This window comes from Podarcis melisellensis, assembly GCF_964234715.1.
Source record: "Podarcis melisellensis genome assembly, chromosome: 13".
In the NCBI taxonomy this organism is placed as follows: domain Eukaryota; kingdom Metazoa; phylum Chordata; class Lepidosauria; order Squamata; family Lacertidae; genus Podarcis; species Podarcis melisellensis.
This window is the reverse complement of record NC_138545.1, coordinates 6,613,470-6,880,969: the sequence shown is the minus strand read 5'-3', so window position 1 is coordinate 6,880,969 and position 267,500 is coordinate 6,613,470. Positions and strand designations below refer to the sequence as shown.

Genomic DNA, 267,500 nt, shown 5'->3' with positions numbered 1-267,500 from the left:
AGGATAGACTGGTTCTCGCGATCTAGAGAGAGAGAGAAAGAGAGAGAGAGAGAAGAGTTAAAAGGAAAGAGAGGAGGGGAAAATGGAAAGGGAGAAAACGCAGAAGAAATAGGAAGTGGAAAATAGCAAAGCAGGATTTTTGCCCCCCAGTTTCTTGCCAACACACAAACACAGACACACACAGAAAGAGAGAGAGAGAGAGTTTCTGCACCCTCCCCCTTTTCCTTAAAAGGTAAAGGTAAAGGGACCCCTGACAGTTAGGTCCAGTCGTGAACGACTCTGGGGTTGCTGCGCTCATCTCGCTTTACTGGCCAAGGGAGCCGGCGTTTGTCCGCAGACAGTTTTTCTGGGTCATGTGGCCAGCATGACTAAGCTGCTTCTAGCAAAACCAGAGCAGCGCATGGAAACACTGTTTACCTTCCCGCCGGAGCGGTACCTATTTATCTACTTGCACTTTGACGTGCTTTCAAACTGCTAGGTTGGCAGGAACAGGGACCAAGCAACGGGAGCTCACCCCGTCACGGGGATTTGAATTGCCGACCTTCCGATTGGCAAGCCCAAGAGACTCAGTGGTTTAGACCACAGCGCCACCCGCATCCCTTCCCCCTTTTCCTTACCTGTCAGCATATATTGATAGGCGTTGTCAGAGATGGAGAAGATGTGGGGAGGGGCTTCGCTTCGCTTCTTCCCCCTGTAGGCAGCCACCACTTCCGCGTTGTAGACCGGCAACCACTTGTAGGGGTTGACAGTCACGCAGAAGAGCCCGGAATACGTCTATAGAGGAGAAAGGGAGGAGGAGGGAGGAGGAAGGGCGTTCTGTAAGAAAATATGTCTTGTGGGGAATTAAAAGGGCAAGAAACTTGAAGGGTGGTGTGGGTTGCGAAATGAAGCCGAGAACCTCAGAAGGCCTGGAATTATTATATTTAACCAGCCCTGCAGGTTTCCAGGAAACCCGACGACTGTCCACTGTTAGAAGCCAAAAGCTGGGGTAAGTGGAATTCTGGTTTGATCCTGCAGGGCTCTCTTGACACGCTTAACTATCAGTGCCCAACAAGTCCACTCCAGCGAGGTGGGAATATTGCAGATTCTGGATAATGTTCAGGTACCAGGTAAGGGGGAATGTCTGCCATGCCTCTCAGCCCAGCGGCTGCCCTGGTGGACGGGAGGAAGAGTCGTTCAGCGTCACCCGGAAGCTTGCAAGTTTCCTACAAGGAAGGGCCGTAGCTCTGGGAGAGGACACCTGCTTTGCATGCAGAAGGTTCAAGATCCCTGCCTGACACCCTGGAGATCCACTGCTGCCGATACTGAGCTAAAGGTAAGGGGACCCCGACCATTAGGTCCAGTCGTGGCCGACTCTGGGGTTGCGGCGCTCATCTCGCTTTACTGGCCGAGGGAGCCGGCGTACAGCTTCCGGGTCATGTGGCCAGCATGACTGAGCCGCTCCTGGCGAACCAGAGCAGTGCACGGAAACACCGTTTACCTTCCCGCCGGAGCGGTACCTATTTATCTACTTGCACTGGTGTGCTTCCAAACTGCTAGGTTGGCAGGAGCTGGGACCGAGCAACGGGAGCTCACCCCGTCACGGGGATTCAAACCGCCGACCTTCTGATCGGCAAGTCCTAGGCTCTGTGGTTTAACCCACAGCGCCACCCGCGTCCCTTAATACTGAGCTACTTAATACTGAGCTACACGGACCCAAAATGGCCTGACTTGAGATATGGCAGATTGCTGGGTGCCAGGAAGGATCATGCCCACTTACATAGATCATCCAGGCGGCGTAGCGCTCCTTGAGGTTGTAGAGGACGGCAGGTTCGTGCAGGAAGGTCAGCATGGCCATGTCCTCGATCTTGTCGAACTTGGGCGGGTTCTGCTGCATGATCTGGTCTTCCTTCACCGTCACCGTCTGCGGAAAGAAGGCAGCGAAGCCTTAAGCCAGCGGGACAGGCAGTGCCCAAAGGACGGCGAGCCTCTTCCTCCCCCAAACGGTCCCCCAAATTGAACCCACTCAGTTGCATCCAATGCTCTCTCCTCAGAGCAGATGCAATGAAGTTAACGGGCACCACTCAGGTTCACGGATTCCAGTGGGTCTACTCTGAGTAGGACTAGCATTGGGCACCACCTCTTTTTTTACTTAGGTAGCAGGGAAAGGATGGAAGGAAGCCATAGATGGAAAATGGGAGGGACACGACAGGGTTGCCCGCTCGACAGAACAGGGGCAGCCGCACTAGAAGACCCCAGTCAGGGCATGGCAGCTGGCACTTCGCCTCACTAGGGAGGTGGGTGGCCAGAACAGCATTTATAAAAAGACAGAGGAGAGATCATGGGGGCACGGTGTCAGGCAGAAGGGAAGATGGTTGTAGGAGGCATTTTTTTAATGCCAAAGTTTTAGAAGTTTTGGAGCACAACATGCAGAAGAGCTACTACACTGGCTCCCAGTACGTTTCCGAGCACAATTCAAAGTGTTGGTGTTGACCTTTAGAGCCCTAAACGGCCTCGGCCCAGTATACCTGAAGGAGCGTTTCCACCCCCATTGTTCTGCCCGGACACTGAGGTCCAGCGCTGAGGGCCTTCTGCTGGTTCCCTCACTGCAAGAAGCAAAGCTACAGGGAACCAGGCAGAGGGCCTTCTCGGTGGTGGCGCCCGCCCTGTGGAACGCCCTCCCACCAGATGTCAAAGAGATAAACAACTACCTGACATTCAGAAGACATTTGAAGGCAGCCCTGTTCAGGGAAGTTTTTAATGTGTGACATTTTAATGTATTTTTAATATTTGTTAGAAGCTGCCCAGAGTGGCTGGGGAAACCCAGCCAGATGGGCGGGGTACAAATAATAAATTATTATTATACGATGGGATTGGGATGGGCATGAGAGCAAGAGAAACAGCCCAGCACCTTGCCGTTCTCTGTGTCCGCGGTGACTTTGCCACCATCCCTGGACATGATCTTGGCCTTGACGAACTCCAGCTTCTCATCCGGCACGAACACATCCTTCTTCATGTCGAAAGGCCGGTTCTGCGCCTCGATCCTCTGCTTCTCCGACATGCGCAGGTAAGGGGCTGCGGGGCCAAAGTCGGCCATCTCGGCATCCGAAGACATGGCTGGAGCTGGAACGGGAACATTTCCAAGGGTAATAACCATGCAGCAAGTAGGGGCGCCCTCGCAGCTGTGACAGGAGCCCAGGGCTCGTGGGATTCGAACCCGGGACTTCAAGGCCCGACGGTTGGGGATGGTGCAATTTGCCAACCAGCCACCAGGGGGGACCATTGCCCCATGAGGAGGAGGTATGCAATATATGCAGTTCACAAAATGCCCATGGGGGGAGCTCCACGTTGCCCAACACGCCTCTCCAAAAGGGAAGCTGTGGTGCTGCTGCCCCCAAGTGGACATTGGGAGGACTGCGCCGTGCTTAATGCCGCTGCCTCCTGGGCAAGTACGGTATTCTGCCCTCTTGTGGGATTTCAAAAATAAAACACCCCTTAGAAACAGGTCTGGTTCTTCACCCCTAGAAGACGCTGCAATCTGGATGCCAGCTAAAAGCAAGCTGTGAATAAAACACCTGCCCGCAAAAGCAACTGCTCCTGGACAGAAGCGCCCCATATTTACCTTTTTTATTTTCCTAGGGTTCCACAGGAGATCGGCTACCTGGGGCCGGATGACTGTAGGTGAAAAACACAAAATATAGGCATGTTTATCCTCCCTGGCCTGCCCACCACAAACATATACGATATCTATAATTCTCTTATGCTTGCAGTTTCCTGAGAATTTCCGTGATTTGCAGTTCCTGAGCCAATATGTGAACAAAATCCTTTACATTCTCACCTTGCCAAATCTTGTGACCTCAGATTTTGTGACTGACCTCGGTCTGCCATCAGCCAGCCTATCTGACGGCCTTCTCGCTTATACCCTGTCAAGCAAGTGACTTTGCCTTTCAGCTTCCTTCTCCTTCATCTTGGTACTACTCAACAGGGAGGAATGCAAGAGCAGACCTAAAACTCAGCGTCTCTACCTAGCATTGGCTGCGGTTGCGATGGCTGTTGGCTGTGGCGCCACCTACTGCTGGCCTCCTGCCTTGCGCCCCTGCCTCCCACCAGTCCCACCATTCCCAGTGGGCCCCAGCAACAGGGAGGTGGCTCCAGGGATAGAACTTCCTGTGATTGCGAATGGTGGGCCTGGAGGAGCAAAAGCCCAGGCAAACATTTACATGTTGCCCTTGCAAATAAATCTTTGTGAAACGTTTGCCTTCGTCCGAGGAGCTCGGGGCAGCATACACAGTTCTCCACGGACATTTTATCATCGCGCAAAAACCCCGCGAGGTGTGTCAATCTAGGAAGTTGGGGCAGGGAGAGGGAGACTGGCCCAAGGTCACCTTGCAGGGTTTGCAGCTGAGAGGAAACTTAAACCAAGCTGAGCAATCTCACGCCCAGTTCTGCAATAATACATCTAATTAGCCCCATGCCTGCATACGGACATAAGAAACTTGTTGTTGGACTACAACTCCCATCATCCCTGGTCACCGGAGATGCTGGGCTTTGGAGTTCGACAAACTACCGACAAAAGACTACACTCCTGGGTTACAGCCTGCCCCGTAATGAGTCACAGCAGAAGCAGTACCACCTTGCAAGTGTCACGTGCAATTTTGGGCTAAAGTTAGATAGATCCCTGGTCTGAAAAGAGTCAAGAACCTCAAGTAGAGGTTTTCCCAGCCGTCATCCGAGTTAAAATATTGTTTTGATGGGAGATGCCAGGGAACCCTGAATCTTCCGCCAGCGATTCATGTGCTCGGTTATTGAGCTGTGATGCTCTAACCATCACTGTGCCGTGAGGCTGCCTAGATAAGAGCATAAGATGAGCCCAGCTGGATTTGAACACAGGTCCATCTGTTCGAGCATCCTGTTTTCATAAGAGCCAACCAGATGCATATCAGAAGCCTGTAAGCAGGGCTTAAGCTCAACAGCGCTCGCTCCTCACCTGCGATTCCAAGCACCCAGTAGCACATAACCATTATGGCAGGCAGATTTACCGTCCGTGAATTTGTCTAAACCCCTTAAAGCCATTCAAGGCTGCGGCCATCACTATGCCTTGTGGCAGCGAGTTCCACAGCTCAACTACGTGCAATCTGAAAACTGCTAAGCTCCCTGTGCGATTTGTCTCGCGCCAAGGTTGTGATTTTGCACAAGCACTTCTAAGGGGGGCGGGGGCTGAACAGCTATGGGTTCTTGAGGCAGAAGCACCCATACAATCAGCTCACCAGTTTTCCTTCCAGAGGGAAAACAAGCTAGACTTATGGCTACTACAAAAACGGAACGATGACTCGTTATTATAAAATTTTTCCAGAATTCTCTCCTTGGGCCACACTGTTTATCAGAAGGAAACCCGGGAGGAAAGTCCTTCGTTTCTCAACATACAGCCCATGGAAATTCTCACCCGATTCTCAAAGCCGCATGTAGGCAAGAGAAATCCCGAAAGATTTCAACGCCTAAATTTCGAACTTAAGTTTTAATATTCAGCTGGTAGGGGAAATACTTGAGGTGGGGGGGAAGGAAAGAGTGGAGTGTTTTCTTCAAAATTCAAACAAGAAATGCCTTTACACCACCCATTCTCAGATCTCAGATGAAATTCTCAGATCTCAGGATTTGCAGAATTAACACACACTTCTTGAATTTACTGGAAATGCACAGCCAGGCACACTCACCACTACAAACTCGCCTTCTTACACACTCACAAAAAGACAGGCAGGGCTCTGTGCGGATGGGACACAATCCTAGCCCCTTCGTGCAACACATTTTGGAGAGCCGCGTCCAGTCCTTACAAGCCCTACTTAGGACGTGTGCTTATTTGCATATACTGTTTGTTAACGCGCGTGCAAATCTCTCTCTGAACACACGACCCACCAACGGGCGTGAAGAAAGCCCCAATTTTGCACAGAGACCCCAGCCCAAACACGCCCGCCCGCAAATATTTGCAAACACTGCAGCCAGTTCCCAATTCCAGCCACTGTCTTGTGAGCTGCTAGCATCAGGATTAAGAGCTGGGAGAGACCAGGGTTCAAATCCACAAAGCTCACGACTGGGTGACCCTGGGCCGGTCAGCCTAGCCTACCTCGCCAGGTTGTTGTGGAAATTAAAATGAGGAGGGAGGGGGAGAACTACCGGTAGGTATGCCAGCTTGAGCTCCTTGGGAGAAAAAGGTGAGAGATAAAGGCAGCATTCTACCATTTCCCTGCATTGCAAATGTGCAAAAAATTAAAAAAAAATCACAAACCACCAGGTACATTGAAAGTGCACCTGGCAGCTTGGATTTCATTCCCTGCCTCCCAGGATAGATTAGCTGGTAGATCATAAGACTCTTAATCACAGGTTCGTGGGTTCGAGCAGGGGTTTGGACTAGATGTCCTTCAGAGTTCCTTCCATGGGTGCAAACTCCCTGTCTAGATTTTCCCATGCCCAGATGGCCAGAGCCCAATCACAGGCAAACGCAATACCTTCTTAGCCGCCCCCAAACCCTCCAATGTGGAACAGCTGGCGTTGGGCCTTACCTGAGACCAGTGCAGGATGGGTGGGGTTGTAAGCTGGGTGGTTGGCCAGCACCCTGGTTATAAACCCCTGCTCCCCCCGCTCCCTCTCACCGGCCAGCCTCATATGGGCACACGGACCCATTCCTCTCTCTCTCCCCCCCCAACCACTTCCCTCCCCACCACCCCAATCCTATCGTGCTTCCCCTGGAACAATTGGAACAAGTCGTCATTGTTGTGGTATGAAGAATAAGAACAGGTTCAGGGAGGGGGGGTGTGGACATCAAAATATCTTGGAACAACAGGGTTGAGATTCCAGTGGGGGGAGAGGAGGGGGTCTCAGGGGAGATGAGAGAAAGAAGCTGCACATACTTTTGGCAACCTAGGAATATTCCACTGCCCTCCCCAACGCTCTGTTTCCGCATGTAATCTCTTGCACACCCTCACCCATAGTTTATTGAACCCCCCCAAAAAACCCACCAACCCTTAGCCATAGTTTACTGTTACCCCACCTGGCAGAAACGTAACAGGAAGAATCCAGAGAAAGGAAAATGTTGCGTCGAGGCATCGCGTTATTAAGTGCCGTTGATTTCGCTGCAACCCAAGCTCCGAGATGCAACTCAGAGGGTTTGGGGATGGTTTTGAACATGGGTAGGCAAACTAAGGCCCGGGGGCCGGATCTGGCCCAATCACGTTTTAAATCCGGCCCGCAGACGTGTTTTTACATGAGTAGAATGTGTGTTTTTATTTAAAGTGCATCTCTGGGTTATTTGTGGGGCATAGAAATTTGTTCACTTCCCCCCCCCCCAAATATATTCTGGCCCCCCACTAGGTCTGAGGCAGTGGCGTAGCGTGGGGGGTGCAGGGGGGGCCGGCCGCACCGGGCACAACATCTGGGGGATAGGGTTAGGGGGCGCAAATCCACGGGTTAGGGGGCGCAAATCCACGGGTTAGGTAAAGGTAAGGTAAAGGTACCCCTGCCCGTACAGGCCAGTCTTGCCAGACTCTAGGGTTGTGCACTCATCTCACTCTATAAGCTGGGAGCCAGCGCTGTCCGCAGACACTTCCGGGTCACGTGGCCAGTGTGACAAGCTGCATCTGGCGAGCCAGCGCAGCACACGGAACACCGTTTACCTTCCCGCTGGTAAGTGGTCCCTATTTATCTACTTGCACCCAGGGGTACTTTCGAACTGCTAGGTTGGCAGGCGCTGGGACCGAGCAGCGGGAGCGCACCCCGCCGCAGGGATTCAAACCAGCGACCTTTCGATCAGCAAGTCCTAGGTGCTGAGGCTTTTACCCACAGCGCCACCCGCGTCCCTAATCCACAGGTTAGGGGGCGCAAATTACTTGCCTTGCCCCGGGTGCTGACAACCCACGCTACGCCACTGGTCTGAGGGACAGTGGACCGGCCCCCTGCTGAAAAAGTTTGCTGACCCCTGGTTTTGAAGGTGTAACTGATTTATGTCCAGAGCCCCGAGTGGCTTAGGGTGGCTCAGCAACCCCACTTGAAAACTCGTCACTGTCCTCCATTCTTCCCTTGATCTGGTAAACAGAATTAGGCAACGTGAAGCCGATTACGGGAGCCTCACCTTGGGTGAAGCTTTCCTTTGCCTTCTCCTGAGGTCTTTTGCTTCCCCCCAGGCAACCAAGACACGCCTTTCGTAAGCACAAACCATTTTCAGACCGAGGGCCTCGGGAAACAACTTTAGATATTCCCACATTGTGCTTTCACTGCCTGAATTATCACAGGAGGAGGCGCCCATTTCGATACGAAGTTTGCCCATTTCTTTCTTTTTTTAAATAATATTTATTAAAGTTTCAAAAAATTACAGAAATAAAGAAAAACAGAAAATACAAAATACAGAAAAAGAATAAAAACAATTAAAAAGAAATCCATCTTTCCATGTCTTGTCTTTCATTTACTTGTTTCCTTGACCTCCTCACACCTCCCTTTTTTGTATTCTAGTTCAATTACGGTAATTATTTCAGCAAATCCTTTCCATTCTTGTTTTTTATCTTACTAATTTATCTTAATATATTGTAACTTTACATTCTGACCTGTTAACAATCCATTCTTCCTTAACCCTATATAGCATTACTGCAAAAACCACGTTACGTCATTCCAACATCCTTTTAGCATTCCTTAATTTTACAGTGTTTCTGTAAATAGTCTTTGAATTTCTTCCAATCTTCTTCTACCGACTCTTCTCCCTGGTCTCGGATTCTGCCGATCATTTCCGCCAGTTCCATATAGTCCAAAGTTTGCCCATTTCTCCCCTGGCCACTTTCCCTGTGCAGACTCGTTCCCTGGGAAATATCGTAAGAGGGTTTCTATTGAGAGAGGGATATATATTTTCCCATTTTAAAAATTATTATTTGAAAGCTGTTGCAGAGGGACATGATTTGGATGAAAGAAGGGCCACTCCTGAAAGATTAAGCAGTGCTTGAAACTTCCACCAACTCAGGAGTCGGAGAAACACAGGCGTGATAGAGGTACTTCATTTCTCCCCCAGAGAGGCTAAAAGCAGCTTCCAGGTAGTGGGATTTGGGGTGGGGGAAAGAGGCAGAGAAGGCTGAACGCTGCCCTAGCTCAGTGATAAGAGCATTCACTCTGCATGCAGAAGGTCCCGAATTCAAATCCTGACATCTCCAGGTAAGAATGGCAGAGATCTCTGCTTGGAACCCTGGACAGCTGCTGCCAGCCAGTGTAAGCAATGCTGAGCTAGCCACAAAATTGAACTATACCACCCAGATGCCTGTGGAAAACTCACAAGCAGGATTCAGGCATAAGAGCCCTCTCCCCTCCTGTAGTTTCCAGCAGGAAAAGCGTTATTTCCTCCAACTGTGAAGGCAGCAGCAGATCTGACAGCCCATCTCACATGTAGCAGCTGTCTTGCTCTCACTTTCACGGGGAATGGCACCGCTAGTCCCATTTTACAGCTGGAGAACTGAGGCCGGAAGAAACAACTTGTGCAATGCCGCGCATTCGGTCTGCAGCAGAGGGTTGTTTACCTGAATGGACAAGCTTGCCTTTTCCTCTTCTTTCACTCAGGTGGAGAAAGTTTATGTATACGAGACTCAAAAAGTCCAGCTGACAGCCAAACCACGTTCTGGTTGTCTTTCGATTCATAGTTCGATTGCCCCGAGGCAAAAACATGAACCCGTTTAAACGTATGTAAATTAAGAGGGTGATCTCTCATATGGTACAAAATCCCCCAGAGAAGGACATAGGCAAAACCCCAGCTAAGTAATATGTGGAGAGCTGCACTTGGCAGCCATTTTTTAATACTAAAAAGGAGGCTTTTCATTTGAGGGGAGAGAGCTAATAGGCAGCAAAATCCAGATGTCTTTCCCCCCAGCAAGTAAGTTTTAACCAAGTCTTTTCTTTCTTTCTTTTTAGAGAAATCCACTGACTCTCTGGAAGGGCTTGAAAATCATTGCAAAAACTATCTAGAGCTGCACTGTAATGACATAAAAACAGTAATAACAGAACTGGCATTCTCCATCCTCCCACTCACCCACCCAACCCGTTTTTTTTGCAAAATGCAACAAGATTTCGATTTCAAAAATTGGATCCAGAATTTGCAGGGTTGTGAGGAAAGCATGGGATCTATGCTAAGCCCAGGGAGCTGGGCTTAGCTGCAGAGCCAGTTTCAAACCACCGGGGCTCCGTTCTGGAAAGGCAAAGCGAGTGTCCCTCTGAGCACGCACAGAGTGGCTTTCCTTTGCCATTTTGCAACCACATGAGGCCGCATGCATAAGAGCCATAGCTGTCAACTTGTCGCCTTTTCTTGCGAGGAATCCTATTCGGAATAAGGGAATTTCCCTTTAAAAAAGGAAAATAACGTTGACAGCTATGATAAGAGCTTCCGAGCTTGGGTTTTCTGTCCCCCCTTTCTTGGTTTTTAAACGTGAGAAGTTTGAAAAGAAAAAAAAAACTGCTTTTCATACAACCTGCCCCCCCAAAAGGCCTAGGCCTTTTAGCCCATCTCTGAGCCCGAATCTGGCTTTTTCCATAGCCTAGCCGAGGGGACGGCTGGGACCCTGGACTCCTTTGTCCCCAGGCCTGGAGGCAGGACTCTTGGGTTCTATTCCCGTCTCCCCGATGCGAGGCTATAATAAGGAGCCTTTGTGGCGAGGTTGCTATATAAGGGCCGCCAGAGGAGCCGGCCGCGAAGGTCAGGCTGCCTCAATGCCATTCCTGCCTTTTGTTCTGGGCCAAGGGGGGCCATCGGCGGACGTCACCCGCCGGATCGAGTGACGGCCTGGCGGGGCCGCTGGCAAGCCGAGAGGGGAGGCGATGGCCTGACATTTGGGGAGGGAATGCTGTGAGGTGGGGGGGGGGGGCAGGCCGTGTCCTGGAAGGCAGAAAGGAGGCCAAAAGCCAGAAAATGCCCACAGACAACGCCGAAGGGTGGCCTGCATGGAGTTAATGGCCGGAAGGTGGCAGCTCCTGGCACGGTGCCGCCCTGTTTGCTGGCGTTGTGCCCTGCCCCGGATTATGAATTGGCTCCGGTCTCCCCCTCGCACCTGCTCCCTTCTTTGTCTCTCGCCCGGGACCCCCCACCCTCTGCTCCCATGTGTCCATTGTCTGTCCAAATGCGCGGCACAAATATAGCCTTTCCAAGGTGCTCTCTTTTTCCACACAGCCCCGGCCACCTCAGCTTCCCTTGGAGAAGCAGGAGGGATAAACGCTGGATAGCCTCTGAAGAATTGGCCCTGAATCTTCCGTTTCTGGAAATTGTGTTTTTGGGTCAGGGTGTGCCTTTCCTCCTCTAACCACTACACCTGGCTACCCTGTCGCCCTGGCTCCTAACCGGGAAGAGGGCTCCATCTCCGTGCGCCCTGAACACCAGCGACGCATGAGCATCGCTCAGCTGACTGTAAATATGCAATTAGGAGTCGTTCGGGGCCTAGCAATGCAGTTGCCACAACAGGCAGGAATACAGCGGTACCTTGGGTTAAGTACTTAATTCGTTCCGGAGGTCCGTTCTTAACCTGAAACTGTTCTTAACCTGAAGCACCACTTTAGCTAATGGGGCCTCCTGCCGCTGCCCTGCTGTTCTCATCCTGAAGCAAAGTTCTTAACCTGAAGCACTATTTCGAGGTTAGCGGAGTCTGTAACCTGAAGTGTATGTAACCTGAAGCAAATGTAACCTGAGTTACCACTGTATGTCATTGTCAAGTGACCCACAGAGGGCAGGGGAGCTTGAGAAGCACAGTCCTGAACCGCAAAATTTATCTCAGGAATTCACATTGCCATCCCAAGCTGAGCTAAAAAAACAGGAATCTCCGCAAGCTTGCTCTAACCACAAGGCCTGCTGCCCAACGCCTCGCCTCCTGAACCTGCTCTTCGGGCTTTGCTGTTTCCGTCAGAAAGGAGAGAGGAAAGGACCCAGGAGTCCTGGCTCCTGACCCCCGTCCTTTACCCTGAGGCACCCCAACCTTCTTCCGACAGACCCCTGAAGTCCTAGCCTTCAGTGCTCCTCGCACACCCTGCTCAGACCACTAGGCCTCACGCGGTCCCCATTTTGAAATGTGAGCGCAGGACTCGGCGGTCTGTAACACACGCTCACACTTCCGACAAGCCAATTTTCCCGGCTTCCCCCCAAATGAGCCATTTCTCTCCCCTGCCTGATGGGCACTGATGACTTTTTGGAGCCAGAATTCCAGCTGCGAGGATAATAGGAAAGGTTGTTCCAGGAGCCCAGCTGGGAATGTAATTGGCACGAAAGCCATGCAAAAAAACCCCCACACCAAACAGAAGCAGCTTAAGGGAGTCCCCAGCTAACGGGAGGGATGGGGAAGAGGGGGGCAGCCCTGGCAAGATGCCCCCCATTGCCTTCGAAAACAATAGGCAGGTGAAACAAAGGCCAAACGTGGGCTGGAGAGACGACAATGGGATTCCTGGCGCACCCTGGCACTATGTGCCTGGCTATTGTTCCTGCAGTCCTGGCAAGATGCCCCCCTCCGCCTTCAAAAACAATAGGCAGGTGAAACAAAGGCCAAATGTGGGCTGGAGAGACGACAATGGGATTCCTGGCGCGCCCTGGCACTATGCGCCTGGCTATTGTTCCCGAGCCAGGATAGAGCAGAGGCCTCGACAGGACAAGAAAAGATTGAGAGGTCAGCGGGAGGGAGCGTTGCACCACCGCACAACTTCGCCACCTGCGCGGCATGGGGGCCAAGACAAGGCTAGCACTCGGGGCATGTGTGGATGTCAACAAAGCCAGCACAGACCACTGCTAAAATGCACCTGGGTTACATTTGCGGGCAAGAAGCAACTTAGGTACCCGCCAATGAATCTGCCCGCAAAGCAAAACAGGAAGGGGCTTGTAAGGTTTATGCACATCGTAGGAACATAGGAGGTGCTGGCTGGATCGAGCCAGTGTCCCCTCTAGTACAGCTTCCTGTTTTCACAGTGGTCAGGCAGTTGCTTTAGTGGAAAACCTGCAAGCAGGATTCGAACGCAAGAGCGGCAACTGGTGTCGCTTTCTGCTCAAAAAAGTCCCCAAGCGATTTGCAACCAAAGTGTTTTTTTTAACCGTGAAATAAAAATCATGTAAAAGTTATTGCATGCAGATTTAGTAGAGCACATCCCTATAGCTACCCAACTTAAAAAAAAAAGTCTTTGCCTGGTGGCAAAACGATGGCAAGGTTGGCACCAGGCGGGTCTCCTCGGGGAGAGAATCCCTTAAGAAAGCTGCCACTAGGGAGAAAGCTAGTTTGGTGGAGAGTTTGAAGACTGGCAGCTCAGAGGGGCAGAGGCTCTGGTTGCTACCCTCCAGACCTCTCCCAGAGGGGCATGGAGAGGAGGGCCTCACGCAATAATCTCAGGGTCCGGACAGGGTTGTGAGCCACTTAGGCCCATCTCCCCGCCATGCAGCAGCACCATCTCTGAAATATGCTCAGAGTTGCAGAGTGATTTCATGCTCTTTATTCAGCTCATAGTGGTGAGGAGGAATGAATGAAAGTCCCATCAAAGTATCTGCTTTATATACATTATTTACACAATGGGCTGCACATGATTGGCTAATTCTGGAATTCTACTGTAAGCCTATCAGGTTGTGGATTCACTTCTATCTGGAGCATGATTGGGTGATTCCTGCCAACCAATCATACTGCTGCATTGTTCTAAGACCAATCAGACTGCTGCATTCTGAATCCTATTGTTCTAGGACCAATCAGACTGCTGCCTTTTGGACCCTATTGTTCTAGGACCAATCAGACTGCTGCAGTTTGGATCCTATTCAATTCAGTACATAACAATCTCCCTACCACCCAGACCACAGATCAACCCATGAAACCCAGATTCAGGTAGGTAGCTGTGTTGGTCTGATGCAGTCGATATAAATTAAGAAATTAAAAAATTGTCCAATAGCACCTTAGAGACCAACTAAGTTTGTTCTGGATATAAGCTTTCGTGTGCATGCACACTTCTTCAGATACACACATGCACATGAAAGCTTATACCCATGAAATCCAGTTGGCACCAGCTGAAAGATCTACCCAGCTGTACCTCCTGAGATGGGTAATGGCTCTGGGGGATCACAGCTTCTTTGCCTGCAAAAGGGACCAGCAGAAAGGACCAGGGTTCTTTGGGGGAGAAGCCAGATGACTGTCTAAACTGGTATAAGGCGTAGGCGACCGTCATTCGCCTCTTTTAGCCCCGGCGTGCTTGTTTCGAAAATATCAGGCAGATAAAGCACGCTGGGGTTGTGAACAGCAGTAATGTCATCTTCTGGTTGACCAAAGGGATGTTATTTGCTGGGAGGGGGCCAAGTTATGGGGGAGCTCAGGGGGGAGGAAAGAATGGGGGGAAATAAAACGGCCAGAGGGAAGGAGGAATATTGGGGGTGGCGGACGAGAGATAATGAAATAAATGGAGATGGCTGTGATACCCTCTGCATTTTTGCCCTTGCTGAGAAATACTTAAATACTTGCAGCTTCCACACAGCTATCAGCGGTTTATTAAGGTTCTCAATCATTGACGTTGCGTCGTCGTTGCATATTATAGGAGCAGGGAGCTGAAACAGCGACAAGGCTAACGCTCTGTGAATGCTCTGGGTCCCCCTCTCTCAAACTTTCCTTCCACTTTGGAAACCCCTCTCCCTCTTTTAATGCACGGTCACAATTATTGTTTTTCATGTAGGAGGCTAAACCCATAAAAGCGGGAAACAGCCAAACGGAAGGTGGGGACGTTTATTTATTTTTAAATCAAGCCTGCTGCTGTTTTATTGGATTTGGCCTCTAAGGTTACTCCCACCCCCAATTTTAGGTTATGCTTAATGCTCTTAACATTTTGCAAGGCGCTTGGAGACGACATATGCAGCGAGCAACTAAACAACTGACTTATTATTGATAATGATAAATCCACCGAAGAACGAGCCAAAACTTGGGGAGGGGGGTTCTAGGGCGAGGACTGGACTCTGCAAACACACCGTACATTTAAAGGACATGTTATTGTTGTTGTTTAGTCGTTTAATCATGTCTGACTCTTCATGACCCCATGGACCAGAGCACGCCAGGCACTCCTGTCTTCCACTGCCTCCCGCAGTTTGGTCAAACTCATGCTGGTAGCTTCGAGAACACTGTCCCACCATCTCGTCCCCTGTCGTCCCCTTCTCCTTGGGTCCTCCATCTTTCCCAACATCAGGGTCTTTTCCAGGGAGTCTTCTCTTCCAATGAGGTGGCCAAAGTCTTGGAGCCTCAGCTTCAGGATCTGTCCTTCCAGTGAGCACTCAAGGCTGATTTCCTTCAGAATGGAGAGGTTTGATCTTCTTGCAGTCCATGGGACTCTCAAGAGTCTCCTCCAGCACCAGAATTCAAAAGCATCAATTCTTCGGCGATCAGCCTTCTTTAAAGGACATACGTAGCTTTAAATCATGGGAAGTGCATTTTGGGATTTGTAGTTCTGCGAGGGGGAAAACTACAGTTCCCATTATTGTATTTTTGGGGTGTGTGGTTTAAATGTAGAGTGCGCAAGCAGCCTCTGGAAAGGCGCAAGAGGGGGACATTATGAACAGCCGGGAAGAGAGACAGGGTAGTGGGGTTCTTGGCAGCAAATTTAGCATTCGAACAATAGCAATGCAGATTCCTGGAAGCAGGAGGTATGGGGAAGGAATGCCTGTCATACCATTGTCTCTCTCTCTGACTTTTTACGAGCTGCCATGACATCACTCGCTCGTTGCTTCAGAGGAGACTCTGCCAGAGATGGGGGTCTCCACACCGCCAGCCCTTGCCAGGCACATTCTCAGCTGGGCCTTCGGGTGGTACCTGCCCATTGTCCTCGCGGCTGCAGGCCTGGCACCAAGGACCAGTTGCGCTGCCAGCTTGGCCCTAGATTTAAACATCGTGCTAAACATACAATAGACCAGGGTCCCGCTATGCTGTAATTATCCCAGAGTTTCTGAGCGCAAAAAATGGTTGTTCGCTTGCCCCACTCAAGGGTTTCTTAATGGCGGCTGTAGAAGTGTCAAGAGAGGTCTGTGGGTGGTACGTTTTTCCAGACCAGGGGTCTGCAACCCGCGGCTCTGGAGCCGCATGTGGCTCTTTTACACCTTTGCCGCGGCTCTGGGGCGGATACTAGCGAGGGGAGGAGGCGCATAGTGCGCCCCGACACTCCCCACTGTGGCGGGCGCTGTACTGGCTGTTACGTCGCATGGCGGCGGTGCGTGCGTTAGTCACGCACCGTCCCGACGTCACCTTCCCACCCGCCCGCTACATTGTAAGGGGCATGTACGCTGGTCACTGTTTTGAAGGGGAGTGAAGAACACACACGCACACACAAAAGGTAACTTCTTAATTTAATGTTTATTTCTATGAGGAGGAGTAATTCTGAGGGGTCAAACAAAGAAATAATTTAAAAAGTGACAAAAAAATTATTTTTATAATGACAAGTTTTGCGGCTCCCAGTTGTTTTTTCCTTCAGAAACGGGTCCAAGTGGCTCTTTTTGTCTTAAAGGTTGCAGATCCCTGTTACAGACCAAGGTAAAACGAAGAACAGAATAGTTGTGTTTGTTCTTGTCGGGCCTACTGCACAGGGTGGTTGTGAAGTCAAATGGGGTGCAGAAGGCATGCATCACAGATGCCACCTTGTTTGAAGGGCGGAATAAAAATGTCTCACCAGTAATAAATGGTGAGTGAAGACTTGCAAATATATAAAATTTGGGGGTTGGAGGAACTCAGAATAGAGCTCAATTGCCTGTGCTAATGAAACAGAACAGTAGTTGGCAATGGATTAAACCAGGGGTAGGCAACCATAGCGGTCAACTTTTCCCTTTTCTTGCAAGGAATCCTATTCAGAATAATGGAATTTCCCTTTAAAAAAAGGAAACGTTGACAGCTATGTAGGCAACCTAAGGCCCGGGGGCCGGATGCAGCCCAATAGCCTTCTAAATCCGACCCGCACATGGTCTGGGAATCAGCATATTTTTACATGAGTAGAATGTGTCCTTTTAGTTAAAATGCATCTCTGGGTTATTTATGGGGCCTGCCTGGTGTTTTTACATGAGTAGAATGTGTGCTTTTATTTAAAATGCATCTCTGGCTTATTTGTGGGGCATAGGAATTTGTTCATTTCCCCCCCAAAAATATAGTCCAGCCCAGGAATGAAAAAGGTTGCTGACACCTGGCTTAAACCCTGCATGGAGTTCTTTGCATTACAGTTGCAGTTGAGTGAAATGCGCTCCGGTCCACGAAAGCTCGTGCCGCAATCAGTGTCACTCCTTAAAAAGTCATATCTATGACCTTTGCTGTCGACGAATGACCAGCCACGTCTTCACCTGACATATGCAACAAACTGTGTGACTGTACTGGTCGCAGTTCTGTTATCAACAGAGAGGGGCAGATGGGGCTCGTCCGCCTGAGAAGGCAGCCCATCTAGGAGAAGGGAAGCTCTGGTGCTAAACCTCTGCTGCCTTCTTTGATTTACTTCAAGAAAAGGCTCAGGAGTAAACCCTACACAAATCCACAGTGGAGTCCCTAAGATGGTTGCATGGTCCCTGGTATACCTCGTTCCAGCAACACCTGCAGCCAAGCTGGTGCCAAACCAGCTTTTTTGTTCTGCTTTTCTTTGGACCACATCAGCCAGGCCAAGGTGTGGCAGGGGTCTTGTCTTGGCAGCCCCGGACCTCCATGCACACTGCCCAGGCTAATGCTGCAGTTTGACTTCACCCCCAGAGGCGTACTCCATTGCCCCTCACGATACACGGATTCCAACAATCGAGAGAGAACTCAGATCTGTGGCAGTGGCGCTTTTACAAGTACCTTGTGACACCCGTTCTGCACATGGAAGGAATCAGTTCTTTGTTGTACTTTGGAACTCCCTGTCCATTGATGGTCTGAGCTACTTGATTTATCACTCCGAACAGCTCTGCCAGGCGATTCGCTGAGGGCACCACAGAGGCCAAGAGATAAGCTCTCTCTCCACTGCCATGGTGGGATCTGCTATGTACTTTGGCTGGTCATATTCATACTGAAATTTGCACCACAAGCATCCAGCTTGCTCCTGGAGCTTTTTAATAAACCAAGGAACCTCCTGGACTCCCAGTAGCCAGCAGGGTATGTAGGAGCATTCATGGTCCTTCAACAGGAGCACCAGTTGCACTAACAGGACCCCCAGCATTCAGAAATCCCTCGGATTTCATCCGTATTCAGGGACAGACTGACCTAAGGGGGTGTCCAATCCACACGGCGAGCCAAACCTCACCACAGTAGTGTCAGCGCCTGCTAAAACCTAAGCAAGTCAAACCAGGCATGGAAAAGCAACCAACATTTTAACATGTAAGTTTATTTTATAGCGTATGTGTTTAGAACTGCTGGGTTTTTTTATATATATGGAATATCCGTTGTTTTCTAACATCTGATTTTAATCAGCAATTTTGATATTAGATTCCCGCCCCCCCAAAAAAAACCCGCTTAGAGCTACTCAGTTGGTGCCATTCACACACCTGAGAGAGAGGTGCTACCAGGTTTGGGGAAATATGCCACTCCTCGCCCAAAAAACCATGGGGGGGTCCTAAAAAGTGGGGTGGGGAACAAAAAGTAGAGGAGGAATCATATGGAGCAAACTGGGAAGGGACCAGGCTGGCTGGAACCCAGACCAGGAGCACTGCAGAGTGTCGCAGTGAGATCCCACCTGCAAAGGATCACGTTATTACCGTCCATTTCATATATGTTGTATCCTACTGGTTGGATGGTTTTTACCGTAGCTCTTGAAAAAAGAAACATTCGAAAACTTATTTTGAAGACACGCCCCCCCCTAAAAGTAACAACTGAACAAATCCAGCCCAGCATGCCAAGAGCGACACGGATTTCCATTTTAAACAGTATTAAAATACAGCATTAAAAAAATAAATCCTTAGGCTAGAGTTTTGGTGGCCCTCCAGAGGGCTTCACGACCCTCATGGAATTGTAGACTTAGAAGGGACCCCCGGGATCCCCAAAGCGCATCTAGCTCAACCCCGGCAAAACTCTTTTATGAATTGGAGTTGTAAATCGGAGAAGGTCCCGCTGATTGGGCTACGTGTTTCCCGCGGGGCGGGTTTCAAGCTCCAATTGGTTGCTGCGCTCAGAATCCCCGCCTCCTGCTCCTCCCCCGCCCCTCTTCAATAGAATCCTGCTCGCACCTCTTTTCTCTGTTTCGCTTCGCAACCGTGCCTCTGATTGGCCAGAGTTGCCTAAGAGCCCCAAACCTTGTCGCCTCATTGGCCAAACCTTCCCCGCAGGAGGCGGCCTTTCGGGCGCTATTGGTCATTTCTATAGCAACGGGGCGTTCCTCTTTGTAAAGAGGCGGAAGTCGACGAGGCGCCTTCGCACACGGACATTCGCGGCTCCGCCTTGAACCTAGTCCTCCGGGCGATTGGCTGGAAGGGTCTCCCGCGGGGCGGAAGCCTTCCGGCCATTGGCCCGAACTCTCGCGTAGGAGGCGGAAGCTACGTTTTGATTGGTCCGCGCCCTCAAAGAAGGCGGGGTGTTCCACCCCAGATGATTGGAGGCTGCTTCCTTTCCACGTGGGAGCAGGAGCGATGGCCATGGCGGAGAGTCAGCCTGGACCGCCTGCCTCTCTGGATCTGGGGGTAAGAAGGGGAAAGGGGGAGGGAGGGGCGGGCATCGAGGCAAGGGTGCCCCTGAGCATGTGCAGAGGGCCTTGCTTTGATCTCTCAGTTCTTGCAGGCACGTTCCTGAATTTACACCAGCTCAGTTGCTTCATGATGCCAGCATATATTTTTTTCCTTTTTGTCCAGCCCCATAAGTTTATTGAACCCTGTTGTTTATTGTATGCACATTTCTTTGTTTATTGATGAAGTTTGTAGACCGGATATCTCGGGGTGGCTCACAGCATAAAAACGCAAAATGAAAACGCAAAATACGCAGTAAGAAAACAAACCATTTACAGACACACCCCGACCAACAAAAAAAAAACACATTTAAAATGTTATTTCCTGTTTTTACAACGCTCTTCTTGTCGGTCTTTATGCCGTAGCTCTTGATTTTACGGTGGTTTTATTTTTCGGTGTTGTACCTTAGTAGTTCCTCTTAGAGATTTTAAATATTAAAAGAGTGGTTTACAGATGCTTTTGATTAAAGAATGCCATGCAGGGTTTAAGCCATCACCAACTGCTGATCCCAATAAATGGGCTTCTGGCTGGCTTCTAGGATGGAGGAGTGAGGCGGGGGAGAGATTGATGGGGGAGAGAAGCCCGACCTTCTGCGCTCCAGAGATTTTGGATGAAGACCTCCATCGTTCCTGGTGGCTGACTGTTCCTGGTTGGGTTTGTCTTCCATATCTGGAGGGCTTTAATAATAATAATAATAATAATAATAATAATAATAATAATAATAAAATTTATTTATATCCTGCCCTCCCCAGCCGAAGCCGGGCTCAGAGTGGCTAGCAACAGTAAAATGATAAAACATTCTAAAATAATTTCATTATAAAATTAATTCCAATCAGATTAATGGCAACCATTGGGCTAGAGTTCTGTGAGGATTGCCAAAGGAGGGAGTCAGGCTGTGCCCTGGCCAAAGGCGTGGTGGAACAGCTCTGTCTTGCAGGCCCTGCGGAAAGATGTCAAGACCCGCAGGGCCCTAGTCTCTTGTGACAGAGCGTTCCACCAGATCGGAGCCACAGCCAAAAAAGCCCTGGCTCTAGTTGAGGTTTGTTTAAAAAACCCTGGCTCTTTCTGGTTTGTTAAAAGCTGTGGCAGAGCGTTCTGGGGTTGTTCACCATTTTTATGGCCAGTTTGCTTCCCCCCCTTGCTTTGGGAGGGGAGAGGTGCATATTTTGAAAATTTCCCCTCCTTTCTGTTTTCCTCCTTGCTCCAGGAGAGAGTGGAAGCGGATCTGCCGGCAGCCCTCGGCCTCTTGAAATCCCTCCAAGACCAGGTGAGGGACACCTTCTTCCTTTTCCCTTTCCTGGCAGACATCCCATCTCCGATCCCTCTTTAAGCTTCACCGTCTTTCTTATTTTGCCTCTTGCTGCGGTACAGGTGGTTGCGGTGACGCATCATGTACAGACTCTGGCGCAGAAGGTTCGGGCAGGGGCCTACCCCACTGAGAAGGTGAGTTCTTGGAGGAATGTGGGGTGGGGAGCCTAATTCGCGCCTGGCCCTGGCTTCTCAGTGACTGCTCCATTTCTTGGTCTGGTAATGTGAAACAAAAAAAAAAAGGCAGGCGCCTCTGAGCACGTGAAGAGTGCCCTTCCCGTTACTGTGCTCCAGCTTTGGGGCAGGCCTCAACCCCCAGAGCTTTCAGCTAAGGCAGCCTTTCCCCAAGTTTTATAATTCTGAAGTCTGAATGATTTTATGAGGTACTGCTTTGATATATAAAAGTTTTGTTTATACGGACAAAACTTTTCTACTTAATTTTGTTTCAAAAACAATCATATACCACTTGATTATATTTTTTTGCAAACACCTCAAGACCTTTTACAGAAAGAATAAAAATAAAATTTTCAGTTTAAATAAATGTTAAAGATGATAAAACATTCAAGAAGTAATCAGAATCAATTTTAAATGGAAAGGCAGATTAAAATACACATCAACATTCTGCATGTCTGGATAGCCTTGCTCAAAAATTTTTTTTAGTAAGTGCTGAAAACAGTACAGTGGTACCTCAGGTTAAGTACTTAATTCGTTCTGGAGGTCCGTTCTTAACCTGAAACTGTTCTTAACCTGAAGCACCACTTTAGCTAATGGGGCCTCCTGCTGCCACTGCGCTGCCACAGCACAATTTCTGTTCTTATCCTGAAGCAAAGTTCTTAACCTGAAACACTATTTCTTAGTTAGTGGAGTCTGTAACCTGAAGCGTATGTAACCCGAGGTACCACTGTACAGCAAAGGCCCCTGCCTGGAATCAATGGGCAGGGAGTTCCAAAGGTTGGTTTCTTACATGTACGAACTGAGTATTATGGGACTCGCAACTCCCACCTGTCCCAGCCATCATGGCGTCTGCTGAGGGATGATGGGAGTTGTAGTCCAAACATCTGGGAGGGGCACCTGCATGGGAGAAGGCTCTCTTAAAGAAAATACCATTGAAATCCCAAGGTACTGGCCACTGATTGACTTAAAGTCTTTCTTTCCAGTTAAAAATGTCCCATTATTTCTTTTGCTGGTGTATTGGGGGGAGGGGGCTCTGCTCCCCATTTATATATTTAACCAAGTCAAACCAGATTGAATAACGTGTGTCTTTCCTTGATATCTCTGTGTGAATGAACTTTATGCCTTAGCTTTTCTGTCATGGCCAGAATCTGTGCCACACCAGATTTCCCATGCGCTTCCAAAACCATCCCTTATTCTTTCTCACTCCCAGGGCCTCAGTTTCTTGGAAGTGAAAGACCAGCTGCTCCTCCTCTACCTCCAAGACCTCTCTCACCTGATCCTGGAAAAAACTTCGGGGAACTCCCTGGCTGACAACCCTGCCTTGCTGCGCTTAGTGGAAACCAGAACGGTAGGCGGGGGGAGGAGGCCTGGAATAGGGGAAACGTTTGCAGTGATGAATCCTTACTGAATTGGTTACTTGCTTTATTTTGCCCAGGGCGACCCAAAGCATCTTAAAACCAACCAGCCAGACAGATAATAAAAAAAGCTCACATAGATAACATAGGAAAAAAGAAAGACATTAGAAACATCCCATCTATTTCTAAAGGCCACAGATCGTTAAAGGCTTCCGGGAAGAGGAATGTAATGAAGGTGCCTGGGGAGAGTATTCCACAAACGGGGAGCCACGACAGAAAAGGCCCTTTCTCGTGTTGCCACCCACGAAACTTCTCATGATTGAGGCACATGACGAAGGGCCTCAGATGCTGATCGCAGGGTCTGGGTTGGTTCCTATGAGGAGAGGTGGTCCTTGTGGCATTGCGGTGCTGAGCCAACGAAGGCCTTATCGGTCAAAACCAGCACTTTGAATTGGGCCCGGAAACTAATTGGTAGCCAGTGCTGTCAGGCCAGGATTGGCTTTATATCCTCAAACCGTCTTGTCCCGGTGAACAACCTGGTCGCGGAATTCTGCACTACTTAAGTTTCCAGACAGAGAGCCTTTTCGGTGGTGGCGCCCACCCTGTGGAACACCCTCCCATCAGATGTCAAGGAAATAAACAACTATCCAACTTGTTGAAGATATCTGAAGGCAGCCCTGTTTAGGGAAATTTTTAACGTTTGAAGTTTTATTCTGTTTTTAATGTTCTGTTGAAAGCCGCCCAGAGTGGCTAGGGAAATAATAAATTATTATTATTGTTATTATTACTATTATTTCTGAGAGGGACGCAGGTGGCGCTGTGGTCTAAACCACAGAGTTTAGGGCTTGCCAATCAGAAGGTTGGCGGTTCAAATCCCCGCGACAGGGTGAGCTCCCGTTGCTCGGTCCCTGCTCCTGCCAACCTAGCAATTCGAAAGCACGCCAGTACAAGTAGATAAATAGGTACTGCTCTGGCGGGAAGGTAAACGGCGTTTCTGTGTGCTGCTCTGGTTCGCCAGAAGCGGCTGAGTCCTGCTGGCCACATGACCCAGAAGCTGTACACCGGCTCCCTCGGCCAATAAAGCGAGATGAGCGCCGCAACCCCAGAGTCGTCCGTGACTGGACCTAATGGTTCAGGGGTCCCTTTACCTTTACCTATTATTTCCGAACCATCTTCAGGGGCACCCCTATGTATAACACATTGCGGTAATCTAGCCTGGAGGTTACCAGAGCATAGACGGCAGAAGTTAGTCTATCCTTGCCCAGAGGAAGGGCACAGCTGGGCCACCAGCCGATGCTGATAGAAGGCACTTTGACCACCTGAGCCTCAAGGGACAGCAGTGGACCCAGAAGTACCCACAAGCTGTGTACCCACTCCTTCAGAGGGAGCGTAACCCCATTAAGAGCAGGCAAGCTCCCATCCTTCCAGTCTAATGTCCCTCCTGCTAACAGTACCTTGATCTTACTTGCATGCGGGATACCTGTTGGTCTTTCCACCTGCGTGGCCGAGTTGTAGGGTCTGCAGCGCAGTGTTAAGACACTTGTTCTGCGTGTAACATCTCTGCTTCGGTCACCAGCACCTCCAGATTAAGGGTGACTGTTTGCATATTTGACCCTCGCTGTTCCCACTGCCGAGCTAGACGAGTTGTGGGTCTGTCTTTGATCAGGCTGTAGGCTGACCCCTCCCTGTCCTTGACATCTTGGCAGGTCTTGGAGAAGATGCGTCCCATTGACCAGAAGTTGAAGTACCAGGTGGACAAACTTGTGAAGGCAGCCGTCACAGGGGCACTGGGTGAGACATGCGGACGTTTGCAGCTTCAGAGTGGGGAGGAGAGAGGCAATCCTGGGAGGTCTTCCGAGGGTGCAGCCTAATCTGTAATCCCGGGACGTTGTTTTCTTTCCAGGCGAAAACGACCCGCTGCGGTTCAAGCCGAATCCTGGCAACCTGATGAGCAAGGTATGACAAACGGGTGCTGGGGGCGGCTTTGGTTCAGGAGCAAGTCCTTCTGGGTCTGCCAGAGGTATCGGTGGGCTGGCATTGGTCTGGAGTGGCATGTCCTTGTTCATTTTAGATACACAAAATAGAAGGGCCTGTTGTTTGGCGGGGCCTTATTGGTGGTGGCACCGTTTCTCTGGAGTTTCCTTTTCAGGGAGCATGAGAGCTTGCCTCTCTGTATATTTTCTGACATCAACCAAACACAATACTTTTACCAGAAGCCTTTGTCTACAGTGGGACTTTACATCTGAGTAAGGTTCTGTAATTTAGCAGGGTTTTTTGTTCTTAGTTTAGAATTACGGAATTTTTAAAAAATGCAGTTTCTTCTTATGTCATTACTGACTTTGATGTGTGCGTTACTGCATCACTTTTAAATGAGCCCTTATGAAAATGTGACAAACTTCAAGATTTCCAAGTGGTTAAGGTGTGCCTCGTCTCAATTCATAGAATCATAGCTGTAGAGTTGGGAGGGACCACAAGGTTCATGTAGTCCAACCTTCTTCAATGTAGGAATCTTTTGCCTAATGTGGAACTCGAACCCACCACCCCGAGATTAAGAGTCCCATGCTCTACCGACTGAGCTTCCCTTTTAAGAAACTACTTAAAAGCTTAATGATTTGTTTGTTTATTTGGTCTTTCCTGTTCCTACATTAATTCTTGCATTTGTTGGCACTCTTCCCCTCTCTTACGCTGTGGCCTGTGAAAAAGTTTCCCACTTCCTTCAAGCTCCATTTTTGGGGGGTTTGATGTATTTTAAGATCAGCCTTCCCCACCTTGGGTTCTGTATGTTGTTGAACAGCAGCCTCCCATCACCCCTGGCTATTGGCCATGCCGGCTTAGAATGAAGAGGGTTGTATCATTTTTAGATTGTGAGACCCTGGGCATTGAATGATTTTATTCTGCCCTCATTGTTACATCTGCACAGTGCCTCCCCAGCAGATGCTAAATACGCACCATATAAATAAAGATTTTATAACGCCTCAGCGGACCAGGCCAAGGCTTATGTATTCAAGAATCCCAGCAACCAAACATTTATTTTAAAAAGGGAAGAATCCCGGGAAACAAATGTCGATGTGGCTGGTTGGGGCCTTGCCTGGGCCTGAACCAACTGAGGTCCTGTCAGAAGGCATTTACAGTGGTACCTCGGGCTAAGTACTTAATTAGTTCCGGAGGTCCGTTCTTAACCTGAAACTGTTCTTAACCTGAAGCACCACTTTAGCTAATGGGGCCTCCCGCTGCTGCCAATGCGCCGCCGGAGCACGATTTCTGTTCTCATCCTGAAGCAAAGTTCTTAACCTGAAGTGCTATTTCTGGGTTAGCGGAGTATGTAACCTGAAGCGTATGTAACCTGAGGTACCACGGTAATAACTAAAAAAAAAATGCTTTATCCTTGTGATTTTCCTCTCTTAATTGCAGCTCGACGACTCGGAGGAGAGCGAAGATGAAGAAGCCGCTGGCGGCGCCAAGAATTCTGGGAAAGGGGCGTCCAAAGGAGGGAGCAGGAAATACGTCCCTCCCCGCCTGGTTCCTGTACATTATGGTATGCAATATGAGTGGCGGTGGAGGAGGGTTGGTCTGGCATTGCTGACCAGAGCAGGGACGCAGTGCTGGCAAATTTGCCCTTGCCCCACCCCAGAAGTGGCTGCAGTTGTGCAGCTGGTAGTTGGCTGTGTCAGGCCCATAGCTGTCAAGCGTCCCTTATTTGGCGGGACAGTCCCTTATCCCAGCGCCATGTCCTGCTGCTGTCCCTTATTGATGATGTCCCTTAAATAAGCTACTGAAGGTAATGGGGCCCTTTCTACGTCCAGCTGTCCTTTGTCAACAACAAATTGTTGCTGTTTTTTGTGTGTTGAATATATGCTATATGGTAATTTGCGGACCTAATAGGTATCTAAAGCCATTTGCATGCAACAAACTATGTATTTTATCAAAGTAATTGTTGATCCCTTATTTTGGCTGCTGGTCTCTTATATTTTCGAGGCTGCAGGTCCCTTATTTTCAAATCTGTAAGTTGACATCTATGGTCAGGCCGTGTCAGACTGTTGTTTCTCTTTGCCTCAGATGAAACGGAAGCTGAGAGAGAGAAGAAGCTTCTGGAGCAGGCCAAAAAGCGAGCGCTCAGCAGCTCCATCATCCGGGAGCTGAAGGAGCAGTACTCGGATGCCCCGGAGGAGGTCCGCGAAGGGCGCTACGCTCACGCCAGCCGCCAGAGCCGAGAGGATGAGCACCGGTTAGTTTGGAGGGGTGGGGAGTCCTGGGGAAGAGAGGGGCAGAAGTCGGGGGTGTCTTGGCAAGAGGAAGGGCTGTGAGAAGCCAGGAAGAGCTCAGGGGCTGCATGAAGCCAAGGCCCGTCTTAGTCCAGCAGCCTGTTCTCACTGTGGTCCAGCAAATGGGAAACCCCGCGAACGTGCTGTCCTCGCTTGTGAATCCCAAGAACTATTACTCTGAGGCACAGCGGTGGTAAGAAATACAGTGGTCCCTTGGTTCTCAAACGCCTTGGCACTCAAAACAACTTGGAACCCAAACACTGCAAACCCGGAAGTGTTTTAAAAGTCTGGAACGGATTGATCCATTTTGTGTTGCTTTCTGTGGGAAAGTGCGCCTTGGTTTTGGAACGCTTTGGTTTTGTAATGGACTTCTGGAACGGATTAAGTTTGAGAACCAAGGTACCACTGTAGCCTGTTTGGAGTCTGCTACATCTTGTGGTGAATTCCATAGTTTAACCATGGATTCTGGTTTGAAAAGAGAGGGAAGAGAATCTTCCCTCCACACAACGCCTAATTTTCCGCACTTCTTCTGATCCCTCCCCCCCTTCAGTGTCTGGAGGTTTTGGGTTTTCTCAGAGCGGAGCGTGGGTGTTGCAAGGGATTCTGGGGGCTGTTTTCAGGCAGAGGGTAGTGCATGCTGGGAGATCGAGCTTCCGGGCTCCACGCCAGACCTGCAAAAGCCACAGGCCCTGTGGGAAGGTGGGAGAGACTGCCTTTCGAAGCGTAGGACGGGGGGTCTTGTCAGCCAGTCTAATCCAGCCCCTGTTGAGTGCAGGGATTCTGCAGCTTGAGCCTCCGTAGCTGCTGGCTGCTTTAAGAAAAAAATCACATTTTGAAGCAGTTTTCAGAAAGTAGGCAGGGTTGATTCCTGCCAAACCCCCTAGTGGCAGGTAGTTCCACAGGGCACTAAAGGTGCAATCCCTAGTGAAGGCCGACCAGACCTCAGGGGTGCTGGGAACTGCCAGAAGTGCCCCCTCAGAGGGTCTCTGGATATCTCTTATCAGGGGAGAGGCCTCTGAGCTGCTCTTCTGGCCAGGAAGATGATCTCCTTGTTCAAAATGAGCAGTGGGGTGTGTGTCCAAGAGAGATCTTTCTATTGGTCCACAGCGGCTGGTGGAGCAGCCACATTCAGAGGCATCGTACCTGCTAAAGCCTTGAGTTTTGGTAACAATTTCCCGTGGCTTCATTCTGCAGAACGAACTACGAGGAGAGCATGATGGTCCGTCTCAACGTGACCCGGAAGGAGAAGGCGCGCCGTCGACGAGTGGGGGACCTGGGCTCGCAGCTCAGCTCCCTCACCCACTTTGGAGACATCACCGCGTTGACAGGGGCTGCGGCCCCATCAGGAGAGGTGAGCCCATGGGTGGGTGGGCGGCTCTGGCCTGAATCACACAAAATTTGGAAGGTATTCATGCAAGTCCCACTTTCTGAACTCAGTGCATTCGCTGGAAATTGCTTGTGATGCGAGTGTTTGCATAGTGGATTGACGGTTTCCATTGATTCCCATGGGAAAATTTCTAGTGCGTTTCCGACTGTGGGAGCTCTGGGAATTGTAGCGCGGAGAGGCGAATAGGGGCCTCCTAACAACTCACTATTAATAATAATAATAATAATAATAATAATAATAACAATAACAATAATAACAATAGTAATAATACTTAAACCCCACTCACTCTGAGAGGCTTCCAGCAAAATATTAAAAATACGATAAAACATCAAACATAAAAAACTTCCCTAAACAGGGCCACCTTCATGTGTCTTCTAAAAGTCAGGTAGTTGTTTATTTCCTTGGCATCTGATGGGAGAGTGTTCCACAGGGCGGGTGTCACCACCGAGAAGGCCCTCTGCCTGGTTCCCTGTAACTTCGCTTCTCGCAGGGAGGGAACTGCCAGACGGCCCTCAGAGCTGGACCTCAGTGTCCGGGCTGAACGATGGGGGTGGAGACACTTCTTCAGATATACTGGACCGAGGCCGTTTAGGGCTTTCAAGGTCAGCATCAACACCTTGAATTGTGCTTGGAAACATCCTGGGAGCCAATGTAGGTCTTACAGGACCGGTGTTATGTGGTCTCGGTGGCCGCTCCCAGTCACCAGTCTAGCTGCAGCGTTCTGGATTAGTTGTAAATAACAAAGCAGTATCATGCTGCTTTGCCTGCGTCCCAGAGATGGAACCAGTGTCCTGTCCTGCTTGGTTGCTGGAGAGGTGGCGCCATAAAGTGTTCCTGCCATTCACTTTTCGAATGACATTTGGCTAGGCCTGCTTTGTGTAGGTGAACCACAAAGCTAAGGGTCACTTGACGGTCTGCTTACGCAGCTAACAGCCAATTCAAAAATCTCTGGCTGCGCCTCAGAAGATGCGATTTAAAATGCCATTTGATGACAACCTGCAGTTCCATGTAAGGTTTTCATGTTTTCTTTTCTCGCATTCTCGCCTTTCAGGATTCGGGCCCCCAGAGGAAGAAGAAGAAAAAGGTCGGCATGAAACGAGGAAAGCAGAAAAGAGGTGAGTGCCATTGAAAGATTCTGGTTTTCTTGGCAAAGCGAAGCTCACCCTTGTCCGCACAGAGGCCCTATCGTACTCTACACTTAAAGCTCTATGATACCACTCTTGGGCAGCCAGGAATTTCCTTGAAGGACTCCTGGGAAATGTTGTTTGTCAAGCGTGCAGAGAATTATTCCTTTCCCAATTCCCAGTGTGCTTTAACATTCAATCCCTCTTTCCAGGGAACTCTGGGAATTGTAGCACTGTGGAGCAGGGGGAAGTAGGGGTTTCCCAGCAACCCTCAGCGCCCTTAAACTACAATTCCCAGGAGTCTCTGGGGGAAGCCGTAACTGTTTATAAAGTTCTGGGGGCACTGCTTTAAACACATGCTGCTTGATGTGGCTGATGAAAAGCAGGTTGGTAAAATTTGCACCTGGAGGGTACAAAACAAAACTTTTCTGGAAGCTGTTCTGTAGCACCTGAGCCTTCCCCCTCACCCCATGTCACCCTTCTTGATGCCAGTTCCTCACAGAGGTCTAGCTGCATGCGATAACCCATGTACACGTGCTAAATCCTGTCCTCTCCTCTATACTAACTCACTCTTTTTTTCTCTCTCTCTCTTTCTCATTCTACTCCACCCCAGGTTTCCGCAAGAGGCGATAACCCCCTCACAGTACTTGGGACCGATCTCTGCAACCCCCAATATCTCGGGATTTTTCACATCCATTAGATTTGGTAACAATAAAGCTCAAGCGCTCGTTTCTCTTTTCCCTGTCAAACAAAGAAGATTTGTCGTGTTTTTCTTTCCATCTTGTGAAGGGAGGGTGGGAGAGACCCATCTGCAGGAGATTTTCATGGGGCGGAAGGATCAGAAAGAAAACTGGGAGCAGGCTGGTTTGTCTTGCACAAAACAGAGAAGAAGCAGGGAGGCAGTATGGTGCATTGGTTAGCGTGTCACACTACTAGGGTCTTGGGAGACCCACAGTTCAGCCATGAAGCTTTGCTGGGTGGGCCTTGAGGCCAGTCACTGCCTCTCAGCCCAGCCCTACCTCACAGGGTTGTTGGAATTAAATGAGGGGGAGAACTTGGAGAAAAATAGTTGGGGTATCGATGCAATAAATAAGAATAGTGTTTTCGTTTCTCCTCATATTCTAGAAGCTTGGTCTTTTTTTCCCCTTTGAAAATGAAGACTGGGAACCTGGAGGGGGGGTCTCCCCGACCCTCAGATACCCATGGGGGATTTGGAATGGAAATCAGCACAGTTAAATAATATATTTTTCACTCAGGTCCATAACCACTCGATCCCTCCTAACACTTGATCCCCATGCCAGCCCCCAACAAAATGTGTGCCTTGCTCCCCTCCCTCTCTGCTCGCTGTCAAAAGAGGCATGTAAATTTGCAACTGCTTTCTTTTTTTATCTCTTTTTCTTTTTTCCCTCCCCTTGAGCAAGGAAACCTCTTTTTAATTCGGGAATCCCCACGTCTCTTTCTCTCTCTCTCCCCCCCCCCCCCCGCCACCCTGCTTGTCTGGTTTAGAGCTACTGGCAGAATCAATGCCATCGACCTGGTTTTGGGGGGCCGGAGCGGGAAGGGGAATCCTCCGCTGCTTTAAACCCTGATCGGGCTAAGTGGAATCCGATAAACACAGGGAGGAAATCAATCGCCTGACACACTCGAGGAATTGGGGGGGGGGCGCTGCTGGAGACAGGAGAAGGGAGGGCTTAAGAGAGGGATTTCCACAGGATTGAGTAGCCAGGCCTGTTTGCAAGGGGTGGGGGGGTTGAATTGCAAGGGCATCTTAATTGTTCTGTCTCCCCTACATGCATAATTTCCCTCCTCAGCTCAGAGGCTATTTTCTCCTGTGCGTCCCCCCCCCAAAAAACCCCCACAATATCTTGAATCCTACCTCCCCCCCCCCCCGGCATGGGTTTCCTGAGTCAGCATCGCCCGCCACGACCTTTACCAGAGTGCAAAGGAGAAATAAATTAATTCATTAGCACGGTTTTTATCGGGAGGGGATTATGACGGGGGTAGGGGGCGAGGAGAGGCGTGAATGTGTGGGGTTTTAAGAGCAAGAGAGTGGGGGGGCTCACAGGCGTGACTACAACTGGATAAAGGGGGGCCTTTTGTGGTTTGAATATTGGTGACGGGGGTCAGGTGCGAAGGGCGAAATGAGCAGGTTTTTTGGGCGGAACTGAAACTTGGGAATGAAATACTGGGGTAAAGCAGGGAGAGGTTTTTTTGGGGGGGGTCAGGCTGTAGTCACAAGGGGGGCATTGCTAGACCTCAAGGGGAAATGCGGCCGTGAAAGCGTTGGAATAGGAACTGGGGAGATCAAGGTTCGAATCCCCACTCGCCCCATGAAGCTCCTTGGCCAGTTGCTGTCTCTTTCTCTCTCAGCCTAACCTCCCTCACAAGGTGGTCGTTGGCATTAAACAGGCAGCCAGAAAAAGCACCTTGAGCCCCTCGGAGGAATAAGGTGGGTCTGCAAATGCAATTTTAAAAAAGACTAAATATGTGAGGAGGCCCTGCTCTGTCGCCTGGTCCACCTGAGGCCTTTTTATACCCGAGAGAGAGAGAACCACCTTTGAATAAACTGCTTTTTTCCTGGGAGATCGCTCCCTGCCCTCAACCCACTGCCACCATTTCTGTAATCCCAGTGCACTTACTGGTTTTTCCTCCAGGTGGTGCTGCAGGGACCTCCCCCCCCCCCAGTATCCCAACTCCTTTCCTCTTTGCCCCCCCCCCAACCCGCCTCATTTTCATTCCATCCACGCAACCTCCGGCTCCCGTCCTCAAATTAATTTGGTGCCATGTATTGCTGCGGTTTCTTTCTCGCTGCATCCCCCTCCCCAGCCTCATCGCTCTCTGTCTTTCTGCCTTCTTCCTGCTGTCCGTCCGTTGTTATTTTTCCCCCTCCCCTCCCCGGTTTTCCCTCTTCGCTCCCTCTCTTTTTCTTCATAAATTCTCGTGCGTTGCAGTTTTCTTTTTCCTGCCCCCTTCCCTTCTCCCCCACCCTGCCCCTCGCAAGCCCAATCTCGCGTCTATACGTTAAATTTCCCAAGTGCAAAAGCATTGGGGAAGGGGGGGTGTGCAGCAATGAAAAGCCCGCATGACAAAGTCATTTTATAATTTATCCACAGGGCCAGTGTGAGGCCATGCATGATATCATTAAACACATAAGGGTTTTCCATTTGAAATAAAATACATCTGGGTCGCTGGGTTCCCCCCCCCCCCACGCAATATCCCGGTTTTCGCCCCTCCACCCTCTGATTGCTCCTTGCTGCTTTTTGACTTCTGTGGAATTGCTCTTCGTTTCTGCCTTTTTATTTAAGGCTGCAATCCCGTATTAATAATAATAAATTTCAGGAGTCTCTTCCTAGGAAGCACCTCTTGCAATGCAACATCTATAAAGCAATTGCACATGCTAAAAACACTTTCTGCGTTTTACCCGCCCTGGCAGTCATATTCAGAGGGCTTTACTTCTGAGTTGACGTGCGTCGAGTCGTGCTGTAAAGACGTTTTTATTCCGCCCTTCCTCCCCATGGGGCTCGCGGCACGTCAAGCGCCGTTTCCCCCCATCCGCAAACCCCCGTTTTCCTCACAACAACCCTGGGATGTAGGCTAGGCTGAGGAGATTGTGACTAGGCCAGGCTGAGCTCCGTGACCGAGGCGAGATTTGAACTTGGTGTTTCTCTGTCTGGTCCATGCATGGGGGAATCTGCAGATCGTGGACCGGTTGACTCAGAGCAAGGGCCAGCAAACTTTTTCAGCAGGGGGCCGGTCCACTGTCCCTCAGACCTTGTGGGGGGCCAGAATATATATTTTTGGGTGGGAAATGAACGAATTCCTATGCCCCACAAATAACGCAGAGATGCAGTTTAAATAAAAGGACACATTCTACTCATGTAAAAACACACTCATTCCCGTACCGTTTGCGGGCCGGATTTAGAAGGCGATTGGGCCGGATCCGGCCCCCGGGCCTTAGTTTGCCTACCCATGACTCAGAGAATAAGACTGTGTACAGCCTCCTCCTTTGGAGGCTGCGTGTCTCTTGCCTGCTGGTTTTTGGGAATCGCAAGTCTGGGAGATGGGGGTTCAACAGCAAGTTGGAAGGCCACAGGTTTCTCCCCCGGACCAGCACCCTAAACTCTACACTGCTATTCACCCACCAAAAACACCTTCCTTGGGACAATGGCCTCAGCCATTCCTTTAATGCCATCGTTTGCACACTATAAAAAAAGAGAATCTTCAAGCTGGAGGGTATTCTGGGAAACCAAGATGGAGTCCAGGAGCAGCGAGGGGCCTGGGGAAGCGACTGCGTCCCTAAAAGTCAGGGGGGGAAACAGTTTTGCATGTGTTCTCTTTGCAGAAAGACAATCCTCCTGTGTTTACTTCTCTTCCCCCTGTAAAGAATTATTGGTTTATTTTCTCTCCGGGCTCAGTCTGCGTTGTTCCCGTCGCTCGGCTGCCATGGCATGCCCGCAGTGGTAAGTTAATAGCACCGTAAGCCTGCCCCAAAGTTCATGGCTCTTAGCTCAGCGGCCACATTTAACTTGTCTCTGGGCAATTGGCCATGATGAGCCCGCTCGGCCTGTCCGCAGCCGTGTCAGGGGGAGATCAGATATATCACTCTGCGTGCTTGCACTGGGTCGTCCTCCGAGCTTGAACTTAAAAGCGCAAAATTCTGAATGATGGGAAATTGGGTAAATTGGCTGGCCATTTTATTTTGCAGTTTGATTCTGCAATGGTTGCTATTCTATAGGACAGAAATGGGGGGATATTTGGTGGGTGGGGCCAGAGGTGGAGCAGCAATTGCCATTATCCCACCCCCCGCTTTGTATGGGAAGTGGGTTTTTACACAAATTCAACGTGTGCCTCCATTCTCCATCTTGGCAAGAGGGGCAAAGAGTTCATATTCCAGCCGGGAAAGACTAGTTAGTAGAGGGTTAGGTTCGGCATGGTTTGATAGAATTTTGTAGTGTTGTAAGAGGACCCAGAGGATCATCTAATCCCCTGAAATGCAGGAATCACAACTAAAGCATCCACGAGCATCCAACCTCTGCTTAAAAACCTCCAAGGAAGGAGAGTCCATGACCTTCCGAGGGAGACCGCTCCACTGTCAGAAAGTTCTTCCTGAAGTCAAAATCTCCTTTCTTGTAACTTGAAGGTGTTGGTTCAGGTCCTATCATCCAGAGCAGGAGAAAACAAGCTTGTTCCGTCCACCATGTGATAGCCCCTGAGATATTTGAAGATGGCTATCATATCTCCTCTCAGTCTTCTCTTTACCAGGCTAAACCTACGCAGTTCCCTCAACCATTCCTCATCAGCCTCGGTTTCCAGGCCTTTGATCATCTTGGTCGCCCTCCTCTGCACATTAGTCCAGCTTGTCAATATCCTCCTTAAATTGTGCCGCCCAGAACTGGACACAGTACTCCCAGTCTGAACCAGACAGAATAAAATAAAATTGTGCTATGACTTCCCTTCTATATTTCTATTGATGCAGCCTAGAATAGCATTTGCTGTTTTGCTGCAGCATCACACTGTTGGCTCGTGTGACGTTTGTGGTTCACTAAGACCCCTAGATCCTTTGCACATGCACTATTGGCCAGCCAAGTGTCTCCCATCTTATATTTATGCAGCGGATTCTCCCTGCCCAAGTGCAGAACCTTACATGTGTCCCTATTGAAATTCATTTCTGTTAGGTTGGGCCCAGTTCTCCAATCTGTTACGGTCATCTTGAATCCTGATTCTATCTTCTGCAGCATTAGCTACCTCTCCCCAGGTTGGTGCCTCTGCAAATTTGATGTGAGCATCCCTTCCATTCCTTCATCCACGTCACTTATAAAGATGTTGAACAACAATGGGCAACGTTGAGAACATGCCTGGAGGCTTTTATATTTCATTTATATATTATATTACATTTCCAAGCACAATTCAAAGTGTTGGTGTCGATTTTTAAAGCCCTAAACGGCCTCGGCCCAGTATACGGTACCTGAAGGAGCGTCCCCACCCCCATCATTCTACCAGGACCCTGAGGTCCAGCTCTGAAGGTCTTCTGGTGGTTCCCTCCCTGTGAGAAGTGAGGTTACAGGGAACCAGGCAGAGGGCCTTCTTGGTGGTGGCACCCGCCCTGTGGAACGCCCTCCCATCAGATGTCAAGGAAATAAGCAACTATCCTACTTTTAAAAGACATCAGAAGGCTGCCCTGTTTAGGGAAGTTTTTAATGTTTTATGCTGTATCATGTTTTTAATATTCAATTGGGAGCCAGCCAGATGGGCAGGGTATAAGTAATATATTTATTTATTTATTTATTGTTGTTGTTGTTGTTGTTATATTGTTGTTGTTGTTGTTACATTTTATTTACAACCATGGTATAATCATGGGTAGGGACGCAGGTGGTGCTGTGGGGTAAATCACAGAGCCTAGGACTTGCCGATCAGAAGGTCGGTGGTTTGAATCCCCGCGACGGGGTGAGCTCCCGTTGCTCAGTCCCTGCTCTTGCCAACCTAGCAGTTCGAAAGCACATCAAAGTGCAAGTAGATAAATAAGTACCGCTCCGGCGGGAAGGTAAACGGCGTTTCCGTGCGCTGCTCTGGTTCGCCAGAAGCGGCTTAGTCATGCTGGCCACATGACCCGGAAGCTGTACGCCGGCTCCCTTGGCCAATAAAGCAAGATGAGCGCCGCAACCCCAGAGTCGGTCACGACTGGACCTAATGGTCAGGGGTCCCTTTACCTTTACCTGTAATCATGGGTTGCCAACGTGGCCCCCTTGAAATCTTAGCCTGGTGCCAATGAAACCTCTGAGCCAAGCCCCTCAATGTCTCCTTGGGCATCAAGGGCTGGTTACTTTTTCCCTGCCTTGACTTGAAGAAGGAAGTTGGAAAAGTGACACTCTTTCTCCACTTCCTATTACATCTCTCTGTGCTTTTTGAGGCTCTGGCAAACTCTCTTACCCAGATCCCTTGGGAAAGCGAAGTGCGTAATACAGTACAATCTGGAGAATAAAAGAGACCCACCGAGGTCGGTGCCCGCAGCCCTTGCTCAAAAATCCCAGATGTGCCTACGGTGCGACCCCTGCTTTTTATATGAAAGCACGTATCGTCGCAATACTTAAAGCACCATCAGTGTGAAAAATAAAACAACTTGGGCATCCATCTCTGCTGCGAGAGATTTATTACAATGTGACTCGGGGATAAATAGGGGAAGTCGGAATGGCGGAAGAAGAACAATTTTTCATACTGTGAGACTCTCCATATTGTGCCATCTTGCCTTGTTTAAGTAATAAAAATGGTGCTTTTTGTGCTGCTAGGATGCATAAATAGACCCCCCCTTTTTTTTGGCCTAACATTGGTAATGGATCTAATGCCTTGGGTTGCTTGTGGCTCCTGGTGATTTTGTGGGATTTGGTGTTTAAGGAGGGGTAAACCGAACCCATGTCCTGTAATGGTTGAGCATCCTGGCTGAATTTCCTTGGCTCTGGACCACACAGAAATGTTAAGTAGTATCCATGGAAAGGGCTGCTTAGGATAGAGGCGGCCTGAATAATAATAATAATAATAATAATAATAATAATAATAATAATAAAAAATACATTTTATTTATACCCTGCCCTCCCCAGCCAAGACTGGGCTCAGGGCGGCTAACACCAGGTATAAAAACAATTGATTAAAATACAACTTAAAAACAAGATTAAAATAAAACATTAAAATGCAGCCTCATTTCAGTAGAAACTCAAATCAAAAACTTTTGGGGGATGAAAACGTCAAATCTTCACCAAGGCCAACTATCCAGACTGGGTCAGGAAAAATTCCAGGAAGTCGCCAAATAGGAGTTCCGTCACAGAAGGAAAAAGGAAAGAGGGGAAGGGGATCAAGTTGATTCCAAGCCAAAGGCCAGGTGGAACAACTCTCTCTTACAGGCCCTGCGGAAAGAAATCAGATCCTGCAGGGCCCTGGTCTCATGAGGCAGAGCGTTCCACCAGCCCGGAGCCAGTGTTGAGAAGGCCCTGGCTCTGGTTGAGGCTAATCTGACTTCCTTAGGGCCCGGGACCTCTAGGGTGTTGCTATTTATGGACCTTGAGGCTCTCCGTGGGGCATACCAGGAGAGGCAGTCCCGTAGGTACGAGGGTCCTAGGCTGTGAAGGGCTTTAAAGGTCAAAACCAGCACCTTAAATCTGCGATCTTAAGATGAACGCTGTGATTCCTCCATCGCATGGGGTGGGCTGGATGACCCCTCGAACCCTTTCCAACTGTACAATTCTATGATGCCACTGACTAGAGGAACTCTTACTTGGGTGCGGGGCTTTCTCGAATGGCAGAATCCTTGCTGCGTGATAGGCATCTTTGCCAACCTAGCCCACTCTGGACATAACACTAAACCGTAGTTTAGTGCAATCTTCCCCAACCTGGTGCCCTCCAGTTGGTTGGGAATAGGACTCCCATCTGTCCCAACTACCGGGGCTGATGGGAATGGTACTCCAAAACATCTGGAGGTTGAGGGAAGGTGTTTTGACATTCAGAGAAACCTCAGGCTACCCCACATCATCCGAACAATAGTTAATCTTAACTGTGGTTTGTTTGAATCGTGGCTTATAGAGAAGCTGTGTCTCCTCTACAAAGTAAACCATAGTGAATAATAATTTTTAAAAGCAAATTTGTACCCTACCTTTCCACCCAAAGAGGCGACTGGCCGTATAAAATCCAAACACTTGTTATTTGAAGCATTTTTAACTCTGTTCTTCGCCCAAAAAAAGGCCCCAAGGTTGATTTATAAAGATCAGTAATACGACAGCCCCTGCCCCTAGGCTTGCGATCTTTAAAAGACACTGCATAAAAGGGGAAGGGAAGAAGAACAGGAAAAAAGCAAACCAAGACTAGTTCTTAGTTACAAATTTCTCCTTATTGGAAATGTTGCAGCAGGGACCATTCAGTTTGTAACGCAAGGCTGGCGAAGAGGGGCTGCTTAAGAAGCAGGCAGTGTGGCACGATCTCTAGTAAGGGGCACATGCTCTGATTGGCTGTGTAGTTCTGAGGGAGCCCTACCTCTGTATGTTTAGCTGAATGTCTCTCTGCTGTGTACAAGGCCTGAAGTCAGAAAAATGAAACTTCTTTTGTTTCTCCTCCAATTACACAGTTTTCCTCAGGAAAGCATTATCGGGATTTCATTTCGTTCTGGATACCGCCTGCGTTATTTAAGTGGCATTGCTCACACTTCTAACAACCAGCTGGTGAGAAGAACCCAACATCGCTGATCTCAGAGGATAGAGCAGCTCCGCTTCCCGTCTCGGAATGACGGGTAACATTAAAGAAAGAAAAGAAATGGAAGAAATCGAAAAGCAAGACAGAACAGCAGATAAAACCCAGAACCCAACGAATCAAATGTATTGAACAGCTGCTGTAACAACTAAGGCATTGGAATACCAACAAGAAAGTTCTTTCTGGGCAGGCAAGTTCTAGCAGCATTTGAACTGAAATCTGGGGCTGTTTTCAACATTTGCGATCCTTTGGAATGAATGGACATGACTCAGTTAATTACCGGGAGTCTACTCTTGAGTCCAGTTTAGTTGGATTTAGCCCGTATATTTTATCTCCCATCTCATAGAACTGGACCACAAGTTTGATCAAATTTCTGGAGTCCAATGTTTTAAAAAAGGGGGTGGGGTTTCTAGTCCTGATGAAGGAAAATTGACCTGCGAATCCCCAATCGAAAGCAGTTGTGGCCCTGCGGCAGATAGAGAGCCACAGACTCAGGGTGAGGTTCAGTCTAAAGGAAGCCCATTAAGATCCCATTGATATTAGTTGGGGAGAATATGAAATGTGCTGAACTCCAATGGTGAAATCTGCAGAGCTGGCAAGCGATTGACTTTAGCTTATGGGCAGTTTGTCCTCAGTTCCACCATTTGGTACCCAAAGGGTACCAAAGCAATTTTTCCTTTCTTCCTGGGATGTAAATTTGGAGTTTTGGGAATTTCTTTTGGCAGTTGTGACTGGTTTCAGTGGGGAGCAAGTGTGTTTCAGCTCTTTTGATTCTCTTTTAGTGTAACGTTTCCCTCCTTGCCATTTCAAATATCTCTCGTTATTTAATTCGTAGCGTTCATATTTTGCCTGTTGGCCAATAATCTTGCCCTTGCCTCCCACCCCCCCACCCCCCCAAAAAACTTTCCCTAAGAGGAATATTGGTTACATTGAAATCTCTGGACACCAAACCCCAAGTTTTTTTTTTTTAATGTTTGCAACACAATTTATAATTACTTCTGATTATTGGCTTCCCTCCTTCTCAAGGTCCTTTCCTTGCTCCCTCCTAGCATTCTACTTTCCTCCCAGGTTTTTTTGGGGGGGAAAGGCAAAACTCCTCCTGCCCCCCCATTAAATGGCACCCCCAAATCCTTGACTTTCCTTGCCCACTTTTCCCCCTGCCTCGATGCCCGCTGGAGATCCCTTCCTCCAAACCCCTCCTCTTCCTCCCCCACCATTGCACCGTCGGAATGTTAATTAGCAACCAGGATTTAATTAATTCAGCTGCCAATTAGTGCGGTGGCGGGGGAGGGGTGCTGCAGACGGGGGGCACAGATGGTTGTTCCTGGGCTGGCACCGTGCCACTTTCAACGGCGGATAGGGTGGGCGCGACGAAAGCCCAAGGAGTCGGGTGTTTTGTGTGTGTGTGTGTTTCGTCTCTTCTCCAGAAGGGACGCCAGGCTTGGTCATGCAAACACACACATACACACAAACCCTTGTATCTCTTCCCGCTGCCCCCCCCCAGCAGGGTTGGCATATCGGGCTGGCACCTGCACCACAGGACATAACTGGAAATGGGTGCTGGAACGAGGTTGGCACCGTATGAAGGAGAGAGAGAGAGAGAGAGAAAGAAAAAAGAGGGGAGGAAGAGAAAGGGTGATAGGAAAAGAGGGGGGAAAGGATGAGAGTGTGGAGGACGAGGGTTTCGAAGGAGAGCGAGCGACGAGGGGAAGGGGGCAGAGAAGCAAGGGATGGATAGGACGAAAAAACGAACGATAAGCGCAGGGATGGAAGGAGGAGGCAGAAGGATGGAGGTTGTGGTGGGGGGTGTGTGGAGAGGAAGGAGAGGAGGTGGTATATGCCAGCCCGATACCCGAAGCGATTCTGCACGGGGGAGGGGCGATGACAGCTGGCACAGAGCAGCCGCCCGCCCTGCCACCCTCCCTTCCCTCTGCGGCATTCGCTCCGCTCGCCAGCTTTAATGCCAACCGGGCAGGGGTGCTGGTGTTTAGGGCGGGTGGGGGGGGGAGGCTGAGTGTGAGATGCCAGGTTGGTGCATGATGACAGCGAAAGGGGGGGGAGGACCAGGCAAGGCAGCAAGCAGCAGCTGGCAAGGCTGTGCCCGCAGGGAGATGGGAGGCAAGAGAGAGGGCCAGAGCGAACGGATTGGCACCAGGGTGGAAGCTGGCGCGCCGCGTGCAAATCTCTCTCTTTCTCTCTGAGATGTGCGCGAGGGTGTACGGCGCTTTTCGTGTGCTTGGCACCGTGCCCCCCGGCTCCGCTCTCTCCGTTTGGCAGCAGCTGGCAGGTGGCGAGGTGTTAGGAGGCATGGAAGGGGCAGGAGGAAGCCGAAAGAAGGCAGAGGAGATGGAGCCGGGTGGGTGCTTTGGTGACGGGCATCTGAGGTTGCACCCGGGCGGAGCTGCGGGCATTTGGGATGAGAGAACGGGATTGACACAAGAATGGGATCAGAGAGAGAGAGAAAGAGAGACAGACATGGAAATAAATGCCTGGGCAAGTGTGGGGGTGGGTCAACTTGGGGGGGTGCCATTTGGGGGAGAGGAAGGGCAGCTGCCAGATGGTGCCGCGGGCATTATTGGCACCCAGATCAGTTCTGTATTAAACGTCTCTTCCTCTCTCTCTCTGTCTCTCCTCTCCCAGCCCCTCTCCCTCTTTTCAGACTGGCACACCTGTGACCATCTGAAGTTGGCACCGAGTCAAAGCCGGTTGGGGCTGGCATCACCCGCACTGGCACGTGAACAGAGTCGCTGATCTTGGCACTGCGGCAAACGGCGGAGAAGCAGAGGAGAATGATAAGTCGCTGCCATCCCTGCTGCCTGGGCACAGCCTCGTCGCGGCAGGCGGAGACCCTGGCGGGCACGGAAGACATGGCGCACGGGGAACGGGGCAGACCGAGTGGCGTTCGGTCGGGTAGACATCTTCCTTTCTCCTGCTCCTTTCCATCTATCTGTTTTCTCTTTCTCAGCCATATCGATCTGCCACCGTTGAATGGATGTCTGCAGGTCAAGACCAGGAGCTTGGAAGATCTTCAGTCTTCAGGCAACCTCCTTCGTGGACCAACAAGGTATAGACTTGAAATTTCTTCTCCTGAACCTCCAGGAATAGGAGTTGTGGGTTCTCCGGGAGAGGGGGTTGCTGACGTGATAAATGTTTGCATTTTATGTTGGGTGGGGCATCTCATAGGATGGGTATGGTGGTTATCCAACTACCCATAGCGAGAGGATGAGCGAACGGTTTGTTCAGATTGGTGGAATGGGAGGCCGATGGAAGCCACCTTGGCTGCTCAACGTAGTTTTGATGTTTTTGGTTGTTGGGTCGTGGTTTGGCTACAAACGGTTCCATAGAAACAGTCAGCCCTTATCGGCGGAATGAAGCGTTAAAAAAACGGAATTATGAACCTTAATTTTTGAAGAAATTTGCTGTGGTTTTCAGAGTTTGCCTTATTAAAGATCCGTATAAAAACATTTTTGTTTTCAGGATGCTCCTGTTTCAATTTTTGCCCCTCACTTCTAGTGGGGCTCAGGGGGGAAACGGTTTACTTTTACCCCTGCTGTAACGCTAGCACATATTAAAATGTATATTGGGGGCGAGGGGAGAAAGAGAGAACTTCCAAGACCTTGTGGCTTAAGAAAAAAAAAAACTCTTAAAATGTTCCTCCTCATTTTAAATATGCTTAATTAACATTTTTTAAAAAGTGGAGCTGACAACCTATAATTTTCCAGGTGCTTTAGAGGGAGAAGAATATCCAAACCAATTAAGAACTTTTTTGATAAAGATAATGGCCTTGCGCTAATCATTAATATGACCAGTGCACAGTCAAATGTGTCCCATTTAAATCAACTAGAAACCAGCATCCCAAGAACTGGGTGGTTAATTCATATCAATTTGTGAAATTCAGCCCTTCTCCCTGTTTCTTGTTAGCTCCTTCTTTGTTCCCTATTTTCTCTTCTGTTTTGCTGAAGCTTTTTTCTCTTCCCCCAACTTCTCGCTGTGTTCTGTTCTGTTTGGTTTTGGGTTTTTTACCTTTTTCTTCATCCACCTTACCTCTGGGTTCCTGGGCTTCTTTACTGTCCATAATATCTTCCTTATCCTCAGACCAAAGTTCGTTGTGAGGCTTAAATTCCAGCCAAACTCCTAGTTTTCCCTTCCCTCACAGAAATTCGGACCTACAAACATTCCAATAGCTTTGTCCCCATAGAACCTGGAGCACCTGAAAGCATTCCGTGTCATCACAGAAGCTCAGCCAATCACTGCTGGAGGCTTCAGCAGCACACGTACTGTGCAATATAGATACGGTGGATCCTTATTGGTTCGGAGTTTATCTAAGATGTGTTGCTTGAGTCGAGGGGTAGTCATAGATGACTTACAAACCAAAGATGCCTGCCCAGACAGCTCTGATTAAAATCTGATTAAAACCCCACGTTTTAATCTGTGATTAATAAATTACTTGATTAATCATGTCTATCAAGTCTTCAGCCCTAATAAACTCTAAGAGACAATTTTCATCAAGGAGAATTATTTTCAATTTCCAAAAGCTTTAAAGCAAAACACGTTATAATTGTCCAGACGCAGAGAGTGCATGGAGAGGACCCCTTTTCCGGTCTGATCCTGTGCCCTTTTAGAATTTCAGTTTCCCCCTGCCCCTTTCCTGCTTCCTAATCACTCACTTCATCAGAGTGCCAGGTGGAAAATGCTACCCCACGCCAATTCCGGGGGTTTCGTGTGTGTAAAAAGAATTATTTTAACTTAGTTTAAATTACAAAATAAAATCCCTCAAGCCCCAATATTCATTTTGACCTAGGAAGTCTTTAATCATTAGGATCCTATGTACCCCAAAGACTGCCTCCTCTCCTTTCCCCCAACTTTTTCTTAAAGATCAGCCGGAGGCAGCCTCTTCCCTGCTTTGCCCCAATGCCAGATTCCGCCATCTTGGATGCAGAGCAGGATGGGGAATGTGAACTCCAACTCCCATCAGCCCCAGCAAGAATGGGCAAGGCTGATGGGAGTTGTAGTCCGACCACATCTGGAGGGCCAATGGTTGATTATCCCAAATACAGACAGAGGTGTTTAGGGCGGGTGAGTTGCAAGAGCAGAGCTTCCTTCCCTTGAAGGGCAATCATTTTTACCCAGAAGTAAGTCCCATTGACCTCAGTAGGGTTCATTTCTGTAATAAATCTGCTTAGGGTCTCCGCCTTACAGATCCATTAAAGTCTGACCCGGAATGTCTTCCAGGAATGCCTTCCAGAAGAAATAATGCCTATTTATTTTATCTGAAGCATCTTTAGCCTTCTCTTTGGCTGGAAAAGGATTCCAGAGCAGTTTACAAATACCAGTGAATTTCTTATTTTAATATATATATATATATATATCTGGCTTTTCGCTCAAATGTGTCCCGAGGCGTCTTGCAGTGCACAAACGAGACGCTAACACCAAATGTAATAACAAGAATAAAAAGAAAGTCTAAAATGCTTGTATATGTTAGGACAGGTCCACCCCCTTGACAAATAATTATAAAGAGAAGCTACCGACATACCCAGGATCCCTTTAGATTAAGGGCCAAATGTCTGGTTTTCCTGGCGCCTAAAAGCAAGCCATGATTTTTTTTAGTTACAAAATTCTTATAATGACCTGATGGACTGGAAACAGCCGAACTCTGGCTTGTTTTCTGTAGCTATGGTTAAGTGTCATGTCTGAATGCCCAGCTAGACCATTGCTTAAAAGGATCACCCACCAACCTGGTTTGTGAAACTGTGGTTTGCAATGGGCTTCCAAACTATGGTTTGCATGGTTGAGCATTCCGGCAAACCACAGTACATACGGTTTTTAGGCGATAAACCGGTCTCTCGCTGATATCTCCATGTGCCCGTCTTCGAGGGCTTAGTAACCAGTGCTATAGTTTTGCTGTGCATTTGAGCGTTCGTTTAAGGCCACAAACCATAGTTAGCACTAACCGTAATCGTTGTGCCTGCCTTGGTTCCTGGTTTGGTAGCTAGAGTTAAGCACTGTGCATGTTTTTAAGCTTTTTGTATGATGGGCATGAGGCTGGCTGGTTCACAAATCTGCCTGGCTCAAACACCTCAACTCATTGGGCCTTTTCTTTGCGGTTGTGATTCAGTGATGGCTGTTTTTGTGGCATTTTGGTTTCCTTCTGGGTAGAGTCCCTTCTGGGACGCGGGTGGCGCTGTGGGTAAAACCTCAGTGCCTAGGACTTGCCGATCGTATGGTCGGCGGTTCGAATCCCCGCGGCAGGGTGAGCTCCCGTCTTTCGGTCCCAGCTCCTGCCCACCTAGCAGTTCGAAAGCACCCCTAAGTTCAAGCAGATAAATAGGTACCGCTTTATAGCGGGAAGGTACACGGTGTTTCCATGTGCTGCGCTGGTGCTGGCTCACCAGAGCAGCTTCGTCACGCTGGCCACGTGACCCGGAAGTGTCTCCGGACAGCGCTGGCCCCCGGCCTCTTAAGTGAGATGGGTGCACAACCCTAGAGTCGGACACGACTGGCCCGTACAGGCAGGGGTACCTTTACCTTTACCTAGAGTTAACCTTCCCCGAGTCCTTTGGAAAGGAAACTTGCCAGCCAACTGAACAAATACTGCCAAATTAGCACAGAAAGAGATCTTGTCATGCTTTGAGCCTATGTAAATGGGACTGAGGAACTTCCCCTCTCAATCTGGGCTGGAGTTCTGTTCCCTTTCTTTCCTGAGCATCGGAACTGTGTGGTAGTAGGTTTTCGACAGGCGAATTAAAGTCTTTGCAAATCTCAGGACCGGCACAGAGGTGCTTTGCATGTGCCGCTAAACCGAACTGTAGCTTAGCATTAAGGAAGATATTGACAAGCTGGAACATGTGCCGGAAGACCAAGACCAAGATTATAAAGAGCTTTAGGAGGAATGGTTGAAGTAGTTGGGTGCCTGTAGAAGAGAAGAGAGAGCCGCTATGAGAGCCATCTTCAAATATCTGAGAGAGCCAGTGTGGTGTAGGGGTTAAGAGCGGTGGACTCGTAATCTGGTGAACCGGGTTCAATTCCCTGCTCCTCCACCTGCAGCTGCTGGGTGACCTTGGACCAGTCACACTTCTCTGAAGTCTCTCAGCCCCACTCACCTCACAGAGTGTTTTTTTGTGGGGGAGAAAGGGAAAGGAGAATGTTGGCCGCTTTGAGACTCCTTAAAGGGAGTGAAAGGCGGGATATCAAATCCAAACTCTTCTTCTCCTTGAGGGGCTGCCCCATGGAAGATGGGGGCAAGCTTGTCTCCTGCTGCTGCAGAGGGTAGGAGTCGAGCCAGTTTGATTCAAATCACAAGAAAGGAGATTCCCACCAAATTTAGGAAGAACTTTTTGACCAGAAGAGCAATTCATGGTGGAACATGCGACCTCGGAAGGTGGCAGAGGTTGGATGGTCAGGGATTGTTTAGTTGTGGTTCTTGCTTTGCGGGGGTTCAGAATAAACCACAAGCCTGGGTTCAGATGACACGTTGAGCCAAACCATGGTTTAGCTCTCAGCAGCAGCACAGTGGCTGCAATTTCCACTTTTAACATTTATAGCTTAAACAGAATTTCATGTTGTGGACGGGGGAGTTCCTTTTGAGAGAAGGTGGCAAGTAGAAGTCTGGTTATGGTGCTTTCTCTTAAGAGACATTTTGCTTTCTTCATATTTATATACCTAATATAATTTATACTGTCATACTGTATTGTTTTTAATACTTGATTGGAAGCCGCCCAGAGTGGCTGGGGAAACTCAGCCAGATGGGCGGGGTATAAAATAATAAATTATTATTATTATTATTATTATTATTATTATTATTATTATTATTCCTTGTGTTGCATTTGCTTCAGGTTGAGCGTTTTCAGGTTGCGTTCTGCGGCGACCTGGAAGTACCGGACAGGGTTACTTCCGGGTTTCACCGCTCGCGCATGCGCAGACACTCAAAATGACGTTAGGCACATGTGCAGAAGCGGTGAATTGCGACCCGCGCAGACGCCAGTTGCGTTCTGCTCATGTTGCGAACGGGGCTCCAGAACGGATCCCTTTTGCAACCAGAGGTACCACTGTATAGTGTTCCCATAGCAGAAGTACTCTAGGAAGCCAGTGTGGTGTAGTGGTCAGAGTGTCGGACTAGGACCTGGGAGATCAGGGTTCGAATCCCCACTCAGTCATGACGTTCACTGGGTGACCTTGGGCCAGTCACAGTCCCATGGAGGAAAACGTGGGATATAAACCCAATAAATTAGCTTTCCTGCTTAAGAAAGCTGGACGGACCAGTCAGGTGGAGAGGTCGGTTGCCAACCTGCCCTCCATAGATCACCATGTGGTCACAATTGGACCTGGACCAGTTGCAAAACATGCTTGGCGCCTGGGGGATTTCTGATTGGTTAATGTTTGCAGATGTTAGACCAGTTTCAGACCTAATAGCTGTGCCCAGCAACTAAAAGTTGATGGACCTAGGCTAGGGAAGAATTTTCAGCCTCCCCAGAAGACTACAGTTCCCACGATTCTTTGGTGCTGGAGAAACACTCAAGAGTTGAGCAGGCTTCAAAATGTTGCAGTTCTATAGCACGGGTGTAGTTTTTTGGGTTGCCAGTGTGATATTTCAGTGCAGAGCATGTCATACATTTGGGGTAGAGAGCCGATGGGTGTCACTCGCCTTGTTCTCATCCATGGTGTTTGTGTGTATACAGATCTAGGTAGATGTATATATTTTGCAGCAAAAGAGCACTGATGAGACTGTTGATTTGGTGATGCTGAATTTAATCAGCCCACGGTAAGTAGCAAAATATTTTTGCTCATCAATGCAGATAATGGTTTTTGAATATCCTCGCAAGGTGAGATGATTCACGAGAGGAGCCATTGTTCAGGAACCTGAGAGAAATTAGCGGAATATTTTTGCTAATCAATGCAGATGATGGTTTTCAAATATTGTCGTAATGAGAGATGCATCAGAGGAGGAGAGGCTCGATCTGTGCCAGAGTTTAGCCCCAGAACCTGTCTGTTGTGTCAGAGATTGAGCACACTGAAACAAACCGCAGTGTGAATGTCACCTAGCCAATTGCAGAAATATCCATGGTGGACTATACCACTTGGACTATAGATGGGGGAATCATCTGTTTGAATGCTTTCCCCATTGTGGGGGAAAACATTGCAAGCAAAAGAGAGGGTTAGATTAGAATGCTTCCCCCTGACGTGCTCATTTTTTAAGAACAGGGAGGTGTGAGGGGGTGTTATTGGGACCTTCCAAGCTTGCAATCTGAGATGGTGCAGTCTAGAAAGGACTGTACTCTGTGTTGTATCAGCTTGGAGTCGTGTTTTCGTTGACAGAGAAGCAGAGAGCCACATTCCTCCTGCCCTTCTCTTTTGCCTTTCCCGATCCAGACGTCAGAAGAAAAGTATCATGATGCCAGCGAGTTCTCTCCCTCCTTTCCCCAGACCGCAAACGGGATGCATTATTATTATTTGTTTCTTTAGCTCTTTGATTCCAGCAGAAACCCGTTTCTAAGCTTCACACCCCCAACGCCCCACTACAGTCATGAGGGCTAGAATCGTCTTTTAAAAATCAGGCATTGATTGATCCTCTGAAACCCAAACACTTATATGTTAGAGGCCAATCTTTGCCACAAACCCCAAACAGTGTTTTTGCGGGGGTCAGTGCTGCTTTATTAATATGTCTGTCTGCCTTTATTTATTTATAATGCGCAGGTCTGTTTTCAGTCCTGTTTGAACTCAATAAATAATTGGCGTGTGGTAGTGAAAGGCAGGCATTGGGCCAGGCCTAGCAGACGTAGGGAGATTGTGGAGAGATCTTGAAGTTGAGATTCTGGCGCTGGTTGGGACTGTGCACAGGATCACTTGGCAGAGTCTGATTCTGTTTCCCACCATCAGAAGTTGTTGTTGTTGTTATTTACACCCTTCACCCTAAGGTCCCAGGGTGAGTTACAATTAAAAAGCAATATGAAAAACAGTTTAAAACAACCCACCATTACAGAAATAAGGTGGGTCCAAGAATTACGCACTTTTGAGTGCCAAAAGCCAGGATAAAGGGGTTGGCAGGAGCAGGGACTGAGCAACGGGAGCTCACCCCGTCGCGGGGATTCGAACCGCCGACCGTCTGATTGGCAAGTCCTAGGCTCTGTGGTTTAACCCACAGCACCACCCGCGTCCCTCACATTACTTCCTGTTTAATTGTTAAACTGAAAGCCTAAACCCACAAAGTTAAAATAACTTTTATTTTAGTGCGCACGTTTATTTTTTAAAAAAAACTTTAAATATAAATTGTAATGAAAATGTTGAGACTTAAAAGGTATATGCATTTCCATATTAATTTCTTTGACTCTTATCTGTACATGGATGCAGAAAACCCTTCAGCATTTGCCAAAAGCACACGATTAGGGTGCCAGGTAGACCTCTCCGAGGAAGGGAGTCCCACAACTTAGGGGCTGCCACAGAGAAGGCCCTGTCCTGGGCTGCCACAACCCCCCCCCCCCAGAGCTTCTGAGGGCACTGGAACAAGAAAGAGGGCTGCCCCTCTTTGCCGATCTAAACACATGAGAGGGTCTGTAGCGAAGGAGACTGTCTTTCAGGTATTGAGGGCCCATGTCGTTTACGGCTTTAAACACCAACGTGAGCACGGTGAATTGGGCCCAGGGGCTTTTGAGATCTACACGGAAGCCCAGCCGCCAATGTGGCTGCTGCAGTTTGCACCAGTTGAAGTTGCCATGTTGTCTTCCAAGGGCAGCCCCACACAGGAACAGTGGGGCTTGTGGCAGCGCAGGAACCTCTTGCACAAAGCCAATGGGCAGGTGGGAGCTGTGTGGGGCAGGCAGGCATTGAGTTTTGTAGGCTGGTCCAAGAGATGGGGAGGGCATAGGGGCCAGGTTTTTACCAGCCAGGTGAGAGCAAAGTAGGAGCTGGCCGGGGCTGAATTGACCGGTTAAATCTGAGCTCTTATTACACCAAGGGTGATGTTGACCCAACAATATAGCATTATCCCAGGACCCCTGAAGGTAGAAATTAATCTTAACATGTCTTCTGTTGAGGGCTGTCTGCTTTCTATATTTTGTACTCACAACACCCCTGTGAGGTAGGTGCAGCTGAGGAAGTGTGAATTGCCCAACATCGCCCAGGGAGCTTCATGTTTGAAAAGGGATTCGAACCCAAGTCTCCCTGACCTGCACCCAGTATCCCATCCAATGCACTATGCTGGCCTTTTGTGGGCCCGGGTGGGGTATGGCGTATGTGGGTCTGCCCTATGGAATTTGGTTCTGGATAGCTTGAATAGGATCTACAGTGGGGATGGGAAATTTTGATCTGAGCAATCTTTAGGGGGCCATGTGCCAGTGACTTGGCAGGGCCAGAGGGAAAAGTGAGGGGGGACCAATAATTTTTAATTTTACGGTAGGCTGGTTTCTACATACTTTGCCTCCCCGCCCTTGGAAAAATTCCCATGGTCTTTGCCCCCTTCCCTCACCCTACTCCAGGGCCCTTTGCTCTGCCCTTATGTCAAATGACTACAAATAGTCTTCTATCAATGTCTCCAAGATGGCGCCCGTTGCCGTGGCAGCAGAAACAGGGAACCAAGCCCTGGTTCCCGCAGCTTGATAAACACAGGCCAAAGATGGCAGGCTACCTTCTCCTTCTCCCCCCACCCCACCCCTCAGACGTTTAGAGTTTGGCAAAGAAGAGGGCAGGGGTGGAGAGAGATCTGGAAATGCGTGCGAATTCTGCCGCCATTAAAGAACAATAGATGCGTTGTTGATTGATCAAGGACACGGCCCCAAATAGATGTCAGTGAAGTAGTGCGATTGCACCTCATATCCCAAGCCTTTAAAAATGGGTCAGCCCACATTTTATGCCGGTATTTATGCTCTGTTGCACATAAAATATTCCCTTTGCCCTTGACAAAGACCTTCCAACATGCAGCCTATCAGCAGGTGACAACGCTCCTCTCCCATGCCGTGAAAATCTTTCCCCTCCCTGATTCCCAGATACCAAACACCAACATGGTGGAGCATCTTCTCCAGGTGCCAAAGGTCCCGGGTTCAATTTCTGTCACTTCCAGGCAGGGCTGGGAGAGACCCATGGGCTTCCTCCATGGGGTTGCACCCAGCTTCCTAAAATCGTTGTCTCATTATCTCATTTTATTTTCTAACCATCCTGGGCACCGTTCACTCCTATGAGAGAAAACAGAACGGATCCTCCTTGAGGAATTTTTTTTTGGGGGGGCACCTAAATCTGCTCCTAGTTGATCTCAACCACTGAGAATCTCCTCTGTTATCTTGCAAAGCCTCTTCCTAACTTCAGTTCCTTGGTCACACTCTAGTGTGACCGAATTTTGGAAAAACCAGCATAGCTAGGCGAGGGCAGCGCTCTTGCCTGATACCAGAGACCTTGTTTAATTTTCAAACGTCTGCCCTGCTTTTCTCCCAGCAGAAAACTCTCAAGAGCACCTGAGATGAAAAAAGAATCAGAATAATATCTTACTGGTGAGCTTAGTTTAAACCTGTAGCTGGTTTGGATTTTTTTGGTAGGATTTCCCCCTCCAAATCAACCCTAGAAAAATCAGAATATTTGGATCGCCTGCTAAGAAACTGGTGCCGGTTGGAAAACAATACTGTTTTTCTTTCCATGCACATTTCTTGCTAAGCAAAATTGTTTTAGAACATTTTTGCATTAAATCACAGGGTTTGAGATTTTATTTGGGTTTGCACCCATTATTAGCAGGGTGGTGGAGAGGCAGATAACCGTCAGTGCTAAAGTATGTAGCCCATCTAGAAAGAAAGTTATGAAGCAAATGTGCAATTGTTTTTATAAGCATATTCTATTAGATGAGCCAGCCTGGCTGCTCCCGCCTTTTGGTTTTTAGCCAATGAGTGAAGTCATAGCTGTGATTGACAAGGGAGCTGTTTGAACACCCAGCCAGAGAAATCCCCAGGTCTCAAAGAGCTACCGATTTCCTTCTTCTGTCTCAATTTTCTCATCCTTGGGATCTCCATAATTCCCCCTTTCCCTGCAGCAACATCTTTCCTGTGGTGGGTTTGTCTGAGTTGTTTCCTGCAAATACTCTATACACCGTGAGTCCAGGCGGATGTTAAAGGAATTCCCCCCACCATCAGATGGCAATGCAATAATAAAAATAAAAATAAAAATAACAACCTGCAAAGAAAGAGGCTTCGGCATAAACACCAAGCAATAAGAATTCACTGTATAGGCAATTTGCAGTATAGTGGTATATGTGCGAAGGGATTACCTATGTGCTTAATAGGTCTTACTCCCAGGTAACTGGGTACAGGACTAGGTTTTGGCTTAGGTTTGTGGCATTGAGAGAAAGCCAGCCTTCCAACAGCTGTGTGGCAGGCAGAAATTAAGCAGGTTCAGCTGTTTCTAGTTTGGAAATACAATTTTTTTGGGGGAAGAGTGGTGCGTTCGAATTCTGCCGGTCGGGAATGACACAAAGCAGACGCAAACGTCATGCAAATCTATGCCCTCTTTTTCAAGTGTGTTGGGAGGACCCAGAAAACCTAGTTGTGGCCCTTCTGTACCACAGGATTTCAAATCTTTAGTGCGCCCGTATATGCTTTCCCAAGGCATATGGATGATCAGTTCCCGAGTAAAACATAAGCAGCTAAGTCCTGCATCCAACTTGTTAATAAGGGATGGTGATTCTGCTTTTATTTTAATTATCTACTTGTGTTTTTATCTTGTATTTTATTCGGCGAACCTGCCCTGAGACCTTGTGATGAAGGTCACTATATTGATTTAATAAATAATAAGAACAATCCACATTCATTGGCACTGTGCAACTAAACCCCTAGATCAAGGAATTCACATTAAAAAAAAAGTTGTTTTGGGTGCACATGAAAGATACTTTCCCTGCTTCACAGGAAAAAGCGAGACCTTTGATCAATATCCAATATTTGTCTATTCTTCAGTGCTTTTACTCTCTTCCCTCTCCGCCCCCCACAAATATATGCACCCAACCACCACCCTGCCAAAGCATGTCCCCCCCCCAGATCATCTCTTTAATATAATTTTTATTTCTTTTTAATTTTTTATTGTACCCCATCCCCCCCTTTAAATACACAACAGAAAGACATTTCCCCTCGCCCCATTCTGGGGTTCAGAGTTGTGGGGAGAAGGGGGGCAGTCTGAGGAAAACAGGGTGGTCTCGGAGGGTGAGCCGCTGTAGGATCCCACCCCCTCTGGACGCCCCGAATGTAGTTCGTTTGGTTATTTTTGTGGGGGATTCTTTCTTTTTTTTGTAATCCCCCCTTCTCTACCCCACAGGTTTCCACTTCCATCAACTTCTTAAAATTCTTGTCCATCTTTGTTTTAAATGGGAGAGGGCCTAAAAAACACTTGGCAGGTCGGAAGGGGGGGGGAGACAGGGCTGGGGAAAGAAAAGAATGGGAGAAGGAACCCCAAAAGAACGGACACAAAGGAGGAAGAAAAACGTGAGGGCGTAACTTTTCTTCTTCTTCTTTGTCATCGTCGTCATATGTCTTTTTCTTTTTTTAAAAAAAAAATATTTCCAGTTTGCTTTTTATTATTCCTTTTTGTTGGTGGGTAGTCTCTCTCTCAAACTGTTGGTTTTCTTTTTGGTTATTGTATAGAAGTTTTTTTTTTTTTTTAAAGAGCTTTGGATTCATAAAGAGGGTTTTTGTGTTCTTTTTTTTTTCCTTTTTTTTCTTTTTTGCAAGGACGTCGGCACACCAGCACGTGGCAGGTAACTGTGTGTGTGTAGACGGGAGGATCCTTCTGGTTTTATTTTATTATTATCTTCTCTTTCTTTCTTTCTTTCTTTTTAAAGCCATCGGAGTAGGGTTTCTTTTTTTGTGTGTCGTTTCCCGCGCGGAGACGGAAGTCACGTCTATCAGGAGGAAAAAGACAGCGAGGTTGTTAAGTTTTATTTGGTTCCTCAGTGCGGGCAGAGACCCAACTGGGGACGAGGAGGAGGAGGAGGAGGAGAGAGAGAGAGAGGAGGGAAAAAATGGCGGGAAAGAAGAGGGAGAGGCGCCTTTCTTCCCCAGTTTGGTTGCTGTTCAAGTCGTTCAAAATCCATCAACAAGTTCGGGAGTCTGTCCATCCGTCCAGGACGGGAATTATTATACACAATGGGCAGCACATGCTCTAGGAGGGGTTGGGGGTGTGGGGTTGGGGACGCAGTTTCTCATCTTTGCCCCCCTCCCGCCCTTAAGTTTTGTTTCCTTGGGTTAATAACTTTTCTTTCTTTCCGTCCATTATTTTTGTTTGCTTTTTTTTTTTGGCCTTTCTCAAGTCGGTAATAACACAGTAAAAGGGTGGAAGGTGAGAGAGAGTGAGAGAAGGAGCTCTAAGCAGGCGTGAGTGTGAGAGAGGGAGGGAGGGAGGGAGAGGAGACCAGGTTCGCACGAGGGCATGCGGCAGGTGTGCCGGCAGCGGTCACAAGCGTGTGTGGAGATGGGGTTGGACTTTGGGCAAAGGATTCTGGGAAGCTCCCGTTGACACGAGGAGACGGTGCGGCGAAGGAAGGGTGTCCTCTCCGCTGGGGTCGGCATCCCAAGGAACACCTGTTGAGATGCCCAGGGACCCTCCTTGAGGGAAAACATGGAGGACACCGAGACCTGAACCATAGACAGTGAGAGCCTCTCGTGCCTCTCTCATGTGAGGTACATGTGTATGCCACAGGAGGTGGAAGACTCTGGAATACACAGGCATGTGTGAAGGGACTGCGGGAAGGCGATGGGTTGGGCACCCATGTTGGACAGGATCCAGGACCCCTTTCTGGGAGGAGAGACCCTGGGAACTGGCGTTGGCCAATGCACAGGGCTGTGAGGGCAAGGGGCAAGGTGGGTGGCAGAGGAGAACAGCTTCTGCACTCCAGGCATTTCTGAGGTGGGCACTGTTGAGGGGCTCCTCAGACAGCAGGCTGCATTTCTGTTCGGCACCAGGTCAACTGGTCTTCCCTCAAGATGGCGGTGGGGTTGGGGGAGTGGGGTGGGACGGCTGAACATCTGGGTCCAGCTTTGCCCACATGGCTACCCGGGGTCTGGGAAGATCGTGGCCTTCGGGCAACTGGGTGCCGCCTTGGCCGGGGGCCGTTTATTGAGTTTACAGGTGGCAGGGGGTTGCGTGATGGGCGTTTGGTATGGGCAGAGGGCGCAGGGCACGCCAAGCGGGCGCCCTTCCCTCCGCCGGCTGGTTGGCTAGTTGGTTGGTTGCTTAGTCCTTCTCTCTCGGTCGGTGGCAGTGTAGCATCCGTCTCTATAAAGCTAGTAGTGTCGTAGAGGTAGCGTTACTTTTTGGGCTGGAGTCCGAGTGAGGTAATTTGGATTCCTCTTTGGCAAACACCGATGCGGTTGCTGCGTTGGATCCGGCCTTGCGCCGGTGAGCGCTGGAGCGAAGGTGGGCCCCCAAGGCCTCGCGCCCGCTCACAAGCACCTCGCAGGCCAGGCAGTGGTAGGTGCACACGGGCACCCGCAGCGGGGGCGGGGCCGCGGGGGGCTGGCGCCCAAAGTAGCAGAAAGTGGCCTGGTGGGCGGCGGCGGCCCCTTCGCTCTCGAAGGCCGCCTTGCACTGGCGGCAGAGGTACTGGTGAGTCACGTCAACCGTGGAGATGCCGGGGGCCTCGGGCACCTCGACGGGCGGCTCGGGCATGGGCGTCGGGAGCAGGGGGCTGGGCAGCAGCCCCATAAGCGTCTGAGGTATGACGGGGTTCATGGGGAACAGCCCCTTCTTCATGCCGTAGAGCTGCTGGAAGTAGGCCCCGGGCAGCTGCGCGCCAAAGAGCGAGGGGGCAGCCGCCGTCGCCGCCGCCGGCAATGGGAAGGGCAGGAACTGGCCTCCCAGCAGGGCCGGCACGGCGGCCTTCAACGTCTTGAGGTTCTTGACCGCGGCAGTGGAGGGCACGGAGGGTTCCTGGGCTGAGCTGGAGGTGGGGTCTGCCTGGCCGTCGCCCGGGGAAGTCTCTGGAGCAGGTGCCGGCGGCTCTGTGGAGGGGCCGAGCTGGGCCGGTTCCGGAGTGAGGTGCTGAGGTAAGGGGGGCCCCGGCTGCGTGGAGGCCAAAGGGGTGCTCAGGGCCCCGGAGGAGGAAGAGGAAGGGCCTGTTGGGAGAGAAAAGAGGGGTGAGTTATGTGCTGTCTCCACCTGTTTCCTCAGTGTTGCCTTTCTCCACTGGCTCCCTGCTTCAAAGCCTTAGGGACAGAGGCTTTGCAGGACGACTGGAGAGCCCAGCCAAGCCCTCCTGGGGTAGCTAAGGCTGGAGAGCACGAAACTCTTAATCTCAGGGTTAATCTCCTGAAAGACTTACATTGGCTCTCAGTACGTTTACGAGGACAATTCAAAGGGTTGGTGCTGACCTTTAAAGCCCTAAACAACCTCGCCCCAGTATACCTGAAGGAGCGTCTCCACCATAGCTGGCAACTTTTTCCTTTTTTTAAGGGAAATCCTATTCAGAATAGGGGAATTTCCCTTAATAAAAGGGAAACATTGACAGCTATGGTCTCCACTCCCATTGTTGAGTCCGGACGCTGAGGTCCAGCTCCGTGGGCCTTCTGGTAGTTCCCTCCCTGCGAGAAGTGAGGTTGCAGGGAACCAGGCAGAGGGCCTTCTTGGTAGTGGCGCCCACCCTATAGAATGCCCTCGCATCAGATGTCAAGGAAATAAACAACCATCTGACTTTTAGAAGACATCTGAAGGCAGCCCTATTTAGGGAAGTTTTTAATGACTGATGTTTTAATGTATTTTAAATATTTTGTTGGAAGCTACCCAGAGTGGCTGGGTAAACCCATCCAGATGGGCGGGGTATAAATAATAAATTTGTTATTATTATTATTTATTAGGGGTTCGAGTCTCATGTTGGGTCTTGCAGGGAGTTGGACTAGATGATCCTCTACATTTCTACAATTCCACAACCCAACATCTGCTTCCTCTGGTTGCTGAGATGGACGCCCTCTCATTCTGGTAACAAGACACCAACTACCACTCTCAATGAACCACCCCAGATGCAGGGGGAAGAGGAGGAGATTTCGGCGCCATTTTCACCTCAACCTACTCCAGACGTGCACAATGGAAGCATCGGGGACGGGACAGGGGGAAGGAAAGGCTATGCTAGTGGGAAGAAAAGGGAAAAAAAGTTGGGAGAAGAGAAAGATTGTGTGGAGAACCAGAATGCTACACAGAGCGACTACTTGGTATGAAAATGACGCCATTTCCACGCAAAATGGCAGAAGTGGGGATTAGGGTCAGAGCAGCATGTGGAGACCTAGCGATACTTGTGGAGAGAAGCTGAGCAGATATTGGACTGGAAAGATCCCATAGTGAGTGGCAAACCTGTAACACGGCTTAAAGACGAGGCCCTATCCCCAACCTCCTTGAACGTAACTTACCTTTCCTTCCCACCTCTCACTCACCTGGCACAAAGGGAGCCATGCTTCCAAGGGAAGATGGCACTGTGGCGGGAGGCATGGAGGCACCCAGCCTGGTAGGAGATGGCGTCCCTTTGTCCGGCACGAGCTCATAGCACTTGCTCTCGCTCTTGAGCTGGGCCTTGATGGCCTCCTTGAGTCGGGCGAGGTGCCCACGGGAGAAGAGGTGCCCACGGCAGGACACGTAGAAATCGTACTTGACTTCGCAGTAGGGGCACTCGGCCTGCGATGGAGTGCTGGGATGCCCCTCCTCGCCACCGCTGGCAGCTTTGGCCTTCTTCTCCTTGGCCCTGGCGTTCTGGAACCACACTTGGATCACCCGCTTGGGCAGCCCTATTTCCTCGCCCAGCACCTCGCACTCTTGCATGGTGGGCGTCCGGTAGGCCTCGTAGCAAACCTTCATGATCTTCAGCTGCAGGCTGGACATCTGCGTGCGATACCGGCGCTGGCCCAAAGCGTCGTGCATGCCTCCAAAGCCACCGTCCGCCCCTCGGCTCCGCCGGCTGCCAGAGAAATCCAGATCGGCCAGCGACGAGGAGGAGGAGGAAGACGAGTCACTCATCTCCCCTCCCGACAGGCTCCGGTCTTCGTTCTCTTTTGGCAATTCTTCTTCGGCTGCTTCTTCCTGTGCTTGTGGCTCCGCAGGAATCTCTGGCTTCACTGGAGGTAGCTGTAAGCTCACCGCAGAGAGGCTGGGCGCGAAGGCCGCTCCGTAGTGGATGGTCGGGTCTCGCGGCAGAGGGCTGAACTTTGGGAAGGCGGAGGGGAGCACCGGTGAGGGCTTGCCGGTTGCGTTGGCCGTGCCGGCGTTGCACCGAAACTGACCCTTCCTCTCGCGGGCTCTCGTGTTCTGGAACCACACTTGAACCACCCTCTTCTTGAGCCCAACCTCTTCGGAGATGCAGTCGAGCATCTTGCGGGTCGGGTTGGAGTCCTGCATGTACCAGCGATACAGGATCTCCAGCTGCTCCGGCAAAATGGTGGTGCGCAGGCGCTTGTCCCGGGGGGGCTCACTGTCCCCTCCCGCCACGCTGGCGCACTCGCTGCCGGTGGGTGACAAGCTCCCGTCCTCGTGCTTCCGCTTCAGTGCCCGGGAGGGGTCTGGGTGGGCGGCGCGGTCGCCAAACACCAGCGGGGCCAAATCCAGGGGAGGCTGGGGGGCAACTGGGGCTGGCGGAGGGCCGGTTGCTGGCATGTGAGAAACACGGTGGATATCGAGGAGGTCGACGCTTGAGAATTTGGCTGTGCAGTGGTCACAGGGATGGGTGCTTGCACTTTCGGGAGGGGCCGTGGGTTGTTCCTCCTCCTGAGGTTTATCTCCAGTGCCGTCAATCTTGGCTTCTCCGTCAGCCCCTGAAGGCTCGGGCGGCTGCTGTTGCTGCGGCTGCTGCTGCTCTTCTTCTTCTTCCTCCTCCTGCTCCTCTTCCTCAGGGCCCTCGTTCTCCTCCTCGGCCCCCTCTCCCTCCGCATCCACCGGCTGGTCGTTGTAGCACTTTTTAAGGTGGCGCATGAGCTCAAAGATACAGCGGAAGGACGCCCGGCATTTCTTGCAGGAGGGCTGCACCGCGGCACCTCCGCCCCCCACACTGGCCTCGCTCCCGCCGCATTTCCGCGCTTTCTGGCGGGCGTTTTGGAACCAAACCACGATGACTCTGTTGGGCAACCCCAGCATTGCAGACAGCCGCTCCACCTCGCCGTCTTTGGGGTAGGCGCTGCACTCAAAGAAGGACTGTAGGGCTTGAGACTGGAACTCTGTGAACTTGGTGCGGGAGAAGCGCCGGGTGGACGGGAAGCCCCCGCGAAGAGGCTCGGGAACCCCGGGCCCGCCGCCGCCTTCCTCGTCCTCCCCCCGGAACCACAAGGATTTCAAGCGCTCAGGAGGCACATGGGGGGTCTCGCTCTCTAGCGGCGGCACCACCACTGGCATGGGCTGCATTAAAAACGGAGGGCATAGCGGGGGGATCTCCAAGGGCAGGGCGGCTGGCACGGTCACTGTGGTGGTGTCTGTGGCAGCGGCAGTAGTTGGGGCAGTCGTCGTGGCAGTGGCCGTCTCGATGGGCAGTGCCGGCGGTGGAGGGGGATACATGCTGTCATAGCTCTTCCGGAACTGGGCGGCGTAGCGGTTGAGCGCCTCGAAGGGCAGGAACCGCCGGTGCACATGCTCCTCATGCGTCTTCAGGATGAGCATGTTGGAGAACTGCTTCCCGCATGCGCCGCACAAGAGCTTGCCTGCTGGCGGGCGCGGAGGTGCGGCCGGGGCAGGGGTGGCAGGCTGCTTCCCCTCATTGTACTGGATCACCAGCTCAAACCCAAAATTCTCCAGGAGGGCTTTGGCAGCTGTGCGGGATGCCTCGCTTCCTTGCTGGCTCCCCTCGGCCTCCTCAGCTTCGGCCTCTTCTGGCACCTCCGGTTTGGAGCCAGCAGTGGCTACCGGCGCCTGCTCTTCCTTGGCTGGCAGAGGTGGCAGCAGCACGGGCGGTGTGGCCGGGAGGGTCAGTGCCGGGGTGGCCAAAGCCAGCTTGGGGGCCACCTTGAGGTCGTGCAGATAGAAGGGGAGCAGCAGCTGCTGTTGCTGCTGCTGGAGTTTCAGGAGCGACTCTGGCACCAGCGGGAAGGGCGGCAGCAGCGGCGGAGTGAACAAGGGCGCAGGGAAGCGCTGCAGCTCCGCCGCGGACGGTGCCAGGAACGGGAGCGTGGGCACCTGCACGCAGCCCGCCTCCAGGAGTTTGGGGGCTTCCGCTTCCAGCGGCGCTTCGCACGGGGGATCCGGCTCGGCGGCCGGCAGCTCCGCTTTGCCGGCGGCTTCCATCTTGGCGACGCGGGAGCGGGTCTGGTGCAGGACGGAGCGCATGTGGATCTCCAGCGTGGAGCTCTGGTTGTAGGAGACCCGGCAGGTGGTGCACTTGTAGGGCTTGTCCGAGGAGGGCTGGAGAACGCCAGCGGCGCCGGGCTCGCCCCGGGACGGCGCGGAGGGGTCGGCGGAGGCCTTCTTCATCTTGTGCAGGTGGGAGACGGAGTTGTAGTGCACCAAGAGGATGTTTTTCTGCGTGAAGGACTCCTTGCACACCGTGCACTTGTAGGGCCGGGCCGGGTCGAGGAACTTATCCAAGGCGAAATTGGTTGCCTTGCGGTAGGACAGCGGGTGCCGGGGGTCTTGGCTGGGCAGGGCGAGTGGAGAGGCCTCAGGAGTCTCTGCTGAAGCCGGTGGTGGTGGCGGCGGCGGCTCCTCCAACAGGGCATTCGGATGTGGAGCATCCTCATCTTCAAACTCCAGAGGAGCAACTGAAGGAGGAGGTGGTGGTGGCGGAGGTGGCGGCAGTGGAGGAGGAGGTGGAGAAGAGGTTGGGGGTGGCTTTTCTGGGGGGTCAGCAGGTGGAGCAGGGGAGGCTGGAGGAGGAGGAGTTTCAGGGCCAAGCACAGGAGCCGGAGAGGATTTCTCCCCCGTGGGTGGAGCTGATGTAGGAGAGAGAAAGAAAAAGGAGAGAGAAAAGCTACCATCAGTTATCCCCACAGCCTGTTGTGTCGCTCCTTAGCCAGCATGTGTTTGTGTGTGTGCATGGAGGTTCTAGGTGCAGAAGTGTAGCTTGCCACAGTGGATCGCAAAAAGCACATCAACTATCACGAGACTCTTAATTTCAGGGTCTTGGGTTCGGACCCCATGTTGGGCAAAAGACTCCTGCATTGCAGAGAGTTGGACTAGGTGATCGTTGTGGTCCCTTTCCTCGTCCTCCCCCCAGAACCACAGATATCTCCAGGGGCAGGGAGGCTGGCATCACAGTCACTGTGGCCCTGTCTGTGGAAGAGACCCAACTCTACAGTCCCACGGTTCTATGGTGCTTGGTCTGTCTTTACCAACCCCACAATTCTAGTTGTTTGCTAGAGGGTTTGTCCAAAAAACGGCTGGGAATCCCCAGGGGTACCTGCTGAGAGCAGGTGTGTTTCCTGGCAAAATGCAGGCCTCACTGCCGGGGGGGGGGAATTCTTTTTATCCATGACGCTTTTCATACCTTGACGCTTCCTGCCTCATCTATAAATGTAGATCTGTGTAAATTAGCTGCTTGAATTTTTGTAGGGTGGGTGTTCAAATGAAGCAGGACAAGTACTGCCTTGACCTCATTCCCAATTTCTGATATTTAGGAGGGCTAAATATTTGGGGCGTTTACAGCCCCTGCCCTGCAAGAGGGACTTGTGTTACTTCGTATCAGTGGCGTACCGTGGGGGGTGCAGGGGGGGGGCCGGCCGCACCGCGCGCAACATCTGGGGATTAGGGTTAGGGGGCGCAAATCCACAGGTTAGGGGCCGCAAATTACTTGCCTTGCCCCGGGTGCTGACAACCCACGCTACGCCACTGCTTCATATGTTTTGCTTCTGTCAGTGCACCATTGGATTGTGTTTGTACTGCTTCTCAAACCAATACAATCGCTTGTGGCATCCTAAGAAGCCTTATGGGTTTCCCAGGAAGCAGGTTTCTAGTCCTCATGCCCTCCAGACAGAGAAGCTTGAGAATAGGCACGACAAAGCCCTTGATTAGTCCTGCCAGTAGCTGCTTCTTCTTGCTTAATTTTTTGTTTTTTTGGCAAGGGTTGCCAGGGAGGGGAAGTTAAGGTCAAGCAGGCGTCCCGGTTGCCATGATATCCCTGGCATCTTGATGCTACCCTTAGCAGGTGAAAGGTGAAAGCTCCTCTCTTTGCAGCCCACACACGACTTACCAGCAAGAGGGCTTTCAGGTTCGTTCCCAGCCCCCTGCTCTGAGCTGGGCGTCCCGCCTGGCTTAAGTGGGTCAGGAGGGAGGTTGAGGCCGGGGATAACTTTGGTGGCAAAGGTCATTTCCACAGTAGTGGCCTGGAGAGAAGGTCAAGAAGAAGAAAAGGCAGAATTATATGAGCCGGAGGGGGGATGGGGAAGAGGGGAGCCAGTTATTAGTGATCATTTGGAGCATGGATGCAGAACTGGGGGCCACAGGTTCCCCACCCCCCAATTTATAAAGTATTTTAAAAATGCTGCTGCGGCCATTTTACGAATGGTGGAAACAGGCTAAAGCTCACCAGCTGGTGGGGCCACAAACACCTCCCTCCTAATGACGCCCCCACTTGGCTCTCTGGATGATGATCAGAATTTATATACAGTGGTACCTCAGGTTAAGTACTTAATTTGTTCTGGAGTTCCTTTCTTAACCTGAAACTGTTCTTAACCTGAAGCACCACTTTAGCTAATGGGGCCTCCCGCTGCCGCCAGAGCACGATTTCTGTTCTCATCCTGAGGCAAAGTTCTTAACCCGAGGTACTATTTCTGGGTTAGCGGAGTCTGTAACCTGAAGCGTATGTAACCCGAGGTACCACTGTACCACCCTATACCTGGAGGTCTCAGGTTGGCTCACAGGACAAAATCAAAATATAAAACCTCAAGATACATACAGTGGCACCTTGATTCTCAAACGCATTGGTACTCAAACGCCGAAACCCGGAAGTGTTCCGCTTTTCAAACGTTTTTCGGAAGCCAAACGTCCAATGTGGCTGTCGGCTGTTGTTGCCTGGGCGCCTGCACTAATCAGAAGCCGCGCCTTGGTTTTTGAACGTTTCGGAAGTCAAACGTACTTCCAGAATGGATTAAGTTTGGCGCTTTTGTTTTTGCTATTTATTTTGTGTTTTTTGTTTCTTAGGCTTTTTCGGTTAATTTGTTTTTGTGACAGTTCAGCTACTGATGGATTGATTGTGTGCCTGCGGAAATGGATAAAAGCCTCCCATCCAAACAATGACTATCATCAGTGGAGGTAAGGAAAAAATAATAATTTTAATTTTTATCATCTACAACACTGTCTTATTTATTTTATAGTACAGTACATTGATTATTGCTTTCATTTTATGGCTCAGTGGTCTCGTTAGATAGTAAAATTCATGTTAAATGGCTGTTTCAGGGGTTGTTTTTAAAAGTCTGGAACGGATTAATCCGTTTTGCATTACTTTCTTTGAGAAAGTGCGCCTTGGTTTGGAATGCTTTGATTTTGGAACAGGCTTCCGGAACGGATTAAGTTTGAGAACCAAGGTACCACTGTAATCGAAATAAAAACAAGAACCCAATAACCCCCTGTTGTCCTCACCACTGGGTCCCCACATCTTCCCCAGCCGCTATTGTCAAGCACAGTCCCCACCTCTTTGACAGCAGCATGACAGGCGCAGACCCAACAGGTCAAGCTTCCCAGAGAAGGAAAAGCTTCACCTGTTGAATTACCTGCAAAGGGTTAGTGGCATGTGAAAAAGCAGTTTCTGTGGTTGTATCCCCTCCACCCTTAATATGATTCCAACATTAAGAGGGGCAGGGAGAGATACCCACTGAGCCAGCAACTCACCACCAGAAGCAGCTTTTCCACGCACTCGGGCACCACGTTGTGAATGTGGCTGAGGTGGAAGTGGAGGTTGGTGCGCCCGACCAGCTGCTCCTGGCAGAGTGGGCATCGGAATTTGGGCTGCACGGCATGCTGGGAGACGGTGTGAGCCCGGACGGCTTCGGCTGATTGGTCGGTGTAATTGCAGTAGGGGCAGCAGAACACCTGTTTGGCAGGAAGAAGGTGAAGGGGGGGGAGAGATGGAGGTCCGAGAAAAGAAAAAAACGTTAGCTCCAGGAAGCAGGAGGCTGTCTCTTCCTGGCACCTGGGGGGAAAGGGGGATTTGCATATATATCTCATTGAAGATTTGAGGGAGGAGGCGTGTCAATATAGGCAGAACGAAAGAAAACAAAAAGTTTTTAATAGGGAAATCACAAAGGGCGATTAGTAATCATTAAAAAGATGGAGCTGACACATGCTTGCTCCCACCTGCTCATCTTGGTTCTGGGCCATATTCGGAAGAAAATAAATAAACTCTCTCCCCTCCCCACACCCCAAAATACTGCCTTTTCTTACACGCAAACAAGCTAGTGCCCCAAGCGGCAGACTGGGGAATGTGTGTGGCTTAAAGGCCTTAGGCTGAAGGATCAAAGAGAGACATGAAAGCGTCTGTGTCAGGATTTCACCTAAGGGCTGATTGGTATCTGCAGAAAGCACAAGGCGGGTCAAGGGTTGAGCGGAGCGAAAATGAGAGGTTCTGTTCCCTGGACCGCCAGGTCCCTGCTCGTGTGCTCAGTGGGGGGCAGCTGTAAAACGGGCAGAATAAACCCAACGTTAGTTAACATCGAAAGGCTTGTTGCAAGGACTCATCTGATCCCGTCTACACAGCCTTGCCAACGTTTTCATCTTGAGGGGGCCTTTCTGGGCTGGGCAAGGGTGGCGTCAGAACAGACAGAGAAGTGGGATGCATGGCAGTGCAATGTTATTAGGATGGGACCAGTATAAGTAGACAATCCCATTCAAGAAACAGGCTTTGAAGATACAGTGGTACGGTTAACACTGTGTATTTCACAGCTGGTCATGCCCAATTTGTTTCATCAGGGTGGATCTCATTCCCCCCCCCCCCCACTAGGCAGAGATGCTTAATTTCTGTTTTTAATTCAACCATTTGGACCCCCACCAGGAACAAGCAAGCAAAAAAAATCTAATCTGCCAAGTGAAGTTTCATTGGGTTGTTTGAGGCTGCCGCCGTTGAATCGTGTAGAGAGAGGGTGAAAATGGAGGAGAGAGGGGCTTCAGAGACACTGTGTGATTCCCCCACCTCTGCCCCCCACCCGCAAAGCCCCCCAATAAGCACCACTCACTGTAGTGTCTCCCACACCTCCAGCTTTCGTTTCAGTCTCGTCAGAACCTGCAAGAAGGAAAGAAAGGGCAGGGGAAACATTATGGTGTTTTCCTGCAGACACTTTCAAAATGGCGGTTAAAGGCTCCAAGGGGCTTTGAGGCCTGATGGAGGGGTGGGGTGAGAGAGGCGCTCTTGGGGGTGGTACCAGACAAGGACCCCCCCACCCACTGCAGCGGGGACAGCTGAATGGGGGGGCATTGGATCAGGCACCCTGAAAATGATGTCTTGGCGGCTGCCGCCCCCCCATCAATGCAACCATCCCTATTCCTGCAAGCACAAGATATTTGAAATGCTGATTTTTTTTTTTAAATCGCCATAACCCGCCCTGGGACCAGCTGGAGAAGGGCAGGTAATAAATTTAATAAGGATAATAAAAACAGCCAGCCTCACGGAAGCGAGGAGCGAGACTTGCTAGGACTCGCCCACAAATACCCCTGGTATTATTCCTTTTGCAGCAGTCGCGGTGGCAAAATGGGACTCTGCACTGAAGACAACACTCAAAACCGAGGGAAGGCGTTGCAGGGTCTTTTCTTCAACAGAATACTGCCTCCTTAAGGGATGTGCCACTGGGGGAATCAAGAGGGGCACAAACATTTGGGGTGTTTGGCACCCCTGAATGGGAGGAGCCTTTCGCACGGGCTGCCGCCACGAGGGAGGGCTTAGGGGCGTGGCCAGCAATGTAGGCGTGGCTTCAAGGCGGAGCAACCTCGCCAGTGGGCGTGGCTTTGTACAAGAGGGGAGGAGTCACTCACCAGCCACCTGGGCTTTACTCTGCGTTTCCTTTTCGGGGGGCAAGTTCTCTGGTACTGTTTCTTTCCCTAGAGATGGGGAGAGAACCATAAGTGGGTGTGGGGTGAGAAGGGAAATGGGGGGGTGGGCTTTCTAGACGCTGCTGGACTCCACCAGCTCCCAGCCAACGGTCTGGGATGATGGGAGCTGTGGCCCAACTTCCAGAGCCCTCCACCGCCCAGATAGCCTGGCCGATATTCCTGCTCCTCCTCTTTCACCTGGGAGTTTGGAAGGTGGGAAACCTGGGGGTGGGTTGGGGGGGAGAGGGAGACGAGAGAGGAGGGAATTCCGCCGCCGACGCTGCGAGAGCCGGCATGACGCACGATCCAGGACTTTATCCTCGTCAGAGACTAATTAAACTCTCAACCCAAGTGGGATCGTTAATATCGAACGGACTTGCCTTCCCGCCCGGCAGTAGCAACCTCACTGCCATTGGCAACTCAATTAACACTATTCAATACACCCGCCAAGATGTTAAGACCTCCATTTCTCACAACGCAGGGTGTTCTCATCCGGCAAACCCACCCCCCCTTTCCCGGTGCACACCTTCCCTATTGCCTTGTCCTAACTGCCTCAAATCTCCCTATATGCCTTCCCCACATAAGCAGCCACCCACCCCAGACACCCGCATCCTATGCTCTCGCTTCCACTAAGGTCCCTGCTCAAAAAAATAAATAAGTGATCCCCTTATCCAGGACTGCTTTACCCATCCAGCCAAAGCCACCCATTCCCATCTTTCGGCTTGGAGTCTGCCCTCAGGACTGGACCCCCTCACTAGCCCTCCCCACCACCAACACAGCCCCCCTTCCCACATTTTAAATGCATTTTATGCAGCTGATCCTTGTTGACACTTCTGCACACTCTCAGGTGTGCGTTAGGGGAAGGCGGAACATTTGCAGGGTCAACAATGTTTTGAAAGATAAATCTGAAGCTGGGAACAAGGCCAAGTCGCATCACGTGGGGGGGGGGGTGCCCGCCCTGGGCACCTGACGGGAGGTGGATGAGGGCAGCTACTAGCTAGGAGAAGGAGAGGAAGGGAGCAAAGGCGATCTCTATCCTTCCTCCCTATTTCTTTCTCTCTTCCCCTTTTCCCTCTTTTCCTCTCCCCCCCCCCCCCGCCCGGCTGCGGTCCCTACATCTCTCTTTCTCATTTCTCCTCTCCTTCATTCTTCCTGCGGGTTGCTAGGCAACCACCCCAGTATCTGTCATAATCCATTATGAAGCTGGGGGGGGAGGGGGAGGGAGAGAAGGAGAGGGAGGTTGGCGGCGGTGGAAGAAGAGGAGGATGGAGCGTTCAGCAGCTTCTCGCTTGAATATCTGCGGACACAGGCATGCATTAAACGCAGAGCAAAAGGGGAAGACGTGGCGAAGCAAAGGGGGTGTGAAAGAGAGAAGGGGGGGTGGAAGGCGGGCAGACAATGGAGGAATGAAAGAGTATTCGGTTTCCGACCTTCAGTTCTCCCCCCGCCCCCCCAAAAAACCAACAACCTCCCACAGCCTTGCCACTTTGAACATTTGCAAGAATTGCTGTTTCTTCTCCTCAGAATTCAGCCCCTACTACTATTGCTGCTGTTCCCCCACCATTCATGCCCTTCATTCAGTGCAAATCTGCAGCCTGGCACCTTCTGCGGGTTTGCCACCCTCTCCGGCGGCACAGGGTGCCCGCCATGGCCAACCTGCAGGGCCGTTACCAGCGGGGTTGGCGGGAGCAAAGCAGATGTATCTCTCGAGGCCCGGGGTGCTTTCTCCGTTCTGGAGGAGCTGCAGGCGCCACTGGCCATGGGAGTCGCGGTGTTGGGGAGAGCGGAGGTGTTGGATCATGGCCAGGCGGTTCGGCACGTCCGTGCTGCAAAGGAGGCAGCGGAATGGGGCAGGTTCGGGGCCCGGTGGCGCTGCCGATGTGGCCTCCATTTCCAGAAGGAACTAGTGGGAGAGAAGGAAAGAATTGCAGATAGCAAGGACATGGGATCCATTCAACGCTCCAGGTGGCTCCCTCTGAGAAGTGGCTCCCACCTGCCCCTTCTCACACCTACCCTTTCCCTCTTATGGCATGCCTCCATTCCTCTAAAGCCCCTCCCATTCCTGTGGCTCCACCCCTTCTGCTTGGCTCCACCCACTCCCTGTTAGGAACGCCCTGAAAAGGACAGCTTAGCTCCACCCCCTTTTGGCAGGAGTTGGAGGAAGGCCGCTCCCTGTGTCATCCACAAGCCCCGCCCACTCCCCTCAGACCCCGGCACCTTGTAGCCTTGCAGCGCCTCCTGGTGGCCGGCTCCCGCCACGTGCAGCCTCAACTTCTCCTTGCTGTTGGTTTCGTACTCGCAGAGATTGCAGTGCAGGTGGAGGGGCGGGCCGAGCGGAAGCTCCGCCCCCATGTGGGCCCCGAGGCTGCCCCCTTCGCGCAGGTGGGCTGCCAGCTGGTACTTGAGGGCGTGCTTGTCGGTCTTGAGGTGCAGCTGGAAGTTGGCCTTTAGCTGGGTGCCGTAGGCGCAGAGCCGGCAGCGGTGCAAGTCGCCCGACACCTCCTTCCACTCGGCCTCGGGCAGCGAGCGGGGGGCCGACGCATGCCTCAGGAGCGCTTCCAGGCTGTCCGTGTTGAAGGCTTGGCACACCAGGCACCCAAACAGCCTCTGGGGAGCCCCTAGGTCTGGCGCAGAGTGGGGCGGCAGCGGGGAAGGTGGGGCGGGCTCTGGAGAGAGCGATGCAGGAGCTGTGGGGAGAAGGGCGGCAGAATGACTGCCTATGGACGGAGAGGGAGACACACTTCAAAATATTATTATTGTTGTTGTTGTTGTTGTTATTAGGTAAAGGGACCCCTGACCACTAGGTCCAGTTGTGACCGACTCTGGGGTTGCGGCACTCATCTTGCTTTATTGGCCGAGGGAGCCGGCGTACAGCTTCCGGGTCATGTGGCCAGCAGGACTGAGCCGCTCCTGGCGAACCAGAGCAGCGCACGGAAACACCGTTTACCTTCCCGCCGGAGTGGTACCTATTTATCTACTTGCACTTTGACGTGCTTTCGAAGTGCTAGGATGGCAGGAGCAGGGACTGAGCAACAGGAGCTCACCCCGTGGCAGGGATTTGAACTGCCAACCTTCTGATCGGCAAGCCCTAGGCTCTGTGGTTTAACCTACAGTGCCACCTGCGTCCCTTATTATTAATTATTATTATTATTATTGATTAAATTTGCATGCCTCCCACCATCCGTAGATCTCAAGGCAGTTCGCAACACGAAAATGCAATATGAAAAACACAAACTACATAATGGCAATACACCGAAGCTGGGGAGATAGCGAGTGAGAGGAGCAAAACAGAAAGGAGCGGAAAGGAAAACTGCAAAGACCAAAAAACAAAACAAGAGTAGAGACTGTGGCCACGTTCACACAGCACATTTAAAGCTCTTTGATACCCCTTCAAACAGTCACAGCCCTTGGAGGTATAGCTCTGGGGAAGAAATAAGGGGTCTCTCAGAACCCTTAACAAACTACAGCTCCCAGGATTCCTTGTGGGAAGCCATGACTGTTCACAGGGCTTTAAATGTATTGTGGGAATGTGGTCTATAAGGGAAGGGAGAGAACGAAGGACACAAGAGGCCTATTCATTATCAATTGAGGTTCCCACCCAGCCTTTAGATCCCACGTGGCCATGATTGGGGAGGGGAGGCGACCATCGCTTACCTGAGCCCAAGACAGCCATCTTCCTGCCAGCAGCAGCGTTGAGATGTGGGAAGCCTCCGTTGAGCAAGATCTGGCTTTGCTCCATGGGCTTGTCCCCCCGCAGGGCTGAGCTGCCCGCGGCGGCGTGAGCGTGGTGGGGGTGTGCATGGTGCGAGTGGCCCAGGGCCTGGGTGCCATAGAACTGGAAGAGCTCCGGCTGCCCCTTGCCCCCTGGCGCGGCTTGGGCCTGCCCCAGGAGCCCGGGCAGTGCCAGGGGCAGCCCCTGGTGGAGCAGGAGCATGTTCTGCATGTGCTTCTCAGAGGTCATGTGGATGCGCAAGTTGCGGGAGATGTTGGTTTCGTAGCTGCACACTTTGCACTGCCAGGAGGATTTGCCTTTCGACTCCTTCTCCTCGGGCGACGACGGGGTCGGCGCCACCGGGGCCGCCACCGAGGGGGCCCCGCCGCCTCCCCCCGTGGCCTGGTAGCCCTGCAGGTTGGCCAGGTGTTTGTCGGACTGCATGTGGATGCTGAGGTTACCCTTAGTGGTGGTGGAGTAGTTGCAGGCCTCGCAGCGGTAGGGCTTGTAGCCGCAGTTGTAGCTCTCGCCCCGGGCCAGGCGAGGGTGCGGCCCGCCGGTGCTGCAGTAAGCGCAGTGGCTGTTGTTCTCGGGGTGCTTCTCCTTCATGTGGACGTCTAAGGTCTGCTGGTACTTGTAATGCCAGTTGCACTTGGGGCATTTGAGGGTCTTGCAGGAGTTGCGCGAGTGGAGCAAGGACATGTGGCCGGACAAAGTCAACCCCGAGTAGGCCATGGCGGTGAAGTCTTCCCCAAAGGAAAGCGAGTGCCCTCCGTTGTGGCTGCTGCTGCTGCTGCTGCCGCTCAGCCCGTTGTTGACCTCAAACGTGGCGCTCACCATCTCGCTGGCCATCCCAACACTGACGGTTCCATGCGTCACGTCGGCTGCCCCAGCGTCATGGGTCAACCCAACCCGACCGGCGTCCGGGTTGGCGTTGGCTGGGCTGTCGCTGTTCACTTTGGTGCCCAACCCGGAGCTGTTCGTCCCGCCGGCTGACTCGGCGCGAGCGGTGTCTCTGGCCAGTTCTGCACTGGAGGCTTCGTTGGCCAACCCAACGGCTTCGTTGGCCAACTCTACGTTGGCGTCTTCCTTGGGCAACCCTACGTCAGCTGCAGCATTGTTGCTGTTGGCCTTCTTCAGCAGCGTCTCTGAGAGCGGGGTGCTGGCACCCGTGGGTGGGCTTTGGCCGTGTGAGCTTTGGTCTGGGAGAAGCCTCCCTTCCTCTTTCTGATTTTCGGCCGCCACTGCTGCTGCCTCCTCCTCTTCCTCCTCCTTTTCCTCTTCTGGTTTCTCCTCCGCGCCTCCCTTTGCCCAGGGCTCGCCGCCGACCCTTGACTCTTTGGCATCTGGTGGCTCGCATGGTTTTCCTGGGCTCCCCTTCTTCTTCTTTTTCTTCTTCTCTTCCTCCTCCTCCTCCTCCGTTACATTCACCCATCTGCTACACATTCGGACATTGAGGTCTCCCTTGGTGGCGGGCTTTTTTGGTTCGAGGAAGCCAAGCGCAGTGCCTTGGAACACGGCAGAAGCCCCTCCAGACAGGGCCTGGCATTCGTCGGGGCTCAGCTGCGCCCCGTGGGCTACGCGGGCGTGAGCCGCCAAGGGGCGCCCCCGGCAGAAGGAGAGGCGGCAGATCAGGCAAAGCCAGATGGGTGGGGACGGCAGCTCCCCTTCTCGGCCAAGGTCGGCTTCCCCTTTGAGGTTCTCCTCGTCCTCCGCCAGGGCGGCGGCAGGGGCATCTTTGGGTTTGGTGGGAGCGTTTTTGGCAGACATGGTTCGAGGGGGGGCCCTGGCCAGTCGGAAACTGTAGAAGGCGCCGTGAGGGGTCCACTCGCCTGGCGCTGAGGTATTCTGGGACATTTGGTCAGTAGACGTAAAGCCTTGGTTTGGGCCTCCACCGCGCTGGACGTGGAGGACGGACACCTGGGGAGATGTGGTGCTTAGGGAGCCCTTTGGTAAGAGAACGTGGCCGCCACTGAGGAGATAGGCCGAGCCCTCGGCGGAGAAGAAGAGCGGGGCCTTGCGCCCGCCGTCCTCTTCCCCCTCTCCTCCGCCTTCTACTTCCTGCTTCTTCCCATCTTCTCCGGGTGGCGCCGCTTGCGGGGAAGGCGGTGGGTTTGGCGTCATGAGGCCGCAGTCAGCTTGGAGGAAAGGCCCGGGCAAGATGGCGGCCGGGAGCTTCGCGGAGCCCAGCGCCACTTGGGAACCGGAGCAGGGCCTCATGGTGCCGTTGGGAGAGGGGGCATCAGAGGAGGAAGAGGAGGAAGGGTCCGAGAGGGGGGGTTCTTTGGTGGCTGGAGAGGCAGGAGAGTCCTGAGCGGGCCGAGGCGCGGCCCTGTCATCCTGCCCGTTGGCCGGGGGGGCAGCAGCGGAGCAGGAGGAGGAGGAGGAGGAGGCAGAGTTAGAGGGGGCGTCCATGGCGGTGCGGGCGCGAGGGGTGCGGAGGGGTCATCTCAGCACGGGAGCCGAGACCCTGAAGGGGAAACAGAAAAAAGGCAGCCAGGTGTGAAATCTTGTTTCTCGTTCTGAATTCTCCCTGTGTCAGACCTTCCTCAACTTTTGCTGTGCAAAGCAACTGGAGGCCACAATTTGACACTTGAACTGCTCTGAGAATTGTAGCTCTGGGAGGGGAATTGGAGTCTCCAAACAACTATCTGTGCCCTTAATGGACTACAACTCCCAGAATTCTTTGGGGGAAGCCATGGCTGCCTAAAGCAAAATGATACTGCTTTAAATATATGGTGTGGAAGGCTGCTTCATCTAAAGTGACTTTAGCATAATTGAGTAGGAACATACGAAGTTTCCTTATACAGTCGTACCTTAGAAGTTGAACAGAATCCATTCCAGAAGTCCGTTCGACTTCCAAAACGATTGGAAACCGAAGCGTGGCTTTGGATTGGCTGCAGGAAGGTCCTGCCGCCAATTCGGAATCTGTGGAAGCCCTGTCGGATGTTTGGCTTCCAAAAGCACGTTTGAAAACCGGAACATTCACTTCCGGGTTTCAATTGTTTGGGAGCCGATTTATTCAGGAGCCAAGGCGTTTGAGATCCAAGGTACGACTATACAGAGTCAGACCGGTGATCTGTTTAGCTCTGTGTTGTCTGCACTGGCCGGCAGTTGCTCTCTGGGATTTCAGGCAGGGTTCTCTCCTAGCCCTACGTGGATCTTTCTCCATGCCATCCAGATACTCTACCACGGAGCTGCATCCCTTTCCTAGACAGGCCTTGCTTGCACCCGCCACTAACCTCTTCCTCATCCTATCCTGCTTCTGGATGGGCAAAGTGATTGTGCAAACACCTGAAGGAGCTTCCACCACTCTTGCCCCCAAATTATACTCTGGAGGAGCGTTCACACATGCTGCTCTCTCGCTGATGACTGTAATATCATGGGATGTCTTGGGGTCGCTGCCAATCAAACTCTACTGGAGGGGACCTTAGCTCGGCAATGGAGCGCATGCTATGCTTGCAGAAGGTCCAGGTTCAATTTCAGGGCCCCTCAAGTTTGGAAGGACCAGCAGAGGACAATAAATACTCCTTTCGTCGAGAGCCGTTGCAGGCCAGGGATAGGCTTATTGAGATATAAGGTAGTTCTTATACTCCTAGCCCAGTGCATGCTTTTATGTGCAAAAGATCCCAGCTTCGAGAAAGGCCAGAAATGTCCAATGGGAACTTATTCAAGCTGCATGTTGTCTAGCCATGCCCGTTCTCGTCTTAAATCAGCTCCCAATACGGGGAGAGGAGAGCTGGTTATAGCAGGGTGGAGGACACGAGGAGGACTCTGGGCAAACAGCCCGGCTACTGGAAAGGGGGGGGGAAAGCAAATGGCTCTTCTTCTGGATCTGGGCTGGGGAAGGATTTGCAATGCAAATTAATAGCTTAGCATGCCAGCAGCTGATAAAAGTGGGGGAGGAGGCAAGGAGAAACAGGAATCCTTCCATTCTGCAACATGCAAGCGCTAGGCAAATGCAGCCATCCCCACATTCTCTGCTCAACCCGTTAGAGGCAGGAATAGGTTCTCCTGGCAACTGCCCAGCCCCACTTGAAGTTTCCATTTCCTCCCACATTCGGACAGCCACCTCATCCCCCCCACCTTCCTGGCACTCAGTTCAGCCCTTACGTAGACATCGCTTGAAACTCCCGTTGTCCTAGGCGCATTTTGCGACGGGGAATCTCATTAGCTTCTGAGCTCTGGGTGCAGCGCAGCGCTTAAGATTTCAGATTAAAACTGCAGACTGGACGGAACGGAGGGCCTTTTTCTGCCACCCCACTTCCAGCCAATCTTTGAAGACTGGAGAAGAGACCCTCTTAAGAATATTAGGGGGGTGAGTTTCGCTGTCCGTCCGCCATAGCATGGCCACCCGGAAGAATATTGGGGGGTAGGCAGGAGAAGGAGAAGATGATGTGAAAAACGCACATAATAGTTGCAGTTCATTCATTTTCAGCGTTGTATTCTTGTTATAAAAAAGCACGCCTAGACATTCCATTGTTGCGCCCATAACCTCGTTTTTTAAGGTGCCATTTAGCTCCTAGCTTCCATATCTCAGTTTCTAACACTGTATGCAGAGCACTGCATCTGAGCATCTGCAAAATGCCAGGTTCCTCACTGCTGAGAAGCCAAAGCTAATTCCCCAGACATCCAGGATTAGAGAGGGCGGGCTTTCAAGAAAAGCTTTAAGTTTGAAATTAAGGGCACGCGTACTCACACCTATCTACAGATCTCCCCAGGCCAGACGGCGGCACGCGCAGGTGTGGGCCCACAGCCTCTTAGGAAGGGCAAACCGCAGCACTCGAACTCCACCCTCGCCCCAAGTCCATCCGCAGGTCTACTCACTTAAGAAAAAGTGCGTTTGCTGCACATTTTAAGCACCTTCCTCCATCACACATCGCCAATATCCTCATTATCCTCATTTCAATTTCTCCCCCAAAAAGCAATTTGACGTGACATTCTAATATATTCCAGGCAGCAGTCAAAACCAGAGGCATAAAAACTTCTTCAGCCAAAAGCCGAAACGAACAAACAAATAGTTTTCTGAATGCAGGGTCTTGGGAGAGAGCCACCACCAAAAAGGCCCTATAAAACTCCTCATTTTTTGTTTCCATTTCCTTCAGTCACAACACATCAAGGCTAGATATCACCCATTTGTCTACTTGTCAATCCACTTATCTCTTTCTCTCCACCCACCCACTCCCCACCTTATAGAATAAAGCAAGCTGGTCTTCCTTAAAAATTGTTAATAAACCGAAACGCAGATTACACAGTACGCTCTGATTTGTACTGTTATTTCAGCAAATATCCCTTCCCAGGAAGGTTGTACTAGCTCAAATGTCCGCCACCTTTCCAAACTGTGATTCTGCAGCTCAGAGGGACGAGGGCCCACATGACATGGCCCTTCCAGGAGTTAGGCCTAGCAGGCGTCAACAGCTGACCCGTCCTTCACAGATTTGCCATTCCTTTGGCGGAGGCAGAGAACGGCAGCGGCAACCGCGATATCCTGCAGCATGGCGTTCCACAGATCGGCGGTGCTTTCTGTGTGAAAGCCGTTTCTCTTTGCCGTGAACCTCAACCATGCCAACCTGCGAACTTGACATACCTGTCCTGCCAACCCTTTGCCCAAAAAAACCACATGACTCATCCATTTATCCAGCTCCAAATCCCCTCCTAAGCTAACGTTCTGACACACCACTAACCCAACCATGACAAGGCAGGAGAGTTTCCACGCAAGAGTTTCTCAGCTCCCCCCCCCCAGTGAATCCAAGCGAAGCAAGATCAGAGGTGGGGGAACATGCGCGCCTCTGAGTTATGTTGCACACCCATCTTTAGCACGCCCCGGCCAGCATGACCAATGGTTAGGGATGATTTGAGTTCTGGCTCAACCTCTGAAGGGCCAGTGATGCTCTATCCCAGAACTAGACTACTGGACGATCCCAACATTTGCCATGGTGTTTTGGTTGTTGTTGCTTTTAAATTTTTTCATGTTTGCTATATACCCCCCTGAATTTTGCTGAGAGGCTGGTATATGAATGCTTTTATAAATAATTGTCGATCGCTGTAAATTTGTGGGGAGGGGGGGCATTTGCCCCTCAGGGAAATGAAACTTGGGGTATTCCCTCTTGAAAATCCCTAACCCCCCCCTCTCGTTTGACTTTTCACAGGTCGGCAGCCCCTGCCAAATTAAGTGTGGGCTGGCATGACCCCCCCCCCATGATGCTGGGAGTTGAAGATAATTGAGGGGAGGGAAAGGAGAGGAGATATTCCTTCGCCCCCGCCCGCCACAAATATCACCCTCCGTATCAGTAGTGGGAGCCATGGCAACCAAACAGGCTTCAAACCGGTTTCGACGGGGAGTAGAGACGGAGATGGGGTGGCAAAGATACCAGCCGAAAAACCCAACACACGCACACCCCCAAAATCCCTTCTCGTGGGAACACTCCTAGTCCATCAAGCTCCATATTGTCCACTCTGGCTGGCAACAGCTTGGCAAGGTTTTGGGCCAGAGCCATGTTTTGCCCTACCTGAACCCGAGGCCCACATTGTGCCCACATCTATCTACCTCCCTGATTTCCACACAAGCAGCTTCTCCTTTTCTCCTTCCTGTCTGTCCTCCCCCCTCGGTCGTCCGCCCACCTCAGCCCTTTAACATTATTATCTTTGCGTCCCTGGAGGAAAGACACCCTGTTAACTTTTTAATATTTTCTGTTCATTCCTCTGCTTGTAATGAAGGAAGAATTGGTGGCGAGGGAGGGGGGGTTAGAAAGAGAGAAAATGTGCTTTCTTGCGCCCTTCCTCTCTTCTCTCTCTCTCCCCCCCCATGCCTTTTCTCTTCCCCTCCCCCTTCAGAGGGTGGTTAGTCAATGCAAATTGTCTCATTAAGGAGAAAAGGAGGCGGGAGACATAATTAGGCGGCTGCTGCATATTTATTATGAGGGAACCAGAGACACAAAGGCGTTTGGTGGGGAGGGGGGGTGAGTTGGTTGGTTATTGCATTGTGGGGGGGGGGAGAGAACAGAGAGAGAGAAAAGGAGGGATGAAAGAGAGAGAGAGAGAGAGAACGGGAAGAAAGGAAGAAAAAAAGGAGGAAGAAAAATGAGATATGAGATTGCAGGAGGCGTGATGTAGAGAATGGAATAGGAATGAGAAAGGGAGAGAGAGAATGGGAGTGAAGGGGGGGGGAGAATGGGAGGAGGCAGAAAGGAGAAGGAAAATACATATAGAAAATACATATAGTATAGAGAAATGCAGGCCCCAATCCTGAGGAATGTATTTCCTTGGGTCAGTGGGTCTTACATCCAGGTAACAGAGGCCACGGCCAAAGTGGGGTGGGGGGGAGGCAGATAGTGGAAGGATGTTGTGGGGGGGGGAGAGAAGAAATAAGGGGGGGATCAACCCAGCATGATGAAGTGGAGGGAATGCAAAGGACAAAGCGTGACAGATGAGGGAGGGAGAGAAGAGAAGAAGGCAGGAGAGAGAGAGAGAGAGAGAGAAATGGAGGAGATGAAAAGGGTGAGGGAGGGGATGGGATTTGGCTTGGGGGGTGGGATAGAGAGAGAGAGAAAGTGCAGAGATGGAGAGGGAAAGAGGGATGAAAACCCAATGAGGGATAAATTCATGGAGGAGAAATGGGGTATTTTGGGGGGGGCTGATGATGTTTGCATCCTCTTTGGATATATATTAAGAGAAGGCAAAGGCAGGCCACGGAAGAAAAGAAAGGGGGAAGAAGAAGAGGAGGCGGAGGAGAGGTTGTTGGGGGGGGTCCTCTCTCTCTCCCCATAGAGGAGGCGAGGGGGGGGTCCTGCAGGCGCAGAGGGGGGGAGGGGCTCCGCGCAGGGCGATTAACGGGGAGATTAATGTCTAGGGGTGACAGGGGAGGCAGCCAGAGTCAATAAAACGAGAAGCACAGTGACAGGCAGCGCTTTAAATTACCCTGCGCAGCGGGGAGGGGAGGCGCAGGCGGATCCCTCTCCTCTCCCTCCCTCTCCCCCCCCAACCCACCCACCCAAGCTTGGGCTAATGCCCTTCAAGCCCCGATCTGTAAACCGTACCCCCCCACACACAATAATTTCCCCCCTCAGCGCCTTCCTCTTATCAAATCTGCCTCGCGCCCCCCCCTTTCCTCTTCTCTTCTCCAGCTCCCCATCATCAAATATTTGCTAAACTGGTTGATGAGAGTCCTGTTAACATCCAGGAGAGGGAAGGAAGAAAAGGAGGGTGGGCGGGTGAAGAGAAGGTTAAGGTTGGTTTTGACAACAGATTTCCAGCGTGGTCTGGAGGGGAGCTGCTTTTGTAAAAAAAAAAGTGGGGGGGAGGCCTGATTCTCCCCCCCCCCAACTCTCTTTCCTCTAAAGGGCAAAAGGGTGAGGGGCGTCGTGCAAATATACAGACTAATGCGCCTCCTCTCCCTGCTTTTGTTTAATCCTGCAACGCACTTAGGGCCTCATTTGTATGTGATTTGCATACAATATTTAGCAAGAGGCACCCTGGGTTGTTTTGTGTGTGTGTTTTCTTTTTTGGCAGCTGAAAGGCACACACGCGCGCACACACACACACACACACCCCTTCTAAATTGGTGTATGCAAATATATACAGCAAGGACTGGTGCATAAATTAATCTGAGAGTCAGGATGACAGAATTAGGTTAGCTGTCCCGTCAAAACCCCAACCTGCACAAATGTGCCTTAGACCTGGGGGCCAAATGGTGTGTCTCAAAAGTTTCACAATGTGGGTTTCTTTCCATCCCAAAACACAAATGAGATTCTTTCTGATTAGGGATCCGGTTGGGCGGAGAGAGAGAGAAAAGTCAAAAGTGTAAATACGATCAAGATGAGCACGGCTGCCTCAAGAATTCATCAATAAAGATGTAAAGGTTTAGGGGTTGGCTTTTGGAGGTTGTAGGTTTGTTAGTTTTCAAATTAAAGTTGAACTCCTGCCCCTTGAAAAATGTTCCGAGTTGTTGTTTTTTAAGTGGGTGCATTTCAATTGTGAGCTTTTGCCGAGTTTTTACATGTTTGTGAAATCTCGTTCGAGTGCGAGAGGTGGGAAAATGCGCTTGTGAGCACATTCACGTAGTGTTGCAAAATATGAGGCAAGTCTCCTCTCTCTCCAAGGGCATCCTGGTCTTAAAAGACAATTGCACAACATCACAAGGAAATTATGGCAGTGGGGATGCAGCGTGGGATCCCAGCATCTGCAGAAAGAGGGGAGAAAGAGAGACATGGGGGGGGGCCCTGGTCTAGCTTCATGCTCTACCTATCCTGAAGCACTTCCTGGAGGAGAAGTTTTTAAAAATGCACACCTTCATGTTTTGTAAGCTCCTCCCGGGCAGGGACCATCCCTTCCCTCTACTTCTGTTCCCCTGCAAATGTGAACATCAGAGCTGGGAAACTGTTTTTCGCCTTCTGGGGAGTTCCTTCCCTGGGGGCTGGATGCCAGCGGTGGGCGGGGCCAGGGCAAAAGTAGGTGGAACACATTCTTTTAAGTTTGGAGGGCCACATTCGGGACCCGGGGGCCAGAGATTTTGCACCCCTCATGTGTCTCAGTGGCACCATGCAATGAATAAATAGCACTCAGAATAAAAGAGTCGCTTGCAAGCTTTTGCGTGTCTGCCTTGGGAGGACTGAGCTATCCCAGCATCCCCCGGGGCAGTGGCCAGGTGTGGGCAGACTTCCCTTTCTGCTCCTCCCCCCCCCACGAAAACACGTCCTCAAAACCGCATTATGCAGAAACCCCTTTAAAACAGCAGTGTAATCAGAGAGAGCTTCCCCCCATCACATTTGCAGAGACCTGCCCTGGGGCTGCGCAGGTGTGGACAGGTTAGAACGAGCGCACAGGTAAGACGAGGCAGACCGCTAGGGCGGCACGATGTCAAGGGACTTCTTGCGCCAAGCGTCACGAGTGCGAGTCCACGTTCCCCGCAGCTTCCAGCATGGACGGCCGGATCCCTGCAGAAGCAAGAGTCCATCTCCCAGAGTGCTTTGCTGCATCCCAGAGGATTGTGGGACATGCAGGGACACCGCTTCCTCGCATCGTGAGCACCTGCCTGGAAATCAACACCTGACCTACAGCCCAGTGATAGCAGGTACCCGAGGCTAGATCTGTACAGGGTAGGCAAAATATCAGGCTTCCACTACTGAGCTCCACATACGGTAAGTCACAAACCTATTTGCATAGCTTATTCCTGCCAGCAAAGCAAAGGGCCCAAGGGTGACGCTGGACACCCCACGCTAGAAAGCCATTTCAGGCAGGCCTCCCCTTCTAACTTCCGATACAATCTTTAAAAAAGCCGGGTTTGGGATCAATAAGGTCTAGCAACTTGGCTTGCGATTTTTGAAAGAGAGTCACACATTGCACTACAACTTATATGCATGCTGAACTAGCCGCAAGACTGTCTTGGTACAATTTGGCGGAACGTTTGCCTCAACGCAGGGCTGGGGGAATCAAGGTTGTGTTAAGCGGGGCACTGGAGAAGAGCTATCTGGGACCTTGAGGCTTGTGGTTTGAGTTGAGATGTCCTACTAAGAATTGAGTGGCCCTGACAGATTGTACAGCTGAGGGGGAAAGTGTGCATTACCAGAATCATATCCCGAGGGTGAGGGAAACTGTGGCGATGGAAATTCAAGTCTCTGCGCCCAGGGGACTACACTTCCTTCTCCCACCTACAGCCCATCTATGCTACCGCAACCATGGGCGGAGTTGCAAATGTTTTTTCCACGGTGAAACAATCTCACAAGACAAACTCTGAGCATGTACATGGTGCACCGATGCGGCTGCCATGTGCACTAATACTGCATACATGAGCCGAGGCATGGCATACCCAACATTTCTTTAAAGCAGGCCAGATATTTTAGGACTACAACTCCCATCATCCCTGACCACAGCTCCTGTTAGCTGGGGATGATGGGAGTTGTAGTCCCCAAACAACTGGAGGGCCAAGTTTGCCTATGCCTGGTTTAAAGCACACAGCTTCTTGCAACGAATCCTGGGAACTGTAGTTTTCCTCTCCCAGAACTACAATTCCCAGCACCCTGAACAAAGTTCCCAGGATTCTCTGAGGGAGAGAGAGCTTGCAGAGATTACTGAAATCTAGGTGCATGCCCACCATGTGTCCTTGATTAACTCCTACTTTTGGTCACCTATTCCACATCCTCCACACAGGTGTCTAAAGGCGCCAAATGCATCTTTACAAAGAATAACGTGTCTTGTGTGCTTTTGAACTATCCGATCCTGTTGGCTCTTGAGGGCTAGTGACATGACCCCACTTTCTCCAGCTCCAGATTTCACGCAGCAGGCAACGGCCTGGGCAACTGGCTCTACCACTCTGCCTGTTCCTTCCATTTAGCCGGAAGTGCTGCCATTTTGTGGGATGAGGCCCATGCTGGCTGCGCGCAAACCTGGCGCAGCTATTTGGTTCTACTTTCCGTGTGCCCCTGTCCAGGTGCTCAAGGTGTCATTCCCTGGAACCAAACGGCCATCTAACCTGAGCGGTCAGGTAACTGGGGATTCCCGGGCATGACAGCACCAACCTTCTTGAGTTGTTTGACCCCAGATTCTGGTACTCCCTAGGTAAAGGTAAAGGGACCCCTGACCATTAGGTCCAGTCATGGACGACTCTGGGGTTGCGGCGCTCATCTCGCTTTATTGGCCGAGGGAGCCGGTGCACAGCTTCCGGGTCATGTGGCCAGCAGGACTAAGCCGCTTCTGGTGAACCAGAACAGCGCACGGAAATGCCGTTTACCTTCCCGCCGGAGCTGTACCTATTTATCTACTTGCACTTTGACGTGCTTTTGAACTGCTAGGTTGGCAGGAGCAGGGACCGAGCAACAAGAGCTCACCCCGTTGCAGGGATTCGAACCACTGACCTTCTGATCAGCGAGCCCTAGGCTCTGTGGTTTAACCCACAGCGCCACCCGCATCCCAATTCCTAGGTAGGCTGCCTCTATATATGGAGGTTCAATTCAGCTGGGACGGCAAGAAGAAACCGCACACCCTCTCCTCTGCGAATTAGTCTAATCCCCTTTTCAAGGAATCAGAGCCTGCGACCATGCGCTGCACCGCAAGCAACGAGCTTCCGTAAGTTAATTATGCGCTGTGTGACAGAGTCGGCCTCGCTGGTAGTTTGTGAGGTGTCTGCATGGGATTGATTTATTGACTAGTGTGGGATTTTAACCATTCCTGGGGCTTCATCCGAGTCAGCCTCGGAACAAATCCTTCAATGGAGCATGTAATGATTCATTTATTTTTTACAAGAGAGAGAGAGCGCCTCTGGCCACATGCAGAGTGCCTCGTTTTGTTTATTAGCTTGCCGAAATGTAGGCCAAACCCTCTGGGAAATCTTCCGGGGCGAGAGATCAGGGAAGATCAGGGTGTGGAGAACCAACACTCTGCCCTCAACCTTGAGCCAGCCCACAAGTCTTTTAGGAACTGAGATGGGGCTTTGAGAAGCTTTGGGGAGCCAAGGCAGCAGAGGGTCCGAGGGGGAAGAGAGAGGCCAGGATCCAGGCCTCAGCCCTGCCCAGAGACCTCCAGAAAATATGTGCTCCTCAAATGAAAAGCAGGAATGCGAGGGGCCCGCCTCGCAGGCTTGTTGTAAGAAGTTTTTTCCCTAGTCCATTGTAAACACAAAACAAAAGTCCGTTATCAATTACAACTAGCAACACACTTGGAACTCTGACACATCTAGCGTTAGAAGCAAACTGTTTCTGACACAGGCCAGCTTTTTGCACAACCCGTTCGCTGTTTTCTTGAGGGGGGGGAGAGATTCGCATGTTAGGTGCTGCTTCACACAGTTTGCCGGACCGAAGTGTCTCTTGGCTGCGTTTTCAATTTTTTTGTGGGCTGGGAGGAAGGGAATGGTTTTTTTCTCGGGTTGTGGCTTTGAAAGGGCTTGGCAGCGCGAGTTGAACGGCTTTATTTTGTTTTATCTTTTTTTAATTTTGCGGTGTGCGTCGCCTGCCGTTCCCCAGCAGTCGTGGTCACCTCTAACCTCGCCCTGGCATGGCACTGTGGAACGTATGCAAACTGTGCTCTTGCAAATGAAAGAAAGAAATTAAACTCAGAAAAAGCCTGCGTGGGCAGGTGATGATCCTGAAGGAGTCATGTTTCAAACACAAAACCTGCGACTCGAAAGTGGGAGGAGGGATCTACAGGGCATGAAGATGCAAGGACCCCTGCCCCACGGGGCTTGGTGTGTATTAATATAATATACACACCTATACACACACAAACACACACACCTCAGCACAGATTTCTTTCCCAAAGCACAACCCCATTGAGTCCTGTCTATCTGTCCAACATGCCAGTATCACAGCTGAAATCCCTGGAATGACTTTCAGAAATCAGGGAGCATTCAAAAAACATAGCCCGAGGTGGTGGTGGGGAGGCCTGAATCGAGAGCGGAAATGAAATTTCACACCGTTTAGAAAACTTGGCAAACGTTTCAAAAGCCTTTTCCGATTCCAAACGTGTGCAAATGTCACTTACAAAATTCAACTCTGAAAAATACTTGTCAATAAAGCGGCAAGATCCTCATAATCTCAACAAAAACCAATACACACAAACACACACATATATATATTTACACATCTTGCTCCCGTCCCGAGACTTAACTAGAATTTAAAATTTGCCTGGAGCATTCAAATCAAGAGACTTGGTTTTAAAATCGCACTGGAACACAAAGACACACCGCAAATTAATTTCTGGTGAAGCTGGACCTTGGGGAAGCTAAGAAGCAGTCTCTCAGCTCATGTTACTCTGAGCAAGTCACTCACTCAAGCCTCAGTCTCCCCGTCTACAAAATGGGAATAGCAGCGACCCATCACACAGGGATGTCATAAGGGCAAACAGGACTGACAAACCATAAAGCGCTATTGTGCATTTTTTAAAAAGCGCCCGACAAAACAGCCATGGAAACATAGGATACACACCCACGAGGACAACCCTGACATATGTCTTGCGAAGAAGTAAGCCCTACAGAATTGAAGGGTGCTTATTCCCAGGTAAGTGGGGGCTAGGATTGCAAACTTAATGCCACCAAACGCCAGGACCAGCATATATGGAACACTACTGCTGAAAGCAAAGACCAGGGTGCCTCTGAACATGGGCAAAGTGCATTTTGCTCGCCACTGAGTGCCCCCAATATTTATGGGATGGAGAGGGGGAGGGAACCAGATCAGAGGGCGCAGCATTAAGTCTTGAACTAAAATGCACATATACAGAACAGAAACACACAAAATATATGTTGGAACTGGTAGGTGGGGCGGACGGGTGCAGGGAAATGTTTTGGTTCCTTCCAGACATTTTAATCCACCCTTTAGAGAAATAAGGGCACATCGCCTATTCTTGCTCTTTGTAAATCCGGCTCCCCCACTTCTGGAGAACCCAGGAGTTCTGGTCCAACAATTGGCAGCCCAACCCTGCTTTTAACTTTCTGTTCCAGTTTCAAATGCCCATCCCATAAAAGACCAAATTCAGTGACAGTTGTGGGAGAGAGAGAGAGAGATACGGGCAAGCGAGGTAGCACTAAGCGCCACAGAGCGAGCGAAGGCAGAAGGCGAGGGAGGCAGGGAAGGAAGAAAGATTGTAAAATCAATTAAATGAGTTGCTAACGGAGCGTCGTGTCGACAATCTGTCGCTGGCTGGAAAATATGAGCTGCCCAAATACACTCCCGGCTTGCACACCTCTGCCAGGCGGCCTTCGCGGGTCCTTCCATCACTCCTGTCAGAGGTCTGAGCCAGGGACACGGGGAGAAGGGACGGATCCCAAGCGAGGGGTCAGAAGGCCATAGAAGGGGGAGAGAGGGGGGGACGGTGGGGGTCGCTGCGCACCCAAGGGTGTTTTATGGCGCTGGATGGGACAGGTGGAAGGAGCCGGGCGATGGCAGAGAAAGGAGGGTGGGAGAAGGGAGAGGGATGGAGGGAGGCTGGCGAAGGAGGGAGAGGAAGACAATAATTGGAGAAAGGGATGTGTGATGAATGGAAGGCTCAGGGGAGGGAGGGAGGGGAGATGCAATCGCCTCCTCTGAGAGGGAGAGGATAGGCTGGAGGGGAAGAAAGAGTGTGGCAAGGAAGAAGGGAAGAGAGAGAGAGAGAGAGAGGGAAAGGTGGTCTGGAGGAAAAGGAAGGTGGGTGGGGGAATGAATGGAAAGAAGTGCTGGGGGGTCCCAAAAAAGGACTCTTAACAACTCCCCCGCCCTGAGATGGTGGCGATTTGGGGACGCTGGTGGGAGACCCAACACACACCCCTGCTTTTTTTTGGGGGGGGAGAAAATACACCGTCCCTTTCTTCCCACCCCCACTCCAAAATGCCACTTCTTCTTCACTGCGCCCCCCCAAAAAAACAACTTCAGTTTTGGGGAGGGAGCCCTCCTCTTCTCCTCCATCCTTTCTTGGGGAGGAGGCAGGATTAAGACTCCGAACAAGAAGGGGACGCGGGAGCGCGCCCAGCCTCCTCCTCTCCCCCGCCTATTCTGCTGTCACATTCAGAACCGGCCCCCCTCGCCTCTCCGCTTTGCCCGGCTTGTCATTCCTCCATCCCGGGGACCCAACTCTCCTCCCCAGCCCGGCTCCCCTTCCTGCTTCGCCCGCCCGGCTCTCCCTTCCGCCCGCACATTGTTCCGCCGTCCGTCCCCCCCTGCTCGCCATCCATCCTCCCTCCTGCCCGCCTCGCCCTGCGCTCCCCGGCCCGGCCCTGCGCCCTTCCTTCCTCCCTTCCCTCCTTCCTCCGGCCGGCCAGCCCTGCGCGCTCCAGCCCGGCAGCCCCTCTCCATCTCTGCCTCCGCCGCTGCTGCTGCCCCCTTTGGCGCTCCGGCGCGCCGCGCTGCTTGCTGCTTTCCTCCTCCTCCCTCTTCCTCTCCTGCCGCCGCCGCCGCTGCTCCTCTTCTCCTCCTCCTCCTCCTCTTTCTCCCCTTCCCCGATCCTCCTCCCGCCTTCTCGGCTCGCCTCTCTCCCCGCTTACGCGCTCGCTGGCTCGGAGCGAGGGATAGGAAATCGATGCCACTTACACCTCCGCGGGAAGAGAGAGGGGGACCAGCAGGCGCCGCTGACGCTCTCGGCCGCCGGGTGGGGTGGGGTGGCGGGCGGGCAGGCGGGGAGGGGGCGGCCCGGCTGGATCGGGGAAGGGGCGCGCAGGCGAGGCTGGGCTCTCCCTCGGCGCAGTTGTCAGCGCGGCTCCGTCGGGCTGCTGCCTGGCCGGCCGGCTTGCTTGCCTGCCTGGCTGGCTGCTGGCTCTCTCTCTCCTCCTCGGCGCCTCTCTCCTCCTCGCTCCGGCTCAGGCAGGCAAAAATCGATGGGGTTCGCCGCGCCGGGGCTTCCCCATTGATTTACACTCGTCCGCCTCCCCGCCTGCCTCGTTCCCTCGCTCCGCGGACCTGGCGGCTGCCTTCCAACACAATGGAATAATCAATTCAGCCCCGCGCTCGCCCCCCGCCTCCCCGCAGCCACACACACACACACACACACACAGCTACACGCAGGCACACACACATACACACAGCCACGCACCGGAGGGAGGAGCCAGCCGGCAGGTGCAGCCGAGCATCATGGGAAATGTAGTCCCTCCCCCGCCTCCGGAGCCGGCAAGGTCAAGGCTCCAGCAGCCGCCGCCGGCGTCAGCATCGCCGTCCTCTCGCTTTGTGCCTTTCCAAAGCAAGGCTGCTTCTTTGCTGCGCTCCGCACAACAACCCTGCGAGGTAGGTCAGGCAGGCCGGTGTAGGGCAGAGTGAGAAGGGAAGAGGTCAGATCAGGCCGCAAGGACCCAGCCCAGGGCAGCAGCCTGGTCTCCACCGGATGCTTGGCAAACACCAGCAAGCGGGATCTGGACACAAGGGCCCTTTCCCCTTCGGAGGTTTCCAAGGACTGGTATTGCTGCCAGAGCACAGCCATTGTGGCTAGTAGCCATCGACTGCCGTCTCCTCCTCCACAAATCTGTCCAATCCTCTTTTGAAGCCATTCAAGTCAGTCGCCTCCGGTGGGAGGGAGTTCCGCCGGCTAGCCATCTGCTGTGTGAAGAAGGAATTTGTTTTACCTGTCCCGAATCTTCTAATATTCAGCTTCCTGGCATGACCGCAACATCTAGTGAGAAAGGGAGAGAAACCTTTCTCCATGCAAAGCATGATTTTATCAACTTCTACCCCGTCGCCCCTGACATGCCTTTTTCTGCAAACTCCAAAGTCGCAGGCGCTGCAACCTTTCTTCACAGGGGGGTCGCGCCAACCCCCCTTGATCAGAGCGCTGTGGCTCTCGGTTTCCTGCTTCCAGGAAACCTTATCAGGAAGAGGAAACCTTATCAGGAAGAGCCTTGCTGTGGTCCAGAGTCTCCTGCTGCCCAGGCACAATGAGTCATCCACTTCGCCTAGTATCTCTGGGACCGAGAAGAGCTTTCAGCATCACCCGATCCTTTTGGCTGGAGATGCAGGAACAGAATCTCGGAGGTCACATCGTGAATAATAAGTGGTTTATCACTGAGCTACGGCCCACCCCATCACCATTATTATAGATGAGATACACCCCAATAAATAATTGCATTTATTTCTCAGCAAGGCGATTGCTTTACAGCATCTCTGCAAGGCCGGTCAATAATCTTCTCATTCTGCAAAGGGCAATGATTTTGCATGGCCTGCCCATCTCCGGGTGGTCTCTTCCCTTAGGGGTGTCTTCTGTCCACCCACAGCGCTGAGCCCAGGATTCTCGCCCTCTTCAGGGGTCTCCAGGGCAAAAGAGGAGAGGGCCAAGAGCCATAGTCTCATCTACCCAAACTTCCCCCTACACAAGGATTTGAGAGCCCAGACCTCTTTTGCATCCAACCACTCTAAGTTCAGGTCCGGTGATCCGGTGATGGACATTGCTGGTAGGGTAGAAGGCAGGGAGGCCAACATTAGGTGGCGCCAGAGAGCCGACAAATTAGTTTTGCTGTGTACAAGGACAAAGGTGATAGCCAGAGCCATCTGCAAGACTGGTCGTAGGAAGGCAGGGAGATGGAGGCTGCCTTCAGTGAGGGTGGGGGGAAAATGACTGCCCCCCATTCATCTTATTGGACTGGGCTGTGCTGCTGAGCTCCTTTTAACCCCAGGGTGGCAGCATCCCTGACCATTAGTCATGCTGGCTGGGACTGACAGGTTCTGGAGTCTGAGAACATCTGGAAGGCCAAAGTGCACCCCCCCCCCCGCAATTTCTAACTAGAGCTGTCAGGGTTCTGGTTGTACATCTGCATGTAGAAATTCTTAGCTTTCCTAGCAAGTTTATGGCACTGGAAATTCGGATCAGGGAATGTCTAGGCTCTTAGACAAGGGTCAACAAACCTTTTCAGCAGGGGGCCTGTCCACTGTCCCTCAGACCTTGTGGGGGGGCCGGACTATATTTTTTTTGGGGGGAGAACCAATTCCTATACCCCATAAATAACCCAGAGATGTATTTTAAATAACACATTCTACTCGTGTAAAAACACCAGGCAGGCCCCACAAATAACCCAGAGATGCATTTTAAATAAAAGGGCACATTCTACTCATGTAAAAACAAACTGATTCCAGGACTGTCCGTGGGCCAGATTTAGAAGGCGAATGGGCCAGATCCGGCCCCCAGGCCTTAGTTTGCCTATCCATGCTCTTAGGACATTCCCCACTCTGGTGTGATCTTCCCAACTCTTTAAGAAAGCATTAGAAGTTGGTGTCGTATAAGCACAGCGCTTTGTTCCTGCCATCCATCATTATTTAAGGCTGCAACCCAATTAGAGGCATTTTTAATTGCTTAATCATATGAGCTGGAGCCGATTAATCAAATAAGTTATCGATTAAATTAGCATACATTTGCATCTGGGCGTTTCTGAAGCCCTGATTTCCTTTGTTTTCATCATCTTTATAAGAAGAGGGGTCGTCCCAACTGAAGAGAAAACACAGAATGCCTCCTTTACGGTAATCTCCAAAGGAATAGCTGGTTAAAGTCACACATACCTCATACTTTTAGCGCACATTCCCACCCCAAAGATTTCTGGGAACTGTAGTTCACCCCTCCCAGAGCTATGATTCCCAGCACCCTTAACAAACCACAATTCCTAGGATTCTTCGGTTGGGGGGAGTCATGTGCTTTAACTGGATTGCTGTGTTCAAGAAAGAGTCTTCTCACAGCTTAGAAGCTAAGAAATTAATTTTGTTAACATTATTAGTATTCTGAACTAAACTTGTTGGTCCCTTACAACACATTGTTGACTTACAACCCATTTAAAAACATTATGCCATTTAAAAAAAAGAATTATACAAATCTTGCAAATTTTATAAAGACTCCATCATGCAAAAATTGGCTGGCTCTGGTTTGTTCCCAGGTGAAAATTTTCCTTGAAATAAACAGACAGTGATCAGGCTAATACTGGGGGCGGCCGCCGAGACCATATAACACCAGTCTTGAAAGACCTACATTGGCTCCCAGTACGTTTCTGAGCACAATTCAAAGTGTTGGTGCTGACCTTTAAAGCCCTAAACGGCCTCGGTCCAATATACCTGAAGGAGCGTCTCCACCCCCATCATTCTGCCCGGACGCTGAGGTCCAGCGCTGAGGGCCTTCTGGCGGTTCCCTCATTGTGAGAAGCAAAGCTACAGGGAACCAGGCAGAGGGCCTTCTCGGTGGTGGCGCCCGCCCTGTGGAACGCCCTTCCAGCAGATGTCAAAGCGATAAACAACTACCTGACATTCAGAAGACATCTTAAGGCAGCCCCGTTCAGGGAAGTTTTTAACGTGTGATATTTTACTGTATTTTTGGTTTCTATGGAAGCCACCCAGAGTGGCTGGGGAGGCCCAGCCAGATGGGCGGGGTATAAATAATAAATTATTATTATTATTATTATTATTATTATTATTATTATTATTATTATTATTATAGCAAAAGCCCTTTAATAAATGAGATATTATAGTGACCGCTAGCTGGACCAATCTTATAGGAAAAAGAAAGGTACCTCGATGTCACAGGTGCTGGTTTTAATACTTTTCACAACCAGGGAGCCACCCCCGACTCTTAATTACGCGTAAAAGTCTTAAAACAATTAATTGCCTCTACTTACAAAGGAAGATACCTAAGGACATTCTCGAATTAATTCAAAAACAGGTCTGGCCATCTAGACTGGAAAGGCAGTCTTGGGAGACACTTTTATTTACAAAAGGGATATTTGAGCAGCATTTGAATTTCCTTGTATTTTGAAAGGGTGGGGAATACTGGTGTTGACTGGCTTTTTTCCTGGGCCTGTTCTGTTCCATCTCCCGTCAATTTCACATAATCCTTCCTGCTCGTTATGGGATGTCAGCGCTTGATATGATTTCAACATAATCCACCGTGCTAGTCTACTTTTGCCAAAGAACCCATTGAACTGCACCTGAGTTTCCTGGAAAACCTAAAGGAGGACCAAAACTTGTTTTTATTTCTTTAGATTAGTTTTTTTAAAATTGTATTGTGTTATTAAAAACCTTAATAAAATTGGGGGGGGGGGGGAAATAAATAAAACCTAAAGGCCAGAGCTATGGGACGACCTTGGGCCATTCTTCTGAATGTTATGATCTTTTCCTGCCATTGTGAAATTTTAGCACCCCATTCTATCTCTGCTGTTTCCCTAAGAGAAGTTGGGGTCCCTGGAAGATCTCCCAGACAGCTTAGTTTCTGCAAAGCTATTCTATCTATTTGACTAGTTTCAATGAAGTGAAGAGGAATTAAACCATCCATATTGTGTAGCGCTTCTTTGGCTACTTCTGTCTGTGTGGCACACCTGCCTGCCTGGGATTCCTTGGGATATTTGGGGAAAATGGGGTTTGGGTGAGGAAGCCTTTTTACGACACGCAGACATGCCCTTTATAGGAAAGGTGTGCAAATGTTGGGAAATATCTCAGTGCAGGTAGATTTGCTTCTCGGTTTCCGGTCCAAGGTGTCAGGATTCATCTCCTGAAGTTTAGCTCCTAATCAGCACTACCTGCTTCCATGTCAACTCCACCTTGTCAGGCGAAAATACAAATATTTTTAAATATAAAGCCCATCGCCCCAATGAGACACGAATCTTTTCAAATCTGCAGTTGGCAACACCTTTTTTTCCCTAGCCCAGCAAAGATTGTTCAATCCATTCATCTAACGGAGCAATTAAAAAAACAAACCCCGCCGAAACTTGCTTTTTTGAATTAATTATTATTAGTCACTTTGAAGAGTTCCATTTCAGAGTGGGGAGGAGAGAGTGGGCAGGACGCAACATATAGTAGAAATTAAAGGGAGAGAAACGAAGAAGAAAAAAAGGAATTTCTTCCAGGGCTGCAGACAGAACCCAGCGTTGCCTCTTTTCCCCATCATCCTTCCTGGGGAACCCAGGCGTCCCGGGCCCTGCCTGGAAGGGGTTAAGCGCGCCCCCTCCCTCTCTGACAATGCACTCCCCCCCCCCCGCTGTTCTTAATTGCAGCTTCCCTGTTGCCGTGGCAACCGTGATCGAGGGAGCGAGACAGGCGCAGGGGGAGAGGAATAAAAAAATAGAGCGCGGAGAGCGAGAGAGAGAGAGAGAGAGAAAGGAAAAAAGCGAAGGAAGGAGGGAGCAGCCGAGCGGCGAAAGCACCTGCTCGCCGGCCTGGAGGAAGGGGCGGGGAAACTACAACTCCCAGGCGCCTTTGCGCCTCCCACCAGCAGCCAGCTTCTGCATCCTTGCCACTCTTCCTCTTCCTCCATTTGTGATTTATTTTATTATTATTATTTTGCATGCTTTAAACTAAAAATTTAAATTAAAAAAAGATGCATCGCTTGGTTTTCCTTTAAGCCCCGGTTTGCAAAAGTGCACTGATTCGCTTCTTTGCGTTATTTTTGCAGCGCTTTCTGTGCGTTCTTCTCGCCGGCGATCCTCTCTGCCGGGCGTCGACATGGCGTCGGGATCCGATGGCGGCGAGGAGGCGGCGGAGGCTCCGGAATCCCCGGCCGGGAAAGGTCAGTCGGAGGAGCCGAGGCGAAACCCCCGCCGACAGGGGGCGCTGCTGCTGCGCGACCTGCAGTCGGCTGGCAGTGGAGGGCGTCGGTAGGGGGCGGTGTGGGGCAAAGGCAGAGGCCATTGGGGAGGGAGAATGCGGGGTGCAAAGTATTGTTTTTTTGGGGGGGATAATCTGACAGCCACCCCAAGCGGGGCCAGATTAAGGCATGCTGCAGGAGCAGTGCCATAGAAGCTAAACAAACTACAGTGGTACCTCGGGTTAAATACTGAATTCGTTCGGGAGTTTCGTACTTAACCTGAAACTGTTCTTAACCTGAAGCACCACTTTGGCTAATGGGGCCTCCTGCTGCTGCTGCGCCACCAGAGCACGATTTCTGTTCTCATCCTGAAGCAAAGTTCTTATCCCGAGGTACTATTTCTGGGCTAGTAACCTGAAGTCTATGTAACCCGAGGTACCACTGTATATCTTAGGGCCCCACTCTCTTGGGGAACCTGGAAAAATTTAAAGGAAAAAACAACAACTGGATGTACATTTCCAAAACATAAGATAAAAAAACAAATAAAATAAAACCTACATACAGCAACAGTGTTTTGTGTTGTGTATGGACCTATGAGGTCCATAAATGACCATATAGCATATATTCAACACAAAAATCAGTGACCATTTGTTGCTGATAAAGGACAGCTGGACATATAAAGGGCCTCATTACCTTCAGTGGCTGAGGGCCTCATCAAGCCTAAATTTGGCCCTGTGCAGGACCCTATCCTATGTCACATTCATTAGGACCCCATAGTTATGGCTCTGTGCAATTGTTGAGAAATATAAACTAGAGCCCCCAAAGCATTGCCAGGAAAAAGTGGATCGAATGTAAAGAGTCCTACTTGAGACTCCTTGGGGAGACGAAGAAGCATAGGGATTACCTTGTCGTAACCCGCCCTGGGAACTTCAGGTGAAAGGCAGGCAATAGGTTGAACAAAATATAGCATTAAAAGATGCTTAAAACAAATTATGGTACCGGCACAAGAATGGGGAGGAGATCCTAAAATTTCTGTTCTGTTTCAAAGGCCAGGGTAAAGAGCAGTCGGCTAATTTCTACTCGATGGGGTATAAATGTAATAATGCAGATTTTGACCAGCCCGCCATTGTTTAGAAAATTAATGAATTAAAAATCGGGGCTTAGGGCGGCCATGAAGAGGATGGCTCTCTGAGTGCCTTTGCTTGGCAAGCGATGACTTCCCCCTCTTCCCCAAAACCTCCGGGGTGAGAATTTGTTTTCCAAGTCGGGAGAGTAGCTGGCTGGGGTTTATTTTCTGTCTCCTGCTTAAGAAAAGCATTTCAAAAATTAAGCGTTCCCAACAGGAAGGGGCCGATGCAGAATTGTGTCGGGGAATGTGTGGGGTGGGGAAATGGAATTTTTATATTTATGTACATGTATATAGGCTGCATCAGAATTAATTCGCTCCGGCTCCCTTGTACAGATTCCACCTCAGGCTCCATTGAGGTGGAGCAGAAGTTCCTTTTCGGACCTGACGCCGTGCTGAAGCTGGAGGCGCTGGGGGCGATACCAGAAGCCAGCGTCTCCTTCCGCGACCGGTACTACGACGTTCCCGATTGGCGCCTCACGCTAGCAGATCATTGGCTCCGGCAGCGCGAAGGGGCTGGCTGGGAGCTGAAATTCCCCCTTCGGCCACTAGAGGGCGCTGTCACTAGCCGGGGGCAGCAGAACCTTCCGGAACTGCGAGCCCAAAGCCATGAGCCGCAGCACCCGCCTCAGCCACTAGAGGGAGCTGGCAGGACGCACCTGGCCACGCAATACCAGGAAGTGACCTGCCCCCGAGACATCGTGGCCCGTGTCTGTGGTCTGCTGGGCGTGGACCCGGCCGCGGGTTGGCAGAGCGACGTGGCCAGAGCCGTGGAGGAGCTGGGCCTGCAGGAGTTTGCCAGCTTCGTCACCCAGCGGTGCAAATACCGCCTGGCCAACCTCCGCCTGACGGTGGATCTCGACGAGATGGACTTTGGCTATGCCGTGGGAGAGGTGGAGGCAATGGTTTTGCGGGAGCAGGAAGTTCCAGAGGCTCTGGAGAGGATACAGGAGCTGGGAAGTCGGCTGGGTGAGGAGTTTGGCTATTTTGACCCAGGAAGTGCCCTCTTAAGCCAAAGGGCTTCCTGTTCTCAGTGGCCCATCAAATGCCACCCATTGTTGCCCGCAGATAGGACAACATCAGTGCCCTCTCCACTCACAATTCCCAGCAGAGCCATTGCGGCTCCACAAATTTGTCCGACCTTGCACCTAAGGGTCTCGCAAATACTGTATTTTTTTGCTCTATAAGACTCACTTTTTCCCTCCTAAAAAGTAAAGGGAAATGTGTGTGCGTCTTATGGAGTGAATGCAGGCTGCGCAGCTATCCCAGAAGCCAGAACAGCAAGAGGGATTGCTGCTTTCACTGCGCAGCGATCCCTCTTTCTGTTCTGGCTTCTGAGATTCAGAATATTTTTTTCCTTGTTTTCCTCCTCCAAAAACTAGGTGTATCTTATGGTCTGTTGCGTCTTATAGAGCGAAAAATACGGTGGTTTAGTGGCAGATTCAGAAATGCAGGGTCCCCTCTGTGAAAGTCACAGCTTCTAAGATCATACCATAATCTTGTAATTATAATCGGGGGGTGCATCAAAACAATGCGTGCAGATCTCGGCACGTTGCCTTCTAAGCTAGATCTACTATTTTCTGGGCACAGGCGGACAATTTGGAGTGCTCCGGAACTTTCTTCCAGGGTGGCTTGAGTGGTGTTTTTCGTGAGGTTCCATTGTACGTAACAAAATCAGCCTGGATAGCTCAGTCGGTCGGAGCACGGTGCTGAGAACGCCAAGGTTTCAGGTTCGATCCCCGTATGGGACAGCTGCAAATTTGGGTTGGACTAGATGATCCTTAGGGTCTCTTCCAAGTCTGTGATTCTATAAACTTGCACACAGGATACAGAACAGCTCTTTGTGCGCCTTCAGCAGAGTGACCCTAGGAGCCTATCCTCAGGGGCTAAGAAACTCTGTTTTCATGCTTCTTGCGTGGCTGTAGGACACTGGAGATGGGGCTCCTCACTTTGGGGGGGCCTGATTAATGAGGCTTTCCTCCCTCTTCTTAAGCACCTCTCCAAAAATCTTTTTTTAAAGTACGAAATACCGAATTTTTTGCTCTATAAGACTCACTTTTTCCCTGCTAAAAAGGAAGGGGAAATGTGTCTTATGGAGCAAATGCAGGCTGCACAGCTATCCCAGAAGCCAGAACAGCAAGAGGGATTGATGCTTTCACTGCGCAGCGATCCCTCTTGCTGTTCTGGCTTCTGAGATTCAGAATATTTTTTTTCTTGTTTTCCTCCTCCAAAAACTAGGTCTGTCTTGTGGTCTGGTGCATCTTTTAGAGCGAAAAATACGGTACAAACAAGAACTGCTTGATGCTTAGTCCTCTACATCCCAGGGATGTTTGGATGGGTTCGTAATTCCGTTCCAGGTCTCGCCCTGTTGCCAAATTAACATTCTCCTCTCTTTCTGGTCTCCCCGGCAGGCCTGGATATGAAATCCCCGATTCCTGGCAAGATGTCTGTCTACCTGCATAAATTCAGACCTGCGCACTACGAGGCCCTCATGAGAGCTGGGTCGCTGAGGAAAGTGAGAGCTGCAACGGACGAGGAGGGGAACTGACTGGGGCTGGAGGAACGGGGGTGGGGGCTATGCTTCGGGCAAGAGAGAAAGTCCGCTACCTGAACCGAGAGGACAATTCGGACCACGTTCCTCCCACCCAGCCCTCCTTTCTTCCCCCCTCTGCCAAACCTTCCAACTTCACCCAACATCTGGAATGGCTTTCGACACCCCGTGGCACTCGGGAGCCTTGCGTGACATCACAGCAGGTCAGCCAATAGCAGCCGGGCCTGGGCAGAGGGGCTCCCTGCTGCGAAACAGCCAGGCGTTTGCCCTGTTACACAAGAGCGGAGAATGCGTTGAGAAGACATTTATTCACGCTGAAAGCTCAATGGCCGTTCGATGGAGAGCGGCAGGGGGCAGGTTTGAGAGATGGGGGTGAGGGGAGAGAGAAAGGAAGTAGGAGGGGTACACAGTGTGGCCTCACCCAAGCTAGAACACACCCACAACCCAGGGGCTTGGGGCTGCCAATTCCAGCAGCCCCATCTGGAGGGAGCCACATATTGTGGATCTGCGGAACTCACTGCCCTTGCATAGTGTAAAAGCGCCCGGCAGGATGCTAAGGCAGGGCTTCCCTGCAGTGGTTCTTGCACTACTCTCAGTGTGCATCAACCGCAGCGTCGCTATTGCTGGGGCCAGCCAGCGTCTGGAGGGGAGGTTTGTTGGACCTACCAGCAGTACGGCCAGAGGTGAAAAAAACAAATCCAGCCATGAAGAGGGATAGCTGGTGTTTGTGTTTGTTTTTGTTAAAGAGGGCTTTCCCCCTCCACCCCCCAACCCACTCTTTATCTCCATCGATTTCCATTTAGTCTCGCTCAGTTGTTGTGGAGTTTCCCCCATCTGGCTGATCAATTGAATTGATCTGCCAGCAGCTGGGAGGGAGGAGGGAGAAAGGGGGCTGGCTGAGACGGGGATTCCCCTTCTCCCTCCCGCCTCCCTCTTTCGGAAATCCCTCATTGGATCCAGCGAGAGAGGCGCCCTCTGCCCTTCCGCCTGTGCAAATGGGCAGCACCCATGGGTGTTGTTATTTGGGGCACCCACCTGGAGCAAACGCGCCACCTGGTGGTAAGATGGTGTCATTGCAAGGGTTTTTCTCCACCCCACCCCTTCCCTTCCCTCGGAGTGGAGTGCATTTTAGGGGGACCTGTCGAGGAGGGAGGGGTACAGTGGGCCGCTCGCTCTTCATTTCCAGGCAGCCTCGGGGAATGAGTTGATTTCCTTGATCTGTTGCACCAAAGCTCCAGAGGGCAGAGTGTAGGCAAGTCGTAACCTCATGCGGAGCGGGAGCTGGAATCAGAAAGGGATAAGGCTTACTTGACGCTGGGTGTATAATCTCTGCTTGCAAACATTAAAAGCTGCGTTCTGCAAAACAGAAAGCTCTGGATTTGATGCTGCGGAAACCCCTTTTTTACGAGAGCTAAGACGCTAGTCCTTAGTGTTGCTGGAAGATTGAGGGCGACACGTGTTGTGTTAAATGGGGAAAGAAAGCGAATTTGGGCGGCTGGAGAGTACCCTTCTTGAAGGAACAGGAAGTGACATCACCCTGGTGCCTGTTACGCTAACCAAGGTGAAGTCAGCCGGCGAGGGCAGAGGAGGAAGTGACATCACCGCTGTCTTTGTGATGTGGGAGTGTGACGGTGCCACTTCCTGTTTTCAGCGGGAAACATCCTTCAGATGCTGCCAACAGAAGTGGCCCACATGAAGCTTAAGCAATAGAGTCTCTGCACGTCACTTTACAGGAGGAGAGGAAGTGATGTCACCACCTTGCTTTAACTGATGGCCAGGCAGGAAATGACATCGCTGCTCAGATCACAGGTTAATTCCCACTCCCTGGCCACACGTATACCCCTCCTCTCACCTGCTTACCTTTTTGGGGTTCAATACTCGGATGAGCTGGGTGATGGGGGGCCCACCCTCACCTGGGACTGTAGAGCCACTCGGGGCCAGCAGCTCCACTTGGAAGGACTGTCAGAAGAGGAGCAGGTGAAAGTCCAAACAATGCATATCATTTAAAAAAAGGGGGAAAAGTTTTTGACCCCTGCAAAACCCAGGGCCGTTTCCCTTCCTGCTTTCTCCCCTCCCTGCCCTGCAAAAGGATTTCATTTGCAATTTAAAACATTGTGGATGACAGCCTTATCCCTTGGTCTAATCCTCTTTTAAACCCTCCTCCAAGTTGGCCATCACTGCCTCCTGTGGCAGTGAGTTCCATAGTTTGTGTAAAGAATTACCGTATTTTTTGCTCTATAAGACTCACTTTTTCCCTCCTAAAAAGTAAGGGGGAATGTGTGTGCGTCTTATGGAGCGAATGCAGGCTGCACAGCTATCCCAGAAGCCAGAACAGCAAGAGGGATTGCTGCTTTCGCTGTGCAGCGATCCCTCTTGCTGTTCTGGCTTCTGAGATTCAGAATATTTTTTTTTCTTGTTTTCCTCCTCCAAAAACTAGGCGTGTCTTATGGTCTGGTGCATCTTATAGAGCGAAAAATACGGTGCTTCCTTTTGCCTGCCCAGAAACCCTTGGCTTGGTGACCCCATTGGCCTCTGGCACTGGGAGGAACATAAAGGAGGATGCCCCTCCTTCTTAAGAACACCAGCAGATTTTTCTTGGCTGCTGGGTGAGGCCAAAGGGGACCCCCATCTAGGCCAGCATCCCAGCATCCTCCTCTCCCGGGGGCAAAGCGGATGCCCCACTGAGAAAGCCCACAAGCAAGACCTCACGGCCCAAGCGGCCCTTCGCAGTTGTGATTCCCAGCAACTCATATTCAGAAGCATCGCGGCCTCTGTGGCTCGTGGCCGCCTCTGCGATCTCGCCCAACCCTCTTCTCAAGCCACCCGAGGCCTCACCTTGGGGACAGCCACTTGCAGACAAAACCCGGCCACGTCGTGGGGGGTCCTGTTGGAGACGGTGGCCGTGATGAGCAGCAACGAGGGCTCCAGCGGCGGCCGGTCCATGGAAAACTCGACCAGCAGGCCGTCTTGTTCGTACGCAACCATGCGGGTGATGGCGGAGGCTGCAGGGAGGGAAGGGCAGCAGCTAAGTCTAGCTCCCCTCCGGCCAACCACCCCCTGAGGTATAGAAAGTCCCCAAAGCCATGCCAAGCCAGGACACACCTGAGCATGTGCAAAGGGCCTTGCCCTCGCCTGAGTAACCCCAGGCAGCCTACACAGGACTGGCACTGTGACCTTCCAGCTCAGAGGCTGAGGAACAGCCCTCTTGACCCTTCACAATAATATGCGGCCCACATGGCTAAGCAGGGAGCAGCCTGGTCTCTTCTGTATTTTTCTCTGGAAATGCTATGAGTGCCATTCATAGAAGGGGTTTCATTGGACCCTGCAGCTTTCCCTTTCTTGCATTACTCAAAACAGAGCAGCTTTCAATAATAATAATAGTAATAATAATAAGTGCTATTTTTCTATGAAAAAAGGAGTCGAACTCACCACAAATACCTCCCTCCTTCTCTTAGAATGGCAATGATGCCCACCTGGAAATGCCGGAACTGAGTTCCAGCTGAAAAAAGCCCTAATAATATTAATTATTATTATGTCTTATTCCCTGCCCACCTGACTGGGTTACCTCAGCCACTCTGGGTGGCTCCCAACAGAAAATTAAAACAGGATAAAACATCAAACATTAAAAGCTTCCCTAAACAGGGCTGCCTTCAGGTGTCTTCTAAAAGTCAGGTAGTTGTTTATTTCCTTGACATCTGGTGGGAGGGCGTTCCACAGGGCGGGTGCCACCACCGAGAAGGCCCTCTGCCTGGTTCCCTGTAACCTCACTTCTCGCAGGGAGGGAACTGCCAGAAGGCCCTCGGAGCTGGACCTCAGTGTCCGAGCGAACAATGGGGGTGGAGACACTCCTTCAGATATACAGGTATATTTTAGTGCTCATTGTTAAAACTTAACAAGAGCGATACAGCTATTGTTAAAAGGGAGCAGTGCTTTTGGCTCAGAAATGCCCATGTGAGGTGGAGAAATACGCTCTCTTTACTTTATTTCACCTGTCTGGAAAACCCCCCGAGGGGAGTGATGGAATGAAAGGATATTGGGGGTGGACTTGTCCTTTGCAGACTTGCCTAAAAGGGTCTTGTCAAGAATCGAGTTGCAAAAAGCAACCCCACCGGCAAAGAGCTCTTAGGTCAACATACTTGGGGCTTTCAGATCACCAAGGAAATCGAGGAAGGATTCCACTGCTGGGGCGACGGTGCTGGGCTGGGCTGGAGGGGGATCTGCGGGGCCTCCAAGCAGATCCAAAAGATCAGAGACCTACAGGGGAAGCAAGGGAGTGTTGAAGAGGAGATGGCGAGGGTGAGGGGATTCCCATCGCGGGGCACCAGTGCAGAGAGGCATGCAGTGATAATCTGGGAAAGGAGAGGCATCAGAAACAGCACAGCCACTGCCGGGGGGGTGCACGTTAAAATAGGGCTCTGGGTGTTCAGACCACTTTAAAATTGCTGAAAATTGATTAATTAAATATTTCTGCCACAGACTGCGTGGATGAGGCTCACGGGCCACAGGTGGTTCACAAGCTGCACTTTGGAAATGCCTCCTTTAAAAATCAAGGCTTGTGTTCAGGTTTCACCCCCACCAAACCGGTTCGGTTCCAGTTCAGCCTTTCTGTGGCGAAGCAACAAGCTCACTGATTCGTGTAAGGAAAGAGCTGAGATGATACAGGATTCCGGTTTATAAAAGGAGGTGGGCCAAATTAACAGCTGGGCTCTTCAAAATCCAGTAGTATGCTTAGGTTCTGCTGTGGTGCTGCCAGTCTAGGGGAAGCCAAGATTGGCCAGCTCTGAAAACCAAATCCTTATTTGGAATTGGTAATCCTGGATTACGTGCTGCCTGCTCCCTGCTCCAAAATGTCACCTTGCCCTTAAGTTTAGGGTTTGCCCTGCGCCCAAGTGCCCCCTGGTGCCAACCGCTTGGCAAAGTAACTCCCCACCTGGCCAGAGTCCTGTTGCTGGACGTCGCTGGGTGCTGGCGCCACCTCCAGGATTTGAGGAGCAACAGCGGCCTCTCTTCCATTCTGCTCTTTTTCACTTCCTTCCTCGGTGTAGCTAGTTTTGTCGACTAAGGGCATCTTCTCCAGGACGGATGCTCTGGTAGGAAGAAAGGAAAAGAGATACGGGCCTTTTGTGGGGATTTATTTGGCAAGAGATGGGATGCAGGTGGCGCTGTGGGTTAAACCACAGAGCCTAGGACTTGCCAATCAGAAGGTCGGCAGTTCGAATCCCCACAACGGGGTGAGCTCCCATTGCTCAGTCCTGCTCCTGCCAACCTAGCAGTTCGAAAGCACGTCAAAGTGCAAGTAGATAAATAGGTACTGCTCCAGCGGGAAGGTAAACAACGTTTCCGTGCGCTGCTCTGGTTCGCCAGAAGCGGCTTAGGCATGCTGGCTACGTGACCCGGAAGCTGTACGCCGGCTCCCTCGGCCAATAACGTGAGATGAGCGCTGCAACCCCAGAGTCGGTCACGACTGGACCTAATGGTCAGGGGTCCCTTTACCTTTACTTGGCAAGAGAGTGGGGAAGCAGGGTAGGAGAGAGATTTTATCTGCTGTTGACATGGCATGGCTGTTTCCGCTGTCAACCCTCCTCACCCATCCTATAATCTGCATGCCAGGAATAAAGGTTTGCAAACCAGATTTGGGTACTCTTGTTCCTCCATGGAGGTTTAGCCGCTGAAGGCTTCCCGTGTGAGCACCCACAAAGAACGTTTGCAAAGACCGTCAAGGTGGAAGGCCGTTTGGAACAGCGTTTTCAGCGCTCAAACTTGGATGGGGTGAAATGGGGAAGCTAGCTAAAAAACGGGTGTTGTGTGAATGGAAGGGCCCACACAGGAGGTCAAAATATAGAGAACACCCGAGAACAAGAGCGGTTTCAGGCGCCCGTCTGTGCCAGGAGTACCTGAGGTGGTCGTACTTCCGGAAGAGGGCGTTGTACTCGACCGCCCGCTGCTGGAGCTCCACGTCGTGGCAGCTGCAGTAAATGGAAACCAGGCTCCGGATCCGACTTCTCAGGGCGGACGGGGTGGGAAAAAAGAATCGAGGGGAAGAGGTTACGAGCTGCCTCTGCTTCGGGCAGAGAAGCAGGACGCAGGATGAGGCGGGAAATATTACACAGGCAAATCAATTCAAAAGGCCTCGCAGGATGGTCCGACCCTTGCCACTGCTACACCCTGCCAGTCGTAGAGTCGTAGGATTGTAGAGTTGGAAGGGAACCCAACCCAATCCACCTGCAACGCAGGAATCGCGGAATCCCTGACAGATGGCCCATCCAACCTCTTTCCAAAACTGGCAATGGCGGAGAGCCCACTGCCTTCTGGGGGAGTCCTTTACCCTGTCAAAGAGCTCTTGCCGCCAGAAGGCTCATCCTTATGTATTAAGTCAGAATCTCCTTGGCATTTGAATTCCGTTGGCTCCCAAAGATCATCAATGTTTTTAATGTTTAAAAGACTACAGTGGTACCTCGGGTTACATACGCTTCAGGTTACAGACTCTGCTAACCCAGAAATAGTACCTCGGGTTAAGAACTTTGCTTCAGGATAAGAACAGAAATCGTGCTCCGGCGGCGCGGCAGCAGCAGGAGGCCCCATTAGCTAAAGTGGCGCTTCAGGTTAAGAACAGTTTCAGGTTAAGAACGGACCTCCGGAACGTATTAAGTACTTAACCCAAGGTACCACTGTATTGTATTTTAATATTTTGTTGGAAGCTGCCCAGAGTGGCTGGGGAAACTCAGCCAGATGGGCAGGGTATAAATAATAAATATATTATTATTATTATTATTATTATTATTATTATTATTATTATTATTATTATTATTTTATTATTATTATTGTCTGCCCCTGCCCCTGAGGCCTGGCTTAGGAAGAGGGGAAGTTGAGGCTGTGATCCTAAACCAACCACACAATTCCCCACCCCCCAAGGAATCCTGGGAACCTTTGTTTGCTAAGGATGCTGGGAGCTGCAGCTCAAACTACAACTCCCAGGGTTCCACGGGGGAATCGGTGTGCTTTGCAGGTTATGGTGCGTCCGCGGCCTGAGGGTGGGGATGTGGGCTGTGAGCTCACTTGATGTCGCTGCCCTGGAGACGGGTCCCGAGCTTCATGAGGGCGGTGAGTGCGTAGGCCCTGGTGCCCGGCAGCGAGAGGTGCGACTGCAGCACTCGCTCCAACATGGAGACCATTTCCTCTGGGTCCACCTGCCGCAGTGGGGGAGAAGGTGGAGAAAGGAAGAGGAAAAGCCATAATGAAGTGGGATACTTTTTCCCCAGGGGGTGTGAGCAAACTTCCCCTGTTCGTTCAAAATGCCCACCCTCAGTTTCTGACTCCTCACCTGAGTGGGCTCCACCTCTTCACAGCTGCCGTCCAATAAGAGGTTGCCGTATTCACCGATGCACCAGGTAGCCACCTGCACCAGGGGTTGCTGGGAGGGAAAAAAGAGAGAGGGAGGGCTCCAGCGGAAAACGCTTTTCGGTTAAGCAAGCCTACAAACCTGTACATTTGAGGTGCATTTTAATATGCAATTCTGAAGGGTGGGTTTCTTTTAGGGGGACTTGTTTTTGATATATAATTTTATGGGTAATTTGAATGTCTTCTACTGGGATCTGCTGCCTCTGCTAACTCTGCCCGCCAACCTTTCACATCCTCTTAAAAAAAACCTCCCACGTTATTTTATTATTATTTATTACATTTATATTTTCTCTCGAGGAGCTCAAGGTAGTGCCCGTGCTTCTCCTCCCCCACAACAATCCTGTGACGTAGGTTAGCTAAGAGACAACGACTGGCCCAATGCTGATAAGTGCAGCGTGACGACAGCCTTACGTTTCTATTTGTATAGGAAGAAGAACAGCTTAAAGGTTTCGATGCTAAGCATTATAGAAATTCTGTTCGGTTAATAAAAAACGTTGAGTGGAACTCACTTGCAAGTAAGTGGGCACAGGATACTTAGCCTCATTCTTCCCCTTCTGGTTCTCTATGCCCTGCCCCCCATCACCCCCCTCCCCAATCCCGCACCTGAGAGATATCTTGGGTCAGGGCCTTGTATAGCTGTTGAACCGCATAGCCGTGAAGATCCTTTGCACCTCCGATGAGGTGGATGAGGTTGGGCACCGCGTCGTCACGTACGTAGGAGCCAGCCTGCAGAGGGTAAAAAGAGGAACCAGGGATGTGAGCTACGCTTCTTCTCAGAGATACGTCTCTGCTTGGCCCTTCCTTCCCTTAAAAAGGGTTCAACAGATTCCCCCTCCTCCACACAAGCCCAAACTACCAAGGACTCGGCTCTGAAGGCACTCTAAGGATTCTGGGCTGCTATTGGTGGGCTCTACGTGAAGCGTTCTGCTTAAGGGCAGGGGAGGGCCTTGAAACTCACTTTTTCAACACACCTAGAATGGCAGTTTCAATGGGGTGCTGGAAACAGGGAGAGGAAAATAAATATTAAAGCCTGAAAAATGTTCACAGAGGCACAGTAGGGGGTGTTTTGGTTGCCTAAGAATGTCAGCTTTCTGTTTCTTGCCTCTCCCAAAAGAAAAGAACAAGTTTCTAGTCCAGATGGTCTTGGAGAAGCTTCTTCAAACACAACCCCTTGAGAGAGGAAGGCCCTTCCTTGAGCCACACAGCTTTCTGCTGCTCCCCAAGGATCCTAGCCCCCACCCCACCCCACCCTCCATCTTACCATGGTCAGAACCTGGAGGATGGTGTCGATGTGCCAACGCTTGCTGGGCGCAAACCTGAAGTGGGTGAGGGAAGAAAACGAGAAGAGCAGGAATGCCTTAGACCTATCGCTCCACCTGAAAGTGCCCCTCACGCTGTCAGGACACGTCATTTTAAGGGGTGTAACTTAATTTTTGCTAATTTCTTCAGGGAGGGAGGGTCTTAAAAATATGTTTTTGGGTGTGAGGAATTCAAATCTGCTATTATTTTTGTGGTGGGACAACATTCAGCTTGGCGAATCTACGTTTAATTAGAAAGCACATAAACTGCTTTCTCAGAAAACCAAAGACTTCTGAAAACGTCAGGTAATGCTAAATAATAATAAAAATGAACAATAATATTTTTTTAATGTGCTGTATAATATAACTGCAAGCGCTCGTTTTTAATTATTTCTGTGCAATTTTACACGCGTTTCACTTACCAAGGAGAACTAAATCATATTAATTTAACCAAGACATCTTTTGAATTCCCAAGTCTTAGGTCACAGAATTGGAGAGCGGCAGGAATCTTTTGCCCGATGACCCTAAGACTAAGAGTCTCTTGTTCTGCCATGAGCGCCCTTCGAGACACGAATTCAAAAACTGCAAAATTCAACAACCCCCTCCCCAAAAAAACTGCCCTGGATTTCTCTACAACGCCCCCTACGGGCAACGGCCGGACCCGACTCACTTCTCAGCGGCTAGGAATATTCCGGAAGCGCAGTCCGACTTCAGCTCCGGGGCGCAGGTTTCCAGGAAAAGCAGCAGCTCTTTCGTGGTCGTCCTCACGTTGCTGCCGCTCACCAGGGCCAGGCTCAACTGCAGGGCTCGCCTGAGGAAGGAGGGAGAAGCGAGAAATTCTCCCGACTCAGAGACATCATGTCTCCCGGAGCCTCGGCCCTGTCTTTCCCCCTCGTCTTGTTGTAAACAAAAATTGCCCTTTTCCCTTATGGGGTATCCAAGAGCCCATATAGAGTCCTTACATAGGTTCCCTATTGGTAGGAGAGAATAACAGAGGCCAACCAGAGAATATTGAGAAGCAAAGCAGCTAGTAAGCTTGATCTTTATTGATCTGTTGCAACAGGGTGCTCCCCTCACATGGAGGAAAGAAGGAGGGACCCAGAAAAATGGCATGCAAGGCCTTATAAAGACTTTTGAAATTCCCACCCTGTAGATCAAGACCACCCCCAGAAACATCACACCTACATCACAGAAGGGGTGTAACCTAAGACCACCCCTCAGGTACATCACACCTACATCACCGAAAAGGCGGTCTTAAAACAGAAATTTGAATGTTGTTTTTCTCCTGTCGTTATCTCCTGTCTGGCAGGTTACTTGATTGGGGAGCCTGGCCAGTCTTTTATAATGATAAATACTTAGTTCCTGGGCCAGGTCACAGGCTCATACCCTATTCAAACACAGACATACCCTTAAGACAGGATTTGTGAAGGAAAAGCCAATGGGAGGTTTCCCACTTTGACCTTGCAGAGAAAACATTTGCTCAGTTTAGGAATCAAAATGACTTCAGGTCGGTCTTCCTGTGCTGATCTATGTACGTGCGGTTATGAACATTACCATATATCTAAGACCTCAAAATTCCTATCGCAGTCTCACCTCTTCACAGTGGGATCCGGGTCGGCCAGGCATTCAAGGACTGTGGCCCGGTGCCTCTGAACGGCGCTGTTCTCTTCTTGCAGCAATTTCTGTAGAGATGTTAGAGCCACGTATCTAAAGGGAAGATTCCGCCCGACAAGAGAAAAATAAATAAATCACATCTTGAGAGGCAGAGGAGGAGAGAGCTTAATTCATCACCTTTACCGTATTTTTCGCTCTGTAAGACGCCCCAGACCATAAGACGCACCTAGTTTTTGGAGGAGGAAAACAAGAAAAAAAAATATTCTGAATCTCAGAAGCGAGAACAGCAAGAGGGATCGCTGCGCAACGAAAGCAGCAATCCCTCTTGCTGTTCTGGCTTCTGGGATAGCTGCGCAGCCTGTATTCGCTCTGTAAGACGCACACACATTTCCCCTTACTTTTTAGGAGGGAAAAAGTGAGTCTTATAGAGCAAAAAATACGGTAAATCACATCTTGAGAGGGAGAGGATGAGAGAGCTTAATTCATCACATTTACATCCTGTGTTTCCTTCCAGGCGCTCAGGGCTATCCTTCGCCCTTGCTGTTTTATCCGCACAACAACCTTGCGAGGTGGGATAGGCTGAGAGAAGGGCGACTGGGGCCCAAGGCCACCTAGAACACTTCATAGCTGAGCGGGAATTCGAACCCCGGTCTCCCAGGCCCTCTAACCAGGGAAGCGGTGCAAAGAAGACCGTCCGCAGCCAATAAGTCGGAAGCGTTTCTCCTTGATTCGCTTTAAGATGGAAAGGGGACGCTGCCGGGTGGGAGGCAAGGCGGGAAACGGGCAACTGTGGCATGGGCAGCCAAAATGGCGGCCGGCGAGGCCCTAAAACAACCTCTGTCAGGGCGGCCGGGAGATCCGAGCAAATCTGAATTAAGCGTGTGGCAAATTAATTTCACGCACTGTTTCACCGGGGAAGAAAAGAAGCGCCGCGCCCCTGAGGATGCATTTTAATAGGCCGAGTTATCGCACAGCTGCTTCCCATGCACTGTGGAAAAGGGGTGGCTGCTTGTCTTGAGGGAGTGGTGGGGGAGATATTTGGGGAATCGCCTCTGTCCCTCGGTTTCCCTCAGCTGTGAGGCCATTGGCGGCGGCTCATGAGGGAACCTGAGGGTCTCTGGGCACGCTCCCTCTCCCAGACCAGCGTCTACGGAACGGGCCTCAAAGGATTAGGAGAAGGGGGCAGATCATGAAGGGGAAACAAGGGATCTGCAATGGCAGTGAGGAAGGCGAGTCGAGGGTTGTGGCAAGGCAGCCCTATGTGCTGTGGGGCCGTGCGGGTCGGGGGCCAGAGCATCGGACCAGGACCCGGGAGACTAGGATTCAAAAATCCGCTTGAGGCCCCTGATTGCAGACGCCATCTTCCAACATCCCACCCTCTTCTCAAATTTCAGTGTTCCCAAGCTGGAGAAGAAGATGTCAGGCCACAGAACCGAAGAATCATAAAGGGTTCCGAGGGTCATTTAGTCCAACCCCCTGCGATGCAGGAATCGTGACTAGATCCTGCACGACAGATGCCCTTCCAAGCTCTGCTTAAAAACCTCTGTAGGAACCAAGCGCCGCGTTTTAAAAGGAGCCAGGGTGAAACGTGTTATATAAGGAGACTCAGCCCCAAAATATATTTTCAAAATTCCAACAGGAAAATTTCAGGTGATTGTTGGGCCGGCATTCCCCCCCCCCCAGCTCTATCTGGGTCACTCCAGTGCTTTGTTTGTTTCGTGGGGGTTTCTGTACCTGATATTCCGGTCCTTGTTAAGGAGAAATCGCCCGAGGATATTTATAGCGAGAACCTGGGTGTGGAAAAGAGAAGTGTCCTTAATTCCCAAAATGTACCATTTGTATGAGCTGAGGGGGCAGAGGAAGAATGAAAAAGCTTCAGAACAAACAGATTCTAGCTTGGGATAGCTGGATGTGGAAGATTTTGGGGCTTGGGGGCCGCACTCCCTCAAAAGCAACCTTTCAGGGGCCGCAGACCAGAAGCAGCAAGTGGGCAAAAGTGGCTAGAAGAACAGATACAGGTCTTATCCTTGTACAGGTTGCACCCGAGCCACACAAATCTCAAAGGTTTATGGAAACAGGCGCACAGACCCCAAAGACCTCTCCATCCTCTTTCCAGGCAAGCGAGAGTTATCATTGTGGTTCTCCCGCCAGGCAGAACTACCTGAGGATGGTATGGCTTGGGGAGAGGACTTCTGGGGCCAAACAGAGAGGTCTGGAGGGCCGCTTTGATATCAGGGGCCTGAAGTTCCCCACCCCCTAGGGGAACGCAAGACAGTTTTGATCGTATGTGGGGTCTAGAAATGGGAAGCGCCATCATCGCGCCGGGAGGCGCCCAGAATATTTCATTTGTACCCAACATCCTCCCAAAAGATCTGAACGCAAGAGGAGCCAAGCAAGGTGCGGGATCAGCCCAGTCCACCTGGCCCATACGAATCCGCCGTACCCTCAGGCCGCTGGTCGAGCGGACGCCCATGATGGTCAGCACCGTCTCGTACAAGATGGCGTTGCCCACGTTCCGCGTTGTCTCCGTGTTGGTGGCCACCTGGGAAGAAGCGGAGGGGTTGGCAGCCTTGCTGGCTTTTGGCGTGGGACGTTCCTCTGCCCCGCTCTCCCCCCGCAGGCCTTCACCTTGGTCTCTTTCTTCCTCTTCACTGACGACAACCATCCCCCCCCCCAAATGGTACAGCCCTTGCTAACAAAGGGTTCTAGGTCATACAATCTAGACCAGGCCTAGCAAAGTTTCAATCGAAACGTGGAGGCTAAATGGACCCCCAGTTTTGTCCACGGTGAAGCAAACTCTGTTTCCAGAGTTCTCTAAATGTCTCCCTTCCCTCCCTCGGTCAGGGCACTCTTTCCAGAGCCAGCAACAACCGTTGGGCTCACCTGAGCCAAGGAATCGTTCATGGCGTCGCTGGCGTCTTCGTTGTCCTTTCCCAGAATCCTTAGCAGCCGCAGGATCTGTACCTGGGTGGAGAGACGTTATCAGGGAGGTGAGGGTGGAGTAAAGCCTTGTTTAGGGAAGCTTTTAATGTTTAATAGACTATTATATTTTAATATTCTGCTGGAAGCCGCCCAGAGTGGCTGGGGAAACCCAGCCAGATTTGCGGGGTAGAAATAATAAATAATTTTTATTTTTATTTAGAGGAGGTGATTTCAAAAAGAGGCAAAGATAAGGAAAGCTCCACTCTCCCTCAGCTCAGTTGAGAGCAGCCAAACTCTCCACCCTTCTGGTCACAGAGGCACTCTCACCCCATTTGTATTCCACAAGCTCGAGGCGCCCTTCTCTCCCTCCCCATTTTATCCTCACAACCACCCTGTGAGGTAGGCTAGGCTGAGGCGCTGTGATGGGTCAAGGCCACCTGGCAAGGCGGGTCACGATTTGAACTGGTCTCCCAGCATCTGAACCACTAATCCACACTGGCTCAAGGCTGCAGCGCCTAGTATTCCCAGGTGGTCTCCCGTCCAAGTATTTCTCAGGCCTAACCCTGCTTAGCTTCCAAGATCAGTCGAGATCGGGGGTGTCCGGGCTAATACAGACGTCTCCCCACTTACGGGGGGGTGGGCTTACATTCCTGCGTACCACGTGTATACGTGAAACAGCAACTGTTGCTGTTGTTTAGTCGTGTCCGACTCTTCGTGACCCCCTGGACCAGAGCACTCCAGACACTCCTGTCTTCCACTGCCTCCCGCAGTTTGGTCAGACTCATGCTGGTAGCTCCAAGAACACTGTCCAACCATCTCGTCCTCCATCGTCCCCTTCTCCTTGGGCCCTCCATCTTTCCCAGCATCAGGGTCTTTTCCAGGGAGTCTTCTCTTCTCATGAGGTGGCCAAAGTATTGGAGCCTCAGCTTCAGGATCTGTCCTTCCAGTGAGCACTCAGGGCTGATTTCCTTCAGAACGGAGAGGTTTGATCTTCTTGCAGTCCATGGGACTCTCAAGAGTCTCCTCCAGCACCAGAATTCAAAAGCATCCATTCTTTGGCGATCAGCCTTCTTCATGGTCCAGCTCTCACTTCCATACATCACTACTGGGAAAACCATAGCTTTAACTATACGGACCTTTGTTGGCAAGGTGATGCCTCTGCTTTTTAAGATGCTGTCTAGGTTGGTCATTGCTTTTCTCCCAAGAAGCAGGCGTCTTTTAATCTGCAGTGATCATGGGGCCCAAGAAAGTAAAATCTCTCACGGCAACTAAAAAGCCTGCAAACCTTTGCCATAAACCCACCACAATTTCTCCCTCCAAACCTCCTTTCTCAAACCCCAACAGACCTCCAAGGTCAGTGCAAAGGCTGACAGGATTGCAGTTGCAAAGGCTTCTGGGATTGCTAGCTGTTTCCCTGCTCCTTTGCCAAAGACCTTCCTTTTTCAACCAACTTTTAAGTGGAGTTAAAAAGATAAGAAAAGGTCCTAGCCTGTACCTGTAAATTGGATTTGAAATTGTTTTTATACCTGGTTTTTTTTAATCGCTCAATGTTTGTGCCGTTGAAACTCTGTCCGGGAAGCAATTCTGAAATGCACTCCAGGTTCCCTTGAATTGCGGAAAGAAAGGCGAGACAGAAGCTCAGGGGAAGAGGGAAGGTTGGAGGGATGAGATCCTTTTACCTGCAGGAAAGGGTTGCTGATTCCCGAGATGCTGTGTTCTGGAGAGTAGCCGGCAACCACCAGGTTACGGAGAAGCCCCACTAACTGAGGCACAAACTGGAGAGAAACAAGAGAACAGAAAAGCAGGGTTAGCAGACGATCCCTCACAAAGCATCCGTCCTCCAGAGCCTTGCCTCCTGTTCCTCGCAGGAATTTCTCACAGTATTTTAATATTTTTTTGGAAGCCTCCCAGAGTTTTTTTGGGGGGGGTTGTGGAACATTACCCCCCCCCAATTTATTTATTTGATTTTACATATTAAAATTTACAGTCACACCACAACACCTTCTGAAAATACAAGATTCCCACGAATCTTTGGACTTCCCTCATTCCCCTCCCTGGGTTCCGTTGTTAAGCCTTTTCTACTGCATCTTTTAGAATGATCCACATTATCTCCCACCACCCTCCATGAATCCATAGTTCTCGTTACATTACAACCCCGCTGTTTAACTGTTTAAAGTTGTCTCCATTGTAAATTTCCCCCATTCCTTATTAAAATTTTGGTCTTCCTGATTTCTGACCTTTCAGGTCATTTTTGCCATTTCAGCAGAGTCCGTCAACTTAATTTGCCATTCTTCCCTGGTAGGGACTTGGTCTTCTTTCTGAGCTAGAAACATCTGCACAGCTGTTGCCACATACATGAACAGTTTTTTCCCTTGGGGAATATTTTTTACTCTAAGGGCTGCATTCACTCATGGGCAACTGTTATGTACTGAGTTGAATATGATCCAAAATGCAGCAGTCTGATTGGTCCTAGAACAATAGGATTCATAATGCAGCAGTCTGATTGGTCCTAGAACAATGCAGCAGTATGATTGGTTCGCAGAAGCCACCCAATCCAGCTCCAGGTGGAAGTGAATCCACAACCTGATTGGCCTACAGGAGAATCCCGGAATTAGCCAATCACATGCAGCCCATTGTGTAAATAATGTATATAAAGCAGATACTTTGAGGGGACTTTCATTCATTCCTCCTCACCACTATGAGCTGAATAAAGAGCATGAAATCCACTCTTGACTCCGAGTATATTTCAGGCCGCATGCCACTGATGGGCGGAGCCAAAAGCAACACATGCAATTTTTACCTTTCTGCAGTAGGCCAGCTTCCACACCCCCCCTTCCCTATCTCCCGTCCAGGCAAGTGAGAGTCATCCTCAAAATTTCAAGGATATGCTCCAGCCAGAAACACGGGAGAGGGGGGCCAAGCAAGGCTGGGAAGGGGCGTGTCCTGAGGGTGAAGGGGTGTGGCTTGGGAAGGGCGTGTCCTGAGGGTGAAGGGGTGTGGCTTGGGAGGGGGTGTAGCCCAGGAAGAATCTCAAAGGCCAGATCCTTCTTGGGTTTGTTGCATGTTCTGGCCTGCCAGGGCCCATCCCCATTTCCTGGTGGGCGCCAAACCAGTCCTGCTATGCGGGTCTTGAACCCGGGACTCAATGCATGCAAGGCACAGGCTCCTTTAGCAGCAGCTTGCCCTCCCCTGCTCAAAAGGCATGTAGTCCTTGCGCGTTAACTGCAACGGATGCGGGGAGAGTTGCCAAGCTCACAGCTGCCCCACCTTGCAAAAGTGGTCCAGGGCTTGCGGGCTCCGTTCGCACATCTCTGAGATCAGCATGACCGCCCCGTGGAGGATGCCTGGGGAGAGAGAGACAGGTAGGCCAGGTGAGGATCCTGCCCCAAATTCCTAAGTCCCGTCCCCTATCTTCCCAAATCCCAGGCCCACCAAGGGTCCCCAGATCCCCGTTTCTCTGCACCGTCTCAATGTGACGGGAGAGCGGCGCTTTCTTGAGATCTCCTTCAAATCGCTCCTTGAGATCCGCTTCTCTGGAAAAAAACACTCCCTCCTGGGCCCTTCCAGGCCTCATCTGCCCTTCCTAAGGGGGTGTACTCATCCAAATCATGTAAAGAGTAGCCCTACTGAAATCAACAGACCTGACTTATAGCGATCAATTTTGGCGGGTTCATCGTGAGCAAAACTGAGTCGAATACACCCCTGAACTCTCCTCTCAACCTTAATAATAATAATAATAAATATTATTTAGACCCCGCCCATCTGGTTGGGCTTCCCCAGCCACTCTGGGCGGCTTCCAACAAAATATTAAAATACAGTAATGCATCAAACATTAACAGCTTCCCTAAACAGGGCTGCCTTCAGATGTCTTCTAAAAGTCTGGTAGTTGTTGTTCTCTTTGACATCTGGTGGGAGGGCGTTCCACAGGGCGGGTGCCACTATCAAACAACCCTGAAGAGAATCCCCCACCCCACTTCGCCTCAATCCTTCTCTTCGGCAACCGAGCGGTCGGCTCGAGCGTTCGGAGCAACCGAAGGATATCCAAGCACGCATGAGCGGGGACTTATTTCTTTATTTGTAGCTTTCTCCCCCCAGCCCTAAACTCTTTGTCAGCAAAAGAAAGAAAGAAAAAGGCCCTCCGGAATGGCTTACTGAGTGTCCAGTAATAAAACGCTCCCTGCCCCCAGGCTTAAAATTTAAGAGGCACGACACAAAAGGAAAAGGGGTTGGGAGGGAGAAGGAGAAAAGCAAACTCAGGCACTAGCTGCAAAGTTCTTACAAGAGCCCTTTCTGAAAGGCTCCCTGGAGCTTCTTTTCCAGCCAATGGGCAGGGCCAAGATGGTCTCCCCCCTTGCCATGATCCAGAGGGAGAGCAGGACTCACAGTAGCCCCAGCTGAAGAGACAAAGGCACTTACCGGTATTTTGTTCCGTCAACAGTTGTTCGCCAAGTCGAGTGAATACGTCTATAAGATCGGGCACCTTCCGGATAACGTGTACAGCACAGACCACGGCCTAGAAGCAGAGGCAGAGAGCAAAGGATTTATGGGGGGGTGGGGTCCCCATGTGTCCCACAGAACTGCCTTGCAGGCTGAGACCCTTCCTGCCCACGGACTGTCTCGCCAGAGTGGCGCATGCTCTAGTTATCTCTTGCTTGGACTACTGCAATATGCTCTACGTGGGGCTACCTTTGAAGGTGACCCGGAAACTACAACTAATCCAGAATGCGGCAGCTAGACTGGTGACTGGGAGTGGCCGCCGAGACCACATGGCATTGAAAGACCTACACTGGCTCCCAGTACGTTTCCAAGCACAATTCAAAGGGTTGGTGCTGACCTTTAAAGCCCTAAACGGCCTCGGCCCAGTATACCTGAAGGAGCGTCTTCACCTCCATCGTTCTGCCCAGACACTGAGGTCCAGCTCCGAGGGCCTTCTGGCGGTTCCCTCCCTGTGAGAAGCCAAGCTACAGGGAACCAGGCATAGGGCCTTCTCGGTATTGTCACCTGCCCTGTGGAACACCCTCCCACCAGATGTCAAAGAGAAAAACAACTACCAGACTTTTAGAAGACATCTGAAGGCAGCCATTTTTAGGGATGCTTTTAATGTTTAATAGGCTATTGTATTTTAATATTCTGTTGGAAGCTGCCCAGAGTGGCTGGGGAAACCCAGCCAGGTGGACAGGTTATAAATAATAAATCATTATTATTATCTTTGGAATCTCAGCTTTTTAAAGAAAAAATCGAAACTGGGTGGGGGGGTCTCACCTTCCTTCGCACGGAGGGCTGGCCAACCCTGGCAAGCTGCTCCACTTCGCCGGCCAAATCCCGGAACATGGCCACTGACCCCAGGGAGCCCAGGGTGCTCAGAGCTAAGCCCTGCACCCAGGCAGTGGGGTGCAGGAGGTCGCTACGGGGGGGGGGGGGAAGAAAGTGAGGTGAATGGAAGATGCAACGCTTTCTCAAATATTCACATCCCCTGCCCGAACAGCTTCCCTCAGGCGGTGACTGTTTGAAATGGTATCATAGCACTTTAAAGGCATGGTGCGAATGTAGCCTTGGTTTCTTTTCCCCCCAGTATAACCCTAAATCAGTGGTTCTCAACCAGTGTGCCCTGGCACCCTGAGGTGCCTTGAATTGTGGTCAGGGGTGCTGCAGGCAACACTGGCCTCTGTCCCTCTTTCCTTCCCTCCCCCCTATGATGTCCTCTCACATTTCTGACTCTCAAAAGCTTGCACAGCTGTTTGTTGCAACCCTAATACAAAGGAAAGCTGCCTCTGGGGCTGGCCATTGGGTGCTGGTAGCCAGGAGGTGAGGCGGCCTTGAAGTAAGCAAGCAAGTGGGTGAGGAGCCAAGCCGGCCAGTCTGGCAGCCATTGCTGTTGGGAAGGGACAGACAAGTGGGAAGAATGGAGAAGGAAATTGACTGAATATGCAGAATTGGACAAATTGACTGGGAAGATTCGATATCAGAAAGACCAAAAGTTTATCGAGGACTGGGGGAAATTTACAGAATATCTGAAAAATATATGTGATGTACAGACAACACTTGTTGGTTTTGAAGAGACTCTGTGAGATAGTAAGAAATATTGCAAAAAAGAGAGTAAGAGGAAAAGGAGTTGGGAAAGGCAATATCATGTTTAGAAATGCGTCAATAAATAGAAATTTTACGAAAGATTGACAGAGAAACTGAGGGAAGTCAAAAATTGAAGAATGAGGGCAAAATAATTTGTTGATTGTATAAAATTTGTTTGGAAAATGAATAAATTTTTTTTTTTTTTTAAAAAGACAAGTGGGAAGGTGGGCAGGGAGGCAGGCAGGCACCATGCTGGCTTTTATTGTGCTTGCTGTATGCAATGCCTGCCTGGAAGCTGAGTGCCCAGTCCTGAAGGGGAGCCTTTCTTCCACGCAGGCCTGGCAGTGCCTGCTGCTGCCACTACTGCCTTCCAAGCTGAGTAAGATGCTGGCCTCATTTTCACCTTTGGCCAGGCTCCAAAGGCTGGGGGCATCCTCTTCCCAGGCCCCCTGTGGGGCAGAGACAGGAGGCACCTGTCTTTGGGGCAGGGGCGATGGCAGCGGCTGCCCAGAGGACCCCCAAAGAGAGGGGAGAGGAGAGGACCAGACAGAATGTAGTTGGTCAAGGAGGCCATGAATTCAAAAAGGCTGAAAACTTCTGCCCTAAATAATAGCTTTCAGTTCCCAAATCTGTCCTAGTCCACTGTGGGGGCACCAACTCTCTCTTTCTGCCCTCCCCAAACACCCTTCGGTTTCACCCCTCACTTCTTGATACTATTGGTCAGCAGAAGGTGAGTGTCCTGCTTCTCATCCAATAGGAGGGCAGCGCCAAGGTAGCCGATCCGCTTTTCGTGGAAACGGTGGGAGGCTATTAGCTTCAAGCTCTCCATCTGGGTTCAAGACAGAATAAGGAAAAAACACACAATTATTGATTGCGCCAGAACTATAACCTTTGATCGATTAACCCCCCCCCCCGGCTAAATCCCAGAACCAATCCATGCACATTCTAGCTGGGGGTGTATCCCACTGGGACCTTTAAGGGTTGCTGTTCGGTGGGGATTGGCATTTGGGAATATTAGCAGAGGGTTTTTTGAGGGGTAAAGATAAAGGGCAAAGGGACCCCTGACCATTAGGTCCAGTCGTGGCCAACTCTGGGGTTGCGGCGCTCGTCTCGCTTAATTGGCCGAGGGAGCCGGCGTACAGCTTCAGGGTCATGTGGCCAGCAGGACTAAGCCGCTTCTGGCGAACTAGAGCAGCACACAGAAACGCCATTTACTTTCCCGCTGGAGTGGTACCTATTTATCTACTTACACTTTGACGTGCTTTTGAACTGCTAGGTTGGCAGGAGCAGGGACTAAGCAACAGGAGCTCACCCTGTCGCGGGGATTCAAACCGCCGACCTTCTGATCGGCAAGTCCTAGGCTCTGTGGTTTAACCCACAATGCCACCCGCGTCCCTTTTTTGAGGGGTAGTTGCATATAAAGTCACTATAAGTGCATTAGCTAAAGAAGCAAAATGGAACCTGGGTTCAAATCCTCACTCGGACATTAAGCTCACTGACTGACCATCTGTTATCCTAAAACTACCTCACACGGTTGTTGCGAGGACATGTGAGGAAGGTAAGTTGGGGCGGAACATTGTACATCAAGCGCTGTATAAATTTTATCAAATAAATAAAATACGCTTAGGACACTTTTGGAGCACTTTTAACAGCCAAGGTCCCCCCCCCCCACAGAGAATCATGGGAACTGTAGTTTATCCCTCACAGAGCTACAATCCCCAGCTCCCTCCCTACAGTTCCCCAGGTGAGGAGGGGGTGTATACCTGTCCAAAATGAGCAGGGTAGCCCAGAATGTGGATGTAGAGCAACTTGGCTAAATTGGAGGCACGGGTGTCAGGCTCGTCTCCCCGAAAGGCCCCCCGAATCTTGGCGCTTTCTCGTTGAACCAGCTCCCGCTCCTCCGCCTGGGTCCGTGCACTCCGTATGGTCCGGATCAGGACCGGCAACGTGAGAGGTGCTTCCGGCATCCTGGAAGTGAAGAGCGGAATAATTTTTTTTGAGGGGGGGCCTTTGGCACGTGGCACCTGCAGGAACCTCAACTCTTACTCCCGTTCTTCTGCTCCATATTTCAGGGAGCGTGTCTGACTGGAAATCCTCAGCTCAAGTCCGAAAGACAGGAAGTAATAACAGGTTGCTTCTGAGAATGTGCAGAGTGCCTGTATTCCTTGGGTTCGGACTCAAGGCTTCCTCTTAGGGATGGATGCCAGCAACCTGCCGCTAGGTCTAAATCGCTTAACGCAAATTAGTTCACACCCTTTGACGAGTAGTAAAAGCGAAGGTTTTCCCCCCTCCAATACTTTCTTTCCACGTTTATGGGGAAGAAGAGGGTTAATCCACATTCGCAGTGGAAAGCACAGAATTGAATTGGTTCCGTAAAGTGGCCCTTATTGCGGACGATTTCCGGATTGGAAATCAAAAGCCCTTTGTGGAGGCTTTAAGCTCAGTCAATATCTTTCTGCCCATCTCGAGTCTCGAATTTCACTCCTGTACCATAAAAAGCAGCCTTTCTCTACCCCCAAACTGCCTCTTCAGTGTAGGCCCTCACAACTGTGAATTTAAATTGAGCATAGCCTTTCAGATATTTCGGAGAAATTCTCTCCCCTTCCTCTTTCCCCTTAACCCCTCCTTCCACTTTGATGGACAGTTTAAAATGTGCATACTTTGAACGAATCTGCATATGCACATGAGCTGCAGGCAAATTTAGTGGGCCACCAGACACTCCCACAGAACCCAAGGTCCCTCTCTGGCATGTTAGCACCCTTCTTTTGGGATTATCACCCCCTTATCTTAACTCCCACCAGCACTTAATTTTTCATTCATTCCTTTCCTCTGGTCCCCTCCTCACCTGTCCAGAGATTCACTGCACACGGTTTCTTCTTTGTTTCACGATATTTTGGGGACACGCAGAGGGGCAGCTGCTGCCCCCTCTATCCTCCCCTTCTGCTTAGTCAACTTATTGCATTTCCGGACAACAGTCTGTTAACCAGCCAGGTAAACTCACCTGAACTTCTGCGGCTACCTGGACCCAGGGGCGCCCTCTGCTGGCCAGACCCAGAAAGGGACTTTTTCATTCGGATCTTTTTTTTTTTTTTTAGGGCAGAGTTAGCCAAAGTTTAGAGCTATTTCGGAAGGGAGGGATCTGTTGACAGACAGATAGGCCTTAAGCCAAAGAAGGGATCTTTCAGACAACCTGTTTATTGAGCACTCATCCAGATTTGTTTGTGCAGAGGTTATGCAAAATTGTGCCACGTGAACCTTATCCATTGCTTCCCAGTTCATTTTGCCATAGCTTTCCTTCCTGCAAGAAGTTTGTTTTTCTTTCTTGTTTAAGAAAGCAGTTTGCTGTGCACCAAACCCACTTTAACTGTGCAACATAACTTTGTCGGTATATGATCAAATTCCATATGCAAAACAGCACCAGTCTGGGAACAGACCATACCTAATGTTCATACTCAATGAATTTTTTAATTTTTTTTAAAAAAGCTTGTAGTTTGTTGGGGACTTATAAATATTATATATATATCATTAAAAAGGCACAGGTGGATTAAAGAATATGATCCAGTTCCTGCATAGCTGGCCATGCATAAGCAGCAGATGTGAGCTAGCTGGGTGTACGTTCACAAATACTTGGAATATAAAGCTGTCAATTAGCATGACAGCTAGATGCAGACTTTGCCTCCAGAGGAAGGATATTTTTGAATATCAGACACTGGGGGGAAACTGGGGCCTTTGGTCTGGTCCAGCAAGTTTATTCTTACATTCTTTGGATGGGCACAAAACCTTATGTTTCAAATGCCCTAGGCAAGTCTCTGATTTGCTAACAAGGACAGCTCCACAACACTTTTAAAACACACCCAGTGCACATTTAAACCACGTGGCTTCCCCCTGGTAAATCCTGGGGAAAGTAGTTTACCCCTCACCGAGATACAATTCCCAGCACAGTCAGCATACTACAGTTCCCAGGATTCTTTGTGGGGGCAGAAAATCGTGCACTTTAAATGTGCATCAAATGTGCTTTAGATGTGTGGAATGTTCCCAGGCTACCTGCTCTCTCAGCAGAAGTGGCCTTCCACTTCTGCGCAACAGGCAGAAAGGCAGATGCCTGAATTTCCTCCCTCCCTTGCTCCCAAAGGGGGATCTTCCCTGTTGAAAGCCTGCCTGCCGCGCAGCTGTTAAAAAGGTCACAAGAACCTTGCGAGGCAAAACACCACCACCACAGCAGCAGCCCTTTGGCCGTCAAGAGGATCTGAAGGGTGAAACTGTTGCTCTCCTGCCTTGCTGTGGTCTTTCAGTGGGTCACAGGCCTCCTGGCTTCTGCCCTCCAGAGCTCATAGAATCATAGAATTGTAATCCAACCCCCTGCAGTGCAGGAATCTCTGCAAAAGCATCCATGACAGGTGACCACCCAACCTCTGCTTAAAAACCTCCAACAGACCCTCCAAGTGTCCCTATTTTCCAGGGACGTCCCTATTTTCCAGGGACATTGTCCCAGTTTCTGATTTGGTCCCGCTTTTCTTTTGGACATCACTATTTTCATTGGATAAGGACGCGGGTGGCGCTGTGGGTAAAACCTCAGCGCCTAGGGCTTGCCGATCGCATGGTCGGCGGTTCGAATCCCCGCGGCGGGGTGAGCTCCTGTCTTTCGGTCCCAGCTCCTGCCCACCTAGCAGTTCGAAAGCACTCTTAAGTGCAAGTAGATAAATAGGTACCACTTTCTAGCGGGAAGGTAAACGGCGTTTCTGTGTGCTGCGCTGGTGCCGGCTCGCCAGAGCAGCTTCGTCACACTGGCCACGTGACCCAGAAGTGTCTCCGGACATCACTGGCCCCCGGCCTCTTAAGTGAGATGGGCGCACAACCCTAGAGTCGGACACGACTGGCCCATAAGGGCAGGGATACCTTTACCTTTATTTTCATTGGAGAAATCTTGGAGGGCATGGAGATCTGACCCCTGAGCCATTTGAAGGCAATCTTGTATAGGGAAGTTTTTTAATGTTTATTATACGATAATCTTTATTGTTATTGTCCCATACGGAATAATAAAATTGAAAAAATCTACACCAGACATTCAAAAACCAACAAGCCTGCTATCCCAGCAATCCCAACCTGGTTACCCCCCTAAAAACTCTTGATACCCCATAATTAAGTACAATATACTCCCATGGAGACTACCTTACACTGCGTTTAAAACCAAAATCGCATTTGGATAGAAACTGTTTCTCAGGCGGTTAGTCCTCGTCTTTATAACCCTGGACCTTCTTCCAGAAAACAGAAGATGAAAGAGATCATTTCCGGGGTGCACACTATTCTGCGCTATCTCTGCAGCTTTCTTATGTTTTATGTTTTTTTTAATATATATTGGAAGCTGTCCAGAGTGGCTGGGGTAACCCAAAAAAGACGAGTGGGGTATAAATAGTAAAATAATCATTATGGAATGGGACGTCCCTATTTTCATCAGAGAAATGTTGGAGGGTGTGCTCCAATGAAGGACAGCCCACCACTTCTTGTGCGAGTCTGTTCCACTGTCGAACAGCTCCTTCGGCTGGCCAAAGAGAGAGAGAGAGAGAATGTAATGTTATATATGAGTAGCCCAGGGGCTTCTCCAGGAGGCTTTATGAGCGCAGCCATAGAGACGCGGCCAGAGCGTCGCAGCAGGTTAGAGTAGAGGACTAGACCCCGCCCCCCCCACTTCCTCGGCGACGCTCCCACCAACCACGGACAAACCGCTAGACAGGAACTCCTCCCCTGGGCTTCCGGTTTCGCTGGCCCTTGGCGGAAGCGGCTACTGCCCTCCCATGGAGAAACCTGGGATTTGTGCATCGGACTTTCCCATTCCCACCCGCCCCCGAAACCTTCTTGGCGGAAATAAATAGTTCCCGCCCTTCGGGGTCCCCCCCCCTGCACGTCTGAAGGCGGCTCCCTGCCTGGGTCGACGCGGGGCTTGCGGGTGCAGCTGAGCTCTGGGTCAAACCGGAGGGAGGCGGGGGGGAGGAAATGGCCAAGCCGAGCTGTCTTTGCTGCTGCAACATCCTGGAGTGGGGTTTTATTTGGGGAGGGGGCCGCGAAGCCTCCCCGCCCGGGCTCAGGGCTTGCAATGCTGGCGGCGGGCTACGCTGCAGGGCTGTTGTGCGCTTACCTCTTGGCAGGGCCGGGGTCCGCAAGGCCAGGCCCAGGGCTCCCGTTCAGCCGAATGAGCGGAGGGCGCCCAGCTGGCTACCTTGAAGCGAGTGGAGCAATAGGGGGCAGGAAGCAGCCTGGGGTAAAAGGTTGGCCCATAGGAAGGATTGCCTCAAAATCCGCATTAGGGCAATACCTTCATTAGGCCAACCAAAATGTTCTGGTTTTTTGTTCTTATTCTGTGGTCTCTACAGCCACAGCAGGTTGTGTTGCAACCGTCTGAGTTTGACCTCGTCCCCAAAGACACACTCCTCCCCCCAAAAAAAAAACTTGCCCCCAACCTTTTTTAAAAAAATTCCATATTGAGGTGAAAGGGGATATATGGAATGCTCTCCCCAGGGAGGCTTGCCTGGCACCTTCATTACATATCTTTAGGCGCCAGGCAAAAGCGTTCCTCTCCTCCCAGGCCTTTGGAAAATAAGAAGTCTGCTCTTCTAAACCGTTTCATGGTGTTGCATATATTGTTTTTGGACACTACAGGGTGTATTTTTAGGTTTTCAAATTGCAAACCGTCCTGTGATCCTCAGATGAAAGGTGGTACAGAAATGTTAATAATAATAATAATAATAATAATAATAATAATAATAATAATAATAATAATAATAATATGTACCTTTTAAATCATAATAGTGTTGTAACGAAGAGTACCAACGTATGTGTGTCATTGAGGGAAAAGGTGAGTAAGAAGTGGATGCGATAGAAGTTTATAGAACTGTGTATGTTATGTAGAATGCGGGTAGCTAAAAGTCCGTCCCCCCCATAACACTAAGACTCATGGACATCCATTGAACTTGAATGTTGGGCATTTTGGGAAAGAATCGAGGAACTCCTTCATCCAGCACATAGTTAATCTATGGAACTCACTCCCACCTGAAGCAGCGTTGGCTCCAACCTGGCTGGCTTTATAAGAGGATTCCACAAATTCAGAGGGGGGGGACGGCTACCAGTCATGCTGGCTATGCTCTGCCTCTGTGGAAACTGCAGGAAAGGAGAGTTCTTGTGCATGGGTCCTGCTTGTGGGTTTCACTGATTTGATTGATTGATTGATTGATTGATTGATGGATTGAATTTCTATGCTGCTTTCCATTCATATGAATCCCAAAGCGGCTTACTAACAATAAATAACAGTGATGTAATAGGACATCGCAAGCACAGCATAAATCATGTGTGACGTTACGGATCTGTGGGGACCCTCTTGGGGTGTAATGCTGGAAGCCCCTGCATCCTGGGGTTCAGGTTGGAGGCAAGTGTAAATAAAACCATGTATCATAAAGACACCAGAGTCTCTGCTGTGCTTCAAAAGGAAACACGGACTCTGATAAGCATGCTTATCGCTCCTGGAATCTCACGCCACTCACGAGATTGGGGTGGTGTGTAATTAAAATATATTCCTGTTTATCACTACACATGGTATAGCTCCCCCAAATGAAACACCCTTCCGTTTCCAAGCTTTTTATTAATATATTTTTATTAAATTATTTTTTTTCCTGCAAGACTTATTTAATGTTTTTTTTTGTCAATCCCAAAGACACGAAATAAGAAATATCCAGTCAAAAAGGCAAACCAGGAAGAAGAGGGAGAGAGGGCAGGGTAGGGAAGGGAAGTCTTCGGATCAAGGCCGGAGCAAAGCACTGGAGGAGACAGGGTGGGGGCAGGCGGTAGAAAACTCTAGGGAAGGGATTTTTTTTTCTTTTTTTTTTGTCGGCTATACAGACATTCTCAGTATACACAGCACGCAGCAAAGGATCAGTCGCTTCCTCATGCAGAATCCAGGGAGGGGCTGAGCGGGAGATTCCTTGTGGAGGACACCCCAAAAATACACTAGAGGACCTCCGTCGTCATCCTGTATCTACCGATTCTCCTCTCTGGTTCCCAGTCACCCAGAACACGAAGGGATGCAGCAGGGGGGGCCCACCGAGCCTCCCCACCTGACTCCCTTTAAAGCCCTCTTTTTAATTTATTTTTATTTTCTTTTGCCCTTAAATTGCCTCTCCTTGCCATCAGTAAGGCAGGACTTCCTGTATTGCACTCTTGAGCGCCCTGAAAAAGGCGGGACTTCCTCTTTTCAGCCCCTTTATTGCAGGGTCTCTCCTATTGCACTTCTTTCCAAAGGCACACAACTTTTGCCCCCATAGGGGTCAACTCTTATACCCTCTAGAAGGCAAGATCTCCCCTTTCCTCACGGTCAGGCCCTTCATTCTCCAAACCTCCTTCGGGGCGGGACACCCTCCTTTCGCCCCTTTTGTCCCATCACTGGCCTCGTGCCACCCTTGCCCCGTGCAGGGGTGGCAGAGGGGCACCCGAAGGTGCTACGCTCCACCTGTCATATACACAGCAGGACATCCTACCTTTTGCCTATCACAATTCTGCTGCAAGGGGAAAAAAGGGCAATTCCTAGTATGGCCTAGCAAATGCCCCCTTTTCCATATTGGGTCTTCCTGTATATGGGAATCAAACGGTACCCCCTTCTCCGAAGCTAACAGGAATCTCCCTTTCACCCTCTCGTTAATTTATAGTGTTTTTATTTTTAATTATTCAAATGCTGCAAGAAAAAGGTTTATAAAAGCGTAAATAAAAAGTTCTCCTTTTTTTGTTTTGTTTCTTCTTTTGTCTGTTTTTGTTTGAAAAGAAGGTTCCGGTTCCCTCAGGGAAAGGATGTGGCAGACAGAAAAAGAGAGAGAGAGAGAGATAGAAAGTGAGAATATGAATGTGGAAAAAAGGGGGAGCAAGGCTTTTGCAAACTCTTTTTAAAAGGAGCCCCCCATTCTCAGGATGGGTGTCCATTTTCTCTCGGCGCCATCTGCTGGTAGGGAAAAAAATGTGAGAAGGGAACAAATATGAATTGGATACCCTTTTCTTTAAGCAAACATATCGCCCCCCTTCTTTATACTTGTGTGGAGCATCTCTTGAGGGGGGGTTAATGTTCATGTGTACTGGAATGGTTGGGGGCAGGGCTTTGTTAAGTATCAACCCCCCCCCCCAAATCTTCCTTAGACAGTGGGGGGGAGAGTTCTGAATCGACTCCTTAGGAGACAACGGGGACGCAATTTCATGGCAGGCAGGCAAGACTGGGGTCCCCTACAGTCCGTGGTCCCCAAAAATGTTTTAAAACCCCACAGGGCTCAAAACTCGCCCCCTTGGTCTCGACTCCCCCCATTAAGATAATTGTGAAAAGACCCCCCCACCCAGCCCAAGTTTCAAAGTGTGGGTTAAGAAAGATGGATTATGGAGCTGGGGTGAAAAGACCAGGAAAAAAGAGCAAGAAAAAACAGTGAAATCTCCAGTAGAAAGAGAGCCCTTCGTATGTAAACAATCTAGAAAGGTCAAGGAGGAGGAAGGAGGCAGCAAAGGGTTGGGGGGTGTAAAGACGAGTGAAAAAAGAGAAAGGGGGGTTCCAGGAAGAAAGGCAGAGGATGGAGGAGATCGGAGTCTGTTACCAAACCGTTGTCGTGGGGCGTTGGGGGGGGGAACGGGGTCAAAGGCACCCCCTCTGCCCCCACCCATCTCAAGTGAGGAGGAGGGAGAACAGGTAGGCCAGACTCACGTCAATCAACAGGACAGCAGCAACGACCAATGGGTGGGCTCCCTGGAAGAGAGAGAGGGGGGGAAAGGGGAGGAGTCAGGCAGAAAGACTGGCCCACATCCGCTGAAAACTTAAAACGAAATTTCGCACAGATTCAAACATTCCGCAGAACATTCGCGCTCGATTCTCTCTCCCCTCTTTTAAAAAAACATTTACTTGCATATTTCTGAGTACAGTGGTACCTCGGGTTACAGACGCTTCAGGTTACCGACTCCGCCAGCCCAGAAATAGTACCTCGGGTTAAGAACTTTGCTTCAGGATGAGAACAGAAATCGTGCTCCGGCGGTGCGGCAGCAACAGGAGGCCCCATTAGCTAAAGTGGTGCTTCAGGTTAAGAACAGTTTCAGGTTAAGAACCGACCTCCAGAACGAATTAAGTACTTAACCTGAGGTACCACTGTACAAGTATCACTGGTATCACCAATACAAACATTTAGGAGTGCCAAAAGGTCTCCAGACTGAACATGAAGCCTTCAGATTAATCATTGGGACAAGCTATTCGTTTCTGAGCCCTATTCAAGGCACTTACATTGACATGCAAATGACTAAATGATTTGGGGACCCCAAAACCTGAAGGCCTGTTTCTTCTCGATATCCTCCTGGTGTGGTTTGCAACAAAGAGCAGTGGGGGGAAACGTTATATAAATAAACCCAACCGAGGATCGCTAAGAAAGGGTCAGGGCTTGCTAGCCAAATAAATTCATAGCACTGTGGCAAAAATTCCCAGGATTCTTGGGTAGGGAAGGTGCAAAGCATAGTTTTCAAATTGGGGGCGGGGCGGGTACAGCTCTGAGCTGGGTTGCTGCAGAACAGGAATGGGGAACCAGCCTCCCTCCAGCCATTGCTCCCCTGGCCATGTTGACGGGGGCTGATGAGAGCGATGAGGCCACCTGGAGATCAGGTTCCCCCATCCCTCCGTGGTCCTGAATGGGGTAGCTGTGCCCCTGAAGGACCCGGTGCGCAGCCTGGGAGTCATTTTGGACTCACAGATGTCCATGGAGGCGCAGGTCAATTCTGTGTCCAGGGCAGCTGTATACCAGCTCCATCTGGTACGCAGGATGAGACCCTACCTGCCTGTGGACTGTCTCGCCAGAGTGGTGCATGCTCTAGTTATCTCCCACTTGGACTACTGCCCTGCGCTCTACGTGGGGCTACCTTTGAATGTGACCCGGAAACTGCAATTAATCCAGAATGCGGCAGCTAGACTGGTGACTGGGAGTGGCCGATGGGACCATTTAACACCGGTCCTGAGAGATCTGCACTGGCTCCCAGTACGTTTCCGAGCACAATTCAAGGTGTTGGTGCTGACCTTTAAAGCCCTAATGGGCCTCAGTCCTATATACCTGAAGGAGCGTCTCCACCCCCATTGTTCAGCCCAGACACTGAGGTCCAGCTCCAAGGGCCTTCTGGCGGTTCCCTCATTGCGAGAAGTGAGGTTACAGGGAACCAGACAGGGGGCCTTCTCAGTAGTGGCGCCTGCCCTGTGGAACGCCCTCCCTTCAAATGTGAAGGAAATAAGCAGCTATCCTATCTTTAAAAGACATCTGAATGCAGCCTGTTTAGGGAAGTTTTTAATATTTAATGCTGTATTGTTTTTAACACTCGATTGGGAGCCACCCAGAGTGGCTGAGGAAACTCAGCCAGATGGGTGGGATATAAATAATAAATTATTATTATTATTATTATTACGGGTGAAAAGGATGCAGGCATCACCCACCATGTCTCCCTGGGGAAGGCTCAGTATCACAGCTGGCAAGTGGAAGCTCTGGCATTGCTTCCTGCCCCTTTTCAGTTCTCCTGAAGCCACGCCTCGTAAGAGCACTCTCTAAGCAATGGCAAAATGGAACCTCCCTGTCCAGGAGTGATATATCTGAGCACCAGATTCCGGGGGCCGACAGGCCGAGGAAGGGCCCTGCTGAGGAGTTTGAATCGGAATATTGAGTCGTGATGAGCCTCAGCCAAAACTCTTCTTCAGCTCAAGTGCTCTGGTTTTAGGATGGACTGTGTAGTCAGCCCTCCTCTCGCGTTCCCCTTCTTGCTGCAGTGAGGGGGGGGGGTTTATTCGGGAAGGCAATGGGTGGGTGCTGATCAGGCACCCCCAGCCTCCTTGCTGGGAAGAGGAGGAGCTAGCTATTTCTCCTCCTCCCGGCAGGGTGCTGTCCTTTCTTGCGCAATTCCCCTCTTAAATGAACGGTGGGGGGAATTACTCTGGAGTCAGCATTCCAGCCAGCCACGTGGGGCTGTGTTAAATGGGGGGGGGGGAGGCACAACACACCGGATGGGTGTGTGGTGTCCACATGGCTCTTGACAACCACAAAGGGTGGGGAAATGTCCAAACGGATCCTTCGCCAGGATACCTTATTATCGTTTACTCTTCCTGAGCGCTTTGGGAAAGGGAGAGCGGCCCCTGGGGGGGGGGGCTGGACGTAGCTCTGCCCTCTTTGCTGTTCCCGACCAGGACCTCTGGATTATTTATGACCCGCAGTCCTGCTTGCCAGCGAACTCCCAGTGTCCCCCACTGCGGCTCTCCAGCGATGGGCAGGGCCAAGCGTTGCTGCAGTAGGGAAGGAGGGACCAGAGAGGAATGCTGCTGAGTGCGGGATGCTGGTTGCTATGAGACGGGAGGAAGAATGCCGGCCAATCCCCATTGGAGGCCTGGCACTTAGGCTCCCCCCACCGCTCCGGCCCCTCCCATTTCTTCCTGCCACTATCATCACTTCTAGGTCCAGGGGAAAGGGGGGGAAAGGAACTCAGAACGAAACGTGGAGCTCAGGAAATAGAGAAAATGGAGGGAGGCAGGAAGAGAAAACGACGGAAGGGGACAACAGTGGAAGCCAGACACTCTGTTCTCGAGGGCAGTGGGGCTTAGGAAGCAACGGAATATTACAGTTTCAGGAAATAGACTGAGAGGATGGAGGGCAAAAGGTTCTGATGAGGACCTACAGGAAGGGAACTAGCTAGGATCTAATTGCTCCCAGTCTTCTGCAGCAAAAAATGGTGTCTTGTGGCACCTTAAAGACCTAACAATTACACTGTTGCTTCCTCGGAGGAAGTAGGTCGGACCCATTGGGTCAGAATGGGGCAAGGTCTTATTCCTAGCTCCATGCAAGAGGGGCACAGTTACAGAGTCTGAATGTGGGGTAGGGTGCTGGGAAAAGAGGTTTGGGGGTGTTTCGCTCCCCTGCTTTATAAAAGGGGAATATTTGGGGGGTGGGAGCATCTGTGTATGCAGAGAAAAGCGCTTTTTTCTTTCCGCAGATTACAGCTCGACGCTGCGATTCCCACCATACTCTTGTGTTCAAAACACCAGGGCAAATCTCCAAGCCTCTGCAGGGCTTCTGTAGCCCCTCTGGGGAGACCCTACCTTAAAGAGATACTGAGAGACAGCACAGCAAAGCTCTACTGCCCCAGTTTTTGGTTTCGCTGCTACTCAGCCCAGGGATTTTAAGCTGCATGACACCTGAGAATCCCAGGTGGCTGCGGGTGCAAACTGGGTTATGGGAGCTGAGTGCCGAGTCGTCCTCTGGGTTCCTAGTGCCCCAGACCAGAGGGGGCAGCAGAAGATGGGGCTGAGCGAAACAGGGGTGGAGGAGAAATGTGATGTGAAGCAGGACATTCACCCCACCTATCCCCAAATTTCACAACTTCGTTAGAAGCAGTGAATAGACAGGCACCAAGTGCAAATACAGGATTAATTAGCTGGCTCTGTAGGGCCAAGGAAGGAGAAGCCAGCGGTGGGCGGGGCCCAGAGGCAAAAGTGGGCGGGGCTATGAATGCAAAGGCGAGCCTTGCACAGGTCCCTAGTTTCCATACGTCCACCTAGGGCTGAGCAATATATCAACATATCATCCAAAACCAGTCCATATTGTGATATCAGTTTCATAATTTTTGACCTGACCAATATATTGTGAATCATGATGTGTGTGCTATGCAAAAATCACAATGCAGGAAAAACTCTGAAACCAGCCAATGCCTCTACAGAGCTCCATCCTTATTTCAGATGTTGTGATATATCGGTATATCGCCATATTTAGCTGGTGATATATCGTGTTGTTGAGAACCAGGCATCACCCAGCCCATGGCCTCCAGCCAAGAGGTATTGCCACAGACTGAAATACTTAAAAGAGGGTGCTAAGTAGGCCTGGTGAGAGGGGCAGCTTGGGAGACTCTCAAGGGCCAGGTTGGAAAGCTTGGAGGGCCACAGGCCTCAGCTTCTTCACCCTCGCTCTAGGGATTCAGAAAATCTTCCAAGGCCATTACTCTATTCAAATCTGAGAAATAGTGACCCATATATATATATATATATATATCAGCATTTTCCACATCACTGGGGAGAAAAATACCACTGATGAAGGGCTGAAATGGACGGTTAACACACAGCCTGTTTTGTGCCACAAAAACATCATCCTGACACCTTTTAACAGGGGTTTTGTGCCTTTTAAGATCTGCGTGAGATGTAGACGTTCCACTGGCTCAGTTTTTCCTCAGCGTTCGAGGGACAGCTTCACGTACTCATGGCCTGCCTACTAATCATCGGCCAAAACACATGCAAAATGGAAATCGCAGCAATGCCTGTGTGTTTGCAGTTATGACAGCACAGAAGCAACCTGTTCTGCAATATCCAAACATGCCTCTCCAGGGGTTCACTAGGCCCCACTCTCCCGAGGGCAAAAGTCCCAGCTCCCCTCCGTCGGCTTCTCCTATAAACACAAATATGGGTCCTTTCCCTGCTGTGGAAGCTGCCTTACACCATCCAACACAATTTTGCTGTCTCTGGCAGCAAATCTCCAGGGCAGAAAAAGGCTATTTCCCACCTCCTCCTCCTCCTTTAAAACAGAGGTGGGTGAGCAGGGAACCTGAGGCCTGGAGAAGAAATGTGGCCCCTGGGCCCCTCTTTCTGGCCCTTAGGAATCTCCCAAGCCACCCCCCCTCACTGGCCCTATTTCACACCATCTTTTGAGTTTTCTCTCAGTGGCAATGCCTCTTGGCATTCATAGCCCCGCCCTACTTTTGTCCCTGGCCCCGCCCACCAATGGTTTCCCCGCCCCCTTTGCCACAACACTTAATCGGGCCCATCGCCCTCCCTGAGGGTTTTTGCCTGTCTAGAATGAGCTCTTGAGCTCTGATAGTGCCTCTGGATGCATACAGAGGTTTGTATGTGTAAAAACAGGATGCGGGTGGCGCTGTGGGTTAAACCACAGAGCCTAGGACTTGCCAATCAGAAGGTCGGCAGTTAGAATCCCCGCGACGGGGTGAGCTCCCGTTGCTCGGTCCCTGCTCCTGCCAACCTAGCAGTTCAAAAGCACATCAAAGTGCAAGTAGATCAATAGGTACCGCTCCAGCGGGAAGGTAAACGGTGTTTCCGTGCACTGCTCTGGTTCGCCAGAAGCGGCTTAGTCCTGCTGGCCACATGACCCGGAAGCTGTACGCCGGCTCCCTTGGCCAATAAAGCGAGATGAGCGCTGCAACCCCAGAGTCGGTCACGACTGGGCCTAATGGTCAGGGGTCCCTTTACCTTTACCTATGTGTAAAAACACAGCTGTTGCCCTGCCCACTTTTACCCCAGTCCCCGCCCAGCACTGGCATGTGGCCCCTGGAAGATTCCCCTCCCTGGCCGTGTGGCCCTGGGAGCGAAAAAGTCTCCCCACCCAAGTTTTAACCGGAAGAAGCAAAATTGGGACATTTCTGTCAGCAGAGGAAACGCTCTGCTCATAAGCAGCCGCCTCTTCTGCGACTGGGGAGCTGGGCGTCCCGTGGCCCCCGAGGAGAGAGGGGGCCACAATCCAAGGCACCTCCGTCTTGTTTCACACCCTATGCAGCCTAGTGGGGCCACGGCAGCAGGAAAGCCATACGACCTGTGCTCTTACCTGCCTCTCCCTTCTCCGCACAGCTCCAGGGGGCTCCTCTCTCTCTGCCACGAAGCACCCCATGCCCCCAGGCAGTTCCTCGCTCTCCAGCTCTGGGGCCGCCGGACCTCCTGCCGGCGTTGGCTCCACCTGGGTCTCCGCAGGATAAGGCCTGGAAGCCGCTGCGCCTTCCTCCTCCTCTTCTTCCTCCTCCTCCTCTTCTTCCTCCCGGAGACTGCCGGAACTGCCGCTGGCAGGGCTGCCCAGCTGGGGGCGCTGTGGAGGCGCCCCTTCGTAATCTTCCTCCTCCGCCTCGTAGCTGCTGAGCTGCTCCTGCTCCCCCTCCCACAGCCCCTCGGGGACGAACCCCGGTGTCCGGGAAGGGAAGCTCCCCCGGCAGCCCCACTCGTCCTCGGGGTCGGAGGCCTCCGGGGGGAGGTGCTGGCGGGGGCCTCCGTTCTCCAGGGGGGGCCAAGTCCGCCGAGGGTCCCCCCGCCAGGGCTGCAGCGGCGTCGGAGGGTAGCTGGGGGGCAAGCTCGGGTCCGGGGTGACGTCGGAGGGGGTGATGCCGTTCTCGTAGACCCGGGGGCTGTCGTACTCCTGGAAGTCCGTGTCGGTGCCTTCCGAATCTAGCCGGCCGCGGGGCTCTGGGGAAGGAGAGGAGCCTAGTGGTTAGAGCAGAAGGAGCCAGGGGGTCAGAGCCCTTGGTTCAAAGGCACAGGAAGTGGGGCATTGTGGGGTACAATAACCAGGGTGGCCAGGAGCTGGGGCAGGTGGTGGAAGGGCTCACACTCAGGATTCTGTCTCCAGGTGGAAGAGACCAAGAAGGGCAGAGCTGGCCGGTGGTATTTGACTCCTACTAAGTTAGCTTAAACGTATACAACAAGTTCAAATAGCTGCTGGAAGTGTAAAGAGAAAGAGGGTACCTTTTATCATATGTGGTGGTAGTGTAAGATAACAAAATCATTTTGGGAAATGATATATAACAAATTGAAGAAAATGCTTAAAATAACTTCTTGTTTTAATAAAACCAGCAGCCTTCTAATTAGGAATTATAGGTACCAAGATCCCAAAAGAACAGAAAAGACTTTTTATGTATGCGACAACAGCTGCACGACTTTCATTAGCCCAAAGATGGAAAGTAGTAACAATTCCGACTAAGGTAAAATGGCAAGCTGGACTATGCCGAGATGGCAAAATTAACCGGGAAACTCAGGAATCAAGAAGATAAGGACTTTTAAAAAGAATGGGGGAAATTAATAATTTACAAGTGACTTTAATAATCACTTGTAAAGCAACGAGGTTTCTGTATAACTTATAGTTATGAGAAGTATGGAGAATATGTTGATATGTACTGGTAAAAAAATTATTAGGACCCATGTAAGGGAGGGGGGAGTCACGAGATTCAGAAGTTCTCATGGATTGACTGTATAAAGAATTTTGTTATTATTTTGCAATTATAAAAACCAATAAAAAAGATTTAAAAAGGAGAAGAAGGGCAGAGCTGGCAACACAAGAAGTGGCCTTTTCCTGAGCCAGGCAATTGGGTTCATCTGCAACTCTCCAGACTTTAATGAAGTTTTTCCCAACCCTATTCAAGGATTAAACCTACCGCCTTTTGCATGCACTCCTGAGCTGCAGAGCTCCCCTTCCCCTGAACTAAGATCCAGGCATCTCGACTTCCAATGGGGTAAGTGACTGTGGTTAGAAATTTTATCTGTCACATTTATTTCCTCCATGTCATTGACTGGCTGGATGCAGAGGAGATGGGGGGGCACAAGCTGGGGAACCCCCAAGGAAAGAAGGCTTGGAAGCAGGAGGTTGGTGGTGGGGCACACAGAAGCTGAAGAGGTAACAGGACTTCGTGAGTGGGGAGAGGCTGGGGCAGACAGCAGTCCAGACTCAGAGGCAGGAGAGGAGAGGGGCAGGAGACAGAGATGAGCCAGGCTGCTGAAGAAACCAGGGAATCTCCCCCTCCTGCTGCAAACAGCTTTCCTCTCCCTGGTCTCCCAGAACACACAGAGAAGTGAAAAGAGCAGAGGAAAGACTGGTTGCACTCAGACACAGTCTCCGATTGCTTGGGAAAACCACCCCAGAGAGGAGTGGACTTTGGGAGCTGTGGGAACGCAGGGGGCCTTTCAGTCCTTGTCTCCCTGGGGCAAGACCTACAGGGAAGAGTTGATGGGATCGCTAGGCCTGTGCTGTTTTGGTTTCTTTGAATAAAGACACTGGTGGGTTTTTTTTAAATTGCCGGCCTTCACCTGACTCTGGCTCCTGCCATTCCAAGGAGCTTGAGGCAGGACACATCAGAGACACACACAGAGAGAAAGAAATAGCACACCATCAACACACTTGGAACTTTGCTGAGTCCCTCAAGCAAAATAGAAAGATCTCTGCCTTCAAAGAGCTTACAGTAGCATTAGGGATAGAAACCAGGATTACTGAGCGGGCTGTGCGTCTCTCAGGAGACAGAGAGGCAGGAGTTTAGGGCAAAAAGCAGATTTATGGTAGAAACCACACACAAAATCCTAACATTGCACCAAAATCCCAACCTCTCTGCTGCGTCAACCAAGATCAGTCCATGGACTCCTGAAGATAAGAAATATCCTATGTAATGCAGGGGTCCCACACGTACACCCCAATTCCTCTTGAAATGGAAAATAAAAAGCACTTCTTACAGAAAAAAAATGTTCCCAAGGAAACAAATAGAAATAAGGATGGATGAATCTGCCAATTTTTGTTTTTCATTTTCCCAACATTAAGAACTGAAGAAGAGCACGCTGGATGTGGCCAATGGCCTGTTTAAACCAGCATCCTGTTCTCACAGCATCCGACCAGATGCTTGCAGGAAGCCTGCAAGCCTGACGTGGTCGCAGCCACATTCTCCCCCTCTTGCGATTCTCAGCAGCGGATATTCAGAGACGGAACACCTATGACCGCAAAGCTAGAGCATAGCCCTTGATAGCCTTTGTCCTCCACGAAGTCATCTCATGTCCAGTTCTCCATTTTCCCACAGCAGCCGGCAAATCCATTCCTCGTGAAAATTCCTCAGCGCTTCAACGCAGATTGAAATTTTGTACACAAACATGTAAAGCAATTTCCCCCCAATAATCTAATCTGATCTGATTTGATCTCATGCATCTCCATGGATTATCTGCCCACATTTCTTGGCCGGAAAACTGCATTGCAAAATTCAGACATGTGTGGATTTCAAGAGAGAGGCCGTGTTAGGTACGTTTTGCCTTTTACATGCAAACCCAGTCAAATTTCATATCCACCTGGAAGAAAGACAGTCAGACAGACATAGTGTAACCCCCAAAGCGTTCCTCCTGGAAAATTGGCCAGAGAGGCATTTATTTCCAGGGTAAACCCCCACTCTCCCCCCCAAACCATCCCAAATATCTCTCACCTGGCTCGGCTAAGATGGGCTGCAGTTCTTGAGCCAAAATTTTGGCCAGGCGGGCGGCTTCCAGGGCCTTCTCGGCTGCACCCAGAGCGGCGGCAGCTTTCAGACGAGCGTCAGCGGCTCTGCGAGGAAAAGAGGGCTTCAGAGAACTGCATGGTTGAGGTGGAGATGTGAGCATTTTTCTCACGACACCCTCAAGGCCTGCCCAAAACATATATTGGCTGCCTCAAGCAGAGCAGCAACTGCTGATCTCCCCCCCTTCCAAAACAGTAAATAACTAAAATTCAAGGTGTATTGTACACAAGGCCAACCAAGTTACTTTGTCACCTGTGACAGAAAACCAAACGCTTCCCCCTTCCTGGCGGTCAGGAAACAAAACACAACTTTTTAAAATATTGAAATATACAGTATATAGAAAAAAAAAGTGTGCATGCACATGAAAGCTTATATTGTACCAAGAACAAACTTAGTTGGTCTCTAAGGTGCTACAATACTATATTCTTTTTATATATTTTGACTGCGTCAGACCAACACGGCTACCTATCTGAATCTATAACTTTTTAAAAATGACACCCGAATCAGCTGCCTGAGGAGTTCTGCCTCATACAATCTAATGCAAGGCTGAAGAACTTGAGGCCCTCTAGATCAGGGGTCAGCAAACTTTTTCAGCAGGGGGCCGCTCCACTATCCCTCAGACCTTGTGGGGGGCTGGACTATATTTTGGAGGGGGAAAATGAATGAATTCCTATGTCCCACAAATAACCCAGAGATGCATTTTAAATAAAAGGACACAGTCTACTCATGTAAAAACACATTGATTCCCGTACCGACCGTGAGCCGGATTTAGAACGCGATTGGGCCGGATCTGGCCCCTGGGCCTTAGTCTGCCTACCCATGCTCGAGATGCTTTGTGGAACTCCCAACTCCCATCATCTCCAGCCGTTACCCACGCTAACTGGGGCTGATGGGAATTGTAGTCCAGCAAAAATGTCTGGAGGGTCACAGGATCACTGCACTCCAACCAGTCAAATGTTACGTCCAGCAATGGCAGACTTGGGCCTTTCAAATTTCAGTGGCACCCTGTGCAATCCCAAAATTTGGCACACACACCCCGCCCCCCGGTCTCGCCTTCTGCTCTGCACAACTCACTACGTCATAGTTGTGGCAACCTGCATTGCCCCCTAGGCTCAGCGCCCAGTGCAGTGGTAACGACCAATCTCACTCTCTTTCCCAAATTGCTAAATACTACAACCTGTTTTCCACTGGCCAAACACGACCAGCCGTACAGACCTGGCCTGCTATAGTTTCTCCAATGCACAGCAAACTTTTGTTTTACTTACTTGCTTTGGGGTTCAGAAAAAGGGGGTGTGGCACTGTGATAATAAATAAATAAAAATGGACAAATAAATGGCAAAGGTTTTCAAGAAGGCCTCCATTTAATCTAACTCTGACTTCTTCCTGTCCTCTTGCAGGGCCAGAGGTCAATGGGAATTGTAGTCCCAAAAAAACTGGAGGGCACTGCCACTTTAGAAGACCTTGAGATGAATATGTGGGGACAGGAAACCGAGGAAGCGGACTCAATCCCCAACCTACCAACTCATGAATTCATGTATGTGGAAATGCCTTTACGGTAGCAGTAAAACAGTCTGAGAAGCAATTTCTCCTACCTGAAACCTGGCTGGCAAAGGCATTGTCATTTATGCTGCCTGCCTTGGGGTTTTCTTTTAAAAGGTATTGCAGAATTTGTAAATAGTATTTTATTTGTTAAATATACTATCTATCTGCCACAGTCATCATCAGAGGTTTAATAGGGAGGTGTGAGGATGGCCTTTTAGCACCAAAATTCTGGGACGCAGTCTCTGGCAGGAGCCACCATGCTGCGTGTTTAGGCATGCTCTGAAATATTATTTGTTTAGACAAGCTATTAAGGTTCAATAACATGTTGCTGATAAAGAACGTGTCAATTTCAACCTACAGTTTTAGTTCTGTTGCCTTCCATGGTGTCTGCCTTGTTCGTTTTGCTTGTTTGCATTGATATTATAAGCAGCTTTGGACATAGGAGTCCATGGGAAAGGGGGATATAAAGTGAATTAATAATAACTGCATGTGTCTAATAGCTATTAGAAACCACTGACCTAGTTTGCACAAAATACTAAGCTGTGGTTTGTTAAACTATGGTTAACCAAAGAATGGTTTATTGCCTGAACCATGCTTTGGTTACTGCCAACAAACCAGTGTGAAGCCATAGATTGTTGTTGACTTGTGAACTTTGGTTTATTTTAACTGGGCCTTGGTATCATGTGTAAATCGTACCATAACTATGGGTTGTTTCACCATCCCAGAAGCTCATTGAGCTATAATTGCCTGAGACAAGAGGGGTTGGGGGGAATTTGGGGGGAGAAACACTGGTAAGTCATTGTTTGTTTGATCACCTGTGGGACAACTTGTGGTTAATTCCTGGTTACTTAAATGAATTGTGGCTTAAACAAACCATGGTTTAGTGTCATGTGTAAACCAGGTCACGGTAGCACCCGGCAAACTAATTCTGAAACTCTTTTGAATACCTCAAGCTATTTTATTGACTTTTAGAGAATGCATAACTGTTAGGAAACCTGCTGCTTCTCAAAATATTTCCCAGGAAACAGAGAACTTATCTTTGGGCTCCTTCAAACACGATGAACGTTCTGCCATTCCTGTTTGGGGAAAGGGTACACACCAGCACTGGCACTTTATTTCAGGATCTACTGCCCTGGGATTTATTTTTCTTTTTGACACAATACTGTGGTTTCTATTTTGTTCCTCTCCCCTGGTCTTTGTTCTGTCTGCCAGCTGCCTAACTTTATCGTTGACATCGTCGCTCTCTTTTCAAATCTGCTGGTTTTCCTATAGATTTTTAATTTTTCTTGTGTGCCGCTATGGGAGATCTTGGATGGAAAGCAGCAAAACAAACTCCTCTGGGAATCGGATCCTAGCAAAATGTGTCAAGCGTGAAACGGCCTCAACTCCTAGAAAACCGAGTCCCAGTTTCTTTTGTGACACAGCTCCTCTTTCACAGGAAATCCTGAAGCTAAAGCATTGCTTTGCTTCTTTTTTTTTATAATAAGTCCTATAAAGGAAGCCCCCCCTCCTTTTTGCCCCCACGGTGTCTGTCTCTGAGCAATGGGCATCGTACCACCATTTCAAATTTCCAGAAGTTGATAAGGATGAGAAACATCTAGGAGGGGGCAGGTACCCCTCAATCCCTTGCTGTACCCCAAAAGAAACACACACACACCACGTTCAACACATCTAAGCGGCAGTGCCTCAGAGGTAAATTCTGTCGGCGTCAGCGAGACTTGGCTCCTCGTGAGCGTGTTTAGAGTCAGCATTTAAGCATGGTGTTTTAATAGCTGCACGTCCCCAGTACGTTTCAAAAACCGTTTTCACAAAGCTAACCAAAAAAAATATATGAGTGAATTTTGCCAAGACTGCTTCGTTCGACAGCCAGTGCCTCTCCCACCCTCAGCCTGCTCTGCTCCTGGCAGAACGCACCAGTCGGCGTGCCCACCCTCACAACACCTTGTTTCTGATCACCCACGCAGCAACCTGCAAGCCACCCACACTTACAGTCTGCTTCTCCACAACGTAACAACCCAACACCCCCACCCTCACCCTCCTCCACATACCCTGTATCTCGTCCTACGGCTTTTACGCCTCCAAGCCAACTTCCCCCACCCTTTCCCCTCTGGGAGCGTACCCTATGGTCTCCCCCTACCACCACGGGCAAGTGCAGATCACACCTGCCCAACTCATTCCCACCCTCCCTCCCACCCCTCTCCATCCCAGCCCAGCCTTGGTCCATGCCCAGCAGATGCTGCTGCTTGCTGTTGCCATAGCAGCCACTAGCCAATCACCTTGCCATTGCCCAGTTGCCTAGGAGACCAGGCAGCCTACACCAGGCAGCCTCTACCTCCCTGTTCTCCGCCCTGACAGGGCACACACTTTTCCCTCCCTTCTCTCTCTCTCTCTCTCTCTCTCTCTCTCTCTCAGGAATCTGCCTCACACCAAGTCAGATCACTGGTCCGTCTAGCTCAGAATTGTCCACAATGACTGGCAGCAATGGACCCCCAGGGTTTTCAGACCAGGAGTCTTCTCCCAACCTTACCAGGGTTTTGAAAGTGGGGACCATCTGTTTGCAAGAGAGATGCTCTGCCACTGAGCTATATGGCCCTTCTTTCTCTCCATAGCTGTCAAATTTTCCCTTTTCTTTCTATTCGGAATAAGGGAATTTCCCTTAAAAAAAGGAAAACGTTGACAGCTATGTTTCTCTCCCCACCCATACACACCACACACACTTTTCTGAAGCTCTGTGTGCATGTGAAAAGCAGGAGATCAATTAATTTGCAAGTTAAAGGAGGGAGCAAAAGGAAGAATAGATGTTAAAGTGGAGGAACGAACCATGTGGAAAGCATGTCAGATGAGCAGGGAAGGCTAAGAACATCTAAAAGGCACATGGAGTCAAATAAGGAGAAAATATATATTGTGAAAGGGTGTGGGGAAATAAAAAAAGAGGAGGAAATAAAAGTGAGCGACGGCAGCATCAAGAGCCATCAAAATGTCTTTGCCATAAAGGCCAGAGATGGTCCTGACGCTCAGTCCATAGGGACAGCCCCTCAAGAGTTGATATTCCTTTCACCTTCCAAGTGCCAGCTTAAGAAAAGCAAACTACTACACACATAGGCTTTACGGTCTTTTCCCACCTATGGTTAATTACTTTTATAGCTTATTTTCTGCCCGGGAGGCATGCGTGGAGCAGTTTATAAAGGTATCTGTCCACTTCTGGGACAGGGATCCGGTTAAGGGAAGCTCTGCCAGTCCTGCTTTTAAAATGGCTGCCTCTGTGGTGAGGGAGGGGGAAAGATGGTTATCTTGAACACCACGAGTCGAGCACAGCCAGCTTGCAGCACTCCCAACTTCAGCTGGGCGACAGGATTATAATCCTGCACTCCCAAACTGGAGGCAAGGGTGCAAAGTTAGGCAGGCAGGCAGAAGGACTCAGGCTATTTAAGTCCAGATCTACAGGACAGAAAAAGGCATAGGCCCACACTTCTGAAGAAGAGCCCAGGAATCATTAGATAGACACACTTTCCGGGGGGAGGAAAACAGCCGTCCCCAGGTGGTGAATTTTAGAATCCAAAATAAATTTGTTTTCTTTCGAAGGTGGAGATTTAATCTGCCCCCTAATCCCAAGCAAATACTAAATTTAGTGTGGGTCCCTCAGACCTATCTCAAAAACGTCAATGATCCAGCGCGGTCGTAAGCAAGCACCCTGTTTCCCCAATATTGCCCTACAGACCAAATCACCTTTCTCCAAAGTTACGGTTGCCACAACTTCAGTTTCAGCGCTAGCCAACAAAGCATTATTAAAATTTGCATGCATCTCCATAATGGGCTCAAATAAGCCCTTTTCTAACTTTGTGGAAAACTCACTTCCACCCTCTTATCTTTCCCAACTTTTTTTATAATCCTCCCCCCACCCCACAAAAAACCCCTCAAGTGATCCATCTCCCACTGTAAAAAACATACAAACATAAGAAGAGCTCTGCTGAATCAGGTCAATGGCCAATCTAGCCCAGCACCCTGTTCTCACAGTGACTGACACCTGTGGAAAATCCACAGGCAGAATTCGTACTCAAGAACACTCTCTACACCTGCAGCTGACAACAACTAGTATGCGGAGCTTCCAAAAATCCACTGCAATTGTTAATATTCTTTTGCATATTATTATAACATTAACTTTTCTTTCAAAATTTACCTTATTTCTTCACTGTGGAGGCAGATAATCACTATTGCGACTAGGAGCCACCTGATTTTGCCTCATCCTCTTTTAGAGCCATCTTGGCTGTCAGCTATCGCTGCTTCCTGCAGCAGCGAGTTCCACAGTTCAACTATGAGCTGCCTTCTCTCTCAAGACCAACACGGTTTGAAAGAGTTCGCTGGCGTGACCTCGGTTACCTCAGCGCCACATCCCCCAAAAACTGCACAGGAGCCGCCTCCCGCCACCTGCGCACCCACAAGCAACTTTTCTGCCCTCACCTGGCGATGGCCACTTCCTGCTTCTGTCGGGCCATGCTGACCGCCCTCCTGGCCACTTCCACAGCCCGGTCCACCTTCTCCTTGACCTTGCTGCGGCGAAGCGGGATGAGGTTCTTCACCTTCCCGCTCACCAGGCGGTTGAGCTTGTACTTGCCCTCTTCCTTGGAGCCGTCGGGGTAGGTCGTGCGGCCGTAGCCGTGCCTGCGGTTGCCCAGCCACTCGCCCTCGTACCGCAGCCCGTTGGAGCGGCGGCTGACCCCGTAGCCGCTGCGGCGGTCCACGCGCCACTCTCCGGCGTAGACCTCGGTGGAAGAGCCTTCGATGGTCAGCGTCGACGGCAGCTCCGGGGGCTCCGTCTCAGCGTAGCTGAGCGTGGTGGCCTCGCTCCCGGCCGAGCTGACCCCGGCCTCGCTCTTGAGGGACCCTCGCTTGCTCCCCAAGGAGGCCTTCGACTCGGCCCTGCGCACCCGCAGCCCACTCAGGAGCAGGGAACGCCGGAAGAAGCCCCCCGATTTCTTCTTGGCGCCTTTGGGGAAGTCCGGATCGCCAGGGAAGGCCAAGACAAAGCCGCCCCTGGACCCCGAGGCCGGGCTGTCCCCGGGGAGCGGCGGAGGGGGCAGAGGAGGGGGCGGCAGGGGTGGAGCAGGGGCATTGGGGTCGGTCTCGCTGTGGAGCGACTCCAGAGAGGTGCGGCGCGGCGAGCGCACCAGGGCGGCTTGGCGGTAAGGGACGCTCTGGCGAACGCCGTAGCCGTGCCGCTTGCCAGACTGCCACTGGCCCTGGTAGGTCCCTGTGGAAAGAGAGAGAGGTTAGCCAGGTGAACAGGTTGGGGGATGAAGGACACACATGAAGCAAGGGGTGAGGGAAAGGAAGAGAAAGTTGACCCAGTGGAAAAGAGAATGTTCCCCCAAACCTGCCAGTTACAAGAGGACCGCCCAGTGTCTCTGAGGAGAACGGAACATGGGTCAGAAGTCCACACTATTCTTGTGGCAGGTGGAACAAGGGATAAGGAACAAGGATACAAAATAATGGTGGGCCTTATGGGGAACGTCCACCTAGAAAGGACTGAGAAAAACAAAGAAACAAGATGGAGAAGTGTGAGTGAGTTGATTTCAGTTTTGGGGGAGCCCATCCGTTTAGTGTATTTCATCCTCAGGGGTGAAATGGTGGGTTTGGTTGAAGCGAGGAGTGGCATCTTCCAGGCTACTCATGAAACTGCATGGCCAAGCAGGGATTTCAACCCGTGACTCCTGGGTTCACAGTCTATCCCCTACACCTCTGTGTTGGATGGACAGAGGGACAAACAGAGAGAACAGCTGGGTGATGAAGAACTATTGGTGTCCGTGTGGCAAGAGTGACAGCGATTTAGGGAATCGGAGAAGGGAAGAGTTGGTCAAGCAATGAAGGAAGAGGAGAAATAGAGAAAAACTGTGTTCGGGTGGGTGAAGTGGTGAATGGGCCTACTGCCAACTTGACGCTAGGACAAATGATGGGGGACGGCGTGGAAAGGACCCCACCCTGCCTGGGGGCTTTTTATCGGCCCTCTCACCTCCGTCAGCGTACGTCTCCATGCCGTAGCCATCCTGTAGGCCCTCGCGCCACATTCCTTCATAGATGACTCCCGAGTGGCTCTCCCAAACGCCGGAGCGCCCCTTCAGCCCATGACTCCACTCCCCTTTGTAGCTCCACTTGCTCTTGCGCTCCACGCCCAGCCCGCTCCGCTTCCCTTGGCTCCAGTGGCCTTGGTAGGTGTTCCCGCTGGGCCAGGTGTAGACGCCCAGGGCTTCAAAGCCACGGCTCCAGCGCCCGCTGTACTCCCCCTGGGCCCCGGGGCCTGTGCATACGCCGTAGCCGTGCGCCCGGCCCTCCTCCCAGTCTCCCACATAGCAGCCGCCATCGTCAAACTCGAACCTGCCTCCGTTGGACATTCATGTAACGTAGCTCCCCGGCCTGTCGGGCTCCAGTTACCCACGAGTCCCTGCGTGCATCTCCGCTCCCCCTCCGGGGCGCCTCTACATGGCGCTGCCCCACGTGGAGAGACCTCAGCCCTTCACGCCTCCTTCCTCGCAGCCAGGCATTGGGGAAGCCCCTCCTGCTTCTCGAGGGCCTTCTGAGCTACGCCTTCAGGGCTACAGCCAGAGCGTAGGCAAGGCCTGGCTTTTTTTGGTTGCAGACATGTAAAGGAGCCACCGGCAGGCGGAGGCTTCCTGACCAGAGATTCACGAGGCTTCTCCGTTTGCCGGGACAGAGGAGAGCAGCTGGCTGCAGGAAAAGGCCAAGGTTTCGTGGTTATGAAGGCATGCAGTAGAGCAACACCTATATTAAAAGTTAGCACTCCTCGTGCTACAGGAGTCCCCAAAGCCTTTGGTTTACCTGCAGGCGAACCCAGGGGTCGTCTTTAATTACGGAAGCGTGGAGGTCTTGCTGTTTCTGCCGGTAGAGATGCAAGAACACTACAGTCGCTCCAAGGCTTTCTGACTACAAGCACACCAGCCTGTAGGCACACAAAAAGTCACACCTACCAAAACCCAGCGTTCTTTGGCTAGTGGTCCGTCGTGCTTTGGGAGCGAAAAACCCGAGCTGGTGTTGACTGTACAGAGCTATGGGGTCTTCAAGTTGCTATTGGACTGCAGTCATAGAAGGAGGGCTCTGAAACCAAGTGGATTTCTTTGGCTAGCACCAAACATTCCAGAGTTCCTAGAGGTCCCTTGTCATTGGAGACAGTTTTCCTAGAGGTCTTCGGCAACAGGAGATAAGCACTCAAATCGACTGTTTCCCGGCCTTCCCCAGCTGGTGTCACGTTTTGGACAAGAGAGCTTAAAAGGGCCCTCTTGCCATTACAGGCATGGGAGGGCTGCGAGGCCTTCGGTTTACAGGCATATACGGTGGTTAGGAATTGCGGAGTTATCTGGGTCGATGGAACTCCCTGGAATCTTATAATAGAGAATAGACAGTCTGGGAGCTGACAGGCGGCTTTGACATTGTATTCCCCAGGACCTGGTGGACGAGAAGAGGCAGTGGTACTGGCGTCGGTCAGCAAGCCTTCTGGAGGGCTCGGCTGGTTCTTGGCGGTGGTTATCAGGCCACGTGTGAATGGAGAAGCTGGGGTTCTCGGGCGACAGGCATCGGCTGCAACAGGCGACAATGCTGCAGGCCTCCCTGCTTAGCTGGGCGCATCAGGAGCTGTTTAGAGAAAATCGAGGCGCTCACAGGAACCAGGGAGCCTCTTCCCAGGGCGGAGGAGAGGCAGCGGGGCTGCCGAAGGAGACCACATGGTACAGCGGGTAGGGAACAACCTGCACCAAGAGACACATGGTTTTAGGCAAACATAACTGAAGTTGTCAGGGAGGGAGAGGCAGGCAGGCAGCCTTAGAGAGATGCCTTTTAGCACGTAAAGGTTTGTACACTGAATTAACTTTGGTGCTCTGTATTGGGATCAATCTCATAAGCATCACACACACACACACGTACGTTCCTTTGCACTGCTATGTGCATGCACATCCCGGCCACATACCGTAGGGTCATTTTTGTAAACAAGAACCAGAAAGCCCATTCCGTTAGGAGCAGAAGGTATTCGCGGCAGAAGCCAAGTTGACATCACTCTAGCAGAAAAGCGGAAAATCGCAGACACAGAAGGTACACACAGGTGATCAAATAGATCTCAGGGAAAAAAGCAGGGCACTCAAAACCCCTAAGCAGGCAAGAGGCAGAAGGGACCACTACTGCACGCTAAGTCAGCATTTATGTGCGCATGCACACAGCTCACATATAGAGAAATGTGGACACGCAAAACATTGTTTTAGCACAGGGGGGTAGAAGGGGGGGGTAGTTGTACACACACCCCAGCATTCCTTATTAGCTGGCTGCTCATAGACATGTGCATAATAATTTAGTAGCCTGCAGATATGGAGACACAGGAACACACACTGTCTACTCTTCTGATGGACACAAACAGCATACAAAAGAGACCCACAAAAAGATTAAGGGGGAGGGGAGCAGATTCCCATCTATGCACAACATGCACAAACCAAGCCTTGGCTACGAAATGTCAAAGAAAACAGCCCTGCCAAACGGAAAGAAATCTCTAGGAGAAACGGCACATTTGGGAATACAGCATCGAGCGCCCAGGATCGGAAAGAACAGGTCTCAAATTTATTTCACGACTACGGCATGCAGAAAAAGAAATTGGGAACAACAGCTTGCAGATGCACAGACTAGATTTATCTAGATATATAGACGAGAGAGCGGGAGAATATTGCAGGGCCACTTCCCACACTTACCATGAGTTTATTCCGGAGCCAGCGGAGGAAAATAAAGAGGCACACGCTTCTAGAAAAGCGAGATAAGATAACAGACACACCCAAGCCTTGAGCGGGCGCATAGACAGGGAAGGAATCTCAGCTGGGAATACCGCCTGGCCGTGTCGGAGAGGTAATGCAGCCCAGCGTAGCAGGAAGGCAGAGAAGACGGTTTGTGTAGAAAAATAGCCACTGGAAACATGAGCCGCAGGGATAAAAGAGAGAGAAAGAAGCGGCGGTAGGAGCAGCAGTGCTGAAATGTGTCAGCATAAAGGCTGGTGGAAGGAGTTTGGGGGGGGGGAGAGAAATAAAAAGCCCAGCCAGAGGCAAAAAAAGAGAGGTAGACTCCAAATGGAGAGATCAGGTGGGAATAGTATGAAATATAGAGGATGGGAGGGTGGGAAGGAAGGGAGAGGAAGGCAGGCGAGTGGAGAGCAAGTGGAAATCTAGGAGAGGCTGAAAATGTCAGCTGGGACGGAACATGAGAAGGAAGGAAGAAGGAACCAGGATAATGGAGATGGCAGAAGGCAGAGAGGACCTCAGGTGCCAGGGAAATGTCAGAGGATGAACAAATGCAAGGCAAGGGAGCTGGCGGCGGGTGAACCCTCACCCAGACATTGAGGGGGGGGAGGGAAGGGCAGGCTGTGGACCATATAACCCCCCTCCCCCCAAAATGGAGGAAGAGTAGTAGTATATATATTTATATATCTGGTGGGGTGGGGGGAAGCCACAGAAGGCAATGTTAAAAGGAGCACATGTGAAATTCTCTTTTCCCCCCTCCAAGAAGGGAGATGAACTGTCAGATGGGGAATGCTTGTCGGCGGGGGTGGCAAGAGGAAGAAATGGTGAGGGGGGTGTGTAGGAAAAGGATCCAGATGGTGAGGGGGAAGCTTCCCAAGGAAACGTGGGCGTAAGTCTCCCCCCCCCCGAAAAATGGCTCCTTCGGGGATGGAGGGATGTGGGGGTGGAAGTGCAGAGGGGTGTCCTGTGTTGTTAAAAGGGGGAGTCCACGTACCAAGAAGTGGTTGCCACTGCCTGCCCCCCACCTCAGGAGGGATCGACGTGAGGGGTGGCTTCGCGGAGTATAGTTTGGGGGGTGGGGGAGAGAGGCTGTGCTTCAGTCAGGCTCCACCCTTGCTGAGAACCCCCTTCCTTGGGGGGCTGGGGTTCCCTCCTCACAAACAGAGGCGCCCACAAAAGGATTCAGTCAGAGACACACCTTTATTGTTAAAAGTCGACAGAAAAATAAGGCACACTGGGAAACGGACAGGCGGGAAATCGCCACAGACCTGACCCTCCCCTCGCAAAAGACTTCCTGCGCCCCAATACCTTTCTGCAAAAGTGACCCCTAAAATCCATAATACACACACACACAGACACCTCTCCCAGTGCTTGAGATTTTTGTTCTTCCAGAAGGGCCCCCCCAGTTACACAGGGAAGCATTTGTAGGCTGTAAGGCCCGGCTTTGCCAACCTGGGCCCTCCAGATGCTTTCGGACTACAACTCCCATCAGCCCCAGCCAGCAGAGGCTGATGCGAGTTGTAGTCGAAAAACATCTGGAGAGCCCAGGTTGGAAAAGACTGCTTTGGGTCATGCCCCATCCCAATGGGAACTGTGCTACCTGATGAACTTCATAGAGACCGGTGTTTCCCAAACTTGGGTCTCCAGCTGTTTTTGGACTACAATTCCCATCATCCCTAGTTAGCAGGAACAGTGGTCAGGGATGGTGGGAATTGTAGTCTCAAAACACCTGGAGAACCAAGTTTGAGAAACACTAATCTAGATGATACTGAAACTTCTTCCAACAAACCTGGACCAGGGATGGGCTGTGTCCCTATAACTCCCTTTAATTTGTTTTAAATTATTGTGACCCACCCTGGGACCTTAGGGTGAAGGGTGGGTAATAACCCAATCATAATTACCACCATCATACCGTATTTTTCGCTCTATAAGACGCACCAGACCACAAGACGCACCTTGTCTTTGGAGGAGGAAAACAAGGGAAAAAATATTCTGAATCTCAGAAGCCAGAACATCAAGAGGGATCGCTGCGCAGTGAAAGCAGCAATCCCTCTTACTGTTCTGGCTTCTGGGATAGCTGCGCAGCCTGCATTCGCTCCATAAGACGCACACACATTTCCCCTTACTTTTTAGGAGGGAAAAAGTGAGTCTTATAGAGCAAAAAATACGGTATTTTTAAAAAACACACATACAACCTCAAATGAGAGCCAGAGATCAATTTCCCCCTTGCCATCTTTCCATTTATTGGGAGGGACGTCTGTGTCTCGCCCTGTCACCTCTCCCCTGGGGGAGCAACTGTGCCCCCCACTTCCAGTAGCCAAACACCCCCTCCCCCCTCAGTCAACATCCCCACATCTTTATTCCTGGGGTGCATGGTGGGCAATGCAAAACCATCCATCTGGTCGTTCACATAGTTGAGTAGGAAGGCAGGCCGGACCCCCCCATCCCATCAGAGACGGGATGGGGACCCCCCAGCCACCACCACGGTCTCCCCTGTGATGTAGTCGGCGTCCGGGGAACAGAGGAAGGAGACTATGCCAGAGCAGTCCGTCGGCTCTCCCATCCTGAGGAAGAGAGGGAGGAAAGGGAAACAGTCCGGTTAGCGGGCATTCCTGGTGGAAGCAAGGCAAAGAAAGGATGGAGGCACATGAAACAAGCCCGCAGGATCAGGCCAAGGACCCATCCAGTCCTGCATTCTGTTCTCCCAACGGCCAACCTGATGCCTTTTAGGACGCCTGCAAGCCGGACCTAAGCGCAACAGTACATGAGATTCCCCAGCGAGTGGTTTTCTGTGGCCTCTTGGCAGTGGAGGCAGAATATAGCCGTTGTCCAAGGGCAGGGCCGGGGAAAAGAAGGTGGCAGAGCCTGGTGGGGGAAGGAGATGAGGCCGAGGAATTGGAGGCAGGAGGAGGAAAGGTGAATCTTGGTAAGAGGAGGAAGATGCCGCCAACAAGGCCTGTGGGTAACCAACCCCTAATCCGGGCCTGGATTTTTTTTGCTGTTCAACATAGAACGACCGAGGCTGGAGCTGACAGATCACTCTCAAGTCTTGGGATGCTTGGATGTCCCTCGTTTTATTTCATTATCATTCTGTAAGTTTCTGCATCACCACCACTGCTCTGCCTTCCTGCGTAACCTGGAGAATTTCCAGAAGCAATTCCACAACTGCCACATGTGCAATTTTCTGCAGTTGTCAGTTGGCTTCTTTTCTCTCTCCCCTCTTTTTTTTTTTTAATTAGGCAACTAAAGCGCCTGAGAACCCTGATGCAATAACGATGCTTGCTTTTCATGCACTGTTTAAACCAATGCGCAAATGTGCTGGGGCGCATTTGGGGGGCCAGGAAGCACGCCTGGGCACATGCGCAGTGGGCCAAGCAGAACACAGAAATAAAATTTTAAAAATGAAAGCATAGTAAGATTGCTAAGTACTCCACGCACACAGTCAGGTTATCCTGAATCCTCAAGGCCTGAGGAAACATTTCAGTTGTGAGTGGAATGAAGTTTGTAATCCCAGCCCATGGGGCTCCCAATTAATTAATTTATTACATTTGAATCCCACCTCCAAGCAGCTCAAGGCGGCATACATGGTTCTTCTCCCCCTCCCCATTTTATCCTCACAACAACCCTGCGAGGTAGGTTAGGCTGAGAGGGAATAAGTGGCCTAAGATCACCCAGTGAGTTTAATTATTTGAACCAGCAGCCACGAAATTAAAAGACGCCTGCTTCTTGGGAGAAAAGCAATGACAAACCTAGACAGCATCTTAAAAAGTAGAGACATCACCTTGTGGACAAAGGTCCGTATAGTAAAAGCTATGGTTTTCCCAGTAGTGATGTATGGAAGTGAGAGCTGGACCATAAAGAAGGCTGATCCCCAAAGAATGGATGCTTTTGAATTCTGGTGCTGGAGGAGACTCTGTAGAGTACCATGGACTGCCAGAAGATCAAACCGATCCATTCTGAAGGAAATCAGCCCTGAGAGCTCACTGGAAGGACAGATCCTGAAGCTGAGGCTCCAAGACTTTGGCCACCTCATGAGAAGAGAAGACTCCCTGGAAAAAACCCTGATGTTGGGAAAGATGGAGGGCACAAGGAGAAGGGGATGACAGAGGACGAGATGGTGGGACGGTGTTCTTGAAGCTACCAGCATGAGTTTGACCAAACTGTGGAAGGTAGTGGAAGTCAGGAGTGCCTGGCGTGCTCTGGTCCAGGGGGTCACGAAGAGTCGGACACGACTAAACAACAACTCCCAGGTGCTAGTCAGACACTAAGCAGAAGGGAGAACTTTGTTGAAAGAAAGAACTGTTCAGGCTTGGTTACCTCTAAGCTGAGGATGTTTTTAAGGGTGCCCTGATCTTTAATTCAAAATGTTATGTCTTTCACACCTGGATGAGCATGGGTTCAAGTCAAGGGGAGAAACTGAGGCCACATTTGGGCCTTTTTAGTTTGTTTAAAGGTATGTCAGGGTGGTGGGGAGGAGAGATGACAGACGTGTATAAAAATTATGCATGGTTTGGGAAAAAAACAGATAGGGAAATGTTTTTCTTCCTCACTCATAATACTAGAATTCGCGACCATCCAACATAGCTGAATATTGCTAGCTTCACAGCCAGGCAAAAGGATTTACTTTTTCTCACAATGAACAGTTAAACTTTGAAATTTTGCCCCCTGCCCGTAAGAGGTGGCGACGGCCACCCATTTGAAGAGCTAATAAAGAGGATTAGACAAAATTCATTACCCGCGGCCCTGTGGGATATCTTCAGGAGAAGAAAAGGCTAAGAAGTAAACCCTACAGAAATCTGGAATGAAGTTCCTAAGGGGGTTGGATGGCGCCTTGTACGTCTCCTTCCGGCAACTCCTGCAACCAGGCTGCTGCCAAACATATTGCTCTGCTTTCCTTTGGACCACATCAGCCAGGCTGGGGGGGGGGGTCTTGTTGTCTGGGCAGCCCAGGACCCCCAGACACACCACGCAGGCCTGCGCCCCAGAGAGGCCATTTTGGTTGCTGCTAACGCAGCAGAAACAATGCAGGAGGCAGCAGTTACAAGTTGCGGGTCTCTGGAGCCGCAGCGGGTGTTGCGATTCTCCAGTGGTTCGACTCTGCCCACGGAGGCACACTCCATTGTCTTTCGAGACAGACGGATGCCAACAATGAGACAGATTCATGGGGAGAATAAGGCGATCAATGGCTACCAACCAGAACAGCTATGGTCCACCACATGTTTGGAGGCAAAAAGAGCCAGTGTGGTGTAGTGGTTAAGAGTGGTAGACTCGTAATCTGGTGAACCGGGTTCGCATCTCCGCTCCTCCACATGCAGCTGCTGGGTGACCTTGGGCCAGTCACACTTCTCTGAAGTCTCTCAGCCTCACTCATCTCACAGAGTGTTTGTTGTGGGGGAGGAAGGGAAAGGAGAATGTTAGCCGCTTTGAGACTCCTTAGGGTAGTGATAAAGCGGGATATCAAATCCAAATTTTTCAATAACGCCCATCACTGAAAATTGCAAGTGGGGAGATTGTCACGGCACTCACATCCTGCTTGCAAGTTTTCCCTAGGGGCATCAGGGGCAAGGTGGGCCATTGGCCTGATCCAGCTACAGAGATCTCCTCCTGCTCTTCTTCTATCAGCCTCAAATCTGTCTGCCCATTCTAGAGTCCGCTGGGTTTGGAAAAAAAAAAAAGGTTTTTGTAGGAGACTTTTCCAAAAAAAAATTCCTAATGGCTCCATATTTGCAGCAGGCGGGTTTGCGCATTACTTGCAGAGTGTGCAGCTGGGGAAAGGAGGGGAGGGTTAAACCTCCTCTGCCGAACTGTGCTCTCCGTGAAAATCATCCCCGCCACCCACTTCCAGGCATTTATAGCCTTTTCCCCAGCCTTTACTGCTGTGGGTTTGGGGTGGTGGCAGGAAGCGAGTGAATCCGTGCGTCTGGGGAGGGGCTGTAGTTTGGCAGCAGAGCGCCCCCCCCGCCCTGCTCTGAACACAAATCACAGCTTATCATAAGCTGGTTAAATAATAATAATAATAATAATAAGGATCCCACAATGTATTAACGTTTTGTCACTCGCTTTCATACCGAACCTCCAGATAGGGCTGGGAATGAATGTTCCCGGACTGAAATCCAGGAGAGCGGCTGCCAGCCAGAGTTGACAATACTGAACTAGGTGGACCCCTATAGGTCTGACTCAGGATGAGGTGGTTTTGGATGTACCGCCCATTCTGCATGCAGTGGTGTGCTATGTGCACCCGAGTACGCAAGCTAGGGCCCCATCTGCGGTAGGCCCCAGACGGCTCTCCACAAAAGAATGTGGCTCTCAGCTTGAGAACGGTTCCCCAACTCTGCCCCTAGCAAACGCCAAACGGCTCAGGACCGCAATACCTCAAGGACCGCCTCTCCCCCTATAAACCGACCCAGACCCCGTGTTCCTCTTCTGAGGCCCTTCTTCGTGTGGCTCCTCCGTGAGGGGTCCAGAGGGCAGCAATACAGTGGTACCTCAGGTTAAGTACTTAATTCGTTTCGGAGGTCCGTTCTTAACCTGAAACTGTTCTTAACCTGAAGCACCACTTTAGCTAATGGGGCCTCCTGCTGCCGCCGCAGCACAATTTCTGTTCTCATCCTGAAGCAAAGTTCTTAACCTGAAGCACTATTTCTGGGTTAGCGGAGTCTGTAACCTGAAGCGTATGTAACCCGAGGTACCACTGTACAAGAACGGGCCTTCTCTGTGGTGGCCCCCCGCTTGTGAGATGCTTTCCCCAGGGAGGTTCGCCTGGCACCTTCATTATACACGTTTAGGCGCCAGGCAAAAAAAAACCATTCCTCTTCAACCCTGTCTTTGGCTGTTTAATATTCTACAGGCTTTTAAATGTGTTTGTGGGAGGTGGAGTTTTGTTGCTTTTGATCATTTACTAGTGCTTTTATCTTGGGTTTTGTTTTTTGTCTTTAAATCATCTGAACCTCCCCAAGATCTTCTGATGAAGAGTGACATATAAACCCAATAAATAAATAAATAAAGCTAGAGAGACACCAGAGACCAGAAGTGAGACTTTTTGCATACAGATCAGACCCCCTCCGACACAGCCAAGCCCCATTTCTCAGAAGCATTCCACTGGAAAAAAGGTAAAGGGTAAAGGTAAAAGACCCCCGGACGGTTAAGTCCAGTCAAAGGCAATTATGGGGTTGCAGCACTGGTCTCGCTTTCAGGCCGAGGCAGCTGGTGTTTGTCCACAGACAGCTTTTCAGGTCATGTGGCCAGCAGGACTAAACCGCTTCTGGTGCAACGGGACACCGTGACAGAAACCAGAGCGCATGAAAACGTCATTTATTTTCCTGCCTATTTATCTACTTGCACTGGTGTGCTTTCGAACTGCCAGGTTGGCAGGAGCTGGGACAGAGCAATGGGAGCTCACCCCGTGACAGGGATTCGAACTGCCGATCTTTTGATCGGCAAGCCCAAGAGGCTCAGTGATTTAGACCACAGTGCCACCTGCAGAACTCCTAGAACAAGAGTGAGGAATGGTATCTCCCCAGCAGTCCAGCTCCTCTGCATCCTGCTCCACTGGAGAGCCAGATCTGAGAAGGGGGCGCAGCCACCCACCTGGCCCAGCCCCCCTTTTAACCTGCCCACAAATGATGTTGCATATGTCAGGTGGGTGAGGCCAAAATGGTTCGCCACCCATGTGGTTAGAAGGCAGGCTCCAGAACCAACGGCTGGGATGGGCTTGTGTCCAACATTAGTGGGTGGGCGAGGGGCTTATTTTAAAGAAGAAGAGTTTGGATTTGATATCCCGCCTTTCACTCCCTTTAAGGAGTCTCAAAGCGGCTCACATTCTCCTTTCCCTTCCTCCCCCACAACAAACACTCTGTGAGGTGAGTGGGGCTGAGAGACTTCAGAGAAGTGTGACTGGCCCAAGGTCACCCAGCAGCTGCATGTGGAGGAGTGGAGACGCGAACCCGGTTCCCCAGATTACGAGACTACCGCTCTTAACCACTACACCACAATGGCTCTCAGGGCCCGGTGGCCAATTCAAGTGATGTGGTACAGTCCCCTCAGATTCCGTTTGTGGTCCATAGCTGGCCCACAGACCTGCTGACCGGTGGGGTGATTGTTTGTATAGTGAACGTTACCTCCGTATCCTCATGGTTTGCATCAATTGGTCCCCCATGGTTTTGTCTTGCCAGAGCTTGAAAGAGAAAATGCCCTGTCAGTTTGCCTCTATAATAAAACCAATATTCTGAATTTGTAACTGTAGGTAAAGACATTTTTTTAAAAAAAACAAAAACAAAACAGTCCAATTACAACAGATTTCAACTTCTGTTGACTTTGGGTTGGATTCAGAAAGACAGCATTGCTCTATACGTGTCTGTCTTCGTGGGAGTCCCACCCAAATTCAACAAGGCTTGCTCCCAGTTTTAAGTGTGTATAAGATCAGAGCTGCAGTTAGTTACACCTCGCTCCCATTGAAAGCTATGCCGTCATAGGGTAGGGTGAAAGTGAAACGCTTTAAAAAATAATACATTATAGAACAAAATAAATAAAAAACCAGAAAATTAAAACAGACAGAAGGGGCAGATAAAGAATCCCATAAAAACCCCCAAGAAACAGGAATATCTTGTCAGGTGGAATGAAGTGGAACAGACCTCTTCACCTCGGTCTTTGACACTTGAAATGATCGTTTTCAGAACCCACCCTATTCCTGCGATTGTGATCTGTTCTGACTGCTTTACATTTTTAACTGTTGCAACCCAGCCTGGGAACAGTTGATGAGCAGCTGGTAATAAATGTAGTAATAATCTTAAATTTTTCCAGGCAGGGAGTTCCAAAAGCTGCTCACTGGAACACGAGGTAGCTCTCTCTCTCTCCCCGCCCCATGCCCTAGCCAGTGGAAGCATGCATGCACACTGCAGCATGGGTTCCGTGATGGCGGAAGAAAGGCAGGGGATAAATAAACAAACACAGGAGTCACCTCTGTCCACAGCTTCCCCGATACTCACAGCTGAGCTGAACTTGGTGCGGATCAGGCCGGGGGCCAGTGCGTTGATGCGAATGTTTCTGGGGCCGAGTTCGGAAGCCAGGTTGTGCGTGAGGCCCAGGAGTGCTGTCTTGCTGACGTTGTAGGGGCCCAGGCCCTAAGAGGAGGAAGAGATTTCAGGGGGCTGACAAGACCGTCCCCCTAAGGCTGAAGAAATACAACCTGTGCCGTAAATAATGACTGTGTAACCCGTACAGCACATAGGCGACAATTATTCATACAATTAATATTCTTGTTCAAAAACAATTTTTCACCATTTATCAGGTTTGTGAGAATAAGACTACTACTTACGAAGTGCCATGAAAACTTATAAGCTATCTAAAATAAAGTGAACTTGCAGTGTCAGATTTTACTTTACAACTTCTTGACTCAATTTTTGTTTTTCCTTGGGTTTTTGGGTAAGTTCAAGAAGAAAAGGTAGGTAAGTTCAATGTTCCCGGTAGCTGAAAAGTGCAGACGGAAGACAGGGTGCCAGCGTCCCCCTAAGGCGGCATTCTTCAACCATGGGCACCCAGATGTTGTTGCACCGCAACTTCTGTCCTCTTCCTTAGGGAAGGGATGCAGGCCATCAATGTGGACGGCTTTCAAAATTCAGGGAGGCCGTCAATGTTTACTAGCAATAGCTCCAGCTTGGAAGAGCCGTTCCTGAGTTGGAACCAGTTGCAGGGAATGGCAAGAGTTAATGGCGTTGGTGAACTGATGTCCTGCTTGCATTTTATAATTTTTATTAAATTTTCTGCCTTACAATTTAAAGTATTCATTTATACATCCTTAAGATACCAGTGACTTCCCTTCCTCTCTTTCCATGGTTCATTTTACATATCATAAATTCCTGCATATTTTACAGAAACTATACCATTATTACAACCATCATAACTAACTTACACTGTTGAAGTCATCTGAATGCTGCCGGTGTTTTCAGCTGTACACAGTCATTTCCCATATATTCAATAAACGTTTTCCAATCCTCTCTAAACGTATGTTCTTCTTGTTCTCTTATACTATATGTTAAGTATGCAAACTGTGGATATTCTGTGAACTTAAGTTGCCATTCTTCTTTAGATGGGACCTCACTTGTTTTACAATTTTGGGCTAACAAAACACGGGCCACAGTAGTGGCATACATAACCTTTTTGGACACCCAGGAATTTCAGCAGAAAGGACTCTGTTTGGTTTTTTGGGGGGAAAGTACTTTTAAACATTTTTTTCAATTCGTTATGGATCATTTCCCAGTACTCTTTTACCCTTTTACAAGTCCACCACATATGAAAAAACGTTCCCTCAACCTCTTTGCATCTCCAGCACTTATCTGATTCAGTCTTATACAGTGGTACCTCGGGTTAAATACTTAATTCTGATTCAGTCTTATACAGTGGTACCTCGGGTTAAATACTTAATTCGTTCCGGAGGTCCGTACTTAACCTGAAACTGTTCTTAACCTGATGCACCACTTTAGCTAATGGGGCCTCCTGCTGCTGCCGCGCCGCCAGAGCCCGATTTCTGTTCTCATCCTGAAGCAAAGTTCTTAACCTGAAGCACTATTTCTGGGTTAGCGGAGTCTGTAACCTGAAGCGTATGTAACCCGAGGTACCACTGTGCATCTTAGCAAGCCTACTCGGAGTTAAACACCATCTGTAAATAATTTTCAGGTAGTTCTCCTTCAAAGAACAAGATGCTGTAAACTTCAAGTCACTTTTCCAGAGTTTTTCCCAGAGGTTAAAATCTATATTGTGACCTATTTCCTATTGGGACATCTGGCTGGTCACTGTGAGAATAGGACGCCGGACTAGATGGGCCGCTGCCCTGATCCAGCAGCTGGGATCTTCTAATGTTCTTACTACAGGAAGGGATGGGGAAGTTCTAGACCCAGAAGAACAAGGACAGCATTGGCAGAGTTGACTCACCGGAAACGGGGAATAAGCAGCAATGGAGGAGACGATAACGATGGAGCCGCCTCTGTAAGAAAAAAGCAGGTTAAAAAGAGCGAATGAGGAAGAAGGCTGAGAAGAGTCATGATGGGGATCACGTAAAGTGAGGTGGGCATCTGAAAGGAAAATTCGGCTGCAGAAGTGAGCCCTGAGGAAGGGTGAAGGTGTCAGGACCAGAAAGAGGGGTGGAGTTCACCTCAGAAAAATTGCTTGTGGTTCAAGTGTTGGCCATGCCTCAGTGAGTCTTGGGTTCAAATCTCCGCTCCGCCATGTTACTCACTGAGTGCTTTGGGGTCTATTGTCACCTGATAAAATGGTCGGTGGTTACTGAACCCACAGAGGGACTGAAAACATCTCAAACAAGGGTGTTGGCCATGAGGTCTAGCAACATGGCCTCAGCTCTGTACCAGATAAAGGCCTACTGAGTCCCTCCCCCAATAATTCCTCAGATATGCCCCATAGTTCCCCCCAAATGTCAGTGGTCAAGCCACTGAATGGCTCCTGGCCCGCCTTTATGAAAGGCAACCTTCTCCGCAAGTCCCATGTCAGGAGTGTGTGCCGGAGCCAGGCCCTGTGACCAGTAGGGCTTCGCAGGACTGGGGCCTTCCTAAGTTTGTTCTGGAGAGGCAAGGCACAGCCGCACAGGTGAGGCTGCTTGGTAACTCACTGCACCCGATAGCAAGAGCTGGGAAGGGATATAAGGTCAGCATTTCCCTTCAGCTCTTTGCCACAGCAATTCGTTTCCTGCCTTGCTGCATTTGGCTTCTTGCTTCCCGATCCTCAGACCTTGGCTCCTTGCTTCTCGACCGTCAGACCCTTGACTTCGTGACTCCCTGCTTCCTGACCCTCAGACCCCTGGCTTCTGGACTCTCGTTCCTGCTCCCACCCTGCCATCTTGTCCCCGGTCCCGACATCCTCAGCCAGGACTTGGATCGCCCGTAGACCGGACCGTGACATCCCACAGGTCAACAGAACGGAAGCCTTTCCCCATCAACAGAAGGTGGGTGGACACAGGAAGGGCTACAGAAGTGGGAAGTTTCACAATGAGGGCCAGAAACTTGAAGCAGACATGAAGTGTGACACAGAGCATGACAAGCTCACCACAGAACAGGTGGACTTGCAAGGAGATCTTCGTAGTTATCTGCTTGATCGGCGACCAGAATATAGACAATAATTTTATCGTTGCCACAGAAGATCCCTTGCCCAGCCGCCAAGTTGCCTCTTCCGCAACACGCAAGCACAATAATCCAGGACTCACCCCCTTTTCTCCATGTGAGGTACAACCAGTTTGATCAGCAGGGCTGCGGCCTTCACGTTGATGTCGAAAATCTAATTGAAGATAAAAGAAAGGAGGAAAAGGCTTTTCAAAACCCGTCGCTTGCAAACCTCTCCCACCCACTGCCTAATCACTTTCCCCCTTCATTGTTTTCATATAATTTATACATTGCTTGACTGTAAAAAAAACACACACAACAAAACCCTCAAAGCGGGTTTACAGGAAGCTAAAGGCAATAAAATGAAGGGGGGGGGACCACAACCATACTTTAAACACCCACCCACCCTGCTCTCTGAAACAAGGAGCTGAGAGAGGCCTTCTCTCCCTGAGCAGGAGGAGTGAACCGGCCATCCAGTCTCCCCCAGGACAATGGTGTACCAGGATTTATTTATTTATTATTATTGGATGCAGGTGGCGCTGTGGGTTAAACCACAGAGCCTAGGGCTTGCCGATCAGAAGGTCAGAGGTTCAAATCCCCGTGACAGGGTGAGCTCCCGTTGCTCAGTCCCTGCTCCTACCAACCTAGCAGTTCAAAAGCACATCAAAGTGCAAGTAGATGTTCCCAGTCCAGCGGGAAGGTAAACGGCGTTTCCGTGCGCTGTTCTGGTTCGGCAGAAGCGGCTCAGTCATGCTGGTCACATGACCCGGAAGCTGTACGCCGGCTCCCTCAGCCAATAAAGCGAGATGAGCGCCGCAACCCCACAGTCAGCCACGACTGGACCTAATGGTCAGGGATCCCTTTACCTTTATTATTATTATTATCATTACACACAGCTTTCCCCTCCACGGAACTCAAGGCACATAGCTCTCCTCCCCATTTCACCCACACAGCAGCCCTGCAAAGTCAGCTTAAGGCAGCTTCCTGCATCCCAGCCTTGGTTGTAGCAACACTATATTTCCCAGAAGCCTCTGCTCTACGCCAACTGGGCTGCTTCACCCCACTGGCTGAGCTCGTGCCCCTTTGCTGCCCTGAGAGTCTCATCCTCAGCACCTCAGTCCTTTCCCTCCGCCTGCCCCGAACCCCTTACCTTGTCCCAGACTTCTTCTGTGGCGTCCAGAGTGGAGCCAAAAAAGGGATTCACTGCCGCGTTGGAGACCAGTATGTCGATTCCTCCATAGCGCTCCAGGGCCTGCAGCACAAGGCACACAATGAGCAATGCAAACACGCTACGAATATAATAATAATAATAATAATAATAATAATAATAATAATAATAATAATTTATTATTTATACCCCGCCCATCTGGCTGGGTTTCTCCAGCCACTCTGGGTGGCTTCCAATTGAATATTAAAATACAATAACCTATTAAACATTAAAAGCTTCTCCAAACAGGGAATCTCTGGTTAAAAACCAAGCCCTTCACAGAACATCAGGAGAGCCTGGCCGGTGGGCTTAGAACCATAGAATTATAGCGTTGGGACCCCCAAAGGACATCCAGCCCACCCCCCTGCCATGCGCCCGGTCTTCACAGTGGCCAACCAGATGTTGGCTGAAAGAGACCCTGAGGTGGCAGTTTTTAAGTGTTTTCAGTTTTGTTTTTGATTTTTTTTTTTTTTATGAATATGTTTCCTTTGGAAGGAAAGGTGGGCTATAAGCTGAATACATGTAAATAAACCAATGTTAATAATAAACGCAACACCCCGCTTCGCAGCGCCCCACCCCTTGACAAACATTTCAATCCTACGGGATGCAGATTTGACACAGAGCTGCCCTGTTTGTAACGCAATGAAATTTCTCCTTGCCTGGGAACAAGCAGAAGCCGAAAAACAGGTCTAGCGACAGATATCTTTGGATAGTTGTTGGAAAAGGCAAGCGCACAAAAACATGTGGCAAAAAAAATCCTGGAAGCTGTAGTTTACCACCTCCAGACCGCTAGAATTCCCATCGCCCTCAACAAACTACAGTTCCCAGGATTCTTTGGGGAAAGTTCCATGCTTCAAATGAGTTTTATTAAATGTACAATGTGTATACTGCCAGAGAGCACAGCCACCTCGCCCTGCTCCTCCCGATCCTGAAACCAAAGCGTCTTTTACTGGTGACAGCCAAACCAGGGATACACCATTCCTGGGAATCTATAGGTCTCCTGTTTCCCCATACTTGGGAGATGAGAGACTTGTATAGTCCAACTCCTCCTGAGAGTTGGATGGGATCAAAGTAGGAGCTCCACCCGCCGCAGAGAGAAAGGCCATTTGCTCTCTTGAAATCAGAGCAGAGGAGAATTTCAGGATAGCAAAAAATAATAATTAATAATAATAATAATTTATTATTTATACCCCACCCATCTGGCTGGGCTTCCCAGCCACCCTGGACGGCTTCCAACAAAATATTAAAATACCGTAATACATTAACTTAAAATAAACTTGACCCTCTTTGGTTGGGGAATGGGGGAGAAGAGGAACAGAAAAGGGAGTGTGTAGGGCAGGCTCAGCCCCAGAGATTTTGGTGCCCGAGGTCGGTGGGTGGGTGGGAAATGCCACACAGTTTGACTAATAAAGGTGCAATCTTCCAGAACGTTCTCCTGCGCAAGCCTCGGCTTCTCTGGGCCAACATGGTCAGGCTGCCTCTGTGCGAGACCTACAAAATGGCTGCCTGGAGGATTCTGGGAGTTTTCTAGGCTGCCTACTCTGCTTGCAGCCGTTAGCTTTGCCGTCACCCGTCTGGAGGGCACCCAAGAGTCTTAGGGCAGCACGTTGCAGGAGAAGACGGGTGGCGGGCTAGCTCTCTTTCAAGGAAGGGCAGTTCAAAACCCACCATTCTTATTCTGAGGCGGGCCACCATAAACAAGAAAACAGGCGGCATCCATGCCATAAATTGAAATCACTCTTATACTACTTTAAGCAGTCATGGCTCCCCCCCAGAGAAGTTTATGAAAGGTCTGAGAATTGCTAAGAGACCCCCAATTCCCCTCACAGAATTACAATTCCCAGAGAAACAATTGCTAAACCACGGTAGCTCCCTGAGGGGAACAATGCTCAGCACTCCAAACTACAGTTCCCAGGATTCCTTGGGGCGAAATCATAGAGTTGGAAGAGACCCCAAGGGCCATCGAGTCCAACCCTCTACCAAGCAGGAAACACCATCAGAGCACTCCTGACAAATGGTTGTCAAGCCTCTGCTTAAAGACCTCCAAAGAAGGAGACTCCACCACACTCCTTGGCAGCAAATTCCACTGTCGAGCAGCTCTTACTGTCAGGAAGTTCTTCCTAATGTTTAGGTGGAATCTTCTTTCTTGTAGTTTGGATCCATTGCTCCGTGTCCGCTTCTCTGGAGTAGCAGAAAACAACCTTTCTCCCTCCTCTATGTGACATCCTTTGATATATTTGAACATGGCTGTCATATCACCCCTTAACCTCCTCTTCTCCAGGCTAAACATGCCCAGCTCCCTTAGCCGTTCCTCATAAGGCATCGTTTCCAAGCCTACAGTGCTTTAAATATGTCCCCCCAAGTCAGCCTTGGCTCTCACCGCGTTGATAAGGCGTTGTCTGTCTTCGGCCTTCCCCACATGGCACACCAACCCCGACACGCTCAGGTTCTCCGTCTGTAGCTCAGCGACGGCTCGGTCGACGTTGGCTTGCTTACGGCTGCTCACAACCACGTGGGCGCCATCTTGGGCCAGGCGGCGGGCAATTGCTAAGCCAATTCTGTCAAGAATGCATAAGTTTACAGTCAGTGGTACCTCGGGTTAAGTACTTAATTCGTTCCGGAGGTCTGTTCTTAACCTGAAACTGTTCTTAACCTGAAGCACCACTTTAGCTAATGGGGCCTCCCACTGCTGCCACTGCGAGATTTCTGTTCTCTTCCTGAAACAAAGTTCTTAACCTGAAGCACTATTTCTGGGTTAGCGGAGTCTGTAACCTGAAGCGTATGTAACCTGAAGCGTATGTAACCCGAGGTACCACTGTATTGAGGAAATAAACGAGGCGGGGGGGGGAACTGTCTCCCCAGAAAAGGAGCTGGGAACCTAAGCCTACCCTGGTTTTCAGCACAAAGCTGGATATATTTATTACTGCTGTTTATATAGTACAGTGATACCTTGATTTACAATCATAATCCGCTCCGGAGGTCCGGTTGTAAACCAAAACAGGTTGTAACCCAAGGCGCGCTTTCGCCAATGGGGCCTCAAAAACAAAAAAAATGGTTTGTAATAATAACGAAAAGGGTTGTAAAAAAAAAGGGACACACACTTCAGGGTTTGTGATCCAAAATGGCTGTAATCCAAAACAGTTGCAAACGAGGATAAAATTGATGGACTATGCAGAACTAGACAAACTAACGGGAAGAATCCGAAACCGGCGGGACCAGAGATTCACAGAAGAATTGGTGTAAATTTATGGACTATTTGAAAAGTAGTTGTGATGACCAGATTACATTTGTAGGTTTGCAGGAAGTTTTGTAAAGGGAATAATTGGAAATATTGCAGTATTGAATGAAAAGGATGAGGTTAGTTATGATAATTAAAGGCAATATAAATTTAAGAAATGCGGAAGAAATTATAAAAATGGAAGGTCACCAGAGGTGCTGATGGAAGTCCCAAAAAAGATTGTTTAAGATGTGAAACTTGGTGAAATGTAGGATAATTATGTTTGAAAATTAATAAAAATTATTTTTTTAAAAACGGTTGCAAACCAAGGTACCACTGTACTATTGATGTGCACAAGACTTTGAGAAGCAGTCCAGGTCCCTGCCCTGAGGAAATTACAATCTATAGTTCAACATGGTGTGTGTGTGTCTGCAATTCATAGGAAGGCAAGAGAAGCAATGGCAGTCCAAGATGGTGACCGAGGCAAAGGACAAGATATCCCGCCCTTCTGTTCCATGTATACAAGCCAGCTAGATTGGCCGCTGAATCTTACAGGTAGCTCAGTTGGCAGAGCATGAGACTCTTAATTCCACGGTCGTGGGTTCGAATCCCACACTGGGCAAGATTCCTGCAATGAAAGGGGGTTGGACTAGATGACCGCCGGGGTCCCTTCCAACTCTATGATTCTATCTTATGGCCTGTTTACACCATACACTGAAAGTGCTGTGATACCACGTTAAACTCCCAAAGAATCTGGGGAGCTGTAGTTTAAGGGTGCCAAGCACTCTTAGGCGACCCCAACTCCCTACACAAGGCTACAGTTTCTGGAGTGGTTTAAAAATGTTCCCTCTAATTTCTGTATTTTTTGCTCTATAAGACTCACTTTTTCCCTCCTAAAAAGTAAGGGGAAATGTGTGTGCGTCTTATGGAGCGAATGCAGGCTGCGCAGCTACCCCAGAAGCCAGAACAGCAAGAGGGATTGCTGCTTTCACTGCGCAGCGATCCCTCTTGCTGTTCTGGCTTCTGAGATTCAGAATATTTTTTTTCTTGTTTTCCTCCTCCAAAAACTAGGTGCGTCTTGTGGTCTGGTGCGTCTTATAGAGCGAAAAATACGGTAGTTAATCATTGAGAGCTGGTTGTAATTTAGTGGCCAACAGCCTAATCCTGTGAATGAAGGAATTACTCAGAAGGAAGTTCCATTATATTCAGCAGGGTTTATCACTGGTTAATTGCTGAAAGCTCTTGAAATCTCAGCTTGTCATTAACCTTCAACCCATGGGCTGTGTACGCACCATAGATCTGAACCCCCCCTGCCCCCCAAATCCTGGGAACTGTAGTTTACCACTCACAGACCTACAGTTCCCAGCATCCTTAAACCAGTTTCAGGGATCAGGGGTGGTGTGTCTCGACCAAAATTGATACAATTGTGCCCAAAATGAGCACCAGTGACGGCACTACTTCTCTGCCACCTGAGGCAGTGGTCTCAACCTGCCTAATGCCTGGGCCGGTTCTGACAGGGATTCTTGGTGTGCAGTGGCGTAGCGTGGGGGGTGCAGGGGGGGGCGGCCGCACCAGGCGCAACGTCTGGGGGGGCGCGCTCGCACTCGAGTGCTAAAATCCACAGGTTAGGGGGCGCAAATTACTTGCCTTGCCCCGGGTGCTGACAACCCACGCTACGCCACTGTTGGTGTGTGCATGCACACACGATTTAAATGCATGGTGTGTTTGCAGTCATGATCTTAAGAGAGACACGCCCCAGGCAATTTTTGCACCTTCCATTAAGAGTCCTTTCCTGAAAAGATGAGGACTCTTAATGGAAGGTGCAAAACTTTGTTCATTGACAACACACGATTAGAACAAAAATGCTAAGCGTTCTGATCTTCAGAAGCAGAGCTGGATACGGCTTTTAGGAAACACTACCTTAAAGACTTTCAATCTGATGCTTTGGAGGGTTTTAAAAATCTCCGTTAAAACTCGGGGGTGGGTTCCCGTTCAGCAACAATAAAAACACACACTTATCCCTTAAGCACAGCGGCAGGAATCCTCTTTTTGTCTCCAAAACCGATCCCGAGGGCTTAACGCGACTCGGAGTTCAGCCGTGCAGACTTTCCCTTCCGTCAATTCCACCGCCAGCGAAAGATGCGCCGGGGCAAGAGTACCTCTGAGAGCGCGCAGAGTGCTTCTGCCTCGCCGGCACCCAGTTCCCCCCTGCAAAACCAAAAAGCAACTCCTTCCAGAAAAAGAGCCGAGCCCCAGCGGAGCTTACCCCTCGGTGGAGGCGGTCACCAAGGCCACCTTGTCGGCGAGGGTCCCCCGCGCCTTGGCCCCGGTGCTGCTCATTCTCAGGAGGCGACCGAGCGCTTGCTTGGGCTGCGCGGAGCTGGCGAGGGCGCGCAACATCCTGGCCTCGCGTGGGTCCCGCCTCCCGTGGACTCTGGCGCCTGCAAAAAGTCCAAAGTGGCGAGGCTCCAAATCCAGCCTCCTCGCCTCTTCTCCTCCTTCCCTAACTTAGCACCGCCTGCATTGCAACAGATCCGTTTGCATTGCATTGCATTGCATTGCAACATTGGGCTCTTGCCCAAATCAGGGCTCAAATCTGCCCTTTGCTCGCTTTCCGGCTGTGCGCCGGCTCCTTTGCAACAAAGGATCGCCGCCCCGCCCCCCAAACTCCTCACCTGAGATCCTCTACCCGCGTGGGGAGAAACAGGAAGAGGAGCGCCCAGTTAAGCACCCGAGGGCGGCTAAGAACTGGAAGGACTTTTCCTATTAAAGCACTTTCGCTTTAAATGGGGAGCGCGCGCGAGCGCCCTCTGGCGGCCGACAGCCGCGGCAGGGCCCGAGGGGAGCGGCGAGGGAGGGGCGAACGAGAGGAGGCCTTCCTAGCACCGCGATAACTCAGAGGGTGAGGCTCCCCTAAGCGGGAGGAGGGTACCCGGCGCGTCTCTGAAAGAGTCTCTGCTCACGCCGGATTCCCTGTAATTCGGGAAGGGAATTTTTTTGCATCCTGCAAATTTTTAAAATTGTATACCGCCTTTCTATGTTATTATAAACAAGGTGGTTTTACAAGCTGGAGAAACAACGACATAGACAGCAAAGATCCCACACGTAATAGCAATCTGATCCAATACAAAAAAAGACACAGTAACTTTAAAAGTGAGAGATTTTACTTTCTTGGGCTCCGTGATCACTGCAGGTGGTGACAGCAGTCACAAAATTAAAAGACGCCTGCTTCTTGGGAGAAAGGCAATGACAAACCTAGACAGCATCTTAAAAAGCAGAGACATCACCTTGCCAACAAAGGTCCGTATAGTTAAAGCTATGGTTTTCCCAGTAGTGATGTATGGAAGTGAAAGCTGGACCATCAAGAAGGCTGATCGCCGAAGAATGGATGCTTTTGAATTCTGGTGCTGGAGGAGACTCTTGAGAGTCCCATGGACTGCAAGAAGATCAAACCTCTCCATTCTGAAGGAAATCAGCCCTGAGTGCTCACTGGAAGGACAGATCCTGAAGCTGAGGCTCCAAGACTTTGGGCACCTCATGAGAAGAGAAGACTCTCGGGAAAAGACCCTGATGTTGGGAAGGATGGAAGGCACAAGGAGAAGGGGACGACAGAGGATGAGATGGCTGGACAGTGTTCTTGAAGCTACCAGCATGTGTTTGACCAAACTGCGGGAGGCAGTGGAAGACAGGAGGGCCTGCATGCTCTGGTCCAGGGGGTCATGAAGAGTTGGACACGACTAAATGACTAAACAACAACAACTTTAAAATAAACAACTTGCAGCAAATAAAGCAATGTTTGATAACCCATTAGAAAATAATAGTAAACAGTAAAATTAAATATCAGCAAGGAATAATTAAACAGTTTACACTTATCATTTACAATATAGAATCGCTAAACTATAATCAATGAGAATAACAGCAAGTTACAATGCATAAAATACCACGAAACATACAAAACCATCTCATTTATTTAGCCCCCCCAACTAAATAAATAACTGTGCTGTGCAAAACCAGCTGTGAAACACAGAGTGTCAGCAATCTAAAAATCTGGCTTCTAAAGTGAGCAGTTTAAAAAAGTGTCAATAAGGCACTTAAGCAGTTAAGTAATAATAATTAAAAGCAGATCTAAGTAGATACTTATTTGAGGGTCTTGATGCTGAGATGTCAGATAAAACACAATTTTTCTTTCCTCTTAGGGGGAAGTTGCCTTGTGCATCTCTGGATGAGTTGCTGCTCTGGTTCTTCTAGTCTAGTGGAACAACTCCATTATTGGCACACTGAGAAAAACAGGCGTGTCGGGCGCTGAGCAGTCCTGTGCCTAATTCTTACTCTTTCTTACATAAAAATGGGGGAAGAACCCCAAACCAAAGGTCTATCTAATCCCACCAACCTGAGATGCTTATTGAAAAGCCACATATTGCCACATTTCCAAAAGTAAAAATCTGGACAAAATTCTTCAGCTTTTTTGGGGGGGGGGGACATCTCCCAAATAAAAATAAGTTTTTTCTGGATTTTCAAAGCATTTTTCTTTTAAAAATTGCCCTAGTTGCCCTACGTCTACGTTTGTGTTGTCCTTTAAAGCCCTAAACAGCTTTGGCCCAGTATACCTGAAGAAGCCACCCCCATTGTTCAGCCCAGAAACTGAGATCGAGCTCCGAGGGCCTTCTGGCGGTTCCCTCACTGCGAGAAGCAAAGCTACAGGGAACCAGGCAGAGGGCCTTCTCGGTAGTGGCGCCCTCCCTGTGGAACGCCCTCCCACCAGATGTCAAAGAGATAAACAACTACCTGACATTTAGAAGACATCTGAAGGCAGCCCTGTTCAGGGAAGTTTTTAATGTGTGACATTTTAATGTATTTTTAGTCTTTGTTGGAAGCCACCCAGAGTGGCTAGGGAAACCCAGCCAGATGGGCAGGGTACAAATTATTATTATTATTATTATTTCTTGTCTGTGTGGAACTGACTTCCCTTTCTAAATTCTAATGTGGAATGTATAGGATTTTCACCACAGAGATGCTAAAGGCTAGACTAGCAGCCTTCCCTCGCACCCGGTACCTTCCAGACATTCAATTTCCTGAGCTTTCATCCTGATCTGCTTGTGCATAGCTTTCGTTGCGCATCCAGCATTAATTCTGATTTGTTTACGCAATAGCTATTACTACGTTATTACTAATTATCACGCAATTACTATTACTATAACTATATATCTGGGTTTTCCCAGCCATTTTGCTAATTCGGTGGAAATCCGCCCATTTTGACAGTCTGATTAAAACTCCTTATGTATGGCAGCCCTAACATACAGGGCTGGACTAGCCCTCTCCTGCTGCCGCCCTTTGCCTGGCAACTGCCATTCAAAGGTGTATTGTTCCTGGTGATGGAGGCTCTTAGCTCTCAACTTACAGATTTGAAAATAAGGGACCAGCAGCCTCGAAAATAAGGGACCAGCAGCCAAAATAAGGGATTTTTTTGACACAGGTATGTTCAACTTCTGAGCCCCTCCGAGCCAAAGGCAGAAAGCCCAGCCAGCAGCCAAACGAAGCCTCAAGCGGTGGTTCCCACAGCGCAGCAACCCGGCAAAGGGGATGCAGCAAGGGAAACCACCGTCACCTCTCCGCTGGGAAGCGCTGAGCAAAGGCGAGTCCCCAGGCAATGCAGCCGATTTGATCGGCACAAGGCATGCAAGCTCCACCCCCCAGTCGTTCTCAGACTCCTTATTGGGTGAGCAACGCAGCCAAGCAACACAGTTGGAGCCTCCCTCCTCCCTGGCCAGCAGGGAGGGAGGGAGAGGAGCTGCTTCCTTTGAAACCCAGGAAATTTAAGGGACATCATCAGTAAGGGACGGCAGCAGGACACAGCACTGGGATAAGGGACTTTCCTGCCAAATAAGGGACGGTTGACAGCTATGCTTCAAGTGGCAGTGAGTTCCACAGTTTTTAACTATGCACTTTGTGCAAGTGACTTTCTATCCTCTGCCCTGAATCTTCCAGAAGCCAGCTTCGTGTTGGGACTGATTGTCGGAAACCACAGGGAGGGGGGGAAAGAGGGCTTTTGTGTTCAGGAACTTCTTAGAGGCCCCAGGGTGACCAATTTGGGAGCAGAATTCTGGACTAAAAGGGCCACTGGCATACAGAAAGAAAGGGAATGCTTAAATGAATATTTATACAAGCAGGGCTCAAATACGAAAGTTTGGTTGTGCTTAGACTAACCTTGTGAAGAGTATAGAGAACATAAAGATTTGAGGGATTATGAAAGAACCTAAGGAAGGGAAATGATGGAAGAACAGATGTAAAAGCGAGCAAGATAACTAAGAGACGTGCGGTGAATGCAGTGGAAGTCTTTTATAATATTTTAACTAGGATTTATATATTGTGATGTTTGAAGCATGAATTTGGTAATGTTATTGGTTATGCAAAGTATTTTTTTCCCCTTTTGTCTTTTTTTTAGTTTGCATTTTGGAAAACATGTATATAAATGTGTTTACAGGGTTATGTATTGTTCTTTGTTTCTCTTTTCCTTTTCTTGTAAAATTCAATAAAAAATAAAAAATAAAAGGGCCACAGTCTTCATCCAAGAGAACTGCAGACATCCTTTTCACCACTCATTCATGGCGATTTGTGTTCCTGATGGTTATACGGGTGTTTTCACCTAATCCTACTTCCAATACTTTTTGTGCTTGCAAAAGCTTTAGGGCAGACGTACTGCTTTGTTTCCAATTCGTGCATGCCCCATAATTTCCCTGCTGAAATCCTTTTCATGCCACAAATATTATGGCTTTTTTTTTTTTAATTGTCCCGCTTTTGCTGCACTACAGTGCAGAGGTTGCCCCTCCAAATGGCAATAAAGACATAACCTTGGGAAAGTCTCGTGGGTCCTCTGCCCTTAACGGATTTAGAACACTTTTTTTTTTGTCTGTTTCGGACTACAATTCCCATCAGCCCGCAGCCAGCACACCTGCTTCTGGGTTGCAACTCCCCTCGGTTGCCGTGCAAAGCATCTGCAAGGCACCGGGATGGCAGAGGGCGATTTAGAGAACTTTTTAGCAAATCCTCAAACAAGAGCAGGATTTTATTTATTTATTTTTTAAAAGATATTTGTGTTAGTTTTAATTAAAACAAACATCATATAAAAATAAACATCGAAAAGAAAATTTTAAAATAGAAAACAACTGTAACACTTTTCATGCTATTTATATAACTAATATAATATCCAAATGCGGGACTTCTCAAATCGCCTGACTTCCCTCTCGCCTCTCCATGGTTCCGTTATTTCATTATTACCATATTTTTTGTTCTATAAGACTCACTTTTCCCCTCGTAAAAAGTAAGGGGAAATGTGTGTGCATATTATTGAGCGAATGAGGGCTGCGCAGCTATCCCAGAAGCCAGAACAGCAAGAGGGATTGCTGCTTTCACTGCGCAGCGATCCCTCTTGTTGTTCTGGCTTCTGAGATTCAGAATATTTTTTTCCTTCTTTTCCTCCTCCAAAAACTAGGTGCGTCTTGTGGTCTGGTGCGTCTTATGGAGCGAAAAATATGGTAGTTCATGCATGTCCAAATTGTATTCTACATCTATTTGACTCTAACTCTATCTTTCATTAGACTATTGCTAATGTTTTTTAGAATTCTGCTCATGTATCAACTTGTATACAACGCTTTGATAGATATGCAATAAATACTTCCCATTCGTTGCAAGAGCAGGATTTTAAAAGAAACATCCACTAGGGGTCATCTGGACATACCATCTCCTCCTCTCTCTCTGCATCTTAAGTGTAGGGCAGCTGTTCTTAAGCATCCAGATGGGACCTTTCTCTGTACCTTTTTGGGGGTCTCTCTTGCAAATGTGCTCCCCACACCTGAGGCTGACTTTCCTCCTTTGTAACAGAAAACACTAGGTGATCACATCAGCAAATTAACCTTTGAAAAAGTTCACTTCTGTTTGTAATGTTAACATAGAAAAAGCAGAGACATCACCTTGCCAACAAAGGTCCATATAATAAAAGCTTTCTTTTTCCCAGTAGTGATGTATGGAAGTGAGAGCTGGACCATAAAAAAGGCTGATCGCCGAAGAATTGATGCTTTTGAATTAGGGTGCTGGAGGAGACTCTTGAGAGTCCCATGGACGGCAAGAAGATCAAACCTATCCCTTCTGAACGAAATCAGTCCTGCGTGCTCACTGGAAGGACAGATCGTGAAGCTGAGGCTCCAAGACTTTGGCCACCTCATGAGAAGAGAAGACTCCCTGGAAAAGACCCTGATGTTGGGAAAGATGGAGGGCACAAGGAGAAGGGGACGACAGAGGACGAGATGGTGGGACAGTGTTCTCGAAGCTACCAGCATGAGTTTCACCAAACTGCGGGAGGCAGTGGAAGACAGGAGTGCCTGGCATGCTCTGGTCCATGGGGTCACGAAGACTCGGACACGACTAAACGACTCAACAACAACAAATATGAGCAGCAGGAGGGTATGGCGTGTAGAGCAGGCATAGGGAAACTCGCCCCCCCCGATGTTTTGGGACTACAACTCCCATCATCCCTAGCTAACAGGACCAGTGGTCACGGATGATGGGAATTGTAGTCCCCAAAACATCTGGAGGGCCGAGTTTGCCTATGCCTGGTGTAGAGAATAGAGAAATGTGTGGCATTACTTGAGAGTCATAGTCCTGATGATCTCTGAAGGGCCTCTAGTTCCCCCATCCCAGGCACAGATTAGTCGAGGAAGGGAAGCCCGTCTCGAAAGTGTCTGCGCAATTGTGATGGGATGTTGTCAGCTCAGTGAAAGTGTGTCTGTACATAGAGGAGCCCCACCCTTTGTGAGTGATCCATGAATATGCTTCATGGAAATTCATCGTAGAATTGGAAGGGACCTCCAGAGTCATCTAGTCTAACCCCCTTGCAGTGCAGGAATCACAGCTAAAGAATCCCTGACAGGTAAAGGGACCCCTGACCATTAGGTCCAGTTGTGGCCAACTCTGGGGTTGCGGCACTCATCTCGCTTTACTGGCCGAGGGAGCCGGCGTACAGCTTCCAGGTCCTTTGGCCAGCATGACTAAGCCGCTTCTGGCGAACCAGAGCAGCGGACAGAAACGCCGTTTACCTTCCCGCCGGAGCGGTACGTATTCATCTACTTGCACTGGCGTGCTTTCGAACTGCTAGGTTGGCAGGAGCAGGGACCGAGCAATGGGAGCTCACCCCATTGAGGGGATTCGAACCGCTGACCTTCTGATCGGCAAGCCCTAGGCTCTGTGGTTTAACCCACAGCGCCACCCGTGTCCCTATCCTATATCTGTTTTATAAAAAACAACAACCCAGAAATGAAGGAGAGATTACCACCTTCCAAGGGAGTCCATTCCACTACTGAACCGTTCAGAAAAGCTCTTCCTAATGTCTAGTCGAAATATTCAGTTCAGATCCTGCCCTCCGGAGCCGCAGAAAACAAGCTTTCTCCATCTTCCAGATGGCGGCCTTTTAGATATTTGAAGATGGCTATTGCATCACCCCTGATTTTTAAAAAAGGAAATACATTGATCGGACAGACCAGCGTGCGTTTTTAACACGCAGGGTGCAAGTTCCTGAGTGAGAGATTTTCAGCGGTTCTGCCTGGCTGAGGAAGTGGAGGGCTGTGAACTGGCCCCAACTTTATTTATTTATTACATATATATATCCCCCCTTTCCTCCAGATTGCTCAAGGAATCCTACATAGTTCCCCTTCTTCCTGTCTTATCCTCACAACAGCCCTGTGAGGAAGCTCAGGCTAAGAGACGGTGACTGGGCCAAATTTCACCCAGTGAGCTTCCTGGCTGAGTGGGGATTTGAATCCCTGAGTGCAGGTTTGAAGCCTGTTTCCCAGGTCCTAGCCCAATGCTCTAACCACTACACCACACAACCACCTCACCATTAGGCAGAATGAAGGCCCTCCCAACCACCCTTCTTTTAAACTCTGCATTGGTGATGATTTGCGCACAGGGTGGTTACACACAATCCTTTTATTACTGTTTGCACCTGCAACAGTTTTGGAGGTGGTCACTCTGCGTTGCTTCTGATCGGTGCCTGTCCTGTAACTTCCTGCTGAAAACCCTGAAATCTTGGAGAGCTGCTGCCAATCAGTGTAGATAATAATAATAATAAATTTTATTTCTACCCCGCCCTCCCCGGCCAGAGCTGGGCTCAGGGCGGCTAACACCAATAAAATAAGAGTAAAAACATAAGGGGGGGGGACCAATTTAAAATACAGTGGTACCTCGGGTTACATACGCTTCAGGTTACATATGGTTCAGGTTACAGAATCCGCTAACCCAGAAATAGTACCTCGGGTTAAGAACTTTGCTTCAGCATGAGAACAGAAATCGTGCTCCGGCAGCACGGCGGCAGCAGGAGGCCCCATTAGCTAAAGTGGTGCTTCCGGTTAAGAACAGTTTCAGGTTAAGAACGGACCTCTGGAACGAATTAAGTACTTAAACCGAGGTACCACTGTACAGGTTAAAATGCAATTTAAAATGCAGCCTCATTTTAAAAGTAGCCGATAGATCAAGACCATAAGGGAAGGGAAGACATAGGGGTCAGACTGAGTCCAAACCAAAGGCCAGGCGGAACAGCTCCGTCTTGCAGGCCCTGTGGAAAAATGTCAAGTCTTGCAGGGCCCTGGTCGCTTGTGACAGAGCGTTCCACCAAGTCGGGGCCAGTACTGAAAAGGCCCTGGCCCTAGTTGAGACCAATCTAACCACCTAGAGACCTGGGACCTCCAAGGTGTTGTCATTTGTGGACCTTAAGAGCTAGCTGAGCTGGTCTATGGCAGCTCCTGACGTTCCGATGCACCAGTTCAACACCTACAGGTGTAGACATGCACCTATCTTATCGAGGTTTCACAGAATTATAGTGTCAGAAGGGACTCGAGGGTCATCCTGCAGTGCAGGAATCACAGCGAAACCATTCTTGGTTTGTTTGTTTGCTTGCTTGCTTGCTTGTTTCTAAAATTTCTATCCTGCCCTCCACCCATAGATCTCATGGCTGTTCCCAACCTAAACACACACCCATGATGCATAATTAAAAATAAGAAGGCGAATAGAATAGAATTTTATTATTACGGTCACAGACCAGTTCCGGCTCACTTACAATATCAGGGAAATCATAAAACACAGCAGGAAAACATTGAATTGCAATTGGGTATAACAGAGACAATTCAGAAATAGCAGCAGTTAAAAAATAAATAAATTAAATCTTGATCACTAAAATATAACCTAAAATTATCATTTTGGTAGTACAGCTTGTTCCCTAAGTTTTATGGCAGTCGCACAGAATTTGGCCACCCTTAGCGTGGTCTCTAGATCTTTGTCCTCCACCAGGAGTTTTAGACATTGGCGTTTGGACCCATTTGGAGATTTCTGTATAACGGGAGTGATAAATATCGAGCGTATATAGAAACGAAAATTAGAAGGTGGGATTGCGGGGGGTCAGACTAGAAAGCCTTTGGGGGTCCCTCCTCAACTACGGATTCCCCCCCCCCCCACAGCTACCTGCTCAGGGGGAAACCCGCTTCTCGCTCCGGGTGGGGTGGGAAGAATCCGCTTAGCCAGGTGCTTTGGGGGCAGGAGGGACCCAGGCGTCCGAGGAGCAGGGCGGGGCGGGAGGGAGTCTGGCTCCAGCCCGCCCAGCTGGTCCCCGGAGGGAGAGAGGAGGAAGGGGGGGCGGAGGGAGAGGGAGATCGGGGAGGCTGCGCAGACGCGCTCGCTGCCACCGCCGCCCTAGTCGGCATGTGCCGGCTTCTGCCGCAGCCGTGATGGCCCAGGCCGGAGGGGAGGTCGCCCGGGAGCTGCAAGGTAGGGACCTACCTTTTTTGGGGGGGTGGGATGGAGAGATCCCCCCCCGCAGGGCTTCCCCTCTCCCCCTCCATCCTCATCCTGGCAGCACCATCCTTCGCGACCCCCCCTCCTCCTCTCTCCATCCCTCCAGCGACACCCCTCACCCCCCAAATACCCCGGGGAGAAATGGTCTAAAGGGTTAAATCCATCCCCCCCATTAAAAACACCTGTGGCCCCCCCTCCCGCACGCTGCCTTCCCCCCAATTCTAGCGCCCCATAAAAATCGAGGGCCATCTTCCCCAGTTCCCACCCTCCCCGGGGAAATCTCTCCCCCCCCCCGGGTTTGGAAATATACCCCCTTTACCTGCGTCCCTCTCATTCCCCCCTCCCTCCAACAGGTGAATTGGCTCTTCCCAATACACCCCCCCCCCAATTCTAAGGGCGAGCAAATGGTTGCTGCCCCAGAAACGCCCCCCCCCCCACATGGTGCCCAACCCCATCACAGGGAACTATGTTGGCTCCTCTTGTTATTATTATTCCTGCCCCCCATGGATGGAGGGGCACTGCTCCATTCTCTCTCCCCCCAATAACGACACTCCAAGGCTCCTAGCCGCTGCCCCACCCAGGTCAAGATCCCCCCCTCCCTCAGTGCAAGGAAAAGGTCTCCCCTCCCTTTCTACACCTAGAGACCCCCCTTCAGTCGCCTCCCAACCCAGTTCCTAGGATGTGACCACTGTGATGCGGGCTCCCCCCACAGATATACTCACCCCCCCAGCTCAACCTCCAAGCTGTCTCTCTGCTTCTCTCAAACCCCCCCCCCCCCACAAATAAATCCCACCGTCTTCCCAACCTACCTATCACCTTCCTGTCATTCCAGCTCCAGGGATAATCCCAAAGTCCGTGGGGAGCAGTGTGTAAATCCTGCCTGCCCCCCATCACCCCACTTCTCTCCTCCCCCCCTTGAAAAATCACCTCCCTCCACCCCAAACCTTCCCCCCCCATCTCCTGCAAGCTCAAGCTCTCATCCAAGGGGAATGCTCCCCCTTTGCAATTGCTTTTATGGCCATTGCAATTCATTTCTCTGCAAAACGCCCCCCCCCCCGCACAATTCCCTGTTCAGGGGCCTGGATATTCCCCTGCCCACCCCCTTCCCTGGTACTTAAGCCCCTTCCCATCTCTCTCTCACACACACATAACATTCAATCTTGCAGGCTGTATCACTTAATGGCTCTTCAGGAGATAGCTGGGTCTCCCCTGGGGATGGGGGCGAGGGGGCGGAGGGAGGGCCAGAACTCCTGGGTTCTTTCCAGGGGTAGAGTAGAGTGGGGGGGGGGGTTAAGGGGTGGCCCTAATCCAGGACTCCTGGGTTTCCACGCTGGGAAAGGGAGCTGTTTCTCTGTATCCGCTCATACCTTCTGCTTGCTATAATAGTGGATTTATTGCTGAAAGCTGCCTGTGGGTTAATGGGTTGTCTCTTGAGGCTGTGTCGGCTCTGGTGTGCCTCTCTCTACACACACACACACACACACACACACACACACACATCCTGCTGTTGTCACTCCTGGCATGTCCCTGCTTGGGTATCTGGGAACAGGGGGGAAGAGAAGGTGTGAGACACAACTGGGATGGTGTGTGTGTGTGTGTTTTGCAATATCCCTTTTGTGTGCATGCATGTGCGCGCGCACACACACCAAGGATCTCCCCAGGAGTCAGAGAGAAGCAGGCAAAATCATGCACACAATCCTGCCCCCGCCACTTGAAACTGAAAAACACCACTGACACACCCAAAGTTCAAGTGAATTTCTCATCTGCCAATCTGCTACTTTGATCTGTTTATCTGCCTACCTGCTGAGCTGGTGGTGGGTTGTAGGAGAAGCTGGCTGCTAGCAGCTCAGACTGCTTGCCCACCCCTCCAGCCCAGGATTGTGGACTCTGGCTGAAAGCTCTTTTCCAGGGTGTCAGGTGGGGCGGGGGGGGGGAAGAGAGAGGTCTTTCTGCCCCCCCCCATCATTACCTGGCATATGAACCTTTGGAGGGGCCTGAAATGGGCCCCTCCCAAATAGATCTGAGTCCAACATTCCAAACACCCACCCCCTGACCCATATATCCACATAATCTGGCCTTGCCCAAGCGACCCACAGTTTACTCACAGGCTAGACTAGCAGCCTTCCCCCTTCCTGATCTCTGTTACCATTTGCCAACCTGTCTTTTAAAAGGCGGGCTCCCATGTTAGTCCTACTCAGAGGAGACCCATTGAAATCAACGGGCCTCAGTTTGCCCCCAATCCCATCTGTTTCCCAAGCGTGCGAAAGGAAAATTGAAGGGAGCTTATCCTTTTTTTTTCTTTTTTACAATGCCTTCTCTGGTCAATTTCAGTTGCAAAAACCTGTGTCTGTGTGTGTTTATGTGATGCCAATGAATGTTCTAGATGATAGCAGGAGAAGCTGCGAGCGCCTTCGGCATCTTAACACACACACACACACACACACACACACAGTGCAACCGCTTTGCCTCACGACAACAACAACGAAAAAACACATCTTCGCTCCACAAGGAGAGCTTCCAGGGCTTATGCTTACGACTTCAGAAACCCGGTTTCCCATCTCGGCCACGTGGCGAGGCGGAAGGTGCTCTCTGCACATGCTCAGAGGCATTCTCTCCCCTTGCAGTCACTGCACAGAGCCCGGCAGCAGGTGTTAAGTAAACACCGTGTTGCTGCTTTTGCCTCCTGCATTCATAAAAACCAGGCAGGGATTCTGTAGGACATGACACGGTTGGAAGGTGCAAAGGCGATGTCACACTTCTTCCTGGGAATTCTGTCTCTCACACACACACTTTCACACACACACACACACACAGCCTGCCAGATAGTAAATAAAATGAATGGAGACTCTCGTATTTAAAGCGGCGGGCACACATGACTACTGTGTCTAAATGGCTGCTTTCAACCCCCCTCAAAATGAACGGGTGGAACTCAAGGCAGTGGCGGAGCAGACTGTATCACTTCACTTGGCAAAGAGGGGGTGCCACTGTGCTATTCCCCCCCCCAACACACGGGAAGGTGCCATTGGTCCACCTAGCTGAGTAGGTCTACACCACCGTTCTTCAACCTTGGGTCCAAAAACGCTGTTGGACTACAAAGCCCATCATCCACAGCCAGCTTAGGCAATGGTCATGGATGATGGGAGTTGTAGTCTAACAACATCCGGGGACCCAGTAGGTTGCATGACACCCAAAAGATGCTTCATGAAGCCATGGCTCATTGGTGGGGAGGCTGTGCCCCCCCTCAAGCATGTTTGACCACAACTCCCATCATCCCAGAGCTGTGAGGCACATAGCGGCCAAAATGTTACTTAAGGTAACTTACGATATTCCTGAATCGGACCTACACCAGAAAGGTAGCCCTCCCCATCATTCCTTTAAAAGAAATTCACTATTAATTTATCGTTTACACATCTAACAAGGGACAGAGAAAGCGAAGAAACGAGGTGAATTAAAAAAGAAAAGGGAAAGGGAACGCAATCATAATAATATGCAAAAAAAATAAAAAATACTAACTACAGTAAAATGTTAGAGGCAGGAATGTTTCTGAATGCCAGAATGCCACTGGAGAGGAGAGGGATCTTGTGTTCAAATCCTCCTTGCAGGTTCCCCACAGGCTTCTAGCTGGCTGCCGTGAGAACAGGGTACTGGGTTGGGGTGGTGGTGGCCGTAGGCCTCATCTAGCAGGACCTCCTTATTTTCTTAAATCGCCCTGCGGACACAGCAACCATCCAGACATGGATCTTAAATTGAACATCAGCCCTCCAGGCGCCATGTTGTTGTTGTTTAGTCGTTTAGTCGTGTCCAACTCTTCGTGACCCCCTGGACCAGAGCACGCCAGGCACTCCTGTCTTCCACTGCCTCCTGCAGTTGGTCAAACTCATGCTGGTAGCTTCGGCAACACTGTCCAACCATCTCATCCTCCGTCGTCCCCTTCTCCTTGTGCCCTCCATCTTTCCCAACATCAGGGTCTTTTCCAGGGAGTCTTCTCTTCTCATGAGGTGGCCAAAGTCTTGGAGCCTCAGCTTCAGGATCTGTCCTTCCAGTGAGCACTCAGGGCTGATTTCCTTAAAAATGGAGAGGTTTGATCTTCTTGCAGTCCATGGGACTCTCAAGAGTCTCCTCCAGCACCAGAATTCAAAAGCATCAATTCTTCGGCGATCAGCCTTATTTATGGTCCAGCTTTCACTTCCATACATCACTACTGGGAAAACCATGACTTTTACTATACGGACCTTTGTTGGCAAAGGTGCCAGGCGCCATAGAGGAATCCAAACAAGTTTGATGCCTACATGAAACAAGTCGCCGAAGCGCTGAGGCCCTCAGACCATTGTGTGATAGTTGGCGGGTGCTTATCCTTCCAACGCATAACTCTCGGAGCCAGGTCCCCTTCTGTTGTCCCATCAGCCATGACGACTGAGGCCGAGGGGGTTCCTCAACCATCCCACATGCCTCCTCTGCCTAATGACAGGACCGGCTCTGGCCCAACCTAAACAGAATGCCAACCTGCTGTACAGCAGCTCTGAAAAGACTGGAAGTTTTGTTTCTGGCCCTTTCCCTAATGAGGTTCTGGCCCCTCTCTGGGTTGGCATTTTCCTTCAGCTAGCCACCGTGACCCTGAGTCCCTTTCTTGGGTAGTCGCCACCGTCCCAGGCCCCTGTCAGTGCATATTTGAGTGGGGGGTTATATCCCTTTAAATTTACATTGTATTTCCTTTCCCATTTTAACGCCCATTCCCCTGGTTTGGAAAAATCCTTTTGGAGCATCTTACCATCCTTTTAGGGACGTGGGTGGCGCTGTGGGTTAAACCACAGAGCCTAGGACTTGTCGATCAGAAGGTCGGCGGTCCGAATCCCTGCGATGGGGTGAGCTCCTGTTGCTCGGTCCCTGCTCTTGCCAATCTAGCAGTTCGAAAGCACGTCAAAGTGCAAGTAGATAAATACCATATTTTTTGCTCTATAAGACTCACTTTTTCCCTCCTAAAAAGTAAGGGGAAATGTGTGTGCGTCTTATGGAGCGAATGCAGGCTGCGCAGCTATCCCAGAAGCCAGAACAGCAAGAGGGATCACTGCTTTCACTGCGCAGCGATCCCTCTTGATGTTCTGGCTTTTGAGAATATTTTTTTCTTGTTTTCCTCCTCCCAAAACTAGGTGCGTCTTGTGGTCTGGTGCGTCTTATAGAGCAAAAAATACGGTACTGCTCTGGCGGGAAGGTAAATGGCGTTTCCATGCTCTGCTCTGGTTTGCCAGAAGCGGCTTAGTCCTGCTGGCCACATGACCCGGAAGCTGTATGCAGGCTCCCTCGGCCAATAAAGCGAGATGAGCTCCGCAACCCCAGAGTCGGCCACGACTGGACCTAAGGGTGAGGGGTCCTTTACTTTTACCATCCTTTTGGGGGGGATGTCACCTGCAAGCGTGGGTCACCTCACTTCTTACCCCTAACTTGAGCAAGTTCAGAAGCACAAGTCCCACTTCAGTTCCTGGACACCTACTTCCTCCTTACCTCCGGTGTGAGAACTGTGAATTTGGTCCAGATCTGTGCTTCCTGTTCTTTACCCAATTCTCCATCCCTACTCATCCTCTCACTCGGTTGTTCCTAAGATTACGAAAAAACCTTTGGAACTTGTTGAAAACTCTTTTAAAGTCCAAGTGCACAATGTCTGCTTATTGATACCCTCAAATAACCCAAAAATGTTAGAGAGGCGGGACTTCCTGTTACGGAAGCCATGCTGCTTTTTCCTCAGCAAGGCTTGTTCTTCTTCATGCTTGATCATCTGCGGCCTTCCGCCAGTTTACCTGGAACGCCGCATTAAGCTAACTTGTCTGTAATTTCCCAGATGCTCCCTAGATCTCCTTTAAAAAAATAAAATAAATCAGTGTTAGTTTGGCTACTTTCCAGTCCTCTGATACGAAGACCGACCTAGGATCAAGTTAACATATTTTCGTTAGAGGATCAGCAGTTTTGCATTCAAGTTCTTGGGTGGATGCTATGTATATCTACGGAATGATTTGTCAATTGTTCCTTTTGCCAAACCTCTGCTTACCTGACACAAAATCGGTTTTTCAGATCCCACCCCACAGAAAAGTGGGTTCAGACATGGGTGTGTGTGTGTCCTACATCATCTTAAGTTAGACACAGATTAATCCTGCTTTTCTATAACCTCCATGTTCCTGTCCTTTCGCTCCCTTGCTGCCTAGTGGTCTAGCCACCCCAGCCCCTGATGCTTTAAATACTGTATTTTTCGCTCTATAAGACACACTAGACCACAAGACGCACCTAGTTTTTGGAGGAGGAAAACAAGACAAAAAATATTCTGAATCCCAGAAGCCAGAACAGCAAGAGGGATCGCTGTGCAGTGAAAGCCGCAATCCCTCTTGCTGTTCTGGCTCCTGTGATAGCTGCGCAGCCTGCATTCGCTCCGTAAGACGCACACACATTTCCCCTTACTTTTTAGGAGGGAAAAAGCGAGTCTTATAGAGCAAAAAATACGGTATACTGTTTTGGTTGGCCTTAATGCCTTTATCAATACAGTGCCCAGATTTCCTCTTCACTTCCTTGCTCGCCAGCGTCACATTTGCTTCTCCTGGTTTTGTGCTTCTCCTTTTTCTGTTCTCCGCAATTGGGCAAGCCTTCAGTTTTTTTTAAAGGAGCCTTTCTTCCCCTTTTCATAGCTTCCTCGACGCTGCTAGTTAACCACATTGGCATCCGCTTCAACTTGACGGCATTAAAAAAAAATTAAAAATTAGCTTAAGCCTCTACTAGTGTGGCTTTAAATAAGCTCTGTGCAGTTTGGAGAGATTTTACCGGCTTTATCTTCCCTTTCAGCTTTCCTTCTATTGCCTCCCTCGTTATTGAGAAGTTTATTCTTTTGAAGTCGAATGCGACTGTGCTTGGAATCATATCTGGCTGTTGTCTGCTTGTGTTTATGTTGAACTGCATTGCTGGTTGCTGCTTCCAGTCCGTTCAACGATATGCCCATCTCATACCAGGTTCTAGGTGCTATTTCCATTATTATTAATAATAATTAAAATTTTATACCGCCCTTCATCCAAAGATCACAGGGCCGTTTTCAACATATTCATATAACGCTTCTCTTGACGCATTCCTTTTTCGATAACAATTTTTATTAGTTTTCAATTACAACAATCCAATAATATCCTCATTATAACAATGCCAAATTATAATACAATTAGCAATGCCGATCATTGCCAAATTATACAATTTAGGTGCGCTAGAACTGATGGTTTGATTATTCTCTTTGTTTCTGCATTCCTTATAAATTTCAATTACACTCCAGTCAAAATACCGATCCCTTATACCGCAACTGCAGTTTTAACTACTCCATCTCAAGATCACCCTTAGAATTCTGGTTGGGGGAATGTGGAATTGTGCTTCTCCAGGGCTCAAATTATTTTCCCGATTCAGTATTCCTGCTCGCAGTAGGTGTAAGAGGTAATTTAGGTCATAGCTGTACCATGAGCCAAAAACCCTGTCATAGCAGTCCTGGGGAATCCTGGGAAGTGTAGTTTGTTAACCTTGCTGGGAATCGTAGCTCTGTGAGGTCAGCAACCATCCACAAACTACAGTCCCCAGGAGTCTTTGCGGGACGTAGAGAAGCTATGACAAAGTGGTACAAGAGCACTCTAAATGGATGTTGTGTCTGTGACGGACTGATGCTGGAGAGGCAACTTACACACCGTCCGAAAACAGAATAAAAGAGGGCTCAGATTTGTATAAAGTCTGTATATTCTGATTCATATGCAAATTTAGAAAGAACGGTTGCCGGGCAATTTTGCTCTCCCTTCTTAGGGTTTCGTACTGGTTTTGTACTGGACAGCCTTTCAGATAGAGGAGCGGCTGTCTAAAGTAGGGCAGCCGGCTGCAGTTGCTTAATACTACTACTACTAATAAATTTATTATTTATACCCCGTCCATTTGGCTGGGCTTCTCCAATCACTCCAGGCAGCTTCCAACAAAATATTAAAATACAGTAATGCATCAAACATTAAAAGCTTCCCTAAACAGGGCTGCCTTCAGATGTCTTCTAAAAGTCTGGTAGTTGTTGTTCTCTTTGACATCTGGTGGGAGGGCGTTCCACAAGGCGGGTGCCACTACCGAGAAGGCCCTCTACCTGGTTCCCTGTAACTTGGCTTCTTGCAGTGAGGGAACTGCCAGAAGGTCCTCGGCGCTGGACCTCAGTGTCAAGGTAGAACGATGGTGGTGGAGACGCTCCTTCAGATATACTGGATCGAGGCCATTTAGGGCTTTAAAGGTCAGCACCAACACTTTGAATTGTGCTCGATGTGCTCCTGACTCTTCCTCTGACATGCCAAATTCTCTTTCCCGTCGAGGATTTCCTAAAGCGAACCAGGAAACCGTGGTTTGCGAACCAACCGTGGTCTCAAGGCATCTAGGGCCGGCTATTCTCAGTGCAGATGCAACAGTAAACTGCGGTTATAGCAAACTATGGGAGGGAGAAGGGGAATTTGCATGTTAGGTGGGAAGAGGAAAGGGGAGCCTGCAAGCTTCTGCCACATTCCTGCTTGTGAAACCATGGTTTGGCGTGCAGAGAGGATTGCCCCTGAAACCAGATCGCTATCACCGTCAGGAGAGTCGAGGCTCTTACAGCTTCACATCTGAAATCCCGAGACCTGCAAAATGTCTCAGCCCACGCTGCTCCTTGATGCGCCAGAACGGAGGAATAATTTATAAAGATGCCATCAGTAATCCAAAACACGGACCTCTCTGCTGGGACCGGCTCTTAAAGAGCGTTCAGGAAAATGCAGATGTGTGCGGCTCAGAGCAAATAGGAATCCATCTCAAATCACCCCCCACCCCCGTCTCACATGCACAGCGCTAATGCTGCTTTTAACCAAAGCACACCAGCTCTAAGCGCCCATTTAAATCCCCTAATCCGGCTCAAAACAAAATTGCAAAGGTGACCCTACCAAATCACTAAAAGGACACGCCGCAGGTTGGTGTTGCTGTGTGTATATTTTTTATTAAAAGGCTGCAGGCATCTGCTAGGGTTTTTGGTGTGAAGCAAAGGGGCGTTTGTTGCTTCAAGCCTTACGATATGCATTGGCAAAACTTCCTCCCGTCTTGAGGTTTTGTTGCCCAAGAGCCTCTCTGGGTGTTTTTCTGTGTTTTTTTGCGGGGGAGTGGGGTGGGTTGCTTTCTCCCCCGCCCCTTTTTTCTTGAGACATACACAGTTCAGACAGGAAGAAGCCAAGACATAGATATCTAAAAATGAACACCGTTTCCCCTTTTCCCTCAGCATAATTGCTCACGAGAGAAATTAGGTCACAGCACCCCAATCCTAGATGCTTCTTCTTCTTCCCCAAAAAGGACACTGTTAGGGTTGCTGCTGTTGCGATCTATTTGTCCCGCCTTCGCGCTGATTTGGGGAGGGGCCTTGGCACCCTCCGATGGGGTATAGAATCATAGTCTCATGGAACCATAGGCTTGGAAGGGACCCCAAGGGACATCTAGACCAGTGTTTCCCAACCTTTTTGGGCAAAGGCACACTTGTTTGATGAAAAAAATCTCGAGGCACACCACCATTACAGCCCTGTGACGTCAGCGTGCAGCGTCACGCCGGGAGGGACGCACGAAAGTGTAACTTTCAATTTTTTTTCCCTCCCCCTTGCCGGGGAACCTCCAAGCTTTGGGGGTGGGGGGGGGAGGAGGCAGCAAAGCGAGGGACTGAGGGACTCCTCCAACGACAAGCGTTGGGGAAGAAGAGAAAGGGCTATTCCGCTCAAGTCACGGGAGGGGAATATGTACTGGCCCAACTGGTGTGCGGTCTTCGGAAAGCGGGGTGCGGGAAGGAAGCCTAGGCTCGGGGTCCACCGACCTCGGCGGAGAAAGGCAACAACCTGAGCCGATTACGAGCCGGCGCGTGCGTGCAGCGGCTGGCCTCAAGCTCGGGAAGCTGCGCGCGGCGATGTTGACGCGGGGCGCGCGAGAGCTTGGGGGCGGGGCGGGAGAGAGAGAGAAAGAGTTGGCAGCACCAGGCGCTGTTACTTATTGCGCTGCGGACGCTGCCAGCAACTGCGGTGGTTGTGCGGCGGCCGCCGCCGCAGAACGTCCTCGTCAGTCAGCTGAGCTGCCTGGCGGCGTAGGGAGCCGAGGGGCGGGGCTTCCTTTCTGAAGGAGCTGAGGGTGGGGGTCCTCCGGCGCCTTCGGTGAAACGGCGCCGGCCCAGAGCGCTTCTAGGAGGCTGCCTTTGTGCGCGACGTAAAGCCCTCTTTCCCTCCCTCCAGCCCCGTGTCACATGTGGAAAAGGGGGCTGGATCCAGTGACGCAACTCGGAAAACTGTAAGGGAAGCCAGAGCAGGAAAGTGAGTGGGAGGCGGCGGCGGCGCTTTAACCCACGTTTCCTTTTTGAAAGAGAAACCAGTGTTTCCCAACCTTTTTTGGACTCGCTCGCGGCACACCAGGCAACATCTCGCGGCACACTAGTGTGCCGCGGAACACCGGTTGGGAAACACTGATCTAGACCAACCCCCAGCAATGCAGGAATCTCTACTGAAGCATTCATGAGAGATGGCCTCCCAACCTCTGCTTAAAAACCTCCAAGGAAGGAGTGTTCGCCACCTCCCGAGGGAGACCAGCTCCTTACTGCCGGAAAGTTCTTTTTGGTGTTTAGTTGGAATCTCTTTTCTTGTAACTTGAAGCCATGGGTTCGAGTCCTACCCTCCAGAGCAGGAGAGAACAAGCTTGCCCCACCTTCCACAGATATTTGAAGATGGCTATCGTATCTCCTCTTTTCCAGGCTAAAGATACCTAGCTCCTTCAACCGTTCCTCATCAGGCTTGGTTTCCAGACCCTTCATCATCTTGGTTGCCCTCCTCTGCACACACATTCCAGCTTAAACGTGCCACCCATAACTGGGCACAGCATTCCAGCTGTGGTCTTGAGCAAGGCAGAATTTGGGTGGGCTATTAGTTCTCTTTATCCGGACGCTGTACTTCTGCTGATGCAGCCTAGAATAGCATTAGCTATTTTGGTGATGCATCACGCTGTTGACTCATGTCCAGCTTGTGGTCGACCAAGACCCCTAGACTCCTTTTCACATGTACCGCTGGCAAGCCAGCAGTCCCCCATCTTATATTTGTGCACCTGGTTCTTCCTGCCTAAGTGCAGAACCACCTGACATTTGTCCCTACTGAAATTCATTTTGTTCGTTTGGGCTCCAGTTCTCCAACTTCTTAAGGCCACCTCAAATCCTGATTCGGTCTTCGGTGGTGTTGGCTACCCCTCCCGGTTTGGTGCCACCTGCAAATTTGATGAGCATCCATCCCCTCAATTCCTATTTTGGGAGAGCTGGCACCTAGTAGGCCACACGCTGATTCTCTGTGGAAAATGGAAATTGTTGTACCCTTAGGGTGGCAGACCCTGGCAATAGTCTCACCATACCCCTTTCTGGAGCTTGGCCCTGCCTCCAGGGAGCTATGGGGAAAGGGCATGGTCTCCTCAGGCTGGGCTGAGAGAATGAACGTGAGCGGCTCAGGGTATTGAAAGAGGCCGAGTCAGACCGATGAATCACACAGATTCAGCAGCCGTCTTCCCCTGGGGACGGGTGTTTGGTGCCCGTAATACCCATTACACAGTTTGGGAAGTAGCTGGTGATTCGAGAGATTGATGGCAGAGAAGGGCTATCATTGGCTAACAGCTAAACCAGGCGATTCAAAACATCAGCGATCAGAAGCAAGATGCCTCTGAACAGCAGTTGCTGTGGAAGGCCTTTGCTGCCTTGTGGGAGAAGAAAAGTCTCAGGAATAATAATAATAATAATAATAATAATAATAATAATAATAGTTTATTATTTATACCCCGCCCATCTGGCTGGGTTTCTCCAGCCACTCTGGGCAGCTTCCAACGGAATACAGTGGTACCTCGCAAAACGAATGCCTCGTAAGACGAAAAACTCGCAAGACGAAAGAGTTTTTCATTTTTTGAGTTCCTTCGCAAGACGAATTTCCCTATGGGCTTGCTTTGCAAGACGAAAACGTCTTGCAAGTTTGTTTCCTTTTCCTTAAAACCGTTAATACCCAGGGTGCATCCGTGCTTCGCAAGACGAAAAATTCGCAAGACGAAAAAACTCGCAGAACGAATTAATTTCGTCTTGCAAGGTACCACTGTATCAAAATACAATAACCTATTAAACATTAAAAGCTTCCCTAAACAGGGCTGCCTTGATTTTTAGAAGACATCTGGTCTTCTAAAAATCTGGTAGCTGTTTATCTCTTTGACATCTGATGGGAGGGCGTTCCACAGGGCAGGTGCCACTACCGAGAAGGCCCTCTGCCTGGTTCCCTGTAACTTGGCTTCTCGCAGTGAGGGAACCACCAGAAGGCCCTCGGCACTGAGCCTCAGTGTCCGGGCAGAACAATGGGGTGGGGAGGCTCCTTCAGTAAACCATACACAAATCCGGAGTCCTTAAGACACTTGGATGGCACCTTGTTCACCTCCTTCCAGCAACTCCTGCAGCTGAGTTGGTGCCCAACGTCTTGTTCTGCTTTCCTTTGGATCACATCAGTGAGACTGGCAGGGGGGTCTTGTTGTCTGGGCACCCAGGACCTCCAGACACCCTGGCCAGGCTTGTGCGCCAGGGAGGCCACTTTCATGCTGCTAGTGCGGCTGTTTGTGACTTCACCCCCGAAGGCACACTTCATTGTCTCTGGAGACAGACGGATGCCAAGCACGCAAGCCAAAGATCACCCAGCGCATAGGTCGACTATGGAATTGGCTCCCACATGGTGTGGTGATGCCATCAACTTCAACCGGGCAAATAGAGGATCAGAGAAATTTATTCTCATGTTCTTACACCGAGATATACTGGAGGGGTTGTGCCTCAGACCCTAGAGGCTTGTTGTGTGAAGCACTACAGAGCTATGGCCTGTTCCCCTATTGAGGGAAGGGCATGCTGTGTATGCTCAGAGGCACTCTTTTTGCCGTCCGCTCTGCATGTGCTCAGGAGACGAATCCCGGGTTTCTTGGCTACTTACGGCTCGATGGAACGAGGGATTCTTCAGATGAACAGTTGTGAGAATGGGGCTAGGTGGTTGTACAAAAGTATGATCAGGGGTCAGCACACTTTTTCAGCAGGGGGCCGGTCCACTGTCCCTCAGACCTTGTGGGGCCCTGGACTATATGTTGCCATGATTATGACCTGCATTTTTGGCAAAAACACTTACTGGGACCAACCCCAATGCTGCCCGAAAGCGATATTTTTTTGGGCGGGGGTGTTCCCTCATACACCCACGCTGCTTCCTTCACGTTTTACACATTCCAAACAAAAAAAATTGCTTTTTTTGGTTTTGTTTTTTGTTTTGACAATGGCAGACCAACACGGCTACCTATCTGTAACTGGAACTATGGAAGGTTTTACACATTGACAGTTATTATTTCTCTCGTAAGGTGGGGTGGAGGCTGGCAGGCTGAGGTAAGCGCGCCATTCCCGTCAGCCCTGGAAAGTGTGCGCACATGCTTGGGTGAAGGGAAAAGCCGTTGGCCATGCTAAGTCAGGCCAGCGCCGCTCAAGCAAAAACATTCTTTTCCCCACGTGAGGGAAGACGAGGTGGCGGCGGCTATTTACCTTTCCATGGCTCACACCGTGTAGCTAACAAGCGGCCTCCCCAGCAGAGCGCATAAGTGCTCCCCACCGCCACAGACACCGCCGGGCGTTGCTCCCGAGGTGCCTCCAAGCCCCTGTTGCCACAGCTGCCCTTTCTGAGGTCAGTCGCCGGCAGCTCCATGGAGGAAATCTGAACTGTGGCTCCTTTTCCCTCTTCCCCACCCCGGAAGAAAAGATTGCTGTGTGTGTGACAGATGGAGAAGGGGCTTGTCTCAAGCAGCGGCCTACCTTGCTTTTGACCCCCAAGCCTGGCTGAGTCACAAACACCATGGCACGCACACGCTATGCCAGCTGCCTGGATTCCCGGACCGTCCGCGGGCTGGATCTAGAAGGCAATTGGGCCTGACCCGGCCCGCGGACCTTAGTTTGCTGACCCATGAGTATGATCTTGTGCTAAAGCAGCGGTTCTCAACCTGTGGGTCCCCAGATATTGTTGAACTACAACTCCCATCACCCCTAGCTAGCAAGGCCAGAGCTCAGGGATGATGGGAGTTGTAGTCCAACAACATCTGGGCACCCACAGGTTGAGAACCGCTATGCTAAAGGAAGGCACTGATCCTAATCTATGGGGATGCTCATAAATGCCCAGCAGTGACTGCCCAGGCAAGAGGAAGAAGGTTGGGAATCCCAGGCAGACTAGAAGGCAAGCGAAGGCAGAGATCAGCACCTTGGAGAGCGATCTAGGTGTGAGTTTCAGGACCATGGCCAGCGATCCTGCAGCAGAGGTAGGGCATGCATGTTGTCTCAGCAGAGCAACTGGCAGAGGCCTTGAGCTGTGCATTTATTGCCTGAGGCTCTGTCCCCTGAGAGTTGCGTCGGGCCAAGTAAAGAGCTGCTGCCTTCCTCTTTGCCCAGGGGTTGGAGGGTGCAGAGAACCTCTTTCAGTCTGAGGTCTGTGTTCCATGGTGAGCAGCCCTCGGGTTGTGGGCAGGGCCAGAGGCAGAAAGTGGGCGGGATGACAGAGGCATCTCTTTCTTTTGTGTAGTTGGTGACTGTGCAGCCATGAAAAGGCCAGCGGTTCCTACAACCCCTACGCTTATCTCTCCCATTATTCATTGAGGCAAGCAAGAGGTGTTGTCACACACCCGGGGAGGCTCCTGAAGGCCTGATAGAGAGAGCTGGAGGGCCACATTCCCATCCAGCCCAAGCTCTTGTGGCTTCATAGAATGGTTGAGTTGGAACAACTCATCTAGTCATCTAGTCCAACCCCCTGCAAAACAGGAATCTTAGTTCTCAGTTCAAGCAGTGCAGATGTCTCCTCCAGGTTCTTCTGCTCCTCCAGAGTCTGTCATGCCCTCCACCAGCTCCAGTCAGCATCCCCAATGGTCAGGGAGAATGGAAACTGTAGTTCAACAGCGTCCAGAGGGGACCCTGCTGGCTTCCTTGAAGCTGCGCACTCCTACGCTGGGGGCCAGGTCTGTTGGTGGAAGCCACAACACTTAGGCCAGTTTAAAAAGCTGTGAGGAAAATGGCCTCTGCGTGGCATGGCCACTCCTAGTGCTGCTACTTTCCTTTTATATTCCTTGATCTTGCCAACACTCTCCCTAACGGGCTTCAGCCAAATTTGATTTCCCATCTAGGCCTCGCCAGCAGCGATATTGGTTCCTTTCTCTCTTGGTTTCCCTAAGATGGGGAAACCACCCAGGGGGGAAGCGGGTTTGATATTGCTGGAGCGTTAGAAGCCGTCTTGGGTAACATTAGTTTTTCCACCACACTGGCTTGGATCTTGTCCCAAAATAACAAGCTGAGGAATCAGACTGTAGTAATATCGCAGGCTAATTTCTTAGCAGAAGGTGTATTCTCCGATCTTAATGTCATCTCTAAAACAGATGGCAAACAGTCGTTGCTCTGCGGGGAAGGGGAGAACTCTGCATTTGCTCAGAGGCATATTATCGTTGTCACTATTATTATTATTTTTATATTCATTCATTCATTCCCTATGGGGAAGGGCTTTTAGCTCAGAGCATGGAGCATCTATTTTGCAAGCAGAAGGTCTCAGGTTCAGTCCCTGATAGGATTGGGAGAGAGCCATGCCTGAAACCTCTAACAGCGGCTGCCAGTCAGTGCAGACAGTACTAAACTACAGCTAGTGTAAGGTAGCTTTCCATGATCTTATATTGTTCCATTGTCGTTAGCGGTATTTAGCTATCATTATTATTCTCAGTATTGCGCGGATTAATCAATCAAGCTTTAGTTTGAGTCGGAATCCGCTCATTCTCTCTTTGTCGTTTTCATCCTCGGGGAGGGGAAATTGAACAAAAAATACGGAAATGTTGTAAGGGGAGAAGATTCACCAGTGGGATTTCTGCCTGTCGTTCGGCTGCTACGTAGAGGTAACATGAGGCAAACTGAGCCAGTTGTTGGACTCCAACTCTCGTCAGCCCAAGCTGGCATGGCCATTAGAGTAAGGCATTATGGGAGTTGTAGTTCAAGGCAGGGCAGTCTTAAATAAGGTCCATTAGTAAGCCCGACTGACTCACTAGCAGGGATGTGGGCCACAGATTTGTTTCGTTTCTCTCTTGTTTCTTTTCTCCCCGCTTCCATTCCTATTATGTTTTATTGTAATTTTATTCATGTTAGCTGCCCTGAGCCCGGTTCTAGCTGGGGAGGGCGGGGTAAAAATAAAAAATTATTATTATTATTATTATTATTATTATTATTATTATTATTATTATTTATTAAATGCAACCCTACCTAATTTGTTCTTTCCAAAACAAGAGGCCACCTGAAACATACCCATGGACTTCATGGCAGGGTGTGGATTTGAACCCTGGTCTTTGCAAGCTCAGGACACGGGTGGCGCTGTGGGTTAAACACAGAGCCTAGGGCTTGCCGATCAGAAAGTCGGCGGTTCGAATCCCCTCGATGGGGTGAGCTCCCGTTGCTCGGTCCCTGCTCCTGCCAACCTAGCAGTTCGAAAGCACGCCAGTGCAAGTAGATAAATAGGTACCGCTCCGGCGGGAAGGTAAACGGCGTTTCCGTGCGCTGCTCTGGTTTGCCAGAAGCGGCTTAGTCATGCTGGCCACATGACCCGGAAGCTGAACGCCGGCTCCCTCGGCCAATAAAGCGAGATGAGCGCCGCAACCCCAGAGTGGCCACCTTTGCAAGCTCTTGTCCAACACTAACCACCATGCCATGCATCACGCAGCCTGGCTCGATGGCACGAGTCGCCTGTAGTTATTTGCTGAATTCCACCATGTTTTTTTCCTTTTGGTTTGAGCCGATAGGGGAGCTAGTATGGCGTATGAATTGTGGACCTGCATTTAGACACGACCGAGGGGGTTTCAACTGGCCCTGATAAGTCTCAGAGAGACATCTCCGACCTGGGAGCTTTGTGGGCCTCACAACGGCTGTGTGTGAGGGGAGGTGGTGGGGAAGACCTCAGGGAGGCCTCGAAGCCTCTTTCCCTTCTCCAGAGGAACTGGGTCCTCCCTTCCTCATCTGTCAGGACCAATTTGTCTCGGCCGGCAGGCCTGTCACCTCCAATGCTTCGCCCCAGTTCCCTGCACACCCAGCCGAGGACACCGCACACACAAAACACACACACACACAAACACACGCTCATTCTCTTTCTCTCAGCTCACACCAGACAGAGGCGGCCGGTGGCCTCAGTTTACCCCGAGGCGTTGTGAGTCGGAAAGAAGCGGTAGTGGGGGACGGTTTCATCCTGTACGATTTTGCTTGGCTGAAGCGGAGAAGCTACCCGGAGCGAAGCGATTGATTGAATGGTGACTGCCTGGCTCTGGCGGGTCGATCCGAGCTCCTGAAAAGTCCTCCCTTCAGCTCCCAGGACAGTTCCCTCGGGCATGCACAGAGTGCCTTGCTCTATTCCACGTCGCTCCTTAACACATTTGGCACCCCCGGATCGGGGAACGTAATTTGCAGGAGCCCTTGAGACCACCAGGACCTCTTCCTTTAGAAACTATGTCTAGGATTTGATCAAGATTCCAACATCTGAAGGCAACCCTGTTTAGGGAAGTTTTTAATGTTTAATGCTGTATTGTGGTTTTTAATACTCGGTTGGGAGCTGCCCAGAGTGGCTGGGAAAACCCAGCCAGATGGGTGGGGTATAAATAATAAATTATTATTATTATTATTAATAGTTGGGTCTCTGGACCATAATAAAGATTGATTATTAATTAATTAATTAATTATAATTAACCCCAGAATCTCTTTCTTTTAAAGTTTTTGCCACAAAGGCAAGGGCTTAGAATGCATGGAATTCTGATAAGAAAGAGACCACTATTACGTATTTTATTTACATTTTTTTCCAGCTTTTCTTATTCCCCCTTCTCTTTTATCTTCACAACAACCCTGTGTTGTAGGCTGGGCTTAAGAAAGTGGCTGGCTTAATGTCATCTAGTCAGCGTCATGGCTGTGTGGCGATTTGAATTTGGGCTAGGAAAGGGCTAAAAGGATGTAATTTGGGGGGAGTGCTTAATCTCTCCAGATTCTGTCACATTTTGTTCACCCTTGGTGTGCAGAGGCTGAAATCATGATTATAGCTTTATATCCAGTGGGACATTTGTATGTTCTGGAAATGTTGCAAAATCTGCAGAATCTAATGTGTGTGGGGTTTTTTTTTTTAAAGAAAGTGATTTTCATATTTTGCTTTAGGACTCAATCTTGGAAAAGCTTAAATTCTTTAAGCAGTTGTGTAAAACATTTTCCTGGGATACCCCAGGATTCCTCACAGGCAACTCTGAAAACCCTAAACTAGGAGAACTTATCAGTCTCTTAATTCTCCCTTATTGCTGACATGAAAAAATACGTTTAGAGGCAGCGGTTACCTTGGTGGGGGAGGGAAAGGCACTCTGCACAAGCTCAGTGGCACCCTTCTCATTTATTCGTTCCCAAAATCCCATACCCTTGCTTTTCTTTGGAAAGCTGACCTGAAATTCACCAAGGGAAGGGCAGACAGGGCAACTCAGCGACTGTCCTTCCTTCCTGACACTGGACAGTGGAGGCTCATTGGCTCTGGCTCCCCCTACTGGTTGCCTCCTTGCATTCTGCCCAACCAGCCCCATTGGGTCCCAGCCTCCAGATCCTTTTTTTTTTTTTTAAGATATTTATTGAAATTTCAAAGGTTATACAAAAAAAAGTAATAAAAACAAAACACAAACACAAAAGATAAAAAACAAAATACAAAACTAAAAACTATTTAAAAACAAGTAAAGTTTCATTCCCTTATTTTCTTATAACTTACTTCCCCGACCTCCTCATACCTCCCCTTTTTGTATTCCAATTTCTAATTATTAATTCAGCAAATCCTCTCCCTTAATTTTCATTTAATTTTCAACCTTTCTTTTCTTTTTACTTAATCATTACAGCTGAAAAACCCCTTAATTTTCTAAACCATCATCATTCTAACATTCAAGATAGTCCTTAAATTTCTTCCAATCTTCTTCCGCTGTCTCTCTCCCCTGGTCTCGGATTCTGCTGGTCATTTCTGCCAGTTCCATATAGTCTATAACTTGCATCTGCCATTCTTCCAAGGTGGGTAAATCTTGTGTCTTCCAATACTTTGTGATGAGTATTCTTGCTGCTGTTGTTGCATACATAAAGAATGTTCTATCCTTCTTTGGCACCAATTGGCCAATCGGCCCAGCCTCCAGATTATAACCCGCTCCGCTTCCTTTCCAGACAGCATCCGGAAGTTCCTGAACCGGCCTCCCATCCACCTGCTGGCGAGGGTGAAGCTGGAAACCAAGCCGAAGAAAAGCGAGGAAAGGGTGCTGGTGAGAGACTCCCAGGGGGTTTGGGGACCAGGTGGTGGTGGGGAAATACCGTATTTTCCCATGTATAACACGGCCTTTTTTCCTGAATTTTTTTTGGGGTGATAAATTGAGGGTCATCTTATACACAGGTTAATAAGCTAAGATCACTGCAGATGATGACAGCAGTCACGAAATTAAAAGATGCCTGCTTCTTGGGAGAAAAGTGACGACAAACCTAGACAGCATCTTAAAAAGCAGAGACATCACCTTGCCAACAAAGGTCCGTATAGTTAAAGCTCTGGTTTTCCCAGTAGTGATGTATGGGAGTGAGAGCTGGACCATAAAGAAGGCTGATTGCCGAAGAATGGATGCTTTTGGATTCTGGTGCTGGAGGAGACTCTTGAGAGTCCCATGGACTGCAAGAAGATCAAACCTCTCCATTCTGAAGGAAATCAGCCCTGAGTGCTCACTGGAAGGACAGATCCTGAAGCTGAGGCTCCAAGACTTTGGCCACCTCATGAGAAGAGAAGACTCCCTGGAAAAGACCCTGATGTTGGGAAAGATGGAGGGCACAAGGAGAAGGGGACGACAGAGGACGAGATGGTGGGACAGCGTTCTTGAAGCTACCAGCATGAGTCTGACCAAACTGCGGGAGGCAGTGGAAGACAGGAGTGCCTGGGGTGCTCTGGTCCAGGGGGTCACGAAGAGTCGGACACAACTAAATGACTAAACAACAAAAGTGATGGCTGGCTGCAGGGAAATGTTGGATAGGAGACTGTTTACCCACCCTTCCCGGTTTAGGAAAAGTTTTTAATGAGTGCCAGTAAACGGTGTATTACGGCACCAGTTCCGTCAGCCAGAGTGCGGGGGGGGGGGGGTGGATCGTGGAGAAGCTGCTCAACAGCTCAGCAAACTTACAGATGAAACTCAACAACTGCTGCGGGCTCCCCCAAAATAGGGGTCGTCTTATACATGGGGTCGTGTTATACATGGGAAAATACGGTAATCCCGGTGGTGGCTGGACTGCTTTGCAAGCTGCTGGTTCGCCCTGGGCTGCTGGTGCCAAGGCTCTGCTCTGGCAGGTATCTGCAGGGAGGCCCCCTCACCCAATCCAGCTCGGTGGTCTTTGGACCCGCTTCCTCCTTTTCACCTTTGGAACCACCTGCCACTTGCTCTGCCATTGGTGATGGGGGGGATCAGGAGGAGAAGCTGCTGTTGTTGTTATTATGTTATGTTATGTTTGTATTTTATAAGTTTTCATTTCATTTTACTTCTTATGTTTTTGTTTTATCTTACTTTAATGTTTTTATTCTATTGCTTTTATTTTATTTTAATTCATTTTCTTTTCTTATAATTCCCAGTACGTTTTTACTAAAAAAAAAAGTTTAGAGGTACTCTCATTTTGACTCAAGAAAATCACCATTTTGTAGTTCAAATCAGGGGAAATAAATGCAGTAAATGGACAAAAGTAAAAAGATTCACAAAACGTTTACGGGTATGTGTACCCCCACGTACCCCCAGAAAAAAAGCACTGATAATTCCCATGGTGGGATAGCTCAGCCGGTAAAGCATGAGACTCTCAATCTCAGCGACGTGGGTTCAAGTCCCGCACTTGGCAAAAAGATTCCTGCATTGCAGAGGGTTCAACTAGATGACCCATGGGGTCCCTACCAGCTCTACATTTTTAAGAGTCTCTGTTATACTTATTTATATCTGTTGTTCTGAGGTTGGGGAATAAAGAAGGGAGGGACCCTGGGCCACAAATTGTAGGTCAACTCCACATCTCACTCTTGGGATTCTCCACCCTCCCCAGCCCAGAGATAATTCCCCCCTTCTCAGATATACTCCCCAATACATAGTTTATTTAATTTCATATGTGCATCTTCCTCCCCGTTTTATTTATCTTTACACTGCTGATTGTAAATAATATCTGTGTGGTGTACAAAGGAGTTTATAGAAACAAAGAAAGAAAGAAAGAGCGTTATAAAAATTATTATTATTATTATTATTATTTGAATATATATATCATCTTATATACCGGGAGTCTCAGGGTGGTTCCCAGAATAAAATCAAGATATAAAACAACAAAATACACAATAAAAATAAAAACAACAACCCAATAGACCCCCCCACACAAAAAAAACCCCACATAGGATGTAAAACAGAAATCAAATTTCATCTACATGACAACCCTGTCGGGTAGAGTGGGCTGGAAGAGTGACTGGTGTAAGGATTTGAACCCAGGCCTCCCCAAATTCCTGGCCTTGGGCTGCATACACACCGGGCATTTAAGTGTCTGGGGAAAGGTGCAGGGAACTGTAGCTCTGTGAGGGGCAAACTACAGTTCCCAGGATGCTCTGGGGGAAGTCCTGCGCTTTAAATAATATGGTGACATTACCAGGTGCTATTTCAGCTCCCTCTGATCACTGGTTCCTGGTCCCTTAAGCAAACCAGAGAAGCAGAGACGGAAAGGGTAAAAGACCCTCTAAACAAAGTGGGGGGTTTCTGAAACAGTTCTGGGGGCCACTCACACTGGCCCCTGTCATTCCTCCCAGTGGTATAGCCTTGGGGAGCGTCTCGCAGCCCTTCTTCCCTATTCCTCCCCCCTGCCCATCATTTCTTCTCTTCTCTCAAACTCTCCAGCTCTCAAATCCCGTCCTCACAAATTAGGTCAGGGTTTGCAAATTTGCTGCTGGCAGCAAAAGTGGAGGTCGCAGGCAGGAGCAGACAGGGGAGGGGGCTGGCGGAAAGGAGAGGGGGGGGGACTTTGTGTCGGCTGGTGCAAAAATAGCCTATAGCTTCCCCCCGCCCCCCCCCCAAGGATTTGGAAGGGGGGAGGTCTTGGCAAAAAATGGGGTTTGTGCCAAACTCCCTGCAACGGTGTCTTGAGCCGGTGCGTGGCCAGGGTCCGCTTTGCAAGGTTGTTGTGATTGAATGATACAGAATAAAGGCCGAAGGATCTCCCAGAGTGGGAGAGAGCTGATTTGCGGGTGGCCAAGCGATGAGGAGGTTTTGGGGGGGGAAGGCTGTGGGTTGAAATTAAGGGGGCATCAGGAGCAGTTAACTTCTAGGGCAAAAGGGGACAGGACACCCCCCTCAGCTAAGGGGCAACAGGGTGATCTTCCAATCACTGCACTGCATGAGAGGAAGCCCCCCCAAAGCCCCCCCCGGTGGGTGCCAGGAACACCGGAAATCCATGCCTTTAAAGGTTTGCTACAGGCCAATATTCAACAGGTGCAGCCACAGGGTTGAAACGCTGCACCTGTTGAATTTCCACCTTCTGCCCCACAAAATGTGGCAATCCCATTTATGGGTCTGGAGAGCAAGCAGAGCCAGTGTGAGTTTTCCCCCTAGGGGTCAGCGAATGTTTTCAGCAGGGGGCTGGTCCACTGTCCCTCAGACCTTGTTGGGGGCCGGACTATATTTTTTTGGGAAAAAATGATCAAATTCCTATGTCCCACAAATAACCCAGAGATGCATTTTCCATAAAAGCACACATTCTACTCATGTAAAAACACCAGGCAGGCCCCACAAATAACCCAGAGATGCATTTAAAATAAAAGGACATATTCTGCTCATGTAAAAAACACACCGCTTCCCGGACCATCCACGGGCCGGATTTAGAAGGCGATTGCGCCGCATCCGGCCCCCACCCCGGGCCTTAGTTTGCCTACCAATGTTCTAGCACATACGCATTCTGTTTTTTCCGATTGGTACAAAGTTACACATTTGTTTCCTTGCTGACCCCCTGATTTCTGGAGTGCCCTGAGTGCGGATCTTACCATCATGGCTTAGAGATGGAGGAGGAGAGCGAAAAAGACATGGCAGTCTGGGAAATCAGTAATTCACTTTCCAACATTGCAAATGTGATTTCCAGCATAATTTTTAGCTTGCTAAAGGTTTCTGTAGGTTAGCAGCTCTTGCACAACTTACTCGTGAAGCTGTCGAGAGCTCATGCGCTGTAATAAACAAGATAATAGAATTGTAGTGTTAGAAGGGACCCCACGGGTCATCTAGTCTAACCCCCACAATGCAGGAATCTCCAGGCCAGCCAGCCATCCAACCTCCGTTTAAAAACATCCAATAAACGAGAGTCCGCCACCTTCATTTCACCACCACTGCACATGGTAATATTTTAATTCTGAATTTTCAAAAATTTTCGCCACCCACCCTGGGACCCACAGGTTGGAGGGCAGGTAATAATGACACTAATTGTTAAAAGGCCAAATGGCAGACTTGGGGAAATGGAACGCTTCCCTGCCAGAATGTTGCGTCAGAGGCAAAATGTCTTCCAAAATAAACAAGTTCAACGCTCATCAGTATTCTAGAAGATCCAGGTTGGGAAGACATGTTTGGAGAGAGGTGGTGTCTGGAGAGACACAGATAGCAGAAGGCAGAAAAAGCAACGCAACATCCACCTGAGGATTGTGTCTCAAAGGGAAACAGAAAAGGATTGTGCTGTCGTTCACCTCTTCTGTTCTTCGCCCTTTTTCCAACAGGTGCTCACTACTTGGCGAATCTATCTCTTTGGGCTAAAGGTACCAGCCAAGGTGAGTGGAGGAACAAATGAGAGATATTGTGTGTGTGTGTGTGTAATTTAAAATACATTTATACCTCTTTACACACCGTACATTTAAAGCACAACAATGTACAGTTTTTTGTTTGGGAATTGTAACTCTGTGATGGATAAACTACAGTTCCCACGATAATTTTTGGGAAATAAAGTGCTTTAAATGTATCACTGCGTACATCCTGATCTCCGAGCAGTGAGAGACTCCCTGGGTCCCAGTGCTTACCCCAGAGTTCGGTTTCCTTGGGACAATGGTGTTTTTAAGATAAACGGTTTTATTTACACATATAACCTGGCTCACTCCCAGAGATCTTGCTTCCCCATTAGGTTCTCAGGGAAGCCACAAGTAGATCACTTTGGGATCCAGTACAGAGCAAGAGAAAACTCTGGGTCTCCGGCTTCCAGTGTCAGCCCAAAAAATGTACACCTTGGCCTGTTGTTCTCCATCGGGTGAGGTGGCAGAAGGCCCGTCTCCATGGCAACAGGGCAACCTCTTTGGACATGTAAATGGTGGTACTTCACTGGCCAGCTAAAGCTGTTACCTTCACAAAGGAACTGGCTTGGGCCGTTCAGCAGGTTTCCTCTTATCCATTCTAACCTCACAGGTACAGGATCACAGGCTTAGAAGGGACCCCTGGGTGTCATCCAGACTGACCCACCCCAAACTATAGCAGTATGATGCGTATGCAGCCTAACAGTCATGGCTTCCTCCAGAAAATCCCAGGAACTGTAGTTTCTTTGTTTGTTATTACATTTATATAGCCACCTTTATCTTCCAAGGATCTCTAGGCTTCTGGCTTTCCTCCTCCATATTCCATCCTCACAGCAAATCTGCAAGGCGGTTGTTTATCCCTCAGAGAGCTACGATTCACAGCATCCTTAAAACTCCCATTCTCAGGATTCTTCAGGGGAAGTTATGCGCTTGAATGTGTGCCGTGGATGCGACATTCGCTTCTGTCGCGTCACAACAAGTGACTCTTCTTTTCCCTCCCATGCAGCTCGAATGTTCGTTCAATGTCCTGGAGATCCGAGCCTTAAACGCCCTTCATCACAACCAGGTAGGAGCAGGGGGGATCTCCCGCAAAGGGGTGCTCTTACGATACAATCATCTTTATTGTCATTGTCCCATACAGAACAACGAAATTGAAAAAATCCACATCAGACATTCAAAAACCAACAAGCCTGCTATCCCAGCCTGGTTAGCCCTCTAAAAACTCTGATAAGGTAAAGGGACCCCTGACCATTAGGTCCAGTCGTGGACGACTCTGGGGTTGCGGCGCTTATCTCGCTTTATTGGCCAAGGGAGCCGGCATACAGCTTCCGGGTCATGTGGCCAGCATGACTAAGCCGCTTCTGGCGAACCAGAGCAGCACACGGAAACGCCGTTTACCTTCCCGCCGGAGCGGTACCTATTTATCTACTTGCACTTTGATGTGCTTTCGAACTGCTAGGTTGGCAGGAGCAGGGACCGAGTAACGGGAGCTCACCCCGATGCGGGGATTCGAACCGCCGATCTTCTGATCGGCAAGTCCTGGGCTCTGTGGTTTAACCCACAGCGCCATCCGCGTCCCTTAAAAAAACAACAAAAAACCCCTCTGATACCCCATAATTAAATACAGTATACTCCCACAGAGACTACCTTATACTGCATTTAAAACCAAAATCGCATTTGGACAGAAACTGTTTCTCAGGCGGCTAGTCCTAGTCTTTATAACCCTGTAACTTCTTCCAGAAGGCAGAAGCTGAAAGAAATCATTTCCGGGGTGCGTACTATCCTGCGCTATCTCTGCAGCTTTCTTATGGCACCTGGAAGCATAGATTTGATCCAAGGTGGGAAGAGTACACCCAATTATTCTTTCCGCAGTCTTTACAACCCTGGACAGCATTGTTTTTTCCCCGGACCGTGCAGTTCCCAAACCACACATGATGACGACATTGGTGTCTGTCGGGTGCTGACGACCTTTTGCCTTCCTTCCGCATTCAGATCCTGGTGGAGACGGAGAAGGCCAACTACAGCTTGAAATTCCCCACCCCGGAAAGCGCTGACCAGGTCACGAGGCATGTCAACACTTCCTTAGCCAAAATCTTCCCTAGCCCGGCCTCTGTGTGAGTATGAAGAAACCATAGGGTGGGGAGAACATTGGCTGCGGGTGGCGGGGTTGCCAAATTCTCAGCTGTTTGCCGTAACTGCACCTCTCACGACAACTTGTGTGTGTGGGCGTGAGCAGAGGACCAAGGTGTGCTTCCGTGTTGTGGAAAACATGGAGGCGACGATGATGATAAACTACAGTGGTACCTCAGGTTACATACGCTTCAGGTTACAGACTCCGCTAACCCAGAAATAGTACCTCGGGTTAAGAACTTTGCTTCAGGATGAGAACAGAAATCGTGCTCAGGTGGCCCGGCGGCAGTGGGAGGCCCCATTAGCTAAAGTGGTGCTTCAGGTTAAGAACAGTTTCAAGTTAAGAACGGACCTCTGGAGCGAATTAAGTACTTAACCCGAGGTACCACTGTATAGAAAAGGCCAGAGTCACACAGCACAGTGTTGGTGTTGACCTTTTAAGCCCTAAACAGCCTCGGCCCAGTATACCTGAAGGAGCGTCTCCACCCCATTGTTCACCCCGGACACTGAGGTCCAGCGCCGAGGGCCTTCTGGTGGTTCCCTCATTGCGAGAAGCAAAGCAACAGGGAACCAGGCAGAGGGCCTTCTGGGTGGTGGCGCCTGCCCTGTGGAACGCCCTCCCACCAGATGTCAAGGAAATAAACATTTAAACTACCTGACATTTAGAAGACATCTGAAGGCAAACCTGTTCAGGGAAGTTTTTAATGTGTGACATTTTAATGTATTTTTAATCTTTGTTGGAAGCTGCCCAGAGTGGCTGGGGAAACCCAGCCAAATGGGCGGGGTACAAATAATAAATTATTATTATTATTATTATTATTATTATTATTATTATTATTATTATTTCTTGTCTGTGTGGAACTGACTTCCCTTTCTAAATTCTAACGTGGAATGTATAGGATTTTCACCACAGAGATGCTAAAGGCTAGACTAGCAGCCTTCCCTCGCAGCCGGTACACACCAGACATCCAATTTCTTGAGCTTTCATCCTGATCTGCTTGTGCATAGCTTTCATTGCGCACCCAGCATTAATTCTGATTTGTTTGCAGGGTGTTTACGCAATAGCTCCATGGCTGGAGGCTGGGTGCTTCTGAAAACCAGTTGCTGGAAGCGGTAGAAGGGGGGAATGATGTTTTTCTGTTGCCCTCAGGTCTTCCTTGTGGGTTTTCCTTGCTTGGCCACTGCGAGAACAGGACGCTGGACTTGATGGGCCTGATCCAGCTGCCAGTCTCTTCTCATGCTTTTAGACGTCTCCCCATTAGCAATCCATAGCCCATCATTTTCCAAGCCACAAAAAGTCTTTCTCTTTTTTAAAGTGGATTTTTAAAAAAATGCTAGGGCGTAAGAGTGCTTCAGACCACTTTAGATCTGCGAATCTCCAAACTCCTGAAATGCGCTTGACTCCCTCTTGTGTGCCCCACAACTCCTGTTTGTTCCAGCCAGGCGCCAGGGGCGCTGGGAGTTGTAGTTCAACTTGATTTGGAGGTTAGAAGAGGTTGGCACAGAGAGAGACCGCCCTGTGCCTGCTGAGAAATATAGCTTTTGACAGTGGGGTTTCTCCCCCACCCCCCAAATTGTTTTCATACTAATTGATTTCTATCTCCTGGGGTTAACAACATCCTTGCAGAGGCAGAGGTGGCTTGGCCCCCAAAGCCACCCCCCCTGTACCTACGGGACCGCCTCTCCTGGTATGTCCCACAGAGGAACTTACGGTGCTCAAATAAAAACATCTTGAAGGTCCCGGGCCACAGAGAGGTTAGGCTGGCCTCAACCAGAGCCAGGGCCTTTTCGGCTGTGGCTCCGATCTGGTGGAACGCTCTGTCCCAAGAGACTAGGGCCCTGCGGGACTTGACATTTTTCTGCAGGGCCTGCAAGACAGAGCTGTTCCACCAGGCCTTTGGCCAGGGCACAGCCTGACTCCCTCCTTTGGCAATCCTCACAGAACTCTAGCCCAATGGTTACCATTGGTTTGATTTGAATTAATTTTATAATGAATGGTTTTAGAGTGTTGTGTTGTACTGTTGTACTGTTTTATTGTTGTTAGCCGCCCTGAGCCGGCTGGGGAGGGCGGGATATAAATATTATTTATTATTTTTATTATTATTATTATTATTATTATTATTATTATTATTATTAATTTATTATTATTATTTCTCATGCCTCACCCTTAATCCCAGAAAGCCGGACCCCAAGGTTGTTCTGGTGCCCCCCATTGCTGGTGTCTCATAAGCAGAGCCTTGCTGGAACAGGTCAAAGGGCCCTGTGGTGCAATGGGCAATGCATCTTGCTGTTGACCCGAAGGTTGATGGTTCGAGCCCACCCCGGGACGGCTGTGGGCAGGGTGCCTGCATTTCAGAGGGGTTGGTCTAGATGACCCTCGGGGTCCCTTCCAACTTCTCAATTCTATGATTCCAAGAGTGTGTGTGGGGGGGGGAAACCTAGTCCAGGATCCTGTTCTCACAGAGGCCGCAGCGCGAAGCCCAAAAACAGGACCAGAGTGAAATAGTGGGACAGCTCTCTCCCTTCTTGCGATCCTCAGCAACTTGTAGCGCTCCATTTCCTGACCCAGACAGCTGAGTTCCCTTGCAAGGGGATTTTAAAAATCCCCTTTTTGAAAGAGTGGAAGGAGGAGGCAGGCAAACAGGCGACAAGCTGTTAGGGCGGGGCGGCCAAATGTTTTGTTCTCCGGACGTTGCTGAACTACAGCTGCCGTCATCGCTGGCCATTGGCAGTGCTTGCCGACACTGATAGGAGTTGTAGTTTGGCAACACCTAGCGGGACCAAAAAGGGTCCCCCACCGCTGCGTTAGGGACGAGGCGACCCCCAAATTTACAGAGGTGTGCGCATATCCCTCGCACTTTCCGTGCAGCAGTGTGGCAGAGTGGTTTGTGGAGAATGGGCCTAGGAGTTCAGATCTCTGCTCAGCTATGAATCTTCACTGGGTGACCCTGGGACAGTCACAGTTTCCCAGCCTAACCTATCTCACCGGGTTAGGATGTCCCTATTTTCATCGGAGAAATGTTGGAAGGTGTGGATTATTGTGAGGCTTAAAGGGGGGAACCATGGATACCACTTTAAGCTCCTTGGAGAATGGATGAATGGATCAATAACTTGTCTTGCTCTTGTGATGCAGTATTTAGACAAGACTATCAGATCAATTAAAGCTTGGTGGCGATGGGACTGTTACTATGATTATTTTATTGTTATGCTGTCCATTGTTGTGCTTTTTTATTCCAGTGGTACCTCGGTTTTCGAGTGTCTCGGGAGCCGAACGTTTCGGTTTTCGAACACCGAAAACCCAGAAGTAATTGCCTCCATTTTCGAACGCACCTTGGAAGTCGAACATGTTTTTCACTGCATGTTTTTCAGTTTTTCCAATTGAACTTGCAGCCAGCCCTTTGCACCTCGTTTTTCAAACGTTTTGGAAGTCGAACGGTCTTCTGGAACATATTACGTTTGAGAACCGAGGTACCACTGTACTATGCTCCGTAAAATGTGTGTTTAATGTCGTACACCGTACACTGAGATCTTTTGATAAAGGGCAGTACAGTGGTACCTCGGGTTAAGTACTTAATTCGTTCCGGAGGTCCGTTCTTAACCTGAAACTGTTCTTAACCTGAAGCACCACTTTAGCTAATGGGGCCTCCTGCTGCTGCTGCTGCTGCGCCGCCGGAGCACGATTTCTGTTCTTATCCTGAAGCAAAGTTCTTAACCTGAAGCACTATTTCTGGGTTAGCAGAGTCTGTAACCTGAAGCGTATGTAACCTGAAGCGTATGTAACCTGAAGTGTATGTAACCTGAAGCGTATGTAACCCGAGGTACCACTGTATATAAATTGAATAAATGATAACAGAATAACTCAGGAAATGCCCCTTGTCACAGCTGCCTCATACGCCATGGGACCGTGGAGACCCCAGAGACGCCGCGGGACATGTCCCCTAACTCTGAAAGCTCCAGCTCCACGACGCACAGCATTTGCGGTGAGGGGGGAAGATGGCGAGGCGAGGGGGGGGTGGCGGCCATTGGGTGTGTGGAATGTTCCGGAACCTGCCAGGGTTTTCCCTCCCGCTTCCCAGCGCCCAGAGAAGCAGGTGGTGCGATCTTCATTCACAGGAAATTATATGAAATTTTAATTACAGCCGCTGCATTATGCACTTAACCCACTGACCCGAATCCCGGAAGGGGTGTCCTGAAGAAAACACAAATTGCTTTCCTGGATCGGGCAGAAAAGTGCATTTAGCCCAGCCTTCTGTCTCCAGGGCTAGCAGCCAAATGGGCCTCGGAGGCCCACGATCCGGGCTTGGCGGTCAGAGGCATCTTCTCGCGCCTGCCTCTTAACAACGGGTAATCAAAGGTATATTGCATCAAGGCGGGGAGAGGTTTTCAACCTTTCTGAGTCCACGGCTCCCTTGATCAACTGCATTCTTTCTGCAGGCTCAGGAGCCCAGTTATGTTACCCCTTGCCTGCAGAGCGGGCAGCCCCTCACCCCTTTTCAAACGCCCTTCTCTCCGATTCCCCTCCTTGGGAGTCCTCTGGGCAGCCGCTCCAGGTCTCTGAGCTGCCCCCCATGCCCCAAAGAGAGGTGCTTCTTCACACTGCCCCACAGGGGCCTGGGACTTGTCTGTGCACTCCCAACGTGGGTCCTATGCAGCCTTGGACCCATGCACCTACGGGACCGCCTCTCCTGGTATGCCCCACAGAGGACTTTAAGGTCCACAAACGACAACACCTTGGAGGTCCCAGGTCGCTAGGTGGTTAGATCGGTCTCAATTAGGGCCAGGGCCTTTTCAGTACTGGCCCCGACTTGTGGAACGCTCTGTCACAAGAGACCAGGGCCCTGCAGGATTTGACATCTTTCCGCAGGGCCTGCAAGACGGAGCTGTTCCGCCTGGCCTTTGCTTTGGACTCAGTCTGACCCTCATGTCTTCCCTCCTCTTATGGTTTTGATTAATAATAATAATAATAAAAAATAAAAATAAAAATAAAATTATTTATACCCCGCCCTCCCCAGCCAAGGCCGGGCTCAGGGTGGCTAACAAGCAATAATAAAAACAAGTTGAATGAATACAACTTAAAAACAAGATTAAAATACAACATTGAAACATTAAAATGCAGCCTCATCACAGGAGGAGAAAGGGCTACTACTAAAACGAGGCTGCATTTTAAATTGTATTTTAACTCATATTTTAACCCGTATTTTAATTAACTGGTTTTTTTTTCTTTTTCAATTACATTTTATTGTAATTTTATTGGTGTTAGCCGCCCTGAGCCCGGCTCTGCCAGGGATGGCGGGGTATAAATATTATTATTATTATTATTAACAGCAAGGGCTGAGGCCAGCATCTTACTCACTTTGGGAGGCAGCAGCGGGCACTGCCAGGCCTGCATGGTGGAAAGGCTCCCCCTCAGCACTGGGCACTCAGCTCCCAGGCAGGCATTGGACACAGCAAGCACAAGGAATGCCAGCACAGCGCCTGTCTGCCTGCCTGTCTGCCTGCCCAGCTTCCCACCTATCTGTCCATTCCCAACAGCAAGCGCTGGCGGACTGACTGGCCGGACTCACTCACCCACCATTTGCCTGCGGAGCTTGTAGCCATGGCTGCTGCAGCAAACAGCTGTGCAAGCCTTTGGGAGGCAGAGACTTGAGAGGGCATCAGAGGATGGAGGGAAGGAAAGAAATAAAAAAATTAATCCAGAATGCGGCAGCCACCAAGACCATATAACACCTGAAAGACCTACATTGGCTCCCAGGACGTTTCCGAGCACAATTCAAAGTGTTGGTGCTGACCTTGAAAGCCCTAAACGGCCTCAAAGGCCCAGTAGACCTGAAGGAGCGTCTCCAGCCCCATCGTTCTGCCCGGACACTGAGGTCCAGCTCCAAGGGCCTTCTGGTGGTTCCTTCACTGCGAGAAGCCAAGTTACAGGGAACTAGGCAGAAGGACTTCTCGGTAGTGGCGCCCAGTGGCGTAGCGTGGGGGGTGCAGGGGGGGCCGGCCGCACCGGGCGCAACATCTGGGGGTTAGGGTTAGGGGCGCAAATCCACGGGTTAGGGGGCGCAAATCCACGGGTTAGGAGGCGCAAATTACTTGCCTTGCCCCGGGTACTGATAACCCACGCTACGCCACTGGTGGTGCCTGCCCTGTGGAACGTCCTGCCACCAGATGTCAAGGCAATAAACAACTATTTTACTTTTAAAAGACATCTGAAGGCGGCCCTGTTCAGGGAAGTTTTTAATGTTTGATGCTGTATTGTTTTTGATATTTGGTTAGAAGCTGCCCAGAGTGGCTGGGGAGACCCAGTCAGATGAGCAGGGTATAAATAATAAATTATTATTACTACTACTCCTATTATTATTAGAGGGACAGAGGTCAGTATTGCCTGCGGCACCCCTGACTATCATTCAAGGCACCCCAGGGTGTCACGGCACACTGGTTGAGAACGACTGAAGACAGGGAAGCTCCATGTCAGCCTAAGACATGGGTAGGCAAACTAAGCCCTGGGAACCGGATCCAGCCCAATCACCTTCTAAATCCAGCCTACAGATGGTCTGGGAATTAGCGTGTTTTTACATGAGTAGAATGTGTGCTTTTATTTAAAATGCACCTCTGGGTTATTTGTGGGGCATAGGAATTCATTCATTCCCCCCCACCCAAAATATAGTCTGGCCCCCCACAAGGTCTGAGGGACAGTGGACCGGCCCCCTGCTGAAAAAGTTTGCTGACCCCTGGCCTAAGAGATTCCATTTTCTCGCTGCCTGTGACAAATAGGGGTTTTGGGGAGGTTTGGATTGAATTTGACAGTGGCTCCCAAATCCCCCCCCCCCCCAGATGACTTGAAAATTGCTAAGGATCTTGATTCACCACTTAAATTGTTTTTCTGCCTGTGGTAGCATTTGTAATGCGCTGTGCTAGGAAATGAATGATTCTTAATCTTTTTTTTAATTGCTCCCTTTATTGCTCACATCCTGCATTTTATCGTATTGCGATTTCAATCCTTCAGAATCCAAATTGCAATACAGTAAAACCAAATGCGAGTGATAAAGATCCAATTGCAAATCAATAGGAGCCCTGAATGCAACGGGTGTGCCGCTTCCCGTCTCCAAACACCAAATTCACAAACCACCTGAATGAAGTTTGTGGATTGCTGGTGGTCCATAGACCACAGTTTGGGAACCTCTGGTCTGATAGATTTTCAAAGCTCTTCCGAGCCAGCCTTTGCCGCCTGCGTCTTGTGGCTTTGAGTTCCACATGCTGTTTTGCATGGGGCAAGGCTTCCTTTTGCTTCTCCTGCGCAAACCGGCATGCTTGCAGCCGACCGAGATAAAGATAGCACACCAGCTATTTAACAGCAGTCAATATTGGGTGGGTGTGTAGGGGGATATATGATCCTGTGACCCACATGTGTGGGGTGAATAACCAAAGAATCAGTGGGTGTCTAGATTCAAAATGCTGGGCTTTACGCACTCTTCAGCAGAAGAGGGGCCCCAGCAGCAGAATTTAAACTCACGACATTAAGCAGCAGTATCGTGGAGAACGCAGCCTCTTGAACCCCTTTCATATCCTATTTAGTTGCATACAGCACTCCCCATTTTCTACCCCTCCAAACATTGATCAGAGAAAAGGGGGTGTGACCTAGCTGAGTCTAGGAATCTGCCTCTATGGTCTTAACCCCTTCACACATTAATTAGCACTCATGCATAGTTATGGTTGACCGCAATTTCCCACACACCTTGGCTAAAGAAATGCATTTTGCAGGGAGGAAGAACCAAGAGAGGCATGAAGAGGGTGAAGGAGAAAGTAGTGTCACGCAGGCACAGTCTCAGATTTCTTGGGGGAAACTTTGGAGAGAAGGGGACTTAGGCAGCTGTGGGAAGCTTCAGTCTCCGCAACGGCTTCATAGGACTTAACAGATGGACATAAAAACCAGTTAAGAGACTTATGCTGCAAGATTGGAAAGGCAATCCTGGTTGGATGAAAATCTGACCTTCTTATACTTGTCTGTTTCGTTTAGACATCTCTTTGGACGGCTGATATTAATGTACAAATGAAATATCCCTATTGCCCATCGGCTTTTATCGTAGTGGCTTTAATAATTATTATCTTTTCACAACGACAATGATTTTCATATTTAAAAAAAAATATATATAAAGGGAAAGGAAAACATTGGGTTGGATTCAGGCTTTCCTCACCAAGAGGGGGGAACCATGTACTCCACCTTTTTTTGCTCCTTGCAGAAAAAAGGTGAAATGGGAATGCAAGATACTAACAAGTTGGCCGTGTCAATTGATTTCTGTGGGTCTTCTCTGAGTAGGACTTACGCCAGACGTTTGGGTTGTATTCCACTGGCTTTCCCTCAGAGCACACCCGCCGGGTTGAACAGCCGGGGCGAATTCAGGCCTGTGAATTCCAGTAGGTCTACTTGGAGTAACAGCCGAAAGACATCCCCCGGCATTTGCGAGAACGAGGCCTCCGTACGGAGGAGCCTGAGCGATAATATGCGCCCTTTTACTTTTCCTCAGGAGGCTTTTCCGAAACCTACGCGGCTCTCTGCGACTACAACGGACACTCTTGCCGTGAGGAGGTGCAGTGGGTAAGTCGGTGGACCCGATTCGGAGGCGCCCTCTCCGATAACCTTGAGCAGAGAGACCCCCTTTGCCAGACCAAGGGGGTTAGCGATTGTATTCTGAAAGGGAAACCGCCAGAAAAGTAGCAATTGCTCAGGATGTGGCTGCTTTGTGGCTTTCTAACCTCCTTGCCGGCCACAAGGACTTTTAGGTGGAGCAACTCGTACGGGGCGGCGGTTCCCCCCCCCTTCCGCCTCGCCCAGGGGTTTGGTGCAAATCGAGGCACCTTCGCTCGGTTTCCGAAACCCTCGCTTCCTGCTCTTCTGCTCAAAAACAATCTGCAAATCTGCTCTGGGAGGTTTCTGGGCGAATGTGACAGGCAAATCCAGGCCACAGTCAGTAATGATGGCAGCCTTGGAAAAATATGTGTGTGGCTTGTTTTTGGTTTTTTTGTAGTGGGAAGTTTGGGCTGGAAATAGAGAACCTGGGGGGGTGGAGAAGATCTGGCAGCAGAATGGTTTCGTGCACGCTTTGTGGGTGTATGAAGATGGATATATTATCTTGGTTTTTCTGGCGGGTGGGGAGGCCACAATTTACCTCTTCCTCCATTCAAAACTTTGAAACTCACTGGCTCATCTTGAGCCTACCTCACAGGATTGTTGGGATGGGAGGGGAAAACCTTTTTATGTTGCCCTGAGCTCCTTAAGGGAAACTATATCAATCATCAATTGATCTCTTTTCTTTCTGTCTTATCCCTCGTGCTGTAGGACGTTGACACAATTTACCATTCCGAAGACAACCGGGAATTCAACCTCCTCGATTTCTGTCACCTGGAAAGCCGGTGAGGAGAAGCCACGTAAAACCATCTCTGTTAATAATAATAATAATAATAATAATAATTCATTATTTCTACCCCGTCCATCTGGCTGGGTTTCCCCAGCCACTCTGGGCGGCTTTGAACATTAAAAACTCGCTTACCCCTACCCTACCCTGGTCCACTCTCCATGTAGCCCCACGGACCTCAAACCCATCCTCAAACTGCTATGCGCTCACTAGGCAAGTGCCTCAGTCTCTCCCCTTCTATCTGCAGTATGGGTCTAATAGTGCTGGCCTACCTTGGAAGGCTGTTGTGAAGACTGCCTTGTGAAGCACCCAGGTCGCCCGCACCATCCATTTAAAGTACAGGGCTTCCCCCAGAGAATTCTGGGAGCTGCTCTTTGTGGAGGGTGCTGGGAATTGTAGCTTGGGCCAGGGGCAAACTGCAGTTCCCAGGTTTCCCTTGAGGGGAAGCAATGTGCGTTAAGTGTACAGCCAGTGCCGGATTTTACGTATAAGCTAAACAAACTATAGCTTAAGGCCCACTCTCTTGAGGGCCCCCAAAAAATTAAAAGAAAAAAAAACCTGGATGTACATTTCCAAAATATAAGATAAAAAACAAATAAAATGGCTTTAGATACCTATGAGGTCCATAAATGACCATATAGCATATATTCAACACAAACAACAGCGACAATTTGTTGTTGACAAAGGACAGCTGTACGAATAAAGGGCCCCATTACCTTCAGTAGCTAAGGGCCTCATCAAACCTAAATCTGGCCCTTTGTACGGCGCATGAAATCTTCATAAAATGTTGAGGCGGATGCACAACATACTGTTAGCATGCATCCAATACACATTTAAAGCGTACAAATCCTGGGAACCGTAGTCTTTTTGAGGGTCCTGGGAGTTTTAGGCCTGTAATGATGTGGGAGAATTCATGTGCTTTAAATGTGTATTGAATAATAATAATAATAAATTTTATTTATACCCCTCCCTCCCCGGCCAGAGCCGGGCTCAGGGCAGCTAACACCAATAAAATTTCAGTAAAAACATAATAAGGCCTTAAGGGTACAGGGTCATTCAGTCTCCTTTTCCCTGACCCTGTTTTCCTTCCCCATGCTTTCCAGTCTGTCCCATCTCCCTTTCCAGCTAATGCCATGCTCTGCAGCTGTGGCGAAGATGCTTGAGGAGAAAGGAGACGTTGCTGTTATTACTCATTTCATTCCTGCTTTATGTTTTTATGGGGGGTGGGGGTTGCGGAAATCTCAAAGCGGTTTACAAGCTGCATTAAACCATCCCTCCCTTGGAGGTCTTTCAGCAGAGGTTGGGTGGCTGTCTGTCGTGGATGCTTTAGTTGAGATTCCTGCTTTTCAGGAAGTTGGACTAGATGACGATTCTGTGATCCAATGAAACAAAATAAAGCGTCGCTGAAGAAATTGGGGCATCAGTGCTGGATTTACGTTTAAGCGAAACAAGCTATAGCTTAGGACACCACTCTCTTGGAGGCCCCCCAAAAAATTAAAGGAGAAAAAACACTGGATGTACATTTCCAAAATATAAGATAAAATACAAATAAAACCTACATACAGCAACAGTGTTTTGTGTTGTGTAGGCTCCTCTGATGTAAGTCATGGGCCCTACCTGCTAGCCTGCTCCCTAAAATATCACTGGTTTGCTCATTTCTATATGGCTTTAGATACCCATTAGGTCCATAAATTGCCATATAGCATATATTCAACACAAAAAACAGCGACGATTTGTTGTTGACAAAGGAGAGCTGGACATATAAAGGGCCCCATTACCTTCAGTAGCTGAGGGCCTCATCAAACCTAAATCCGGCCCTGTTGGGGCAACATAATTAACAGGGCACTGAAATATTAAAGAGGTCGAAACGAAACATTGCTAAGGGAAGTCGGATATAAAACACGCATTTCAAACGGCACAATTAGCAAGAGAATAAAAGCAGAATACAAGGTATCTGCTGCCGTCGTCGATGGTGGTTCATGTGGGCAGAAGCAGCTGCAGAAGCTCAGGCCCCGTGACTTGAGTCTGCACTGAGAGGCAGCCAAGATGGCGCAGCAGCCTTAGCTTTTTGCAGCTGGAGTCAGTCCAGGCAAGGACTTGCCACTCCCTCCCCTAATCGCATTTCCCTCTCCCCCTTTTCTGCTTCTCCTCGCAGAGACTTGGCTCTGATCGTGGCTGCTTTGGCATACAACCAGTGGTTCACCAAACTCTACTGCAAGGACTTGCGGCTGGTAGGTCTCCCAAACTCTGGGCAGGCGACTGGGTGCCGATTGGGTCAGGAGGCAAGGAGGCTACCATTAGGTGGTGCCAGAGCCCACAACTGGCAGAGCCAAGTAATTCAAGTTTGGTCCTCCTCCCTGTCGAGTCCTGCAAAGGCCACTCTTGAGACGAAGGAGGAGGAATTCTGACAGCCAATGACAACCCCGGGACTGGTTGTTAAGCAGGAAGGCAAGTCGGGGGCTGGCCGACAGGAGTGCAGTGTAGTGGTTAGCGTGCCAGACGAAGATCTGGGAGAGACCAGGGTTCAATTTCCCACTCGGCCCACGAAGCTCACTACTGGGTGACCTTGGGTCAGTCTCAGTGCCTCTCAGCCTGAGGTAAAGGTAAAGGGACCCCTGACCAACAAGCCTGCTATCCCAGCTATCCCAGCCTGGTTAGCCCTCTAAAAACTCTGATAAGTTAAAGGGACCCCTGATCATTAGGTCCAGTCGTGGCCGACTCTGGGGTTGCGGCGCTCATCTCGCTTTATTGGCTGAGGGAGCCGGCGTACAGCTTCTGGGTCATGTGGCCAGCATGACTAAGCCGCTTCTGGCGAACCAGAGCAGCGCACGGAAACGCCGTTTACCTTCCCGCCGGAGTGGTACCTATTTATCTACTTGCACTTTGACGTGCTTTTGAACCGCTAGGTTGGCAGGAGCAGGGACTGAGCAACGGGAGCTCACCCCGTCGTGGGGATTCGAACCGCCGACCTTCTGATTGGCAAGTCCTAGGCGCTGTGGTTTAACCCACATAGGTTGGGCAGAAATGCAGTAAAATAAAAATAAATTTTAAAAAGAACGAGTGCCTCCACTGACAGGAACCAAATGGGTACGTGGAACAAAGAATTTCCTTCACTCTTAAGATAACCCACACCTGGGATTTTTGCTCCTCCTCCAGTCTTAGAGGAATGGCTGTTCAGAGGAATGGCTGCCAGCTTTGGCAATAATAATAGTAATAATAATAATTTAATATGTGTACCTGCCCATCTAGCTGGATTTCTGCCGCCACTCTGGGCGGCTTCCAACAAAAGGCAGCAGCGATGCTCGGTCCAGGTTTGCCCTGAGCGTCGCCTCCCACCGTTAACTCCCTTCCCACTGAAGGAATGGGTTTCCCAAATCTAAAGCCTGCCTGTGCAGTCAGTCTGAAACGGGCCCCAAAATCCCCATTTTTCCTTCTCCAAGGGCCCATTAGCTAAAAACCATTAACTTGAGCACTTGAGCCAATGTATAACAGGAACCCAGCTGTATAAACAAAGCCCTCTCCTTTATCAGTCTGTGACGCTTAATGGATGGCCTTGTCAGTTCCGAAGTGGAGACGGGATGGCAGGGCTGGGGCTTATCTTATCTTGTAGGTTGTAAATATCCTGACACACTGACGCACAGACTCTGCAAGACAGGGTCTGTCAGCCCTCACGGCCGGAGATAGAGATGGCGTCAAGGGAAACTCCTATAGCTGAGTGACCCTCTTAACCCCAAGATAAGAGTACAGGAACAGGGACATCTGTTTATGTTTATGGATGTCAACTTACGTGTATGAACATACGAGGCTGGATTCCTGGGGAAGGGGGGAGAGGGTGCCTGGAGGATATATATATACTGTGTGAAATCTCTCTTTCTTCGGACTTGCTGTGAACTGACCACGCAAGTGCCTTTCTGCTACTCCGGAGAGCAGAAATAAAGAATATAATAATAATAATATCAACAACAACAACAATAATAATAATTTGTTATTTATACCCCACCCATGTGGCTGGGTTTCCCCAGCCACTCTGGGTGGCTTCCAACTGAATATTAAAAACAATACAGCATTAGACATTAAAAACTTCCCTAAAGAGGGCTGCCTTCAGCTGTTTTTTAAAAGCAAATAGTTGTTTATTACCTTGATACCTTGATACTTGCTGGGAGGGCGTTCCACAGGGCAGGCGCCACTACCGAGAAGGCCCTCTGCCTGGTTCCCTGTAACCTTACTTCTCGCAATGAGGGAACCGCCAGAAGGCCCTTGGCGCTGGATCTCAGTGTCCGGGCAGAACGATGGGGGTGGAGACGCTCCTTCAGATATACTGGACCGAGGCCGTTTAGGGCTTTCAAGGTCAGCACCAACACTTTGCATTGTGCTCGAAAACTTACTGAGAGCCAATGTAGGTCTTTCAAGACCGGTGTTATATGGTCTCGGTGGCCGCTCCCAGTCACCAGTCTAGCTGCCGCATTCTGGATTAATTGCAGTTTCCGGGTCACCTTCAAAGGTAGCCCCACGTGCATTGCAGTAGTCCAATCTCTTTCTCGGAATCAACCTCGGTGTCTTTTAACTCCTTCCTCCCTCTCTGGGAGCAACGCTCACCCTACCAATCGGTAAAGTCTAAGCACCCCGTTCGAAGCACCCACCAAAACCTTCCCTGGCACCCACCCCTCTTCTTTCCTCCCTAGGGCTCCGAGGTCGCTGAGCAGGTTCTCCACACGGTGAGCAAATCCCACCACCTAGAGGAGCTGGTGCTGGACAATGCGGGGTTAAAAACGTGAGGCATTGCTAGATTCACCTTTGCGCCGCTGCATGCGGATTGGGGGCGGGGGAGAGAGAGTCTTCCGGTTTTTGTAGGTGCCTTTCGGCCGGGGACAAGCCCATGCACGATGCTGAGGGTATGCCGCAAAGTATCGGGTCCAGTTTTTGCGGTGCGCACCTTCAGCACTGGACTTTCTGCACATTGCTGTACTTTCAGTCGCAGAGAGCCTGTTTCTATTGCTATTGCTATTTCATCACTTGCAGTCTGCACCAGTGGGAGGGGCCTGGTGGAATGGGAGGGGCCTGGTGGAATGGGAGGGGCTTGGTGGAATGGGAGGGGCTTGGTGGAATGGGAGGGGCCTGGTGGAATGGGAGGGGCTTGTGGATCATATCCCCAGACGTTTCCTGTTCTGGACACGTAATGCAGGTCTTTCTGTACCTGCGCATGCACACCTTTTCAAAGAAATATTCATAAATCCCAGTAATGTCATTTTAAGGTTGCAGGTTTTTCTCCCAATATGGGGCAGCTGCGTATTCCTGCATCGCAGTGGGTTGGACTAAATGATCCGCAGGGTCCCTTCCAACTCTGCAATCCCACGATTCTTTGAATACTCTGGGGTTTTGCTGCTTTGCCGCAATAAAAACATACCACCTTGCAAAGGTGTGTACACCCTAAAAGATGAGTTTAAGGAGAAAAAAACCTGTAAAATGAATATCAGTTGAGTACACGAGCGCATATACTAGCAGCCTTGTTTACCATGGTTTGGAATGGGCAAAATTGAAGTTTATTCTGGTTTCCTTGTGAGTGGAGATAGTCATTTCTTTCTTTTTGAAAAAAAAGAAAACAATACTGAGACCTTGTGGAAGGGTGATATTCACCTGACAAGACTTCCACTATCATCTGTCTATCTGTCTGTCTGTCTGTCTGTCTATCTATCTATCTATCTATCTATCTATCTATCTATCTATCCATCCATCCACACCAGGCACAGGCAAACTCGGCCCTCCAGATATTTTGAGACTACAATTCCCATCATCCCTGACCACTGCTCCTGTTAGCTAGGGATGATGGGAGTTGTAGTCCCAAAACATCTGGAGGGCCGAACTTGACTATGCCTGATACACACACACACACACACACACACACACACACACACACACAGAGCGGTACCTCAGGGTCATGGGTCCAAGCCCCACATTGGGCAAAAGATTCCTTCATTGCAGGGGGTTGGGCTAGATGACCCTGGGGGTCCCTTCCAACTCTGCAGTTCTGCGATTCTGATTCTATGTGTAACTCCCTTCTAAACATGCTGAGATTCAAGCGCATCTTCCACATGTGGCTGTGAGTGTCAGTTGGTTCCCTCGGGCTGCTGTGAAACAATATGGCAAGAGAGCTTTTTTTTTTTTTAAGCCTGAAGGCAGCAATTCAAATTTTATTTATTATTTTCATTTTTGTGCATTTCAATAATTTTACAATCATTTTAACATTTTGAAACTTGACTTCCTTCCCTCTCTTTTTGCGGTTCCTTAAATTTATTCCAACCATACGTTGAAAGGGCTACGAGACAATCTTCTCTCAACTGGTCTCCTCCACAGGTCTGCATCCTATCAGCAAAACGTGACGGTTTTAAAATACAATGGTACCTCGGGTTAAGTACTTAATTTGTTCTGGAGGTCTTAACCTGAAACTGTTCTTAACCTGAGGTACCACTTTAGCTAATGGGGCCTCCTGCTGCTGCCGTGCCGCTGAAGCACAATTTCTGTTCTCATCCTGAAGCAAAGTTATTAACCCGAGGTAATATTTCTGGGTTAGCGGAGTCTGTAACCTGAAGCGTATGTAACCCGAGGTACAACTGTACAGGATTATGAGTACGATAGAAAACATGCTTTGTTTCAATTAATTCACACAAGGGTGTACGTGAACAAATGCAACCATCTTAATTATGAAAGGAGATCTCACTCCTGTCTCATCTTGGCCCTGCGACCCTTGATTCAATCCAGCTTCCCCTGTGACTTCCCTGCTGTGGAGCTTTCCTCTCACTTGTTTTTATCTCTCCTGGTGCTTTTGCAGAGATTTCGCCCTGAAACTGGCCTGCGTCCTGGCAGAGAACCCAAACGCCGTCCTCCATGCCCTCACCCTCTCCCACAACCCCTTGGAGGACAAAGGTGAGGAGGTTTTCTGAACCAACAGGGCCTTTGGGGTAAGAAAAGCTTTTCTGCTCTTCGTTCATCTTCGCCCCACTTTGCTTCTCGTCCCCCTTGAACAGGTCTCAGCGCCTTGAGCCAGCAACTTCTGTGTTTCCCCAAAGGCCTCAGCAAACTTTGCCTTTCCAAGACCAGCATCACTGCTAAAGGTATCAGGCAAAATTGTGTACAAGGAACAGGTGTATAAGGAGAAATTCAGACTCAAATGCTGAGGGATGTTGATGAGGTTTATTATTTTTTAAAGTAATAATCGCGAACCACTTCCCTCACGAGTTGTGAACAGGGAAGCGTTCAAAGAGCTACATAAACTGAACGGTGGTGACTATTCGTGGGCCTGTTTTCCTTTCCCAGGACTCGCCATTCTGTGCCAGACCTTTGGAGCCAACCCAGCCTTCACCAGCTCCCTCCGCCATCTTGACCTGAGCAAAAACCCAGGGTTACTGGGGACGGAGGAGGCGAACGTGAGTGACCCCAGCCTGCAACTTTTGCGGTGATGCAATTGTGGTGCATTTATATTGGATGGCCACACATAGCTCTGCTTTCCTAATTGTTCTGCTTTTTTCCTCAGTGTTATCACCCTGGGTAGATTTGCACGATACATTTAGTGCGCCATGATACTGCTTTAAGCAGTCCTAGGCGTTCCCCAAAGCATTCTGGGAGCTGTAGTTCAGTGAAGGTGCTGAGAGTTGTTCGGAGACATCTATTCCCCTCACAGTGCTACGATTCCCAGAGTTCCCTGGGAAGAGAGCGACTGTTAAGAATTGTAACTCTGTGAGGGGACTAGGCATTTCCTCACAACTCTCGGCCCCTTAAACTACAGCTCCCAGGATGCTTTGGGGGAAGCCTTGACCACCTAAAGATTGATAGATGAAAATCTTTATTTGCGCCAGCCGCAAGCCATAGCAAAGGAATCAAATACAGCAAAATACCGATATAGATAGATGGCTAGCTATACAAAATACAGTGGTACCTTGGTTTACAACCATAATCTGTTCTGGAGGTCCGGTTGTAAACCAAAACAGGTTGTAACCCAAGGCGTGCTTTCGCCAATGGGCCCTCCCCAAAAAAGGGGGGGTTGTAACAAAAATAAAATGGGTTGTAATCCAAAAAAAGGGACACGCACTTCCGGGTTTGAGGTGGTTGTTCTGCCTGGTGTCGCCACCGCTCCATGTACTTCGTCCCCTCTCACCCCTTTCCTTTCCCCTCTTTTTTAGGGCTTCTATTCCTTCCTGGCCCAGCCCAACGCACTGGTTCACCTGGACCTCTCGTCCACAGACTGCGCCGTGGATGCCGTAAGGTTTTAAGAGAGCTGCAGACTCCGGGGGCGGGGGGGCGGGGGCAAGGGTGATGTGGAAAGTATGCCGGGTTGCGAGGTGCCGATACAGGAAGGAGGGATGGCCCCAGCCCCTTAGTGACCGGGATAATCACTCATTCCTCCTCCTCTTGGGTGTCCTTTAAAAAAACACAACATTAGTTTTTTTTAACATATCATTTCCAACATTCATATAGCACAATTTCTTATCTCACACAATATTTTTGACTTCCATCAACTCCTCTGATGATTTTCCGTTTTTATCACTTATTCTGCATTTCTTAATTTCTCTATTACTCTTAAATATCATTAACTAATAATTCTCCTCATAGTTTTTCTTGTAATATTTCCTTACAAAACTTATTGCAGTCCTACTAGCGCAGTCTGTTCATTACCATTACTTTTCAAATAGTTCGTATATTTACTCCAGTCTTCTAAGAATCTCTGGTCCCGCAGGTTTCGAATCCTTCCTGTTAATTTATCTAACTCTGCATAGTCCATCAGTTTCATCCTCCATTCTTCTTTCGTCGGTAATTCTTCTTGTTTCCATTTTTGTGCCAATAATATTCTTGCTGCCGTCATTGCATAGAAAAACAACTTACAATCCTGTCTATTTATATCATCTCCTACAATGCCAAGTAAAAATGCCTCCTCCTTTTGGGTGTCTGTCTTGCCAGTGTCTGTCTTGTCAGTGTCTGTCTATCTTGTCAGAGAGCCAGTGTGGTGTAGTGGTTAAGAGCGGTGGACTTGTAATCTGGTGAACCGGGTTCGCGTCTCCGCTCCTCCACATGCAGCTGCTGGGTGACCTTGGACCAGTCACACTTCTCTGAAGTCTCTCAGCCCCACTCAACTCACAGAGTGTTTGTTGTGGATGAGGAAGGGAAAGAAGATTGTTAGCCGCTTTGAGACTCCTTCAGGTAGTGATCAAGCGGGATATCAAATCCAAACTCATCTTTTTCTTCTTGTCTATCTGTCCCCATAGCTCTTTGGGGCGCTGTTGCATGGCTGCTGCCCACGGCTTAGCTACCTCAACCTGGCACGGAACACCTTCTCCCACAGGTAAGAAACTCCCCTCGTCTCCAGGAGACCCTCCGGTCGGATCAACTTCTGGATGCTCAGAGCGGCGGTGGCGGGGTGGGGTAAATGGCTTCTATGGTGGCCTTTGGCTTGGAATCAATTTGATTCCCCCCCCCTTCCTTCCTTCCTTCCTTCCTTCCTTCCTTCCTTCCTTCCTTTCTCCTTCTGTGATGGAACTCCTATTTGGGGACTTCCCTGTCTTTTTTCTGGCTCATGTAGGACCAGTCTGGATAGTTAGCCTTGGTGAAGACTGGACATTTTCATCCCCCAAAAAGTTTTTAATTTGAATTTCCACTGAAATGAGGCTGTGTTTTAATGTTTCAATGTTGTATTTTAATCTTGTTTTTAAGTTGTATTTCAAATCAATTGTTTTTATATCGGGTGTTAGCCTCCTCTTGGCTGGGGAGGGCAGGGTATAAATAAAATTATTATTATTATTATTATTATTATTATTATTATTATTATTATTATTCCTGTGTCTCCCTCTGCAGGAAAGGAAAGGGACTGCAGCCATCTCTCAAGCAGTTTTTCTGCAGTGCCTATTCCCTCACCTATGTGAACCTGTCAGGCATCAAAATACCCGTGGAGGCATTAAGGTGAGCACCCGCCACTCACCCGCCCTGCAGCCTGTCGCTCCAAAAACACTGTGCACGTGCGTGTTAAGGCTTTATTCCGCCATTAGGTTTTCCAGCTGGCCACTTTGAGCGCCCCCCTCTCGGGTTGCCGGGTCTCTGGAACACAGAAAGACCCCTTAAGGTTGACAATAACAATAATTTTATTTGTATCCCGCCCTACCCGGCCAAAGCCGGGCTCAGAGCGGCTAACATAATAAAAATCAGACAATATGCATAATACAATATACAATATGCAAGTGAAATAACATTCAACATTCATTAAAATAATATAGACTATTAAATATGGCGAATCAAAATGGAGGATTTTGCAGCACTGAACAAGATACAGTGGTGCCCCGCAAGACGAATGCCTCGCAAGACAGAAAACTCGGTAGACGAAAGAGTTTTCCATTTTGGAGGTGCTTCGCAAAACAAATTTCCTATGGGCTTGCTTCGCAAGACGAAAATGTATTGCGAGTTCCTGTGGGTTTTTTTCCCTTTCCCCCCTTTTTCTAAGCCGCTTATCCGCTAAGCCGATAAGCCGCTAAAAGCCACTAATGGCGCTAATCCGCTAAGCTGTCAATGGGCTTGCTTCGCAAGACGAAATACCGCTAGACGAAGAGACTCGCAGAACGGATTCTTTTCGTCTTGCGAGGCACCACTGTATCTTTGATTTTATGCGTGAAGCAAGAAGAAAAAAGTATTATAGGATTCGAACAAGAATGAGCTTCTTTTTTGAGTCGGACCTTTTGGTCTATCTAGCTCAGCATTTCGTACACTGACTGGCAGCAGGTGCCCAGGGTTTCAGACAGGGGATGTTCCCAGCTCCCGGGACAGTCTGCATGCAAAGCTCTGTCCCTGAGGTGTCTTTGAGACTCATGAGATGGGGTGTAGTGACCTCAGACCAAGGGGGACCTCATGATGTCATGGGGTCACCATCCCACAAAAGACACAAAAAAAGAAGCAAAACTAATACATGGAATGCGGTCCAGTGGTAAGGACAATGACTTCTTCTTCTTTTATTATTTGTACCCTGCCTAGCTGACTGGTTTGCCCAAGCCACTCTGGCCAGCATCCAACAAAATATAGAAACACAGTAAGACATACACCTGACATTAAAAACGTCCCTGTACAGGGATGCCTTCAGATGTCTTCTAAAAGTCAGGTAGTTGTTTATTTCCTTGATGGGAGGGTGTTCCACAGGGCGGCGCCACCACCGAGAAGGCCCTCTGCCTGGTTCCCTGTAACCTCACTTCTTGCAGTGAGGGAACCACCAGAAGGCCCTTGGAGCTGGACTTCAGTGTCCAGGCTGAACGAAGAAGAGACACGAAGGCCCAGAAGGATGAGAGCATTTCTGTGCCTTGCCTGTTGCTCTGGGAAGGGAATAGCGGCTTCTTCATAACTCTCAGCGCCTTTAACTACACTTCCCAGGATTCTCTTGGGGAAGCCAATTCTGTTTAAAGCAGTATGATACTGCTTTAAATGCATAGTGCGGATGGGACCTTCAACACGTGGACATTACCAGAGTGAGGGTGGCTGGTGTAGGGTAACAGGCTAGCTAGCTCCCAGGACTTCTGAGAAACTACAGTTTCCCGCAACATTCTCACATGATTGCCATGACGAACCTAAGACTGGCTCAAGCTTCCAGTGCCATGTCCATGGGCTCTGCTGCCCTCTGCTGGAGGGAGGCCCCGACTATTTGAGTGATAGCCACCACCTCGGAAAGCTGTAAACTTTGTACTGTTAGATTTTTACCGTGTACAGTGGTACCTTGGGTTAAGTACTTAATTCGTTCCGGAGGTCCGTTCTTAACCTGAAACTGTTCTTAACCTGAAGCACCACTTTAGCTAATGGGGCCTCCTCCTGCTGCTGCCGCGCTGCCGTGCTGTTCTCATCCTGAAGCAAAGTTCTTAACCCGAGGTACTGTTTCTGGGTTAGCGGAGTCTGTCACCTGAAGCGTATGTAACCTGAAGCGTATGTAACCCGAGGTACCACTGTATATATATTGCTGCACAATGCTTTATTATACTGTGTGTATAGAAACACAAATGGGGGTTAGACAAATTCACGCAGAACAAGGCTCTCAACGATCACTGGTGACAATGGTTGCGTCCCTTGCTGCCCGGCCACAGCAGAGCACAGTGGCGGGAGAGGTCAGCCAAACAGCCAAGTCTTGAGGGGGGGTACTTGGGGGTACTTGGCTGACAGATTGTGAAGCTGAGGCTCCAGTACTTTGGCCACCTCATGAGAAGAGAAGACTCCCTGGAGAAGACCCTGATGTTGGGAAAGATGGAGGGCCCAAGGAGAAGGGGGCGACAGAGGACGAGATGGTGGGACAGTGTTCTCGAAGCTACCAGCATGAGTTTGACCAAACTGCGGGAGGCAGTGGAGGACAGAGGTGCCTGGCGTTCTCTGGTCCATAGGGTCACGAAGAGTCTGACACGACTAAACGACTAAACAACAACAACAACTTGGCTGCAGGCAGAGTCTGTATACAAGGTCCAGTCCAGTCCTAAGGTCAGGAGTATCTCAGTTCACTTAGTCAGATGATCCGGGGGGGGTGTCAAGAAAGTCGAGGGTCACAAGAAGCAAGAATCAGCAAGGTCTGGCCAGGAGTCACAAACGTCATTTCCAGCAACTGACTGAGGCTGGAAACCCTGTTTAAGAACCAGCTGGTTCACATCAGGAGCAAGAAGGCTGGTCAGAGCAAGTGGAGTCACTCTGCTTCCTGCCCCTTCAGGCTTCTGCTCAGCAGGCGAAGCAAATTCCCGGCCCATGACAACAATGGCTGTTCTCTCCCTCTGCGTCAAAGGAGCAGTCAGTAATCAGACACTTCAAAGATGGCGTTAACTCTTCATCAGCAAAAACACGACCTCCACAGACTTGGTTGAATGTCAGGCATCATGAGCAGAGCTGCTTGTTCCCTGTGGTTTTCCTCCATGAAAATCATTTGCAGAGACTGAAAGTCCTCTCCTCCTCCTCAGGGGTTTCCCCCAAGGAATCGGAGACTGCGCCTGCATACAGCCAACCTCTCCTCAGCCCCTTTCATGCCTCTTCTGGTTCGGGGTAGGCCACAGAATACCAGTTTCTGAGAACTACAAGCAGAAAGAGTTGACCTTTAAAGCCCTAAACGGCCTCGGTCCAGTATATCTGAAGGAGCGTCTCCACCCCCATCGTTCAGTCCAGTGCCGAGGGCCTTCTGGCGGTTCCCTCATTGCGAGAAGTGAGGTTACAGGGAACCAGACAGAGGGCCTTCTCGGTGGTGGCGCCGCCCTGTGGAACACCCTCCCATCAAGGAAATAAACAACTACCTGACTTTTAGAAGGCATCTGAAGGCAGCTCTGTTTAGGGAAGCTTTTAATGTTTGATGTATTACAGTATTTTAATATTTTTTTTGGAAGCCGCCCAGAGTTGCTGGGGAAGCCCAGCCAGATGGGCGGGGTATAAATAAATAAATAAATAAATAAATAAATAATTTATTATTATTATTATTACTATTATTATTGATGTTGAATTTTCTGCATGCAGAGCAGGATTTTGCTCACTCAGATGCCCCTAGTTCGCTTGTTTAAACCACAATATGTCCTTGCCTTCCTCGCTCAGGTCTCTTTTCCAAGGTCTGTCGGCCAACACCCACCTCAGCGAACTCCACCTGGACCTGAGTGGATGTGAGGTAAATCGGGGTGGGGCGAATGGGGTCGGGCTTCTTGTGCAGACGTCTGTGCAGACAGGAGGCATTGGGGGCCGAGCTGCTTCCATGTGAGGCGATTTACCTCAGAGCTTCCCAGCATCCGTTTGATACGATAGGCCTCTTGAGCTCCCTTTCCTCTCTGAGTCACTCATTAAACCTCTCTCTCTCTTTCTCTTTCTCCAATTTCCTTTCCTTCCTACCTAGTTGCGCTCCCCAGGGGCTCAAGTCCTTCAAGAGCAGCTGTCTGGAATCAGCGCCTTGAGTAGTCTAGATCTTTCTGACAATGGTGAGACCATGATGCTCCCCAGCTGCTGCTCCTGCCTTAATAATAATAATAATAATTATAATAATATTTTATTTATATCCCATCCTCCCCAGCCGATACCGGGCTCAGAGCGGCTAACAACAGTAAAATATTGTGTTTGCCCTTCCTTGTTGCAGATATTGATATTGTGCAGTCTGAAGTGACCAGAAGCATAAGAACTGACTCCTTCTGGAATAAATCATTGTCCAGACCCATTTTTTAAAAATATTCAAACTTTTACTAGCAGATCTCTTTAAAATAAAACAGAATAAAGCAAATCATGTGTCCGAAATATCCATACAATGCCTTGTGCTCTCCAGCACAGGCTCAGCATCTTGCAAAAAACGAAATAATCCAAACAGACCTATAAGCAAAGGTTTCTCTCTCTCCACAGCTTGCATTCCAGCCTCCAGGCTATTTACTCTCCCTTCAGGAGAGCTTCATTTTACATCTTCACGGTTGAGTTTGGGAGAAAAGACTCACAAAGGCAGCTCCCTTCAAAATGGAGATTTGCAACCCAATACCTCTCACAATATGATCTAAGGTTACAACCCTTATGTGTTAGCTACCAGAGAAACAACAATCAGTTATTCATTAACTTAGCAAAAGCTCAGAGTGCTCTCCTTGGCTTTAATATAGCCCCATGGTGGGGAAAAATCCCCATGTTGAATCTTCTGCAATATACCTTCAGCTATTTTTCATTTTTGTGTCAATTAAAGCATTGTACTTAACATTCCTGACCTATCCTGTCACTCCCTCCTCCTCCTCCTCCTCACGCCAGGCTTCGACGCCGACTTGCTGACTCTCGTCCCGGCACTTGGCAGGAACAAGTCTCTGAAGCACCTCTGGCTGGGCAAGAACTTCAATGTCAAATCCCGGTGGGTTTATTTATATATTGAATTTATATACCGCCCTATACCCGGAGGTCTCACGGTGGTTCACAAAACCTGGGCTACATAGAGGTGGATTTAGGGGAGCACAAGGGGTTGGCCAGCGCTGGGCGCTGAGCCAAGAGGGAGCCGCAGGGTACACTGCAATAATGACGAGCAACAGAAGGCGAGAGGCATTTGGGCGCTGAATGTTGCTGTCACACAGGGCACCACTGAAATTTCAAAGCCAAATTCTGCCCCTGGGCCATGTCGCCCCTGGGTTGGGCTATCTAGGACCATCCAGGGCAATGGTGTCATGCTGTAGTTTAGTCACTAGGTGGCGCTGCGCGCTTAAGTTGCTTCCTCGTTTGGAAGGTTTGTGAACCGTTTGACCATAGAGATCTCTGATCGATGTACGAGATGTTGATAAAGTGCGGCTGAAATCCACAATTTAAAAAAAGAAATATGCACAAGTTGATGGTCATTAAAGCACAGGGGGAAACCCAGCGGAACTCTAAAAACAAACTGGAGGTTCCTTTTTGTGGAGAGATTTGTCAAAAGGCAAGCTTGATTCCATCTTATTAAGTTTATTCATGAAGAATCAGAAGCTCCACAAGCCCCTGGCGAGATATGCAAGCGTAGGAGCAGTTCTGCTGCAGAATAATTTCAAGATATACTAAAAAAATCACGCACCCACTGTTGCGTAGGGCCGCAGTGGTGCAAAAACATGGTTACAAAGCACGGATCCACATGGATCCTCAGGATTTTTGCATTGGGTCACCCCAAATTCACCATCAGATCACATAGCATGTCCATGACTACAGCCTGCACCAAAAAAATCACGTGCCCACTGTTTCGTGGGGCCGCAGTGGCACAAAAAACGTGGTTACAAAGCACAGATCCACATGGATTCTCAGGATTTTTGCATTGGGCTACCCCAAACTCACTGTCAAATCACATGTCTGTGGCCACAGCATGAACCACAAAAATAATATACCCACTGTTTCATTCAGAATATTTATTTTCTTGTTTTCCTCCTATAAAAACTAGGTTTGTCTTATGGTCAGGTGCATCTTATAGAGTGAAAAATACGGTGCCTTATAGGGAGCAATTCGTAGATGGAAAATAAACAAATTGCCCTGACACCCCCACGTTGCTCTTGTTCCTCAGTCTGACATTCCCCCTGTTGTCCCTCTGTAGGACCTTGGAGGAAATCCTTCAGAAGATTGTGCAGGTGATCCAGGAAGAGGAGTGTGTAAGTCAGGGGTCAGCAAACTTTTCCAGCAGGGGGCTGGTCAACTGTCCCTCAGACCTTGTGGGGGGGCCGGACTGTATTTTGGAAAAAAGAACGAATTCCTATGCCCCACAAATAACCCAGAGATGCATTTTAAATAAAAGCACACATTCTACTCATGTAAAAACATGCTGATTCCCGGACCATCCGCGGGCCGGATTTACAAGGTGATTGGGCCGGATCCGGCCTCCGGGCCTTAGTTTGCCTACCCATGGTGTAAGTCCTTTGCTGTGCGAAAGTGGTGTGGTGGTTTGTAGACTGAAGAGTGGGGCAGGTGGAGAATTGCAAACTGCTACCTGTGGGGGAAATCAGAGCGACAGTGTGGGTATCTCTGTGGCTGGGTTGCCCGACATACAGTGGTGCCCCGCAAGACGAATGCCTCGCAAGACGGAAAACCCGCAAGACGAAAGGGTTTTCCGTTTGCGAGTTGCTTCGCAAGACGAATTTCCCTATGGGCTTGCTTCGCAAGAAGAAAGCCCATAGGGAAATCTCCGGGGACCTCTTTTAAATGCTGGCGGTGGGGAGCAAAGCCTTTTCCCCCCCTCCGGCCTTCAGAAGAAGTCCAGGAAGGCCAGCGGGGGCCGAAAGGCTTTGCTCCCCACCGCCAGCATTTTAAAAGCGGTCCGGGATAGCAGGGAAGCGCTTCCCGCTATCCCGGACGGCTTTTGAAGGCAGGCAGGGGGGAGCAAAGACTTTTGCCCCCCGCCGGCCTTCAGAAGAGGTCCTGGACCTCTTCTGAAGGCCGGCGGGGGGCAAAAGTCTTTGCTCCCCCCTGCCTGCCTTCCCGGGAGAGCGGAGAAACGCGTTGCGGACGGCTTTTGAAGGCAGGCGCGGGGGAGCAAAGACTTTTGCCCCCCACCAGCCTTCAGAAGAGGTCTTGCGGACGGCTTTTGAAGGCAGGCGCGGGGGAGCAAAGTCTTTGCTCCCCCCCGCCTGCCTTCCCGGGGGCTTTAAAATCGAAGTCCGCTTCTCCGCTGTCCGGGGCGATCTTAAAATGCTGGTGGGTGGCAGCGAAGCCTTCGCTGCCGCCCGCCAGCATTTTAAAAAACCCCGGGACAGCGGAGAAGTCCTCTGCTGTCCCGGGGTTTTTTAAAATGCTGGGGGTGGGAAGAAAAGCCCTTGTCCCCCCCCCCCAGCCTTCAGAAGAGGTCGGGGGACAGACTGTCCCCGGACCTGGTCTGAAGGCGGTTTCCATAGGAACGCATTGATTGATTTTCAATGCATTCCTATGGGAAACCGTGCTTCGCAAGACGAAAAACTCGCAAGACGAAAAAACTTGCGGAACGAATTAATTTCGTCTTGCGAGGCACCACTGTATTTTCTTTGCTTGGGTCCCCCCCCCCCATTTGAGCAGGGAAACGGAGATGAGGACAGAGCAGGTTTTAACCACCGCCCTGCTTTTTCCTGATCTAAATGGACCCCCAACACAGAGACACAAATCTACTATTAGCCTCTTTGGGACCACAAATGCTGGAGCCTGTATTTTATAGGTTTTAAAGATAAGCGAGGTTGGCTTCTAAAACAAACATACGTTTATTTATTGCCGTTGATTTATTAAATTTGTATACAGCCCTTTATCAACAGACCTCAGAGCGGTTCACAACATAAAATGATGATATAAAAAACACAGAATACATAATAAAAATGAGAACAACAACAGAGCAGTGATCCCACCCCCACCCTTCCACAACGCATTTTAAAAGAGATCGGATTTCAATCAGCCAAAGGGCTGGTTAAAGAGGAACATTTTTGTCTGGCTCCTCAAAGTATACAGTGGTACCTCGGTTTACGAACTTAATCCATTCCGGAAGTCCGTTCTTAAACCGAAACCATTCTTAAACCGAGGCGCACTTTCCCTAAGGAGGCCTCCCGCTGCAGTGCCCTTCTATCATTCGGATTCCGTTCTTAGACCGAGGTAAAGTTCACAAACCGGGACACTACGTCCGGTTTTGCGGAGTTCGTAAACCGAATTGTTTGTAATAATAATAATAATAATAATAATAATAATAATAATAATAATAATTTATACCCTGCCCGTCCCGGTTCATAAAACCATGCTCAGGGTGGCTAACAACAAATTTAAAACACTTAATTAATGCAACAAAAAACAGTATAAAATACAGTATAAAACGTGAATGACAATAAATTCAGAATTCAAAAATCAATTTAGGGGGGAAATCCTTCCAATAAACATTAGATGATCACCAGGGCTAGCTGGCTAAATTAGTCCTATTTGGGCCAGTGAGGAGACCAGGGGAGAATTAGCTGTGGGGTCCCAGAGTGGGTAATCTTCATAAAAAGGGGAGGGGGAGGGAAGGAAGCGGAATAAAAGAGCAGGCTAAGTTCAAATTGAAAGCCAGGCGGAATAGCTCTGTCTTACAGGCCCTGCGGAAGGAAGTTAAATCCTGCAGGGCCCTGCTCTCATGGGACAGAGCATTCCACCAGGTTGGAGCCATCACTGAAAAGGCCCTGGTGGAGGATAGTCTGACTTCCTTAGGGCCCGGGACCTCTAAACTATGGTTGTTCATGGACCTTAAAGTCCTCTGCAGGGCATACCAGGAGAGGTGGTCTGTAAACAGGACTGTTCTTAAACCGAGGTCCCACTGTATAATGAAGGCGCCACAACATCTTCTTCACACTTTCTCTGTGTATCTTAGGCTATCTATCAATATATATTGGTACCACAATGGGGCAGGCAATTCTTCCCCTTTTATTCTCACAACAACCTTGCAAGGTAGGATAGTCTGAGAGGCGGTGACTGGCTCACGCAGACCCTGTGAGCATCGTGGCTGAGTGGCGATTTGAACCCCGGCGGCCCTCCACCCCCAGTCCTAATCTGGCCCTCTTAAGCCCTGTGCCACGATGAGATGCTCGCTCACTCTGTCCTTTTCTTTTTCTTCTTCTTATTCCCCTCCCTCCTGCCTGCTACCCCGAAGTCCCTGCAGTCTTTCTCCGTTGCCGACTCCCGGCTCAAAACCCGCACCAGCATCCTGATCAACACCCTGGGCAGCAACACTTGCCTGACCAAAGTGGACCTGAGTGGGAACTGCATGGAGGACATTGGAGCCAAGATGCTGTCGAAAGCCCTGCAGATCAACAGCACGCTGAGGTGGGCGGGGAAAACTGGCCGGTCAGGCAGGGCGGGGGCTTCCCGGTTGGTTTGCCCAGTCTTTGGATCTCTGGGGTACACTTGCCCCCCCCCCCAAAATTGTGCCACGTGGACCCGAAAATGCCTGCCTGGACTTCTTTGAGAGGGAAGAGGAAATTTACCTCAGCGCTCTCTCCGACTCCTCCCCATGAGCACAAGGATTGTTGCTCGCACAATGGGATCTGTGGAAGGATTAACGCTGGGATCACTTCTCTTCCTCAAATCTGCACTAGCAAATCGAGGAAATCCCCAATAATAGATTTAAAGGGTGAATTTGTGGAGGAGGAGAAGGGGTGGGGAAGTCCAATGGCAGTAGCCTTGTCCTGAGGGGATGCTGAGTTAGGGTAGCGCTGTGTTGGCCTCAACCCTACCCCCCCAAAACCCCCAAATAGTATGGAGGTTTGTATAATCATAGAGTTGGAAGGGACCGCAAAGGTAATCTGGTACAACCCGCTGCAAAGCAGGAATCTTTTGCCCAATGTATGACTTGATCCCACAACCTGGAGATTATAAGTGGGGGATGAAATGGGAAACCAGGGAAGGGAAAACGTAATGGAGTATTCTAAGAATGGGCTCCTGGTCAGGTGTACTGTGTCTTCCTATCTTCTTTGGTGATCACTCATAGCCGAGTAAGATTGTCTTCCATAAACACGGTTTTATCAGTGAGTCCGTAAGTGACTGTGGAGGCCAATTCTGGATCCACACATCCTTCCACAATGGGGACATCGGTTTCTGGGCAGGAGTTGATCACGGTGAGGGTTTGCCAAGCGTGCCTTCCTCTTCGCGCATTTCTCCCTTTCGTCCTGAGTTTGAGTGTCTTCAAAGCCCACGACACCTTTGGTAAAGGCTGTTCTCCAGTTGGAGCGCTCACAGGCCAGTGTTTTCTGATTGTCGGTGTTTATACTACATTTTTAAAGATTTGCCTTGAGAGAGTCTTTAAACCTCTTTTGTTGACCGCCAGCATTATGCTTCCCCTTTTTAAGTTCGGAATAGAGTAGTTGCTAACGGAGGCTGCTTCACATAACTGCTGTTTGGCAGCCAAGGAGGGAAGGAACTCAACTGCTGGTTGTGGGTCAGGAATTGATAAGTCAAAACAAGAGATGGGATCACAACTGCTACTTGTTCCCTGCTACCTGTTTCTTGCTTTCTTTCTTTTTTATAAAATTTTTATTAAGGTTTTTACATTACAAAAAATAAAGAAAAAGAAAAAATACAAAATACAAAATAAAAATTGTTAAAAACAATCAATCTTTCCATCACATTATTTTCCATTTACTTGTTTCTCGGACCTCCTCATACCTCCCTTTTTTGTATTCCAAATCAAATTATTAATTTAACAATTTCTTTCCCTCTTTACGCTACCCAAATCTTATTTTAAAATTATTACAATCTTAAATCTTTACTTGTATAAACCCGTTTTTTCATATCCTTTTAACCCATTACAGCTAGAAACCACTTAGTTCCAATCCAACATTATTCTAAAATTCCTTAATTTTGCAATGTTTCTGTGAATAGTCTTTAAATTTCTTCCAGTCTTCTTCCACTAACTCTTCTCCCTGATCTCGGATCCTGCCGGTCATTTCCGCCAATTCCATGTAGTCCATCACCTTCATCTGCCATTCTTCCAAAGTGGGTAAATCTTGTGTCTTCCCCTGTTTCTTGCTTTCAAGGAGTATTTCCTGGGATAAGAACAATACGACTGCACAAGGCTTTCAGGACATCGCCAGGGCCTTGGAGAAGTGAGTAACTGGAGCGGTTTTGTACTCCTTTTCCTCCAGGGAATGGGGGCGGGGAGCCACCAACATGGCTTCTCGTACTCACGTTTCCATGAGAGAGAGTATGTGGCTTACAGGTTTCTGAAACGTTAAGTGGTTTATAAATGCTTTCAAATAAGGAAATAAAACGGCCTCTTTTGCAGCAACTACACCCTCAAGTTCATGTCCTTCCCCATGAGTGACATCACGGCGGCCTACCGAAACGCCCCTGAGAGGACGGACGAGGTGTGGCAGAAGGTGAGCCCTGCCCCTTCCCTACGGGCCTCGGGATGAGGGGAATCATTTGGTCCCGTTTGCATTTTAGCAAGAACGCGGGTGGCGCTGTGGGTTAAACCACAGAGCCTAGGACTTGCCGATCAGAAGGTCGGCGGTTCGAATCCCCGCCACGGGGTGAGCTCCCGTTGCTCGGTCCCTGCTCCTGCCAACCTACCAGTTCGAAAGCACGTCAAAGTGCAAGTAGATAAATAGGTACCGCTCTGGCGGGAAGGTAAACGGCGTTTCCGTGTGCTGCTCTGGTTCGCCAGAAGCGGCTTAGTCATGCTGGCCACATGACCCGGAAGCTGTACACCGGCTCCCTCGGCCAGTAAAGCGAGATGAGTGCCGCAACCCCAGAGTCGGTCACGACTGGACCTAATGGTCAGGGGTCCCTTTACTTTTACCTACCCAACTCATTCCTCTCGAACAATCCTTCAGCACTTGCACTTCTCCGAATTTTGCACTTGCCCCTCCCCCAACCTAGTAATGTGTGTAAAAAATGGACATATGGGGAGAAAGTCTGGCTGCAGAAGCCTTTATCGGCAGAAATAACACGCAAGCGGCGTTTTATGAGGGAGAATTGCTTACGAAAACGCGTATAAAGTGGTTCCGTTCCGGAAGACCGTTTGACATCCGAAACATTCGAAAACCGAGGCACAAAGGGCGTTCTGCAAATTTACAGAGAAAATTGAGAACAATACAGCAGTACCTCAGCGGAAGCCATTCGACTTCTGAGGTGTCGAAAACGGGAGCATTTACTTCTGGGTTTATGGCGTTCGAGTTCTGAAACGTCCGTCAACAGAGACATTCGAGAACTGAGGTACCACTGTATCATAGCTGTCAATGTTTCCCTTTTTTAAAGGAAAATTCCCTTTTTCCGAATAGGATTCCTCGCAAGAAAAGGGAAAAGTTGACAGCTATGCACTATATTGGGTGGAGCGGCATACAGAAATTCAGGGCGAAAGGAAAATTGAGTTTTTGTGAGGATTTCTTTAGAAATCATCATCTGCGGCAGTTGTAGCAGAGAAACTTGAATAGATTTGGACCTCTGGAGAAATGCCTATTTTTTCTGCTGGCGTGTAGGAGTGTCGCCAAATCTCAGCTTTGGCATGATCCCTCCCCTGTCTCTTTCCCCCTTCCTCTCTCCCCTTCAGATCCAGTGGTGTCTCCTCAGGAACAACCACTCGCAGAAGTTCCCCCAGGACCAAGCCTTCCGCCTCCACCAGGGAATCGTCACCAATAGCGCCGAGCAAGTAAACGTTCCCATCTCCCTGTTTGGCACACACTTGCCACCCCTTCCCGCGAATTCCCGTGGGGAACGAGCGGGGCCTGTCCGCCCCATGCCCGGAGGGGCTGCTGTGATTGACCGGCCAGCGGGTTCGGGACTTGGCGCCTTGGCGAGGGGCAGGAGCTAATGGCCCCCTGTCTTGCCCCTTCCCTAGATGATGAGCCGCCTCTGTGTCAGGGTCCAGGAAGAGGTGCGGTTGTTGCGGACCTGCTCCGCCGACACGATCCAGGAGGAAGTGCTCTACGCCCGGGAACTCATGAAGGAAGCCAAGAACTCGCGGGCGGTGAGCGTCTTCTGTTTATTTACATTCCTGGCCCCACGTTTCCTCCGAGGATCTGAAGGTGTTGTGGTTCATTTCCCCCTCCTCATTTAATGCTCACGACAACCCTGTGAGGTAGGTTAGACTGAGAGGCAGTGAGAGGACGAAAGTCACCCCGGGGAGCTTTGTGGCTGATATAACTTCATATTGAAATTGAACTGAATTGAAATACTTTATTGTCACTTGTACAACTTGTATACAGAGAGATTACACGAGCACCCCGCACTCAGCTCTCTTAGTCTTAATTCCCCTCGTTTACTGATGCACACCCACCAAACCCGAAAGTCAGTTGCCCTGTTGTTATCTTTTCATTCAGCAGCCTAACAGCCCATGGATAGAAGCTGTTCTTTACCCTTTTGGTGCAACTGCTTCTATATCTTCTGCCCGAGGGCAGGAGATCAAGAAAGTGCCGGCCAGGGTGTGAATCATCCCTGAGAATTTTCCTCACTCTCCTGAGGCAACCTTCTTCCGCTATTTCATCCAGCGGATTCATGGGACAGCCCATAATATCTTGTGCTGTATTCACCACCCTTTCTTCGCCTTGTCAGCTATTATTTATTTAAAGGGATGCGGGTGGCGCTGTGGGTTAAACCACAGAGCCCAGGATCAGAAGGTCGGCAGTTTGAATCCCCGCGACAGGTTGAACTCCCATTGCTCAGTCCCTGCTCCTGCCAACCTAGCAGTTCGAAAGCACACCAGAGCAAGTAGATAAATAGGTACTGCTCCAGTGGGAAGGTAAACAGCGTTTCCGTGCGCTGCTGTGGTTCGCTTAGTCATGCTGGCCATATGACCCGGAAGCTGTATGCTGGATCCCTCGGCCAGTAAAGCGAGATGAGCACCGCAACCCCAGAGTCAGTCACGACTGGACCTAATGGTCAGGGGTCTCCTTTACCTTTACCTATGACCGTAATAGAGATTTGTAGTGTACTGAATTTCTCTCCCAAACGTTCTCTGTGAAAATCTGGATCCAAACCCAAATGGCAAAAGGGTCTCTGTAGGTGTGTTCCTTGTGTGCTTTTTAATGATTATATTTTTATTGCAGTTTATTGAATAAAAAACTCACACAGAGAGAAAAGCACCCGCGAAACATCCTTTCTCTTTTTCTCTCTTAGCTCTTCCCCAGTCTGTATGAGCTTGGGCACATTTTGGCCAGCGACGGTCCAGTCCGGCACAGGCTAGAATCAGTGGCCAACGAGGTCTCAAAAGCAGTCGACAAGGAACTGCAGGTATTGCGAGGGCACGGTCCTGTTTTCATTTTGCTTTTCTGTTGTTCATTTACTGCATTTAAAAACCCCACTTTTCTTCTAAAAGAGCTCAAGGGCGGCATACGTTGTTCTCCCCGCTCCTTGTTTTATCTCCACAACAGCCCTGTGAGGTAGATTGGGCTGAGCGGTTGTGCATGGCCCAAGGTCACCCAGCGAGCGCCCCGTGATCTGAACCCAGGTCCTAATCCAGGCTTCCTCAAACTCGCCCCTCCAGATGTTTTTGGCCTACAACTCCCATGATCCCTAGCTAGCAGGACCAGTGGTCATGGATGATGGGAATTGTAGTCTCAAAACATTGGGAGTTTGAGGAAGCCAGTCCTAATCCAACCCTCTGATCCAGGCTGCGAATAGAATATTAAAAACACGATAAAACATCAAACAATAAAAACTTCTCTATACAGGGCTGCCTTCAGATGCCTTTGTTTGTTTCCTTGACATCTGAGGGGAGGGCGTTCCACAGGGCAGGCGCCACTACTAAGAAGGCCCTCTGCCTGGTTCCCTGTAACCTCACTTCTCGCAGTGAGGGAACTGCCAGAAGGCCCTCGGAGCTGGACCTCAGTGTCTGGGCTGAACGATAGGGATGGCGATGCTCCTTAAGGTATACTGGGCCGAGGCTGTTTAGGGCTTTAAAGGTCAGCACCAACACTTTGAATTGTGCCCAGAAACCTCCTGGGAGCCGTTGTAGGTCTTTCAGGTGTTATATGGTCTTGGTGGCCACTTCCAGTCACCAGCCTGGCTGCCACATTCTGGATTAATTGTAGTTTCCGGGTCACCTTCAAAGGTAGCCCCACGTAGAGCACATTGCAGTAGTCCAAGCCAGGAGATAACCAGAGCATATTAAAGCAAGGGAATATAAACATTTATGAGCTCCTCGCTGCAACTGCTACCAATTAATTGTGGAGTTATCTTTGACTATGAAGATCAGGCATAGGCAAACTCGGTCCTCCCGATGTTTTGAGACTACAACTCCCATCACCCCTAGCTAACAGGACCGGGATGATGGGAATTGTAGTCCCCAAACATCTGGAGGGCCGAGTTTGCCTATGCCTGACCAAGATGGTGTTTGTAGAGTTTTTGGAACGGTTCACCATTGGTTCAACACACCAAGAGGCTCGAAGAAGCCTGTGGTTGCCATGGTGACCAAATAAATGGAGAAGAAGGCCCCTTGGGCCTTTGGGAACTGGTCAGCCCTCTGCAGGAACACCCGTCACCTTGTGCGAAAGGGCAGGTTTGATTCTTGAGAAAGACGCCTGCCGCATGGTTGGCATCAGGGCATCCCACGATGCTCTTCTCTTGCCTAGTTGGCTGCCCATTGTGCTGGGCCAGGGGGTAACACGAGTAATGCGGTCTCGGTCCGGTCCCGAATCCAAGGGTTCCGCGAGAAGTCAGTCCAACAGGGCCACGGCAGGACATGAGGCAGAAAAACAGGTCAAGATCTCAGGCAGGTTCTGGCAAACAGCAATATTGCTCCCACAACCTTTTATCTTAGTCGGGGTAACAGCTGGTCCTGATCCCCCGGTGACTCACCTCCCTGTCTCGCTGGAAGGTGAGCACTCCTCCTGAGAGTACTTAGGTCTCTCCTTCTCTCAGACCTTAGTCTCTGCAGCTCGGGAGATGTCGGTGGGTTACTAGACCTAGAGGCCACCTCAGCCTCTCCAGACCCAACTGGTAGTGAAGCAGCTGTAAGTGATGGCCATCTGAAGGCAAGAAGGTAATCCCCGCATCTGGAGCCAGGGCAGGCTCAGGCCCCTGACTCGGCCCAGCTGGTGCTTGTCGCAGGGGAACCTGTGCAGACTGCGGCTGTTCAGAATCAGGCCCAGACTCGGTTCAGATGCCACCTGAGGCAAAGGATCTGGTGCAGACTGAGACTCCTCTGGTTCCGAACCTGAGTCCCAGGCCACCACACCTGCTTCTTCTCTCCCCTCTGCAGGTCATTCTGGAGTCCATGGTTTCCCTCACCCAGGAGCTGTGCCCACACGCCGTCCAGGCGGCGGAAGAGCACAACAAGATGCTGGCGGCCGTTTCGGAGCGCGTCACCGTGCCCCGAAACTTCATCCGGGGGGCTCTGCTGGAGCAGGCTGGCCAGGACATTCAGAACAAGCTCAAGTGAGGAGCAGGAGGGCGCAGAGGGGATGCCATGCGGGGACTGAGAACGGCGCTTTTCACAAAGCGGGTTCTGTGCCACTGAGCTACTGCCCCATAAGCTGGGGGGGGGGGGAGGCAGTCATGCTATCCGAAGTGGGGCCTGGCCAGGGCTGGATTTAGGTTTGATGAGGCCCTAAGCTCCTGAAGGTAATGGGGCCCTTCATATGTCCAGCTGTCCTTTGCCAACAACAAATTGTCGCTGTTTTTTGCATTGAATATATGCTGTATGGTCATTTACGGACCTAATAGGTACCTACAGCCATTTGCACATAACAGAATATGTATTTGATCAAAGTAATTGTTGAATTCAAATACAATTAAGAAGAAGTATATTAATAGTGAAATACAGTAGAACCTCGACTTAACCACTACCCCATTCGCGAACAATCTGACTCGCGGCCACAGCAAACCTGGAAGTAAATACCGGGTTTGCTGCAATTCGCACCCATGCAGAACGGTGCTTCTCCCAGTGACCCGGATCGACTCACGAACGGACCTCCGGAACGGATTCCGTCTGTGAGTAGAGGTTCCACTGTACAATTAGGGAGAAGTATATTAATAGTGGGGCGCGGGTGGCGCTGTGGTCTAAACCACAGAGCCTAGGGCTTGCCTATCAGAAGGTCGGCAGTTCGAATCCCCGTGACGGGATGAGCTCCCATTGCTCGGTCGCTGCTCCTGCCAACCTAGCAGTTCAAAAGCACGTCAAAAGTGCAAGTAGGTACCGCTCCAGCGGGAAGGTAAACGGCGTTTCCGTGCACTGCTCTGGTTCGCCAGAAGTGGCTTAGACATGCTGGCCACATGACCCGGAAGCTGTACGCCAATTCCCTCGGCCAATAAAGCGAGATGAGCGCCGCAACCCCAGAGTCATCCGCGACTGGACCTAACGGTCAGGGGTCCCTTTACCTTTACCTATATTAATAGTGAAATATTTATTAAGCTCTAACTTAAAATGATTTTTTATTCATAAGAAACTTAATAATGCAAACACATTGGTATTTGGCAATAACAATAATTCCTTTAGAAACACAATTTACAAAGTCACAAAATCTAGTCTCCAGAAACTTGCTGCAATGTGAAATAATAATAGGTGTAAATATATGATGCAAACTAGTAATAATTATAAATAGCTTTATTAATATGAAATGAAGTGTGTTATAACTTGTACAATGCGATTGTAGTTAATACAATGCATTTTTTTATATAATATCAATGTCACCATAGTAGTCCACTAATGGACGGGGCCCATGACTTACATCATAGGAGCCTATGCAACACAAAACACTGTAGCTGTATGTAGGTTTTGTTTTATTTGTTTTTCATCCTATATTTTGGAAATGTACATCCAGTTTTTTCCCCTTTAATTTTTTGGGGGGCCCCTAAGCTATAGCTTGTTTAGCTTATACAGTGGCGTAGCATGGGTTGTCAGCACCCGGGGCAAGGCAAGTAATTTGCGCCCCCTAACCCGTGGATTTGCGCCCCCTAACCCTAACCCCCAGATGTTGCGCCCGGCCCCCCTGCACCCCCCCACGCTACGCCACTGAGTTTATACGTAAATCTGGCACTGGGCCTGGCACAGGGGTTGGGGGGGGTACGCGAACCTCTCTGACCCTCTCGATCTCTGATCCCACGCCCAGCGAGGTCAAGCTGTCGGTGGTGACCTACCTGACCAACACCATTGTGGAAGAGCTGCTGCAGGAGTTGTACTACGCTCACAAGAGTCTGGTGAGAGCAAGTCCCATTCCGCCCCAAATTACACACCCGGTGGTTCATTTAATCCAGGGCTCAATGCTAGAAACTGTGCTGAGGGGGCATTGGACCAGGCCTCAGCCCTGACCTCTACAAATTGCTACCTAACCAACTCCCCCCAGGGCATGTGCAGAGTGCTTGGCCACCAGCGCTGAGCCAATGCATAGAAGGCCCCCCCCATTGGAATTAGCAGGTAGAATGCCCCTTTCACTATTTTTAGCAGGAGAGGGAACGAATTCAGGCAAGTGTACCGCAAAACCCGCTGTAATTGTGTCCTATATGTATGTGTTCAGCTGATTCCAATTACAAGTCTCTTCCCCTAAAAGTATCTCAAAGCGATTTCTCTGTAGAATCATAGACTTGGAAGGGAGGGTCACCTAGTCCGACCCCCTTCAAACATGGATACGCAGCAGGAATCGAACCCGCAACCTTGGCATTATCAAAAGCCATTCAGTGTGTGAAAAGCACAGTTGAAAATAACTTCAGATGCCACCTATATATAATATAATAATAATTTATTATTTGTACCCCGCCCATCTGGCTGGGTCTCCCAGCCACCCTGGGCGGCTTCCAACAAAGATTAAAAATACATTAAAATGTCACACGTTAAAAACTTCCCTGAACAGTGCTGCCTTGCGATGTCTTCTAAATGTCAGGTAGTTGTTTATCTCTTTGAAATCTGATTGGAGGGTGTTCCACAGGGCGGGCGCCACCACCGAGAAGGCCCTCTGCCTGGTTCCCTGCAGCTTTGCTTCTTGCAGTGAGGGAACCACCAGAAGGCCCTCGGCGCTGGACCTCAGCGTCCGGGCAGAACGATGGGGGAGGAGACGCTCCTTCAGGTATATGCTGACGTTCACCTGCAGGCCTTCCTCTCTCTTGCATCGGGGAGGCCTCCCTCTCCCCTCTCAGCCTGTAATGCCTCCCCGATCTCCTCCCCAACCTCAGGCCCAGCACATCAGCCACCTCCGCCGGCTTTCCGAGGGCCAAGACAACGCCGCCCTCCTGGAGCAGGTTGGGAAACCCCGTCTCCATGACCACGAGGAGACCACGGACGACGAGCTCGGCTCCAGCATTGTAAGTGGGTGAGCTCTGGGGAGGCCCCAGACTCCCATCTATCCCTGGAAGGGGTTCGCCTGACCTCTCTCTCATCTCGCCCTAGGACACCATGGCCATCAAGAGGCGGAAGAACTGCCGCAGGATCCGGCCCGCTTCTGCCTTCATTAGTGAGTGTGAGAGCTGCCTGCCCCAAACGCCACCCTCCCAACCATACCTTTCGCCTCTGCGGACAGGCTGTAGTTCAGTGGTTGAGTGTCTCTTTTGCATGCAGTCTCAATTCCCAGTGATGCCAGCTAGGGCTGGAAAACCTTGGCCAGTGTGGGCCAGGGATAGCCAACGCGGCGCCCTCTGGAAGATAGGGCGCTCCAGCTCTCATCCTGACTGTTTGCTGTGCTGGCAGGGGCTGATGGAGATCTGGGTCCCAACATCTGGAGGATTGGCTACCCCTAGTGTGCCCCTGGGTCCCCAGTTGCTGGACTACAACTCCCATCATCCATGTCCGTTGGCTAAGCGGTCCGTGGACGATGGTCGTTGTAGTCCAAGCAACGTCACGGAAGCCAAGGTTGAACCCGCTCCAAATGTCTATATATTTCCCCCCCCCCCAACCAAGTCTGCATCTATAAGCAGTCGGCTCATGTGTTGTGAGTGTTGTCTTGTCACCAATCCATTGATTAAAGGGGATCATATCTTTTTATTCTTCCAGCTCATCAATAACGCTCTCTTGGCCAAATAGATATTCCCACTGTGGAATATAACAACACAATAAAATTCAGAACAGAAACAATTAATTGCACGTTCTTCTTTCCTTGAAATCCAATTGAAAATCTTTAATGAATTCAACAAAGCTAATGAACTTGATGCGGTCATTCCAGCTCTTTGACACCCGATAGTCATTTAATAATAATAATAATAATAATAAAATTTATTATTTATACCATCAGTTTGATTTGAGTTAATTTTATAATGAATGATTTTGGTATGTTGTACTATTTTATTGTTGTTAGCTGCCCTGAGCCCGGCTTCGGCTGGGGAGGGCGGGATATAAATAAAATTATTTTTTTTTATTATTATTATTATTATTATTATTATTATTATCATCATCATCATCATTATTATTATACCCCGCCCATCTGGCTGGGTTTCTCCAGCCACTCTGGGCAGCTTCCAACCTCCAGCCTGCCCCCTAGGTAATTCCACTACCCCCCACTTTGAAAACTGCTGCTGCAGCCGAAGCCCCTCACCGTTTCTTCCATTGCATCTGAAAATGCCCACCCCATTGCAAAGCACACTTCCCCCCGTCCCTTCCCTCTAAGTGGTATAGTCTTTCCAACCAGACAGACCCCCATCCTTCTCTTGCAGGTGGTTCTGAGCAGGATGGCGACCTGGTTGTGCCCAGGATGGACTCCCCGCTGGGCTGGATCTCGCTGGCCAGCAGCAGCCAATATTTGCATTCCCGCAGCACGTCCTTCGAAGCGCTCTCTGACCTGCCGACGGAAGGGGCCCGGCTGGAGCACCGCACGCGCAGCCGCCCCCGGCCGCCCCGTGCCGCCCCGCAGGGCAGGTTCCGGCCCAATGTGAGTATCCTGCACACGAGCCCCTGCGGCTCTCCTGTCCGCCTTTCTGTTCCTCCGCTTGCTAAGCTTCTCCCCCCATTGCTTTCCCGTCCTTGCTGGGCGCAAATTTGGCCTCTTGGTGTGAGAGGTGGGGCTGCACAATTCCTTAAGGCCTTTTGCAACTTGGCTGATCTCGTGCCTAATGCTATCATGTGGCGGCGAACTTCAATGTCTAAAATCCCGGGTAGAGGACAAGGATCCCGAGATCACGTTAAGGGTAGCCAAATTCTGTGCGATTGCCATAAAACTTAGGGAACAAGCTGTGCTATCATAGTGATCAAGGTTTCAAATGATAATTTTAGGTTACCGTATTTTTCGCTCTATAAGACGCACCAGAACATAAGACGCACCTAGTTTTTGGAGGAGGAAAGAAAAAAAATATTCTGAATCTCAGAAGCCAAAACAACAAGAGAGATCGCTGCGCAGCGAAAGCAGCAATCCCTCTTGCTGTTCTGGCTTCTGGGATAGCTGCACAGCCTGCATTCAATCCATAAAACACACACACACATTTCCCCTTACTTTTTAGGAGGGAAAAGGTGAGTCTTATAGAGCAAAAAATAGGGTATATGTTAGTGACTAACTTTTAATTTATATATTTTTTAACTGTAGCTATATCTGTATTGACCCTGTTATACCTAATTGCAAATTCAAATGTATCCCTATCGTGTTTTCTGACTTTCTTGATATTGTGTGTGGGATGGAACTGGTCTGTGACCGAAATAATAAAATTCAATTCATGTGGTGGCTCAAATCCCGGCTCAGCCCCGCCTTCCCACCCTCTGAAGCCCGCATTTGGGGGCTTTCTGCTGGATTTGGCCGGCAGAAGGGTCCCAGCAGAGGGGCATCTCTGCCCCATCCACACACACCAGACTGACGCATAGGTCGCTCAATTTCTCTGTTGTTATTAAAAATAATATCAATTTCTCTGTTATTATTAAAAATAATATTTATTGAAGTTTCAACAAAATTTCAAAAATAGAAAGAAAAAATAAAACAAAAAATACAAAATACAAAAAAATAAATAAAAACAAATCAATTTTTCCATATCTTATCTTTCATTTACTTGTTTCCTTGACCTCCTCACACCCCCCTCTTTTGTATTCTAGCTCAGTTAGTTAATTCAGCAAATCCTTTCCATCTTTGTTTTTATCTTAATAATTTATCTTAATATATTATAACTTTACATTCTCACCTGTTAACAATCCATTTTTACATACTCCTTTATAACATTACTGCTAAAACCACATAATTCCATTCCAGCATCCTTCTAACATTCCTTAATTTTACAATGTTTCTGTAGATAATCTTTAAATTTCTTCCAGTCTTCTTCCACCGACTCTTCTCCCTGGTCTCGGATTCTGCCACTCATTTCCGCCAGTTCCATGTAGTCCATCAGCTTCATCTCTGTTTGCCACCTCCCTCATTTCCTGTCCACTACCGGTTGAATTCACCCACTTTCCACTCAATTAACCTCCCAATTTCTTCCTTTTTAAAAAAAGTTTTTAGTTATACTTTTTTCGAGTTTATACATTTTGTTAATTTTACATTCATTTTAACCTTTCATAGTTTGACTTCCTTCCCCCTCTTTCTGCGGCTCCTTAAATTTATTTTTTAATACCTTCCACATATCCAAATTAATTTAATTTGCTCATTTGATGATCTAATTTACATATATACTCTTCTGAAACTGCAGGTTATTACAATAATCCTGCCAGTGTTTTTTATCTGTTAGCAATTTATCTGTGAATATTCCATAAACCATTTCCATTCATTTATTGAAAAAAGTTTGTTATCTTGATTTCCTATTCTTCCAGTAAGTTTCACCATTTCTGCATATTCCATAAGTTTCTGTATACGTTCTTCCTTTGCTGGGACTTCTGCTTCTTTCCATTTTGGGGCGAGTAGAATTCTTGCCGCTGTAGTAGCATACATGAATATATTTCTATACAATTTAGGTAGTTCTGTCCCAATAATTCCCAAAAGAAAAGCTTCTGGGTGTGTGTGTGTGTTTGTTTGCTTGTTTTTACAAAGGTTATTTTGAACATCCTTTTCAATTCTATATCATTTCCCAGTAAGCTTTAATCTTATTACAAGACTATCACACAAGACCACCACCTCATTTATTTCCTCTGCCTTATGGTGCTGGAGGAGACTCTTGAGAGTCCCATGGACTGCAAGAAGATCCAACCTCTCCATTCTGAAGGAAATCAGCCCTGAGTGCTCACTGGAAGGACAGATCCTGAAGCTGAGGCTGAAGACTTTGGCCACCTCATGAGAAGAGAAGAAGACTCCCTGGAAAAGACCCTGATGTTGGGAAAGATGGAGGGCACAAGGAGAAGGGGATGGCAGAGGACGAGATGGTGGGACAGTGTTCTTGAAGCTCCCAGCATGAGTTTGACCAAACTGCGGGAGGCAGTGGAAGACTGGAGTGCCTGGTGTGCTCTGGTCCAGGGGGTCATGAAGAGCAGGACACGCATAACTACTAAACAACAACAACAAATTGCCATTTTATATTCATTTGCCCATTTGTGGGTTCCTCTCTTGTTACCTTTATTCTCCCATTCTATGTGTTCTTTTTAACAAATCCATGCACTTCCTTCCTCTTCCTCATTCATTCCCATTTCCCAACTTCCGGTCCGTTCACCCTTTGAACCAAACCGAACTATGGAACAATACAAATCAGATGTACCTTTTTCAAACCTTCCTAGACAGGAAGTCTCGTCTACTGAAGGTGGGGCTTCCTCTCTTCCTTTAGACATATGAATAAGGAGGAGATCTTCCTTGTGAACTAGGCGGTGCAAGATAACAAGGCATTCATCGTCCTTCCCCATTTCAGAACCGAATCCTGGGCTCTATAGAGTCCCGAGAACAGGAGAACGGGTCGGTGCCCCGACTGGACGAGGGTCTCGATGAATTTTTTAACAGGAGGGTCCTTACCGACAACACTGGGTGAGCCTCATTATTATTAGTTTTTATTTATTTATTTAACTTAATTTATATACCGCCCTATATCTTGACTAGGGCCAGGGCCTTTTCAGTACTGGCCCCGACTTGGTGGAACGCTCTGTCACAAGAGACTAGGGCCCTGCGGGACTTGACATCTTTCCGCAGGGCCTGCAAGACAGAGCTGTTCCGCCTGGCCTTTGGTTTGGACTCAGTCTGACGCTTATGTTTCCCTCCCCTTATGGTTTTGATTTATGGGCTACTATTAAAATGAGGCTGCATTGGAAATTGTATTTTAACCTGTATTTTAAATTGGTTTCTTCTTCTTCTTTCCCCCCTAATTATGTTTTTATTGTAATTTTACTGGTGTTAGCCGCCCTGAGCCTGGCTCTGGCCGGGGAGGGCGGGGTATAATTAAAATTTTTATTATTATTATTATTATTATTATTATTATTATTATTATTATTATTATCTGGAGGTCTCAGGTCAGTTCACAGAATAAAATCAAGATATAAAACTACAAAATACCGAATAAAAATAAAAACAGCAACCCTATAGCCCCACCCTCAAAAATCATTTTAAAAGGGCGTAGGATGTCAATCAAAATCAACCAAAGGTCTGGTTAAAAAGGAATGTTTTTGCCTGGTGCCTAAAGGTGTATAATGAAGGTGCCAGGTGAACTTCCCTGGGCAGAGCATTCCACGGATAGGGAGCCACTGCAGAGAAGGCCCCGTTCTCGTGTTGCCACCCTCCAGACCTCTCGAGGAGGAGGCACACGAAGGAGGGCCTCCGAAGATGATCTCAGGGTCCGGGATGGTACATAAAAAGAAAGGCGGTCCTTGAGGTATTGCAGTCCTGAGCCGTTTAAGGCTTTATAGGTCAAAAACAGCACTTTGAATTGGGCCCAGAAACACATCGGTAGCCAGTCTAGTCAGACCAGGATCAGTGTAATATCCTCAAACCGTCTTGCTCCGGTGAGCAACCTGGCCGCTGAATTCTGCACCAGCTGAAGTTTCCGAACCGTCTTCAGAGGGAGCCCTACATATAACGCATTGCAGTAATCTAACCTTGAGGTTATCAGAGCATAGACAACAGTAGTTAGGCATCGCCCCCTTCCCCACCCCCTGGAATCTATGCTTCCAGGTGTCATATGAAAGCTGCAGAGATAGCGCAGGATAGTGCGCACCCCGGAAATGATCTCTTTCAGCTTCTGCCTTCTGGAAGAAGGGACAGGGTTATAAAGACTAGGACTAGCCGCCTAGGAAACAGTTTCTACCCAAATGCGATTTTGGTTTTAAACACAGTGTAAGGTAGTCTCTATGGGACGCGGGTGGCGCTGTGGGTTAAACCACAGAGCCTAGAGCTTGCCGATCAGAAGGTCGGCGGTTCGAATCCCCGCAACCGGGTGAGCTCCCGTTACTCGGTCCCTGCTCCTGCCCACCTAGCAGTTCGAAAGCACGTCAAAGTGCAAGTAGATAAATAGGTACCACTCCAGCGGGAAGGTAAACGGCATTTCTGTGCGCTGCTCCGGTTCGCCAGAAGCAGCTTAGTCATGCTGGCCATATGACTTGGAAGCTGTACACCGGCTCCCTCAGCCAATAAAGCAAGATGAGTGCCGCAACCCCAGAGTCGGCCACGACTGGACCTAATGGTCAGGGGTCCCTTTACCTTTAAGGTAGTCTCTATGGGAGTATATTGTATTTAATTATGGGGTATCAGAGTTTTTAGGGGGCTAACCAGGTTGGGATAGCTCGGATAGCAGGCTTGTTGGTTTTCAAATGTCTGATGTAGATTTTTTCAATTTTGTTGTTCTGTATGGGACAATGACAGTAAAGATTATCGTATCGTATCAGAATTTGCAATCTAGACCCCCCCCCCACATACATCCTTTTTATTGCACCTCCACAATGGAGAATTTTGCAAAGTGCTAGTCCAGAGGGGCCCCGTGCCTCTCCCCTCCACAGCCACTGCAGCGCTTGAGAATCACAGAACTGGGTGGGACCTCGAGGGCCATCGAGTCCAACCCTCCTGCAATGCAGGAATTGCAGCTGAAATTCCCCTCCCTCAGTTCCTCCGCCTTTTCCCTCTCGCAGGTACCCTCGGACGCCCAAGGGCTGTGGGGTGAGGCCGGGACCCTCCGACCCCCTCCCGCCCCTCCAGAAGAAGAGGAGGAGGGGCCTCTTCCACTTCCGCAAACATCGCAGCATCAAGGGGGAGCGAGACCCCGAGGACCTGCCCCCCAGCCCTCCCCCGCCACCCACGGGTGGGGATGACCAGAAGCCCCCCCTGCGCCCCTCGGGCAGCCAAGAGGAGGAGAGGCGGCTGGGGCAGGATGGCCTGGGGGCGGCTGTGCCCCTTCCGGGAATGGGGGGCCTCGGCCCCGGAAGTGGGGTGAAGGGTCTGCCCAGCAGGGCTAGACAGGTAAAGGAAGGCTTCGCTCCCGGGAATGGCGGGAGGGTAGAATACAGGGGGCTGTCCAAGGAGTTCTTGCGTTTCATTCGCTCTGCTCTCTTCTCTCCCTGCCCACGCCGCAAAAAGAGCTCCAATCCTGACACGGGGAGGGCGGAGCCAGACTCCAAAGGGGCGGAGCTCCTGCAGCCATCGCGGGTCCAAGGCGTGGCCCTGCCCGGAATGGGACGCGCTAAGGGGTGGAGCCTGGATGCCAAGCTGGAGGTAATTGGTGGCTTACTGGGGAGGAGGCGCGGCTAGGCAAATTAGAGTTTTCAGTGGCTGCCGGCCACTTTAGCAACCTGAGGCTGTTTGCCTCTGAATGCCCAGTCCCCAGGAGAGGGAGAGTGTCGCTGTTTCTATCAATATCATCAATTGAAACCCCTTTTGGGGAATTTTTTGTGTGGAAATGGGAGATCAGCATGTGATAGTTGCGTTTGATGACTGGGAAAATACCGGTCTATGGAAAGTGGAATAGTATTAGAGTCATATGAGGTCGCGGGCAGGATTCGAGATGAAAGCAGCAGAAGAAAAATGATAAAATAATTATAGAGAAAGTTTTTGTAATGGATAAAGATATAAAGGTTTAGGAAGGAAAGGTTTGAGGAAAAACACTGTGGAGATGGGTACGGGAAGTCGTCTTGCGGAACAATGTAATTATTTGATATGAAGATTATTGTGAAAGCGTATGAAAAGATTAATAAAACATTCTACAGAAAGTGGAGTAGTTGGATGTTGTCGTTGTCGTGGAGAAAATGTTTTGAATAATTCATTTTATGCAACAGACAGAATTGGAAGCCCTTTTCCTTTTCTTCTGTTTTCTTTCTTTCTTTCTTTCTTTCTTTCTTTCTTTCTTTCTTTCTTTCTTTCTTTCTTTCTCATCACTTCTCTTTTTTATCATTTTCCCCTTTTAAATCTGTCTGTATCAAAAAGGCTTTAATAATAATAATAATAAGTAGTATGCAAAAAGGAGAGTTTCGCTGTTGCCCTGAAGTTCTGCTTGCGAACCTCCCATTGGGACCCCTGTTTGGCCGCTGTGAGAACAGGGATGCTGGGCTTAGATGACCCCTCCCCTCCCCTTGGTCCTGATCCAGCAACCAGCCTCCTCCAACATTCTTAACCTGCCTGCTTCCTCTTCCGGTTCTAGAGTGTGGACCTGGGGCGAGGAGGCAGCATGAAGGAGCAGCAGAGAAGGCGCTCTTCGGACGACTCAGGTCAGCATCCCACAACCCAACAACCCTTCTCCATCGATCTTTGCTCCTTCCTCGCCCCCCCTCCCACTGCCCCCCCCCAAAAGCATCAGTTTCCTTCTGCATCAGTCCAGACTGTTAACAGAGAAATCTGAGGGCTCCCTTGGACAAAAAAACAAGGACACCAGCCAGGAATACCAGAGCAAAACAGCAGGCTTGGTCTTTATTGAAGACTGTCGCGACAGGACTCCCACCTGCCACCAGGTGGAACAAGATGGAAGCCCCAAACAAAAGAGCCCCCCAAACTTTTATTAGCTGCTAATCCCCATGTTACACCCCCCCAAACTACATCACTCATGCATCACGGTTACATCATGAAAGGGGAGGTCTGGTGGCCGTAATCTGAGCATCCTGGACCCTGCCCCATGGTTCCCCTTGCCCTCCACCAAACACCCATCAAGTGTAACAAAAAAGATCTTTACATTTCCCTGTTTCCCAGCCAAATTAATCACACCCTTTTGTCTTCATCTGGGTTTGTTATTTCTGGAATGGCTACCTGTCTGGCACTCAGGTATCAGGATGCCAGGGATTATCACTCAGGCAGAGGGGCTGCTGAGTAGCTGAGCTCACATGTCTCTATGAATTTCTGAAGTTTTCCCAGTGAGCCAGTACAGAGATAACATTTATCAGTGAATTCTTACATTTGGTATTGTGCAGCAGAGGCCCTTTGAATAGATAGGAAGAAACTGTGATGAAGCGTTTTGCGGGGACAAATCACAAAAGTCACAAAAGCGATTGTGCTGATTTTGGTAGTGGGCTGCATGTGCATGATATCTGCTAGAGGGGCAACCCCCCCCCAACCTATACATAAATTCCTGCAATAGGATGTTTCATGCATCTTGAAATTTGCCTTGTTTCAATATTAAACCGCCCGCCGCCCCCCCCCGGTTCAGTTTTCTTGGGGTGCCTTCAATCCCAGGGGCACGATTCTGCCAAAATTAAGCCCTCCGGAGTTCCACCGAGCTCAGTGAGGGAGCTGAGCAGCCCATGGGGACTCAAGGTGCGCAAACTAGGCTGAATTGTGCCCCAAGAATTTTAAAGTCTTGCTTGTAAAATAAATAAATGTATGTACCCTTTCCGCCTTCCCCCCCAAAACAATCAAAACCACAGGAATGATCTGATTTATTATTTTGCACGGGTTGGTGGTGGTGGAATTCTATGAACAACTTGAAGAACTGGGAAGGGATGTACCGTATTTTTCGCTCCGTAAGACGCACCTGACCATAAGATGCACCTAGTTTTTAGAGGGGGAATGCGGGGGGGGGGGAATTCTTTAAAGGGAGCGCTGAGCACAGCATGTATACATCCCAGATTCTGATCAGTGCTCCCTTTCACGAGCCGCGTGGAGCGTGTGTGCGGCGCTTGCAGGCTTTTCCCCGAGAAGGAAGAAGGGCAGCATGTCACTGTTGGGTTGCCCTTCTCCCTCCTTTGGGAAAAAGCCCCCAAGAGCCGCACACACGCTCCGCGCAGCTCTTGGGGGGCTTTTCCGGGAGGTGGGGGAAGGGACAGAGCGCGGCTAAGCCAGAAGCTAGAGCAGCAAGAGGGAGCGCAGTGATCCCTCTCGCTGCTCTGGCTTCTGGGATAGCTGTGCAGCCATAAGATGCACAAACATTTCCCCTTACTTTTTAGGAGGGGAAAAGTGCGTCTTATAGAGCGAAAAATACAGTGTTTGGAGCTAGAATACCTACAACTGCAATTTTGGCCCCACCTTTTAAGTGTGTGTGCGCAGGACTGCAGCTCTGGCTGAGATAGAAAGATGGACTTTTCTGTCTTCTGAACCCCACAGGGCAAGCGGGGTGGAGACCTCACCCCCCACTGCAGAGCACCAAGCCAAGCTTCGCCACCATTCGCCGGGCAGAAGCAAGCTGGGACATAGGTGGGCATGTGAGGTTTTGTGAGTTTCCTGGGTAAGATCACTGCCGACGGCTCAGATATGATGCTCTTCAATGTGATGCTTGGTTCTTGTTTTAGGGATCCACCCTCACCCTGTCCCCTAAAACAAGCAGCCCCCTCATCCAGAGCCACCTTAGCCCGGGTCCCCTGTGCTGTGTTTGTATCTACAGGTGAAACTCGGAAAATTAGAATATCGTGGAAAAGTTCATTTATTTCAGTAATTCAACTTAAAAGGTGAAACTAATATATGAGATAGACTCATGACATGCAAAGCGAAATATGTCAAGCCCTTCAGGCCAATCAAGCACAGTAGTCCCATGGGCATTGAACCAGGTTTTGGTACTTTTGGCAGTGTGGGCAGGTGCCAAAGTCCTGCTGGAAAATGAAGTCAGCATCCCCATAAAGCTCGTCTGCGGAAGGAAGCATGAAGTGCTCCAAAATCTCTTGGTAGATGGCTGCGTTGACCCTGGACTTAATGAAGCACAGTGGACCAACACCAGCTAATGACATGGCTCCCCAAATCAACACAGACTGTGGAAACTTCACACTGGACTTCAAGCATCTGGCACTGTGTGCCTCCCCATTCTTCCTCCAGACTCTGGGTCCTCGGTTTCCAAATGAGATGCAAAAGCTGCTCTCATCAGAAAAGAGATTTGGGGAGCCATGTCATCAGCTGGTTTTGGTCCACTGTGCTCCGTTAAGTCCAGGGTCAACGCAGCCGTCTACCAGGAGATTTTGGGGCACTTCATGCTTCCTTCCGCAGACGAGCTTTATGGGGATGCTGATTTCATTTTCCAGCAGGACTTTGGCACCTGCCCACACCGCCAAAAGTACCAAAACCTGGTTCAATGCCCATGGGATTACTGTGTTTGATTGGCCAGCAAACTCGCCTGACCTGATCCCCATAGAGAATCTGTGGGGCATTGCCAAGAGAAAGATGAGAGACATGAGACCGAGCAATGCAGAAGAGCTGAAGGCTGCTATGGAAGCTTCCTGGTCTTCCATAACACCTCAGCAGTGCCACAGGCTGAGAGCATCCATGCCACGCCGCACTGAGGCAGTAATTGATGCAAAAGGGGCCCAAACCAAGCACTGAGTACATGTGCATGCTTCTACTTCTCAGAGGTCCAATATTGCTCTATTTGCAGTCCTTGTTTTGCTGATTTCATTTAATATTCTAATTTTCTGAGATTGTTAGTTTGGGGTTTTCATCAGCTGTACGCCATAATAATCACAATTATAACAAATAAAGGCTTGGCATATCTCGCTTTGCATGTCATGAGTCTATCTCATATATTAGTTTCACCTTTTAAGTTGAATTACTGAAATAAATGAACTTTTCCACGATATTCTAATTTTCCGAGTTTCACCTGTATATTTACAGCCTTAATTCCCCGTTCTTTAGTTAAAAAGACTCTCAGAGCGGCTCTAAGGCAGCCCCTTCCCTCAGGCGCACAGTCTCTTAAAAAGACACAGCACGAGAGGAAAGGCGCGTGCGGAGGGAGGAGGAAAAAGCAAGCCGAAGCACAACTCCTTAAGTTTCAGCCAATGTTAGTTAGCCAATGTCAGCAGCCATCTTGCCCCTTGGTGAAAAGCAGTTCCTCCATTTTACAGGAGCAGAACTGGCAGCCCTGAATCAGAATTCATGGAATCATAAGTTGTAGAGTTGGAAGGGACCTCTGATGGTCATCTAGCTCAACCCTCTGCAATGCAGGAATCAACAAGGCAGGGCAGCTCCTGCCACCAGATTCTCTCCCCCCCCCCCCGATATCCCTTTACGCTTCTACTAGGTAGAAGGAAATATTTTTTTAAAAAGGATTTGCCACATGCACCTCATTTTCCAACTCCTGGTTGCCAACAGCTGAAGAAAGCTCGCCGAGGGAGAGCAGGGGACAGGAACCCCTCAGAGACACCCGCCCAGAAGAAACGGACGAAAGGGCCGTTGCCGTGGCAACACCGACCTCCGAAAAGGACCGACCGACACCTCCAGCCAAGGCAAGCAGCTCTGCTGAGCAATGTAACACAACACGATGGCCCATAAGAATGGCACTAAACGCTATTTATAGACTAATACAAATGATCAGAAACACAGCCAAGGTCTCTCAATCTTCTTCACCAGTCTCACGGTAGAATAATTCAAAAGTTTGATATATAAATAATCTGTCACCAAATATCGCCGGAACAGAGTTTCCGGATAACCAGTCTGTTTCGTTCAATGCTTCGTCAGCCAATCTTGATCAATTCTTCGTCAGCCAGACTTGTAAGAATTAATATGAGAAGCATGCAGTTCAGTTTGGTTTGTACTCAGTCTGACCCTTATGTTTCCCTCCCCTTATGGTTTTGATCTATGGGCTACTTTTAAAATGCGGCTGCATTTTAACCTGTATTTAAAATTGGCCCCCCCCTTATGTTTTTACTGTAATTTTACTGGCGTTGGCCGCCCTGAGCCCTGACTGGGGAGGGCGGGGTATAAAATTATTATTATTATTATTATTATTATTATTATTATTATTATTATTATCAACCTGAAATTGCAATATACATGTGATGAAACCTGTGTCTGAATAAAATAAAGCGCATAATACAATATGTACAACTAAAATATGCTCTGAATCAGTGCTCATATGATACTGTAGTCACTGATGCTAGTATAAAGTTGTAAAGAACATAATATAGTTAGCCACAGGTGAAACTAATATGCTGTAAGGGAAATTAAAGACACGGCACCACGTTAACAGCAAGAAGGCCTGACAGCCAGATGAAAACAGTTGAAAACAGTCCCCCCTGGAGAGTGAAAACTGCAGGCGAACTGGGCCTGTAGTACTAATTTTCTCTCCTTGCTCCCCCCCCAATTCAGTTGGGTTTTTGCCATCATAGAACTCAGCAGCGGGAGGACAGGAACCAAGCGAGAATGAGTTGGCTCTGCCGCTAGTTTGGCGCCATCTACTGTTCGCTTCCCTCCCTTCCCCCTTGTTGTTGTTTAGTCGTTTAGTCATGTCCGACTCTTTGTGACTCCCTGGACCAGAGCACACCAGGCACTCCTGTCTTCCACTGCCTCCTGCAGTTTGGTCAGACTCATGCTGGTAGCTTCGAGAACACTGTCCCACCATCTCATCCTCAGTCGTCCCCTTCTCCTTGTGCCCTCCATCTTTCCCAACATCAGGGTCTTTTCCAGGGAGTCTTCTCTTCTTATGAGGTGGCCAAAGTCTTGGAGCCTCAGCTTCAGGATCTGTCCTTCCAGTGAGAGCTCAGGGCTGATTTCCTTCAGAATGGAGAGGTCTGATCTTCTTGCAGTCCATGGGACTCTCAAGAGTCTCCTCCAGCACCAGAATTCAAAAGCATCCATTTTTCGGCGATCAGCCTTCTTTATGGTCCAGCTCTCACTTCCATACCAATCTCGAATTACTAGCAGGCAATTTCTTTGCTCTCATCTCAAGCCATATTGCGCTCTACGTTTAAGCACACCTCCCTGTGAGGGGGGTCACAGGCGAAACTGGATCCTGGTACCTGGTGCGGATGGCGTTTCCGCACCATCGCTATTTTCTTTTATCCACTTTACCTCCCTGACGCTCTAGAGCCTATTGACTTCCTTCCCTTCCCGCCTCATGGCTTTCAAAATTAACCTTTATGTCATTGCCTTTTTGTACATTTCCCAATTCTGATTGCACTCATTGCATGATACAGTGGTACCTCGGGTTACCTCTTAACCTGAAACTGTTCTTAACCTGAAGCACCACTTTAGCTAATGGGGACTCCCACTGCTGCCGGAGCACGATTTCTGTTCTTATCCTGAAGCAAAGTTCTTAACCTGAGGTACTATTTCTGGGTTAGCGGAGTCTGTAACCTGAAGCGTCTGTAACCTGAGGTACCACTGTAACTCAAAATTTAAATAAATATAGAAAGGTAGAAAACTTCTCCTTACAAGTCTTCGGATAACCCTGAAAGTGATGTTAATTGCTTACAATAATATTTTAGATACCATATAAACTTACCCAAGTCCTTTTGGAATACTTGATCATGCTGGTTTCGGATATTTCCTGTCAGCTTCGCCAGTTCTGCAAAGTCCATTATCTTCATCTGCCACTCTTCTTTCGTTGGTCCTTCTTGTTGTTTCCATTTTGGGGCTAAAATAATGATTGCCTCCATTGTTGCATACATAAACAGTCTTTTATCTTCCCTTGGTATCTCTTCATCCGCTATACCTGATAAAAAGGCTTCTGGTTTTTTAACAAAAGTATTTTTAAATATTTTCTTTAACTCGTTATATACCATTTCCCAGAAAGCCTTTACCTCTTTGCAAGTCCACTACATATGGTAGAAGATACCTTCCGTTTCTTTACATTTCCGACACTTATTGCTTCTTGTCTTGTACATTTTAGCAAGTTTAGCTGGTCTTACATACCATCTATACATCATTTTCATAACATTTTCTTTTAAGTGCACTGCATGCAGTAAAATCAATACCTTCCTTCCACAAAGACCATTGCTATTTTCGGGACGGATTCAGTCACATATTGGCTGACTCAGGTTGCATCATGAGGGTTGACTGGGAGCTGTTGCACAACGAACTCAAGAAATTGGGCTTCTTCTATTTTTGCTATGAGAAAAGTAACAGGGAAAACGCAGCAAATCCTTCTCTTCTCCCCATGGAGGAATTACGACAAATGCCCTTTAAACAGCCCATCTAATTTCCCATCAGATCAATCAAGGCTGACACTCAGCAAATTGGTCCCCTAGAAACACTCAGAAAAGTTATGAGCGAAACATACGTCGGCAAAACTCACCCAACTGAAGCTGGTCCCGGCCTGCCAGATGTTGGACTACAACTCCCATCATCCCCTGACCATGTGGGCTGCTGGGGGTAAAACAACAACTGCAAGAGCACAGATTTCACCAGCCCCGCTTAGGAGGCTGAAAGGAACATCTCACAAATTTAAGCAGGCCTTTGGCTGATGGACATCCGATGATGCTCTTTTAAATGTGTTGTGGAAGGCAAGATTATTGAGTTGTCTTTGTTTTTGTTACGTATTCATATATATATATATATATATATATATATATATATATATATATATAATAAATTTTTATGTTGTGAACCACCCTGAGATTTACAGGTAGAGGGCAGAATAATAAGAATAAGAATAATAAGTGCTTTTTTCTGGAGGTATGCAGGGGTACACATACCCCTAAACATTTTGTGAACCTTTTGTGCTTTTGTCCATTTACAGTGGTACCTCGGGTTACATACGCTTCAGGTTACATACGCGTCACGTTACAGACTCCACTAACCCAGAAATAGTGCTTCAGGTTAAGAACTTTGCTTCAGGATAAGAACAGAAATTGTGCTCCGGCGGCGTGGCAGCAGGAGGCCCCATTAGCTAAAGTGGTGCTTCAGGTTAAGAACAGTTTCAGGTTAAGAACGGACCTCCGGAACGAATTAAGTACTTAACCCGAGGTACTACTGTACTGTATTTATTTTTCCCAATTTGAACTATAAAATGGTGGTTTTCTTGAGTCAAAATAAAAGTACCCCTAAACATTTTTAAAGGAAAAAAGCAATACAGTCATACCTCATGTTACGTCTGCTTCAGGTTACGTTCTTTCAGGTTACGTCCCACAGCGACCCGGAAGTACTGGAAAGGGTTACTTCCGGGTTTCACCGCTCGCGCATGTGCAGAAGCGCAAAATGACTTCATGCGCATGCGCAGAAGCTGTGAATCGCAACATGCCTGTGTGCAAACGCGTCACTGCAGGTTGCGCTCTTTTCATGTTGCGTACAGGCCTCTGGAACGGATCCCATTCGCAACCAGAGGTACCACTGTAATAATAATAATAATAATAATAATAATGGTTACTTACATTGACCCTGCTGAGATTGGCAGAATCCCCTGCAGGCTTCTGCATTTCACAGAACTCTTCTGCAATATACACTTCTGACAATAAGATTTGTTTGACTCTATGATTCTCTTTTCTTTTTTGGCAGCAATTCAGGGAACCCCCGCCCGCCCCTCGGCCTCCCAAGCCCGTCGCCCTCCCCCGGGGCCGGAAGCCCCCCAGCCAGCCCGAGAGGAGCCGCAGCAACGAGGAAGCAGGCGGCGCAGGAGGAGGGGCAGTCCTGGAGGAAACACGTACGTCCCCCCCAATTGCCCAACCCCGACGCAGAGCCGAGGAGCGGGAGAACGAAGGTGACGTGAGACTGGGGCGGCAGGATCTGACTGGGCCTTCCTCTCTCCCCCTGGGAGTGTCTGGCGGAAGGAACTCCTTCTGGGGGCCACAGATTCTGCTTGGTCTGTGGCTGTTTCCCTCCCTGCCATAAAGTGGGCTCTTGCCAACATCTCTCCAGGGTTTTTCAGGCAGGCCATGTCTCCCAGCCCTATCTGGAAATACCGCCAGGGACCGGACCTGGGGCCTTCTTCCCGAAAAGCAGCCACCGAGCTGCAGCCCTTTCACGAAAGTTTTTGGAGTGGCAGTGTGGGGCAGTGGTTAGAGCAGTGGTTCTCAAAGGGTGTGCGCCGGAGAGGACGGCGAGTGTGGCAGAAAGATTCAAGGACAATGACATAAACGTTTGCCGACCAGAAGGTCGGCGGTTCGATTTCCCCACGACGGGGTGAGCTCCCGTTGCTCAGTCCCTGCTCCTGCCAACCTGGCAGTTCGAAAGCACGTCAAAGTGCAAGTAGATAAATAGGTACCACTCCAGCGGGAAGGTAAACGCCGTTTCCGTGCGCTGCTCTGGTTCGCCAGAAGCAGCTTAGTCCTGCTGGCCACATGACACGGAAGCTGTACGCCGGCTCCCTCGGCCAGTAAAGCGAGATGAGCGCCGCAACCCCAGAGTCGGTCATGACTGGACCTAAGGGTCAGGGGTCCCTTTACCTTTAGTATCAAAACATTTTGTTTTTATTTTTTGCAGAATATGGATAGATCCTTTTTCCAAATGAGAGCAGGAGAGTACCGAGTGATAACGAAGGCCAATACCAGCTGCATTGTTGTTGTTGTTTGCTTTCCAGTTTATCGCTTATCAATTACAAAGTTCAATGTGTTTTATCCTGAAAGGCATGGCCCAGAGAAAAACCTTTTGAGAACGACCGGGTTAGAGTGTTGGGTTAGGGCCTCTGTGAGACCAGGCCTCAAATCCCCTTCTCCTTGCTCAGTCGGTGGAGCGTGAGACTCTGAACCTCAGGGACGTGGATTCGGGCCCCACATTGGGTAAAAAGATTCCTGCGTTGCAAGGGGTTGGAATAGATGACCCTCAGGGTCCCTTGCAACTCGGCCGTTCTCTGATTCTCTCAGCCTTGAGGCTCGCTGGCCAACCTTGGGGCAGTCCCTGCCTCTCTCGGCCTGAACTGCCTCGCAGGTCGTTGTCGGGATTAATAAGGGGAGAAGGAGAATGTCGCCCGCCACGTTGAGCTCTTGGGCAGAAAAGGCAGCCTGCAAAATACAATGATAAATAAGTTGGAGTTCTTGTTATTAAATATACCAAGAAATAAGCACACCAAGAACTCAGGCCCATGTAAGTTTCAGTAGCGGGAGTGGTACCTCCTCACAACACAATAATTCGTTACTGGCTTCTAATCCACAATTGACTTCTGACTTCTGTTCCGTGATTGAAACTGAGTCACCATCTGCAAGCTGATAAAATATAAGGATCAACATTATTGACAAGTGAAAAAGAGGAAATCTTTGTGACGAATTATTGTGTTATACATATCTTTATGAGTTAGAGTTTGTAATCTTTGTTAGAATTTGTAATCTCTATTTGAGTTTGTAATTCTTGTCAGAATACATACTTTTGAGTGGATTAGTAAAGGGTAAAAGGACCCCTGACCATTAGGTCCAGTCGTGGCCGACTCTGGGGTTGCGGCGCTCATCTCGCTTTATTGGCTGAGGGAGCCGGCGTACAGCTTCCGGGTCATGTGGCCAGCATGACTAAGCCGCTTCAGGTGAACCAGAGCAGCGCACGGAAACGCCGTTTACCTTCCCACCGGAGCGGTACCTATTTATCTACTTGCACTTTGACGTGCTTTCGAACTGCTAGGTTGGCAGGAGCAGGGATCCAGCAACGGGAGCTCACCCCATCGCGGGGATTCGAACCGCCGACCTTCTGATTGGCAAGTCCTAGGCTCTGTGGTTTAACCCACAGCGCCACCCGCATCCCTACCCTTGAATGGATTAGTTTTTGTTATTATTGACTATTGACTTGTGAGTAGGGACCACTCCCGCTACTGAAACTTACATCGGCCTGAGTTCTTGGTCTGCTTATTTCTTGCAAATACAATGAGCCAATAAATTAATGGCAACGTTCGCCATCAGTACATCTCCTAATTCTCCTCCGGGGGTCTTTCCCGGAGAGGAGGAGGCCTTTAAATACCGTAAGCTGGCCGATTCCCACCTTGCGGTTCTGGAAAGCGCTGCAGAGATGGGGGACAGGAGGCGCAGGGCTTGCTGACCCTCCCGTTTTTCCCCCCCTTCCAGGGGACCCTGAGGTGGGAAGGAAGGCAGCCCCTCTCAAACCAAAGAGGACGCGGCGGGCGCAGTCGTGCGACAAGCTGGAGTCGGATCGGGGCCGAAACCCAGGCTCTGGAGGTGAAGCCCTTCTTCCTACACGCACGGGTCCTGCTCCCTTGCATGGGATCTGAAAGGGGAGCGGGGAGCTAAAGTGGGAGTGGGCTGCACATTCCCCCACTGCCTGCCTGTTGCTTCTGCTGGGCTGCAAACGCACCAGGCGCTTAAAGGACATTCAGAGCATGACTCTTCGCCCCCCCAAGCATCCGGCCGTCGGAGGTTGAGGCCCTTCCACCGAGAGAAGGAAATCAAGAAGACTCTCGCCGGCTTGCTTTCCCAAAGCGGCCCTTGCCAGATACAATGCCTTGGAAGCTGGAGGCTCCATTTTGGTGCCAGGGCTGCTGCTGCGGAGAGGCCTTTCCGTTTCCCTCTGTACTCTGCTCACAACGTACCCATTTGAAGCCCCCTGAGGCAGGACCGGGAGAAGGGATCGGATGCCGGCCAAAGCGGGGTCCAAGCTTGCCATCATCCACTTCTCATGGGGGCCAAATGGGCACCCCCAATGGGAAGGCAACCAGCAGGGCCCAAGCGCAACAGCAATGCTGCCCCCCCCCAAGCTCAGAGTGGCAGGAGTCAAATTGGGGGTGGATGGGTACAGTGGGAGGGCACCCGGTATGTCCATGGGCTAGTCATTGGGGAGCAGGGCAGTGTGGTGCAGTGGTTAGAGTGCTGGACTGAGGCCTGGGAGAGAGCAGGGTTCAAATCCCTACTCTCAACCTAATCTCGCAGGGTTGTTGTGGCAATAAAATGGGAAGGAGAAGAACAATATAGGCTGCCACCTTGAGCTCCTTGGATGAAAGTTGGGATATTAATAATAATGATTTTATTATTTAATATGCTGCCCATCTGACAGGGTTTCCCCAGCCACTCTGGGCGGCTTCCAGCAAAATATTAAAACACCGTAAAACATCAAATATTAAAAACTTCGCTATACAGTCATACCTCATGTTACGTCCGCTTCATGTTACGTTCTTCAAGGTTATGTCCTGCGGTGACCCGGAAGTACCAGAAAGGGTTACTTCCGGGTTTCGCTGTTCATGCATGCGCAAAAGTGCAAAATGATGTTATGCACATGCGCAGAAGTGGCGAATCGCAACCCATGTGTGCACAGACGCGCCGCTGCGGGTTGCGTTCTTTTCATGTTGCGAACGGGCCTCTGGAACGGATCCCATTCGCAACCAGAGGTACCACTGTATAGATCTGCATTATTATTATTATTATTATTCCTCCCTAGCTTGCATGAATCCTCCCTTGAGGACACTTTAAATTATTTTTAAAGTGTTGCGATATCTCACGTGCCAGTGGCGGACTTTGGGCTCTCCCATATCGATGCTGTCCTGTGCAACGCTAAAGCACCCCACCTCTCGCACTCCATTCCGCAGAATGGCCGTGGCGCCCCCGCAGCACAGCCCGTCTGACCACGCGACCCAAAAACCACCTCTGCTCACGCGCAGAATGCTTGGTCCCCGTGGCTAACTTCCTCTTGTCTCTCCCTTTCTCCCCGTCCTCCTTCACCACCTTCCTTCCCCCCCCCAGGTGCCAGCGACACACCCCTGCCTGACCCCCCTCCCGCCCCCCCTGAATGCGGCCTGCACAGCTGGAACTCCCGCCCCGCTGTTTCCCACCCTCTCCTTCCTCCGGACCGGACCGCCGGTAAGATTCCAGCGCCTTCCTTTGCCCCGTAACGTCGGGGCCGACGAAAACGATTCACGCTCGGTTTTTTCTCCCCTCCCCTGCCCCACTCCTCTCCCCCCTGCAACTTTACAGCTCCCTCTTTCTTCAGGAACTCCCGAATCTGGGACAGAATGATGGACAGGAGATCCCTCGACATCGCCGCAACCGCCGGAAGCTGCGATGCCCTTTCATCTCCTGGTGGAACGAGTGAAGAAACATGAGAGAGGGGGGCAGAGGTTGGGGGTCCTCCTCCCGCTGCCCTCAGCTCTCCCCCTCCCTCAGAAGAGGGGCTGACCTCCCGCCCTAGAGAAACTGTCCGTCGGGACCTGTTCGGTCTCCAGTGCTGCTGACCCGTGACCCTAACCACCCTTCCTCCTTCCCCGCCCTCCTCCGTTTGTGCCTGTATCCTTCCCTCGCTTCTGGGTCGGAGCCACCCCCCGACCCTCGTGCCCCAGAGGGACTAGGGACACCGCCACCACCCCTTTTGAAAATCGGGGGGGTGAGAGAGAGAAAAGCCACAATGAACCACCCCCCTCCCCCCTCCTGCTCCCTTTCGCCCATAATACTTGGGGTGTTGTCAAGACTCGGGTGAAATATGCACCATTCTCCCCTACCCCCCCAAACGCCTTTGCTGCCCCCCCCAAGTCCTCTCCATAATCTGCCGGCCCCTCGCATTTCGCGCCTCCTCCCCTCCTCCCTTACATTCTTACCGTTCTATTTTAAGCTTGTAAAAAAGGGAAAGAAAGAGAATCATAATAAATTATATATGGAAATAAATAAAAGCGAGAAGCTTGTCGGGTGTTGTTGGGGCGTCCTGCCTGCTTTGGGGAACGCACCGGGAAGGAAAAAGACCCTCCCTAGAATTGTAGCGTTGGAAAAAGACCACTAGGAATTGTTCACCCAACGTAGGGCCACAAGTCTGAGATTAATATCCCTTTTTTTGTACACCTCGCTTGGCCAGAGACCAGCGTTGCAAAATTCGGACAGGTGTGAATTTCAAAGGTTCCCTGTGTGTCGTTTCGCACATTGCTCTGGTGTCCTTGAGATGGGAACTGAATCAAAGGCCTCTACTTTTGAGCAAGGTCTGTGGCTGACTGCTGATTAAATGGCTATTGAGCTAACTTGAGGGTGAGGAGCTGTTGTAAACAAAAATTGCCCTTTTCCATTACGGGGTATCCAAGAGCCCATATAGAGTCCTTAAATAGGTTCCCTATTGGTAGGAGAAAATAACAGAGGCCAACCAGAGAATATTGAGAAGCAAAGCAGCTAGTAAGCCTGATCTTTATTGATCTGTTGCAACAGGGTGCTCCCCTCACCTGCAGGAGAGAGGAGGGACCCAGAAAAATGGCATGCAAGGCCTTATAAAGACTTTTGAAATTCCCACCCTGTAGATCAAGATCACCCCCAGAAACATCATACATACATCACAGAAGGGGTGTAACCTAAGACCACCCCTCAGATACATCACACCTACATCACAGAAAAGGCGGTCTAAAACAGAAATTTGAATATTGTTTTTCTCCTGTTGTTGTTTATCTCCTGTTTGGCAGGTTACTTGATTGGATTGCCTGGGGAGCCCGGCCATTCTTTTGTAGTGATAAATACATAGTTCCTGGGCCAGGTCACAGGCTCACACCCTATTCATATCTTAAATGCGTCCTTAAGACAGGATTTGTGAGGAAAGAGACAATGGGGAGGTTTCCCACTTTGACCTTGCAGAGAAAACATTTGCTCAGTTTAGGAATCAAAATGGTTCCAGGTTGGTCTTCCTGTGCTGATCTATGTACGTGTGGTTATGAACATTACCATATATCTAAGACCTCAAAATTCCTATCACAGGAGCCTGCACGGAAAAATTCTGCCTACCCCAGTTTCCTTTTTCCAACATAAGAGCCCTGCAGGATCAGGGCCTGGTGGCCCATCTAGTGGGAAACCTGCAAGCAGGATTCAAACACAAGAACCTCTGGTTTCCCAGGCCAGGTTTCCTGGTTTCCCAGGCCAGGTTAATCACACCTCTTTGTCCCGACCAAGAACCTAATGCACTCCTGGATGGTTTGCTATTGTCCACAGGATTATACCTGTCTGGCGCACATTTGCCAGGATGCCAGTGATTATCTCTTATGCAAGAGGCTGCTGTGTACATGATCCTAGGTTTCAGGGATTATGGCTGGCTTTTTCCGGTCCCCCCTTCGGTAGCCATCTTTTCCCTGAGTCGAACAACTGCTGGAAATTGTGTGGTGTTGTGCGTTATGTGGTGCTTTGAGGAGACATTGTGTGTGAACAAAGGGGGGGTACACACTGCGTGCTGGAGGGGCAACCCCCCCTCCAATTATTATAAAAATTCCTGTAACAATGTGACCAGAGGAAATAGCTTTGAAAACGAAAAGGGTGGTAATACAAAGGGAGGAAAGTGGTTTTTCCCTCTAGGCCGATGGTCCCGCTAGCTAGGGATGATGGGAATTGTAGTCCAAAAACAGTTTGAGACCAAAGGCTGGGAAACCGTAGTCTAGGCTCTACCTCTGGAAGAGATTGATGCACTTGGAGGGACTCACATCCAGAGGCCCCCTTCTGTACCCTTGCCTCCTAGCACTCCCCCCCAGTAATGCCACTGTCCCCTGGAATAGGTTGTGGGTCATGCTGCCTACTTTGGGAAGTTGTAAACTGCCCCTAACTCTGTAGGTCTAGGGTTGCCATGTGTCCTCTTTTTCCAGGACAGGTCCTCTTTTCCAGGCTAAATTTCTTTCTGGGTGGGATATATATATATAACAAATATATATATATTTGCCAAAATCTTTTTGGCTATACTTTCTGGATGAGACATAGACATAACTGGTGGTTGAAGACTTGCTTTCCTCTCCTCTTCTCCTGCTCCCCTCAGCAATATATCACAGCTTCTATCGCTTACATATTGTAAAGGTAAAGGGACCCCTGACCATTAGGTCCAGTCGTGACCGACTCTGGGGTTGCAGCGCTCATCTCGCTTTATTGGCCGAGGGAGCCGGCGTACAGCTTCCGGGTCATGTGGCCAGCAGGACTAAGCCGCTTCTGGCGAACCAGAGCAACGCACGGAAACGCCGTTTACCTTCCCGCCAGAGTGGTACCTATTTATCTACTTGCACTTTGAGGTGCTTTCGAACTGCTAGGTGGGCAGGAGCAGGGACCGAGCAACAGGAGCTCACCCCGTCATGGGGATTCAAACCGCTGACCTTCTGATCAGCAAGCCCTAAGCTCTGTGGTTTAACCTACAGTGCCACCCGTGTCCCTTCAGCATACCTAATGCATACCCAATTCAGCAGGGACCCAGAGACCCCCCCCCCAATTTGGCATTTGATTAAACATCACGGTGCCCATTGCTGAGTGCATGGGTGGGTGCAGCTAACAGACCTTAAAGAAGAGCACCCTTCCCCAATCTGGTGCCCTTGAGATTACTGGGGTTGCAGCTCCTTCCAGCCCCAAACATCTGGAAGACCCTGCGCTTGCGAAGGCTGGTTGAGAGATAAACAACATGACTGCAGTACCTCCAAATGGCCAGCAGGTGGCAGGAGCGGTATTGTTAAAAGGAAGGCATAGTCCTGTCTGAGAATTTGTTCTGCATTCTTCCTTTCAGGTTTTTTCTCCCCCCTCTCTCTTTGAGATCTCCTCTTTTTTCTTTCTCTCTCTCCTTCTGCTCCACTTACTCTTAAACATGTTCTCTCAGGGGACCCTCAGGCCATCACGGAGCAGAGAAAACGGCCTCAGGCGATCTCAATACAGGCCCATATTACATACTCTGGCCGGCAGTCACTCTCTCCGAATCTAACTGCAAACTGATTCTTTGAACAGGAGGTGTCCAGAGCGACCATTTCCATTCTCTCCGTGTCTCTTTGTTCCAACATTAAGCCCATTTCTCCACATTATGGCGGCAATTTACGATTTCTCTTCTAAAAACAACTCACAAAAATTCTTCAGCCTTTTTGTGCAGATTTCTTCTAGTAATCCCCTTTTTTCGTATGCCGCTTTGACTAAGGTACACATTGTACAGGCAATTTCTCATAACGGGATACAGCCTTTTCTATGTCATTTTCTTCAGTGCACTCATTATTTATGCTTTCATTCCCTCTAATACATTCATTTTTGTAAACCCTTGTTGGCTGGAGAACAGCACAGCAAATTTTGGATAAGTGCGAATTTCGAAGGAAGGCTGCGTTTTGGTTCTTGTGTTGTTTTGGAGAGCGGGAATTGGGTCAATTTGGCTTTAAAGGCAAACTTCCTGTGGAGGAGGCAGACAAAGAAGGGGCTCAGAAGATGGTCGCAGAGTCCCGGTCAGTTCATATGGAAAGAGGCAGTTCTTGAGGTATTGTGGTCCTGAGCCATTTAAGGCTTTATGGGTCAAAACCAGCACTCTGAATTGGTCCCAGAAACTAATTGGCAGCCAGTGTTGTCTGACCAGCATTGGTGTAATATGCTCAAACCGTCTTGCCCCGCTGAGCAGCCTGGCTGCAAAATTTTGCCCCAGCTGAAGTTCCCAAACCTCCTTCAGAGGCAGAACTTTGTATAACACATTCCAGTCATCTAACCTAGAGGTTACCAGAACCTAGGTGACAGACATTAGACTATCCTTTGTTATAACATAAATTTTTATTGAATTTTCAAAAATTTAACATATATACTTTAATACATAATAAATTTGTCTTTTTGCGACGCGGGTGGCGCTGTGGGTTAAACCACAGAGCCTGGGACTTGCCGATCAGAAGGTCGGCGGTTCAAAACCCCGCGACGGGGTGAGCTCCCGTTGCTCGGTCCCTGCTCCTGCCAACTTAACAGTTTGAAAGCACCTCAAAGTGCAAGTAGATAAATAGGTACCACTGTGGCAGGAAGGTAAACGGCGTTTCCGTGCGCTGCTCTGGTTCGCCAGAAGCGGCTTAGTCCTGCTGGCCACATGACCCGGAAGCTGTACGCCGGCTCCCTCGGCCAATAAAGTGAGATGAGCGCCGCAACCCCAGAATCGGTCACGACTGGACCTAATGGTCAGGGGTCCCTTTACCTTTACCTTACTCCATTTTCCAGTGTTTTACCGTATTTTTTGCACCATAACACTCACTTTTTTCCTCCTCGAAAGTAAGGGGAAATGTCTGTGCGTGTTATGGAGGAAATGCCTACAGGTGGCATGCCTACGGATTTTCCTCCTCTATAACCTACGTGCGTGTTATGGTTGGGTGCGTGTTATAGAGCGAAAAATACGGTAATTCCCCCCTCTGCTGCACAATGCCTTATTTTCCTTATCCCGACACATCAATACTGTATTTTCTAATTCCTTCTGTTGCTCATATTTCAAATCCAGCTCACAAGTCCATCACGCTATAGCAGGGGCAGCAAACATTTTCAGCAGGGGGCCAGTCCACTGTCCCTCAGACCTTGTGGGGGGCTGGACTATATTTTGAAGGGGAAAAAATGAACGAATTCCTATGCCCCACAAATAACCCAGAGATGCATTTTAAATAAAAGGACACATTCTACTCATGTAAAAACACACTGATTCCCGGACTGTCCACAGGCCAGATTTAGAAGGCGATTGGGCCAGATCTGGCCCCCAGGCCTTAGTTTGCCTACCCATGATCTACAGTGGTACCTCTGGTTAAGTACTTAATTCGTTCCGGAGGTCTGTACTTAACCTGAAACTGTTCTTAACCTGAAGCACCACTTTAGCTAATGGGACCTCCTGCTGCCGCCGCGCCGCCAGAGCACGATTTCTGTTCTCATCCTGAAGCAAAGTTCTTAACCTGAAGCACTATTTCTGGCTTAGTGGAGTGTGTAACCTGAAGCGTATGTAAGCCGAGGTACCTCTGTATAGCATTTCCTTAAATAGTCCGAAAAGGGCTTCCATTCCACCACAAAGCAATCATTGTTCGATTCTCTTATTTTAGCTGTTAACTTCAGCCATTTTGCAGAGTCCAGCATTTGACTTTTCTTCTTTCTTGGGCACCTATTATTCCTTCCATATTTTGTGCATTGAGAATCCTAGAAGCTATTGTTACATGCACAAAAAAGTTAGGCTATCCTGATTGATATGGGATGCTCTTGCAACAATCCCTTCCCTGTCACCAACCTCAACTATCTGGGTACCTTTTTTTCCAGATAGGCAGATATTTTCCTGCTGGAGCAGAGTGACCCCCCCCCTCCAGCACAAACTCAAGTTGCATAATATCTAAGGCAGGCCAAGTTATTTTGGCACCGGGATGCCAATCATTCCCCCATGTGCCTGTCTCATTCCCAGGTGGGGGAAAAATACAAATACAGCAATAATTAGCAATTTGCTGCCGTTTGCTTTCAGAGGCCTCAAACCATCTGCCTGGGGTGGCTGCCTCACTCATAGACCCAGCCCTAAAAAAATCAACATATATCCCATTCCTGCCAGATTCCCTAGGCTCAGGGGCAAAATCTGAGCCCCCAAAACACTCCATTTGGGACTTTGGACTCTCCCCACCTTGTAGCCTCTCTCCTCAGGCCATGCCCCCTCACCAATCCAGCTTCATACCATCCCCGAACATTTTTTCAGATGGCCAAAATGTTCTCGAAGCTATGACATGAGTTTGACCAAACTGCGGGAGGCAGTGGAAGACAGGAGTGCCTGGCGTGCTCTGGTCCAGGGGGTCACAAAGAGTCGGACACGACTAAACGACTCAACAACAACATGCTGAAACTGTAAGCCAGCAGCACGTTTGCCCATGGGCCCCTTTAAATACAGCTTAATTTGGGACACCCTATGGCACAGGAAAAGGATTGCGTGTGGCGCTGTGGGTTAAATCACAGAGTCTAGGATTTGCTGATGAGAAGGTCGCGGTTCGAATCCCCGCGACGGGGTGAGCTCCCGTTGCTCAGTCCCTGCTCCTGCCTACCTAGCAGTTCGAAAGCATGTCAAAGTACAAGTAGATCAATAGGTACCGCTCCAGCAGGAAGGTAAACGGCGTTTCCCTGTGCTGCTCTGGTTTGCCAGAAGCGGCTTGGTCATGCTGGCCACATGACCTGGAAGCTGTACGCCGGCTCCTTTGGCCAATAAAGCGAGATGAGCGCTGCAACCCCAGAGTCGGCTACGACTGGACCTAATGGTCAGGGGTCCCTTTACCTTTACCTTATGGCACAGGAAGTAGCTTTGGTGGCTTAAGGGCTTTTTGTGGTGGTCCTGGCAAATTTGGGACGATTGAGGGCTTGGTCACTGCTGTATAACAGTCTCTGCGAACTAATCAGAACAAATGTGCAGCTATAATGCAGCTTCTGTGATATAATTCAGCAAGCAGATCAGGGCGAACGCTCAATAAATAGGTCATTTGTTTGGGCCAGGCCACAGCCGCGAGCGAGCTTTTGAGTTTTTCAAGACCCTTCTGAAACTGGAGGTGGAACAACACGAGAGCGTACGATGAGAGTGCTGGATTCATCTAACGACCCATCGAGTCCAGCATCCTGTTCTCAAGGTAGCCAGCTGGATATTCCAGCGGGAAATTCGCCAGCAGGATCCGAGCACAGGAACCAGTGCCGGATTTACGTATAAGCTAAACAAGCTATAGCTTAGGGCCCCACTCTCTTGGGGGCCCCCAAAAAAATTAAAGGGGGGGGGGAACTGGATGTACATTTCCAAAATATAAGATAAAATAAAACAAATAAAACAAAACCTACATACAGCAACAGGGTTTTGTGTTGTGCAGGCTCCTGTGATGTAAGTAATGGACCCCACCTGCTAGCCTGCTCCCTAAAATATCACTGGTTTGCTCCTTTCTATACACAGTGGTACCTTGGTTCTCAAACTTAATCCGTTTCGGAAGTCTGTTCCAAAACCAAAGCGTTCCAAAATCAAGGTGCATTTTCCTCTAGAAAGTTATTGCCAAATGCCAATGTGTTTGCATTATTAAGTTTGTTATGAATAAAAAATCATTTTAAGTTAGTGCTTAATAATTATTTCACTATTAATATACTTCTTCTGAATTGTATTTCAGTTCAACAATTAGTTTGATAAGATACCGTACATAATTTGTTATATGCAAATGGCTTTAGATACTTGTTAGGCCCATAAATGACCATATAGCATATATTCAACACACAAAAAACAATGACAATATGTTGTTGACAAAGGACAGCTGGACATATAAAGGGCTCTGTTACCTTCAGTAGCTGAGGGCCTCAATCAAACCTAAATCCAGCCCTGACAGGAACCATGTCCCTTCCTGAGGTTTCCAGCAGCTGTGATTCAGAAGCTTCTCAGCCTCTGTGGATTTTGTAGAGGTGCAAGAGAAGATTCTGAACACAATAATCTTGCTTCCCTTCTGCTTGCCCTGTCTCCTGCCAGCTTCAAAACCGAGAGCAGGGTGTTATGCCCTTCTGGGTAAAGATAATAATAATAATAATAATAATAATAATAATAATAATAATAATAATTATTATTATTATTATTATTATTATTATTATTATTATTATTATTATTATTATTTATACCCCGCCCTCCCCAGCCAAGACCGGGCTCAGGGCAGCTAACCACCAATAATAAAAAACAAGTCGATTAAAATGCAATTTAAAAGAATAAGATACAACATTAAAACATTAGGATGCAGCCTCTTCATAGGAGGAGAAAGGAAAAAGAAAGAGGGGGAGGGAATCGAACTGATTCTAAGCCAAAGGCCAGGCGGGACAACTCTGTTTTACAGGCCCTGCAGAAAGAAATCAGATCGCGCAGGACCCTGGTCTCATGAGGCAGAGCGTTCCACCAGGCCGGAGCCAGTGTTGAGAAGACCCTGGCTCTGGTTGAGGCTAATCTGACAAACTGGAATGTGTCCAGAGGAGGGCAACCAAAATGGTCAAAGGCCTGGAAACGATGCCTTATGAGGAACGGCTAAGGGAGCTGGGCATGTTTAGCCTGGAGAAGAGGAGGTTAAGGGGTGATATGATAGCCATGTTCAAATATATAAAAGGATGTCACACAGAGGAGGGAGAAAGGTTGTTTTCTGCTGCTCCAGAGAAGCGGACACGGAGCAATGGATCCAAACTACAAGAAAAAAGATTCCACCTAAACATTAGGAAGAACTTCCTGACAGTAAGAGCTGTTTGACAGTGGAATTTGCTGCCAAGGAGTGTGGTGGAGTCTCCTTCTTTGGAGGTATTTAAGCAGAGGCTTGACAACCGTATGTCAGGAGTGCTCTGATGGGGTTTCCTGCTTGGCAGGGGGTTGGACTCGATGGCCCTTGGGGTCTCTTCCAACTCTATTGTAGCACCTCTGCTTGTGGTTAACGCTTAGCTGGAATGAAATATTCAACGCAGCAATAGAGAAATTAAAATAATAATTTATTTGTCAGACAAATAAATGAGAGGCTCAGTGGTATATGGTTACCAAGCTCTGGCCTGCCTCCTGCCATTCTGGCCAGCACTTATATTCCCTTAATCCAGCCCCCTTTGCTCCTCCTGTGGCTGCCTCTGTCCAATCAGCCTGGTTGGAATTCCTATTGGCTGTTTGCTAGAACCAATCACAATAGATACACCCATTTCCTTCTATCCTTATAAGGGAGACAAAGAGCTATATATAAATGACAAATAAGTAATAATATATCTTACATGGAATCTTAATTACCAGCTCACCTCTTGCCCTCCTTGCCCTATTGCCTTCTAAAACAAATGGTTAATCTTAAATTTTTATCTTCAAGGATCTTGAGTTAATCATCATTGAAAGATCTCCTTCATTTGAGGGTCTTTTAAACAAATGCCTGACAACTATATATCAGGAGTGTTCGATGGCGTCTCCTGTCTGGCAAGGGGGGCTAGGCTCATTTGCCCCTCTGGTCTCCTATTGCAATATGACTCTAAGAATCTAGCATTTCTTAAATCCTTTGCATAATTACATTTAAGCCAATATATTTAAGCTAATATATTTCATACATTATCATAGGTAGCCTTTTAAAAGAATAAAACCTTTGTAAAGTAAAAAGGAAGGAACTCAGTATATAACAGCTTTTAAAGAAGCCTCTTTTAGTTTACACCTCCCCCTTTCCAGCCTCAAAATAAAATAGGAAGAAGCTTCTTCTCCAGCCAAGCCAGTTGCCTTTCCCAACATTTATTGCCCTTTTTAACTCTCTCAGTTTAAGAAAGAAACAGCTTTAGAAGATTTCCTAAAAATGCTCTTTCTGTCAGCTAGATGTTTTTCCCCATTTGCTCCTGGCTTTTGAAAATTTAGCTCAAGGTTTAAGAGAGGCCCATAGTATCATTTTACTATTTGCCCATTCCTAATTGTGTTTTCTCAACCTGCAAGGGCAGTGTATGTAATTCCCTTTTTTTTATGACTTTGAGAATTGTTTTTCCTGCTATAAATCAGGGGGCCACTTATCTAGGAGGATAGCCAAGGTTTTCTGCCTGGCATGAAACATTTGAAAATCCTTTTTAAGCTCATTTTAAAATACAAGCCTTGATTGAAATATATAAGCTTTGATAAAAATGCAGGCTTATAATTAGATGCCTCACTATGATTCTATGATTCTACGATTCTATGATTCTATGAGTCTATGACTTCCTTAGGGCCCGAGACCTCTAGGGTGTTGCTATTTATGGACCTTAAGGTCCTCCGTGGGGTATACCAGGAGAGGCGGTCCCGTAGGTACGAGGGTCCTAGGCCGTGAAGGGCTTTAAAGGTCAAAAGCAGCACCTTAAATCTGACCCTGTACTCCACCGGGAGCCAGTGCAGCTGGAAAAGCACTGGGTGAAGATGCTCCCATGGCAGATACGCTCAGGAAACCATAAGTTGTCCTGCAAGA

At 49.6% G+C, this 267,500-nt stretch overlaps 9 protein-coding genes and 1 long non-coding RNA gene across 23 annotated transcripts in view; 4 read left to right on the top strand and 6 right to left on the bottom strand.

Moving 5' to 3' along the window:
* The window catches only part of LOC309355677 (myosin-7), a 38,299-nt gene extending 31,718 nt beyond the window's left edge, over positions 1-6,581 (bottom strand). For both annotated transcript variants that reach the window (XM_081886668.1, XM_081886667.1), the window contains exons 1-6: positions 6,534-6,581; positions 3,602-3,654; positions 2,891-3,102; positions 1,760-1,903; positions 618-774; positions 1-22 (exon numbers count right to left, since the gene is read on the bottom strand). The exon at positions 1-22 is cut by the window's left edge and continues 6 nt beyond it. In XM_081886668.1, coding sequence (XP_081742794.1) covers positions 1-22; positions 618-774; positions 1,760-1,903; positions 2,891-3,094 — 527 coding nt within the window. In that variant the 5' untranslated portion in view covers positions 3,095-3,102; positions 3,602-3,654; positions 6,534-6,581. The remainder of the gene's footprint in view (positions 23-617; positions 775-1,759; positions 1,904-2,890; positions 3,103-3,601; positions 3,655-6,533) is intronic.
* The window catches only part of LOC309355897 (myosin-6), a 140,152-nt gene extending 106,926 nt beyond the window's left edge, over positions 1-33,226 (bottom strand). Inside the window, exon 1 of the mRNA XM_081887123.1 lies at positions 33,143-33,226. Coding sequence (XP_081743249.1) covers positions 33,143-33,211 — 69 coding nt within the window. The 5' untranslated portion in view covers positions 33,212-33,226. The remainder of the gene's footprint in view (positions 1-33,142) is intronic.
* On the top strand, positions 19,453-29,996 carry NGDN (neuroguidin). Its single transcript, XM_081886982.1, has 11 exons — positions 19,453-19,588; positions 20,838-20,897; positions 21,002-21,073; positions 22,323-22,460; positions 24,174-24,258; positions 24,371-24,423; positions 25,879-26,002; positions 26,524-26,692; positions 27,924-28,080; positions 29,168-29,231; positions 29,854-29,996. Exons 1-11 carry the CDS (start codon positions 19,538-19,540, stop codon positions 29,871-29,873), a joined length of 993 nt encoding a protein of 330 aa, XP_081743108.1. The 5' UTR covers positions 19,453-19,537; the 3' UTR covers positions 29,874-29,996.
* A 4,960-nt stretch (positions 33,227-38,186) lies between the features above and the next one.
* LOC309355922 lies at positions 38,187-75,630 on the top strand. Of its 3 annotated transcripts, none has more exons than XR_014162626.1 (4): positions 38,187-38,964; positions 41,109-41,532; positions 62,550-62,630; positions 74,392-75,630. It is a non-coding gene; the product is annotated as an uncharacterized lncRNA (long non-coding RNA). The 3 variants fall into 3 exon arrangements; XR_014162627.1 differs by lacking the exon at positions 38,187-38,964 and adding an exon at positions 40,492-40,824; XR_014162628.1 differs by lacking the exon at positions 38,187-38,964 and having other exon boundaries at positions 40,492-41,532.
* On the bottom strand, positions 54,653-85,175 carry ZFHX2 (zinc finger homeobox 2). 4 transcript variants are annotated; one of them, XM_081886658.1, is made up of 10 exons: positions 85,098-85,175; positions 69,051-71,578; positions 67,614-68,113; positions 66,999-67,299; positions 65,340-65,405; positions 64,547-64,593; positions 63,207-63,407; positions 61,570-61,702; positions 56,846-60,313; positions 54,653-55,537 (listed from the first exon to the last, which is right to left on the bottom strand). In XM_081886658.1, the coding sequence occupies exons 2-10, from the start codon at positions 71,521-71,523 to the stop codon at positions 54,699-54,701; spliced, it is 8,028 nt and encodes a 2,675-aa protein (XP_081742784.1). In that variant the 5' UTR covers positions 71,524-71,578; positions 85,098-85,175; the 3' UTR covers positions 54,653-54,698. The 4 variants fall into 4 exon arrangements, with proteins under 4 accessions (XP_081742784.1, XP_081742786.1, XP_081742785.1 ...); XM_081886660.1 differs by lacking the exon at positions 85,098-85,175 and having other exon boundaries at positions 67,068-67,299; positions 69,051-72,856; XM_081886659.1 differs by lacking the exon at positions 85,098-85,175 and having other exon boundaries at positions 67,614-68,083; positions 69,051-72,856.
* Positions 85,176-90,514: 5,339 nt separating this feature from the next.
* On the top strand, positions 90,515-96,088 carry THTPA (thiamine triphosphatase). The gene is made up of 3 exons (XM_081887016.1): positions 90,515-91,023; positions 92,504-93,136; positions 94,579-96,088. Exons 1-3 carry the CDS (start codon positions 90,960-90,962, stop codon positions 94,713-94,715), a joined length of 834 nt encoding a protein of 277 aa, XP_081743142.1. The 5' UTR covers positions 90,515-90,959; the 3' UTR covers positions 94,716-96,088.
* AP1G2 (adaptor related protein complex 1 subunit gamma 2) lies at positions 95,008-120,444 on the bottom strand. Of its 5 annotated transcripts, none has more exons than XM_081886774.1 (22): positions 120,153-120,444; positions 115,783-115,987; positions 114,724-114,848; positions 113,213-113,354; positions 112,367-112,463; positions 111,218-111,294; positions 109,630-109,725; positions 107,912-107,992; positions 107,472-107,570; positions 106,763-106,818; positions 105,008-105,121; positions 104,085-104,225; positions 103,378-103,432; positions 102,720-102,842; positions 102,040-102,129; positions 101,775-101,905; positions 100,613-100,720; positions 99,649-99,805; positions 98,855-98,972; positions 97,554-97,720; positions 96,579-96,677; positions 95,008-95,999 (listed from the first exon to the last, which is right to left on the bottom strand). In XM_081886774.1, exons 2-22 carry the CDS (start codon positions 115,984-115,986, stop codon positions 95,895-95,897), a joined length of 2,385 nt encoding a protein of 794 aa, XP_081742900.1. In that variant the 5' UTR covers position 115,987; positions 120,153-120,444; the 3' UTR covers positions 95,008-95,894. The 5 variants fall into 5 exon arrangements, with proteins under 5 accessions (XP_081742900.1, XP_081742902.1, XP_081742901.1 ...); XM_081886776.1 differs by lacking the exon at positions 120,153-120,444 and adding an exon at positions 119,741-119,760; XM_081886775.1 differs by lacking the exon at positions 120,153-120,444 and adding an exon at positions 117,021-117,041.
* A 2,254-nt stretch (positions 120,445-122,698) lies between these two features.
* JPH4 (junctophilin 4) lies at positions 122,699-143,761 on the bottom strand. Its single transcript, XM_081886827.1, has 6 exons — positions 143,383-143,761; positions 140,652-142,398; positions 139,103-139,892; positions 133,031-133,149; positions 129,643-130,268; positions 122,699-123,779 (listed from the first exon to the last, which is right to left on the bottom strand). The coding sequence occupies exons 2-6, from the start codon at positions 141,028-141,030 to the stop codon at positions 123,699-123,701; spliced, it is 1,995 nt and encodes a 664-aa protein (XP_081742953.1). The 5' UTR covers positions 141,031-142,398; positions 143,383-143,761; the 3' UTR covers positions 122,699-123,698.
* Positions 143,762-144,602: 841 nt separating this feature from the next.
* On the bottom strand, positions 144,603-162,756 carry LOC309355826 (dehydrogenase/reductase SDR family member 4-like). 2 transcript variants are annotated; one of them, XM_081887015.1, is made up of 9 exons: positions 162,625-162,756; positions 162,216-162,390; positions 159,113-159,290; positions 156,676-156,777; positions 155,630-155,700; positions 154,348-154,399; positions 152,406-152,540; positions 151,539-151,594; positions 144,603-145,985 (listed from the first exon to the last, which is right to left on the bottom strand). In XM_081887015.1, the coding sequence occupies exons 2-9, from the start codon at positions 162,347-162,349 to the stop codon at positions 145,871-145,873; spliced, it is 843 nt and encodes a 280-aa protein (XP_081743141.1). In that variant the 5' UTR covers positions 162,350-162,390; positions 162,625-162,756; the 3' UTR covers positions 144,603-145,870. The 2 variants fall into 2 exon arrangements, with proteins under 2 accessions (XP_081743141.1, XP_081743140.1); XM_081887014.1 differs by lacking the exon at positions 162,625-162,756 and having other exon boundaries at positions 162,216-162,609.
* An 8,938-nt stretch (positions 162,757-171,694) lies between these two features.
* On the top strand, positions 171,695-257,532 carry CARMIL3 (capping protein regulator and myosin 1 linker 3). 3 transcript variants are annotated; one of them, XM_081886716.1, is made up of 41 exons: positions 171,695-171,757; positions 191,067-191,161; positions 195,640-195,690; positions 196,709-196,768; positions 197,695-197,816; positions 201,715-201,812; positions 206,352-206,422; positions 207,164-207,237; positions 209,395-209,470; positions 211,922-212,010; positions 214,066-214,160; positions 214,262-214,348; positions 214,551-214,660; positions 215,414-215,491; positions 216,494-216,570; positions 217,080-217,184; positions 220,806-220,875; positions 221,098-221,179; positions 221,979-222,075; positions 223,267-223,321; positions 226,297-226,469; positions 228,179-228,247; positions 228,427-228,520; positions 229,693-229,791; positions 229,981-230,109; positions 231,258-231,371; positions 233,341-233,516; positions 235,190-235,277; positions 236,247-236,375; positions 236,461-236,524; positions 237,717-237,931; positions 240,807-240,919; positions 243,007-243,334; positions 243,452-243,586; positions 244,509-244,575; positions 246,398-246,487; positions 248,366-248,499; positions 252,488-252,689; positions 254,974-255,084; positions 256,600-256,716; positions 256,831-257,532. In XM_081886716.1, exons 1-41 carry the CDS (start codon positions 171,718-171,720, stop codon positions 256,956-256,958), a joined length of 4,407 nt encoding a protein of 1,468 aa, XP_081742842.1. In that variant the 5' UTR covers positions 171,695-171,717; the 3' UTR covers positions 256,959-257,532. The 3 variants fall into 3 exon arrangements, with proteins under 3 accessions (XP_081742842.1, XP_081742840.1, XP_081742841.1); XM_081886715.1 differs by lacking the exons at positions 171,695-171,757; positions 191,067-191,161; positions 252,488-252,689; ... (1 more) ...; positions 256,600-256,716; positions 256,831-257,532 and adding exons at positions 193,591-193,613; positions 195,177-195,267 and having other exon boundaries at positions 248,366-248,839; XM_081886714.1 differs by lacking the exons at positions 243,452-243,586; positions 252,488-252,689; positions 254,974-255,084; positions 256,600-256,716; positions 256,831-257,532 and having other exon boundaries at positions 248,366-248,839.
* Positions 257,533-267,500: the final 9,968 nt, after the last annotated feature.

Bases quoted from the DNA above. Each gene is read 5' to 3' on its own strand.
- NGDN (XM_081886982.1), top strand. From the start codon at position 19,538: ATGGCCATGGCGGAGAGTCAGCCTGGACCGCCTGCCTCTCTGGATCTG. The intron at 28,081-29,167 runs GTGAGCCCATGG...CTCGCCTTTCAG, and splicing joins CTGCGGCCCCATCAGGAGAG to GATTCGGGCCCCCAGAGGAA. The intron at 29,232-29,853 runs GTGAGTGCCATT...ACTCCACCCCAG, and splicing joins ACGAGGAAAGCAGAAAAGAG to GTTTCCGCAAGAGGCGATAA.
- ZFHX2 (XM_081886658.1), bottom strand. From the start codon at position 71,523: ATGGACGCCCCCTCTAACTCTGCCTCCTCCTCCTCCTCCTCCTGCTCC. The intron at 65,406-66,998 runs GTGCCAGGCTGC...CCCCATCTCTAG, and splicing joins GGGTGGCAAACCCGCAGAAG to GGAAAGAAACAGTACCAGAG. The intron at 63,408-64,546 runs GTGAGTGGTGCT...CCTGCCAAACAG, and splicing joins GAGGTGTGGGAGACACTACA to GTGTTCTGCTGCCCCTACTG.
- THTPA (XM_081887016.1), top strand. From the start codon at position 90,960: ATGGCGTCGGGATCCGATGGCGGCGAGGAGGCGGCGGAGGCTCCGGAA. The intron at 91,024-92,503 runs GTCAGTCGGAGG...TCCCTTGTACAG, and splicing joins GGAATCCCCGGCCGGGAAAG to ATTCCACCTCAGGCTCCATT. The intron at 93,137-94,578 runs GTGAGGAGTTTG...TCTCCCCGGCAG, and splicing joins GGAGCTGGGAAGTCGGCTGG to GCCTGGATATGAAATCCCCG.
- AP1G2 (XM_081886774.1), bottom strand. From the start codon at position 115,986: ATGCCGGAAGCACCTCTCACGTTGCCGGTCCTGATCCGGACCATACGG. The intron at 109,726-111,217 runs GTGGGGCAGCTG...GTTTCTCTCCAG, and splicing joins CCCTGGACCACTTTTGCAAG to TTTGTGCCTCAGTTAGTGGG. The intron at 96,000-96,578 runs GTAAGCAGGTGA...TTCTGATTCCAG, and splicing joins GAGTATTGAACCCCAAAAAG to CTCCCGCTCCGCATGAGGTT.
- JPH4 (XM_081886827.1), bottom strand. From the start codon at position 141,030: ATGTCCAACGGAGGCAGGTTCGAGTTTGACGATGGCGGCTGCTATGTG. The intron at 133,150-139,102 runs GTGAGGGCAGAA...TTTTCCTCGCAG, and splicing joins CAGGAAGTGGCCATCGCCAG to AGCCGCTGACGCTCGTCTGA. The intron at 123,780-129,642 runs GTAAGAGCACAG...TCTCTCTTCCAG, and splicing joins TGCGGAGAAGGGAGAGGCAG to GGAGCCCACCCATTGGTCGT.
- LOC309355826 (XM_081887015.1), bottom strand. From the start codon at position 162,349: ATGTTGCGCGCCCTCGCCAGCTCCGCGCAGCCCAAGCAAGCGCTCGGT. The intron at 154,400-155,629 runs GTGAGTCCTGGA...TTTTTCTTACAG, and splicing joins CCTCACATGGAGAAAAGGGG to AGGCGGCTCCATCGTTATCG. The intron at 151,595-152,405 runs GTGAGTATCGGG...TTCTCTTTCAAG, and splicing joins GCACCAAGTTCAGCTCAGCT to CTCTGGCAAGACAAAACCAT.
- CARMIL3 (XM_081886716.1), top strand. From the start codon at position 171,718: ATGGCCCAGGCCGGAGGGGAGGTCGCCCGGGAGCTGCAAG. The intron at 209,471-211,921 runs GTAGGTCTCCCA...TTTCCTCCCTAG, and splicing joins ACTGCAAGGACTTGCGGCTG to GGCTCCGAGGTCGCTGAGCA. The intron at 217,185-220,805 runs GTGAGCACCCGC...TTCCTCGCTCAG, and splicing joins ATACCCGTGGAGGCATTAAG to GTCTCTTTTCCAAGGTCTGT.